Source organism: Podarcis melisellensis, assembly GCF_964234715.1.
Source record: "Podarcis melisellensis genome assembly, chromosome: 5".
Taxonomy (NCBI): Eukaryota; Metazoa; Chordata; class Lepidosauria; order Squamata; family Lacertidae; genus Podarcis; species Podarcis melisellensis.
The window spans coordinates 98,842,891-99,108,217 of NC_138537.1; the positions used below are offsets into that span (position 1 = coordinate 98,842,891).

At 42.9% G+C, this 265,327-nt stretch overlaps 1 long non-coding RNA gene across 4 annotated transcripts; it reads left to right on the forward strand.

Moving 5' to 3' along the window:
- Nucleotides 1–50,470: 50,470 nt before the first annotated feature.
- LOC309371018 lies at nucleotides 50,471–221,515 on the forward strand. 4 transcript variants are annotated; one of them, XR_014168779.1, is made up of 6 exons: nucleotides 50,471–50,490; nucleotides 51,159–51,222; nucleotides 116,698–116,780; nucleotides 174,618–174,717; nucleotides 217,439–217,646; nucleotides 218,539–219,952. It is a non-coding gene; the product is annotated as an uncharacterized lncRNA (long non-coding RNA). The 4 variants fall into 4 exon arrangements; XR_014168780.1 differs by lacking the exons at nucleotides 50,471–50,490; nucleotides 51,159–51,222 and adding an exon at nucleotides 221,423–221,515 and having other exon boundaries at nucleotides 115,412–116,780; nucleotides 218,539–218,711; XR_014168781.1 differs by lacking the exons at nucleotides 50,471–50,490; nucleotides 51,159–51,222 and adding an exon at nucleotides 115,412–116,600.
- The last annotated feature ends 43,812 nt before the right edge of the window (nucleotides 221,516–265,327 follow it).

Below are 265,327 nucleotides of genomic sequence, written 5' to 3' on the forward strand. Positions count from 1 at the left end.
CTATCATTATGCACATATGCTTAAGGGGGAAGCTGCATTGATTTCTTTTTTCAAAAAAATCATTTTATTAAAAGTTTTCAATATATGACACAGTTAAAACCAAACTGGTCTAAAGAGAAATGCTGGGGGAGGAAAAGACTACATAGCAAGAAAGGAAAAAATATAAGAGAAGAAGATGAAGAAGAAGAAGAAGAAGAGAGGGAGGGAGAGAGAGAGAGAGAGAGAGAGAGAGAGAGAGAGAGAGAGAGAGAGAGAGAGAGAGGGACAGATGAAATAAATTAGTAATAATGATAATAATAATAAAACACACACACGCATTCCTCTATCACCATTATATCCTAATCTAATCTTCAATCCACATACAGAGAAGGGAATGCTTTCACCTGCATTGATTCCAATGCACAAAGCACATCTGTGTGTTCATTCCATTGTGGCAGGACATGGCAGAGATGCCCTACCTGGGACCTGGGGGTTTTATGTCGACATTTGCAAGCATTTTAAATCAGACTTTTGTGGTATAATTTTAGACTACCGAGGGTCTTTGTTACAGTAGTTGAGCACTATGGAATAATAACGCCAGATATGTGATTCTTATACTGATGGCAATGGACATAAAATGCTTGGCAAGGAATGTGATAAATACAGTTACAACTCCTCCAGTGGTCGTCAACATCATTCATCTAAATTCAAACAGTTCTGTCTCATGGATTTCAACTGGATAGCTGTGCTTTTAAAAGAAAATAAATTGATTAACTGTCTGGCTTTGGCATGAATGATTAACTTATGCTCATTGAATTAATGAGTTAAATGTAAATTTATGCAGATAGATAGTTCTCAGTTAATGTTCTCTACTGAAGCTGCAGGAAGCTCTTTTTGTTTTTGTTTTTTAGGTTCTAAAGTTAGCATTCTTTCAGACTGCTGTTCAAATAACTGCTATCGTTCATTTCTTCCACCATCTGTGCAACATTTCCAGGATCATACAAAGCTTTGTGGATCCCAATGTAATATTATGGAATACCCATAATGTTTAGGATGTGGGACTTTGTAGCAGAGGTAGGAAATGGGTGACTGCACTTGACGACTCTGAAACAGTCTCTTGTTTTGATCTGCAAACATAAACAGAAGTCTTAAAATAGGCTTGGGTGGATGAAGTAAAGGTGATTGAGATGTTTGGAGGTTTGTGACAGGAGCAGAGATGGTGAGCAGAGATAGCACACAAGGGCTCTTATTTTCCCAAGAGCCCAAACTAATTCCATCCTTTGCAGGCGAGGCGGGGCCGGGCGGAGTCCCTGAGAGGAGCAGGGCACCATCTGGTGGCTGCAAACGCAAGCACAGGAAACTGCATTCTGGTTTCATTCCTTAGTCGCCGTATTTGTGACCTCCAGGATAGCACTGCCATCTAGAGGTTAAGAATAGCAACAGACTTGAATTAATTTCCCCCTTAAAGTAAGAAAGGAGAATGTTTTCTCTTGGCTTTGTTTTGCCATCATGAGCCAGTCGGAGAGACACGCACACTCGTCGCTCAAAGACTGTAACGTCAAGTGACAGCTTCTATGTGTGAAGAAGCCACTCCAGAGACAGTTTCCATACCATCTGCTAACATCTCCTCAAACAGAACTTGCATCAAGAGTCAATAGTATGGTGTGGTGTATGTGTGCATCAATAATATTTTGGGAGGAAATATGGTATCTCGGTGAACTGAAAGCTGAGGAAAACCTGTATTTATTTACAAAGCCCTGAACAACTTAGATCTAGGGGACCTCAGGGACTGCCTAAACTCATACTATACCAGCTTGATCACTGTATCATTTGCAACAGTGTTCTTGATTGTCGCCCCCCCCCCAAATTGGCAAGGTTCATTTGACATCAACACAAAACGGAGCCTTGAGTGCCACCAGCCCAGTCTTGTGAAATAAATATTCAGAATGTGCTTTCTGCTTCAACTTTTAAATTCCTCCTGAAAATGTTTCTATGCCTCCAAGCTTATGCAGGCAATTTAAAAAATATATTTCCATAAGTTAGTTGATGGTCTCTGGTTTTTAATTTTTTGGTGTTACTATTATATAAAGATATTATTGTAAACTAAGATATAACAGAGTATAAATATTGGAATAAATAAATAAAATAAAAGCTGCACAAGCACAATGCTCTGCATAGCAGTCATACAATATGGTGCAATGAAGGATTTATAATGCATTGGTTCTACTTTGGAAATGATTAGTTAATTTGGTACTCAAACTTTTTTGGCACCTGCCTGTCTCAAGAGACAATGAAGTGCTCCTCTGGGGGTACTCCAAAATACAGGGAGAAATTTTGATGAAGAAAATTTTGGAAGCGTCCCTGTTCTAGAATGTATCTTGCTAGGCCGTGAGTAGTAGACTGTAGCAAGCTGAAACTGAAAGGCAGTTGGGATCAGAAGGCAACTAGAGGGCAGGAGCAAGAGAATGAGTCAGAACCAAAGAGCAAGACTAGAATCACAAGAAACAGCAGAGTTCTTGTTGCTTAAGCAATATCAAATTCCAGTAGTAGTCTCCTCTAAGCTTTTGGCTGATGCAGTTGGTTTCAGCTTGCAGCAGCAATGGGTAAATGTTTCTTCAATCCTCTCCTAGCTTTCAATGCTTCTGTGCTGATGCTCACTCTTACTCAGGAGCAAAGCAAGAGCAGGCTCAGGCTAACACAGCCACTCCCAGAATTTGCTGGCTTCAGCCTGTGGTTCCTGGTATGGACTCTAGTCAAAGGCTGCTAGCAAAAGGCAAACCACCGCGAAGAGACCTTTACCTCTTGCTGTTCAGTCACATCTCAGGCAAACCCAGTGCCTTATGGACCAGTAGAGATGGCAGGAGACAAAGACACGCTGGACAGTGACAAGCAATTTCTCCAGCCTTCACCAAGAGGCTGCAGATGTGTTTCTGGAGAACTATGGACATTAGTGGGGCAATGGCCCACACAGTTTCCACGTAGTAAATGTGGGACATGACCACAACAAAGGGCTGTAACCACAGCAAAGACTTGCCTCTCTTTCCAAATTATTTTTATTATTTTTTTGACATAATAATGGCTGCAGAAGAGACTGAAAATACAAAAAAATAAACAAATAAAAACAAAACCAACAGGATCATGAGATATCACGAAGGAACTACTCTTATACATGAGACCAACAGCAATTTTAAATCAAGTAAGTTATCATATACTGATTTCCCATTGTTGCAGCTATATCATTATTGATTTGTTTCTCTACTACCTTTATCACAGGAATCGGATGGCAATGAATCAAAAATAACATGGCTGGTTTATACAAGGCAGGCCACTTTCTATACTGAAGGCACTTCCCTTTCTGTGTGCTTTTAAAATTTTATAAGATAATGCTAAGGAGTTGCAGAAGATTCTTTATCACTATTGTACAATACCTGAGTATTTAAAAAATAAATAAATCTGCAGAAGTGGATATCTCTCCCCCCCCCCCCCCATGTGAAACATGATAACTGGCTTGATATACCTGCACATGTCTTGATTTTCTTAAAGGTGGCTGCACAGGCACAGAAATATCTGAGCACATGCCCAGAATAGAAAAAGGCAGCAGAGGTTAGGGAGGAATGACGGGATGCTGGTGGTGGAGAAAAACACCCCCCAGCTCCTTCCTGTTGGTGTCAACAGTAAGCAGTGGAGTGGCAGTGAATGTTATGATGGGGAAAATGGGAATGGAGAGAAGCTAAGATGCCAAATAGGCCCATGGGGGGATCAGTCTCCCTCATCGTGGGAGGTTTGTAAAGCAGTGACAGACCAAGAACATTGATGCCTGTTGCTAGTCATCCAGGATAAGAGGGCTAACTGGTTCTCAGGTGGGCACCATTGCCATTCTGAGAGAACAAGGGAGGTGTTCCGGGTGAGTTCCTACACCTCTTGTGCTAGAAAAATAGCACTGCATGATAAACAATACAAACTGGAGGTTAAGTCTCCCTTTTCCCTCCCTACAATCGTACTCTCTCTCGTTAATTTGCCGTCTCTAGAATTTCTTACCAAAATTATGCATAATCATTCCATATTATTTGGAGTTATATAGTTTTGCCACTTGGAGACAACCAAATCTCTTCTTCCTCCTCCTTGGGCATTGCTCTTATTCAGGCCATAAACCTGTGTTTGGGGTGTGCCCCTTTAGACGCAGAGAATCATATACTTATAGAATTGTACAGTTGGGAGGGACCCCAAGGGTCATCTAGTCCGGCCCCTGCAATTCAGGAATCTCAGCTAGATCAGATGACCATCAAATGCATTTGACTACAAGAAAAAAAAATTCCTACACATAGAAACTAGCATGTCAGGGCTAGCATCTAGTCATGACTAGAATATTTCTTTCATACATCCACCTTTCTGTGCAAAGGAAATGTCTGGGACAAGTGAACCTGTAAGCCCCACTGTGGCCGTCTGAAATGGAGCAGCCCAGACACACGTTTTACCACTTCAGAGAGAACTAAGCTTTAGTCTGTTGAGGCAAAAAATAACACACCCAGCTACCCCTCTCAAACAATCCAAGTATCTATATATTTTTATAGGACCAAATAAGGCACAATGATAAATTCTAAGTAGACTGTGAAGAGCTCCAGAAGAATCTTACCAAATTCCTGCTGCACATATATACCAAGAAGTTCTAAATGGGAAAAATATCCTGATCATAGTGGGAAACTGACTGATAACATCTGTTCATTGAGCTGCATCAGTGAAAAAGGGAAAAAATATATATATTTTTAGGGATGATTGGGAATGGAATTCAAAATAAAACAGCAAGTATTTTAATGGTAGCATTTTAATGCCAAGATCTTTTGCACACTCCAATTTAGAACAGCATGTTCAGTTCAGGTTGCACCTGCCTAAAATGTAGTTTATAACTGAATTCACAAGGTTAGGAAAAGGAGAAGTGAAACAGTTGGGGCATAGAACATATTCCTTTGAAGAAAGCCAGTTAGTCCATTGCAACTTCAAGCTGGATTCCAGACGGAATTTTAGTAATCCCTTTTCCCATCAGGGGGCAGTATACTCCTTCTAAAATTGCTGTTTCATATTCCTCTGAAAGGGTTCCTTCCCATATTCATGGTGAACTCTTAGGAGCTGACTTTAAGTTACTGACCCCATGTTTAAATTATTTTTCTTGTTTTAAAAATCCATTTTATGAGTTCCATTTTAATACTTGCTTTTTTAAAAAATGTATCCTTATCAATAATATTTTGCTCTTTCCTAAACAGCACAAGAAAAATCTGGATTATTTGTTTCCTGTTAATCTAATTGACATACTAGAACAATGTGCAAAATTTTGTTGCTAAGCCTGGACACACAAGGGTGTGATCTGCTTGTCTCCTCACTGTGGTGATAAAAGGCTCTCAGCATTTTCACATCCTCAGAGGCACTTCCGACTAGCTTCCAAGGCTTTTCTGGCACTGAAAATGCATTTCAGATCTGGGTTGTGTTGAGATCTGGCTCAGGCTGAATTCTGGATTTATCTTGACGCTGTAATTAAAACAACAACATCAGTTTATCTGAGGTTGTGTACAGCTGAACCATTTCGTTACTTGGCTGCCTGTTTATTTCTGCCCCACTGAAAACCCTTCCAAGTGGCAACAAGTAGACATATTATTTAATTTTAACAGCATTCATTGGATATGTAAAACAACACATTTAGTAGGACCAATTCAAAATGCAATACGCAAGCTTCCTAATTATACAGAACTAGGGTTGCGGGGGGAAATTCAATCCAGTTCCCTTTTAAAAGCAAACCTACCTAATTCACATGTTCTGAAACAAAACAAGAACCGGAACACAGCTGTCCTTCAGAAGTCACACTTCTCTGAATATTTCAGTCAAGTAATGTGTACAAAAATGCATATACCAGAGTAAGCGTCCCTAAAAATGCATGTGTTAATGGGGAAAAAGAAGATAAAAATGCATTATTTTAGGAGAAATCACTTTGTTAAAAATTGTATATTGGGCAAAAGGGGGTGACATGAAGCTGCCTTGTACTCGTCCAGGGTACTGGTTCATCTAACCAGCTCTAGTCTGCTTTGACTGATAACTACAGAGGGATTTGGCCAAGGCAAAGCAGGATCTGCACAAGGCCTCACAAGCTAAATCATGTCCTCCCTAAAAGAGGGCACCTGGAGACTGACCTCCTGTGTTGTGGGTGGGTTGGACTGGTTAGCCACGACACCCGATTGGCAGGTCAATTGATGTTGGGTTCAATCTGGCCAATGGGACGCAGTCTAAATGGATAGAGGGACCTATATATGCCCATGCACGTGACCCAGAGCTTCCTCTTTCGGCTCATGCATTCGGAACAAGCTGACAGCATGTCCTTTGTGCAGCTGAGAGACTTACCTTCAACAGATCGTCTCAGTGATTTCTTTCCATTATTCTTCCCCTTTCGTTAATGCTTCCTTTAGTTTCCCCTTTTGAGTTGTCCTCTCCCCCCCCCCTTCCTTCTCCTTCCCTTTTCTAGCAGGGCTTTGTCCCATAGGGGCTCCAGCCCCTGAGCGCTCCCAGTTGCGGAGCTTGCTGCTCCACTTGGCTCCCCTTACAGCAGCTGGTGTCCCTGTAATTTGGCTGTGGCTGCAGCTTGGGGTTTTTTCAGCTAACGCGACTTGGGCAATTTGCATTTGTCACTCTCTGGGCGCTTTCGTTCAGTGCTTTGACTAGTTTCACTGCATCAAGAGTTCCCTCTCCATTGCAATATTGATTTCTGTGTGCCCCTTTTGAGGAAAGGCTGGTTGGGTATTTGTCTGAGGGTGGGAAACCCCCTTCTTTTCTTTCCGGCTGCCATTTTGGGTTCCTTTTGCAAGGAGAGGACAGGACAGGGGAGATTGTTCCATCAGGCAACCTTGTGGTGATGAAACAATCTCCTTTGTAATATATTTAATTCCACCCAATGTCCCTAAGCTTACCATAGCAGGGGACAGTGGGAAGGGAGCAGCTTTTGTGGAGAAGACTCTGCCCAGTGACCTTTTTAAAATCACTATTATTATTTTTATTCATAATTTAAGAAAATAAGGGGAAAGAGAACAAGATGAAATAAAATTAAAGAAGGAGGATGAAGAAGAGAAAGCAACAGATTGCATGCCGTAACACCTTAAGAGAGAATATAATGAAAATGATTTACAGGTGGTACACGGCACCAGTCAAGCTTGCAAAAATATATCTCTTGTCTGATAATAAATGCTGGAAATGTAAAGAGACTGAAGGTACATTCTTTCACCTTTGGTGGACATGCCCAAGGATTAAGACTTTTTGGGAGATGATCTATAATGAAATGAAAGAGGTATTCAAATATACCTTTCTGAAGAAACCAGAGGCCTTTCTCCTGGGCATAGTCGGCCAATCGGTGCCAAAGAAGGACAGAACTTTCTTTATGTATGCTACAACAGCAGCAAGAATACTTATTGCAAAGTATTGAAAGACACAAGATCTACCCACCCGGGAAGAATGGCAGATGAAGGTGATGGACTACATGGAACTGGCGGAAATGACTGGCAGAATCCGAGACCAGGGAGAAGAGTCGGTGGAAGAAGATTGGAAGAAATTTAAAGTTTATTTACAGAAACATTGTAAAATTAAGGAATGTTAGAAGGATGTTGGAATGAAGTTATGTGGTTTTAGTAGAAATGTAATAAAGGATTAAGTAAAAATAGATTGTTAATTGGTGAGAATGTAAAGTCACATTATATTAAGATAAATTATTAGGATAAAAACAAAGATGGAAAGGATTTGCTGAAATAGTTAATTGAACTAGAATACAAAAAAGGGAGGTGTGAGGAGGTCAAGGAAACAAGCAAATGAAAGATAAGTTATGAAAGGATTGATTTGTCTTTTTTATTGTTTTTATTCTTTTTTTGTTCTTTTTTTCTTTATTTTTGTAATCTTTCAAAACCTCAATAAATATTTTTTTTTAAAAAAAGAGAAAGCAACAGATTAATAATAAGAAAAGTAATAATAGCAGTAGACCCCCGTCAGTTCACCTGGCTGACCAGGTGGCCTGCGTGTGCAGTCGCTTGTCCTGGTGGCAGTTGTTGATGGGCAACCTCAGGCTTCCTGCTCTCCCTCCTTGGGGTTCTGCATCTTGGACCAGACAGCTGTGCAAACAGAAGACCTGTCCTCTGTCAAGTAAGACCCTGGACCGCCCTCAAAGCCACTAGATGGAGTCACTAGATGGTGCAGGTGGTGTATAAAGCCTGGGAACAAAATATTAAACATGTTGCAGTTAATACTTCAGGTTTTGCTAGGGTATATTGAGTTTTGACAAACCTAACAGAAGCTGTCGCCACCGCCACCCCCCTCCTTTTAAGTAAAATAACTAACTTCAGACAAAGCACTCTTTTTGTGTTTCAACTCTGTCTGCAGGAGCAACAAAAGATGCTGAGCCCCAGGTAAGTATTTTGGGGTCACACTCCCCTGTTAAAAAGTCAGTAGCCAGGAGGTGGTCATAAATAACTTTATATATAGTCCCGTAAAATCTGAATGAGTGTTGGAGGGGCAGCCAACTGTACATTGCAGAGTGGAGAAGCTTCTCCCATTAAAATGGCTCCCATCCTTGGTCTCTGAGCGGCTGCCAAGGGAGGCTTTCAAAGGGAGCGGCACCCGCCCCATGCCAATGGGCAGAGGGCATTGGCTTGGTCTTCAAAGGAATCGCTGTCTCCTGCTGGCTTTTCTATTAAAAGTTGAGGCTGCAGTAGCAGCTGCTGGGGGTGGGGAGGGGGGGGGAAGGGAAGAGACTAAGGGAAAAAGAATAAAACATAAATCAGAGGGAATGTTATATACTATTTGAACGCCTTCTCTGGCCCATCCAACACCAAATGGGTGGAGGTGGGAGATTTTTCATTTTATAAAGATCTCGGAAAACCCCAATATTTTTCATTTAAGAAGAAAGAAGAAGAAGAGCATGTATTCACAAAATAAGAGCAAAGACATCCAGTGACAAGAGCAAATTCTAAACCTTAAAATGGTTTAAAGAGCCAAGATCCTTATGTACATTCTTATGTAGCTTTTCATCTCAAACTGTCTGCCTCCCTTCTCTCAGTTGTCTTACCATTGCGACTGATCTTGTTCTGGACCTTAAACAGCCAGTCCTGGGACTTCTGCATGCAGAGTGCATGCTCTGCCGCTATCCTGGGAACTAAGGCCCTACCTTCCGAGGCTGAACCTTCACTATGTTGCCACAAAAGCCAGCCTCCATAACCTCAAGACTGGGCCATGTGGGAGTGACGCTGGGTGGCCACTGGAAGTGTGTTTGGGTCTGGATAGGGCCCGGATGCGAGTGTGCTGGGAGGGGTCCTGACTTACTCTGCATCCACAGTAAGGCCCGCCCCTGTTGGGACCACAGCAGGGCTTAAAGGGTTAAATCCATTCTCCCACCCACCCACCACATGCCACATTTCTCCTCTGGACTGCCTTTTCAACAAAGAAACACACACACACACTGCCTAATTATGTGCTAATATAAGGTCACCAAACGTCCCTGTTTCCCAGGGACAGTCCCCTGACAAAATCCATCTATTTAGCAGGAAGTTGAAAAGCATCCCCAAATTCATTGAAAAAAATCTGGTAACCTAATGCTAATGTAACATACAGCTTGGCGCTTTGTCTTTCCTCACCTTCCCTTATTGTCTCCTTGTTCATCCACTGTTCCTGTGTTTCCAAAGTAGACTGTGATATAAGCCTAATTGTGTGAATATGAGTTCCAGATGTATGGCTCTGTCACACACTGGGGTAAGCAATCTAGGATGGGCCAGGAGGAGGCTATGTCCTTGAGTCATCACCTACCTTTAGGTAAAGGTAAAGGGGCCCCTGACCATTAGGTCCAGTCGTGGCCGACTCTGGGGTTGCGGTGCTCATCTCGCTTTATTGGCCGAGGGAGCCGGCGTACAGTTTCCGGGTCATGTGGCCAGCATGACTAAGCAGCTTCTGGTGAACCAGAGCAGCGCACGGAAACGCCGTTTACCTTCTCGCCGGAGCGGTACCTATTTATCTACTTGAACTTTGACATGCTTTTGAACTGCTAGGTTGACAGGAGCAGGGACTGAGCAATGGGAGCTCACCCCGTTGTGAGGATTCGAACCGCCAACCTTCTGATCGGCAAGCCCTAGGCTCTGTGGTTTAACCCACAGGGCCACCCACGTCCCTCTCACCTACCTTTCCTTTCTTACAAAACAACGTCAGGTTCCATTCACTACAATTGTGGAGGGATGTGTGGACTGCTTCTCCTGTGAGGACCAAAGCTGTTTGTTGCCTCTGTTACTCGCTGTTTTCACATCAGTGAGATAGGGGGTGACTGAATGGGGTCACACCCCTTTCCTGCTCCTGACCTGCATAGGTTCAGTGTCCCCTTGTGTGAGCATTAGCCCATGTGCACACAAGTTGTATATATGCATAGGCCTTCTCCATTTGATCAGGAACATGTTGCAAGGCCCCCAGTTGGGTGGAGAGTCTGTGATAAGCATGCATGCTCTACAGGCATAAGTGCTGTTCAGAAGGGGGACACGGGATGCTTGAAGATTGGGAGCCGGGACAATGGACATGGTCTTGCTCCATCTCCACAGCATCTCCAATGGGACGGAAATGTTATTTTGTGTACACCAGTCCTCCTATAAAGGTGAGAACAAAGCAATCAGGATACCCTCTAAAATTTCAGGGTTCCCTAAATATTTTCCCCCAAAATATATACCCATTTATCTCTCATCGTAATCTTGGGATTTTTAATTGCAAATCATCAGTGTGAAAACTCCTTCCCTTGCCGTGGCCTTGACTTCCCCCAGTCTTGCCTTTCCCAGGAAACACCAGCATGCACTTAGGCTTCAGCTGGCTTCCAAATTTGTTTTCCCCACATTAAAATCTCGAGGGTGGCTGTGTCTCCATCTGGATTCCTGTTTTCCCTTCAGTCTCTCTCTAGTCATGTAGGCTCAGGGGTGAATAGCCGTCAGAGCAGCTAGTTAATTCTGCTCTCAATACTGAGACTGAACAGGCAGACACGGATGTCTGGCTGCCCAACTTTCTCTACCCATCTGTTCACATGGCATGGTGCCCGGTGAGAGGCTGGTGAGACCTTTGTTCTGAGGGTATACAAAGGAAGCAATAACGGATTTAGAGGGTGCACATGCAGAACAATGCAAGTGCCATCTCTTCAGCAGGAAGTCCCTTTCACTCAGATGATTAGTGGGGCTTCCTGCCGCGTCCTCCTGCAAACTTGCTTGCAAAGAGGAGACAGGCAGAATTGTACTGCTTTGCAAGCTGTGAGGGTTTTGTGTTTTGTCTACAGGTTTCAGTCCTGGCCAGTGGTGGTGACACTTGCGCAGATATAAAACCATATCGTGGTGAGGATATTCTTTTTAAAAATAAAATTAAAAAACGATACTATCCAGAGCCATGATTATCAGTGAATTTCTGCCACAGACTGTGGTTTTGGGTCCAGATAGTTGCAGAATCTACCACATATACAAGATTATGAGTAAGCATGTGTTTGGGGTGGGTACATATTCCCCCTCTCTTTGCTGCACATACGATGCCCACATATGTCTGATGCTTAAACCTCAAAAAAGCAGATAGGTTTCCCCCCTCCTTGCAGGAAGATCAAGTGGCAGGAAAAAGTTCCATCTGTTTAATCTCTTCAGGTCAGCTGTTATTAAAGCGCAGGAGCAGGGCCTGAGGAATGGTGGCAACCCTCAAGGCAAGAGGGATGTGGAAGCCAGAGAGGTCTGCTCTGTCTTTCTGAGATGCAGAACTGGGCCATCTTGCCATGCATAATGCTGTGAGAAGCAAAGCCATACTTGGTGAACCACAACCACATATTCCACCTTTACTCCAAGGAGCTTCTTGCAATCCCGTTTTTGTTCCAACCCCCCTGAACAATTTGTTCTTATAAGCAAAATGGAACTCTCCATTGGGTGAATGGGAAATAAACTGGCCAATTCAATGTGAGGAGGTGTAAATCAATGCAATTGGAGCAATAAAATATATGAATTTCACATATACACTAATGGGGTCAGAACTGGCAGTGAGTGACAAGGAATGAGATATTGGGTCAGAGTGGAGAGCTGAATGAAGACGTTGGCCCAGGGTGTGACAGCTTTGTAAAAGGCCAATTCCATGTTAGGGATCCTTAGGAAAGGAACTGTAGATAAAACTTCCAGAAACGTAATGCTGTTGTACAAATTTATGATGCAACCCCACTTGGAATATTGTGCACATTTATTATCACTGGACTCCAGAAACGATATTTCTGGAAACTATTTGGAAAAGGGCAGTTCAAATAATGTAGTGGATGAAGCAACTTCCCCCTGGGGAAAGGTGACAGTGTATGGTGTCCTTAGACCTTGTGGGGGGCCGGACTATATTTTTTTGGGAGCGAATGAACAAATTCCTATGCCCCACAAATAACCCAGAGATGCATTTTAAATAAAAGAACACATTCTACTCATGTAAAAGCACACTGATTCCCGGACCGTCCGTGGGCCAGATTTAGAAGGCGATTGGGCCAGATCTGGCCTCCAGGCCTTAGTTTGCCTACCCGTGCATATGAACAGCAGGCAGAGAAGAAATTCCATTAAAAAACAGAGAAATTCTACTAAAAACATTTGAAGGACTTTTTTGATCCCATAATGAGAACAATAAATGCAACCATTAAAGAAAGTGGGATCCCTGACACTTGGAAAGAAGCCACACACACACACACACACACACACACACACACACACGATAGATCCCCGCACCCCCCCAACCAATAGTGGACTCTTGGGGCGGAACTGCAGCAATAGCCCCCTGGCACCTGCCCCTGACCAGGAGTGAGGAGAGGTCAACAATGTGCAGGCTGTGCAGATGTGCTTTTGGGAGGGCTGGATATTTTGGGAGAAGCATAAACTGATGCTTTCTAACGCATAGGACATTAATTATTATGAGAAGCATATAGATCCAGATTATGTAAGTAACTCCCACAAAAATGCTTTTGGAAATATATTTGGTCATGTATACATAAGCATTACTGTCTACATTCTCAGTAGAGGTTCCTATTAAATTATTAACATAATGGGATTTGACTCTAGTTAGGTTAGCAAAAATGTGTAGGGATAATTGCTGCAAGCAGAGGAGGAGAAAGGATGTTTTTTTGTCATGGTTGGTGGACTTGCCTAGAAGCCAAACAGTTGTGGCCAAATAAATAAATAAATAAAAATCAGTAAATGAATATTATTATACTGACATACCCTAAGACCCAAAAGTCTACCTATGAAGGTCTCTCAAAGTATCAGTTACATAACATTGATTACAGTAATTATAGTGGCTCAAAACTGCAGGCCAACTAGCAGAAACAAAAAATACACACACACCTATTCAAAAACAGCACATTAAACTCTGAGATCTAGCAATACTAAGTAAAATTACACAGACCCTGTGGGTCAAACAAGGAAGAAATCAAGCAAATACTTTTGAGGAGGAATCTTTGAGGGCAGGGATTGTCCATGTCAGCGCCCCCAGAGGCCTTTCCTGGTGCCCACGGGGTCCTCACCACCCTAGCTGAAATTAGGCTTGAAACAAGTATCCCATTGTAGCTAACAGAATATGTAGTTTGTCGTGTGTACTTGGTTGTAGGATAAGTATGGTGCCCACAACAGTTTCTCTAATTTGCAAAATTGTTCACTGCCCCCCCCCCAAAGGCTGGAGATCACTATTTTAGAGTGCTATTGACCACTAAATGAAAAGCGGATTGTGGCAACCCTCTCCCCTTGCTATAAGCCAAAAAGAAGAAGAAGAAAAATTTGACTTATTTTCCTCTTTTTTGTTTTTGTCTCTTTTATTTCCATTTTGTTTTGCTCTCTGGAAGACATTGGATGCTATATATTAAATATAATTTACACAACAAACAGCTGAATCACAAAGATTAGATATTTAATACGTTCCATATTTAAATTATGCCCATCATTTATTTAGCTGAAGTTGAAATGTGGTCTGCTTCTTTTTAATATTTGTACAACAGTAAGTTTTTTCATATTGTAGGGTAGTTAAATTTTATTACTTAACAACTTAAGATACTAGTATTACTAAACAGTTTCAGTTAATATTTGTAAAGTTGATTACTGTTATTTTTCTTTGTTCTAAATTATATGTATTACTTATACTATGTACAACCAATGTATTTTTTAAAGGAGAGGACTATTCCAATGGGACATCTATCCCACTGAACACCAGGGGGCAAAACTTGAGCATCCAGTGCCATGTCAAATGCTATGTGAATTCAGAAGCCTCCAGTTACTGCCTAATGCCCTTCATGGTGCTCTGGCTGCTGCTTGAACTCTTTCCTGCTCCTCTTTGGAAGGCAAGGGAGTTATTGTGATGTGGCACCTTGCAGTTACTAGGCTTTGCACTTCAACCTAAAAGATTAGCAACCAGAGCCAGCCCACCAAGGAGGCGGCATGAAGGACATGTCTCAGGCAGCGTAAGCGTAAGAGTCGGCGCCACCCCCCCTCACCACTTGTTCCCTGTCCCTCAGCCATTAGGCCCAGTTCCAAATACCAGCACACAGAAAACTAACAGGCTGTGGAGAAGCCTAAGCTAGATGCCCTATCCTTAACATGCTATTTTTCCATGTTGATTTTTTAAAAAAAATTAAAATGGAGGGACAATTCAGTCATATGAGCCTCTTCCTGGAGGTTTAGCACTTCTGTGAGAATGTGATTTCGCTTTCCCGCCACAGGAAGCCTGTTCTCGTTTTAGTTGGCCTAAGGTATCCTGTATCTGTTTCCAGTCTAGTGGCGTAGTGTGAGGGGTGCCAGTGAGGCCCCGGGCGCACAGTCTGGGTCTGTGTGAACAAGGTGCTCCCTCCCCCCAGAGACCCCCATCGCGTGCCCATCTTGCAAGAGGGCTGGGCAGGGGAGGGTGAAGAGCCCCCTCCGTGCCCGCCCAGTGGCAAAGGAAGCTCTTCATCCTCCAAGCCCCACCTCCACCCAGTGTGCGAGCGCCTGCCTGGCAGTTATGTGGGCTGAGGAGTGTGGAGGGGGAAGAGCACCCCCATGGGCCGCCAGCAGCGAGGGCTGGGCGTGGGCACCCATCCTGGGCACTGGCGAACAAGGCCCCTGTTCCAGTCTTATAATTATCTTCTTCAGGTGACTAGATGGTGACTAGAACCATATTCAGTAGGGCAGACCCAGCAGTGCCAGAGGTCCATATCATAGCACAGTTATGTATGGGAGTTTGCTGTTGATCCCTTTGCTGTTGGGCTATACAGAAAACTATACTGAGACATTTCCTTTTAAGGAGCAGCATTGCTGTTTTGTGGTTTCTCCCTCGTTTTCCATGCCAAGTTTGCCTGAAGCCACTACTTTCATTCACACAAAACAAAAGACCATCTGAATGACATATTCATTAGTATGTGAATCATTTCACTTTCCCCACAAAGTAAACAAAGTCATGTGCAGGCTTTTCTCCTATATGATGAAGGAAATATCTGATTCCCACAAACATTGTGGAAATAGCAGGCCTCCACAAACTGTGACCTGCAAAGACAAGTATAGTCCACCTGGTATGTCCAGCAGCCCCTGCTGTGTGTGTGTGTGTGTGTGTGTGTGTCTGTCTGTCTGTCTGTCTGTCTGCCTCTCTGTGTGTGTGTGTCTCTCACACACAGTTGCCGCAGTTCACATATGTAGTCAATAGACACTATATTTTAGATCCATACTTAAAGTATCTTAGCTGTAAACCAAAATATATGTAAAGTGGCCTACAGATTCAACACAAAAAGTCCCAAAGCAGTTGGTATATTTGCCTGCACATGAAACTGACAAGATAGTCAATAAACTGTCTTGAGGTTAATGAGTTTCAACACCATGAAGAACATCTGCTCTAGACAGGGCAAGATTTTAAATTTGTCTCTCAATCTGACACTGGGTATTCTCACATTAAGGGATTCTACACATGGCTGTAATCTGCAAATGCCTAGTGTTGTATCAGGAGCCATTTGTAGCAACAACCTCAACCTCTGCAATGGAAATGGGGAGCTGCCATGCTGGCTGGCAGAGTGGGCTGGGCTTTAACTCCAGAGATAGCTGGTGGGGTGGGGGCAATAAAATTGCTGGAGATCTACATTCAAGCATTGGGTGAGAGGAGTGCAGAGGCTCCAGATTCAGCGAGAGAAGAAAAAGAAATAAAACGAAGGTAAAAAATAGAGAATCCTTTTGTAAAAAAAATCACAATTAAAAAAAAAGTGGCGCAGCAAAGTGCCCAAGTGTGAACTACACACGGCTAAGGACTCAATAGGTGGCCTTAATTGTGTGTGCAGGTCCTTTTCTCCAGGCACTTTTATCCATTCCTGACTCAGGTCAGATGCAGGATGGTTGAAGGTTCGGGACCCTGTTTTTGAAGCAAGACACACATCCCATCCTGCTTTATTTGTAAATGGGGCAGATGCATGAATGATGACTCCATTCCATCTGGCATGTCCCTCTGTGGTATGTTGGTCTGCCTCTCTCAAACCCCCATCTGTAACATGGGGAAAACAATACTGGGCAGAGCCTGTGCACTAACAAGATGCTGTACATACAGTGTGTTAAGTATAATTGCTTAATTGTACATTGAAATTGAAAACAACTCTGCATGCATACTGCTAAATGCATAGCATGGAAACTTCTACTGTAGCTAAACAAAGGTGTTGCAGAAAGCCTAACAGATTGATAATTATCTTAGAATGTATCTCTGCTACTCTGTCATGAAGTGTTTAACTTTAGATCACATGAGAAAGGTATTCAGTTGCAAATATCCTTTTTGTGGGATTTGGCATTTGTAAGAATTTAAATATAACAGGACTAAAGCTACTTGGCATTGCTAATCTCTACATGTTTACTCAGAAGTAACTTCCACTATACTCAATAGGACTTATTCTTAAGTAAGTGTCTAAAGCAGTGTTTCCCAGCTGGGGGGCCATATTGCCTCCTGCCCTCCCCGATATTCCAAGGGGGGCATAGGTGAAAATCACATAAATAGGTGGACACAGCACGAGTCTTGGGGGGGGCACAGAGGGAACTGAGAAGTGAAAGGGGGAAATCCACCCCAGCATCTAACTGAGTGGGATCATCTGGTGCTGCTGACCTGCATCTAGTAAATAACTAAGTGTCTACTTAGAAGAAAACTGCACTGAGTTCAGTGGGCCTTGCTCCCAGGTAAGGGTGTATGGGCCTTTGTGTTTTATCTAGGCAGCCAAGGATCCTCCAGATGACAAGATCTTTTTGCACCAGGTCAGTGAGGACCACTTACTTTAAAAGACTCTGACATATATACAGAACTCCCTGTGCACCTTTTGGACTGAATCTGTAGGTTTCTCCCTCTGTGTCAGATAACTGGGGTCAAATAAATGTTGTTTACTTTTTATAATACATGGAAGACAGAGCTCCCTCATGAGGTTCTGGACTCTCCTTCTTTGGAGGTTTCTAAGCAGAGGTTGGATGGTCGTCTGTCATGGATGCTTTGGTTGAGTTTCCTACGTTGGAGGGCGTTGCACTAGAAAGATGTACCTTGAAGTCCCTTCCAGCTCCAAGATTCCATGCTTTTCTGCTTCAACAATATTTAATTATGTTCTTATCATTTTAAGTAATTGTATTTTGTATACATTATATAAATTATAAATAAAAAATGTTCTATTTACAAACAAAATATTTAAATAGCTACCTTTCTACTGGTAGAATGGGGGAGGGCATGGCCATAGCCAGGATTTTTGTTAGGGGGCAGGCTTTTGTTGGGGGGGAGAACCTCATATTTGTATTGATTTTTTCTTGGGGGGGCAGCTGCCCCTTGCCCCCCCCAGGCTACGTCCATGCAGGGGGCACAGGAAGGAAACAAGGATAGAAGGGGGCCACGGTCAGAAAAAGGTTGGGGGGGGGGGAGTTGGTATAGAGGAATGTAGCTTCAGTTAACTTAAGATTTAAGTTAAGTGTATCTGACCCAAAATGACACATGTCTTCAGGAGCAGATCTGCTATGAAACTAATGAAGCTCAAGCCTCAGGACTCCTAACCTCAGAAGGGCCCCAGAAATGACTTTAGTCTACATTTGGGGTCTAGTAGATCCAATCTGAGTCACTCAACTCAGATTGATCAACTTTTCGTTGTATATATTTCAATAATCCCAAAGTTTGAAAGTCAGTAGCACAGATGTTGTAAGGGTGTGGTGATCTGTCATGGAAGAACCCCATTGAAGAAGAGAACAGTGGTTAGAGCTTGTTGCAAAAGGGCCCCCTTAACAGCTCCAGCTTCAGGGCCCCAGAGATGTAGGTCCACTACTGCATGTCTTTCATAGGAAAAATGCAGAGACAAAACTGCTTCTTTATCATTTTATTCCTAGAAAGCAAACCAGGTTCCCCACTGAGCTGTTTTAGATCTTTTTAACCTCTCTCCCCTTGTTCCAAAGTCTAGCCTAAAATTATAAAGTTGGTTTCAATTTAAAATTCTCATACATGTAAGTGAGTATGCAAATAAGCAGTGGCTTCCATACTCTCCCATGCCTTTACTCTAAAATAAAGGGGCGCAGGTGACGCTGTGGTCTAAACCACTGAGCCTCTTGGGCTTGCCAGTCAGAAGGTCGGCGGTTCAAATCCCCATGACGGGGTGAGCTCCCGTTGCTCTGTCCCAGCTCCTGCCAACCTAGGAGTTCAAAACCACGTCAAAGTGCAAGTAGATAAATAAGTACCGCTCCGGCGAGAAGGTAAATGGCATTTCTGTGCGCTCTGGTTTCAGTCACAGTGTTATGTTGCGCCAGAAGCTGTTTAGTCTTGCTGGCCACATGACCCGTGAACCTGTCTGTGGACAAACACTGGCTCCCTCAGCCTGAATCGAGGTGAGCGCCACACCCCACAGTTGCCTTTGACTGGACCTAACCGTCCAGGAGTCCTTTACCTTTTTTACCTTTTCCCTCTAAATGTATTGGCATTCCTAAAGTTTCCAAATCATAACCATAGTCATTACCACCCTCAAAATGTTATATGTTTTTGACTTTTAAAAAACAAATTCAGTCATTAAATCAAACAGCATATTTTCTCAAGAGGTAAACTTCACAAATCAAGGAGGTTGTTTGCTTTCACAAAAGGGGCATAAGACTAAAATGTCCACACCACCAATGTGGCACGAAAGGCACGAAGAACAAAATATGCTGTTCTTCCATGCATTTCAGGGGAGTGTATGTTCCACACACCCTCCCAAAAACTCTGTGGAACAAGTTAATCGGAGGTTTTTGTGACTGGCACAAGGCCATCCCGTGAATGTTGTGTCCAAGCTGACATTTGAACCCAGATCTCTGGAGCTGACACCAAACACTCTAGGGGTCAGCAGCTGAATGTCTCTGGGCCAAGTCCCTCTCCCTCAGGGATGCCAACTGCCCACCAGTTGCTGGTAAAGAGGAGAAAGTGACATCCATAGTCACAAAAAGTCCTGGGTGGGCCAAGTTAGAGTTCATGTGTTAGCCTGGTCACTCCCCAAAGTGGGGCTTCAGGAAAACTAGTTGTTAAGAAGCGCTCTATACACCATGTTAGACCTCAGTGTAATGGCTGAATCCATGTCCTGGGATTCTTCTGCTCTGTCTTGGTCTTATGCAGGGGTCGGCAAAATTTTTGTGGCTTGGGCCAGTTCACGGTCCTGCACATGCTGTGAGTGTGAGTGTGTGCTTGTGCAAATGCTATTTCCGGTGCAGAGGAGGTGTGCACAGCTTCCCATTGGCTGCAGGAGCTTCCTGCAGCCAATGGGAAGCCGGCCAGCATCGTGGAAGGGGGTCCCCACTCTGCTCTGCAGAGTGCGGTGCATGGGAGCTGACAGGGGTGGCAGGGGTCCCTGAGTGGGCGGCAGGGGTCCACGGGCCAGTTAAATGGCCCCCACGGGCCACTTGTGGCCCATGGGCCTCAGGTTGCCAACCCCTGCTCTTAAGCTCTTGAGCAAAGAGGGAGCATTTCCTATCATTGTCAGAGGAGGGGGAGACAGACAAGTGCGAAGAATAGAGCTGTCTTCCAGACCAGTGCCGACTTTTTTCAGTTGAAAGGAAAACATCAAGATGTTCGTTTCAATATAACATCAACTCCCTCCCACCCACCCCCCTTTGAGAGGGGTATTCCAGGCTCATTGGCAAGTGACTAGAAGGAAGAATTTATAGTGTTGGCCTAGGAGATTTGTTGCTTGTTGTTTTTGTTTATCCACCTGTTTTCTGACTCCTTGAATAACTTTTCTCTCTGTCTCTCTCTCCCCGAGAAAGACAGGCGTGCAGTTACTGAAACAAGTCGGTACTGTCGAGCATCTGAGACCCCCTCTTTGTTTCACTGCTTGTGCGTTAGGTGGGTTTAGTGGCCAGATGCACTGAAGTTTGCAACAGACAGTCCTTAGACCATCTGTGCATTGTTTGGGTGGGTGGGGGGAGTGGACGAGTGGGGGGCGTGAAAGAAAGGCTGTTTGTGCAAGTCGTGGGAAATCTAGTGGCTGGCCTTGCCAGCATGCTCTATGAATTGAACTAATTGAAGATTAGGCTGGAGAGCTGGCCATAGCTGAGGGAGAGGATAATCCTTCATCAGTCCCAGTCGAAGGCCAGTAATTGGAGCTTATTGCAGGGCGGAGTTCCCCTCCAGTGCTGAAGAAACTGAGAAGCTTTTGCTGTTTAACTATGAATTCTCAACAGAAATTGAGGTTATGGGCTCTGTGCATGTGGAAGAATTTAAAGCAAGGGTGTGTGGGGGGGACCTGCAAGAGGGGAGAAGTGGGTGGGAAGCGTAATGCAATTTTGATAGTCTAGGCTCAACTTTCAGAAAACAAAAGAAATGAAGGCTTCTTTTGTTGCCCAAACCAACATTTTAGCATACATAATGAGCCCTTGGGTTGTATGTAATTAACCCTTAAACCTGTCTCCAGGAATTTGTGTGTTTTAAAAAAGCTGCCTTACCTTAAAATAGGAGGCATTACCCCACAATCAACACAGGTAGGGAGACTTTAAAGGGATGCTAATCTGCTCTTGCTACATTTTCTCTGCCTTTAGATTTATACTGCATGTGATGTTCTTATTACTGGTATTCACACGGGTGGCTGTTTCAGTTCAGGACAGAACAAGAACCTTTGCTGGGACTCCATTTATTTGAACCAAAAACTCTGTCACAGAATCAAGCTGTGGCATCAATTTAGTTGCTATTACCAGTGCTTTTTTTCTGGGGGTACGCAGAGGGATGCATACCCCTAAACATTTTGTGAATCCAAGTTTGGCCTCATTGAGGGGCAGTATTTCAATATGAGTAGGGAAATGAGAGTACACCTAAACTTTTTTTAAAAGAAAAAACACACTGGCTATTACAGATGTGCTTTTAAAAAAGCTTTATAAGGGGGACGGTGACTCTGTAGCTCTCCAGATGTTGTTCGGTATCAATTCCCAACCGCACAGCCAGCTTAACCAATGGTCAGGGATGACAGGAGGTGAAGGTCAGCAACAAGTGGAGGCTTACAGGTTCTCTATTATTTTATAAGTAAACCTTCTAAAAATAAGAACGTATGGGGAACTTAAGATTTGAGGTTACACCTTTTCCAGTATTTATAATTCAAACATTTTTTAAACAAAAATATTCCAGCAACTGTTTGATGGCCAAAACAAAAACACAAGAAGATAATATGAGCTTATGATATCTCAGAATTTGCTTTCAAACCTCAGTGGAGCAATGCAATGAATATGCAAAGTCATGATTGGAAAACACTATTGTGACTTTCAGAGGATTTTTCATTATGCTGAAATGCTTATATGTAATGGTTTTATTTTGATTTCATTTTACTGGCATTGCAGGGTTTGTTGTATTTGTATTCTGTTTTTACATGCTGGAAACCACACAGTGATGACCATGTAATGAAGGGAAGTCAACAGATCTGGTTAATAAATAAAATAAAAACTACCCAATAGAACAAAAGAATAGCACATTTTTTAAGGCCCTCTGAAAGAACCATTCTAGGTGGAGGCGGGGGGGGTAGAACGGGATTGTGGAAGAGGCAGCGTCTCAATACTGCTGTTAATGCATCTTCCCCCACTTCAGCCTAACAGCATAACTTGCAAAGGCCCAAATAACTTGCTCAGTTTCAAGAGCTGAGAAAAGCAAGGTTTCCTTCTCCTCCTGGGATTGTTGATTAAGGTTAGAGCACTGTCAGTCTCCCAGCTGGAGAGACCTTCCTAATTTAGCAAAGGGAGCACACTTTGAGACACTGTCACCACTGTCACTGTCCGTGAGTCCTAAGCCTCTCAGCTATTCCTAGGTTTGCACCCAATGAGGCAGCTGCAGCAACAGAGAGGCCTGGCCCCAACCACAACTTATGTCCCTTCCCCACCTGAGCTGTGTGCAAAGACTCCATCTGTGTGTCCCCTGTTTCTGTTCCTCCCACCTCAATCCTCTCCTGGAGCAGTAAGTGATGCTCCTTTGAAAGATGAATCCTATGTTTATTATGTGTTATCTTCCACTTCACTTTAGAAGTGAAGGCCTGTTCACTATTAAATGAATAAACCAGCTAGCCAGTAACTCTTTTCAATTGCATCAGGCCTGCCTGACCCCCCATGAGTGAAAAGTTTATTTCCTTAGTCAGCAACTGGAGTTCCTTGAGATGGGACTGAGTGTAAAGAGCCAATGACAACCATTTAGGAAACAGAGCGAAGACGTTTGTGCTTCGACTGGGCCACTTCACCACAGCAAGAGATTCAGAGTTTCGTCTTCAGTCCACCAAAGGGCATATATTGATTCTATATGTTGCATTGACCGCCAACGGCTTTTTCTGGAAATTTAAATAGGAATAGGCAAATATTGTTTTGACTATTTTCAAATCCACTTCAAATTTAATAGGTTTGAGATCTGAACAGGTTTTGAGGTTTGTTCTGTGTTGGGAGCTGGGACTTGGCCAAAGTGTATCTGTACATTTAACCTGAGCTTTCCAAGCCAAGTACGGTACATATTGGTTTCTCATTATAGGTCATTTACATTTCTTTATGTTTCCCGTTGCCTTGTGTTCCAGCTGCTTCATTGGCAGCAAATTTCGGAATAAATATGTCATTAATTTCCTGTAGGACTATGTTATGCAGCTCCTTCTATGTGATCATATGGGGGGAAATGGTAGCGAATAGCATAGTGAGTGGCTGGGAACTCTTTGATAGTTGAAATTAAGTATGTGAAGAGCCTAGCTGGGAAGACCCACATTATTTGTTTGTTTGTATACCACTCTTCATTCAGAGATCACAACATAAAAATACAAAATTAGAACACAATAAAAGAAAAGAAAAACTAAGCCAATAACCCCCTTCCCACAAATACATTTAAAAGATTGTTTATTCAGCCAAAGGCCTGGCTATAGAGAAACATTTTCACCTGATGCCTAAAAATATGTAAAGAAGTTGCCAGGAAGGCCTCCCTGGGGAGAGCACCCCACAGGAGGGAAGCCAGAGCAGAAGAGGCCCATGCTTGTGCCCAGGGTGCCAGGGGGGGCGGGCAGAGAGGCCAGTTAATGAGGAAGCAAGACTGGAATTGGCACAGACAGTAACACATTGATCCACCATCTGTCTTTCATATGAACTATTCCAGAGATGATTCTGAGGCCCTCATAAATGTTCCCTCACCAATGTAGGTCTGGTTGGTGGGGGGGAGGGAATAATTTTTTTGGCTGTGATTTTTGCTTTTAAAATGAGGGTTTCCCACACCACAAATCAACTGAACAGCTCATTGCAGAAGAATACATAGAATATGAAGTGGCATAGATTAAGAAGGAAAGTTTTACATTTCTACATCCCTCAGGATCCTGTCATGCTACCAGACGTAAAGCAGGGCTAAGATTACACAAAATTATTATGGAATGTTTCTCTGCTAAATTTTCTCCAACATTTCTGACTCTTGATTTTTTTATTAGCACCAGAAATATTTTCTGTATTAGGACCAGCTAACGTTTCATTTTCTGAAATAATATTTATTAAAATTTCAAAGAATTGCAAAAATAAAAGTAAAAAGAAAACAGAAAATATAAAATACAAAGAAAAAAATAAAAATAAAAACAATTAAAAACAAATCGATCTTTCCATATCTTATCTTTCATTTGCTTGTTTCCCTGACCTCCTCACACCTCCCTTTTTTGTATTCTAATTCAGTTAATTGTTTCAGCAAATCCTTTCCATTTTTACTTTTATCTTAATAATTTATCTTAATATATTGTATCTTTACATTCTCACTTATTCATAGTCCAATTTTACTTAATTCTATAACATTACTGCTAAGACCACCTATCTTCATTCCAGCATCCTTCTAACATTCCTTAATTTTACAATGTTTCTGTAGATAGTCTTTAAATTTCTTCCAATCTTCTTCTACCGACTCTTCCCCCTGGTCTCGGATTCTGCCAGTCATTTCCGCCAATTCCATGTAGTCCATCAACTTCATCTGCCATTCTTCCCGGGTGGGTAGATCTTGTGTCTTCCAATACTTTGCAATAAGTATTCTTGCTGCTGTTGTTGCATACATAAAGAAAGTTCTATCCTTCTTTGGCACCAGTTGGCCGACCATGCCCAGGAGCAGCTAACGTTTCAATGCAGTATGTGAACTTTTGAGTTACACAGAACTCTTCCTCGGGCTTTAAAAAGGGGGGAGATAGAGGGTGTTTATGGTTAAGTGCATGGCCTTAAGCTCATCTGCAGTTTTTTCCTCTCTTCATGGAAATGAACTGTAAAGGCTGCACCTTGAGTAAAGGCTTTTGGGCTAGGCAGAGGCATGCTGGGACAGAGGCAGAGATAAGACTATCACTTTGGAAAAAGAAAAGGAGAACAAGCTATCTAACTGATACTTCCATAGGTGTTCATAAATCCTTACCCACCAAGCTAAGCATAGTTCACTGGGCATGTGTTTTGGCCTGGTATTATATTGGCAACACCCCTCTTTTCACACTGCTGGGTAGGCAGGTGGCCAAATGTATCAAGTACATACCCTCCAACATTTATCTGATGAAAATAGGGGCATCCCATTCCATAATGATAATTTTACTATTTATATCACACACATCTTACTGGGTTGCCCCAGCCACTCTGGGTAGCTTCCAACATACAAAAAAACCATAATAAAACGTTAGACATCTAAAAAACCTTCCCTATACAGTGGTACCTTGAGTTACAAACGCCTCAGGTTACAAACACTTAAGGTTACAAACTCCGCTAACCTGGAGGAGTTACCTCGAGTTGAGAACTTTGCCCCAGGATGAGAACCGAAATCGTGTGCCAGTAGTGCAGCGGCAGCAAGAGGCCCCATTAGCGAAAGGATGCCTCTAGTTAAGAACAGTTTCAGGTTAAGAATGGACTTCTGGAACTAATTAAGTTCATAACTAGAGGTACCACTGTACAGGATTGCCTTCAGACACCTTACGGGTTGGATAACTCAATACCCTCCATCAGGATGCTCTACGAGATGGGCCCTTGGACTGACCCAGCAAGCTATTCTTACCTTCTTAGTTTCTTACCCCCCTCAGAGCTACAATTCCCAGCAGCCCTTGAAAAACTACAGTGCCCAATAAGCCATGTGTTCCCCAGCAACTGGTGTCTCTGGTCTTGCAGACTGCGTGTTGCCACCATGACTGGCAGCTGTTGACAGCACTCACAGGTGTAAACATGCAGACACTCTCCTCTGCAGGCTCCTCACACATTAAAAGCAACATCACTATAAAAACATTAAATACTTAAAAATATCACTTCCTTATATGTAATAAATTAGCGTATCAGAGATTTTTTTATGTGTGAGGCATTCAAAGATATATACCCACAGTCCCAAATTATACCACCTCATTCTGCAAGACCTGTACAATGGATTGGCCTACATATTATTTTAAAATGCTTTTATTTGCCCTTAAAAATAAAAAAATAAAAGAATCTAGTAAAAGTGCATTTAAATAGAACTATTAAAGTGTTCAAGGTTCTTGACATTCATTATTATCATCATTATTTTTCTGTAATCCTTACAAGGTAGTTTTGTTGGCTCTGTATTATTAAATGAGGGGTTGAGGTTGAGAGACAATGGCTTCACTAAATCTAGAGGGTTTCCAGGTGAAGTAAGATCTGATTGCTGTGCTCCTCTCCTGATATTTTACAGCAAAACAGTTTGCCAGCCCTGATAAACAAAAATGCTCAGAACGTGCAGTTTCACAGGATCACTAAAATGTGACAAATAAAATTGTGTCTGCTACATACAAAGGTTAATTTATTCACTTCCTTGTTAAAAAAGGAAAGGGAAAGAAAGCAGCTTTGGGAGAAGGAAGAAGAAGCAGAGAGGAAGTGGCATTTAACTCTTGGAATGGGAAAGTCTGCAGTTCCTCCACGGTTTCCCCACCTCACAGATTTTCAAATGTGAGGAAAGCAGGGGGAGGGAGGTGTTTTGGAGCAGAGAAGAGGCAGGGAGGGGGAATGGTTTTGCTACAACTTTCCCCCTCCCTGTTTCACACGGTCCCCACAGGAAGCTTTTTTGTGTGGGAAAAGACAGAGAACAAGTGCCACTGATTGTGAGTTTCACACATTACATGCGTGCATGTAAAGCCTGGTTTAGCTTAGAGGCAAGGTTTGAGTTTACAAAATCGTAAACTGCATGGAAAGAAAGCATCAAACACCACTTGTCACCTTCTCACATAACAGCAGGGCCAAATTCACCCACTTGCCAAGTTGATTGGCAGTTAGAAGGAAGTGCTTCTCTACACAAACAGGAGATGATGACTGCCATCTTTGTGTCCTGCTAGTAGAGATGGGAAAGAAATTTGATTCCGCTTGTATTTTAATAAGAAACTACCTCATTCACACTTCTTGAATCAAAACGTGAACTGAAACCCAGCTGTCCTTCAATATTTGCACTTCTCCAAATTTTGCAGTGCTATTCTCCAACCACTCATTACAAAAATGTGTATGTTGGGGAAAAGGGTGAATATGAAGGCATATATTTATGAAAAGAGCATACAAAAATGCTGTATATTGTGGGATTATTTTGGCAGTAATATGTACATTAGTCAAAACTGCATACAAAAATGTGTTCATTAGGAGAAATTAACACAAAAATGGTGATTTTTGCAGATTGTTGCGTAAATGTGGAGAAATAAACTCACATTTGCAAAAAAAAGAAGATACCAAGAGAACCTGAAGCTGGCACATTTGTCCAACCCGACATGCTCGGGACCCCTGGGAAGCTGACCTGACTAGCTGTGGCTGGAAACAGAATCCTGGACCACAACAATATTCCCCCACCTGTTGCCCTCCAGATACTCTGGAGTACAACTCTCATCAGCATCAATCAGCATGCCTGTGCTGGATGGGCCTGACGGGAATTACAGACAGTGGCCATTTTATGTGTGTCTCGTTGACTTATGACCACACACATGCTCATTGCCACGGACCTGGAAGTGGCCAGAAAAGGGGGCATAACGAGGAAGGGCGTGGATGGGAGGGGCTTATGCATGCAGGGGAGCATGGGGGGCAGGAATGCAACATCTGGCTAGGGATGACTAGACTAGATGGATCTTGGTAGAATCTACAAAGCTCTTCTTCTGTTCTTAAAGCATTCACAGTCCCTGCATTTTATTGTGCGTTATTGCCAGGTTCCTAAATGCCAGTATAAACAGTTACCGGTACCCTGTATAGAGAAATAAACCAGTATATTTCACTCTGGTTAAGCTGAAAAAGTTAGATAGCTAAACACTGTTTATTTAATCTCCACACTGTGCTGAGTTAGAAATATGGGGATAATTATTGCATTCAAAAGTTAGCGCTCTCTGCTTCAAAAGAAACAAATGAAAGAACATATGGATTTCTTTAAAACTTCTCTTTGAAATAGTTTAACTTCACTGGGCTAATTTACAAGCAGTTTTAACATATGAAGAGTTCATTTCAGGACATAAGTTTTCCTGTGTGTGTGTGTGTTTTAAAATGTCTTCCTGTGTAAATCGGGGGGGGGGGGGAGAGAATTAGGCTCTGGACTCTGATGCTGTTGTATTTTGGCATTCTGCCTCTTGACTGTTTTATTGTCTACTTTGGCTGGACTCAAAGTTCCAGTTAGAGTTGCCTGCCAAAAATAAAGGGGGAAAATGTTAGGTCCTTTAAGGATACTGAAAAATAAAGCCAGTTTTTAAATCTGCCACGTCCTGTAGGCAAATAAAAACCAAATCTCTATGGAGCTCAGACGTTCTTTCCTGTTCTCCTTTTTGGATTCCAAGTAGGAATGAAACCGTTTTCCTTTGCATCAAGTAAAAGGGTTCAAGTGCCTCACAGCTCTCTTACCATGCATGCCGCCCCCTTCCCCTCATTCAGTCAAGTCAAGGTGCAGATTTACAGCCTCCAGTGGGAAAATTATTCGTCAGTTCAGGTTTTTGCACATTTTAAACAAGACAAACAATGTAAAATCTATATATCACTCTTGCACATCTGAGCTGCTCAGTGTGGTTTTGCTCTCAGGCTATTGCCATATAGGATGTTAAGCCTATAAATGCTTCAGGGTTTTTAAGAATTATGAGTCCAATCCTGCCAACAGTTAAGCACTTTGAAAGCCCACTGATTTCAACTGAAATTTCTCCTCACTGAAATCACTGGGGCTTAAAAACTGTCACCTTTGCTTCTTTGTTACCTTTGTTTGATTATGACCTTTCTTTTATTACACTTCTGTAAGGAAGGAGGTGAAATGAACAAAGTCCCAAAACATAGGGTCAGGGGTACTCAAGGGTACGCAGTACCAGCACCTCATTTGTTCAATATACATAATTTTCTTGGTTTACAAAAGCGCACACCTTGTCTCTTTTTTCAGGTTGTAGTCCTTCTTACAAATCAGTTACATTTGCTGTGAGACATTAGTGTTGAGTACAGTATAAGGTTGGGGAGGGGGAGGCTTATCTTCTTTTGTATGGTGTCCGTGTGGGGTTTTGTGTCAGCGTCAACTGGGTAAGTTCTCTTTCTATTCTTTTATTACATTTCCTTGGTAGTGAGAGGTATTGGGGGCCAGGGTGCGGGTGGCTGTCTGTGGTTGTCTGCTGTGGGGCTTGCATTTACAAGCGGGGGGTGGGGGGGGCCTTGTTAGGTCAGGTAAGCCAGATTGATTCGTATGCTGTTGATGGATTCTTGTCATTGTCTTGTTGGGCTGTGTATGTGATAAAGGGGAGCCATATCCTTCTTCTATTTGTTCCCATGTCAGTTTCAGTTTATTGGTTAGTTTTTCTAATAAGACTGTTTCCCATACAATTTGATACCATTGGTTCGTGTTTACTCCTGACAGGTCTCTCCAGAGTCTGACTATGAGGTTTCTGGCTGCTGAGAGTAGGTGGGTTATAAACTCTCTATACTGTGAGTGGTGATTATGATCTTGGAAGATGTTCAGTAGGGCCAGTTCTGGGTGAGTTCTAATACCTGTTGAGTTATTTTGCATATCTCTTGTAGTACTGCTGTCCAGAAGAGTTGGATTTTAGGGCATTCCTACCACATGTGGAGGGATGTGCCTGTGGAGGTGCGGCCTCTCCTTGGTGAGGTTCCTGGGCGTATCAGTGCCAGTGTCTGTGGTGTTAAGTACCACCTGTAGGTGAGCTTCAGAGTGAGTTCCCTTCTTTTGGCTGATATGGACTTAAAGGGAAGTTTAGACCACATTCTAGTCCATTTGGTGGGGTTAAATTCATAGCCAATGTCATGCTCCCATTGTTCTTCGATTGTGTCAAGGGGGGTTGTGGGATTCTGGAGCAGTATTTTGTACATTGTGGATGCCATCCCTTTGCCGTGTCCCTCTGCTGTCAGGAGAAGGTTTTCGAAGGTGGTCCAGGGCCTAGTGGCTGCTGATTTTACTGCTGGATTGTTTAAGAAGCATATAGTTGACAATGTGTTAGCCAAGGTATTTGGGTGTCCCCTAGTTTGTCTTGTATTTCTTGTGTTGGTAAGGGTTTCTTGTTTTTGTAGAAGTCTTTTAGGCAGTGCAGCCTTCGGCTTGCCAGGTGTTTATCTGGGGGTTTTGTGCTGCGTGTTGGAATAGTGGGTGTTAGGCCAGGGGGTTAGTGGGGATGGGGATAGTTTGCCTATTTTTCACTTCCTGTTCAGTGAACCTGTTCAGTATTGTGGGGATTTTCTTTAGTTTTTTTTGAGAAATGGGTGTGCTGTTGTGGAGATGTTTTCAACGGTGTCTCTCTCCAAGACCCGTCCAAGACTCGTTTTCTAGAATATATGGGATTATGTGGTATACTTGGTTGCCGATGTAACATAATTCTATGTTGGGGATTCCCTATCCTCCTTCTGAGGAGGGGAGGTGCAGGTATTTAGGGCTTATTCTTGGCTCTTTGTGTGATAAAATAAATGAGTGTAGTTTTTTCTGCCACTTCTGGAGTTGGTTGGAGGAATCCAGATTGGGAGGATTTGGAATCAATAGGTTAGCTTTGAGAGAGTGATCATTTTGATCATGGCTATTTTGTCTGAGAAGGTGAAGTTGGCACTGTTCCATTTCCTCAAGTAACTGTTGATTTGTCGCCACAGGGGCTTGTAATTGTGGAGGTATAATTTGTTGAGGTTTCTGGTTATTTGAACCCCTAGGTAGCTGAATTTAGTGCGGCAAAGTTTTATCTTTGTGGTGTTGGTGAATTCCTTTTGGGTATGCGTGTGTGTGCGTGTGTGTTTAAGCACATAGCCTCAGTTTTTGCAAAGTTATTTGCAGGCCCGACACCATTGTGGATGTGTTGAGTTGCTGTGTTTATGGGTCTGGTGTCATGACCATCAGGTTGACCTGCGACCCTAGTTTATAGGTTTTACCTTTTATTTCCACATCCTTGATATCTGGGGCTGCTCAGAGTCGGATTGCAAGGGGTTCCAGGGCCAGGATGAATAGGAAGGGAGACAGTGGGCAGCCTTGTATTGTGCCTCTTTGGGTTGCTATGGCATTGGAGTCCATATTGTTAATTCTGCATTTTGCTTTGGTTTGGGAGTAAATTTGTAGGAAGTTGGGCCCAAATTTCATGTTAGTTAATACTGCTAATAGATATTTCAATTATAAGCGATCAAAGGCTTTAAAGATGTCTAGGGACCTGATCGCTAGTGGGAATTTGGTCGTTTTGCTGTGTTCTATCAGATTCAGTAGTTTCCTCCTGGGATCTGTTACGTTGCAACCAGGAACAAAGCCTGCCTGGTCTGGAGTGATAAGTTTGTGTAGGAAGATTTTTAGGCGATTAGCCAGGATTGATGTGACTATCTTGTAGTCTTGGTTTATCAATGAGATTGGTTTGTATGATTCCATTTTGAGGCTATCTTTGAGTGGTTTGGGGCTAGAGACTATTTTGGAAGAGGCCCAGGTTCTGGGGATGAGGGCCCCTTTTATGATGTTGTTAAAAAGGCGGGTCATGTAAGGCATCAGGGGTTCTTTGATTTCCCCCCCCCCCCTATAATTCTGCTGTACAGCCATCCGGGCCTGGGGCTTTGTGTGGTTTCAGGTTTTTGAGTACTGTCTCTATTGCCTCTGGGGTGAGAGGGCTCTCCGTGAATTCTTGTTCCTCTGCTGATAAGGTTGACATGGTCAGCCCTGCTAGGAATCTTCTGATTTCCTGTTCAGGTTTAGTATCTTTTAAAAAATAATAATTGCCCGCTTTTAATTTTTATTTTCTCATTTAAAAATGGCCTTCTCACTATTACTATCATACATCTTATTTCTATCTTTTATTTTTTAGATTCCAACACCTAGGCAAGCTGGTGCTCAGCTGAGGGAGAGTCCTTTTTGCTCCCCCCCCCCCCCCGTTCAACTCCGGAGGCCTTCAGGCCTTGAAGCTTCACTGGGCTGTCGGTGGGGTGCTCCCGGTCCCAGCGGAGTTGAGGCCAGTGGGAGGGGGGTAGAAGTCCGGCATCTCTTTTTGTTGTTGTTAAAAAGTGTGGCACGTAGTGTAACAACTTCATGGCAAGTACCAGCACCTATTTTTCTTTTTTAAAAAGAAGCACTGGTGAGTGGGGACACTGCTCTCCTGCCCTGTAGTTTCCCAAGATGGATATTCTGCTATTGCATCCCAAGGCAGGGGACTTTGGGATTTTACCTTCCAGGTTTTCAGTGCAACAGCCAAAAACCACAGCACCCTCCACCTTGCTGGTTCAAGAGGTCAATTGACCCATTGACCATCCCAATGAAGCTGCAACACTTTTGCAATAGCACAAAAAGAAAAGAAAAAAATGCATCCATTTCACTATGGAGAACTGGTCCTGCAACAAAGTTAGCATATATTGTGCCCATACAAGGTGACCAACAGAGATAGAACTTCATTGGATGTATGTCTCTCATACATCTTTCTCATTTAGTTATCACATTTATATCCTGTATTTTCCCCAAGGTGGTCAAAGCAGCCTATGTGAGGTGGGGGAGTGGCTGGATGCTATCCTTACAGTAGCCCTGAGTGGTCGAGGGGAACTTTGTGGCTGAGTGCACATTAGGTCTCCCTGATCTGTCACACCACATTGGCTCTCGTATATTAAAATGACAAATACTGAATAATATTCAGCTAGAACTGAAACAAATATCGTTGCCACAAAATTATCTTCAACATTCTCCTCTTTGAAAATCATGGATAGTAAATCCAATAAGTATAAAAAATATTCGTATACACCTTAGAATATATATATTATTGTATATGTTATAAATACTAACATACAGTGGTACCTCGCAAGACGAATGCCTCGCAAGACGGAAAACGTGCAAGACGAAAGAGTTTTCCGTTTTTTGAGTTGTTCCGCAAGACGAATTTCCCTATGGGCTTGCTTCGCAAGACGAAACGTCTTGCGAGTTCTTGCAAGTTTGTTTCCTTTTTCTTAAAGCCGCTAAGCCATTAATAGCCGCTAAGCCGCTAATAGCCGTGCTTCGCAAGACGAAAAAACCGCAAGACGAAGAGACTCGCAGAACGGATTAATTTCGTCTTGCGAGGCACCACTGTAGTCCTAGGCTACCTGTCTTGAACTGGCAGAATTTTGGGGATTTCGCCCTAGAGGTGCAGCTGGGACTGGGTCACACGGGAGCAGGCTAGGGATGGGGAAGGAGAGGTTGGTGTAGACAATACTCACAGGGTGACAGAGGATGGTGAGGGCGCAGGGGGCAGTGCACAGGAAGCCGAGCAGCGGGACCCAGAGCCAGAGAGGCCCCGTCCCCATGAACACGACAGGTCCTAAGACATAGGGAACAGCGGGCAGAGCACTCCAGGATGCAGTCAGGCCAGGCCAGAGTTCACTAGCTGGCCAGGTGGGGAAGGAGGCATAGACTCCTCAGCTGGGGCAAGCTGGAGCAGGCGAGGGTCACGTGCTCATCAAGCCCAGATGCTGCAGTCAGCAGACACAGTATCAGAAGGCAGCAGAGCGGAGGGGCTGTGGTTGCTCAACTGCTGACATTGAGGGATCTTGTCTGGGATTTGCCTTGGACCTTCACAGGTTTCTACTTTGAGATTGCCTGCTGAGCTACTTACTGCTTACTTGGACTGACTCTGGACAGCATTTCCTGACTTGGCTTGTGTGGATTGGCATCTGGGACTTGGAACTTCGTCTTGGCACACTGTCTGCCAGGTAGGCCAGGGGATCAGGACACTACCTCACCTTTGAGCTTCAATGGTTCTCATTAAACCCATAGAAGGTGCTATGAGAGGGAACTGATAAGGGATGATGGATTTCCTGGTCGTCTTGTGCATTTGTAAATAAATCATGGGTGACAAAAATGTCATAAGTCTTCCCAAAGTCAAACTCTGGCAAGTGCAGCCTGCAGAACTTCTCAGTGCTTGGGGAATGGGGAGCCTGTAGCAATATATTTACTTTCACATGTTATGCCATTGTTCCCCAATCTGCTGCCCTCCAGATGTTTTGGGCTAAAGTGCCAACTGTTCTATCCTAACCATTGACTATGCTGGCCAGAACTGATGGAAATGGTAGTTCAAAACATCTGAAGGGTGGCCGCTTGGAGAAGGCTGCTTTAGGCACAGAAGGAGAACATTCTGTTAGACACAACAGTGGTCCAAGGGACAGCTCAGCGTCCTGCGACTGCCCTCCCCTCCAAGTTGTAGGTCAACCTGTGTGGAGTGAGATATTGGGCAGAGGTTGCAATCTGGAATTAAGAGGGTCAGGATTTCTGCTGGCAGAAATTTCTTCCACTTTGATCATGCCATGTAAGTTCTGTATAGATACTTTGCTCAGAATTCATGCTGGTTCTTGAGACGTTGATCCCTTAACATGCTGAGGCTCCCCTCTCAGCCTTGTGGTTCTCCTTCTGTGATTTCAGCCAGCAATTGGAAAGAAGTCTTTAGTGCCTTCTTAAACTTCCTGCAACATTCCCCTTTGCTCCTCTGGGCTAATTTGGCGATTAGGAGGGGATTTAGGCTAGGAGTCCTCCCGGCTTGGACTGCAAGCCCTGACAGTGCTCCTTCCTTTAGGAGGCTGCTGCTCACTCTTCTGTTTCTTCCCTCAGAGTCTAACGCATATATCACATTTTCCTGGCAGGAACAATGGCTTTTTTTGTGGGGAGCTTAACTTTGTGTTCTCTAGAAGCCTGCATGCTCTTATTAGAAATAAAAATTTTAGTCTTTCAGGTAGAACAGAGGGGAGTCCAGTAGGGTTGCTCCTCGCTCATAACTGTATGGCCTGGTCCCATTTCAGGAGCAATATCCATAATAATGAGAAATGTTATGAGAAAAGTTTACTTACACAGTAGTTTGTTTGTTTTCTGGGAAAAATTTTGTCCAAGCAAATTTCAGTCACCATGGTGACTGCAGGGGAAAGGGACTGTTTTTTAAAGGAAAAAAAGAAATAAGAAACTTCTACTTACAATTAGTGGCTGAATGGTATGGAAGATATTCAGTGGTCTGTGATTATGTATGGTGAAGCAGCCCACCATATGTAGCAGGTGTTAATATTAAATTATTTATAGGTACTTCTACATGTTCAGCAGAAGGGAAGCGGGTGTCCTGTGTGTCTGGGCAAAGAAGTGAAAAAGCCGACACGTGTGCAAAACAGTTCATAGCTAAGGCCTTCTCCATGCCACCACTTTGTGCTACATCATACCAGGTAAATTTCAACAAGCCTAACCCACTCCTGGTATCAGCCTGGCTGGGGGGGGGGGTGTCAGGTGCATAATGGGAGCAACTCAGTGCTTTTTTTCTAAAAAAATGTTTCAGGGTACTCTCTTTGTGACTCAAGAAAATCACTGGGAAAGGAAAGGAAGCCACCATCGGAGGTGGTAACAACGAAACTGATCAATCACTGTGCTAGATTCCAGCTCCTACTTCACACATTAAATGCTTGCTTCCATCTGTGACTCAGGAAACACCATGAGAGGAAATGAGGCCGCCATTGGGGGTAGCAGCGGAACTGACGATTCACCGTGCTAGAGAAGAAACTAACAATTTAAAATTTTTACTGTAGTTTCTTCTCCCGTTAGATTCACAAAATGTTTATGGGTATGCGTCCCCCTACGTTCCCCCAGAAAAAAAGCACTGGAGCAACATCACCTTTCCAACAAAGGTCCATATAGTTAAAGCCATGGTTTTCCCAGTAGTGATGTATGGAAGTGAGAGCTGGACCATAAAGAAGGCTGATCGCCAAAGAATTGATGCTTTTGAATTATGGTGCTGGAGGAGACTCTTGAGAGTCCCATGGACTGCAAGAAGATCAAATCTCTCCATTCTGAAGGAAATCAGCCCTGAGTGCTCCCTGGAAGGACAGATCCTGACGCTGAGGCTCCAATACTTTGGCCACCTCATGAGAAGAGAAAACTCCCTGGAAAAGACCCTGATGTTGGGAAAGATGGAGGGCACAAGGAGAAGGGGACGACAGAGGACGAGATGGCTGGATAGTGTTCTCGAAGCTACCAGCATGAGTTTGACCAAACTGCGGGAGACAGTGAAAGACAGGAGTGCCTGGAGTGCTCTGGTCCAGGGGGTCACGAAGAGGAGGACATGACTAAACGACTAAACAACAACAACAACACACCCACAAAGCAGCACCCAGCAAACGGAGCCGTCCTGCTCTTTGCAGTGTGGTCACAAGGGGGAAATGAGATGGAGTGCCGCCTTCCTCTGCCTTCCTCCTGACTGTGGGTGTAACTTGCATCTTATGCTTATTTTACAAGGGCTCTGTGGAATATTCATTGCAGTCAAACCAACAAATCATGTTTTGGCAGATAGGCACATGAAGGGGCTCAGGCTCGTAGGGATCACTTCCCTATTGTGGCCTGAGGGCATAGCTATATATCTGCTCCTCCTTGCCTGAGCACACCCCCACCCCCACTCTTCTCCATCATACCTATGGCTACAACATTAGAACAACTGCAAATAGGAGCTCAAGCTCAGACTCCATTTTTAAGCTAGACCTTAGTACCGTATGACTTAGTAACTCAATTAGCATTTTAAGCCTGCCTGCACAAATCTGCTGAATCTGCTATTCAAGATGTATACTGAGTGAGTAAATGTTTTTTCTACCTTTTACAAGACTTGTTTCTGTGTGGTTATTATTTTAAGGGAGAAAAAAGGAGATAATACTAGGGAGATCCAGTTCGCCTCAAAGCATTCTGGATTATTAATACCAAAAGGCTAAAACTAGCCTATCTAATCCATCTGACTGGGTTGGCCCAGCCACTTTGATGAAGAAAGGATAATAAGGCAGGATGGATTCATTGAAGTATCAGGAAATCCTAGGAGGAAACATGATGCTGTCTGTGAGGAAGCTGAAGCTTGGGTGTCATTGGACCTTCCAACAGGACAATGATCCCAAGCACCCCTCAAATTCCACCAAGGCTTGGTTGCAGAAGAAGTCCTGGAGGGTTCTACAGTGGCCATCACAGTCATCTGACTTGAACCCCAATGTCTGGTGAGATTTGAAGAAGGCAAATGCAAGAATATTATTGAACTGGAGGCCATTGCTCATGCGGAATGGGCTAAGATTCCTCAGGAACGCTGCCGGAAGCTGTTGTCTGGCTATGCATCTGGTTTGCAGCAGGTCATAGCAGCAAAAGGCTGCTCTACTAAGTACTAAAGATGCTTGCCATGAGGGGGTTGAATAATAGTGAGACTGGAGAAGCCAGTGTAAGTTGCAATTTCAGCTGAATTTGAACCTGAAGCATCCATTGTGTTGAGCTATTTCATTTTTTTAAATAATAATTTTTATTAATTTTTCCATTTTAACAATCCAATCAAATCACTTTAAATATTCCAAATTATACAAATATATATCATGAAGTCCAAATATTTTGCCAAATTATAATTTTTTTGTTGGGGGTTCCCATGCTTCAAGTTCAGTGGGGTCCAATCATCTCATATTTCTACTGCTTTGAGTATCCACTAGTCCCATCTTTAAATCTTCTTGTTATTATCCTTCTTCTTTCATAGCCTCTGAGTTGTTTCCACAGGCGAGCTGAAATGAACAATATTATGCTTCTGTGTGAACTTTGTATGATTCCCCCCCTTTTTTGCAGCTGATAAGTCTTTTATTTGCAATATGTCCTCACACGCTGGTATTTATGCTGAATCCATCCCAAAGTCCTTCTCGGGTGGCAGACGCCATCTTTCCTCAGTTCCAATGAAATAGAATCTAGGCGTTTGCTCATTAATTTTCTCAGAGAGGTTGCACCAAACATTAGTCTTTCCAGGGGAGGATTGCCAAATCAAACTTGAGATACTGGTATAATAACAAAGTAAGGGCTCGCCTCCACCTATGACTATTAATCTCTGCAACACAGTCTGTCTCATAATGGCGGATCCTGATTAAATAGTGCGTCACAAGAGAGTCTTTTATCTTCTTCCAAATATTCTTCCAGGTAGTATCATAGTAGAAAAAGTAAAAGTTTTATCCCCCCTCCTTTCCATTCCATTTCAACATACCGGCTTAGATGTTATTCTTTGATGTTATCTTTCTTCCAATCCGTCACTCTTAGCATCTCAGTGGCTGGCTTAATTAGCAGATAAAATACCCTTTCTTCGCTCAAAGCATGTCCGTAAATCTTATATCCAATCTTTTATCTTAAGAAATGGAACTTGGAGCGCTCATAGAGACAGTGTCCAGGAGATCCGAGCTCGTTTGAGGGCTTTCCATCCAGTGCCCTCACCCCCTCCTTCTTTTCGAACTCGGGGGTGGTTCGTGGGCAGCCGCGGATGAGACTGCATCTTCCCTTCCACCAGGAAGAAACCTGGGAAGCTGATTACTCCCATCTCAGCCTCTTAATTACCTCATGTGAGCTGGAGAGATGGTATTGTTGGCCATCTTTGTTGCTATCAAAGGGTTAAAAGAGTAGCAGAAACGCTCTAATCACTGAGCAGCTGGAGGTCATTAGGCTTCCAGGAACATGAGTCTGTATAAATAGTCCCCCTGTTTGTTTGTTCTTCCCCTTCTCCCTTTTGGGTGTGTGTTTTGCTGAGATGTGTGGTTCGTCGCCAGGATTGTTTTTTGGTGTTTTGTAAATAAACCTTATTTTTGATTTACAAACCGCATGCTCCAGGACTCCTTTTTGGGAAGATGCTGCCTCTCCTGCCCTTCTTAGCTGCTGCGCGAAATCCTCTGCCGTGGTGAGACTTTTAAAGAAGGAAGTGCACTGGGCATTTACATTAAACTAATTAAAGTTTAATGGGACAGGTTATGGTTGTTTGTACGTCAAGAAGGAGATAAGGAGAGCAGTTCAGAGTGATTTATGCAAGGACTGGAGTGAAGACAGAAGCGGTTGCCGACAACGAAAGCCTCCAAAGCAGCTTGAGTCCTGCAACGTGCCTAGAAAAGTTTTAAAGAGGCACTGCGCAGTTTGTACTCGCTGGAAGACGTCTGATTCCTCAAGGAGCCACCTCAGCAGCTGGGAGACGGTCTACAGGTGTGTGAGTATCGTTCCTAAGCCCCAGGGAGGATGGCAGAGTCCCAGGAAAGTTTTACTGTCCCGTTTACGCGACTCAATGGGAAAAATTGGCAAGATTGGAAGGCTAGAGTAAGGGTTTGGTTGCAAGCAAAAGAGTTGTGGAGCTGTACTGAAGCACCGCCTTTACAGGCAGCTGCAGACGCGTCTGCAGAAGCCAAAGCAGCAGCAGCAGCTTCACAGAAACGCGACAGGAAAGCCCAAGGTCTACTAGTTTTGGCAGTGGGACCAGAGCAAATGCCTTATGTTTCTGAGTTAAAGAACACGCATGAGGTCTGGACGGTTCTGCAGCGGTTAAATTCCAGAAACACTGCGGGGGCCAAGATCCATGCTACAAGATGTTTGTTTGATTTACGTCTCCAACCGGGAGCGTGTGTGAAAGAACATATTGCCAAAATGGTGTCTGCCTTTAATCAACTAAGACAGCTGGGCATTCCTTTTTCTATGGAGCAGCAGTCATACATATTGTTGTCTTCTCTTGATAAAAGCTATGAGACTCTAGCTCTAACTTTGGAAGCTATGCCTTCAACTGAATTAACCCTTGAATACATTTCTTCTCGGCTTGCGGATGAACAGGATAAAAGGCAAAGAGAAAGAGGTTTGTCTTTAAAGGGGAGTTATGCTGTGCCTAAGAGTGTTGATGCTGAGTTTGAGCACACAGTAAATGCTTTTGCAGCTAGACACTGTTTTCGCTGTGGTTCCCCTTCCCACCTAATCAGGAATTGTCCACGTGAACCTGGTCAAGACAGCAACAAGGCCGTTACCCCTAGTTACCAGACAAGGAGTTCCAGGGGACGTCGAAGAAGAGGAGGAGGTCGTGGCTACTCCCACAGCACACAGCACATGGCTTCAGCAATGGCGTTGATGCAAGGGCGTGGCCAAGGCAGCAATCTACGCTGGTTGATCGACAGTGGTGCATCTCACCACCTGGTGGCGCCATCTAGTGTACGTTTGCAGAATTGCAGACATTTGCTAACCCCTAAAGTTGTGACAATGGCAGATTCAACTAAACGTTCCTTAGAGACTGTAGGCACAGTGTTCTTGAATTGTTTGCAAACAGAAATTGATGCCTACGTGCTAAAGGGACTGAAGGGATGTATTTTGTCTGTGTCAGAACTTGATAGAAATGGGTTTAAAACTGTGTTTGAAAATGGGGTTTGCACTATTTCAAAGAATAACGTATCTCTTTTGCAGGTGGAATGCAGAAATGGGTTATATTATTTTGAGACAAGTCCAGATGAAGTTGAACAGGTTCATGCTGGTTGTGTGAACACGCCTACCCATAATTCTTGTGTTCATTTATGGCACCGCCGTTTAGGGCATATTAATTTTCAGTATGTTAAAAGGCAACCTGAATTATCAGAAGGGTGCAAATTGAACAAATGTAATAAGTATTTGGATTGTACTGCATGCAAAAGTGCGAAGGTTCATAGATGCAGCTATCCCAGTTCAGATAGGAAATCTGACAAAGTATTCCAACTTGTGCATATGGACCTGTGTGGCCCAATGCCTGTTGCTAGCATGGGAGGTTCAAAGTATGCACTGTGTCTCTCGGATGACAAAACAAAGGTTACATGGTTTTTTCCTCTCAAAACAAAAGCAGATACTGCAGAAACAGTTAAAAATTGGGTTCATGCGGTAGAACTTGAATTCGGTACTAGAGTACTTGCTTTTCAGACAGACAGAGGGTCAGAATTTACCGGGTCTGTGTTGCAGAATTTCTTTAAGAAAAAGGGAATTAAGCATCGTCTGTCTACACCTTATTCCCCCCAAGAAGGAGGCGTGGCCGAACGTAAAAATAGGGTTCTGCAAGAGTTGGCAAACTCTATGTTGTTTGATGCTAAACTTCCTCAAAGTTACTGGGCGGAAGCCTGGCAGGCGGCTACTCATATTCTGAACCGAGTATATAATTCGGTAATTGATACTACGCCTTATTTTGCTTTATATGGGAAGAAGCCCAAAGTTAATTACTTTCGGGTGTTTGGATCTCAAGCCTATGTACTTATCCCAAAAGCGTTAAGGAAAAAGGGAAGTCCAAGGGCTAGGAAACTCATCTTTTGCGGGTACGAACCACATGCCAAATCTTGGAGGTTTGTGGACCCAGGTGGGGATACTACAAGAGTGGTCCTCAGTAGGAGCGCTGATTTTTGTGAGCAGTCCGGATGGACTCACTTACACGCTAACCCTGACATTTTGAGAGATGATTTAGGCATTCATGCTGAGAAAGAAAGTCCAGAGAGTGATGAGCCAGAAAGGGATGGTGCACATGGTTCAGATGCAGATTCTGATCAGGCACGAGGTTCTTCTCCTAAGGTAGAAAAGCCAGAATCTAGGAGTGCTCCAACTTCGCCAGTCAGTAGGCCTAGCAGACAGCAAAAGCAAAGCAGGTCACCTGCAACACCAAGCCCAAGGGAGGTATCTAAACGGAGGTCTTTATCCCTAGGGGCGCGTCCAGACATAAAGTCTGAGACAGATTCTGACAGCCAACGGTCAGAGGGGGCACAAGAGGAGCAATTGCGCAGGTCAAAACGCGCCACGAAGGGCAAGCCGCCAGAGCGGTTTAAGGTGACAAGTGTATACGTTAATATGGCACAGTGTGAGCCAGAAAGCTATATGGAAGTACAACAGCTTCCAAGCTCAGAAGCCGTAAAGTGGCAGGAAGCAATGGAAAAAGAGATGGCTTCAATGAAGTCTCTCGGTGTGTTTACAAGTACAGAGCTTCCGAAAGGGCAACAAGCTGTAGGTTGTCGATGGGTATATCGTTTAAAGCCCACAACTACTGAAGAGTTGCAATATAAAGCCCGGCTAGTTGCAAAAGGGTTTTCGCAGCGCAAAGGTGTTCACTATTCTCAAATCTATGCCCCTACTTCAAGATCGGAGTCATTAAGAATGCTTCTAGCCTCTTCAGCTAAGAAGGGAAATAAGCTGTTTCATTTTGATGTCAATGTGGCTTATTTAAATGCAGACTTACAGGAGGAAGTCTATATGACACCACCACCAGGTTTTGAAGGAGACAAGCCAAACCAGGTCTGGCGCCTACACAAATCCATTTATGGGTTGAAACAGTCCGCCCGTAATTGGAATTCCTGCTTAAACGATGCTCTAGAGAGCATGGGGTTCAGAAAGAGCGCAGCAGATGCGTGTCTTTATCTAAAAGGCTCGGGATGTGAACAAGAAGCAGTTTTGATATTTGTTGACGATTTATTATACAGTGGAAAGGATGATAAACTTGCACAACAATTTGCCACAAAGCTTGGAGAAAGGTTTCAGATAAAATCACTAGGCAATGTATCTGTTTATCTAGGAGTTAAAATTCAGCAAGATGAAAATGGTAACTATTGGCTTAGCCAAGAAGCTAAACTCCAGCAGTTGCTGGAAAGGTTTAAAATGAACAACTGTGCTGGTGTTAAAACCCCAATGGAGTTAAGTTACACAAAGGATGCTCAAACTGAGCAAAAGGCAGAGTTCTGTAATCCCGGGGTTTACCAGTCAGCGATAGGCAGTCTACTCCACATTGCACAGTGGACTCGGCCCGATATAACATATGCTGTCAACATGCTGTGTAGACAAGCTGAAAAACCATCAATGCATGCTTGGCAAGGAGTAAAAAGAGTTTTAAGGTATCTCCAAACTACCAAAAGCTTTCGCTTAAAACTATCAGCAGAGGGCAGCACACAACTTGAATGTTGGGCCGACAGCAGTTGGGCAGATGCTGGACCAGAAAGAAAATCAGTGTCAGGAATGGCGATAAAATTTGGAAATGCACTAATTGGTTGGAGATCAAGAAAACAATCACTTATAGCTTTAAGTTCAACTGAATCTGAGTTCAATGCGTTATCAGATATATGTAGAGAACTGGAATTTTATAAGCAACTGGTACAAGAATTGTTTGGAGAATGTTCCCTACCTATCAGAGTGTGGGAAGACAATCAACCTTGTATTAAACTAGCTAAATCAGGTCAATTCAAGGCGCACACAAAACACTTGGATATCCGTTATCAAAATGTATGCCAAAGTGTAAAACAAGGTTTAATTGAACTAAAGTATTGTCCAAGCCAAGAAAATCTCGCAGACGGTTTTACAAAAGCTTTGAGTCCGCAATCTCATAAATGTTTCTGTTCAGGTTTAAATTTGTATTAAGGTTGGTACAGCTCAGTGTTACGAGCGAGAGGGGGTGTTGCTATCAAAGGGTTAAAAGAGTAGCAGAAACGCTCTAATCACTGAGCAGCTGGAGGTCATTAGGCTTCCAGGAACATGAGTCTGTATAAATAGTCCCCCTGTTTGTTTGTTCTTCCCCTTCTCCCTTTTGGGTGTGTGTTTTGCTGAGATGTGTGGTTCGTCGCCAGGATTGTTTTTTGGTGTTTTGTAAATAAACCTTATTTTTGATTTACAAACCGCATGCTCCAGGACTCCTTTTTGGGAAGATGCTGCCTCTCCTGCCCTTCTTAGCTGCTGCGCGAAATCCTCTGCCGTGGTGAGACTTTTAAAGAAGGAAGTGCACTGGGCATTTACATTAAACTAATTAAAGTTTAATGGGACAATCTTCCATGGCGCCCCTAGCGGATCCCCCGTGTTGAGCTATTTCAATCGCTTTTGTTTGATTTGCTTATTGCAGACAGCTAAAATTTTGATAATAAACACAATTTACAGTGGGGGTTGAATAATTTTGATTGCAACTGTATATACTGTCCTAGTATCCATGAGCATGATGACCAGCCTAAAAATATTTTTAAAATAAAAATAAAGAAAAATATGTGAAGAATTGGCTATTATTTATTAAATGTCTTTACCACCCTTCATCTGAGGATCACAGGGCAGGTTACAATATATATACTTCCTTTTGTAATTTCTGAAGCTATTGCCAATAAACTTAATTGGATACACTTAGATTCTAGGGAGGAAGAAACATTTATTTTTATCAGAAGTTTCCATACTAATTGTAATTGTGTATAATATGTTCCAGCATGTTCTTCCTTGTAGTGCCCTCTCATACCCGCCAACATTTCTCAGATGAAAATAAGGGCGTTCTATTCTACACCAGGAACCTTTTCCCGCGGTTGATTTTGCTGCACAGAGAGACATCATGTATGGTACATCTGTCACCCTGAGCCAGTTGCAACCTCTCCACCGAACCCACCTCACAGGATTGTTGTAAAGAGAAAATGTGTGAGGGAAGGGATTGTGTACAACACCTTCCACAGATAAATGGAATGAAATAAATTTTCAGAGGTAAGCTGTCTTGAGTTCCTGTCAGGGAAAAAGGCAGGTAAGAATAATAACAAAAAAAAATAGAAATTGTCAGAATGATCAGAAACACACCAGAGAGTAAATCCTACTGCACTCAGTGGGATTTACTTCAGAATAAAAATGCTTAGGATTGCAGTATAAGGCTGCCCGGTCTTTACCCAGTTACCTGGGAGTAGGTTCACACTGAATACCGTAGGACTTCTGAGGAGAGATGTAAAGGCTTGCTGTGTAAGGCTCCATTTGCGATAAGCTTCACATATTTCCTAAGTAATGGCTGGCTGCTGAAGCATTGCAATTGAAGAGTTTAAAGTGAATTGATGACATTTTCCTTCAAAAGTATAGGAAGGGCTTCATATGCCAGCTTCACCATTTCCTTCATTTGAGGCTAGGATTTTATTTTCGGTTTAAACAGGACTCTGTTTTTGCACCTACAAACACACACACACCACTTTCAATTGTTGGCTGTGATGGGGAGGGGAGGAAAAAGGAAAACTGGGACATTATGGGATCAGTCAGAAACTGGGGTGGCTTCTGTAATTCTGAGACTGTCCTTGGAAAATTGGGACATTTGGAGGATCTGCACCCTGAAGTGGGATGCACAGTGGTAGATCCACTTCTGCTTCCAAAATTCTTGCTGGTCAGGGCAGGAGCTGTGGGGGGAGGGGCAGAGTTCTTCTCTTTGCCTGTGCCCCCCCCCCTTGCCAGAATTCTCAGTCTGCAGGTGTGAGGTTAGCTACTTCCACAAGCAGCAGCCTTCTGCCTGTGAAGTGATCCACTTCACTGCTGGCACAGTTCTCTGCCAGAGGAGGTGCAGCAGTTTTCCTTCTGAACCTTCTCCAGCCTGTGGATCTGGGGCCTAGAATTGCATTGCTTACAATACAATACGATAATTTTTATTGTCCTTGCCCCATGCAGAACAATGAAATTGAAAATCTACATCAGACATTCAGAAACCAACAAGCCTGCTATCCCAGCTATCCCAGCCTGGTTAACCCCCTAAAAATTATGATACCCCATAATTAAATACAATATACTCCCATAGAGACTACCTTACACTGCGTTTAAAACCTGCGCTTATCAACCTGTGCCTGAATAAAAATGCTCCAAATGCTTTGGCCTTTTCTTCATAGGGAATTGCCCCTCTCCCAGCTCTACAACAGCATTATAGAGCATAGTCAGACCACAGAGTTGCACAGTAGCATTAAGTATTATTTTCAGTCCCTTTTCTTATCATTACTAAGGTTGAAGTTTGTTTGTTTAGTTACTGCATTTTAGACCAGTGTTTCCCAACCGGTGTTCCGCGGCACACTAGTGTGCCGCCGGACGTTGCCTAGTGTGCCGTGGGAGGGAGGCGGGCGAGTCGGGCTAATCCTCCAACGAGCTCCACCTCCAGACCCATTGCTCAAATCCTTTAACCCAGGAGGGCGGGGGGGGGGGGAGAAAGAGAAAAAAGAAAGGGTGGGAAAAAAGAAGGGGAAGAGAAAATATTTTTTTAAAAAAAGGAAAGAGAGGGAAAAAAGCGAGGGATGGAGGAAGGGGAATAAACAGAAGGGGAGGACAATGAAAAGGGCCGGGGCTTGGCAGGCAGCAGATAACTGGGGAGGGGGCGCGGCTGGCGGCGGCTCAAGGCAGGAAGGGAGGAGCTGCCTCGCGGAGAGTCTTGGGCTGCAGAGATTTCCCGTTGAGGAGCGCGGGAGGCCACGCCGTGGATGGGAATCTCCTCCTCCTCTTCCTCCTCCTCCTCCTCCTCCAGGAGAGAGGGTGGTCCGCCCCACCGAGTCGGGCGTGCTCAAGCGTGGGAGCCTATAGTTAGAGCTCAGCTCCTTTTCTTGCCTTCCCCGCCCCCCCACGGAGCACATTTTCCTCGCCCCCCCAACCCCCGCATGTAGAATAGAAGCCCTCCAGCCTCCACGGTGCACAAACCCTCCCCTCTGCAACGAAGCGCTTTGTTGCATATCTTTGGTGAGGTTTTTAGGCAGTCTTGGTGCACCTTAAATCAGCGCTAATTGCGCCTGGACGCAGTATTTACTTCCGAGTAGGCCCCCTCCCCCCCCCCGGTAGCACCTGACGTTGCTATTCGTATCATCAGGTTTGTTTGTTGATAATTTAATTGTTTTAAAAGCATCATGCTAAAGAGCTCTCTCCCACCCCCAGACCCTTGGGCAAAACAGAAACACACACATACACAAACACAGAGATTGAGCCCTGCAGGTTTTATGAAATGAATGGATTCTGAATGCCTGTTTCAGTGGCTTGTCCGCCTTAGGCTGCTGGGCCAGACACCTGTTACACGGTGCAGTCCGTAAGCTGTGAGCGCTGCTACCTGCCGCCGAGACCACGTAACGACAGTCTTGAAAGACCTACATTGGCTCCCAGTACCTTTCCGAGCACAATTCAAAGTGTTGGTGCTGACCTTTAAAGCCCTAAGCGGTTTCGGTCCAGTATACCTGAAGTAGCGTCTCCGCCACCATCGTTCAGCCCAGACACTGAGATCCAGTGCCAAGGGCCTTCTGGCAATTCCCTCACTGTGAAAAGTGAGGTTACAGGGAACCAGGCAGAGGGCCTTCTCAGTAGTGGCGCCCGCCCTGTGGAATGCCCTCCCATCAGACATCAAAGAGATAACCATTACCTTCTATGCTGTTACTATTTTTTTATTTTTTTTTACATAAGTAAAAAGTGACCTTTCCCCATCTGGCATGGTGGTGTGCCTTGAGATTTTTTTCATGAAACAAGTGTGCCTTTGCCCAAAAAAGGTTGGGAAACACTGTTTTAGACCACTCAACAGCAGAAGCTTCTTTGTTAAACCAAAAACAAATAAAATCATAAAGCCAATACAGATTAAAGTCAGCAACTGCAGGTAAAGTTATGATAGCAAAAACCACATCAGCTCTGTAAAATTCCACAGATCTGAATACTTTAATAAATATCTTTAGTCACTAAAAGTTTTTAAAGTTTAAAACGCCTGGGCCCAGAAATGGACAGGAAGCCACTGCTAGTGAAAAAGCACTGGTTTCATATATGACCATATTCTGTTGTCTTGTGGCCCTTTTCTGGACCAACTGAAGTGTCTGGAGCATTTTCAAAGGCAGGCCCATGTATGATGCATTGCTGCAATCCAAGTGAGAGGTTATCAGCGTGGATAACTAGAGGAAGACTGGTGCAATATATGTATCAATCAAGTACTACAGTCCAATTTCCCTATGTTCTGGGCTGGTTGGGTGAGCGCTTGGATTGTCCCCAGCCCTGCTGGCCTCCAACTACAGTGACACCGGCATAATTGAGCAGGCATAGACCTCTTTCTGTTCCATCTGCCAAACAGGCAGATTCCCACCGGGTGGCAGCCTGCAAAAATCCCCCAAATGGGTGAGGAGTGGGCAAGTCTCAGCTGGCCCAAGATCGGCTGTATCCTCAGTCAGCCACAATCACTGAGCCAGCTCCAGGTTTAGATTACACAGTATCCTGGTAAAAAAAACACTCTGAGACATAGAAGCTGCTCATTCTGTCCAGCAACAAGGCTGAGGATGAGTGCAAGTCCTCCAGAACAAAATGAGCACCACTTAGCTGGCAATCTTCCCATTAACAGTACCTCCATCTTAATGGGATTGAGTGCCAGTTTATTTGTCTTTGGCCAGTATGTTACCATGTCCTGAGACCGATTTAAAAACACCATCATCTGGATTTGATAAAAAGGAGAGCTTCAACTGTTCCCTAGGCATATATTAGTGACATCTTGCAATATGACATCCTTCAGCAGCTTCATGTAGATGCACTACCATTGCGCAACCATACAATATTTTCTGCAAACTGTTCCACTGCTGTATTGAGATATTTACTTAGGTAGCCACCACCAGTTCAAACTCCAACAAGGCAAGTTTGGGATTTTATTCATTGATTCATTTTTACTATTTAATAAAACAAGATTTCTAAGCCATTTACACAAGTTACAATGATAAAATCACAAAAAAAAATTAAATGCACAATGCAAAATCAAAATATCACAAAAAGCTGATAAAACATTAAAATAGAAATACTGAGCAGTGTCATCTGAAAGTTGAGATAGTGGGGTGTGTTTTTTTGTTTTGTTTTTTATGCCAATATTTGCCACAAATCTAATGGAAATGGCCCTTGGTGCATTTTTGGCCCCAGTTCATGTCTGCCCTGTGGGTTGTTTTGCCCATTACACAGCAACAAGCCACAACCAGTCAGGGCTTCTGATGAGCATGTACATAGGTGTGCTTGAAAAACAATAGGTTGTACACCTAGAAATTATAATATATGAGGCGGCCCTGTTAGAAGTAACTCTCCAAGACCTTAAGAGGTGTTTCCCCATCCCATAATCCGAGACCCTTTAAGGAGAGATGCCAGGGAATGAACTTGGTGCTTTTTACAGGCACAGAGCCATAACCAGCAGGAAATTTTGGTTAAATGAGAAATATAATATGACATCTAGTTCAGAGATCTGATGGTGTGCTATGATGGAGAAAGCACAAGGCATTTTTAAAATTCCTGCACCTGCCTTCCCCTCATCCCCTCCCAACAGTGCAGACATTTTTAAAATATTAATGGTTCTGGCAATAGCAATTTATCTGCTTATCATTTGCTGCCTTCTCTGTGCCATGTTTAAGTAAGTGTAAAAGCCACTTATTTCCAGTAACATTAATTTTTTTAATGGATTCATTTAGGGTCATGTATTTCAGCAAAAATAGATACCTTTATTTCATTTCGCACCCAGCATGTTGACTGTTGTAACATTTGACCAGTTATTAATCAAGGAGCTAAAAGGTTGACTGTTCCAATTGAGATACATTAGCTTGCATTCAATATTAATAGCTTCTGCCAATATTTATTTTGCCCATTATTTAAGTGGCTGGTGTCATTAATACTCCAGTCTTTCACTTGATGTCAGCATTTTGAAGCAAAGCTACTGAGAGTGCAGGGGGCACGAGATGAACTGAACTCCACCTGTGGACCCACCTGAGTGCTTGGGGAATGTATGGAGACTCCTTTGGCACTGCCATTTGTGGGGAGTGAAATCCCCATAGTGGGTGCTATGCGGCCACCATGGTTTCCTTGAGTGTCCTTGTCCTTTCCTTCATGTGACTGCAGAACCAACGTATCCATGAAGGTACTGTCCATGTAGAGCACAGAATCACACTAATGGCTGTTTTGTGTCATGTGGAGATGACTGCACTGGCACAAATAGATTTAACACACATATGTGCACACAACATATTCAGAGGCATGCCCGTCTGCTTGCCCATGGTTTGGGACACCAGCTGCATGAATGATTGTGCCCGATCCTCTCTGCAATAGGAGCGCCTGGGTGTGTGTGTCAAACATTGGGAATCTTCACTTGTGTTTAACCATGTAGCTTAACCCCTGCAGCACATACATGATGTTCTGTCATGATCTTTGTGTTGAAGCCTTTTGCAGAAACAGAGTCGAGAGACCTACTCATCTATACAGCTGCAAATAAAATGTTTTCACTGTGTTGTGAAGTACAATATACAAATGTGAGTTATGGCAAATTCAATATATTTTTCAGAACGTTTTTTAAAAAGCATTTTCACAGTGTATTTTTGTATGTGTAGATTCCACCCTAGTGCTGTGTCCACCAGTGAGAGCCAGAGCAAATACTTACAATATTGTCTTGTTGCATGGATTACTTTGAATTGAATGTTTTTGGAGAGAAATAAGATTTGGACTATTCCTTGAATTTTAAGGCTGACAAGATACTGGAAAGCATCAAATAGATTTCACAGGTTCTTGAATCAAGGAACAGAAAACCTGCAAAGCCCTCTTTACAAGAGTCAAAAGCATACCCACCATGAGCAGCAATTATTTCTACAGTATATGAAAAAAGTGAACTGTCGTTTATCTCTAGTCCTTATATTTCTCCCCAAGTCCCATAGAAAGCTTTGTTAGTACTCTTACGAATACAACTGTAATATGCCTGGAAGCCTCAGCTAATGCCTCATCGTTTAAAAATCCTTGCAGTTTGAATTGGAAATGAAGAAGCCTAATGCATTTTGCAAACGCTGCTTTTCCACGCTGAGCTGTTGCTGAAGCAGAGCCAAGAGAAATCATATGTCGACCTCTGTATCCATTCTGCTGTATTTCAAAATATATGAACTGGAACTGTAGGCGTCTCTGATTGGTTGGCCATGAAAACATAGAATGGGGGGGGGGGGCTGCGATCTCCCACATTTGTACTGTATGATAGTTGTGTAATCCGATTTTATGTACTGCAGTAAAGCAGTGCAGAAGATGCTGCCTGCCAGCAGATGGCACCAAAACGGAAAAAGTCAGACTACGAAGTCAGACTACAGTGGACAAAGGCTTCAGATTTCTAGCGCTCTTAGTTCCACTAGCCTGTTTTTGATATGCAAGGTAAGTTAGGAGAGGGTTCGGTGTTCCTCAGTGCTGGACTGCGTACATCTGTCACGTATTGTGTAAATTTAAGATTTCTGGTGATGATGACAAGTGGTTAATTTATAGTAATTGTTTCATACCACTGTGTTTTCTTAACAACTTTTAATGTTTCAGATTGTATAATTTGCAGAGCATTATCCATCTCTAAACACACACAACTTTTGGTAGATACCCAGAGTAAACGGTCCTAAGGTGACACCCCCCCCCAAGGGAATATAAAGTTGAGCCTCTCTAGATTTGAAACATGCTAATAATTTAAGGCTGCATGGTTGCAATTTTAATTTATTCATTCATTTATTTATTTACACTGATATTGAAGCCTCGGTAGTTGCAGATAAGGCCACTGTGAACAAGTTGGTAAGAAGTGTACTGTACTCATGGCAAACAGACAGATTTGTACATGATTCATTTTGTGACTGAGAAAGGTTGGATTGCACGTTCAGATGTGTGTGTGTTGCAGGATAGCATATTCTTGCTTTTAAAATCAAACTTTTCCCAGTGAATTTTACATTTTAAAACAAGGTCTGTGGTTGGCTAATTTAAACTGTCACCCATTTCATATTATATTCTGTGCTTAACTGGCAATAATTTCTTCCAAACTAACATTTATTTTCTTTTAAATACAGGATCAAAGCAAGAGAAGTACCAGGTGCCACTTATTATAATTCTTGTCCAGAAATAAAACAAAAGGTAAGGAATTGGTTTCATAACTAATCTGTTTTGGGAATTATTTATTTTTTAAAAAACAAAATTTAAAATTAGACTTTGAAAGGCTTTCTGTTTTTGACTAGATAACTGGCACTTTTTCTTAAACTGTTATCTGCTACATAAATTGTATTCCAAATGTGTGGTTAAGTATGTACCAGATATTGCTATGTTTCCTGACATTCATTGAAGTGTGGAGTGTGTGTGTGTGTGTGTGTGTGTGTGTGTGTGTGTGTATACACACATATTTTAAACCTTATTGAAAAGATGCCAGACATTGCTAGCAAAGGAGTAGTGTCTAGTGAATCTTCATTATCATACTGATTTTGGATCTTTTTGCATATTTCTTTAAAAATGTTCTTTTTCTTGCCCTCGCCACCTCTCCAGCAAATATTTTGACAGTTGTAGTAGCAGCATAACTCCATTCCCCCCCCCCTCAAAACACCAGCCAGTTTTAATGATGGGCTCCAGAGATCTTTGATTGCAATAGCCCAAGGGTTAGTTCAAATATGTCTTTACTCAATGCAGAGCCTGTTTGTTTCGAGAATTATTGAAGGCAAAACATCTCTCGGTGATCAGAAACAGAATCTTGAATTTGCAGATGGTGCCTGGAAGATGCAAGGAAGGGAAATTGCGAAGGCCTCGTGTGTCACGCTGGGCAAGTCTTTAGTTAGGCTGAAGATAAGAAGCTGGCAGGGCCCTACGCTGCATCCGTCATATGGCACATCCTTCTAAGAGGCAAAATCCTTTCAATCAAGTATTTTCTGGGGTTAACTTGAAACACTGCATATCGATGCCTTGCATTACTGATAACCTGGCACTTCTAGAGCAAAAGTCGTAGAAGTGAAGCAATTCTGTCGACCTAGTTAATGTAATTAAGGAGGTTCAAATCCGGGCCAAGTTATCTGCATTCCCTACATAGCATCTTGGTCTTTTTTGAATGCCATTATCTCATCAGGAATCCATCCAGGCAAAAAAATAAATGCAATTCTCAGGAGAAGAGATTTGCATTAGCCAGGGTTATAGCATGAAGACAATATCTAACCAATAACATTTTCCCCTTCCATTTTCAAGGAGAAATGTTCCTCTTTTTAGGATGATTTCAGTGTATCCTTCAGTTCAAGGAGGGCAGTTTTCCTAAGCAAGCTTTCCTGGAGGTAAATTTCATTGAAATTAGTAAAATTTACTTTTGAGGTAATGTGGTTAGATCAGGCCATAGGTTTCTGTGGGGAAAGGGGGGGGGGAGATTGTAGTGAGGTAAAATAATATTTTTTAACATGAGTAAATGACATCAGATTGAACAAAATACTCATTGCTTCCACTGAAGTCTTTCTCAAAGCTTGGGTTGACAATGAATTCATTCTCTATGAGGTTTTCACTTGCAGTAAGTTTATTTTTTAAAATTTTACAATTAAAAATAATAATTTATATTACAATTGTGTTAATGCAGACCAGACAGTTGCAAAAGCAGATGCACAATTCATTCTGAGATAATCGAAAGCCCCCTCCACTATCTCATTGAATTGAATGAGAGAATTCAGTGCATCCAACAGTGGTTTTGATTTAAAACAACTATATTTTCTCTACGTTGGTTTAGCATAAAACTTGAAGCAGCTGTCAGTTTCTTCCCTTGTCATTTGAATTTATAAAAGAAGGAAGAGAAAACTTTGCATAGCTTTGAAGTGTTTATAAAGCATTTAGCTTTAGCACAAATCTAAACAAATGTACAGCGCAGTCTGTTTTTCCAATTTGTAAGAGCTAAGCTGGGGGAAATCACGTTATTTGATATGTGATTACTCCAAAAGACAAGAAAGTATGAAAACAGCAAAAATAAGGTTGCTAGTTTCATTGTATCTACTTTATGCACTAATCCTAACTTCATTACTTATGTGGAGACATGTCATAGGCAAATGACTATCGATCTCTAAAGCAACAGTGTCTACTGTTCTTAAGACGTTTTAGGAAGTATGCTTCTTTTCACAACAGTTGAAAATGTTAGCTCCTCTTTACATGATACCCAGTATTTACAGAGATCAATGCATTAGATTAGCAAAGGGAAATTTAAGCAAAAACGATATGGTAGTAAAATAACATTCATCACATGTAGGGGTTGAATATTATTTTTTTTAGGTTAGTTATTGTATTCCCTCTATAAAGAGGATTCTCCCATTTCAATAAGGTTTTATATTTCTGAAGAGTGTTTTGCAATCCTGTGCATAATTACACGGGAGTAAGTCCCACTAATGCCAAAGAGGTTAAGTGCCAAGTAAACATGTACAGGCTGAGCTGTGAGGGCAAATTAACAACCTGTAAATGCAGCTGAAAATAACTCATATACAAGATTTCAAGTCTCTGTATTTTCAGTTTATTTGTTTTTACAGGTCCATAGAGATATGTTTTCTTAACAGGTTCCAGAGATCAGTTATGAACTAGAGATCTTGTTCATTTACAGTTTTAATAACTATTATGTTACATAATAAAAGCATGGTGCTTTGCCCTCCAGAAAATTCATCTCTTTTTTTTGTTAGGTAACATTAGTGTAACATTTTTGGTATTATTTTCAAACGTAAAAACTTGGAAGCCTTCACTTCTGTATTCAGAGAAATAATTTTGGTAAATGTGAATGCAGATGCAGTTTCAATAGCCTCATAATGCAACTTTGCAAACTAAGAGAAAGCAATACTAGTAAGTACCAGTGAAGTGTGTGTGTTTGTGTTTTAAAAGGGGGAAAGCTTAAAATAAATAGGAATGTGGTTGACTGTGTAAAACCTGCCTCCGTTTTTAATTAGCAAATAACACCTCTGAGGGAAAATGCTTGTCTTCTACTTTTCTTTATAAATCTAAATAATGTAATGATTTCATATTTCAACCTGAAATACAGGACAGAAATTGATATGTACAAAGTTGAGGCCTGAGTATAGAATTTCTGCATTTCAAACTTCTTGTTTTCCATAGGCAACAAAACAGAAAACATCAAATAAACTCATCCCTTTTTGTTCAAAAATAATTACAAGTACCCCACCCAGTTGCTTACTTTAATTTTGCTTCACTTCATGTAAAATGTTTAGTTAAGCACTTTGCCTCCCATTGATTTCAATGCTGCTCTTGGTTTTTAGGTTATCTAGTATCAACAGCAAGATTTTCTATTTTATATCATTATAGAGAAATAAGAATACTGCAGTTGTGTGCATTTGTGTGTCTTGTGACTAAATGAGTATCTGTGCAAACATTCAAATAAATAGACACACACACAGGTTTTGTGATGCCTTAAATGCTAACCAGTTTTTCATATATTTGATGAATCGGATGAAGTGGACTCTAGCCCACAAATGCTTGTGTCTCAATAAATTGAGATTGACTCACCCGATGTGTGTTTACACTGTGCCCACCTCAGTCCCAGTATGTGGCAATGACTGGAGGGAGGTCAGGTAGGAGGCACAGCCCTGCAGTGTCATCTTTTACTGAGTAGCAGGGGGAGAATGGACGTATTTGCGCATGCACACACACACACGTGTGCACACATACTGGATCCATTAAAAGTGATCCTCTTGAAATTGCGCCAGTTTCCCACTACCACCAGAACCATCAGATTGCAGATCACATCTGTCTCCACTGATGATTCATAAAAATTGTAGATTTCGTGCTTTCCCATACTGCCGTGGTGCACAGACATGGATCTGCATCACTCAGAGATACTTATACATCCTCATAGTTGTTTTTACAACAGATCTGCTCAAAACCACTATCAAATCATAGATCACCTCTCTGCACACAGATATCCTCTGTGACACATGAAGATCTGTGCCTCGGATCAACATTTTCCTAGTGGTTGCAAGCATTGGATATGTAAATTTAACACTGTAAACTTAATTTTGTACAATCAGGCAAATTCAAGAAACTCTTTTTTAATTCTCCTCTATCCAACTTTTACTGAAACAATAGTTGACAATAGAACTCTGCAAGTGAAAGGGATGCAGCTTTATACTGTTCTCTGTAGTCCTTGTGGGCTTACATGCCTTAATAAATTACTTCCAGTTTAGGGGTTTAGACTGAGCTGTTTGTGTTTTTCCATTCACAATATATTTCCAACAAGTGTAGCCAACAGAGACTTTGGTATTTTTCATTGTGAAATAGTTATGGAACTTGGATAAGGCTTTCTCCCATGTGCTGCATTATGACCTCTGTCATGAACCAAGGCCACCATCGTAAGGATGGAACTAGAAAGGAGAATAGCAGCTCACTAAATCCCACTTCCTGTCACGATAACAAGAAGTTATGAGAGCACTTTGCAGGATGACACCAATGTAATTTCCATTGCCATTCCTGTTCCATGTTATCAACTACTGGGGAAGCACAGCCCCACTTTCTCTCTTGACATATTTGTTAATAGAGGGGGCGGGGACATCCAAATCGGGCTTTCCCTAAATATAGGAAGTAAGGGCAAAACACAGCAGTCAATGCTGGGAAGTGATTGGTCTTCATCCCATAGCAACAGAAGAAGGCAGGTTGAGCAACCTGGGTTGAGCAACAGCAGCCATAGAATGAGGCAAAGCCAGCCACAATCATCTGCACTACTTTTTAGCACACATTTATGAAGCAGGCAAACTTCCTCGCATTCACTGTCCACTGTCCATGTTCAGCCATAGTTTTAGCCCTCAGCAAAATGTGTAGTTGGATTTTTTTTAAAAGAAGGAGGATACTACCATTAGAGCAGTTTCCAATGATTTCTTGTTGTGCAGAAATAGAATGTGTAACTTTCCCCCTCCTTCCTGTCGCTTTCCCTGAAATTCCAATATATCTCTGTATGAGGAACTTGTGCATTTCTTAGGCAGGAGGGATGCAAATACCACATTTAAGACACAAGTTAGAGGTACCTGGCCCCTAGTCCCCCTGCCCGGATAGACAGGCCTCTACAGTGGTGATGCCAAAGATGCTCTATGTCTCACACATTGCCACCATCCACTGCCCCCTGGAGGATACAGGTCCTTTTCCTGCTCCACCCTTCAAAATTGTGACCATTTTCCTTGATTAAAAGTAAATGGCAAAAATAGAATTTGCTGGGAAAGGTCTCTAACCAAGAAACTTTCTCATGCAGGAATAAATTATGTATTCTGTCTGTAGCCCCTTCGTAAAGCCTACAGTAGAAGCACACACAAGACACTCTGGTTGCAAGGACAGAACCTGGCCTTGAAGGTAACTTTAGCAACTGTGCCATCTAGGATCTTGGAGGGTAAAATATTAAAACATGCAAACAAAAGTCTTCATCTCTACATAGGCATTTTAATTTTTTTAAAAAATAAGGCTCAGTTCAGAAAATCATCTTACCTTTAAAGGTTGACCTTTGCCTTCACTTTTTCCACTTTACTACTCTTAGCCACTCAAATGTCAATGGCGCTGCCCATTCCTCCTTGTTGCAACAGCTGTGTGGTGTCACCTCTTTGCTTCTCTTCCTTCAAACCCAAATGAAAACCCTGCATTTCCTGTGTAGCTTCACTTTAAGCCACGAGGGCCCATATAAATGGAACAGAAACATACACAACAAATTTTGCTGCCCCATCGTCTACTATATCTGTAGTAGTAGTAGTAACAGTAGCAGCAGCAACATATAATTACATTTACACCCCACATTTTCCCCAGTACCTCATGGTAGCAAATTTATCTCCTTTCCTCTGAGGGTTAGGCTGAGAGATAGTGACTGGCCCAAGATTATCCAGTGCGCTTCATGGCTGAGTGACGATTTGAATCCTGGTCTCCCAGGTCCTAGACCAGCACAAAATGGTGAATGTTTGTGTAGTGTTTTCCACATGAAAGTATCACTCTGCTAACTCAAGGACAGCCTGGGTTTTGGTCCTAGGGCATCCCACCACAACCAGTGTTGCTACCAAAATTGAACATTGCTACAGAAATTGGCTAGAAGTAATAACTTTTAAGATCCACTACTTTTGGCTATAAGCTTGTTTTCCTTTCCCATATAAATCCATGAGACTTAAATGAGTCTAGCAAGCTGGATTGTGTCTATAATGGCCTTTCTGGATCAGTGAAGGTCGGCTTCATTCAGCCTTCCATTTCTAGTGGTGACTAGCCAGATAATCTGGGCACTCAGAAACAGGACATGAAAGTGATCGACTTTCCCCTGTGGTTTGTCCCCAGCATCTGGAAAGCAGAGTAAATGCCGCCTCTGTGCATGCACAACCCATTTAGCAATCATAGCTAATAGCTGTTGATTGCCTCATCTTCTCATTCATTTTAGGAGGATTAATTTGGACATGAGCAAGCAATTCCAAGAACTGTGCTCTTTGTACACAATCCAAAACACTTTTAATATTGAAAATACAGAATAGGTGTGGAATGACAGACAGATAAAGATATGTTTTCTTTACATTTGCTTTTCAAGTCCTTCACAAACTCCCTCAAAATTATTATTTCTCAGAGGCCACAGAAAGAAAGTCGATGGTTTAAAAAGCCATAAACTAGACCAAAGCGTCATATGGTCCATCTGAGGCTGGCAGTAGACAAAAGGTCTATTTATATAATGAGAAAGGGGTCCTAGAAGACAAAGGCATGCAGTGATCCTGATGGCAAAATAAATCATCAGACCACTAAATAGATCAAGCATCTTACTCCTCCAACAATTATACCAATTCAGTCAATCTAGTGAGATTCTGAGTCGACTTTGTAGAAGCTCAATGTCAAGGGAGGACAAGCAGATATGTTTGTCTGGTCCAGTGAGACCGTTGATGATGCACCAGGCCCATCAAATGTTGTTCAGCTGACAATTGCCACTATTAAAAGTGTGGTGCCTATTTCTCATGAAATTTAAAAAGGTGCTGTAAGTCTGCGTTCCTCAGTGCACACAGAAACACATTGCATCTCCCCTTGGGACCCTTGTCAGGTCTGCCAGTGACTGGGATGGAGGGGAATGTGGTCCTCCTCACTAGGCCCACTCTCCTCCATGTGGAGGGCCTTACTTTTCTCCATAGGAATGTAGGATTGAACTGCAAGGAAACTGGAGAGCAGTGGCTGCATCCTCAAAAATCTTTGGTTGTGGGAGAAGTCTATTGCCACCAGAAACCCTTAAAGAAACATATCTGTGATTCCTATTGTTCCCATGCCAAAATGGTACAATCTGCCCTTGCAAGAGGATCACCCCAGCTATCATTCTGAAATTTGTTAGGCTCCTGAAAACCCCTTAATGTATCTGCCTACAGTTTTGCAGGCTTAATCCAGTGTGGAGGGGATCTGCAAGGCTGGAATATTTCATTGATTTCTATGAAAAGTGGGGAGGGCGTCATAGCCATTTTTTAGATTCCTCATTATAGTGAACAGAGAAAAACATAGCTTCATTGTTAACATATCTAATTTAGTTCTGAATAATGAATTGAATTGGAAAGATACAGAGCAGCTCCAAAACAGTTTGGGCTCCTTCCAAACCCACAGTAGATTTCTGTGTTTGTATTGTGATGACTTCTTTGGTAATCATGCAGTGTCATAGGACTGCAGAGTTGTAAGGGCGCTGAGGCCTCTCTAGTTCAACCTCTTGTAATGCAGGATTTGATTTATATATCCTTCAGTAAAAACCATTCATTTGGTTCAGGTTCAGCTTAAGTGATAAGACATCTGCTTCTTCTGTAGAAAAGCACTGAAGCCAGTCTCTGCCTCATGTGTTAAAACTTTAATTCCATATGTGTGTGTGCGTGCTAATAATTAGAAAAGTGATTCATAATAACATTTAGCCATATTGTGTCTGTACTTCACATTCCGAATGACTTCTGTATCCATTTTCCTCAACCAGATTTTTATGCTTCTTTAATGCCAAGGCTTGCAATTTTAGAGAGGAATTAAGTAGCATAGGATACAAAAATGTCTTCAGTTTCTGTAACTACTGTATTCCAGTATTTTGGCTCTAAAGTACAGTACAGTGGTACCTCGGGTTACATACGCTTCCGTTACAGACTCCGCTAACCAAGAAATAGTGCTTCAGGTTAAGAATTTTTCCTTCAGGATGAGAACAGAAATCGTGCTCCGCCAGCACAGTAGCAGCAGGAGGCCCCATTAGCTAAAATGGTGCTTCAGGTTAAGAACAGTTTCAGGTTAAGTATGGACCTCCAGAACAAATTAAGTACTTAACCTGAGGTACCACTGTAATGATCTCAAATTGTACTGCCCACAGAAAGTTTGTCTGCTAACAAACCAATGGACCTTTTACAGAACTACTGTGTGTGGTAGAGGATTCTGAATTCTTTTTCAGAGTACCCACAGACAGTTTAGGAGGTATAGTCTCCAGGCTTCTTGGGCCTCATCAAAATCCTGTGTGACCTAGAACATACAAAATATTATTCTGCAGCAACATTTTGCATTTGGGGCCTGTGTGTCTCTGAGGGGGCAAACCTGTGCCCGTGTGTTGTTTTTCCTGACACGCTAATTTTCTATTTGGAAGGATTTACTTGTATGTAGGAACATTCAATTGTGTGCCATCGCCTTTCACTCTGAAATGGTACAGCTGAGACATTGTTTTACTACCTCAGTGAGAACTAGGGCATCATCTCTGACCATAAAGAGCATTTGTGTTCACCAAACTGTCTTTCAGAGAAATTTAGCTGCTGTTGCTAAACTTCTCACTGAATAAATCTTAGTAAGTGTCCATGGAAATCCTGTGTTCTTTGGAGTACTGTTTAAAATCATAGCTGTAAAGTTTGCAGATATGGCAAGAGCCCATTTGGAAAGCTCCTTGCAATGTCCAAACAGCATTATTTTTTTGTCATGGAGGTAAAAGTCCAATCAGCGTGTTTCAGTTTGCTAGGCTGCGCTGTTTCTCTTATTTGTTTCATGGTACTATTTTTACTATATTATATTTAGTGATGTTCTAACTATGTTAGCCAGTCTGAGCGTCCTTGGACAGAAGAGCAGAGTAGAAATGTATAGAAATAAAAATGATGGGAAAAGATTTGTGCTTAGAAGAAGATCCATTGCAAATGGGCAAGGGCGTTTCATTTTACTGCTTCATTCCATAAAATTCTGGTGGTTTACAAGTCCTTCTCCATCCCTGGGATGGGTGAAAGAAGCTGAATAGCTCACATGGTGGTGTCGCCTGTGTGCAACCCGAAGCTGACCCAGGAAATGTCAAAGGCAGATGAGGCAAGAGGGAACAAGTTCCATGCCGTGTCAATTTTCTCTTTGGTAGCTTGAAAGACCAACTCCCACAAAATGGATATTTGCAACTGAAAACCTTTCTCATGTGATCTAAGTTAAACACCACATGAAAGCTAGCAGAGATACATTCTAAGTTAACGTACTTTTAGGCACTCTGCTGCTCTTGCTTAGCGTCAATGGAATTTTCTGATGTTACACCTCTAGCAATAGCATTTCAATGTACAATTTAACAGTTATACTTAACATGGATGAGCCCTTGGATAGGCTTTTGATGGTTGGGCTAAAGCACATGTGTAATCTTGATACTGTAGGTTATTTACACTGACATACAGTTCTGATATTCTGTGTTAATAAGAATTTTATCTATTAGCTTAACTGAAACCTGGTTTAGAACTTGCCTGTGGCACTTCAACAGCTACAGTGGCTTTATGTGAAAATATTCACCAAGTGTTTAACAGGGGACAAATGCATCCACTGTCATTGTGCACTGAATACATTTCATTGTTTAGCATCCGTCTGTATTGTGATTTATATTTTTATCACACTTACAGGACTGTATTTGATCGGTTCAGTTTGTTCCCATCAGCAAGGTTCCTGGAATAAAAAACACCAATCCCTGTGCCCTTACCTTTTGGGTCAATCTAATTCCATCCACATTTTAGCAGCCTACAGGTTTCACTGTTGAAATGTGATGCAATAACTGGATTGGTGGGCTTGAACTTCGGGTTCAGATTCCTAGCCAGGTATGAAGCTCTGTGGTGGCTTTGGACAAGTCAATGTTTATTACCATCATCTACCTCACAGAGTTGACCTGGGGTCTATGTAAGGAAGAAAGCTAATACTACTTCTAATGATGATGATGGTGGTGGTTAATAAACAAGAATGAATTATGTACCACATATGCAGTGGGTTCAGATGAGAGGGAAAGATGGCTATATAGTTTGAATCAAATATTTGTACAGTGGTACCTCGGTTTACGAACTTAATCAGTTACGGAAGTCCGTTCTTAAACCGAAACTGTTCTTAAACCGAGGTGCGCTTTCCCTAATGAGGCCTCCCACCGGTTCCCTTCCACCGTTTGGTTCCGTTCTTAGACTGAGGTAAAGTTTGCTAACCGGAACACAACTTCCAGTTTTGTGGAGTTCGTATACCGAATAGTTCGTAAACAGGGCTGTTCCTAAACCGAGGTACCACTGTACTTGGGAAAATCTTGTGTTTCAGTTATATTTCATGCACAATGTCCATGTGTAGTTTGGTTGACAGGAATGCAGTCTGTGTAGTGGTTCGCTCAATGAATGTGGGTTGTTCTTTCACATGCTTTCTGTAAATAACACGTTCGGATTTACTATAAGAGGCAATAACCTGATTCAGCAAACAAAGGAAGAGCAGGAACAGAAAATTCTTTCCCAAGCAGTTGGGGTAGTCTTGGATGCAAGATAAATACTGTACCTCTTACATAGCTTGATGGTCACTCACTATACCTGATCTGTGGCTCAGTTGATTCATGGGGAATTTGAGTGAATGTACAGAGTCCATTTAGAAGAATAGCTTATGCAAGCCAATAACTTTGATGTCTTGGTGGAGACAAGCAATTTTATCCTCAAAATGCTTTGCAAACAAGTCACAGCGAGCTACCATTCGTTCTACCACCTCCTTGGGCTGGTCTGTAAAAGGCCCCATACATCCCGGAAAAGCTCTGCCGGACGACATAATGAGGATGGTCCTCACTGCCACTAGGTAGGCTCGATAATGAGCCCTGACCAGTGTATTCATTCAGCTCTTTCCTCCACTTTCCTAAAATGAAGTCTTTACACCATCAGTGAATCTTTTTTCCATGATACATCAGTACTTGCAGAACTTCTTAGGAATGTTTAATTCATAGTCAATGAAAACTGAATGTGGGAAAAGAAAAATATCCACTAAACCTGTATGCCAGGAAAAATCTAAGGAACTTATTGCATACACACAGCATAATATTTTTATTTTAAGTTATGAATAATATATGAATAATAAAGAATGTTAAGTTACAATCAAGAGAGCTTTATTACATTGCAACACAGATTTTTATTAGAAGAGGTATTTGTAATTAGATCAAATACTTTTTAAAATGTATTGCTATAAGTCGGGATCAGATTATATGGGGATGACAAGGTAAAGGAGTCCCCTCAGGAGTGACGAAGCAACTACTGGCACCATTGAGATGTGCAGATGGTGGGTGATGTCCAGCTTGTCACAACTTTTGCATTCCCCCCCCCCCTCACTTTTTAGTTAGCTGAAGCCTTAGGTTTTCTGATGTGTGCGTTGTCATCCCATCAGAAAACAGCAAGTAGCTCAAAGCAGCTGGTGCACGAATTACTTGTCACCACCAGCGTCTGCTATTTAGCACAGTGTCTTTAGCTATTTTAACTGCCCCCACCCCAATGTTTCAGATTGGTCTATACCTCTGGATCTTCACTAATACTCATATTTCTTCAGAACAGAAAAAGGTGTAGATTCCTTTAGTCAGCCTGGACAATTTCACACTGCCTCCCTGCTATGCATGCTGCCTTTCTGTTGTCTGTCCAGCCAGGAGCTGTGAGGATTAGGCAGTTTATGATTACAGTATTCTGCAGCCTACTGCAGCTTGCTCATGTGAGATCAGAATTTTCTAACATGCAGATAGCGTAGGAAGAGGATTAGTCTACTGGATGTAGATGACAAACAGACTTACTGTGCATTGATAGAGTCTCTTCCTTATTGCTGATCTCAATGGAATGTGGCATTAGTTGGGACAGCTTGCCCAAATTACTTTCCTGTTCCAGTTGACTTTCTGATTGTGTCTCTCTCCTGCCCAACCTGGTGAAGCAGGAGAAAAATCTGGAGAGATTCAGTCGTTCAGTCATACACTTGCCCAGCGATATCTGCAATATTATAGATTGCTCCCTGTGGCCTATTGTATTGACCATTAAAGAAGTTGTTTGTTGGCTATGACTATGACAGAATGGATAACATTTTCCACCCTGGGGCAGTAAATGCCTTCCACATGTGACACCATAATAAGCATTATTTTTAGGCATGGCTATAGCTGGCCAATATGGAGTGTCCTTCTTGAAAACGGACTTTCATGCTCCCTCCTTAGTGATTTATACCATACAGCAGGGAGGACATGAAGTGCAACATGTTTTCCTATTTGTACTTGTAGCTCTAAATGAGCATTTTGTAATTTGCCACTTACCTTTAAGATTCACAGATAAAAGTGTCAAGAATGCTAAGTTGCAACCCCACAGATCTGGACTCTGCGCCACTGGCTGACACAGGCAGGATAGATCTGCCTGGCTATGTAGCCACAAATGTTCTGGCTCATTACTTGAAATAGCTCTGTGGTGCCTGTGTATTGCTGATTCAGTAGTTGGGTTAATACTCTGGCAGGTGGGGGGTGGAGGGGGAAGAGAGATGATAAGAAAAACTGACTATAATACCCTGGAGTAGATGAGGTCATTGATGGATATGATGAATACTAATATTAGGTGACTGCTTATGATCACATCTTCCCCAGCGTACAAGCCATGATTCAGCTCTGCCCTGCTAAGAGTTGGGTGGGTGGGAAGCAGAGATTATTGAATCCTAACCATAAAGTGGGTTAAATCATAATTGGCAGTTGGCCAAGCTGCTCAAGGTCCCAAATAGAATTTATAAAAGGTTTTCAAAGCCGGGAAAGGAAGCTCTGAGTTTATGCCAAATCTACATTCCTAAAACAAAAGCTTCATACATTAGCTATGTGTTTATTTAATAAGTTCTAAATTTTGGTTATGCTGTGAGTGTATGAGGGTGGGCAGACTTAATTGGTATACACCCTTGAAAGGAGTTGCCACATAGAATAATATTCAAGTGAATTTGGAGGGGCTCCTACTATAATGCGGGGAGGGGGAGACCTTTTTTCAACCTGAGGGCTACATTCACTTCTGGGTAACTTTCTGGGAAGGGTCAGAGGCAAGAATGGGCCAAGCAATTTATCTTTGTACAGTAGGCTAGTTTCTTTGCCCAATCGTATACCCTTTCTGTCCTCCAGAGAGGGAAGCAAGAGTTCATGGTCACTTTCTGGCCAGGAATAAAAACCTCAAGGCTGATCCACCTACCTCTTGAGTTTCACAGCATTCCCGCTGCTGCTTTCAGCCTGCTCTGCCATGGGTCAAGGAAAAATTGTATTGTAGGAACCAAACCAGGGCAATCCTCAGGTGAAATGTCTGAGGAATTTCAGGGAGAAAGCAAAAGAAGAACAAGAAGAGGGGCAAGTTCTGAATTAGAATTTAATATAGGAAAGCGATGCAGCACTCCACATATACATACCCATTTCTACTTATTATAGACCATTTGTTTGCTGCACATTTACTTTTAAAAATGTAACTATTTTTATTAATATTAGAGATTTTTAGGGTAATGGTGGATAATGAAAATGGCAACTCTGTTTGCGAGAAGTGAAGAAGAGGCAAAAAAGAGAAAACCATGTTATGGAAATGGCCATAAATCTCTCAGGTGCAACCAGGACAGGTCCTAATCCTAACCTCAACTCACCTGAAAGTGATTTCCATTGAATTCAATGAGTAGGATTTCACTCTGGTTGTAAAAAGAAGAACTGGTGTGTGTTTAAAAAGAAAAAAAATGTAACTGAAATGATATCAGATTAGTTTGTGAACTACTTTAGAATCAGAGAAAGAGGAAATCAGACCCAGGGAATTTTTATTTATATTTTATGAGACTGAGATTTCCTGTTACAACATTTAGCCATTGTCTTTATTTTGTTGCAGTTGTGAATTTCTATTGTTCTTCATAATGCTGCTGTTGGAATTTAGGATGGTAAAGTTTCCCAAGGAGCATCATACATCCTAATAGAAACATATAAGGGTTGATTCATCAGGAACAAGGGGAGAGGAATCAAATCAACCTTACTCAATGGTTGAAGTGGGAATGAAAGCCTGTAACGTGGGGCGGGGGGAGGTGTGCTCTGAATTACTTCAGGCAGCAGTGGCATAGCGTGGGTTGCTGGCGCCCGGGGCGGAGCAAGTCTTGTGCCCCCTAATGGACTGGGCAGCTGGGGTGGAGGCGCATGTTCCCCCCTTGGGTGCTTTCCTGTCTCCCTCACTCCTTGGTGGAAGGTGGCGGCACCACCCTCCCCCTCCATCCCTCTCAGCCATGCAGGTGGGGACGGCAGGTGGGTGGGCAGGCTGGTGAGCACCTGTGCTGGGAGAGCTTGGGGCTGCCCTTGGGAGCATTGCCTGCTGGCCATATCCCCCCCACCGCCACCGCTGCTGCCGGCAAGACCAGCACCAGGAGCACTGAGTGGCACTGCTGCTCTGACTGCAGTGACCCTGGTGACTCAGCCTCCGCTGCAGCCTCCTTCTCCCCCTCCTTGGGAGCAGGCTCCTCCCCGACCTGCACTTTGGGCGCTGCAGCGTTCCCCAGGGCCTGCTGCCTGCATCCTCACCACCTTGCAGGCTGGGTGAACCCTCAGTTCTTGGCCAGCCCAGGGACAGGCAGGTGTCCAAGGAGGAGGAGGCAGACCTGAAGCTGACCTGCCCATGCCTCCGTAAAGCTGCGGGAGCTCAGCAGGGAGTCTGTTGCGGGCATGGCTGGTTGCACCCCTCTCAGGATTTTATGCCTTGGGCCACAGCCCCCTTGCCTCCCCTCCACTGCCAGGAGAGCAGCCCCTAAAATTTCCTCCTTAGGGGTGGGAGGAGACCAGCAGTGCCTCCTATTCGCTGCATGGAGGAGGGGAGCTGCTGAGGAGGCGGCTCATTTGGCCTCCAAGGAGTGTGCCACAGCTGTAAAAATAATTCTCATCTACTTTACAAATAATCTTTGTGAAATAGTTTGAACACTCAAAATTGCTATACAATTGCTAAATATCCTCCTCATCCTTTTGAGAGTAATTTAGAGTTGTGGGCATTTTCTAACAAATTACCTCCCATATGCATTTTATGTGGTAGAATAGTGTACAGGGCTGGTACCACAGGGCTCTTACTCAGACATTTGAATTGACTCATTGCACCCAGTGCTGCATAGCTCAGAACCTTGTCAGATGTGCCCTGGAAGGTGGATTGTTGGTGATTTGGAATCTATCCTTGAAGATTCAGGATGCTAATCTTCACCCAGGGATTCCCTTTTACCAACTTATCACATTTTACCTTTGGGATTTTGGGAGCCAGTAACTGATTCTGCTGCACCCTCTTCTAGTGTTTGAAGTCATTTCTTGATGCGCAGTTGCGTGCTCCCAAATGAATAGAGCCATTCCGCTTTTCCTATCAATTCATAATTATTTATCACAGCTATAGGCAAACTATTCTTCACATTTGGTTGAATAATTTAGGGTTGGAGTTTAAAAATTACTTTATAGACCTATCAAAAGAAGTTGATACCATTTGGAGAAGCACTGTGACATATTTTGGGATGGCCTTTTTATTATTGCCTTCCGGGCATATTACACAAAATTGATTTTGTATTTGGAATTATTTTGCTAACGAAAACTATGTTATCTTTGGGATAGGCAACTGGTTGTCCAAGTGTCCAATCCAGCCAACATGGGCTTCCGTTCTGGCTCCTGCATGATCTCATTAGGAACATCAACCAATTTCTTCCAAGCCAAGATCCAAGCTAAGGGCTCTTTAACCCATTCCCTTCGACTATGAACAGCAACATGGGCTCTGACAGTATTCTCCTCTCTTGTACTCCAGCTGCTTGCCCTTGTGTATGAGCCAAGATGTGGGGATGAGCAGCAAAGGTGTAGACCAGGGGTTGTCAACCTGGTCCCTACCGCCCACTAGTGGGCGTTTCAGGATTCTAGGTGGGCAGTAGGGGGTTCTACGGCACAAGCTGAATCCTCCTTCCATCGAGCACTGGGGGGCGGCAAGGAAATTTTACCATCAAGAAAGATGCATTAGTGGGCGGTAGGTATAAAAAGGTTGACTACCCCTGGTGTAGACAAAAAAGGACATTTCTGCTAGTGCTCCAGCTTCAACTTGTTCTCACACTGGGGAGGAAGAAGCTTTTGCTTGTGGAAGAACCAATGCTGTTTGCCCTTTTGTCATTGTTTAGTGCGGAATATGGTGATTATTAAAAAGCAGTTATCAACCAGGCAAGTCTGTCTTACCTCTATGGCTACTTCTTATTCAGGGGTGAGAAAAGCTATGACTTCTGAATACTCTCATATCCACAACGAAGGAGCCATCTCCTCCTTTGTAGACGGTCACCTATCACTTTCATCCTAGTCTGTATGTCTCCCCCATCCCACAAAAACCCTTCCCATAAAGTATCTTCATCTAAAATTAGCGAAGGACTATCAGCATATTCACATTAGATGAGCATGCAAAATCTTTTCACCCAATAAAATATGGCTATGTAGTATTCATTTTGCTGATATATGGAAAAGTTGAAATATTTTGCAAAATTAAATAGTAGTGTAAAACGATATGAAGACACAGCTGAAGAACTGTGTCTAGTTTGGTGATGTATTTTGCTTTTCAATCCAATCATTTCAGATGATGGTCAGTGGGTTCATCTGCCCGTGTAAGTAGTTAATTCTGAACTTGGTTTTATCATTTGCAATTTTCGCTCCCTCTCTGTTGTGTAAAGCATTTATTAGCACTTGATAGGGAAAATCTACGCTAAGCACCTCTTATCTAAACTCCTTACCTGGATGAAAAATCTAAATTTACCAGGGAAAGAACAAATAGGTTTCTCCAAAGGTTGCTCTACACTAGACCACTGTCTTATTCTTATGCATCTGGTTGAAAAATACAGATCCCAAAGGCAATCTAAGATATACGCTGCTTTTGTAGACTTTCGTGGTGCATTCGACTCAATTGACCGCCCAAAGTTGTGAAGGAAACTCGCAGAATTAAAAATTGATCAGCGCCTATTGATCCTAATCCAAAATCTACACTCTTCCAATACCTGTCAAGTCAAACTTAACATCAAAGGTCACCTTTCATCAGACATCCCAATCTCGAAAGGGGTAAAACAAGGGTGCATTCTTGCCCCCTTTCTATTTAATTTATTTTTATCAGACTTGCCAGATTACCTTCAGAAAATAGAACCACATGCCCCTAAACTTAATCAGAAACCAGTTCCTCTCTTACTATACGCAGACGATGCTGTCCTACTATCCTTAACGAGCTTGGGTCTAAAACGTCTTATATCTTCACTGATCCTCTATTGCGAATGTAACAAACTCTCTATAAACTATGAGAAGACAAAAATTTTGGTCTTCTCGAATGGTTGGAAATTAGAGAAATGGAAAATAAGAGGGCAAGAAATCCAACAAGTGAAAATCTATAGGTATCTGGGAATCTTATTCCAGAGCAATTTAGGGTGGGCAACCCATCGCACAAATGCCATAAAACAGGCAAAGTGCATCTCATCAGCAGTTGCCCGTTTTCATTATCAGAAAGGTAATCAATTTATTCCTGCGGCAAATCAGATATTTCAAACAAAAGTGCAATCCCAGATATTCTATGGAATCCCGCTATGGGTCCAAGCATATAACAATGATTTAAAAAAGATTCACTCTAGCTTTCTGAGACGTATTTTTGGACTCCCAGCTATGATCAAATATGAAACAATGTGTGCAGAAATAGGCATACACACAATGGAATATTGGGCATGGTCCACCTCAATAAAGTATTGGTTACGCTGCCACTTCCGCTGCCCTCCATCAAGTCTGCTCGCTGATTTGCTCAAAGACTCCTATAAATCAAGATGGTATCAGCACCTCGAAAAAAAGATTGAATCTTTAGGTGTCGAGCTGGAGTCCCTGTACAATTCTAATGAGCAATATATTTCCCATAATATCCTAACTAGACTAAAGGATGTCGAGAGACAAAATATTATGGCAGCTGTAAACAAAATTTGCTCCCCCATATTCTATGAATTAAATATCTTAGATAGCAGAGCCAATTACGTCACTAAACTAATAATCCCAGCCCAACGTAGGGCTTTTATGCTGGCCCGCTTGAATGTTTTTCCCTCAGCATTTGTCAGGGGAAGATATCAAAACATTCCTAGAAACAAGAGACTCTGCAGATGCTCTATGAATGTCCCGGACACTGTAGAGCATATTCTCCTTCATTGCCCATTGTACAGTACGCTCCGTCAACGCGTGCTGTCCCCTCTTTTGGGTGGTCTGGAACCGCAGCAAGGTGAATGTGTGGGATTCTACCTATCCGACGTTGACCAAAGGGTAACGGCGGGGGTAGCCGAGTTTTTGGCAGCAGTCCTCCAAGGAGCAGGTTAACAAGGAAAACCACTGACTCTATATGTATATATATATATATATGTACTTAGCAAACTGCTGCCTTTTTATATATATTTCAAGGCTTTTATATGTTATTTTCTCTTTTAAGGTTTTATTTCCATAATGCCTAATAAAGGTTTGATAAAGTAAGTATTAGCACTTGAAGGGGACACTTTGTCATTTACAAATGGAATGATACACATTCAGTGAAGGGTCATGTTTAATTGGAAAGGGAGGAGACAAGCAGTGAGGGGTCCAAACAATGTCCTCCATCATGCAGATTCGATAATTAGCAGAAATATGCTGGCAAATTGTGAAATGGGGGGAGTTATGTGAGATGGACCAGCATTTTGGCATACTTGAAACATGCCTGCAAGTGTAAACCTCACACAGTTCATGGTCTGGAAAGCTGATTTTTGGACACCGAACTTAAGTTAGTGTTACCTAAACTTCTTAAACCTAGTGCACAACACATACACACTGATTAAAATTGTAAGCAGGCATAATTCACACATGAAAAGATTATTCAGAGAGAGAGAGAAATGAGAATAATGGGCAGATATATACCTTGCAACTGCAAAGAGCCCAGTTAATATTGTCAAACATTGAAAATTAACCTATTGTGCTGGATTCAACTGCTACCCAATGTCTCTTAATGCTCTGATTCTCTCTTGCTCCCCTTCTTACAAATACACAGTGCAACCCTGTATTTCACTCTGTGCATGCAGGAAACATATTTTCTGAGTTGTTGTTTTCTATTCCACCTTTTATCTTACAGGAATCCAGGGTAGTTTATAACATAATAAAAGAAAGCCCAAAGAATCCAACAATTAAAATATTAAAACCACATATATAAACAAACAAAAAACCACCCAATGTAGGAAAGCATAATCAGCAGTGATGCTTCTGGTAACCCCCCACCATACCCTTCAGGATAGTGTCACCAAGTGAGGTGACATTGATGCCCCATGGAACTTCCAACAGGCCAAGACTGGTAGCTGAGCCCAACATGGAGGCTTAATTTTTCAAGGCTCACTTCAGCCTCCGTGGGAGCACCTGGTGTGTTCTAGTTCTGGTATTCAGTTTGGGAATCGTAGGCTGAACAGCAAATGCATGGAATTAAAAAGGTAGCATATTGTACAAAAACCTTACGTCTTCTGACATAGCTGATATTTGCTAAAAGAAGTACTTTTGGTTTTATTTATATCTTAATTAAAATATTTATAATCCCACCCTTCATCTGTAGTACAGATTCTTTACAGATACCAGGGCAGTGTAGGCAGTGGCGTCGCAACAGGGGGTGCCATGTTTGCGGGGGTGACAAGAAGGCATGACTAAGCCACTTCTGGCGAACCAGAAATGTTGTTTACCTTCCCGCCGGGAAGCACATTTTGACGTGCTTTTGAACTGCTAGGTGGGCAGGAGCAGGAACTGAGCAACGGGAGCTCACCCCGTCGTGGGGATTCGAACCACCGACCTTCTGATCGGCAAGTCCTAGGCTCTGTGGTTTAACCCACAGCGCCACCCACGTCCCCGCCCCTGGGTGTAGGAGACGTAAAATGAACAAACTGTACACTCATCAAATATAAAATAATAAAACATGTAATAAAAATAAAAAGTTGGTAAAAGCACCAGCACCAGAGCAGGTTAAACAATTGCTCATGTAAAACCCTTTGAGATATTTAAAATGTTTGGGCATAGAAGTATGTCTTAGCCTGGCTCCAAAATGATTACAGGGTTGGCATGAGACACACTTTTGGCGGGGAGGGAGAGGTGCACAAAGAGGGCACAGCTACAGATAAGACTGTCTTGTGTCACCAGATTGTGAATTTTCCTTAATGATGGAACATAGAAAAAAGCCCCCCCCCCCCCCGAGTTCTTAAGGCACAGGCAGATTGCTATAGGGAGAAGCGTTCTTTCAGGTATTTGGGTCCCAAAGCATCTAGGGCTCTAAAAGTAAGTGTCAGCATCTAGAATCGGTCTGTGTTATGTGACTCTGCCTGCACTGGTTAAAATTATGGCAGCTGTGTTCTGTAGTAAGTGAAGGTTGAGATCCCTTCAAGGGCAGCCCTTGAGCAATACATTACAGTAACCCCATTGGGGGGTTTCCAGACCATGGCTCCTCTTAGAAATACCATCCTTATGCAGGAATAGTTGTGGCTAGTGAACCAGCTCAAGCTGTTAAAATGTGCTTTGCAGCACTGAGGCTTCTAGTAGTGAGAGTGCTGGTTCTAGGATGACTGTGCCCCCAAGACTACATGTACCTTTTTCTCCAAGGGGAGCAGAACACCACTGAGAACAGGCCTTACACTTGATTCTCAGACAGAAGGACCAGCTGCCCACAACATTTCTGCCTCCTCAGGATTAAGCTTCAGTTTATTGGCAGTTGATTTCCAAATCCAAGCAGCAATGCAAGACCTGTACAGCCTCACTAGACTCAGATGACAAAAAGAAATAGAGATGAAGATCATCAGGATACGGATCCTATCTTAGCAAACCATGCAAATTTATTAAAACAGCTTTTCAGCAAGAATTTAGTCATTTATGTTTCCATAAATAGCTATTGGCACAAGCAACTCACACCACAACAAGTTTAATAATCAGTTGTATATGTTTGTTTTATATTAGGAACGATTTGTGCAAAAATAGGCAGAGGGCATAGTGTGTCAGTTTATCTTCAATATGTGAAATGCAGGGAAAATACCAGCTGGCACAAGAATATGGCCCAGGTGAATGGAAGCCAAGAGGGAGGGGGGAAATGGGTGGCGAGTGTGGACAGCTTGAAGGGCAGAGTTTGAGAAAACTAATGTAGTTAACAGCATCCTTGGTTCTTAATTGTCACGATGGCATTTGTTACCATATAGGTGTGTTGGTGTGAAGTCTGCTGGGGACAGTGCCTGCTCAAGTACCTGTGACTGCTCACTGAAGTTGTCTACCTGCCCTCTGCCAAGTCACATTGAAGGGAGAGCCTTGGCAGAGATAGTCACAGTGCCTTCTTTGAGACTGTTTCATCTCCCTCCCCCAAGGTAGCATCAGGGAGTGGCTTGCCCAGTGGGGTGGGCCCACAGCAATAGCCCCCTGGCAGAAGCACTGCCATTTATGATAGGGGAAGGGGCATGAAAGTGGCAAGGTGGGTGTTGGGCAGATACACCTATGGGACCACTCGGTGGGCTCCACCGGTGGCGCCTTCACAACTCAGACCTGCCTCACCTTCCGCTCCTGGTAAGTAGCAGTGACACCAATAATAATAATACCCCACCCATCTTGCTGAGTTTCCCCAGCCACTCTGGGCAGCTTACAGCACAACATAATAAAAACATCAAGCATTAAAAACTTCCTGATACAGGGCTGCCTTCAGATGTCTTCTAAAAGTTGTGTAACTCTTTATCTCCTTGACATCTTATTGGAGGGCATTCCATGGGGTGGGTGACACTACCAAGAAGGCCCTCTGCCTGGTTCCCTGTAACCGCACTTCTTGCAGTGAGGGAACTGCCAGAAGGCCCTCGGAGCTGGAACTCAGTGTCCGGGCAGAACGATGGGGGTGGAGATGCTCCTTCAGGCTGTTTAGGGCTTTAAAGGTCAGCACCAACACTCTGAATTGTGTTCAGAAACATACTAGGAGCTTACTGCCAGAAGGCTATTATTGCAGTTCCGTCCTACTAGGCGAGCTACTCCTGGGTAGCACCTTGGCAGAGTTGTGAACTTGTATCAATAATATTGCCACACTCAGAATAAGGTTTACAAAAAAAAAAAAATGAGAGAGAGAGATTAGTGTTACATTATTTGATGCATGTGTTTTCAAAAATCCAGGCAATACAGATACAATTCATCAGAAAGAAAAGAAGATATCAGTAAAGCTTTATAGGACTCTTTTTTAGCAAAGAGGAGGGGGCCGAGTCTGTTTTGGAACACGGTAGAAAAGCCCAAGTGAGAACCACATAGTAATTTAAGAAATACAGTAGATTTTAGACTTATTAGATCATTTGTGTGGGATAGGATCATGGTATGTGCATGTTTTGCTACATGTTTGGACTGGGTTCAAAAAATTCCTTTATTATTTTATTTATGATTTTCAATTTTATACATGTCAATAATTATATAATCATTTTAACATTTCAAAACTTGACTTCCTTCCCCCTTTTTCTGCGGTTCCTTAAGCTTATTTTTTAATATTTTCTGCATATCCAAATTAACTTAATTTACTCATTTATTCATCTACTTTAAATATATACTCTTATAAAACTGCAGGTTATTATAATAGTCCTGCCAATGTTCTTATCTGTTTACAATTTATTAGTAAATATTCAATAAACCGTTTCCATTCTTTTATAAAAAGTTTGCTATATTGATTTCTTATTTTTCCAGTAAGTTTCGCAATTTCTGCATTTTCCATAAGTTTTTGTATCCATTCTTCCTTTGCTGGGACTTCTACTTCTTTCCATTTTTGAGCAAGTAACATTCTTGCTGCTGTAGTAGCATACGTGAATAAATTTCTATACAGTTTGGATAGTTCTGTCCCTATAATTCCCAAAAGGAAAGCTTCTGGGGTGTTTTTTGTTTTTTTTAGCAAACGTTATTTTAAACATCTTTTTCAATTCATTGTTTATCATTTCCCAGTAACCTTTAAGCTTCCTACAAGACCAGTACATATGATGAAAAGAGCCTTCTTTCTCTTTACATTTCTGGTTTTTACTTTTTGAAATATGGCAACCCTAAAAATAAGCACTGAGACAAAGTGCTTTTTTAAAATACTTCACTAGGGTTAGAGAAGGTTGGGTGAGATTCCAGCCCTGGATTGGAAGCTGGATCTATCAAGGAGCAAAGTCCAGCTTTCCTCCTATGCCTCTCCCTCTTAAATGGTTTTGTTTTGAATTTTTGCAACACTTGAGAGGCAGGCCTTTGTGCTTTTTTAGAAAGGGTTTTGAGTTCTGGGTTGGTCTGAATAAATATGGATTAATTTGACAAAATTCAGAGCTGCCTTGACCCACTTTGAACCAAGTCCAGTTGGCTTGTTTTGGTTCAGAATTTGGATTTAATCCAAAGAGGTTGCACAACTCTCCCTGCTCCTTATATGGAGAGTTTGGGGAAATTTTGCTGTTTGAAAGAATGTGAGTTGCTTGGGTGTATAATTTTATTTTATCATTATTTCTTGGCTTGGATATGGTGCTTGAATGGATCAGTGTACTGTTCAGTTCATTTAAAATGGTATCAAGTATTATACTTTGGAAAATTCCATAGTGAGTTGCATTCTGATGCCATAAGTGTTTGTTGAGTCCATGCTTCTTAACTGAAAATTAAACAAATAGCTGCTACTGCCTATTTTGTACATGCACCTGCATTTATCTGAACAGAAAGAATCAAATCATTATACGAATGAACCCAGGTGCATAGAGTTGAAATGTTGCTCACTCAGAGAATCCGTTCAGCACACCTGAATGCATTTGCAAGTGTAATAATTTAATAAACACCTTTAACATTAAGAAGTAATGACTTTTTTACATTTTTCAATGTTGCTAAATTCCTGAGTCCAGGGTTTACAAATTGAAAGAGGTCTAACAAGAGGACCATAGTACATAATATAACTATAATCAAGAGAGCAAGAGACTTTTGAGTGACTGGAGAGCAGTAAAGTTGAAAAAGCAGTATTCCTGGGCAGAGATACTTCATTTACGAGATAATTTCTGCATTCCTGTGAACTTTCCCCACAAAATGGTGCTCAAAGCAGTTCAAAACATATCAAATGAAGAGTGGAAAAGACAATAGTCAAAAAAATAGAGCATGAGCACAAATCCCCATACTATTACCAAATAAATGCACCATTAAAGAATGTAAACAATTCAGTACAACTGGAGCAGCATGTAAAACAAGGCAAATAAACTGATCTACGGTACATGGCAGCACGAGAAGGGGCCTTCTCTGCAGTGGCTCCCTGTCTGTGGAATGCTGTCCCCAGGGAAGTTCGCCTGGTGATTATACACCATTAGGCACCAGGCAAAAGTGGTCCTTTTTAACCAGGCCTTGGGTGGACCTGATCAACATCTCATACCCTTTTAAAATGTGGTTCTTTTGTTTTTATTTAATATACTGTGATCCTTTTATGTGAATCGCCCTGATACCTCCGGGTATAGGGCAGTACAGTGGTACCTCTGGTTGGGAATGGGATCCATTCCAGAGGCCCATTCGCAACATGAAAAGAACGCAACCCGCGTCTGCACGTCTGCGCATGCGTGGGTTGTGATTTGCCACTTCTGCGCATATGTGTGACGTCATTTTGCATGTCTGCACATGTGTGAGCGGTGAAACCTGGAAGTAACCCTTTCCAGTACTTCCGGGTCACCATGGGACGTATCCTGAAAGAACATAACATGAAGCAGACGTAACATGAGGTATGACTGTATATAAATTCAATAAATCATCATCATCATCATCATCATCATCTAATGTAACATCTTAAAACCAAACGGGGAGAGTTTAAAGCCTAAGAGAAATGGCATACAAGGCCTTGGAGGCCAAGCCCATTATTCCATTCTGAAGTACTGGCATGGGGTTTGCCACTCTTCAGCTGCACACATTAGATGTTAGCAACCCTTTGGTCTCTCCTCTCAGCCCCTTTCCTTCTCCGTGCACCTGGGAGATAAAGATTGCCGCTCCTCCTCCAAACCCCACATATGCTTGCATTTCGCAGCAAGGCAGTCTCCCCCCTCCCCAGCATTGCTTCATATTTGCAGACACTTCTGTTTTAAAAAAAGACCCTGAGCTTGGTTTTTCATTCTGGACACTGTCATGCTGTCCCAGTGCGCTCTTGTCTTTCCCTGGCATGCCCACGCACGCACGCAGGCATTTGATGCAAAGAAACGTGAATGAAGAAAGATGGCTGTTCCCTTGTCAGATTGTGGTTTCATGTCTCAGTCAAGTGCTTTTCTAAAGCTGTTCACCCCCACCCCTCCTGCCCCAGACCATGTATTTTGCATGCGTGGGACAGTGGGCTATTGTTAGTCTGTGAGACACAACTCCGTCTCAGAGCCGTTCAGGAGTAGCTTGTGAAGCAAGTCAGCTTGATTTGCATTTGTTCCAGTCACAAAGGTTTATAGGTCAGTGGAGGCTGGCTGGAAAAAAAAATCACCATGCCTTTGCACCATTCTTCTATGGTTGTCAGGAATTCAAACAGGCTGGTTTGTATATTTCTTCTCGGCCATGAATATATGATGGCGCAGTCTGGAGCTGCTTTGTTCCTTGGGAGCTTGGTACCAGCTGGGACTAAGATGGAGGACATGGCTTGATGCCAGCCTGCCGTCCCCATCCCCCCCCCCCCCCGCTTCTCTGCCTCTCACCCTCTTCCTTTTGCCCATACTAATCTGCATCTGCTTGGATGTCAGTACAGCCAGAGACAGTGAGAGGGCACTGCTCACCTGTGTGCTGTGCCTCTTACATTTCTTCTCTTCTGAGAAAAGAACCCAGATGAATAAAAGGCAACATTTGCCGTTTTCATTGGGAGCTTTGCAGGAGCTTAATCTCCATGCTGTTGTTGTCACTGTGTATTTCAGTTCATGCAGGTTTAAAAGATGAACCGGGGGCTGCTTAGCTATGTAGGAAGAAAAGCCATGCTTCTGTCTCACAAGCCAGATAAATAGCACCTTTTACTTAAGGCATGCATTAATTCAGACAGCCTTTTGTTTTTGGCATTGGAGGTGGAGGAGGAACCCCTTACAATACAAGATTTTTGTGGAATATACTGTAATGATATAAATGTACCATTTATATAATGGTGTTAAGTTTTGCTGTGTTGGATATAGAGGGTTCCTAGATAGAAAGAAAATATATATTTTAAACATTACTAGACTTTAATTTTAGATAAAGCAAGAGGTTTTGAAAGAAAAATCTGCAGTTTGAAACTGTGAAGTGTCACACAGATTAAAGGAGACCATGGCGAGATGCTATCCTATTCAATGCTGGCAACTCTGCTTCCAGGAGGCTTAGCCTGAGCCTGAAATGCATTTTGCATTGGTTTTGATGTCAGATCGCCCTCCCTCTCCTGAGTTGATGAGAAGATCAGTTTCAGTTGCAAAAACCAGTTCATCCCATAACTGTCTGAAATCTGCAGTCCAGAGATTTTCCTTACAGATACCTGAAAATGTGCCAAGCATGGTGTTTTAATGCCTCTATTTAAATGCAAGCGGTGATTCTCCCATTCTGAATCTACTTGAAAGAGGCTTTCTGTAGAATATGAATTGTTTTCCAGCCAGTGAGACTTCACTTCGTAGGGTGGCTGCTTCTGTAAACGAGTGAGACCCTGGCTGAATATCACATTGATGCCTCCATTTGAAACGGCCAGGGAAACCCATTTGAATATATGAATCGCTGCCAGGCTGGCACTGCCTTTCATTCACAGATTAGAATTCAGCCCATGTCTTTAACTCTTCAGCTGCACAGGCTGCAAAACAACATTGCCCTAAACAAATGTTCAGGTACAATTGCTTTATTCTCCTGCTGTCTCAATCAGGTCCTGTTACACTATTCACTTAGGAACATGCACCATTTACGTATTTAATACACATGCAAACAAATGCATCATAACTTTTTAAAGGATCAAACATCAGATTCTGTTATTGAAAAAATACACTTCCCAATTTTGTTATTGCTTTTTAAAATTGGTGCTTTATTTTTATTTAAACACACACTTGTGTATGTGTTACATTATAGTCAGACTGCAATATTTAGCAGATTAATCAATGCCTAGCACAATCCTATACATAGCTGCTCAGAAGTAAGCCCCACTGAGTACAGGAGCACAACCCTGTTCTCGATTGCCTTGGAGCGAGTCCCGTTGAACGCCGTGGGACTTACTTTGAGTAGGCATGTATTGTATGGAACCCCATGATTAGTTGCTGGACGCCAATTTTAATCAAGGAAATGAGGTTAAGGGCCGTCTTGTTAAATTTTTAAAGCTATTTTGGTAGTGTTGTATAATGCAATAGAGAAAAATGAAAATTTTAAAAGATGGCATTTTCTTGTGATAGTAAATTGTAGCCTTTGTTTATTAAATTTTAAGTTGTGTTAAGCTTTCTTCAGTCTCTCAAAAAGTCCTGATGTTTAGGGATTGGTAATGTACCAGTTTATTTACATTTCATGCTTTTAGTGACAATGTGGAAAATTAATCAAAGTAAAAAATAATGTTGGTGGACATTCCTAGTTATAATTACTTCAGTGCAAACCACTTGTTTTAATGTCCTTATTCGTTAGTTTCTTAGTTTCAGACACTAAGGAAACTCATCAATTGTCTCTTATCTATCAGATCTACAGTAGTAACCTCCCATAACAAGCCCATAACATTAATTTCTGCCAAATGATAAATAATGCAAGTTATTGATATGTTGATATTAAGAATTCCTGCAGTGGTGTCCAAACTTTTTTGATGAAGTGAAGGGCCGTGAGGGCCGACCAAAGGAAATAAACTGCCACAGGAGACGAATTAAACCGACTGGCGGGCCGGATTAGGCCCCCATAACAGACTTTGGACATGCCTGCTAGCATCATGAGCAGCAAATTCTCATAAAATATGTATAAATGGAGAGGGGGGTGATATAAAATCGAGAGGGTGAAAGAATGCTTGGATTGTGCTAAAAATACATTTTGTAGCTATGAGACTGAAATTTAACTTATAAACTTATTGGGACTGGGACTTATATGCGTTTTTATAGTATTTTGTAAAGCAGTGCATGCATAATGCTAATACTAATGATGTGACAATATATTGTACCTAATTAGTTAAACTATAAATATTTGATTTGAAATAGTGACAGTACAAAATAAAAATTGTTTTTAAGAGTACTAAATAATAGTATGACCCAGTCAAAATTAAGAACATATTAAGTCACACTACGGTCAGGTGGAGAGTTATATATTTGCCTCTTGTTTGCTGTGTTGGCCCTGATGCAGCCTCCTATTGCCTCCCCCACATCCTCAAGCTACATTGAGTGGCCTGGTGGTGGCTTTGTGAACATGGTTTTGCTGCCCATCTGTGACTGTGCAGGAATTAAGGTCATGGTGATATAAGTCGTCATGGCAGGCCAGCAGACCTGTCCGATAGGCCACAAGTTGTGGAGGCCGGAGTTAAATTCTGTCATTTCACCTTTTCTTATGGAGATCGCTTAAAACGCTCTGTTCTGTGAAACATATCTGATTTTGGTCATGGTGGCATATATCCTGCTTTACAGTCCTCAATTCAAAGACATACTCTGCTTGATGGCCTGTCCAATCCATATCACTGTAAGAACTATAAGAATGGAATTCAGTATACTGAACAGTTAATATGTCAATGGACAGTACCATAGATTGAATAGGCAAGTAGGTCATCTGGTTATAGTTTTTCCCAATTATAGTAACAGATATTGTACTTCTGTTTAAATTTTAGTACTGCTTTGATGCATGTAAATTAACACATACAGTCATACCTCGGGTTGAATGTGCTTCGGGATGAGCGCATTTGAGTTGCGCTCCGCGGCAACCTGGAAGTAATGGAGCACGTTACTTCCGGGTTTCACTGCTTGCGCATGCACAGATGCTCAAAATGCCACGCGCATGCGCAGAAGCGGCGAAAAGCGATGCGTGCGTGTGCAGATGTGCCATCGTTAGTTTACGTTTGCTTCTAGATGTGAACGGGGCTCTGGAACGGATCCCGTTCGCATCTAGAGGTACCACTGTATATATTATGCAAAACTGTCCTCCTTTTTGATGATGGGTAGCTGCCATAACATTTGGTGGGGTGGGAGCACTGATCTCATCTTTCAGCAGTGTCGCTGTGGCTTACTAGGAGGGGTAAGGTTGGCATGGTGCAAACACATTGGCAGGATCCGTGGATTGGCTCTGCTGGTGCTTTTGCACTGTGCTGACTTTGCAGGCACCTCCCTCCTTTCCCTCCTCCTAAGCCACAGTTGGCAATGGGCAGTCAAGTACATGCCCTTGCCCCACTGACCACTAATGGCCACTCTGCATGACCCACACTCATTGGAAATCAATGGGAAGTGCAAAAGAGCCCTTCAGGAATTGCACAGTGTTCTTCAGTGAAACTTGTGTAGGAACACTTATTGCTGGATTCCACCCCATGTAGCTGATTAGTGCTTCTTTTTGACATAATTGCACTTTCTTCCATAGGAAGATATAGGATACAGAATATTTCATCTGCTGTTGGAATGCATTATGCATTGTTGGTTGTTTCTGAGTACAACATCGAAAAGTTCTAGGAGCAGCTATCCAGGGCTTGGTTTCCTTTGAATAGGAGAGCCCTGGAGATTTACAGAGTCTTCATATATTTGCTTTATTTACAAATATAATACAAAGCATAGTTTGTCAGTCCTAGAGATTCCCAGAGAATAAACTGTGCAGCCACATACCCCACCCCCTACTTCTAAGGCTGCCCCCCCCCCAGTTTCCTACTAACTCCAGCCAGCAACTCTCAGTCTCAGTCTGCTTCTCTATGTTCATGCAATTGACAATTTGTATTTAACTCTCACAGTCACACACACACACCACCCTGCAGAGCAGTATATCTGACAAACCGCCTCTGCAAGTAACTTGTCTAGTCAAGAAACATCCAGATCCATTAAAGGAAGATCTAGGATGGAATTCTGCACCCTTTGGGAGTCAGCCCCATTCAATGCAGCCAGGCCTACTGCTGAATAGAATTATTCTGCATTCCAGGAGAACCAGAGCAAGACAGACCCAACACACCATGGTATTACCATATTTTGAGATTAGAGGAAAACAATTTGTAAAAAAAGTCTGCTATTTCATTTTTAATTTTGTTTAGTTTGAAGTCATATGTACTTTCTGTGGTTGAAAATACTTTCATAATCATAAGTGTATTTTAGGGTGCTGGAGGCTCCTTAAAACTGGCTTTAGATGTGGCATCAGATCAAAAGAAATCTTAGACTGTGATCCAAGCATAGACAGACCTTGCTTTCTTCTCACATTTCCCCCCTTTACATATTTCTTTTTTTATTCTTAATGGCTTTTTGAGGCAAAGGAGGGTGTTAATTGTCCAATGTAAACATGATATTGATATGATTATAAATCGTATTTCCCTCTCAAGTCATGTTGACTTTATCATAGAAGCAGCTTTTCTTGGCAAAAATGGGCTCCTAGAGCTGCAGATGATTCCTGCTTATTGTGTACGATATGCAAAGTTAATAATTTTTTGCTATTAATTCCTTAAATAAAACACATATCTTTTTATCCACTCTGTTATTCCTCAACCCCAACTGAAGCAAAGCCTAACTAGGTATAAAAGCATTTTCTGCTATCCATACCTCTCTCTTTCCTCCCCTCCTTTGTTCTAAGAAGGGGGCATGATGAAGCACCCCCTCTCTATGCTGGTCTCTGGCCTGTCCTCCACCTGAATGGACAGGACACTACCATATGGGGAGCCTCCACCGGTTGTAACCAGTGTAGGGCTCAAAGTGGGACGCTTGAGGAATGGATACGGGGTGGCCAAGTATCCACTGTATTCTTTGCCAGCCTGTTGCCTAATTCGGGCCCCTCTGCTGCGGCCGCCTGGAGGTTGTGCAGCAAGAACTGTCCTCACTTCCTCCCCGGCTGGCAGACTCCAGGAGGGCTTGGGATGAGGTGGTTACTGTGCCACTGGGATCGCTTCTTCTCTTTCCTCCTCCCCAGGCAGGGTTAGGTTTGCTCTGCTGGTCTGCTTAAAACTGGGAATTGTTACGACTTAGTATTTTTCGCTTTTTCATCTATGACTATCGCTTGCACCGTTTCAGCTTTCAGTGTTGTAAGAAGAGGTTTTGCCGGGGAGGAGACAGGATTCTTAGAAAGATAAAAGGTCATTCTGTTCATATTCAAAAATGGCAGGAAAGCCTTCTAAAGAGCATTGGTTGCATACCCTTCAACATTTCTCTGAAGAAAATATGTGGTTACATTTTAATACCTCAAAATATCCAGAAATATAGATGTTGCTAGATAATAACTTGCTCAAAAACATGGGGGTGGGGGTGGGCTTCCTGCCTTTCCCCAAGTGACGTTTCAATGGAATGAATCCATGGCTCAGTGGTAGAGCTCATATTTGGCAGAAGACAAACCTAGTTTCTCTTACCTATCTCTTCTAAAGCACTAGCATCATTTTGACGTTTTGCCTTTTGGGGAGAGGCTGCGTGTCTAGAAATCAAATATTTGATTGATACTTTTTGACTGCAGTGCACATGTGTGCAAATGTGTGCTTGTGGACCCAAAATGGCAGCAGATGTCTTCCCTTCCCCCCTCACACATGTGTGTGAGTAGCAGCTAAGTAAAGCCAGATCCACTGTAAATTGAAACGTTTAGTCGAACACCCTTGTGGTGGTTGTCTTTTTTAACAAAAGTAAGCTGCTATTTTTAGTTTGATAAGCAACAGCCAGAAAAGCATATTTAGTAATGTGCGAGTGGAGGAGGGATGCCCTTGCATTGGTGTGAAAATATGGGTGCTATAACTATCCAACTCATGCACCCCATTTTTTATATATTAATGCCGGAGCGGTAAGAGGATGGAGGGTGGGGTAGGGCAGAGCCTGAGATTTCACAGAGCTTCTGCCAGTCAGGTAAAGCAGTGCTGGATTAAATGGTCTCCCTCAAGGATCGGCAGATCCCCTTAAGTCTGTCCAATCTCATTTTTCTGGCAATCATGGATCTATTTTGTCCTGCTTTGCATTTTTTAGTATGCATTGCCCCCAAAGTATGCATTTTCCAATGTGCTTTTTGTGTGTGTTAAAAACACATTTTACATGCACTTTAATCATAATGTGCATATTTTTGTGTGCACCTTTGTGCACCGAAATTGCATTGCAAAATCCAGAGATGTGTGTCATCTGATTGGGAGCTGTATTCTGGTCCATAAGCAAGTGTGGGGCTGCTGCAAAAAGCGGGTTGAACAAGGTTCTCCTCCCCAACAACTGACTCAGAATAAGGTGACTGCGTACACTCATAGCTCTGATTAACCTTTGCTGAATTATGCTCATTAATAATAAAGCATACACATATATACAGCAGCGCTTTTAGGAACACTTAGGTTGAAACATTTATCGCACAGTAAATAAGGTAATGCTGACTATCAGGGTGTGTTTTTTAATATTGTGCTTTTTTAATGTTGTGCTTTCTCCCCTTCATCTAAATCAAGAATTCAATAAACTAGAATAGAAAAAATATTGTTTTCATGACCGCATGGAACATGTATAAAAAAAAAATACAAAGCACAAAACCCCAGACATTCAATTCATTGCACACAGACAGGTTCTGTCAGTTGCCAACCTCTTTGGGAAAATGTTGAATGGAAGGTGAAATTGCAGACAGAGGCCATTTGGATGCCAAGACTTCCACTGGGTGCTCTGGAATTAGCATATCCGTCTGGCCACCAGTGCCAAGCTGTAGTTTTTATGGTGTTGATAATCGATGGGCAGAGGAGAACAACAAAAGACGCTCCTTGCAGTTGGTTGGCAGCAGAAAACAAGTGGTGAGAATGAGGGAGGGGGGAGGGGGAGACCCCAGAGCATTTGTATGCAGTCTGCTTGGGAAAGACTGGGCTGCATTGAAACTGTGTTTGTGTGTGCTGTGGTGGTGACTCTGGTGACACCACCATCGACTTTATTAGTCCTGTTTCTTTCTTCCTAGAAGAAACAATTAACTCAAGTTTTGTTGCAGCAGCTAATGACCATTAGCCAGGTGGAGTGGTGTGCTTGTGTGCGCACATGTGCAGGCATGTGCACACTTTACATTGTTCCAAAAGCAATGGAAGCAAAGAAACAAGTCATTGATTTTAAAAATTGATTAATAAAAACACAGAGTATATCATTCCCAGGGAAATTCTTAATCTCAGGAGCACAGACCAGTACATTTAAGCCTCCATGGTTTCAAAGGAAATACCGTATTTTTTTGCTCTATAAGACTCACTTTTTCCCTCCTAAAAAGTAAGGGGAAATGTGTGTGCATCTTATGGAGTGAATGCAGGCTGCACAGCTATCCCAGAAGCCAGAACAGCAAGAGGGATCACTGCTTTCGCTGCACTTCTGAGATTCAGAATATTTTTTTTTCTTGTTTTCCTCCTCCAAAAACTACGTGCGTCTTATGGTCTGGTGCATCTTATAGAGCGAAAAATACGGAAGTTTCTTCCATAGAAATCCAATGTTTAAATTCAGCTTGATTGTGATTTAGGACTAAAACTCTCACTAACATATTTCTGTTGGATTTTACTTATTGGATATTACGTGTGGCCACTATAAAAGAAGCTGTTGGTGGATTTTTCTAGAAGCCTTTTTCACACATAAACCAAACATTTTTTTAGAGTGTGTGGTTTACCTGTTGACATGTAGAACATTTTTGTGCTTCTGAACCTGTTGGCTAGTGTCCCATGCAGTTTTGGGAGGACAATGGGGTTGGGGAGGAAAATCACTGGATGTCAGTATCTGTCATGTATTTGCACACCTGAGTGCCTTCAAATTGTGTCTTCTTTATCACTTCTCACAAAGCACAGTTCACCGCAGCTTTCCTTGCTCATTCAAAGCACTCTTCCCTTTGACCGCAGAAGCTGGGTAAAGGGAGACACAGGATTAGTGGTGGAAAGGGGTTGCTGTTGTGACACCCAGGGAACCAGTTAAGACTGGAGAAAGGACAATAGTTGCCTCCCCCCCCCCCCTCCAAGTGTTTAAGGTGACATGATTGAGTCATAATTGGCACACTTTCCCTGCCTCGCCTTCTATACTTCTAGGCTGTGTTATACACGATTAGCCTGCAGGGCTGGGCAGTACTATAGGATGCAGGCATGTAGTTCACAGTTGGCAAAGAATCACAGAGTCTCTGTCAATTGGGAACTATGGGCAGGAATATATTTCCATTATGCAACACAGCAGTATCAGTGCATGACATTTTCTTTAAACTGTTCCTTTCCAGAAATAGCTTCTGTTGTATTTGAGAAAATATGTGTTTGCCTCAATAAGTTGCCGTGTTTCCGGTGAACTTTGAGGTTCCTTCCATCTTCTGTTCCATGTGTCTGATGCAAGTTTTAGAGCAGCAACTGCTATGAGTCCCATGGCAATCAGTGTGTCTACATGTACTTAACAGCTCATGGCCAGTATTCAGAGTTTCATGTGCAAGTAAAGTTCCTCTTGCTGTCAACCTATGAATGGCTAGAGTTTGTCTGTTTACCTTCTGCTCATAGGAGTGCACAGGCCATGCTTGATTTAAAACAGAGAAAGTGTTCTCACCAATGTGCAGTCTTTTACCAATTGTGCATTTGTGTGCATTCAAGAAACACTGCAAAAGCAGTGTATGTACATAAAGTTTATTTTTGTTTGGCATTTTACCAGTGCACAAGATTGGTAAAACAGGTAAAGGTAAAGTCCAGTCACAGACATCTCTGGGGTTGCGGCGCTCATCTCGCTTTACTCGCCGAGTGAGCCAATGTTTGTCCGCAGACAGTTTTTCCAGGTCATGTGGCCAGCATGACTAAGCCACTTCTGGCGAACCAGAGCAGCACATGAAAACGCCGTTTACCTTCCCACCGGAGCAGTACCTATTTACCTACTTGCACTTTGACATGCTTTCAAACTGCTAGGTTGACAGGAGCAGGGACCAAACAACGGGAGCTCACTCCGCTTCGAACCGCCGACCTTCTTGATCGGCAAGCCCTAGACTCAGTGGTTTAGACCACAGCATCACCCGTGTCCCTACAAGATTGGTAGTATTACTAAAATGAATCTTGATGCAATTATACATAGATCACACTGAGGTGGTTGTTGTTTTTGCAGTGCTTTTTCGCAGCACACACATGTGCATCGATATCGTAGAGGTAAAAATATGGTCTTCACCAAGGCTAGTAGTAGCTGTGGGAGGGGGGATTTTGATCAGAGAAACAGGTGAGGGAAAGGGGTTAAGCCTTCACCCACACAGTACAGTTTCCCTGGCAAATTAGCATCAACCTGCAGCTCCTTTGGAGGGATGAAAAATACATCAGATCTTGTAGTATGTAGTTTGTCCCTTATTTTGATTCATCTATGATGTATCACAAAATTCAATAGGATAACATAATACAGAAGAACTGCTTCATTTTTTTTTTTTTTTTGCTTAAATATAGCCTGTATCATTAGCCCTGGTTCTTGACTATACTTTTCTTGGGACAACTGTTCTAAAATTGTACTTTCCATTAGAGAGTGTTGATATCAATAACAATATAAATAGTTCCTGGCAATGTAAAAGAAGCGCGCGCGCACACACACACACACACACACACATTCTTATTTTGCATTTTTGTGCAGAATGGTTAAAACAATAAAATGTAAGCTATGCATCAGTGCAGAAGATAAGTAGCCATGCATAGAAATGCAGGTAACATAAAGATATGCAATTAGAGCAACTTCCAGAAAATCTCAGGCATGAAAACTAAGTGGTGATACAGGCTAGAGAACCTGTTGCTACAAGCAATGGTTTCCATGGAAACAAATGGTTTCCAGCATGTAGAGATGATGGAGTCATATTTTTCAGATAATAGACAGTCGTTCTTTTATGCCATGTGCTACAAAAAGCAATTGCTGAAGAGTCTCCACTACAAATCAATGCCTGAAGTAAAATTTTTAAAAAATTAAAAAATGAAGGAAGGTCCTCCAAACACTGCTCATCTTTTAGCCTCACCATTCCTTTTTTATTATTCATGTCCATTTAAGGCTCCTATCCTTGGCCATGCCCCTTCTGTAAATAAATGAGTAATATTTCTAAGAAATTAAAATCCTTACAGACTATGATGGTATTCCTGGACCATCATCAAACCTTCTGACAGCACACTTCACACCTGACCTTACCTTCCCTGCTGTAAAGAATACAATGGAATAAATGATTGTTCATTTCGGGAAAACTGTTTGCTCCCAGTTTCTTTCCATCATTCATGAAATAGGCAATGGTATCAAGCGACCCACTGTGTGAATAACATCTGCCAGTCAAGAAAATAATAAAAGGGTTTAGTGCTAGATACCACTCTCTGTCCTGTGTGTGTGCAGCTTCTAACCTCTGTTGAAAAACCTTCAATGAAAAAGAGTCCACTACCTCTGGAATAAGTGGAGGTTCTAAGGGGCAAGGCCCATCTTGGAGAGCTCCCATTCATTTTTATGGGTCTTGCAAAAGAAAATCATCTCATGGATTGTGCCTATGGCTCAGAGCTGCCCATTACTCCTAATAGCCCCTTGATTTGTCACCAGACAGCTGCTTCCACTAGTCTCGTGGTCAGAGAAACTGTTCTGGTTTCCTCTTCTACACTCTATAGCCATTGCTCTGTCTCTATATTGAGAATATCAGGTGACAAAAATATTTGTATTTTAAACATGGTTTGTAGAGATGAATGGTCTTTTAAGTGTGTTCAAATTCCACTGTATTAACAAGCATCCAAAGATGGTGAGCCTACAACCCTATGCACACCTACCTGGCAGTAAGCTACAGTGAACACAGTGGGACTTACTCATGAGTAGGATCAGGCTGTGGCTGCACAAGAGCTCGTGCAGAGCAATAGTTTAGAAATGTCAGAGAGGTGCATAAAAGCATTAGTCACACAAGATTATACAGTTCAATTGCAGCCACTTTAAAGGAAAAAAGTGGAGGAGTAAAATACTTTTGAGTAATTTGTGACTTTAATTTTGATTAAACCCACCTTTTCCTATTCAAATACAACGAAAGAGTAGATTAGCTGGAAAATGATGTTTTCCATCGTAACCTGTAAGTTAGGGATGAGTAATCCCCAGTTTGAGGCATACGCTTACAAAAAGAGCCCACCAATTGTGGCAGCAGTGACAAAAAAGGGAAAGGATTTACACTGCTCCCAGTACGTTTCCAAGCACAATTCAAAATGTTGGAGCTGACCTTTAGAGCCCTAAACGGCCTCAAAGGCCCAGTAGACCTGAAGGTGAGTCCCACCCCCATATCATTCAGCCTGGACACCGGGGTCCACCTCTGAGGGTCTTCTGGATGTTCTCTCAACGCGAGAACTGAAGCCACAGGGGACGAGACAAGTGTGGTGCCCACCCTGTGGAACATCCTCCTGTCAGATGTATTTTTTAAAAAAATTAGTTTTTTCCTTTATTACTCACAAGTATATCTTTACATCATAACTTTACATCTTACAATTATACCTATTCTTTTTTTCAAAGTATGTTCATAATTATTATCATAGATCTACACAAAAAAGAAAAAAGGTATAATTTTAAAATCGTAATATTCCTCATAAATAAATGACTTCCCGTCTCTTCCATTTTGTACTAATAAACTTATTGCCTTTATTTGTCCTTTGTCTTTTTATTTATAATATTTTCTTATCTATCGATTTTCCTTTTAAAATTGTTATCCACAGAAACTACTCAAAGGCCGTCACCGTTTTCAGATTGCAGCAATTACTCTTCAAGTGTTCCTTAAAACAATTCCAATTTGCGACAAACTCCTGTTTGGATTTATCTTTGATTCTTTCTGATAAGTAGTCTAACTCCGCATACTCTGTTAGCTTTTGTATCCAATTATATCTGGTGGGTACATACCTGCTTTTCCAATGTGTAGCTATTATAACCCTCGCAGCTGTGGTGGCATACAGAAAGGTTTTCCTGGTTTTGGGGGGGATATCCAAACCAGTAATACCTAATAAGAATGTTTCAGGGGTTTTTTTAAATATTCCCTCCTGTCAGATGTCAAGGAAATAAACAATTATCTGACTTTTAGAAGACATCTGAAGGCAGCATTGTATGGGCTGGGAATAAGAATAAGTATAAAGCATTGAAAAACTGTCAAAGTCACTAGAATCAGTTTACATCTGAGAACCAGGATCGCCTGGCTATCTCCTGATATATCTCCACCCAAACATCTTCTCCTCCAGCACAATCAGCCTAATCTATTTGAGTATCTCCCGCTCTTAGCAGATTCAACCCTATTTTTGCTTCTGGCTCCAGGAACACGAGGCCACCTCTTTATCTTTCTTCCCTTTCTGTGACATCTTTGGTAGAACTTGTTAGAACTCTCTATGTGCTAATACATAGTATAACCAAAGACATGTTCTTTGGTTTAACATTGCCTCCATCTTGTCCTCTCCCTCGGTTGCCTCCCTGGTGTCACATTTTAGACTGTAAGTGTTTTGGGGCAGGGAAGTCAATAAACATATGCAGCTCTCAGCTATATCTAATAAAACTGGTGATTCTTGCAGTGAAGAGGGAAAAGAAAACAAGATTTTGTTGTTGTTTTTACATTAAGGATGTTCCCAAATTCCATCCAATATCAGGTTGGGCCCATGGGTTTCAGTTAGAGTGCACTGATTTCCAGACTGGACACAAGGAACATGCATAGCAGGCAGCCTAAATCACTTGTTCTGCCCATCCTGTGTTGCAACGTACAAAAATAAGAGGTAAGAAAAGAACAAGGCAAGAGTGATGAGGATCTAGGAAGGCCTCCTCATGGAAGAACCTTTGCATGCTAACTTGGCAGAGATTTTCAAGGTATGGGAGTATATCACAGAGCTAAAAATTCATGACGTTAAGCAGTGACAGTGAGAAACCTGGATACTTGCCATTAAATTAACTGCAGTTAAATTAATAATTCAGAAAGGTCTGAATTTTACAAATTGAATAGCAGCTGCAGAAAGCAGGTTGGTGGTGCTGGCAGAGTGGTGGTGGCAGTGCTGGGGTTACCTCTTTTCTCCCATGCTATTTTCCCACTGAAAATCACTTTGCCTGTGCTGCTATTTTCTCTGTGATTGGAAGCATGTAGGTAATTACTCTTTCTAATAGTATTATATAACAATATTTGTTCTATACAAGTGAGCCAGCTCAAGATGCTCGTGAGGATTAATCAGATGTGATCCAAACACAGTAAATGTTGTCTTCTTTTTGGAAATATACTTAGTTGGAGAGACTGAATTATCTTGAGAAAAAAATGAAACAAGGAGTTGCAAAGAACTTTGGTTTGGAAGATAATAACAGCCTCTGCAATTTGTCACTTATTGCAATTAAGATGTCATTGGATCCAAGAACACAGGGAACAAGAGAAAAAATCTGGATATATATTTTGTATACCTTATACATATTTGCCTCAGCCTGGCGGATAATAACTGGACATCACTCAGCTGCAACAAATGCCACCCTTCTGAACCTTCTCTCCTCGGTGCCCTAGAATTGCCACCTTCAGATTTGTCAGAAGCGTTGCCTCTCCCCTTCTCCCTCTCTGTGGGCTTGGGAAGGAGGGGATGTTTTCTGCTTCTTAATTAACCATACACTGCTCCGCAATTTAAATATGGAAATGGAAAGCCATCCGCAATTATTAATGAGCCTCCAGGCTGTCCTGTGGCGTTTTGAAGCAAAGGCTTGCCGGCCCCCTCCGACCATCCCGGGCAGCCTCGCCTTTTTCGTGATTCTTAAGAGCTTGCGTGTGTGGAACATGGAGGTGTCTGTGTCCGTGGCGCGCCCCCGCCGCCTCCTCCTCCGCCCAGGCCCGAATGAACCAAAGCAATGCAGAAAGAAATGCTGCTTTTTGTTTGCTTCCCCTCGCAGCGCGCATGACTAGACCATTTCCCTGATGTCTGTGTTTTCTGCTACGCTGAGGGGAGAGGGTGGGAGGGAGCCTAGAAGTCTTTTTGGTCCCGGGCGATGGTCGGGGGGCTTTTCTGCTTTTGGAGAAAGACCCCCGCGGACGAAGGGGGGCTCCTTTGCCCTTGACTGACACCCGCCCGGGTGACAGCGCCGCCTTGGCCGCCCGCCAGCTTCCCAGCCGAGGACGAGGCGGGGCGGCCTGGCAAACCTGCGCCTTGCTGCGTCGGCGAGAGCGAGGCGCTGGTGTCGGAAGAGGCTTGGCCTCTGCTGCGGGGGGATAATTAAGATGATTGCTCGTAGGTGGGGCGGGGGGGGGAGATGCAGCATTCCTCCCCCGGTTCTGAATGCGCACTCCCCCTCAGACCGTGTTTGCAGGCTGGGAAAAGCGAGAAGGCGAACAAAGAGCCAGAACCTTCGAAATGGAGAGGAGAAAACGAGGGTGGAATAATCAGGGCGACCGAGTGAGGTGGGGCGTGTGGGTGGGTGGCGGGTTCGTGCTCGTAAGCTGAATGCTTTAAAGCTTCAAAGCCTGAAAAATAAAATAAAAAAGAGGCGGGGAGAGGCAGCCGTTGAGAAGCCGGAGCTTTTCCCTCTCTGCAGCTGCCCGGCTCCGCTCCCGCCGGACTTCGTTTTGCAGGAGGCGAGGGAAGTTGGGGCTCCTGGCGCCCTCGCCCCCCAACTCGGCACTGTAACCTCGCCAGGCGGGGAGAGGTCCAGTTTTGTGTCATTTCAAGGTGGAAGAAGCGCGAGCAGAAGACCGTGATTTGAGTTATACGGGGGGGGGGGGCACCCAAGGCGAAGGGGCTTCGCTGCTGAATGCCTGGCCGAGCGCCAGCTCCGAGGCCGAAGGCGGGCAGGGAAGGGAAGGGGGGGCGGCGGCGGAGCTCCGTTTTCTCACCGCAGCATTTCCTCTCTTTCAGAATGATACCAGCTATATTATATAAATCCTTGGAACAGTTGTGAAAACACACACAAATAAATAAGCATTTAAAAAACAACCACAGCAGACTTAGCTTATTGAAAGCACTTTTTAAGAATTCCTGGTGGGAAAATCCCCCCCCCTCCCAACGCTCCTGCTTACATTTGTGCAAGGCAATTTTAACCTTTTTTTGTCTCCTAATCATGGCCCTTTGTATCTTAAATGGCCTCCCCTTAATTTATTGACTTGCCCTTTCTTTTCCCTCCCCTCTATAAACCTCACATGAAACATAGTGATGGTTTGAATGCAGGAAGTTATAAAATGAAAGCTATGATTCAAAAAAGGCAAAATCCTAGAGGTGTTTACTTTGAACAAATTAAGTACAATAAATCATAGTGAGGGCAGCCTTAATGGAATTACATCTTGTCCTACATTTTTGTCAATACATTTGTGTTTAAATAAGCATAATTTTTAAAGAAAATGCCTGCTGTAGGAGTATCTTGCATCACAGAAACTATATTAATGTTTTGAATGGTAGTAAAGTTACCATGCTTTAAAAGGGTAATCTCTTGTTGCTGCATTTTTAAATAGAGTATTTGTCTAGGGATCTTATAATGGATAAAATAAATCTTAGAGAAATGAGATTTGTTTATGATGTACCTACAGAGGAGAGATACTGAAGGCCTTTCAAATGACCCTTAGTATAAATGGAGTGAGGTTATTTATGAAAATGAACCTAACAACATTTTGAAAATTATCAGTCCTAAACAATCAAACACACTGAATAAGTCATTTTACAAATGGGGAAAATATTGTTAATTCATTTGCTAGATATACAGCTATTTCGTAATAATAACTTTTGACATTCACTTACATGATAAGGGACCTGCTACTATTTGTTTGCATTCAGTATCAGTTTGGCTGCATATGGAACCACTACAGATTTGCAATCCACAGAGAAATGCAACCTAGATAACGTTTTTCTTCCTAAATTCTATCCATTTCAAGCGTGGCAAAGTCCTGGACTTCTGCCATGACTTAAAACCCATCTGTGCTGATTTTCAAAATAGTTCTCATATATTGTTCATTGAAGCTTGGGTAAAAAAATACTGGTGACCAACTTGTACCGTAGGTAAATCAACTACATTTGGTTAGAACTGAAGGCAATATAAAACTGTACAGTAAGTTTGCTTTGGAAGGTGCTAGATCAGTTCCACGAGGTAATTAGTTGCTGTTTAAATGTGTTGCTAGGAGAAAGTAGTACAGGAATGGCTAGGATTTTGTATAATCTGGTGGTCTTCATCAGTTGCAGACTATTCTTCTGCTGCTATTCTTTGTATCAGGCCTTTGTTGATCTATTTAGGCCATTTCTGATGTCTGCTTATTTTATTTTATTATGAGTCCAATTTATTGTCTTCAATGGAAGGCTTGCAGCACCTGAAAAAAGATCAAAACAGTACCATTATGCAAAGAATGCTGGTTTAAGGAAAGGGCTAGGTATGTTATAAAAAAATTATTTACTGGGAAAGCTATAGTGTCCTAAGCCCCTTTATGTAAGACACGTAATTGACATATGAAACAATTAGGAAGTACTGGGAGAAGGTGATCATTGATGCCCTTGTTACGATGATACAAATTTTAATGTTTTTATATGGTAAACTACCCTGTGATCCTTGGACAAATGGTGGTATATAAATTCAATTAATAATAGTAATAATAATAATCCAGGGCTTGGGCTATTCACAAGCTAACCTTTTAGCCTGCCCCAAATTAGCTTAGCTGAGTATTTTCTCAGGCAGCCTTGATAACTTTTTGCACAGGCCCAATAATATCCCTGTGGGGACACACTGTCTTACAAGCTGGCAAAACACTTGAAATCTGCAGGCACTTCGACCCTTTCATTGTGGGATTTAAGAATCAGAGACAGAATAATTAAGGGAGAAACCCCCTACAATGTGTAACCGGTCTAGCCAAGCCAGGTGTGTTTTTGTCAAATGATTTTATAAAACATGACACACACACACCCAATGCTAAATATGCTTATCTCTTCTCTCAGCAGTTATCAATAAACTTTTGTAAAGGTATCCTGCTAGATAAAGTGGAGCTATATATTAAGAATTCAGTACAGTAATTCACAGACAATGATGCCTATAGGAGGTCTTGCCATAAAACCAAACGGAGCCCCATTTTCTCTCTTCCTTTGTTTTGGGGAATGGGGAAGCCTCCCACACTGCCATTCTCTCCCCCATCTCCCCTTGGTCAAGGATTGAGATCTCAGAACTGCACTACATCCTAGTCTTTTTTGGTATCTCTAAAAAATGAAGACCATAAATAAAGAGAAAGTTTTTAAAATATATATATATATATATACTATAGTCATGTAAACTATTGCTTCTGACTGAGGATGCTGATTTTTAATATCTGCGGATTGTATCGATTTGCAGAAAAAAAGAGTGCAAACTAGAGAAGGTTAATGCAGAGAATGATTTTCGTTGGGTGACTGCTATTTATTCGATTTAACAAAATAAATAATACATTCTATAGAAACTCATTGAACTTATCCTTAAACCCTATTCATTCCAGAAGGCACTGGATTGCAAGAAGAAGGGATTATTAGAGCCAGATGCCTAAATTGGATGCAACCATCATTGTATGTTTTAGAGTGATACATGGAAAGACCATCCTATTTTCTGGGAGGTAGCTGCTCTTTTTCCTTTGCAGTAATCACAAGCAAGGTGTTCAATGCTTGTAGCCTGAGTCATATTTTAAATAATAGGTAACGCCATTGATTTCCACTCCCCACTGCATGGAGAAATACTGGCTTGCAGAGCTGCAGGCCCTTTTCCAAACTGAAGATTATTTTTGAAAAGTACATTAACATTAAAATACTTGTGATTATTTAGGATATTGTTGACAACACATTCATAATTCATGCCAGATAAGCAATTACTTTAACTGTTGAACATATTAATAGCACTGTAATAATCAGTGAATATTTGCAGCATTATATACCAGCTACATAAAAAAAGCAGCAGCAGAAGGATATTTTCCAAACTAAAGAATAATAGTTTCCTTTGCTGTGCTGTGGAATGCTGAATATGCAATAATGGCAATATTTACCAATTATGGTATGATAATGAAGAATGTTTTTGTTAAAATATATCTGAATTAACACATCAACATATAACATCCATAATTATCATGAATATTAGACTTGAACAATATAGCATGTTTGCTCAAAAAAGAGAGAGATGAGCTGAGATATAGAGCAAGAGATGGCAAAATATAAATTCTGCCATCCCATATTACATTTCATCATTTTGGAGATCTAAAATAGAAATTGATTTAAGTGAGCATAACCAATTTGGACATTATTTGAATATATTCTTTTTTGTGCAACTGAGCTGATGGAAGGAGAGAAACATGTTGACCCTTGTAATGGTGATGCAGCAGAGCCCACTGCCGCCTTAATTCAGGGTACAGCACACAGACTTTTCCTTAATCAGCTTTCTGAAACATTCACCTAAAAGTATTCCATGCTTGTCAGTTTATGACAGTGTTAGTACATACAAAGGAGAACATTTCAAAAGTAAATCTTAAGGTGATAAAATATACAAGGGCAACCTCATTCATATCCTTATAGGTAGTGTGGATTTTCATCTAAATAGGATAGCATGTATGAAGTTGATTATGGAATGCAAATAATAAAATATTCTGCTCGGTGACAGTTTGTGTTTCAAGTACTTAAAGAGGAGCAGGCTTGATTGTTAAATAAACCCCTCAAAGTGGTTTACAAACATATAAGACAAGAAAATCAAGGGGAAAAAATGGCCATTCTGTAAACCATACAAAAGTTAAAATACTAAAACAGGTTAAGATTACCTCAACTTTCTAAGCATCTGGCTAAACTTGTCTAAAGAAGAACGTTTTTAGCAGGCACAGAAAAGAATACAGTGACAGTGACTGCTTGATCGCAATAGGCAGGGAGTTCCAAAGTGCAGGCACTGCCATGATAAACAATCACGTTCTTACCAATGCAGAATGGGCACCTGTGGTGGTGCCAATTCTACCAGTCAAAGCAGCGGAGTGGGTACATGTGGGGTAAGGCAATTTCATAGGTAGCCATTCCCAAGTTGTTAAGGGCTTTATATACAATTATACTCACTAGCTTGTGATTAAAAGGTACTTATTCAGGGGGAAACATCAAATAGCAAGGTCCCTTACCCTGCAGAAGTGTAGCGATTTCAAAAGACGGCCTTAATTTAAAGTGGTATTTATCAGCAGATATAAATGTCATTCAAGGCAGCCCTTCCAGCTAGTTTGACCAACCAATGAATAATATTACCGGTACTTCCTTGCAGTAAACATACCTGGAATTGAATCTTATTGAAACCAGTGGAATTTAATTCCAAGTGAAAATGGCCACAAACCATTTAAAATATTCTGTATTAAATGGCTTGTGGTAACCCCATAAATACTATCTTTAACTGTAACAACACCAAAAAAAGCAAAGCCAGTGGTCTTGATTCATCATTATACTGTAACAGTTTGCCTACTTGCAACAATAGAGAAATTTCTACAAAGCTACAAATATTGACACATACTTCCCAGGTGAAGAATGAATGCATATTTCAACATAATATTCCAAGTAGTATACTATTCAGTGAGCATGTGATTTGAGGAAGGGGATTCACTTTGTTAAAAGGAAATCGTGTGATTATGCATTTTTAAAAAATATTGTTACAAATGTGCATGTCCGCACTGAAGAGGCAGAGTTCACAAATTTCAAAAAGTACATGAAATAAGATTTTAAATAGAAAAGATTCACAAAGTAGTGTGGCATCTCTTTGAGTAGAGGAATTCACCACTGTTTGCCTTCAGGGACCAAACTGTTATTCTGGCAAGCAAATTAAAATTTCCAAAATATCACTACCATATTGAGAAGGAATGTTTGGATCCCAGACTCAGGATGAAGTTTTCTGTGGAAGCAAAGAACACCAAAATATTGGTGACCCGTTATCATGAAATTAACAAATGCAAATTAAGTTATGGGATAATGTGGTGTGTGTTTAACTCAGCTAAAAGTCTTCAAATACAGTCCAGTATAGATATCAGCATGCTTCTTACATTGGATGCACTTGCGCAATCATATCTGGCTTAAGAAACCAGAAACCAGAATGCACATGACAGCCACCATATGAGGGTCCTTCATGTAAACAGAAAAATGAGCCAGGAAGCTGCTTCATTTACTATAGCTTCCTGTTACATGTGAACCAGGATCTGTGGTTAATGGCTTCCAAACAAGCTGCAATAAAAAAGTCAAGCCATTAAAGATAGTTCCTGGTCCTCATGTAACAGGAACCTACTGTTTTTTGCAAGTTCCTGGTTTGTATTACTGCTCACAATAAAAAGTGGAGACAAACGAGAGCAAAGGAGCTGCATGTAAATCTCTGCAACTTGTGCAGCAATTTGGAGTGGATAAATGGCGGGGCAGGGAAGGGATAAGCACATACTATTCATTTGAAGCTAGGCTGGGCTGAGAGTCACTCTACAATTTTGCAGGGCTATTTGTCTCTCTTCAAACTGCAAATCTGTTTTCCATACTTTTCCAGGAGCCTTGAGGATTTAACAGAAATGTCCAAATTTGGGGGGGGGGGGTGGATTTTGCGCTTACTTTGTTAATTGTATGAGGTGGTTGAATGTGCCGTTACTGTTCTGCTCTTAAGGCCCTATAAATGCCCCGTGCCTGTTCTTAGTGCCACAAAAGTCTCTACCTGCCACCTCCCAGCCTGGCCCATATCCTGGAACATCCATTTTGCCATACAATAGGCCCCATCTGCACTATATATCTAAACCACTTTAAACACTCGAAGAACCATGGGTACTGTAGTTTGTTTAGAGATTTTTAGGAGAGCCCTTTTTCCTCACAGAGCTACATTCCCCAGAGTTCCCTCGAAAAATGAGGAGTTTGTTCAACTACTGTAGGAGTTGTAGCTTTCTGAGGGGAATAGGGGTCTCATCATCATCATCATCATCATCATCATCATCATTTATTTATACCCCACCCAATCTGGCTGGGTTTCCCCAGCCAGTCTGGGCAGCTCCCAACAGAATATTAAAAACAGAATCAAACATTAAAAACTTTCCTAAACAGGGCTGCCTTCAGATGTTTTCTAAAAGTCAGGTAGTTGTTAATTTCCTTGACATCTGGTGGGAGGACATTCCACAGGGCAGGCGCCACTACCGAGAAGGCCCTCTGCCTGGTTCCCTGCAACCTCACTTCTTGCAGGGAGGGAACCGCCAGAAGGATGTTGGAGGTGGACCTCAGTGTCCGATGGGGTGGAGACACTCCTTCAGGCCATTTGGGGCTTTAAAGGTCAGCACCAACACTTAGAATTGTGCTCAGAAACAGAAATGGTCTCAGTGGCCATTCCCAGTCACCAGTCTAGCTGCCGCATTCTGAATTAGTTGTAGTTTCCGGGTCACCTTTAAATGTAGCCCCACATAGAGCGCATTACAGTAGTCCAAGCAGGAGATAACTAGAGCATGCACCACTCTGGCGAGACAGTCTGTGGGCAACTCTCAGCACGCTTAACAGTCCTGCAAATGTTCCAAGTGGCTTGCTACCACTTTAGATGCAGTGTGTGCCATCCATGATGTGCTAGTGGACTGGAAGCCAGGAGGCTGAGGCCTTCACACTGTTGCAAGCATGCTTTCAACAACATTTTTAAAGAGCCCAGTGTTGAAATCCACCTTCCAATTTCTTGAAAGTTTTCTTTCCTCGTTCTCAGGACATTTTAGAATTCCTTTAGAATTTGGGCAGGTGGTGAGCTTGGAGGTTACCTTACCATTATGAGGTGGCTGAGGGTAGTGTGAGCATTTTTGCTTTCCAGCAAAAATTTCACAAGCACTCTTCAGGCTCCCCAGACTCTAACTGAAGTGTGGGAACCCTGAGAGTGCAGACCACTGGTGAGATGATTTGTAGAAGGAAATGAAGGACAGGCACAAACACCGGGGCCACCCTCCAAGCAGGGGAGGCAGAACAAAGACTGTCACCTAGTATTTCACCAAAATATTCCACCCCTTTTGATAATTTTTGAATGCAGTTTATTTTCTCATTAACTGATGGAGAATGGATGAAAAAACGCAAAAGAATTTTTTGGTACAACAGTAGTTTTAAGAGCAGAGAGCAAAAAAAATAAAAAATAAAAAATTGACCATTTGCTACAGCCAATGAGTACAAAATTTCCCCTCCCTCAACAAGTTCTGAGAAATTTTAGATACCAGTACATTATCTCAATTTCTTCTTGCTACTTGCTTGGTAAATCATAAACATCTCCTTATTCCTTTTCCAGGCAAGTTGTTCCACCATATTACTCACAGCCACCACTCACAATTTAATACATATAGATAGTAGTAATAATAATAATAATAATAATTAATAATTTATTTTTATTATTTTTATTATTTTTATTATTATTTTATACCCCGCCCTCCCCAGCCAAGGCCGGGCTCAGAGCGGCTATCGATGTAGATTTGGGTTAATTTTCCTTGAGGTAAGAAGATAGATTATTTTACTGAACACCTTCTTTTTAATGTCTTTTTGTATTCTGATCTGCTGTTGCCCCATCTCTATTCCCCCACTCCCCATCAACTGGGGCTTATTTCTCAGTTATTATGTAAACCTAGCTCAGGAGTCAGCAAACTTTTTCATCAGGGGGCCGGTCTACTGCCCCTCAGACCTTGTTGGGGGCCGGACTATATTTTGGGGGGAAATATGAACAAATTTCTATGCCCCACAAATAACCCAGAGATTTACATAATAACTGAAAAATAAGACCCAAGACCCCTCAGCTGCTAAGAGTAGACTCCTATGCTTTACTGTTATGAAGCCATTTAATATGTGTCATATTATGATTTGATGTGGCTGTTTGCAGGAGGAAAAGTTAGGTGAGGTACACTGGGATTTAATTTAGTTGGCCTCTTGTAGGGAAATTCTCGCAACAGTGAAAACAGAATGTGAAATATTCTGGAGAGCCAAGAGCCTTACTCACTTCTTGTAGAGAGACTGGGCATATCCTTCAATTTCTGAAGATTTCACTTTTGTGGGGAATCTCCAACATCAGCTTTAAGGAAGCATTTTTATTTTATTTAGTCAACAAAATTTATATGCGGCTTGATTGTGTGTGTGTGTGTGTGTGTGTGCGCGCGCGCGCGCACGTGTGTAATCCTCTGAATGGTTTACAAATATATAAAACAATTTGTTAAAATTATCAGTAAAAACCATTAAAAGCAAGTATTTAAAATATTCAAAAGATATTTAAAGTCAATAGTAACTAAAAATAAATAAAACACATGTAATTTCTACATATCTTGATACGTTGCTTTGAAAAAATGTTTTAAGTAGGGAGTGCACACAGTGGAGGCACCTGCCTGATATTAAGAGGCAAAGAGTTGCAAAGCTAAGGTGTTGGCAAACTAAAAAAAGCAATTTCTTGCCTGCACAGAATTCATATTATGTGGCTCCTGTCACAGCAGCAGTTTCACAGATTGAAGTGGTTGGGTGGGCATATTTGCCATATTGAGATTTATTTATTTATTTATTTTAAATAAACAACTTGGAGTTATTTTTACTTTTAATTGAAGAGTGGTATAGAAATATTTTAACTGAATGAACACTGAGCTCATTCCTATTTCCAGTCAATTCAACAATTCACAATTAATTGGAAGGCGCTTCCATATCATCCTGGAGAAGGCAGGGTATTGGAACAGACGAGGCAGGGTTCTTGTTTCATCCGTTCATTCTACACAAAAAAATCACCTCTGTTATTTAGAAACAGGAACCACTTCACACTGCGATCCCAATGCAAGATCTCCCTGCACTGTCCTGCACTGCAGGGCACTGCTTAGCCCTCTCCCCTGGAGTTAAATGGCACTGACACACTGTCCAGAAGCCTTGCTTCCCCTATATCTGGGGGGCAGGAGCTTCAATACTTCCCAGCCACATGCAGCAGGCCCCAAACACATAGATTCTGCTGCTAGACTTCAACAGGCCACTGCAGATCTGTAGCTCCTGGCTAGGGATTACTGGCACGGCTCATTTCACTCGCAGAAACAAACCTGGGCAGGAATGGGGTATTGGGACCGGCGGTCGACCAAATCCAGGTGTGCCTGGGATTCAGGACTTGGTGCTATTTCATGCTGCACTTGGCACTGCTTCCCTTTATTGGAAAATTGTGGATCCAGGTCGCAAACGTCTATTTTTTTACCTCTATGCAGTTGTATGGCATGCAAATGACGACAAATTATTTTGGTGTAACCAATGTTATCAGTGAATTTTTCTTCAGAATACATATAAATTTAAACTAGCCATATTTCTAACTTAATAAATGCCTTAGTGTGAAGTTAGAAGAACCAAAAAAATCATATTGCAAATTGCTCTGTTTATCATCATCATCCTATTTGTATTTTGAAAAATAAGAATGTAGGAAAATATAGTCAGAATATGTTTTTCTTAAAAACTGTAAGTCACCAACTATTAAAAATGAATGTTTCAGTTATTTATCTCTCCCTTTTAAAAATCACTTAATTTTGTGTGCTCGCATGTGTGTATATAAAGTTTCAAAAAACAAAAGTCAAATGATTTTGGTGGCTAAGGAGGGCTGCCACTTGTCTGAGCTGAGGATATGACCCCTTTAATCCTCTTTAGTTAATGTATTGGTGATCTTTACTTAGGCAAAGTAAACAGTGCTGATCTGAACAAAGAGGAGGTCATGCTTCCTGCATTACTCTCTGACCCAGAGGTCATGGCCTTTGTTCGCTTCTCAATAGGAATTGCTCTCCGAGGGCCACCACAAAATGGATAACTAATTTAGGCACGTGCGAGCATAGAAAGGCAGAGCATCAGGATTATATAATTTTAAACACTTCAATACCCAACATTTACACCCACAAAATTGAAGTACGGTAGGTTGTTGTTAACATTCTGTAAAAAATACTTTAAACTAGTTTTGCTAGAAGGGTTGTTTGCAAAGTTTAATTCTTCAATTCCTCACTGTGATTTGTCAAAGATAAACAATTATATAATAGTAGTTTCTGTTTGGAACACTGAAATGTGTGTGTGTGTAATATACATATATACATATATATATATATATATATATATATATACATATACATATATATATATATATATATATATATATATATATATATATGTAAAATTAAAGCAGCATAAAAACCTGAACTATGGTGCTTTGCAATTCTACAGAACATAAGAAAAAAAAATCTAAAGAACAAAATTTTATCCTTATATACATATAGAATTAGTGTTAGCTGTTTATTTTTCCTGCACATATGTGATCCAGACAGTGAAATACATAGACAACAAACAGTTCAGAAGACATTTACATTATTTTTAAAATAACAAAATACTTTCTGAGTGAAAAACTAATATAACATATATTACGTAATATAACAAATTACGTACATAGAATCATCAGGGAACTTACAGAATGTAGGAGAATCCTTCCAATACCGAATTATCAAGTTTATACTTGTATTATAATAACAACCTATTTTACATACTTCTTCACACATCTACAAGTGGATCCCAGTGAAGGATTTCCTGTGGGGTGTGATAAAATAGCTGATGGAAATCTACATAAACCACACCTTTTATTTTGAAGTTTAATATCACATGTTCCTGACCCTGTTCTTACTCCACCCATTCCTGTTCACACAGGTCCCTCTTTTCCTCTACAAAACCTCCCTGCAAATCTCCACAGTTCCAAACTGAGGTTGCTTCCAGAAGACCTGTGTTTGAACATTCATCCTGATTTGTTTTCAGGAAGATTATATGATATCAGCTGTTTACAGAGCATTCCTTTCTATGATGCGCTGTCAAGCAATTGCCACGCCACACTTACTACAGAAAGTCCAATCTGAGAGGAGAGTGGGTTTATTCTGCAAGAACCAGTAGTGGTTTAATGGGGCAGTTTGGAATGGGGCAGTGTTGCTCACCTGGTTTCCCAATGCAGGTGACTCCCAAAAATGAGAGGGGAGCACAGCAGATGGGACCAACTTCCAGCCTCCCTCGCCCCTCTGTGTTTGGAGGCCAGGTGAACGCTACCCAGCCCTGATCTGCTGGTAAGAGCCCCCAGCCCACTTTCATTGATCGGTGCGAAATTGCCACTATGTGATTAAATTCCAAAACAGTCTGGAAAGCAGAGTCTGAGACATATCTGTAGTACCCCGGGATAGAGACGGTTCTATTCAACTGCTGTTGGCTCTGATTTTGTCACACCAAGCAATAGCCAGAATTTTTTTATTCTATTTGGTAGTATAAATAGAACCTCAAATGTACTAGCTAAGATATTCTCCATTTCAAATCAATAAATACTGTATTATGAGCTATAACGTGCTGTTCAGCATGCAGAATGTAGAGTCTTGACATTTAATTAGTGAGGTTAAATAATAGAAGTAGGATAATATTGGAGGTCTCTTAACAACCTGTGTTCCCATTCACATGAAGAGGCAAACGTTCAGTACACCCAAAATGCAGGTGCTGTGGAGGAAGGGGAGAGGCCATGTTCTTCAGAGGCTTCACTTGGTTTGCTCACAGTCTTTGCTGCCTCGTGGCCCATCGAAGGGCTGCTTAACTGCATAAATGATTAGTTTGCGAAAAGATGAATGTATTCAGGTTTAAGAGCTCTTATAGTTTGCAGTGATAATGCTGAATGATAGTTGTCATATGCAATTATAAAACTACCTTTTTAAAGGAAGTCATTTATAAATATATTTACTGAGCTGTTGATTTAATTGCAGGCATTTGCTCTGAAGAAATGTTGAGAATTTACACAACAAAAGGCTTATAGCCCTTTTAGTACTCAGAATCTGTTCTGTTTAGAAAAAACAAAATGCTTAACTTTCAATATATTACTGGTTATCTCTTTTAAATCCCTCTTCATTTCAACCTATTGCAGCCCTTGGATGAAGGGGAGTTCTATAGTTTCACCAGCATAGTGAATAAAGGATTGAAACAGAAGATTTCCCAGCATTATGATAAAAAATGCTTTGTACAGCATATTTTTTAGAAAACAACATGCAGAAAGAAAAACTACCTGCATGTGATGTAAAACAATACCTCTGTTCAATCATTTTATCCAAAACAAGAAAATGCAGCAGAAGTAGAGACTAATTAAAATTTATGATAATTACAAGCAAAGGAAAAGCAACGTACACTTGGCAACTGTCTTATTGGATATATGCAATATAAAAGTGACTGCTTTTTTACACTTGCATTTCTTAGGCAGTGGGACATTTCAGTTATTTGCTTTTTGAATTTAGTTTGGACAGGGAAATAGAACCACAAGCTTTGGTTTTTCCTCAACATTTCGTAAAAAAGCAAAAGATATACTTTTTTGAAAAATGCTGGGGGGGGGGGAAGGTTGTGGAACCTGCTTTACTTAAGAGTGTAGAAAAACCTGGAAATGTTTATTATATTCATTTTAAAGTTGCAAAAATTATTCTACTGTTAAAAAGACTCTGTGATGTGAGTACGCTTTATCTGGCACATAACCCCTTTTCTTTAAGAATTACTTCTATATATAAAGTGCTTAGTGCTCCATGGCACAAATTTGGAGTTCTGAAAGGGTCTGATCTTTCTATGGTTAATGTAATGCCTTCTTTTACAAAAAGGAGTCCTCTTTGTATATTTTGATGCAATATGTAATATAGGAGGAGGAGTTTGGATTTGATATCCCGCCTTTCACTCCCCTTCAGGAGTCTCAAAGTGGCTAATATTCTCCTTTCCCTCCCTCCCCCACAACAAACACTCTGTGAGGTGAGTGGGGCTGAGAGACTTCAGAGAAGTGTGACTGGCCCAAGGTCACCCAGCAGCTGCAGGTGGAGGAACAGGGAAGCGAACCCGGTTCACCAGATTACGATTCCACCGCTCTTAACCACTACACCACACATAGAGTATTGATGCAATGAAGCAGACCAGAGACAATATTATTTAATTAATATTTAAAGTTTTTCTACCTCCTTTAGGGTGTGTCCTCTCCCTCCTGCATCAAAAAGGTTTTGGTTTGGTTTTGTATGTATTCTGTTAACTGATCAGCTTCCGACTTATAGTTTTGGTGACGTTTTCCTATACAGTTTTCTTGACATTTTCAGAAGCTTAACAAGAAATCTTTTGTCACTGCCAATAGCAATTGTTTTATGTGGTAGCCTAAAAATCAAGCACAATGAAATTGCATAAGGATAATTCTGTCATAATAAACTGCAGACAAGTAAGTCTGTAGCAGCAAAAATAACCGCAATGAAAAGTCCCGATAATAAATATCCAGCAGCTTTCTGAAGTGGCCATACAGGGTTTTTTGGGTTTTTTTTATGTTTGAAGAAAATAAATAAATAAATTAAAAGAAAGAGGGGAAAAACTGCTTTCTGCTCAGGGCATATATAACTTACCCTTTTAGGTGACCACTTTATGCATCTGCTGACGTGGCCTCTGGCCCTTTCCCGAGTTTCCTCATTAGTATTGCATCAGTATAGCAGGAAAATAGATTTAGCCTTATGTCTTATAAAAAGACTCATAATGACATTATTAAGAATTTCAGCTTCACAGCTTCACTGAGCCAGTTCTTTTCCATAGTCTCATCAGTTGTACTAACAGCAATCTTGTTCCAACTTCACTTAGCCACGCAGCATTTTCACGCAGTGCTCCATTGTCCGGACAGAACTCAAGTCCTGCTGAAAATGATCACATTTTGGTTGAGGCGGATCAAAATGTACCTATGTCTTCACAGCTACTGTGACATCCCTTTTGTCGAGACAGGACTATGTCTCAGCTTTTGCAGCTGTGTGGAACATCACTTAGAATAGCTTTGCATGATAGCTCCCCACTTTTTCATTTCGTAGTTACATAGAAAATTATAGTCAATATTGGGTAGGAATATGGGTTCCAAAGTCATTTGACATTTCGTGCAGGGAAGGAAATCAGATACATTTCTAGTGAGGCTGTGCCTTCCTGCTGGAGAGAGCATTTCTGCTTTGTGACCTGCTCTGTCTGCAGCCTCCCGTCTCTTGGACAGTCTCTTCAGCAGATCCCCTGGAAGCTGCTTCATTTTGGGTCAAACCGTTGGTCCACCCAGCTCAGTGCTGCCTCCACTGACTGGGTCTCCAAGGTTTCAGGCAGGAGACATTCCTAGCCCTATCTGTAGATGGCAGAGATTGAACCAGGGACTTCTGCGTGCTGAGCTACAGCTCTTTCCTAAGCTTCATGGAGGGCTCAGTGAGGCTGTAGAATGAGTGAATATCAGCCAACTTGCACCCCTTCCAGCAGAAGTGGAAGTGTCAGCCACTCTTGCAACCGGATCTTTGGATCTAAGACAGGCTTCCTCAACCTCGGCCCTCCATATGTTTTTGGCCTCCCATGATCCCTAGCTAGCAGGACCAGTGGTCAGGAATGATGGGAATTGTAGTCTCAAAACACCTGGAGGGCCGAGGTTGAGGAAGCCTGGTCTAAGATATTGTGGCGCAATGGGTCAGTGCATCTGGCTGTTCACCAGAAGGCTGGTGGTTCCAACCCAGCCAGGAATGGCTGTCGGCAGAATTCCTGCATCCCAGGGGGTTGGACTAGATGACCCCAGGGTCAACAATTCTGATTCACATCAACTTAATCAATTATTATATTCAATTAGTTAGTTTCATAACCTGCCTTATATGACATTACCAGCAGAACCTTAGGTATTTCTACTCTGAAATGAATCTCACAGGTGGTCAAAGGTTACTCTCAAGTAAATGTGCATAGGATTGTTCCATTGAAATGAATGGAAGCTCTGAAAAAGCAACAAGACACTGTCATGCTCTTCGTGTACAGCAGGGCTCCCATTAATTTCAGTTATGGGGCTGGTAGATAAAACTAAGGATTGTGCCTTTATAAACGACAAGGTTGTGCCTTGTATTCAGGGACCTATCATGCTTTGAACAGCTACCAAATTCTCTTTTAAATTATACACATAACATCTAGCTGTTGTTATTTTTATAAACTAGCTCATATGTCATACCCTAACCCAAAAGAACTATTTTAATAGATTTCTCAGAGTGATTTTAAAGAGCATTTATTTCTACAGCACTTGGCTTGGTAACAATAGATTTTAAGCCCTTAGCAAAATGCTTATACAGTATTCAACTTGTATGCACACCCTGGGAAATAAATCAACATTTTTATTTTCTTAAATGAGACGTTAGATATTAGTATTGTCAACTGTTGTTTCTGCTCTGGAAAAACCAAAAAGTGTTGTGTTTACTCATTTGTATGTAAGAAGCATTACTGATTTTTGTGGTGGCCAGGAAAATGTAGGGGACGCATGTTTTTATGGACTTACTTGGTAGTTCTCACTGAGGTTGAAATTAAAGTACACTTCATTGTACAGGTCATACAGTTCCCTTTGCCAGATCTAAGGGGAAACAATTTAAATATACCTTTCTTTCAAGGTTGCATCCAAAGCTGGCAGATAATTTGTATTTGTGGTGAAACAACGAATCATTTTTCATCTAGAATTAGGAATCACATGTGACAGAAGTTGAAGCCAACCACATGGATCCAGACACTGAGCAGAACCCTGCTCACCCAATGGGGCTTTCCACTCAAAATGCTCATCGACTCATACAAGACATCTCTGTGGAAAATCCCAAATTCAATTCAATCCATAGCCAGTACATATTAAACTTTGGGATTTTCCACAGTACTGATGGGGCTTGAACTTGTTAACTATTGTAAAGCCATTTTGCATTCTGATCACTCTAACAGCGGACACTCTATATTTAAATAAATATTGAATATAGCAAGTACTGATAATGACCCTTGCACTTTAATACCAAGGCCTCTCACATTCAGTAACTATGAATTAAATATCCACAGAAATGTAGCAGTACACAAGCTCAAGTAATTTTATTTATTGGCAACCTAATTAATCAAAGACAGATGATAAATAAATTAAATAATTTTAAAGCTGTGGCAACTCCAAAAAAATCCAAAATGAAGTGTTTTCCTTAATATTTATGATCCTTTAGGTTGTATATCTGTATATTTTTAGATTACAAAATATGTAATGTGGTTAAAGTTAATGTGTTTTAAAAAGAGGATAAGCAAAGAGAAGTTTTGTCTAAGTGGTTAAACCTGGCATTTGCTGCAAATCTGATGTCAAGGGAAAATATTATTAGTATTAGATTTCATTTCTTTCTTTCATAACCATTATTAATTTCAAATTAAGGTTTTTTTGGTATTTTCTTTTCTATTATTTTCATATGCTTCCATTAATGGGAGTGAAGAGTTCTAGAGAATTAATCTCATCATAGTGGAGACCTATTGTTATTATATATCCATTTGCAAAGTTATATTTGAAAATATATTATGGTAATTTTATAATGTTATAATAAAAATGTCAATGTGTTTCTATCTAACATAACACAAAGAAAAAGCAATATATGTTGGTCTACCTTGACAGAATATAAAGCATTTTGGCTGTTTAGTAAATACGGGTTCTTAATTGATCAGAAAGCTATTTTGATCGCTACCTGTGCAGAAAAACTGCACGTGCATATATAGAGGGTTGGTTTTTTTGCCTAGTTGCCTGCTAAGTGTGTCCTTCTAAGTGTGTGTGTGTGTGTGAGAGAGAGAGAGAGAGAGAGAGAGAGAGAGAGAGAGAGAGAGAGAGAGAGAGAGAGAGAGAAGTCTCTCACACACAAATCCAGCCAAAATTAAGCACTTTTAAATCTCAGTTTTGGGATCTCTCTTGCTGGAGTCAGTACTTGGACTTGTCTGTTTATGGGAGTGCAGGCAGAGTGAAGGTTGAAGCTAGTTGTAAAACAGTCCGTGTTATAATTCCCTTCTAAATGGGGATTAAATTATTTATTGAAACAAGGTAATAAAACTTGCTCCTTATTCATAAGCAGCACCACTGAAATGAAAGAGCCTTAAGCCCAAGCAAGAGCATTCAAGTTTGTTATCACAAATTTTAGAATGAAAGCCTCATGACACATTAATATAATACTGCATATAATGTAAGTGTATCAACCAATTTGCATTATATCTTTGTCAATGCTTCCATTTTTAAAAGGTGAAGAGTCCAGAATTTGGTACTTTGTATAATTAACACTACTTACTGTGGTGAAGGCTTTTTAAAAACATTGCAATTGACTTACTGGTGAAATTTGAAATAGGCTGGTCTAGAATGAACCGAGAAGAATTATTTACAACCTGCAGTTCTGAGCAATTTTCTGAACCACACAGTTTTTAACACATAGCACCTGTTTATTTTACATATTTATTTTTATTCTGTTATGGTTCAATGCATAAATATTTGTAATTGCTGAAATGAAAATAAATGTGCAAGTTGCTTAAAAATAATTTTAAAATAATATTTTTTGCTATCAGCCCTGTTGCGTCATTTTTTTGAAGCAAGATTACAATTAATGGGGAAATTAAGGGTCCAGGCCCACTATGTGTGTCCATATGTCATACACAAAATTCACTGAGGAAAGCTTGTAAATTTATAAGATGTTATTATTTATGTAGTTTTCGGTTTATAGATCACTGTGTTTCAAATATTAAAAGGGTTTCAAAAGTACTTGTCAAGTATTTCACCATGCTTATCCTCTTTAGGCTGCTATACACAATTGGCTGGCAGGAAGCTCCACTGGACTCAACGTATAGGATTGTACTGCTAAGTGCATCAAACTAGGGTAGAGTTCTACTATTGTATCACAGTGCTTCATTTTTAAAAGGAAATAAGTAAAATTTCTACCTCAAAAATAAAAGTGAGAAAGGCAAAAGCCCACATCTTATAGGCAGGAATGTGAACAGATGCAGAAAATCCTAAAAACAAGGATGGGGGGAATCACATCCAGTGTATTTAATGGAGGGCTGATGTTGCCTCATGCATTCATTCAGCCTTTCTTCCCACAATTTAGATAATTAAATCATAAAGGGGGGGGGTCCTAAAGCATTGGTAATCCAGACATACAAAAGATTCAATAGCCAACATTAAGTAATATTAAGTAACTTTAGATTTGACTTTTAAAATCTCTGCTAAATATCCTGAAACCAATCTCAGTAGTTTCAAGAATACCATCCCTCAACAAATATTGCATTACAAATTCTTTGCAAGTAGATACTTTAAACTTCAAAGGAGTCTCCATTAAGTGTCTCCGAAGAGTATGAAAGAGAAGGCAGTCCAAAATTATATGGTATGTTGTATCTGGTGTATGCGTACCACAAGGGCAAAGTCTTTCTGGAAGGGTATTTTTGGGAACCTTCCAAACAGTACAAATGGGGGGGGGGATGCATTTAAACAGGCTAGCATAAAAAATCAATGATACAAAGCGTTATCTAAATTATAAAAATTAGTGGGGCATCATTCCAAGACAAGGCTGCACACCTAAGTAAGCAGATGAGCATACAGAAGGCTGAGAAGGGTAAAGTTTTTGAAATACATAATTATTGAACCTATATTTATTTATTGCCTTATATGGGGAATAAAATATTAAAGGAAAAGCAAATGTTTTGTTAAATATTAGCATAATCTTAGATGTCAGTGACGGGACTGCCATAGCAACAAGCTAAGCATAACAACAGTCACGTTAATTCTTACCACGTTATTTTAGAATTACTGTCCAATACACTGAAAGTGGCTGTTTTGTTTTGTAAATAGATACTAATGAAGCAGCTTAGTAAATGACAGAATATATAATGTGTTGTAAATATAGCAAGTATTAAAAATGTAGCATTGACTTTCTTATATATCAATGGGGTTCAAATGTGCTGCAGTGAAATGAGTTTTGATACAACATAATGCAAAGTTAAAGCAATGTGAAAAGATGAAGGTAGTATTAAGAGTAAATATATGAAATATATTTATTTTTATCTTAATTATATGGTACACCAAATAGCTCTTTAAACCCATGTTAATATCCAGTGTTAATAGCCAGTGTGTGTTGATACTGAGCAGATGTGAATCTTTACTGCTTTAGATTTGCTGAAAATGTATTTTAAAGTAAGCTGTTCTGTCCCTCCCCCATTTTTTAAAAAAGGAAAGTAACCTCTCAATACTCTGTGTTTAATTCACTAATTCGACTAATTCAATGCACTGTTATTTTTATTTTTTATGTGGAAACAAATTGTGTGTTGAGGGGCGAAACTTTGTTCTACATCCGAAGTATCATTTATATAGGTTTACCAGTTCGGTGCCAAGTTCCCTGTGAAATAAGACAGTTAAGTCCTATTGAAATTGATGGGAGCTGAAGGAGAGCGCTACAGTTTCCTCCTTCCTTTCCATGGTGGTTGTGTGGATTGTGACCAGAGTGTAGTGTTAGCAAGAGCCTTATGTGCTGCCGTTCTCAGCTGTGCTTCATGTCTGATGGCTCTTTCGCCACCAGATGCATCTCACATAAGGAAATACAGCACAAGCAAAAACATGTGTAGCTAATTACACGTACAAGAGAATATTAAGTATAGTAATTTTGTCCTTGTGTCACCCAAAATCTCAGTATTAAAAGACAGCAGCATTTAATATTTGCCATTTCAAGTGCCATATTGAAATTAATCATTTATGTAGTTTTGATTTATGAAATAGGAAATGTGTCTTTCCTAGAATATTTCAAGTCTCTATCAAGAGTTTTTAATCCTTAAAAATAAAAAAACTGTTGTGTTTTAAAAATATATATATATCCTGAACAGAGACAGACATGAAGAGACTGAGAGACATTTTTTTAAAAAATTGCTTGAAGTAAACATTAAGAAAATGAAAAACAACAACCCCATAATATGGCTCACTGACAAAAAAACAATTACTAAATTCTCTGTCTTCTTAAAATTCTCATACCAGAGAAGATTGCTTCAGAAGTATCCAGGTAATTATTTTCACTTTCCAGAAACATTTAAGTGTTGGTTTATGTCATCTCCAAAAGATAAAATCATACAATAATTTAGAAGGAATGTATACCTTCACATTTCTGTTTCTTACTGAATAAAATCAAAAGTAATCTTGCCACCATATGCTCCCATGATTAACGTAAACAAATAAAAGATAGATAAAATGTTATTGTGGATCTAGAGCTAGTAAAAGTTTTAATTCATTTGGGTGGGGTTTATATATTCATCTCGCTACTGCATTTTGCATCTGAAAATATAATTTATTAGTGGCAGATAACCAGCATTTAAGATAATATTACAAATCTGTGTCAATGCAGAAATATTTTATAGTCTACTATATACTTGATTCATGATTCTCTACTTCAGAATAAATAATGGGAAACGAGTGTTAATTGAATAGGTGGTTTAATGGTTTTATACAATTTTCGTATCATTGTATCTCAACACAGATATTAAAAACATTTGTGTTTCCTCTGTCTCAAAAGCAAGCAGCAGCAGCAGCACACCAAAGCAAAGCAGAGACAAGGTCCGTGGGAAGCCAAATTTTCTGAGACACTTTCTAAGGATGGCAGGTGCCTTTTTAAAATGGCCAAATGTGGACAAAGCCGGGGGGAGAGAGAGGGAAATTGGCATGTATTGCAATATTTGTAACTCGCTGCTATATATACACTGTCAGGCTGCAGTTCTAGTTAAGACAAATAGGCTCTTTTCCCTATACTAGCTGTTAGATCAGATGCCCACTAGACTAGCAGTGGTTACAATGTGAACTTTGCTGTTTCAAAATAAGCTTAAATATAGACAAACTATGTAAGTGGACAGGAGACCAGATAATTTCAGTGCTGTGAATTTCTAGTACTTCTTGTGAACTTGCTTTTGGAAAAGGGGATTAGCTGCGCTGTTGTCTGCCTATGAGCTGTCAAGTAAAAGGCAAGGTGGTCGGTATCCCAGAAGTGAAAAATATTTTGAAATAAAGCAAAACTATACAGTTGACTTCTTCCAGTTGATATATTTTCCTGTCAGTTCTTAGGAACAAAAGGTGCTATTTCTAATGAGAATTTTTCTCATGGCAGTACATGGGCAAATATTAGTCATAATCCTGTCAGCAGAATTTGAAGAGAGTTGAGTCAAAACGAAATGATGGCAATTCTACATCCAGGCAAAAGCACCGGTCAGGCTCCCTAACTGCTCCCTGAGGCTGCAGTCCTGTACCATTTTGTGAAGAGAAAGTAGAGTAGATTTGGCAAAGTATCTTCATAGAAGATTGTGCTCGAATATTGCAAGGCATCCTTTAAAAAATGTGCTGGGTAATTGAGCATGTGCATATCTGTGTGTATGAGAGAGAGAACCCGCACGAAATACGCTGATTTACAAATACACCAATAGGGGGGAAATCTATCTATGTATCTATCTATTTAAAATATGAAAGTGGGATTTCAATTGGTTGATTGAAATGGTGAGATGTGACGCAAAAGGACACTTGGATGGGTAGAAATGCTGATGTGTGCCAAAGCAGGCACACCAAGAAATATGGTGGTTGTTGCTGTGTGTGTGTGTGTGTGTGTGTGTGTGTGTGTGTGTGTGTGTGTGTGCAGGCCTTGCACTTTCTTTTTTGCTCCCCCTTTGACTGAATATCTCAGGGCTGAGATGTGTGTGATGGGTCGATCTATCTACAAAGCAGAAGAGAAAGAAAGCCATTGCCAAGTGTGGTGGAAGGGTTTGCTGAACACCTTCTCCACCCTCCGAAGCTGGACGATGCGCGTGTTCAGTCCACTTTCAAGTGCATGTCGGTCTCGGCCCAGCAGCAGCTCTGCAGACCTCGACCTGCCCATCCGCCCGCCCAGGCGGAGCTGCGAGTCAGAGCCCAGGCCACGAAGAGAGACAAGGGGGGGGCGGGGGGCAGAGCTGTTGCCCTGGGCAGGGACACGTTCACACGTGAAGCAGCAGAAGCAGCCCCAGCCCCGACGCCAGGAGGGCGCACGTTGAAAATGGAAAAGGAAAGGCGTAGAAGAGGAGCCCACCTTGGTCCGGCGGCAGCGCAGACGCCTCGGGCGCCAGAGTCGCCAGCAGAAGTTGGCCCGGGGAGGGAGGGAGGCTTCTTGGGCAAAGGGAAGCTTCGCCGGGGACGCGCCGCCTCAAGAGCGCGACATGGGAAAAGCCCCAAGCGAGGCCGGATAAGAGGCAGGGATACATTATCTATCTTTTAACGCGTCTTCCCCCATATATATATATGAAGGAGGCGGAGGCTGCGTTTCCTCGAAGAGATGGAAGGATTATCTGTGCTTGGAAAGTGGGCAGGAAGTGTCAAGCGGGGGCGGGTGTCTAAGGGCCTTTCCCCAAAGTACTTGGTAACCAGCAACGGGCTTTTGGCCCGAGTCTGCTCGGGGGGGGGGGGATGGAGCGAGAGCGGCGAGTCTCCTCAGGAGCAGCCCCGGGGCGCGCGGCCGCGAGGGGGGCGCGCGAGGCCGCCCGCTGGTCTCGCCCCTTCCCTCCGGGCGCGCCCGCGGCAGCTGGTTCTCTTCCAGCCCCGCAGTTGAGCTGTCTCGCCCAAATGCTTATCAGCGCTTGACTCGCTGCCAAGCTCGTTGCGAGGCCGAGCAGCCCGGGCTGGGCTGCGCAGCTGCTGGCGAAGGAAGGGCAGCAGAAAACAAGGGGCTGCTGCTCCCCCCCCCCCGCCTCTCCTCCTCCGGCAGCAGCAGCGCGGCTCTTTCTTGTCTCCGCCAGCGGCTGCCCTGATTTCCCCTCCCCGCCTGCGGACGGCTTTGCACTGCCAACCTGCAGCCAGTTCCCTCTAAAGATGGAGGGAGTTTCTCTCGGGCTTTGTGCGCCTTGCGTGCCTTTTCCTCTCTGGCACCGAGTCGGGGGGGGGGGGGAGACCAGGCGGAGGAGGCGCCTCCAAAGTTGAATGAAGCAAAGCGCCTTTCTGCAGCATCTGGGCATGTCGTGCGCGCGCGCGCCTGGTGCCTGTGTGTGCGAAGCCCCCCCACCCCCCGGATCCCACTCGGGCTCCCTTCTTTCTCGGCCACTGCACCAGTCTCTCCCCCCCCCCCGCCGCGTCACAAACACAAGCCCGCATTGGGCTGGCAGAAGAAGAGCTCTTGCTGGCTTGCAGGGGCGGCGCCCAAAGGCAGGCGAGCAAAAGCAAAGCGAAGAGACCTCGGTGCGCTGCAGCTCGGGCGCAAGGAAGCGCGTGTGTCTCGGCGCCCCCCCCCCCGCGCGCGCGCGAGAGAGAGATGCCTCTGTGCGTAAGTACGTCTGGGCCGCGCCCGCTTCAGCCTGGGCTTCCGCCGCCGCCGCGCGCTCCGTCTCGCTCGCCTCGGCCCGATTGCGCGCGCGCGAGAGAGAGAGAGAGCGGGGGGAGGACAAGGCGATTCCTTCGCCGCTTGCTTCAAGGGCCGCCTCCCCTTCAGACGGCCTTCAAAAACTTTTTTATTATTATTTTTAAAACATGGCCAGAAAGGACCACTGCTCCCCTTCCCCTTTGCTGTATTTTCAACTCCTCTTCCCCCTCTTACAATATTTGGAATATTTTTCCATCTCCTTTACTGCACTTTGCTTTGAGGCTTAAGTCCTTCCCCAAACCCTGCTGTTTTCTCTCCTTATCTGGGGGTTTATTTCTTTTGACCAGCCCATCAGGATTTGCGTAGTTTGCAAGCCATGAAAATGTGATATTTTAAAAATGTTTTTCCTTTTCTGAATAGAATGCTGGTGCATTTCTCCTTCCTCCCCCCTTTTCTCTCTCTTTTGGATTGTCTGGAATGTATAAGAGAATCTCCTGGGTGGGAAAGACTGTTCACCTGCAGCCCTTGGAAAAGTTAGCCTGATACAAGTGGAAATATTTACATGTTTTGGTTGCCCAAGCATCCTGGCATTTTCTTCTGCCTCTCATCCTCCACCCTGATGGAAACACAGGGCTGGTGCATTAAAAATGCCGCCTCCAGGACAGGTGCCAACTTAAGGTAAAAAGCAGTAAAATAGGTGATAGAAGGATGGGGGGGGGGGAGAGAGCAGACTGAATCAGGAATTACAAAGCCTATCTTGAAATTATGATTGAATTTTGCCATCCAAAATGGGCGAAGGGAAAAGTTGAAAAGATACTTTTTCTGCATGCATTCAAAAGGGGTGAAGAGACTCTTTCTTTCTTTCTTTCTTTCTTTCTTTCTTTCTTTCTTTCTTTCTTTCTTTCTTTCTTTCTTTCTTTCCTCGCCTACTGAATTATTCAAACTGTCAGTGGTGAATCCAGGGACATTAGCATGCACCAGGCATGCTGTTTGTCTGTTTGCTAACATTCTTCATTCAAGACTTGTTAACTGCCAGACAAGCTTAACACGCTCCTCTCCTCCTCTCCCCCCTTTCCTTTCTCATTCTGCCTCCCTCCTTCACAGTCTCTTTCCTTCTCTCTCATGCCACCCCTCTCTGCCTCTTCTATTGTTGTTGCTGGGAGCTGGCAGCCAGGGGGGCAGCGGTGGCAGGGGAAAGCATGTGGCTGCGAGGCTGGAGCCCTGTGGTTGCTAGGTAAGGACCGCCTTCCCATATTTGCCAGGCCTGTGAGCACTTGCAAAATCAAGAAATGCCACGGAGATCACCGAGTGTCTTCCATCTGCTTTCACAGGAGACCGCAGAACTGCAAGGTGAACACACTGTCATCCTCTCTCTGCTTCTTGTCCTTGTGGCTGGATTCCTACTCTTCCCCGGGTAAGAGTCAGTCCCTTCCTTAGATGCTTCTGATTATTACGTTGTAACATTTCACATTTAGCAGCGTTCACAACAGAGTGGGGGAACAGAGTAAAATTGTCGAGAGGAAAACGAAGTTTAATTACTCAGATTGGATATTGGTGGATTGTCCTAGACCACCTAACCAGCAACATCTTCATTGGCCTAGCCGGGTCTCAGTCCGGCTTGCTAAAAATGATGGCTTTTAAATTTAAGGATGTTGTGTAGTTACTGGTTCCCCCCCCCCCAATTTCTGTGTCTATCGTTTTCATTCTATCATTTTGTTAACCTGATTTAAACCCAGCAACCTTTCATTTTTCAGAAAATCAGATGCATGGTTTGTTTTTGAATGCAAATGTTATGGGTCTTGTGGCAGTTTTGGTTTTGCTTCACTGACAAGTTTTCATGAGTGGTGTGTTTCCTTACCTTTTGGTGCGTAGGTGGAGGTATACATACATGATACATAAAAATTATTATATAGATGATACGCCTTTTTACTAGAATGGCACTTTGCAGAGATATGGCACTGAATCAGATTGTGTAGTCTGTTCTGACTATTATTTGACCATGCTTTCTCTTGGAACTGGAGCATGGGACTGGAAGCTTTAGACTCTCCCTTATTGTGAAGCTTTGCGTGTCTGTCTGGTGCAGGCTCACATGTATCGAGGAACCGATAGGCTTTTAAAAAACGACAACATTTAAAACTATATTCTTTGGTAACACAATTCAGTGGCAATAACCTTTGCCCAAATAGTGCAATGACATGTGTTTAGGCACATCTGTACCACACGTTATTTGATAAGGAGAGGGATTAATATTATAATCATACATTTTACATTATTTTTGTAAAATCCCCAGAGGAATCTGAAGTATGTCACTACACTATGTATACATATTGCGTCTATGGCCAGTCATAATATATGGATGTCTACTTTTTAATTATTCATAACAAAAGCATTTATGCAAATGCTTTTCTTTTTCTTTTTTTACATCAAAACAACATGTGGATATGGATGTTCTTTTGATGAACTTGACAGTCAGCCAGTTTGGCAAACACTGTACATTTTAGATATATTCATACTGTGCATAAGCTGAACCTCTAATGTGCTTAGTTATATTCATATTCCCAATTAAAATATGCATAGATAAAAAAGAAAGTATTGTTCTTTGCTAAATGAAAAAATACTTTGAGCTTTCATTTCTGATGTCGAAGCTTCTTACTCTTTTTTTTAGACAAGTATGGGAGATTTCAGTTTAGCCAAGGAGGAGAATATATTTAATTGCAATACATCTGCCTGTGTATCTCTTAAATTTAAGTACACTTTAAAAAATAGGTGGGGTTGTGAAATTGCAAATACGTAGAACATACTTTCTGGTTTGTATAGAGACACTTTTTAAACAGAGACATTAGCCAATATGAGGATGGCAGCCATGTAGGAGCTCTTGTGGAGAATTGTTTAATGGTAACATAATGTAAAATGCAAATAATAACATCTGTATCTATAGCTGGTGTGTGTGTTTATGCCGATAATCTGAGACCAAAGAGATAAAACATTCTGGAGGAAATACAGCATTGGTTTCTTTATTGTTCAGAAAGGCCTATGCCTTCCCCCAAACAACTGTAATAGAAGTGTACGTATTAAATCGCTACCACTTTTTAGCATTTGTACTTTCAGTAAATTGCATCCACGTCCAAGATTTTTATGGCTATTTTGTTTTTGTGTTATATGAAGAAAAGTTATTGTGGATACTGAGGGTAATTTATTATGTTGGAAAATCACATTTGAAAGCATACTTAAAATAATATTCTCTTTAAATTAACTATGGGAATTTGGGGGGATGTGAGAGGAATTAAATTGGATAAATTGGTAAGAGATGAACAGGAACAACATGATTAGGTTATTTACTCTTCTGCAATTTTCATACCATTGTAAAGTAAGCACTTGCAGAGACGGCGATCCTAGGCCAAGTCAGTGGAAGAAAGGCGCATTGAAATTCATGGGAATAATTTCTTTTTAGGACTAGAATTCTAGGTTAGTGCCAAGACAGAAATTATAATCATGCGTGAGTGTGTTCCTGTAATATATAGCATGTACAGATAATAATTGTGATATTTAGGTGTTGAATATTCTACAAATAAGTTGGGATTTTACCTTTCTTGTCCTAACTTTGTCCTTTTCAAGGGTTTGGCAAGAAAATACGGTGTATCAAAAAAGTATTTCCTTCATGAAAATCTACCAGCATTGCAGGTTTTGCTGTACCAAGTACTGAGCAGGAAGGGATTCCTTATTTAAAAGTAAAATTCACACCAGAGCTGGACAAAGTTGGGAGTCCTGAGCTCCATTATATGCAATATAGCCCTACTGAAGTACTCTGACTGCAATTTTATACACAGATAGATAAACACCTCAGTGAAGCACAAGTGATGCAGCCTTTTTTACAAACCTGAAATCCCTCTGATCAGCAGTTTTGGGGGAGGACAGGAAGGACTGGAATGGCTGATCACCAGGATTTTAGCTTTTAAAAATCCACGTGTGGGAATTACAGGGGCAGCACCCAGTCCTGCACATGGCTTGCTATCCAGCGTGGGAGATGTACACAGAATCCTTCCTATCATGGCAGAAGCATGTTATTAAAGGCACTACGATATGCGTAAAAAGCAGAAGGGCAACCAGCAGTAAAATAAAATGAGGCCTGAAGTGACCACTTCCTAGAAACAGACAGATTATGGTTAGATAAATAACCGCATGTGAAGATAATAGATGAGAATGGACGTCCTGAGAGCCTTCGTTTTCTTTTAGAAAAGTACTATTTCCTATTACACCAGGTATAATGGAACTGTGGTTAAAAATTCAGCAAAAGCATCGGGGGGGGGGGGGAATAAGCAAGATCAGGGTAGGTGTATTCCCCCCCCCCAATAGTACATTTACTTTATTTTTGAAAAATGCGCAAAACAAAGAAATAACATACAGTAGTACCAGAATTTCCCCACATTTAGTATGCACAAATATATGCATACTAAATGTATATACTAGATGTATATACTATTGTACATCATCTATATATTCAGAAAACATAGATAATTTTTAAAATGATAAATGGAATTCTCTTTATTATCCACATTTTTCCTGCAAAAAAAGTTCCATTTTCTTAAAAATTCACAGCTTCTCAAACTGAATACTTTTGCTTAGCCTCTGTCTTATCTTCACAGGATTATTGTTATTATGGAGGTACCTTTCTTCAGCGACAATGCTCAAGAGTCTCACATTCACACCCACAGGGTTTCTTGTTTAAGATAGACTCGTCGTACTCGTAAAGGGGGTGTATACAGAGTAGGTTCGTGGAGATCCCAAATGCATAGCAATCAGGTATTACGATGGAAAGGGAAAGATAGGAATGCGCTGCCACGTAGTAAAATGTCCATATGAACTGAGTTCAGAATAGTGAGCCTTTCCCCTGAGAAGGAAGTTATCATAGCATCTCCTGGGTATTGCATGATCATATCTTGCCCTGGTCATATCCTGATGCAGCTACTGGTTAAAATCTTACTCAATTGTATTTTGTAAAGCTGTATCTGACTGGGCTGGGTTGAGGAAACTCACACATTTTAAAATGGACAGAGGTATTGACACCCAGTATCCCAAGAGCTGAAGGACCTGATTGTAGCGACATTGAATTCTGTGTATGCATACACACAAACTGCAGATTAACATAACGAGATCCTTGTTGAAGAAGACATACTGGGACTGCTATATTAGGTGTATTGATAAAGCTAGGTAGATGTATAGTAAGGAGTATGCAAAGCTAAAACTGTTATTGAAATTTGAGAAACGCTTGAGTTAGGCCTTGAATGACTCCAGCATTGAGTGTACAGTCAATGGATAACCCAGTCTTTTGGGTAGATCAAAAGCTGTATTTATATGATTGAGAAATTGGTATTAAATGCTCAGGTTGGGATCATTAAGCACTAGTAAATCTTGGCTTTCTGTAACAGTTTTTAAGAATAAAATCGTAAGTGACAACTGCCTTCCTATTTACTGGGGCATTAGCTCTTATACGTAACAGAGGTAGGTAGCCAGCATGGTGTTCTCTAGATATTGCACCACAACTCACATTATCCTTTGGTAATATAGCCAGCGGTTATGGATGATTGGAGTTGTACTTCAGCAACACCAGGAGGGTACCATATTGTCTGTTCCTTCTCTACAGCATCCTCGTCACAGATCTTCAGGAGAAATCTGGCAGAGTATCCCATGAATTTTAGAATTTAGACAGGCTTGGATTGGAAGAGGCAGGCACTCTTTTGCTGTGACGCCACAGCTGTGGAACTCACTTCGTCAGGAGACTTGTGCGGTCCAGTTTTGGTTATCTTCCACAAGATAATGAGGATGTTTCTGTCAGAAGTCATTATTCAGAGCAACTATGTTTTACAAAATATTTTGCCATGGTTTTTATTAATACTTTATTTTGTTGATCTGTGACCTGCCTGGAGAGTATACATTCTAGAAAGTTGGGTTAGAAACATAAATGAGAATAATGATACATACCTTGTGGTAATTTGCACCCTTTTGCAAGCATTCTTTGTGGCTTCTGTTGAATCATGGTTCAGTCGAATCCATGCCTGTGTCAGAAAAACTAAGTCAGACGATGCAGGCCTTCACTTTGTAGTTAATAAGGGATTATAGGCACACGAGAGACAGCTCCAAAATGGGTTCCCTTAATGTTTTAATTTTTTTAAAAAATCCTTTTTTAACTAGTGCTGTAATTATTTTATTTCCTACTTTGTACACTATCTTTCTCTGGACAATTCCTGTGGATTTGATTCCTTTTAGAAGTGTATACATTGGCCTAATACAGATGTAAATAATAGTTCCCAAACATACAGCACAGAATCATGGTTTAGGTCAGTAAGCTAAGCTGTGAGGACATACATGTATAGAAAAGCATCAGTGAAAAGTTCCCATCACTTTACAAGCATATATATAAAGTATAGTTTGTGTGGTGCAGTTGTTATCCTTAGCCATGGTTACTGCAGATCATTTGTGTACCAACCGTAGTTTTCAAATATACAGTTGAAACTCGGAAAATTAGAAGATCGTGGAAATGTTCATTTATTTCAGTAATTCAACTTAAAAGGTGAAACTAATATATAAGATAGACTCATGACATGCAAAGTGAGATATGTCAAGCCTTTATTTGTTATAATTGTGATGATTATGGTGTACAGCTGATGAAAACCCCAAATTAACAATCTCAGAAAATTAGAATATTAAATGAAATCAGCAAAACAAGGATTGCAAATAGACCAGTATTGGACCTCTGAGAAGTAGAAGCATGCATATGTCCTCAGTAAATGGTTTGGGCCCCTTTTGCATCAATTACTGCCTCAATGCAGCATGGCATGTATGCTATCAGCCTGTGGCACTGCTGAGGTGTTATGGAAGACCAGGATGCTTCAATAGCAGCCTTCAGCTCTTCTGCATTGCTCGGTCTCCTGTCTCTCATCTATCTCTTGGCAATGCCCCATAGATTCTCTATGGGGTTCAGGTCAGGCGAGTTTGCTGGCCAATCAAGCACAGTAATCCCATGGGCATTGAACCAGGTTTTGGTACTTATGGCAGTGTGGGCAGGTGTCAAGTCCTACTGGAAAATAAAGTCAGCATCCCCATAAAGCTCGTCTGCGGAAGGAAGCATGAAGTGCTCCAAAATCTCCTGGTAGAAAGCTGTGTTGACCCTGGACTTAATGAAACACAGTGGACCAACACCAGCTGATGAGATGGCTCCCCAAATCAACACAGACTGTGGAAACTTCACACTGGACTTCAAGCATCTGGCATTGTGTGCCTCCCCATTCTTCCTCTAGACTCTGGGTCCTTGGATTCCAAATGAGATGCAGAAGCTGCTCTCATCAGAAGAGAGATTTGGGGAGTACCAAAACCTGGTTCAATGCCCATGGGATTACTGTTCATGAGTGGCCAGCAAACTCGCCTGACCTGAACCCCATAGAGAATCTATCAAAACATCTTAACTAGAGTAGAGCCAAACTGAGGGAACCATTTTGCAAATGTTCTTTATAATGCCTTCCCCAAACAGGGCCGCTTTTTGACTTTTTTCTTTTCATATGACTCAGAAGGACATGGAAATGCTCCCTGGGCCCAAGGGGCTGAACTGCTGATCCCTGCCTTGGCGTCCTGCTGCGCTTCCATTGGCTGCCCTTACAGCACAGCAAAGCCAGGGCGCATTGGCCGGCCCACCTCAACCCCACAGGGCCCTGTTTCCTCTTGCTGAGTGGAGAGGGCAGGAAGTGAAATAACCGCGGTGTGGCGCACTACAACGGCAAGAGTTCGCCCGGTTGTCTGAATAATATAAAATCCATTTCGCCGTGAGACACCGTGACAACATCTCCTTTATGACATATCATGTCCCCTTTAAAGCATGCCTTTTGCCCTGAAAATATTTTGGGGTGAGAATTCCAAGGTATTGCTAATCTTAACATATAGCTCTGAAGATGTGTTGCTTAGGCTGGGCCGCGCCAGCATGCAGGCTTTCAAAATGAGAAATTATGTGTACTTTGAGGAGTTTGGAATGAGTATTGTATTGAATTTAAATTATGACTCAGAAAGATGCACAACAAAGACCCATGCAGCTTGCCATCCTTTTTCTGCTGAGACATTAGTAAGCTTTTTTTGGCTAAGATATTATAGCATGCTTTGATTTTCTTTTAACGTTGCTTTTATTCTTGCTATCATTTGCTATATGTTTTTGTTCCAAGCTCTCTGACATAAAGACATGTATTGGAGCAGACCCATCCACTTAGCTGCAGTTTAAGGGCTTCTTTATAACTTAGTTAGATCATCTTGCAACAAACACAGTATTTCACTTTGCAAGACAGAGTTTTTGTAAAGGGAAGAAAATAGGTATCAAAAAGTTTATTTTGACAAAACAGTTCATTCTTGGTACTCTATAGTTTTAGCAGTGTCAGCCACATTTATTTAGGATTTGTGTACTTGTATCCTATTCCTCAGTAAATTTCCTGGTACGTAAGACCCATTGATTTTAAGGGAGCTCATTTCAAAATGAAGAGCTTGATCTGCTCAATCCCTTGCTCTATCCTTCCCCTCTCCAACTTCCTTGCCAGCTGATCTATGTGCGGAATTTCCTCTTCCTGACTAGGCCCCTCCACATTCGCACAGCTGCACACAACCTGCTCACCTGGGATAGACTGAAATCATCCCCTGGCAGGCACAGGAGTGGTGTACGTTAAATAGTAAAAATTATACTGAATATAGCCGCGAATTCTAAGTAGGGATGAAGATGCTGTTGTTGGGAAAAAATACTGGTTTTGTATTTGTTACTTTTCTGAGTTTCAGTGTTTAAGTTCCATAAAAGTTGTTAGGGCTTTTGCAACCATTGCCTTATCCTAATTAACTATGGCTAATAAGGTAAAGTCAACATAATGAAAGGGAAATAGTTGCAGAAGCAATGTTCATATGTTATGTGGCAAACCAACTTGCGTTTGTGTTTTAAGTTGAGCCGTACATTTTTTGAGACCATGATGTTGTTTTTCCTACGTTACCATATATTTCTAAATACAGTAGCTAATTTAATAGGAAATAATGTGTAATACATAATTAAAATTGTAATTCATCACAAGCTAAAGTTATGGATACGTGTAATTTCAATTCCCTCTGCATAGCATTATTGGCAGGTGTCATGATATGGAGAATAATAATCAATTTAAGATTTATTTTTTAGGAATTGTGTTATGTAGAAGTCATAAATAAATGTAAAGCACAAAGTAAGCTACTAAAACACTTTACATTTTGGTATTTAATTGGCATATGTTGCAGAATGATATAGAATTATTTATAATTATCATCATCTCTGTTTTCGAAACCACAGTCTGTTTTCTGTGTTGTATAAAAAGAGTTTTAAGAACTATACAACAGTCCTACAATTCAATATTGTGATATAGTACATATTACAGTACAGTGGTACCTCGGGTTACAGACGCTTCAGGTTACAGACTCCGCTACCCCAGTAATAGTACCTCGGGTTAAGAACTTCAGGATGAGAACAGAAATCGTGTGGCGGCGCAGCAGCAGGAGGAGGCCCCATTAGCTAAAGTGGTGCTTCAGGTTAAGAACAGTTTCAGGTTAAGAACGGACCTCCAGAACGAATTAAGTTCTTAACCTGAGGTACCACTGTACATCTTTGCTGCCCATGTTTGTTTTTAAAGTCAGCAAATTTTGCTAGTCAGTTACTCTTTTGGTAAACCACAGCATATTACATTCTCAGGCTCTAATCCGAAGTTTCTTGTGTCTCTTTGTTCCGTTGAGTTTTAATTGGACCAATACATTACTGTAAAGCAAAAAAATAAATAAAACAAAAATAAGCACAGATGTATGATATCCATAAATGTAGGGATCCAAGTGAAATTTCGGAGCTTCATGTCTGGACCTGTGTTTTGAATATCTGATCACTATTTTTACTAATTGAAACAACAATAGAATGTGGTTTTAGACAATGTTGCCTCCGCATTCATGTTGTTAGACTTTGCCCTATTAGCTAGTTGTAGGATCTGAGATGTTTAAAAATAGGGAGAAAACATATTTGAAGGATAAAGAAGTTGTGCGGTCTCAAGGCTCAAGAGGCAAGTGTACCATGTTTGACATGTTACATTATTTGTAGTTTAAATTGCCTTATTTTATTTGTTTTTTTGACAAAAAAGTCTTCAAGGTAGCTTAGAATGGCAACCATAAAATCCCACACCAAAAGTAAAGATACGTTACACTGCAATACAGAGTTTCATTTATGTTATTTATAAAAACATTTATATATAGCTATTCATTTTAAAAAATCGGAGCGGTTTAGAACAATCATACAGAAAACCACATCATAAAAACCATATTGCCAGATCTTTTGATTGTGCTGGCGTTGAGGTGCAGGGAGAGATCCTGAGATGCTGTGAAGATGACCCAGTGCCTGGTGGGCCAGGAGGTGGCTGGGACTGGATGAAGCCTAGCAGACAGAGGAGGGATGGTGGTGGAAAAACGTGAACGCTCCCAAGACAGGCAAGAAATAACCTGTCCCACTGCTTCTCCCTTCGTTCTCTGAGATTGAACTCCTCCAACGGCATCTGCAGATCTTTAACGGTGGCAACCATGGTACGATGACATCCAAGAGAAATGCAACCAAAGAAAACCTCAAGACTGGTCTTCGATACTTTAGAGAAGCATCACCCCACCCCACATAGAGACTGCAGCTTTTTTAAAAGCACTGCAGGAGAATGGAGGGTGATACCAAAAGGACATTAACCTCTGAAATTTGCTGTCTGAAAGAAATTATTTGTGTTGCTTCACGTTCTAGAAGCAAGTGTAGCAAAATAGTTCTAGTTGGTGACTTGAGTAACGTAGATCTGCAACACTGTTAGAAACTGAGATCGGAAAGCCAGGAGCTAAATGGCGCCTTAAACCAAGGTTATGGGCGCAACAACGGCACACTTTTTATAACAAGAATACAAAGCTCGAAATGAATGAACTGCAACTGAAACCCTATGTTCATTTTTCACATGGTCTGGTCCTGGGCTTCCCCTGCCCGCCCCCTTCATATTCTGAAGAGGGTCTCTTCTCCAGTCTTCAGAGAGTGGCTGGAAGTGGGGAGGCAGAAAAAATGTCCTCCTTTCCTTCCACACTGCAGATAAGCCCTGGATTCTCCCTACACCCCCTTTCATTTGAAGTATGGTGTGCGCACAGTCTCGGAGGCATGATGCCTCTGGCACTGGAGAGCATATGGAAGGGACCCCAAGGGTCATCTAGTCCAGCCCCTGCAATGGAGGAGTCTCAACTAAAGCATCCATGACAGATGGCTATCCAACCCCTGCTTAAAAACCTCCAAAGGACTTCCTTGAATTCCTGGTCAGCGCCTGGCACTTCCCACTTGGAAATACTTAAATCTAGTTCTGCATCACACACCAGATACTCTAGGAAGCTCACAACCATGACAAGACAGCCACACCAGCAACTAGCATTCAGATATATACTGTCTACAAACACAGAGGTTTCTAGGTAGCTGTTGTAGCTAATAGCCACAACAGACCTTTCATGAACATTCCACACACATCCTGTTCACATCATCTAAGCCTGTAGCCATCATCACATCTTGTGGCAACAAATCTCATAGTTTGACTATGTACCGCAGGGGCAGATACTGTGGCGCACCCCATATTATGTTGTTGGACTATAGTTCCCATCAGCTCCTACCAGCCCCCATACCTGATGGCTTCAGTTGGTGGGAGTTGTAGTTCAGCAGCATCTGGATTGTACGGGGTGAATCAATTTGTGCCTAGGAATCTCCCACCATTGTGCTTCATTGGATGACTAGTGTTACGGAAGATGCTCAATGAAGGCGATCCCTTCCCTGTGGCTGTTAATTGGCTGCATTCATTAAATGCTATGTGAGGTATATTTACATTGCAAGCATATGCATGTCTACGCAGAAGTGCACCCCGTGGGATTCAAGCGGACTTGCTACCCAGCACATGGACGATTGCAAACCTCAGGCTACCAGCCTATTCACTGGTATATCCTGCTGAAAAATCCCACTATGAAGTTGCAATGGATACACACTTTACTTGGAAGTCACAAGGCTTTCTTTCTGAACAGGGAGCTCTGGGGCTGCACTATACTGTACACAGATTGCAAAACAAAAAGCCTCCCCAGAAGCAAAACAAAAGTTACCCCCGAAATGCCTTTTTTTGCCTGCCAACTTTTCAGCCACACAAGACTAGCCCCGACCCCACTCATTCTCCCCTTTGCTGCCTCCCAAGCAGCCCCGACTTCTAGCATCCCTCCCCGCAGGTGTCTCGCAAAGTTTTCTCCGTCCCCCGTGGCGAGGCTTCCTCCAGCGGGACCTGCCTCCTGATAGTACTTTGCGGCCAGCAGTTCCGCCACCAGCGCCAAGGCCAGGCCCAGCTGGGGCAAATGTGGTGGAGCAAGGCGCTGGGACCTCCCTCCGCCGGCCTCAGCCTCGCTCGGCGCCGTTTCTGGCAGGGCAGCAGGGGGGCCTGGGGCTCCCCTCTTCTCCCCCGGCCATCGCCCGCCACCATGACCGTTTCCCTGGACTCCACCTCTCGGGCCCTGGACTCCTGGCCTGGCGCCCCTGAGAGCCCGGTGGTCTGGTGTCCTGCACCACTATGGCCTATGGGTAAGATGGCCCTGCCTGCTGCTATGGGAAAGCATGCCTTGGTTTAAGAACGCTTTGGTTTAAGAATGGACCTCCGGAATCGATTAAGTTCGTAAACCAAGGTACCACTGTGTTACAGCGGGGGAACTACACTTGTGACCATCTCTTTTGACAGCTGCTACACTTTCAGACTGCATTCAGACAGTCCTCCAAACCATAACTTGAGGACTGGGATTTGAGAGCTCCTCCTTTCCCTTCCCTCATGCTCACAACTAAATATATTACTTTCTGGCCTTATCAAATGCTGCGATGTCTAGGTCAACGAGCAAGTTTTGAGCAAGCCCTCCAGGCCAAGGCTGCAAACTTTCCCCATGGCTTACTTCATGGTTTGGATTGTCTGAATGCAGAATTAGTTTAGTATCTAAGCCAACTCAGACACTTGCTTACATATTCCCTGATGGTTTTCTTTTTGCCCATCACAACAGTTTGTATTGTGATTGAGTTAAGTGTTTCTTTATTTTAATGTTCCTGGGTTCTCCCCCATCTAATTTGGAGCACTATACGTCTCCAGTTTTACATTTACGGGTAATTCCTAAGCAGATTTCCTTGGAAGTAGGTACCTTTGAATTATTTTAAAATGTATTTAGGATCACAGACACAAGTAGGTAGAAAAATATAACTGGAATAAAGTAAGTTAATAAGGTTGCCCTAAATTTGCCTGTTTTCTTGAATAATTCCATTTTTATTTCAGACTGGTACTATTGCAATATCTGTGGTGAAAAATTATACAGGTCAAAATAGAGAATGTGGTAAACTTGTAGCAGTTCCATAGCTTTGCTTATAGTTTCAAAATGTGTAGGAATTACATTATCTGAAATGAAATATTTCTGCTCTATCCAAATGACTAGTTAAGGTCAGCATGATAAAAAATAGAAAAAGCAACTAAAAAACTGAACAATTAGCATTTTTAAAAAACACATGCAGTTTCACCTTTCTTGCATACTCATTAAAGCATTATTTTAAAAATTAACTTACCTTGGCATTTGTGCGACATTCTGACAGCTTAATCACAAAACAAATTTCAAAACAAATAGGCACTGTCTTTTATATGGGGTCTCTAAATCCCTAGTAATTGATACCAGACCTTGGTAGAGAGAAAGAGTTCAGTTCCCACAAGAGAAGGTTTTTCACAGCTACCTCACACAGAAGTAAAAGAGAAAAGTTATTGTCTTCCCTAAGTTTCTGCAGCTAATCTTAGGGCCTTCAAGGTATTCCTTGTTACTTCAGTATAATACTCTGCTAGAAATTTAAAAGAATCACTTCTTTTTTGAAACCCATCATCCTTGGAAATTTTATGAAGGAGTTCCTAATTTCTCAGACTAAAATGTCAAACCATAGAGATATAAATAGCACAATAAAAGCTTTGTAGATGGCGCAGTAAACATTAGAAATAATATTTGCTATCATACCTGTTAGAGTATATTTTGAACTGTAGCCTATTTATCTACAACAATAGCACAGATAGAATAATATGTCATTAAAATCATTTAGTGCTTTTTTTTTAGAACTCTGGAGCATATTTTTTAAAAAATGTGGCAGCAAAATATTGTTATGGATTGAGGTTAAAATAAACAGAATAAATTTGGAAAAGTAAAGTTTGAAATAAAAATATGTACTGCCTGTCTTAGATTGAGATTATCAGTTATTTTTATTTTTTTAATTAATTAGATTTATTCTTCCCAAGCCCTTGGGATGATGTGGGCATAACAATATGTTAATTATTGTGATGTCTCCTTCTCTACCAGCAAGGACAGAAGTGTCTTCCAGAAGATGCACATGGTCAGGGTTGTATTGTAATTCACTCTATATGGGTCTATGATGGAAAGAGGCTATCAACAGCACATAACTCGGTCACTCAAAAGCTTGTACTGGCCGCCCATGTACTATCAGTTCCAATTTGTGGTTCATGCATTAATGCGGGCAGCGGTCGTTTTAGACATCTCCAGTTGACATGCAGTCGCTGACACATGGGTCCTGTTGGACCCAGAAGAAGGCAGAAAGGGGGTGGAACAGGTCGGGCGGTGCTTATACATGCTCTGTTGATGGGGGGGGCAGGAATGGTCGGCACCTGTATATGAACAACTTGGGGCCGGGATATTTCAGAGGCCACCTGATCCCTTATATCCCTGCCCAGTCACTGCGCTTCAAAGACATTATTATTATTAATTAACAGTGCTTTTTCTAGAAAAAAAGGGATGCCGGTACTGCTCAGCTGCAAGTGGGGGTGGGGGTCAGAGGGAGGGCACTCTGCACATGCTCAGAGGCATGCAGCTCTTTCCCAACGCTAGCGTCGTTGCTTGGGCACCGACGAAGACGCTGATCATAAGTGGTCCACAGATTTTGGGAATGGCTTTGCAAGGTCAGCAGAAGAATGCTGATTACAGGTGGGCTGGAGGCTCTTGTTCCTAAGAGTGCCTGCCATTTTTGCCTTCCTTCAGCCTGTGGTTGATCTCTGCTCACAGAGCAGCATTTCTTGCTGCTTGCCCACCCTTTCGATGAGCAGCATGACCCCTCTTCCCTCCATGGCTGCCCTTCTGCAGCTCGCCACCACACTCTCTGGCAGGGAAAAGGAAGGCTGCTTGCGCTTCCTCCCCTCTTCAGGCAGCACCGTGAGGCATGTCCAGAACAGCAGAGCTCCTCCAGACCACACTTGCGCCACCCTTTGGACATGCTCAGCAGCAGTGCTCTGGCCTTCACTTCATGCTTGCTGTGGTGCATGGAGCCACTCGAAAGGCTGGGAGAAGAGGGTTTCGCTTGGGGAGACCGAGTGTGTCACTGCCCTTTCCCTCCCGCTGCTCTCACTTGCTGTTCGATGAAAAGATCAGTGCTTTTTTCCCAGAAAAAGAGGTGCCAGTACTGTGTACCATTGGGTACGACCAGAAAAAGCACTGATTATTATTATTACTAAACTGAATTCAGATTTTGTAATTGTAACTGATTTTTATTTTCATTTTTTGTACACCCATTAGATACATTTGTGATTAAGCTGTATATGAATTGTCAATATAAAAATAAAATGAGTGGCCTCAAGTGATCTGCCAACCTTGATTTTCAAGCCACTGGGCCAGATCCCAAGCCCTTGGACCTGGTGCACCTGGTACATTTCTGTATTTTAGCCTCAGAGGGGCTCAGCAAAAGTGCCTTGGGAGAGTGACTGCTGGACTGTAACGGCAGGGAAGGAAGCTCAGTGCTCCTCATCCGTGCAACTCCAGGTTCCTAATTTCTGCAGGATTATTGGTACACCCAGGCTCAAAGACACACAGATCTGCAGTCACCACATCTGGTTTATTGAAAGCTGTCTGGAGGGAAGAAACTGCTCATAGCAGTTATGGGGCTTTGCTTGCTTAATGTTTCTGAATTTATATTAACAGTTTCCCCCAAAATTATTGTAGCTAAAGACATGTATGCATGTGCAGATTGACGCATGATATATAGAACCTGTTTTTCCATGTGGGCAGAGATAGAAATGTGTAGAATATTCCCCATATTTTTCAGGGATCAAAAATACAATTTGGAGTTGTGGTGGTGGTGGTAGTTGTAAAAAGAGAGAGAAACATTTCCTGAAATATAATTCCAATAACATATATTATTACCAATAAGGTGGGAAAGGATTGTTGGAAGTACAGAAGGACCCCCCCCCCAGCATTCTGGCAATGGAGAGCCCTTGAGAGCAACAAATATTCCCTCAAAGGAGGAAGGCAAGGAAGCTGTGAACAATGAGAGTAACAGCATGTGCTGGTGGAAGAGAGAGAGAGAGATGACTTTTTGCAAGTTTCTTTGCTTTGAGTTTACCCTATTTATATTGCACACAGTATATTTATTATAAAATTTTGCAGGAAGGTTAACTGACTTTTGATGCACCTAGCTGGGTGTCATCAGCATATTGATAAAAACATGCCCCAGATTTCCTTAGGACTGTTTCTGCCAGAGGGCAGACACAAAAGCCCCAGTGCTATTCTTGGTCCTGTGAGTAGGAATGGAGCCACTGTAAAAGAGGACCACGGGCTCACACAAACCATTCAGGAGCATAGAGTGGTCAGAAGCTGTTGAGATAAAGCAACTGGGTGACATGCTCCATCCGTCTCTTGAAGAAGGTCATCAGGGCAGCCAAGGCCATTTCAGTCCCAAACCCAAGCCTGGACCCTGTGCTGATGTTAAGGGAACTGAATGTGATTCATTTGCCTCCCATGTCAAGGGAACATCATCAGCATTATCATCATTGATCAGTAAATACATCAATAAATAAATCATTAAATGTTTTAAGGTAAAATAAATATGAAAAAGAAAACATATTTTAAGTCATCCTTCATGCTTGTTTCTCACACCGAATGGGCATAGAAGGCCAGGGTTAGATCTTCTGCAGGTATGCTGAGTAACTAATAACTTTATATTGCATCTTGCAGGGTCATTTCAATCCCTAGCACTTCCTGTGCTTGGGGTTTTGTGGGTGTGGGTGTGTGGGTTGGTTGTTGTTTTTTTGTTCTCTCAGTCATTTCCATAGTAGTAGAATTTGACCTCAAAAGCTGAAAGAGCAAAACCACAAATGGTTCACTAAATTGAGGGCTGAAGCATCATATGGCAATTCATACCTTGTCATAGCTGAAGACTACCTGGAACGTGGAGCTGTAGAAATGACACAAAAGTTTTCATTGCTGTCAGGTTGCATTTGATTCCATCAATCATTAAGGACAGGCTACTCATTTTTCCAATCTTCTGTTCTCCACATTTCCCCTAATATAATGGATTTTTGTATGCTATTTTCACCAAGATATGCATTTTATTACATATTACTTGGCTAGCGAACTGCATTATAAAATTTGAAGAAGGACCAATTTCAAAGGATGGCTGGGGTTCAGTCTGGGGTTCAGGGCTGCAGAACTAATGGACTCATGAAGTTGAGAAATGCAGCCTCATCAGCTGTATAGTTTGCCAAGGTCTGACAATCTCCTGTTTTTTCATTCTGAGGCAAGTAGAAAAACTAATTTCTCTACCCTAGGGACCATGTGTGGTGATGCATGGCTTGGGGGTGACAAGTTTTACAGTTCTGCTAAAAATGAACTTAAATATGTGTGTGACATCTTAGGGCTGGTCCAACACATGCATTGAACATCAGTCTACTTGATGACTCAGAGCTGGCAGGCTTGAAAGCAAAAGATAAAAATTATATGGTTCTCATTTATGAGGAGTCACACATGCAAGCCATTAAAAGACAGGCAATGTGAAAAGCATAAAATGGTGGTGAAGATCTGGGTTGTGTTTTAATAATTTGTGTACAGAGCACAATATTTTATAGTGTTGTCCTTAATTTTATCCCATATCTCCCCCATAACATTCTCCATCAATAAAAAATGAAAATAAATTGCTTTAAAAGATAAAAATTTTGATATTATCATGGGTGGGGTGTAGAGTTTTTGTCACATTTGTCTTTCAGGGTGTCCTTCATTCTGCAACCCATCAATTCCAATTATTTATGTTCTGCAGCCTTCTAGGTGCCTCCACTTCCTTAAACAAAGCTCTGATACCTTCAATTTTGCTTTTAGTGTGGGAACATATGGAGGCTGCGTTCCTGACTGCTGTTCTTTTTTTATTCTAGTGAACTCTTGTTTTACTTTCAAAGAAATTTGTGCATATTTATTTTAAAATTAAAGGAAGGACTTCTCCTGAAAGTAATACCAGTGCACACAGTGATCTCAGGCACTCGGTGTCTTCCCCAGCTTCAGTTCATGCTCAGGGGGAAGATGTGATGACCTAACTCCTCCCATGAGGCCTTTTCAGATTGAGAAGTGCAGTCAGCCAGGAAGGCTGCAGAGCATTGGAGAGATGTTCAGTGGAATGAATGTGTGCACACCAAATGGGTGCTATGCTAAGGTATGTTCAACCCTGCATTTGCTGAAATTATGAAGAAATTCCAATGGCAGCAGGGATGGAAAGTGAAGCAGTTCTGCAGAATAAAAAAATATTTGAGGACAGGTTTCAGCACAGCACCAATATTTTGGCTGCAATCTGAAGAAGTGTGTGTGAGCAAAGGGCTGTGCCCAATAAAATGCATATGCCTGATTGTGAATGTGTTGACAAGGACAAACTCAAATCAAAGAAACTTGCAAAGACTTTATTTACAATGTGCAGATAAATGCACAAGGCACATTATGTATGTTTATTTTATAAATACCAATAAATGTGACAGCCCATGCTGTTAGCCATTATTAAGAATTCCCTTTCAGGCATTAGAATGCCAGACCAACACACATACCTTGTTTTCTATGTGGTTGTGACAGATGCAGGTAAAAATGCACGGAACTGCTTCTCTTGTGTCTGGTTTGGTTCTGAGTTCTAGGCTCCTCACATACTGTGAAAAATATATCTCTACCACAGACTTAAATGCCTACTGCAATGAACTGACAGACCTGCACTTGACATGGAGGTTTGGGTCTTGAATTTCCAATAATAGCTTTATGACTCTTTCTTTTGCCAAATCATGAATTTCAATGTCCGTCTTTTGCATCATTGTAATGTTGACTCTTTTAGCCCAAAACAGCTGAAGCTATCTGGTCCTTGTCAAAGATTGTGAGTTTTATTGGTGCAGAACTTTCTTGAACTTCCTCGAAAAACACGCTTGCAGCTGTTGTTTATCTGTTTAGTCACGCGAGTCTGTGGGACTCAAGGTCACTGCTTGGCGGCGGGCAATATATCTTCTGCCTGCTGAGCAGTTCTGTATCAGTCCTTTCTTTCTGTTTTCCTCTCTGTTTTTACTTCTGTAACTGGACACACTCTTATGAGCTGAAGTTTTTGTACCTTACTGACGATCAATTTTTCCACTTTTAAGTCTCCTCACTAAACTATCACTGAAGAATTCTGCTGCCTGTGTGCGTATTGTATTTGCACTCTGCACAGGAGATGCATCCCATGCGTTTGCTACTCTGCTGCTTTCTGCCCATGCACTGGAGTTGCTGTATTCAGGCATGGAGACGGGGTGCCTGGATTTGCACCAGCCCCGTCAGTCCTTTCACAGGGAGAGAGAATACACATTAGAACATACAGTCATACCTCAGAAGTTGAATGGAATCCGTTCCAGAAGTCCATTTGACTTCAAAAATGTTCAGAAACCAAGGCACGGCTTCCAATTGGCTGCAGCAGGCATACGTTCGGGTTCCAAAGAATGTTCACAAACCGGAGCACTCACCTCTGGGTTTGCGGCATTTGGGAGCCAAAATGTTCGACTTGCAAGCTGTTTGGGATCCAAGGTACGACTGTAATGCATTTTGCACACCCGGAGAAAGACAGAATTGATATCTGCATATTGAATGTTCTAAACAGAGTTGTAAAATTGGGAGGGGGGAATAAGATTCATAATTGATTGAGAAAGGGGGATATTAAAACATGCATGATTGTAGTACATCAGATCTAACTACATAGCATCTGATGCAACACCCTGTTGCTTTGTTTGAGAGCTGCCCACCCACCACCAAGGGCCAACAGTGTATGAAGAGTTTCTGAGTTTGGGGGATCCATGTAACACAGTAACTGTCCTGACCACCTATGCCTATTCTGTTGACCCCTCAGTAGATAGAGCAAAACTGTTCCGTTAAGTAACGCCCATGAAAATATTACATGTCCAAATTTGCTAATATAATAGCAATAACTACCTGGGGGCTGGGAAGCAACATAAAACATAAAACACCTATGTCCAGTCCTCCATTTTTTCGCACAAACATTATACTCATATCAGCAATAATATTAAGGTGAAACCCTTTCTGTGAACAACATTTTGCTTCATTTGATACTTCACAATCCACCTCCAGCTTTTCAAGCAGTCCCTGTAACTGTATTTGACAGCCATTTGGTTTGCAATGATAAGCCCCAGGGACGTTTATCTCCCATGCTATGAAAAGTTTATCCTACTAATATCTGCTGGTCAAGCTGTTTTGAAGGCACAAGACCGGGCAATTCTGGATTTTCTTCTGGTCAATTGGCAGCCCTAAAGATTATGCAGAGTTGGCTTTGACTTAGCAAATAGGGCGAGAGGGCACAGGAATGGAGGTGGTGCAAGAGAAGAGGAATATAGACAGCAAAGGTCTTGTACACTGTTTCAGCTCAGGGCCTCCTGGTCTTCTTTCCAGGCAAATGGTTGCCTTGGGCTCAATTTGTTCTTGATACTGAAAGGAGATGGACAGCAGCAAGATAATCCCACAGGTAAGAGCATCCTGCTATCCTGCAAGTGTACTTTCTTCTCCTCACCCTCCTTTCTGTAAACACACCTTCTCAAGGCACACTTGCTCATAGAGGCAAAGTCAGCAAAGAGAGGAGTAGAAAATTAAGCTGACTGCACTATACTGCTAGAGATCATACAGGAGAATTATTCCATGGTTATCCAGTCTGTATATAACACCTAGAGAAAGCAAATAACCAAGAGCTTTAGCATTTAAGCAGTTTTAAAATAGAGCAGTTGGGAATTACTCAGTTTCTCTTGTAATTAATCATTAGAAGCCACCACACAGTGCAAAGCAACTGTTACGTTTATTTTATTAATGATGAACTGTGATTTGATCCATGGAATAAGATGATATTTTGTGGGAGAGGAGTCAGACATCAGTTAATTAACCATGGGGATCAAATGATACCATCCTCCTGCCCACTGCCCCCTGTGCCCACCCTCTGGACTCCTGCCTGTCCCTGTAATCTGGTCCAGAAAAGCATTAGGTGTAACCATCAAATCCTCAAGTGCCTAGGGAACTCAGATACCTCACTGAATGCCTCTTGCCATACAAACCTACTTAGTCATCCTTAGAGACCTGCCTCCAAGCAGTGTTAGAAAATCGGATATATAAGCTAGGCTAATATATGGCTCCTTAAACCAGGGTTACTGTCGCCAAAACAGAATGCCTAGTTGCCATTTTTGGGCCAGACTGCTCAAAAGTTGTATTTTTCAATATGATTTTTTTGGTTCCTGGAATTCATTCTGATTGTGCAAATAAAATAGAATGGGTAGAATTCTACAGGATGTGTTGCAAGTGTCAACAGTCAATATCCAACAATCCCCAGGCATGCATCTCCAGATGGTGGAGGTGTCAAGTGCCATCCTTGGTCAGGTGCAAAGAGTGTCTGGTGAATTTTGAGTGCTGCCTCCAAGTCCCCCCCTCCCCCAGCAGAAGAACATCAGGTGGCGACAAGAGAGAGGGCCTTCTTAATGACACCCCACCCACCCCCCCAGCTTATTGAATGCTCTATCCAAAGAATCTCACCTGGAGTTCACATTAAGATATTTTTGCTGCCAGGCTTTTGAATGGTTTTAAATATCTTTATTGCAGTTTCTATTGGCTATTTTTTAATCTGATCAATTCGTGTTGCTGCTGCTGCTGCTGGGAAATGGTTCTGATTATTGCAGTGATTCTTTATAATAGCAGATTGTGTTGTGTTTTTTATATTTCTTCTCTTTGACTGATTGCTCTTGAATTACTATTTGGTAGTTGGCTTCAGGCTTTGGTGCAAAGCGATGAATGCATTGACTTATTGTTATACATTGGTCTTTATTGAGCTTTTGTCACTAAGGGCAAGTGATAAAGGGTTCAAGCCCCATAGTGCACATCAATTACCAGACTTTCAAATCATAAGTAGAATAATAGAATCAGCAGAATTAAGCCCATGACTTCCAGTTCATCGAGTTCATCTTCCTCTTACTGATGAGCTGTAGCCTATCCCCTGCTACTATCACATTCAGCCACTTTGTTAACTCGAAAGCTAACTTTCTGAAATGCATTACTGTTTCCACTTTATTGACACATACATACAATGTTAGTCATTTGTGATAAAGATAAATGTGTTTGGCACTGGATACTAACTTCTAATAATCTTTTCATTACAAAATGGCATGAGTTTTAGTAGACAGCAACCTACTTCATCAGTTTGTTCTTTTTGGTACTTTGAAAAGGAACTAGCTAATGCCAGTGCCTTGGAGTCAGGACTCCGCTTACCAAAGAGAACTACTTGCACCCATCCATTCCTATTGGTTTTGGTGTACTGCTGTCCAGATTTTTAACATCTCTTATGAAGAAGGCTAGTAGTACGGAATCTGTTCACAATTACAGCAGCGCCTTGGTTGTCGAACGGCTTGGCTCCTGAACAAAATCGGCTCCCAAATGCTGCAGACCCAGAAGTGGGTCGAACCGACTTCCGGAACGGATTAAGTTTGACAACGAAGGTACCACTGTATTCAAATAATAGTAGGGAAGTGGATCTTTTTATACCTGTTTCTGCTCTCCCTCCATTCCTTCTCGATTAGCAAATTGTTCAATAGATGACTGAGTAGAAACATAAAGTGAGGCCTGTGTATTACAGGCGTTTTCCATGTTTATCAGACTTGTATAGGAAAAATGTTTGATACAACCTGTGGTGCTGCATTTAATAGGGATATTGGACATCATCCTCTATGTGTCCTTGAATTGACACTGAGTCTGCAACTGGCATAAATTCTCCTGCAACCTTGGTGGAGGAGCAGATACTAGATGTTCCGAATGTCATTGTGGAATCTCTCCTTCCTAGTAATCTACTCCTGTGGTAATGTCACACAGTACGGAAAGGCAAATCTGTGCTTTCCACTAGCTGTACACCCAACAAGGACCTCTTGATGTCTTTTGGTCTTGTCAGGTGAGCTTGTATAGGATGACTTTCCCAGATGTCAGGCTTGGAAAACCAAACTATTCCATGCTAGGAAAATTTGGAAGGGGGTTGAAGACAAAACTACTAAAATCATAATGTAATCATGCAAAGCTGTGGTGTGACTGCACTTGGAATACTATGTACCACTCTGGTTACCTCACCTCAAAAAGAATATTGTAGAAAAGGTTCAGAAAAGAGCAAGGTGATCAAGAGGGATGGAGGAAAAGTGGCAGCAATGGGGCCTTTTTAGCTTGCAGACAAGGGAAGTAAGAGGTGACATTATAGAAGTTTATAAAATTATGTATGGTGAGGAGAAAGTGGGTAGAAGCTTTCCTCCCTCTCATTAATAGAACCCAGGACCATCCCTTGAAAGTGAATGTTGGAAGATTCGGGACAGACAAGAAGAGGAACTTCATCTCAGTGCATAATTATGCTACGAAATCCACTCCCTCGAGATGCAGTGGTGGCCATCAACTTGAATGGCTTTGAAAGAGGATTAGACAGACCCTGGCTACCAGCCTTGATGGCTGTGGTCTACTCTCAGTGCTTCTGTACCAACGTCCTGCTTGGGGGCTTCTCGTCTGGTTGGCTGCTGTTAGAAGATTCTGGACTATGTGGGCCTTTTGCCTGACTCAGCAGGACTTTCCTTAGGCAATAATCGAGCTTTAAAATGTTTCTTCATATATTTCAGTATGAGTTTGCTGAGGTTCACCTTCCTGAGTCAGGAAATACAGCATCTCTCTTTGTGATACAGTTGTCTGTCTGCACAGGCAGTTTTTATGTGTGCAGTTTTTTACACATGCAGTTGTAACATGTGAAGTGGTCCTTAGGAGTTTGTTAAGTAACTGAAGAATGTGAAATAAAGGTATGGTGTATACTTTTTTTATTTAAGATCCCCAACTTTAATAATTAATGTTAAGAATAATTGCAATAATCAGCTGTATACAACTTGAACATCTTGGTATTAATCATTTCTGTTTTTACTGATTAATTTTGTACTTTCCTATTGCTTTTATCTTTGTGTGTATATGGAAAATTTGAAATAAATATTTTTACAATGCTTATTTGGAGCTCCAGCTTTATGTCAACTTGACTTTTAATTAAAAAGGAAAGTTGGTTTTTCTGTGAAGAAAATGCCATAGTAATTCATTTTCAGATCTCCCTACTGCTTTGATCCCATTTTTGTCCTCAGGCATCAGTGTGGGCAGGTGCTAATAAAAGCTTTTTACTGTATTGGCAGTGCCAGGTGCTGTACCTCTGTAGAAGTAAGATTAATTTTCTATTTCTGGCTCTCCTAAACCCTAACCCTGCCATCCTTTCCGTGTAGGCTCCCAGATTCACCCACAATGACCTGGTTGTGCTGAGCATGTGCTGTTCTGAAAAACATATTTGTTTGAATAATATGTAATAATTATTCTAAGTTGAAATGTGGAAATTATTTTCAATAAGTCTGGTGTGAAATCAAACATTAAAAGTGTGTGTGTGTGTGTGTGTGTGTGTGTGTAAATAGGCCTAGGTTTCTATTTTTATCTCTATACCACAGATCCGTGGACTTCAAGATCTTGTATTTAGTGCAGAATTTTGTTAATTACTGCACTGTTTAAAAAAATAAGAAAGTTGCTGGCCCTTATAGCTGCAGCAATACACTTCAAAATGGGTGGCAGCTGGTGAATAAAATTTTCATGAATTGAGGAGGGTACATTTCAGTGCCAAATGTATCTTATTTTGCTTCCCATAAATAGAAAAGAAGAATATACAGTGCAAAATAAAATAAAAAGCATTGCAGATTTGCTCTATTTCCATGGAATTCCTGTTGTGGAAGTTGAATTTCTTGGGCACATATTTTTTTATTCTTTAGTATGGAGTACAACAAAGATATCCTTCCTTCAGCAAAATGCAGGAAGTGCATCTGGGTATTTTAGATTTTTGTTTGTTTGTTTGTTTGTTTTACCACCCTTGATCCAAAGGTTTACAACATAAAGACACAAAATACGAAATACATATCATAACAATAAAAGAACAATAACACACACATAGACACACTCATTGAAAAGGCCATAGATTGTTTAACACTCAAAGGCCTGGTTGAAGAAATAGATACAGAACATATTTCCTGCATTTCCGTGGGCTAAACTAGGTGATCCAACTCTACAATTCTATAGAAAAAGATATATTTGTAACTAAGCAAAGTGTTTATCTCCATCTTTGGTCTGTTCTCTGAAGACTTAGAAAGCATTTGGCTGACTGGTGCAGTCAGTGTAATTGCTAACTTGCTGTTGCCAATAGAAAGAGCAGACCATCCTAGCATAGGAACAGTGCCCACTCCTATGGGAAGTTGCTTTGTGTGCAGTAGAGCCGCCCCCCCCCCAATGTGTGCACCCCACCCAGCCAGGCAGTGTTGTTGGGGCATCTGGGTACCTTGCAAACAGAAACATGTAGCTCATCTGCATCAAGGGATCAGGAGTGCAGACTTTCCTTTCCTGAGAATGGCCTGGGGGAGTTAGGTGTGTATATGTACTCATGCTCTGGGGGGGCCGGGGTTGTTGCTCCTCAGAGGTGCAGCAAGGCCAGGCCATGTCCCATGCTGGTACCTAGACCAATGTTTCAAAATTTATTTTTCATACTAATTTTGGTATTGTTTTATAATGCTAGTTTAAAATTGTATATAACTTTTCGCTGCCTGAGCATGGGAGTACATTTGTGAGGCTAGAAGGCAGAGTAAGAAATGCAAAAGTGAATATGTAGATTCCAGCGGAGTAATATGAATGTATTAACAAGAGTTGCACTTAAACTATGCAGAACCAGTTTTATATATTAAATTAGAGATGTCAGCAAAGTTCTCCAAACCAAAATTTGAAATTATGCTTGGGAGCTTCTAAAAGCACACCTCAGGTGAGAGGCAAATCCTGAGATTATTCTTTGGCTCAGATCAAAATCCCACCTGGCAAGCAATTCCTCCCTCTGCCTCTGCCCATCCACCTGGCCCTTGGCTCTTTCCCGTTCCCCAAACCCATTTCACACACACACACACACACCCGTCTCAAAGCACATTGACCTCTAACTTCTTCCTTACCTTTAAGAAGCAGCAGCAAATGCCGTTTCAGCAGGTCCTCAGGAGAGCTCCCTTTCCCTTGTTTATCCTTGTTTATATCCAGTTCGGAGAACTGAGGCTTTGTGTGGCTTGAAACAAGGTTCTTTATTCTTTCATCTAGTACCTTATTTCCTTGATTTGCTATGTCTGCCTCAGAACACATATCTTTCACATACTACAGAAGATGGAATAATCTGAAGCAGACAGTAATATTTGAGAGCTGTATACAAGAATAACAATAATACAATGCAATTGTCTTATGAAGTTATTAAATAGTTATAAAGGAAATAAAGAGCAGCTAAATTATTTATTTAAAATATTTTGTTATAAAACATTTATCATTCTAGAAGAAAAAACAGTTATCATTAGTTTTTACAATTTTCCCATAAATCTCCCCCCCCCTTGGGAACTAAATTTAAAATCCCCCAGAAAAATGTGGAAGGTAAACCTAATTTTCCAATCATTTTCATGCCACCACACCCAGACCCTTATATCTATACTTCCCAGTAAAGTTTTTACTTGCACCCCCAAACCCTGCACTTCACCCCAGGCCTTACCAGCTAACAGGCTATATGCAGATTTTCCGCAGAGCTCTCCTTGTTTTTGCTGTCTGTCTATCTTGGTAGATCACACGTGGAAGAGCCACTTCACAAACACTCACGGCAGTTGCCATAGTGGGAGACATTAGGAACTGAATTCATCTCAATTTGCAGTCTGCCTCAGGTACCTAGACCATCCCCATATTTCATTTTTTGTCACATGACAGTGTAGCCAAGAGATGGAATCTAGGACCTGCCTTACGGTTTTGGAATGCCACTGTTAGAAAACTTTATCGTGAGCTCTTTTTCCAATTTTTCTAAATTTCAGAATACAAGTTAATCTCATTTCTACTATTCTCATTTATACTATGTCTTATCAGGTTTCAGATTCCTCCCCCCCCAAAAAAAAATTTACATGTATTCAGATTAATTAGCTGCATCCAGTTTATGAAGAGCCTTGCCAAAAAAGTTTCATTCCCCAGCAAGTAATGACTCAAAAAACATATGTCTATTCAACATAGCATCCTAAACAGGAAAGTGGGCCTTGTGGCCTCAGTTCCAAAAGACAGGAAATGATGCTTCTATTCCTAGCTTTATTCCCACTTTCCTGTGTGACCTTTGGCAAGTCACTCAATCTCTCCATTTATCTGTTATGCTAAGTGTACAGTTGTGATAATTATATCTCATGTGGGCAATATAGTTGTGGCAATTTAAATTGCTGAAAGAAAAGTGCCTAGGTAAGAATTTCTACAGTGGCACAAGATATCATATGCTGATGGTTTTTTCATCGTAGAGCCAAAGATCTTACACATTAAAAAAATCATATATCAGTACCAGATAATGCTGCTGAATTCAGATCAATAATTAGAGTAACACCTTTCCCTCATTGAATATGACAATGCATAACAACAAAAATTAGGCATTTTCAGTGGGAACTCTTCCACAAGCAGAGAAGAGGATCAGGATGCAACAGACCAGATGTTCCAATAGGACGAGGAATACACCTAATAGTGGGGGAGGGGAATCCAAAGCATGGCTGAAAGCAAATGAGCCATGGCAGACCCGACTGGGATTCCTCTTCAGTGAATCTGACTTGGATAAATCCTTCTTAACTCCCAAATAATCTCTAGCCAGTTTGCAGTGTGTTTTTGCACATTGTCCTGGGTACTATTTCAAATATTGAGGAAAAAATTAAGAAATGAGAATCTAATTTGTGGTCATCAGCTTAACTATTTCTGGTTTATGACTACAGTCATACCTTGGATCCCGAATGCCCTGGAACTCGGACGTTTTGGCTCCCGAACATCACAAACCTGGAAGTGATCGTTCAAGTTTGCGAACATTCTTTTGGAACCTGAACACCCAGTGGGGCTTCCGTGGCTTCTGATTGGCTGCAGGAGCTTCCTGCAGCCAATCAGAAGCCATGATTTAGTTTTCACATGTTTTGGAAGTCAGACTTCCAGAACGGATTCTGTTTGATTTCCAAGGTACGACTGTATGTTGAATTACAACTTGCTCTTTCTTCCATAGGCTTGCTTTTCTTAGTATATAGTTTTGCTTTTTTGGCTATCAAATAAATAAATGGCTAGCATTGCAGGAATAGAATCGGAAATTTTAGATAAAGTTTCTTTGGTTGTGGAAGGAGAAGTGCCAGAGATGACTGGAGCCTCTTCTAAAGCCAACAACATGTTTTCCTGTTGCACACTGCCCTGTGATCCTCAGATGAAGGGCTGTATGCAAATTTAATAAATAAAAAAATAAGAAAGCTTTTCTCCACAGTCAGTACGCAAAGCAAGTGGGCTGTAGAAGGAGAACCGGGAGCTCTGTCCCTCCTTTGCCAGCACACTCAACCTGGAGGGCATTTCTGGTCACCAAGTGGTTAAAAACAAGATGTTGTTGTTGTTTACTGAGCCGGTTGGTGTGCAGATAATTTCCTTTGCACTTAATCATCCGCTTATATTTCCCAGTGCCAGTCTGACATTGTTAGTCATTCTTCTGGATGTGTGTGAAAAGCACACCCCCCTCAGCAAACTAGCCATAAAATCATGTCTTCCTCACTGAAGGCAAAATTGAGTACACCTGTAATAACAGTGCAGTAAAATACTGTCCACCTATTTCTGAACGTTCGTCTGTGCTGCTTTCCAAGTACTCAGAGAAGCTGAAGCCCGTGCCCCAGTATATATCGTTTTCTATAAAATAAGTGTGTGATTGTTGTGAAATCTTAAATATGCCTGACTGCATTTCCTTACAACCATTTCTTACCACCCCTCCTCTTTCTGCTATTCATTACCCTCGTTTCTTCTTTGTTTCTCTCTCTCTCTCTCTCTCTCTCTCTCTCTCTCTCTTTTCTTCTCTATTGCAATGGTGGTTGGAGCTCATTGGGACTGGTAGGGTGGAAGATAGGGGTACTTGGATCTACAGTGGTACCTTGGGTTAAGAACTTAATTTGTTCTGGAAGTCCGTTCTTAACCTGAAACTGTTCTTAACCTGAAGCACCACTTTAGCTAATGGGGCCTCCCACTGCCGCCACACGATTTCTGTTCTCATCCTGAAGCAAAGATCTTAACCCAAGGTACTATTTCTGGGTGAGCAGAGTCTGTAACTTGAAGCGTCTGTAACCCGAGGTACCACTATAGTACCAATAACAAGTATTTTTTTAAAAAAGAAAACATTGTGCCAGTCCTCTCCATGAAGTTGTTACGGTAAGTGCCACACTTTTAACATGGGGGGCAGGAGGTGCCGGTACTGTGTATCCTGGCGTATCCCCAGAAAAAAGCACTGCCAATAACTAATTCTAGTTTTGTCCCCATCCTCCTCCCTGATGAGTTCTACAAAGGTAAAACTGAGTCTGAGGAGGAGGAAGCTGGCGGGCAGTCCCAGCAAGAGGGCACACACTTGGAGACGGGCTGAGGGCAAGCTCAAGCTAGTGAGACATTGCCCCTTTTATCCACTGTGCCAGCCTCCAATCTCTTGCTGTCAAATTTTAGGCTGTGTGCTCCTTGGGGCATGGATTTGTCCTTTTAAAAAGTTGTGTGAGAAGGCCAACATATTTGGTGAATATGTCAAATCCAGGTTATGAGGGGGCCTTATAATGCAGATGCCTCCCTCCAAACATTTGCGTTTGAGGGATTTTGTGTGTAGTTGCCTGAGACAGTAAGCAAATAAAGCACAGGTCTGATTCTGTGCTACAGCCAGACCTACCAAGAGGACCACAAACCCTTGCTTAGTTGTGCGGCTGGTAGAACAGCCAATAGCTTGCATTGATGGTGTTGCAGCTGAGAAACACTTCTTTTCCTAAAGCCACCTTGTGAGCTTATGGGGTAGATATAATTTGAACTGGATATATGAAGCACATCTCTTCATACGTTGAAAATATGAAGACTGTCTGTGGGATTACAGGGGCAACAGGTGACACTTCTGGCCCCATCCCCAAGGTTGAATGGCTTTCTCCCCTGCCTTGGGATGTGCCCGGATGTCTGCCAAGGGAAGTCCTACACATGTAGACCTCTGTGTGAGTAGATATCCATGGGAGCTGGAACCCCGATTATAGAAAGCTGTAGCTCCCAAGGAAGCCTTTGCAAATATCCATGTTCAATGCATTAATGTTGGAAGGAGCAGAAGGGTCAATGGTCATTCTAATGGTCAATCTAATGGAGCTCCTTAATGCCCTGATTGCATGAGGAGGCGTGTAGTTTCACACTGCAAAGCTGGAGGTTTTGGTATTATTTTATTTTATACAACCTCAATCCCCACCACCACCCATCTGCATTTAGAGAGGCTCTTGAGTCCTCTAAAGGGTTTTTATAAATCCTAACTATGATTATTATTCTGTTCTTTCAGATCACTCTGGTATGCCATTAAACATTGCTAAATGCAAACAAGATATTGTGATTTTTAGATTTGTGATTTCTATTCTAATGACAGTTGCCTACAAACAAAAAAACGGACTGACTAACTTGATAGTCATGGTGACTTGATAGTTGATTGCTGGGGGCATGAACTCTGCTCCCTCTTCTGAACATTTTTAGCTATCATGCCAAATAACTGTTGATGAATATCATCCATGAGTGTATGTAACTCATTTCTAAAAGCCATTTAGGTTGACATTCAGCATTATTTTGTGATATGGCATGCTCACGAACCTTTGAACTGTTCATAGAATGAAATGGTCAGCAATAAAATGTTCTCAATTCACTTTCTATGAAGGTTTTGCTGGAATAAACTCTGCACACATATCTCAAAGCTTAGACAGGCTCTAGGCTGAGGACTAGGAAGGTTAAGTGAGAAGAGTCCTGTGTTTGGAAGAATAGGGCGGAATCGGTAGTGAGATACAGGAACCTAAAGAAAAGTTAAATGAATGAACTGGAGTGTTGTGGGAGGGGAAGTAGAATAAAGAGGACATGCGGAGTTGAGGAAAGGAGTGGGGAATAGGATAGGGCACAGAGCCAAGGTGAGTGCTAAATGTTCTATATAAAAAAGAAATGTGCTGAAGTTACACAGGTGAAACTGCATGCCACCTTACCTATAAAGCCCTAAATGGCTTGGGACCTGGCTGCCTTCTCATGAACCAAGCCACTCTCTTCATTTGACATAGGAGTGCCTTCAAGTTCCCTCACCATCTGAGGTAAGACAAATGGTAGCAGGTCAGATAGCAGGTGTTAAGAATACCCTTCCTGGAAAAGCTGGCCTGGTGTCAACTTTGATGCCTTCTCAACACTGGGCAAAGATGCTCTTTTTTCATTTGCTCAAGCAGTCAAACATGTATTATAGCTGTTTTTAGTTTTGTCTTTGTACTCTGCTGAATTTATTGACTTTTAAGGCTGCTGTGGTTTTAAGGTTTTAGATGGAGTTTTTATGGTATTTCTTGTCCGCAACTGTACATTGCACAGGAGTCTTGCACTGAACTGCCTATAAATAGGTTGGAATAAATAAATAAACAAATCAAGCAAATATTAATACAAAACATTGTGTTGTGTATCTAATAGGAGTTTCATGCTGCTGCTTTTGCACAAAACAAAGACCCTTATACTTATTTGATCTTCCTTCATTTTTAAAAGGAGGAGGCTGCAACAAATACTTTCTCAAATGACATAGGGCATCAAAAAAATGTGTCCACTGTTTAAGTGTTATCTGACATGGAAAAAAATTGCTATTTTAAGAGAAAGCAATATTTTGTAGCAGACTCCCTGTAGTAAGACACTTTTAATTTCAAGTCCACCAACACATATCTGAAAGGAACGGGAAGATATTGCATCATGTTACATTTTTAGAAAGGGCCTTATAATCACAAACTCTCCATGTAAAATTATTGTGAGGAGAATTAAAGTTAGGCTGTGATCCTCAAAGAACTTAGCATCTACTGGGGCATGAGCGCTATGACTATTATGAAGGTCAGCCATTTTTTGAAACTAGAAGCAGGTGCAAAAGCATAAAAGGATTGCTAACTATTTTGAACATGACAAAAGGGGGTGAGATGGAATGTGTGGTTGACTTGGGCTTCCCGTTTCCTGCATCCTCAGTTGGGGCTGAAATTGAGCTATCACATTTCAGTGCCAGGAATGGAGGTGGGTGAGATGACAGAGTACAATATGAATTGCAAATGAAACAGAGAAGCTCCAAGAAGTGCACAACAGTTGTGCATAATGGGGACCCTCCTCACTTTTTTTGGGGGGGGGTAATCTTGCAAATCACTCTGGAAAAGTTTGTGAATTCCACAAGCCTTTACTCTACCATTTGTGCTTTTGTCCCTTTTGCAGTGTTTGTGTTGTGTTCATTCTAAGAAAAAAAATGAGAGCTCATCAGCATAGTCTAATTCTAGTGTGCGAGGTGTGGGGAGTCCAGTTTAATGCCATTTTACTCAACAGAAATGCTGAAGCTGACAAAGACCAAGGGGACTCTGCCATCACACTGTCATTCAGTATACCTCTTTGAACATATCTAAAAAAGCACAACATAGATATTTGTGGTAGCAAAATACACCTTAAGGGTCTAGCAAATCTAGTTCTCAAGTGGCTGTTCAATCAGTAATCCTTATAAAGGATCATACACCGATCAAAAAGGCATCTAGTTAGTAGGAGTGAACATTTTTGTGAACATGGCCATTCAGTGGAATAGGAGGCAATGTTTAGAGACAAGATGTACATAGATATATGTGAAATGTGTCCCTATTTCATCTTTCTAGCATTCTGGCATCACATGTCCTGGGCACGCGTCTCAGAAGGCAGATACGTAGTTTTAGCCATGCAGATATTGTCGAGTGTCATTATTGTCTGCAGTTGGTTTGCTTGTGCAACATCTTGAACATTCTGACACTACTTTCCTCCTTGATTGATCTGACAGTAATGTTGAGCTGCTGCTTCTTCAGAACATTAATCAGCAACAGCAGATTTGTGGCTTTCACTAGGACTGAGCCAGCGGTTCTCCTGCTTGAAATCTGGAGGATGAAAGTTGCTCCAAAACTTGGGTGGGGGTGCTCCTCCAGGTAGCTAACTGGAAATGCTGCTGTGTGGTGACACATTGCTATTCTCTGGGAATTGTGGGAAATAAAAATGGTAGTTTCCAGTTATCCAGGAGAGCCACTGTAGGCATGGCCCACATTTTTGTTCCAATAATAATAATAATAATAATAATAATAATAATAGTAAAAATTTATACCCTGCCCATCTGCCTGGGTTTCCTCCTTTCCCGCAAAATTCCACTGCCTGCAACTGGGACAGTGAACAGGGGTGCCAGTTTTGGTCAGTCCTATGTTGTTGTTCTGTTATTATTATGGTTATTATTTATTTATACCATGCCTTTTCCCCTGATGGGACTTAAGGTGGCTTGCATATAAAAATAAGAACTAAAAATGTATGAAAAAACATTAAAAATAAGTCAACATTGTTAGAAGTAAAACTATATACAGTGGTACCTCAGGTTACAGATGCTTCAGGTTACAGACGCTTCAGGTTACAGATTCTGCTAACCCAGAAATAGTACCTCGGGTTAAGAACTTTGCTTCAGGATGAGAACAGAAATCGTGCTCCGGTGGCGCGGCAGCAGCAGGAGGCCCCATTAGCTAAAGTGGTGCTTCAGGTTAAGAACAGTTTCAGATTAAGAACAGACCTCCGGAACGAATTAAGTACGTAACCAGAGGTACCACTGTACATTTATAAAACCTATTAAAACCATGCCAGTAATTACACTAAAAAACAGCACAGCACCAGCCCTTTCATTAAAAAAAGCAGCCTGTTGCCAAAAGCCTGAGGGAGCCAATCTGGCTTTTCCAGGGAGGGAGTTCCAGTGTCTGGGAGCAGCCACCAAGAAGGCCCTCTCCCGCATCCCTACCAAAGTGTAGATGTTAAGTTGTGGGTGAACATATCAGACGACACAGCGATTCTTCAAACAGCTCTTGTTTATTCACAGGCCAGAACAGAACTGAACTGAAAGGTTCAGCCAGCCTGCTTATATATAGCTCCACTAGAACGCAACAGTAACCATTTTCTGTAACTATCCAATCACTGAATGTCACTTCCAATCCCTTATTTGCATATGTTGACTTGAGTGAAAACAGTATCCCCCTGCTGGCCCAGGGTGAGAACTTCAGTACATAACAGTAGACTTGCACATGGTGGCCAGCTTCCATTTTGATTTGCAATGCTCGTTTGGGGCTTCTCAGATGTATGTAAAGGCAGGAAGCAGGTGTGGGGAATGCCGGCCTGCAATGATGCCCACCTAGTAGGTGCTGGAACCATGCTCCAGTGCGCTCCGGCTGAAAAAAGCACTGGTTATGAGTTATCAGCATATTCAAGTTCACAGACATTAGGTCAACATCTGCAGCCTCATGTTCATCCTAACTGCAATATGAAGGTAACAGTTCTACCTTTCATTCAAGCTGTTGTATGGATTAGGAAAATATGTAGCGCTAATTGAGGAAGAAGGGGCTTTGTTTTTAGGTTTTGTTTTTTGCAGACTTTCAGGAGCTTCAAAAAGCAGCCTCTCCTTTCTGAGGCTGTTTCAGGGATTGCTACAAAAGCAGCAAAACTCTTTATTCATTCAGAATGAGGACAATGATGATCCAGGTTATGCTGATCTCATATGCTGTTTAGCACTGGTATAATAATAATTTCCAATACGATTCTCGGATTGGCTTGGAATTAACTGCTCACGAGGCTATTCCCAGCTAGGGGAAAAACAGCCCCAAAGCAGCAGCCAATAGGGGAAGTAACGGAACAAGGTAAGGAGAGATGTGGTGGAAGATGCTTTCTAACATATTCTGAAAGCACTGTTTTGCCTCCAGAACATCACATGTTAAAATTCTGGTGAATACTTGGTTCTACCTATATAAATAGTAACAAGTATTATAAGGTGTTAACAGTGGTGCAGGTTAGGTACCAAGAGAGTGGATGATTGGATTTTCCAAGATAAATTCCATTGAAGTATTTTAACTTGCATACTATCCATGCAGTTGTAGTTCCTGAGCATTAATAAAGTTCTTCCTAAACCTTTTAGGCCTTGGGCTGTTGGGGAGGGGAGCAGCTGTGTCCTCTCTAACTCTGTAACATCTGTTTGATAGAAGAATGTCAGTAAGGAAAAGATCAGCAAGGGGGAAAAAGACAATTAGATCCCCAGGGTATAGATGTGCAAAAGTCCTCTGAGAAATGCTACTGGTCTTATCCAAAAAAACTCCACTTCCCTTGAAATCCCACTTGTATTTTGCCTGAACCACAGATTAATTTTGAATTTTATTTTAGGTGAAATTCGAGGACAGCCTGGGACAGTGCTCATCCCAATAAAAGTTGCTACATCCATCAAAACCCATTTTGAATTTTCTTGAAATCCTTCAGGTGGTTTGCCTGAGGAACAACGCCCAAATTAGCTCTGAATCTAATTTTAAGTGACATTTTGATGGCATGTCTCTTCTAGGGGAAGACAGATTAAAAAGCTTTTCAATACTAGAATTGCTAACAGAATGCTTGAAGTTAGTATATTTTTATTTTTACCTTATTGATTACTAAAAACAAAAGAGAAACAAAAAACAAAAGAGAAATAACAAGCAGTATCTACAACCTCCATACTTTTAAAGACACCAATAAATTTGGCGATACAATCTATAATAATTTGCAGGGCTTTCTTCAAGATGGCATTCAATTTACATCAAGGCAAACAATTTGTAACATTTTAAGGGAAGTATGATATTGTTTAGACTGCCAGTGAGGATTTTGTCTCCTGTCTAGACAATGGGGCGGTTTCCTTAAAACGTTAAAAATTGCCTCCTATTACCAAAACCAAAAAGCTTCTTTCCACATAATTGACTGTCTCTTTTGTGCCATGCTACAACCAGAGCTTTTATTTTGGTCTAGAAATGGCGGGTATTGATTGCTTGCTAAACCCACTTAAAAGCAGCTTCAATTGGCACAATTATAATCCATTATAAAAATGCAGCATTTTAAAAACATCAGCCCTAAAAACAGATAAATTTAGCTGCCTGCAAGTTGATTTGGTGACATATTTATGAAATTGTTCATGTGCTCAGGCCTTTTTTACAAGTTTTAATTTCAAGCTATTCACTTCCTTTGAGTAGTTTCTTTTGAGCATTTCTTAGAATCTGTTGACTGAAAATGTCAGAGGAATAGGCTTGCGTAGCATTATAGGCCATGCTATTCTGCTGTGCCAAGCAGAGAGAGAGCCCTCTTTTTCTTTCTTTCCTTAATGGCCCATCAGGTTACTATTGGGGGTTTCTTCTGCCTGTGGCTAAAAGGAAAGTTTGCAGTTTTGGATCTGGGAGAAAAGACTGATAAGAGGTTTCTTGCTGGCTTTTAAAGATCCATCTTTTAAAAATGTTTTTATTAAAGATTTTATTGGGTTAAAGAAGTACATACATTGTCTCTATTTTCAGATTATAAAGTGTTTTTTTACAGATCAGTTATATTCGATATGAGACTTTAATGTTATATACAGGCTAAAGTTGAGGAGAAGAGAGTTGGGGGGGAGAAAAGAGGGGGAGCTGCTGCTTGGGAGGGAGGGCCTCGTATGGGCTCACACACTTCCCCCATGCTCCACCTGCACTTTGGTAAATGTTATAGAAGTGCCACTACTCCCTCATTGCCATCTCTTGCAGGGAAATTAGCCTGGTAAAGCTATCAAGAACTTCTTGAATAGAAAAGAAAATAATAAGCTGTTTGAAGTTGAATGCAGATTTGTCTCATGCACTTTTTGATCATTCTTTTGTATGATCTTATTTGTTCCTTTTCACCAGTGTTTTAGATTTTTCTTCCTTTCTATTTTCTTCCTTACATTTTATTTTTCAAGTCAGAAAAAGCAAAAACAAAACAAATGAATACTGAATATAGTTTGGTTTTGCAGAGTAACAGAGGGGTGTGTGTGTGTGTGTGTGTGTGTGTGTGTGTGTGTCAGTGATCGGATGATCACTGAGATCATCCGAGGAGACTGTTGTTGACGGTGCCACAACCTGCAAACTTCCAGCTACTGGGCCTGCTTTGTGTTGGTGCCTGTCTCTGGGATGTTTTCCCTGCCTGCAATGCGGGAATATCCATCTCTAGTGTGTTTGACACTTACTGAAAAGGAGAGTTGGAGAGTTGGTCCTGGTCTGCGTGTGTAACATCTACCCTGGGAAAAATATCTACAGCTAGAGAAAGGAGTCTCTGAGCTTAGATAGGAAGACGGTGTTGAGTGTCTTGGGAGAGCATTTAGACAGGAGTTAACTGGGGGGCTGAGTTGGAGCCAGGAGAAGGCGAAGCTGTGAGGAGACGGTCTCCTTGGGTCTCCTTCCAGTCAGGAGGGGAGAGATCTTCCAGAAAGAGAAGACTCCCAAACCAGGAAAAAAGGGGGGCGTGGGGATCCCCTGGGGCTGTTAGACTGCCAGAGTATGACTGATCAAAGGCTGGGAAACGGACAGAAAGTACCACCTCCTTGTTTAAGAACCAAAGTATTAAGCTGTAACACCTACACAACAACTAAGTTTAGGAACTGAAGTGAAAGAAGTGGAAATAAACTTTTGTCTAGAAACCTGTAACATCTCACTGAGGAGTAAAAACTGAATTAAAGCAGCTGACATTTAAGAGAAGCTGTGCATTTATTACCTTTTTTAGAAGCCTGTATCATCCACCTGATTAAGTATAATTATTAACAAGTTTCCTGAAAGACCTTTTATCTCCTGACACATCCTTTGTTTTATCAACTTCATTCTGTAAACTAAATCTTTCTTATTTGTCAAACTTCTGCCTGAGTCTCCAAGAATCTAAGTGTACTCTCACACAAAACTCATATGTTAACCCCTGGTGGAAGTGTATACAGAGGTGAGATTTGCTTCAATTGGTGGCAGAGAGAGGGATCCACTACAAATTGGTGGCAAAGGTTTGACCCAGTACAGTATCTTTTGTACAGTATCTTTTGTCCATCTTTTCTGACTGTTGATTGCTGGATCATACTTGTTATTTTTAGTGCTTTGTAGTCTTGAGTAATTTATTCATAAGAAAATGAAAGTATTTGATGATTATATTGTTTGTTTGTGTGCATTGAGTTGCTGCATGTTTTAGAGCTCTTGACTATTGTTTCAGAGTTTTTGAGTTGAGTCCTTTATAAGGGCTGCTGCTGCTGTTGCTCAGCAGAGAGGGCTTCCTCTTTTAAATTATTTTTATATCCTTTTATATCCTTTTAAAAAAGTTCTTTAATGGTTTTTAACTGGGTTATAAAGGCGCTTGGTGGGATGGGCCTGGGAGGAGAGGAGCGGGAGAGAGCAGTGGGAGGCCCAGGTACAGGGTTCTAAGTAGGGGGAGGTATGGTGAGGGAGGAGGGGCAGGCTGGGTGGGGGGCACACAGCCCAGGCAGTTAGTGACGGTGCCGTGTGCCAGCCCCTCCTCCAACCTGGGGCAGCCCTCAGGTCTGCGACTGCTGCTGTTGAGCGCCAGGGCAGCCCAGAATAAAATCTCCCTCATCCATGATCTGATTATGGATGGGGAGGCTGATCTGGCATGTATCACTGAAACTGGGTGGGTGAACAGGGCGGAGTTGGTCTCACCCAGCTGTGCCCACCTGGGTACTCAGTGCAGCATCCGGCCAGACTCGAAGGTTGAGGAAGGGACGTTGCTGTAGTCTATAGAGATTCTCTATCTCCAGCCTCTCTATCCAGTTGTGGGGAGGGGCTAGAGTGTGTGTTCCTGGTGTTGGTCAATCAGGACAGATTAGGGATTCTGCTGGTTTACTGCCCAGTAGTCTCCCTGCCAGCAGAGCTGGTCTCGGAGGCGGTGTTGAGGACTCCCAGACTGCTGGCTCTGGGAGACTTCAACATCCATGTCAAGGCAGGTGGCTCTGAGGTGGCTCAGGAATTCATGGCTGCCATGGCAACAATGGGGCTGTCCCAACATGTTACTGGCCCAATGCACATGGCAAGCCACACTCTAGACTCTAGATTGGGCAGAGGTTGATTTGAAAGTGGGGGACATTGACATCAGTCATGGTCAGAGCACTTCCTGATTAGATTTAGGCTTTCAGCACCATTTCCCATCCGCAGAGGTGGGGCACCTATTAGGAAGGTCCGCCCTCGGAGGCTGATGGATCCAGTGGGATTCTAAATGGCTTGGGGGGGGGGCATTTCCAGCTGATACGACTGGAGCTCCTGTCGAAGCCCTGGCTGACCTCTGGAACACCCAAGGGGCTCAGGCCATTGACACGATTGCCCTTGAGTGCCTTCTCCCACTTCATGGAGCCCAATTGGCCCCCTGGTATACTCCAGAGCTTAGGGTGAGGAAACAAGCTGGGAGACGTCTTGAACGCAAGTGGAGGAAAGATCTGAATGAATGCAACCAAACACTAGCAAGAGCTCATTATCGAGCCTACAGAGTGGCAGTGCAGGCAGCAAAGAAGGCATACATTGCTGCCTCCATTGCATCCTCATCATGTCGTCCGGCAGAACTTTCCTGGGTTGTATGGGGCCTTTTATAGGCTGGCCCAGAGGAGGTAATAGCTCCAGTGGTAGCTCGCTGTGACTTGTTTGCAAAGCATTTTGAGGATAAAATTGCTTGCATCCACCAAGACCTTCACTCTGCTGTTATGTTGTTGTTGTTGTTGTTGTTTAGTCATTTAGTCATTTCCGACTCTTCGTGACCCCATGGACCAGAGCACACCAGACACTCCTGTCTTCCACTGTCTCCCGCAGTTTGGTCAAACTCATGCTGGTAGCTTTGAGAACACTGTCCCACCATCTCATCCTCTGTCGTCCCCTTCTCCTTGTGCTCTTTCCCAACATCAGGGTCTTTTCCAGGGAGTCTTCTCTTCTCATGAGGTGGCCAAAGTATTGAAGCCTCAGCTTCATGATCTGTCCTTCCAGTGAGCACTCAGGGCTAATTTCCTTAAGAATGGATAGGTTTAATCTTCTTGCAGTCCATGGGACTCTCAAGAGTCTCCTCCAGCACCATAATTCAAAAGCATCAATTCTTCGGCGATCAGTCTTCTTTATGGTCCGGCTCTCACTTCCATACATCACTACTGGGAAAACCAAACTAACTATACGGACCTTTGTTGGCAAGGTGATGTCTTCTTTTTAAGATGCTCTGCTGTTACAGCAGATGAATTCCGTGGGGTGTCCAGAGCACAGTCTAGCCCCATTGTGTTGGATGAGTTTCAGTTGGTAAGGCCTGAGGATGTGGACAAGGTGCTTGGATCGGTTAGGGCGACCACTTGTGCCCTAGACCCTTGCCCCTTTTAGCTGATAAAAACCAGCAGGCTGGGCCCAGAAGGTGATCAACTACAGTGGTGCCCCGCAAGACGAATGCCTCGCAAGACGAAAAACCCGCAAGACGAAAGGGTTTTTCGGTTTTTGCGACGCTTCGCTAGACGATTTTCCCTATGGGCTTGCATCGCAAGACGAAAGCCCATAGGGAAATCTCGGGGACCTTTTTTTAAATGCTGGCGGTGGGGAGCAAAGCCTTCCCCCCCCCTCCGGACTTCAGAAGAGGTCCAGGAAGGCCGGCGGGGGCGAAAGGCTTTGCTCCCCACCGCCAGCATTTTAAAAGCGGTCCGGGATAGCAGGGAAGCGCTTCCCGCTATCCCGGACGGCTTTTGAAGGCAGGCAGGGGGGGCAAAGACTTTTGCCCCCCCTGCCTGCCTAACCGGGGGCTTTTAAATCGCCCCGGGACTGTCCGGGGCGATTTAAAAGCCCCCGGACGGCTTTTGAAGCCTCCCCCCGCCGCCCGGCTTCGGGGCATCGTCCCGATACCGGGCGGTGGGGCAGGAACGCCTCCCCCAGCCGCCCGGCTTCGGGGCATCGTCCCGATGCCGGGCGGTGGGGCAGGAACGCCTCCCCCCGCCGCCCGGCATCGGGGCATCGTCCCGATGCCGGGCGGTGGGGCAGGAACGCCTCCCCCAGCCGCCCGGCATCGGAACAATGTCCCGAAGCCGGGCGGCCGGGCGGGAAAGCCTCCCCCCGCCGCCCGGCTTCGGGGCATCGTCCCGATGCCGGGAAGTGGGGCAGGAACGCCTCCCCCAGCCGCCCGGCATCGGAACAATGTCCCGAAGCCGGGCGGCCGGGCGGGAAAGCCTCCCCCCGCCGCCCGGCTTCGGGGCATCGTCCCGATACCGGGCGGTGGGGCAGGAACGCCTCCCCCAGCCGCCCGGCTTCGGGGCATCGTCCCGATGCCGGGCGGTGGGGCAGGAACGCCTCCCCCCGCCGCCCGGCATCGGGGCATCGTCCCGATGCCGGGCGGTGGGGCAGGAACGCCTCCCCCAGCCGCCCGGCATCGGAAGGATGTCCCGAAGCCGGGCGGCCGGGCGGGAAAGCCTCCCCCCGCCGCCCGGCTTCGGGGCATCGTCCCGATGCCGGGAAGTGGGGCAGGAACGCCTCCCCCAGCCGCCCGGCATCGGAACGATGTCCCGAAGCCGGGCGGCCGGGCGGGAAAGCCTCCCCCCGCCGCCCGGCTTCGGGGCATCGTCCCGATGCCGGGCGGTGGGGCAGGAACGCCTCCCCCAGCCGCCCGGCTTCGGGGCATCGTCCCGATGCCGGGCGGTGGGGCAGGAACGCCTCCCCCAGCCGCCCGGCTTCGGGGCATCTTCCCGATGCCGGGAAGTGGGGCAGGAACGCCTCCCCCAGCCGCCCGGCTTCGGGGCATCGTCCCGATGCCGGGCGGTGGGGCAGGAACGCCTCCCCCAGCCGCCCGGCATCGGAACGATGTCCCGAAGCCGGGCGGCCGGGCGGGAAAGCCTCCCCCCGCCGCCCGGCTTAGGGGCATCGTCCCGATGCCGGGCGGTGGGGCAGGAACGCCTCCCCCAGCCGCCCGGCTTCGGGGCATCGTCCCGATGCCGGGCGGTGGGGCAGGAACGCCTCCCCCAGCCGCCCGGCTTCGGGGCAGGAACGCCTCCCCCAGCCGCCCGGCTTCGGGGCATCGTCCCGATGCCGGGTGGTGGGGCAGGAATGCCTCCCCCAGCCGCCCGGCTTCGGGGCATCGTCCCGATGCCGGGCGGTGGGGCAGGAACGCCTCCCCCAGCCGCCCGGCTTCGGGGCATCGTTCCGATGCCGGGCGGTGGGGCAGGAACGCCTCCCCCCACCGCCCGGCATCGGAACGATGTCCCGAAGCCGGGCGGCCGGGCGAGAAAGCCTCCCCCCTCCGCCCGGCATCGGAACGATGTCCCGAAGCCGAGCGGCGGGGCGAGAAAGCCTTTGTCCCCCCTGCCTGCCTTCCCAGGGGCTTTTAAATCGCCCCGGACAGCGGAGAAGTCCTCCGCTGTCCCGGGCGATTTTAAAATGCCGCCCGCCAGAAGAGGTCGGGGGAAGGCGTTTTCCATAGGAACGCATTAATTGATTTTCAATGCATTCCTATGGAAAACCGTGCATCGCAAGACGAAAAACTCGCAAGACGAAGAGACTTGCGGAACGAATTAATTTCGTCTTGCGAGGCACCACTGTACTGGCCAGTTTCTAATCTCCCTTTCCTGAACAAGGTTTTGGAGTGAGTGGTTGCAGACCAGATCCAGGCGCTTTTGGAAGAAACTGATTTTCTGGGTCCATTTCAATCAGGGTTTAGTCCCAGTTTTGGCACAGAAACTGCTTTGGTCGCCCTGTATGATGACCTCTGTCGAGTGAGAGACAAGGGAAACAGGACCCTGTTAATTCTTCTCAACCTCTCAGCGGCTTTCAATACCATCAACCGTGGTATCCTTCTGAAGCAACTGTCTGAACTAGGGGTGGGTGGCACCGCTTTGCGGTGGTTCCAGTCCTACTTGGTCGGTCATTTCCAGAGGGTGTTACTTGGGGAATGCTTTTCAGCCACCGTGTTGTTTAACATCTACATGAAACCGCTATCTGTAGGTGTGGAGTATGTTGTCAGCAGTACAGTGGTACCTTGGGTTACATACGCTTCAGGTTACAGACTCTGCTAACCCAGAAATAGTACCTGGGGCAAGCACTTTGCTTCGGGATGAGAACAGAAATTGTGTGGTGGTGGCGGCGCAGCAGCAGTGGGAGGCCCCATTAGCTAAAGTGGTGCTTCAGGTTAAGAACAGTTTCAGGTTAAGAACAGACCTCCAGAACAATTTTTTTAAAAAAACTTTTATTTTGCTTTAAACAGGTACATATAAATATAGACAACCAAAATTACAAAGGAAAATTCCTTAATAGTAATGGGGGAAAAAAACTTTAACAACTACAAAAAATATCAAAGTACATGACACCGAACATAAGCAACTATGGAAAAGATAAAAGAAAAGAAAAAAGAAAAAAAGAAAAAGAAAAAAGAAGATGAGCCAAAGCAAGAAAGCTCATCTATTGTACACTTCCGTCAGGCTCACAACAGATCATTATTCTTATCAATTATCTCTATCTGCATTCCAAAGGAATCCCTCATCTTGGTATCAGGGAACATTTCTCTATGCGGCATCATTCTAAACATAGCCAGATCTTTCTTGCTGAGCCCTTGTCCCCTAAATAATTATTTAAACATTCCCATTCTTCTTTCACCAATTTTTTAGGTTTATCTATTATTGCATCTGTCAGCTTTGCGAGCTCCAAGTACTCGCACAATTTGACTACCCATTCCTCTTTAGTGGGTGTATTTTTATCTTTCCAGTGTTTTGCCACTATAACCCTTGCTGCTGACGTTGCATACATAAATAGCCTAGTTTTGTTTTTGGAAATATTATCTGAAACCATTCCTAGTAAAAATTCTTCCGGTTTCTTGCTAAATGTAGTTTTTATCAATCTCTTTATCTCTTCATAAATCATGTTCCAAAATATTTGTATCTCTAGACAGGACCACCACATATGGTAGTATGTTCCTATCTGTTCCTTACATCGCCAGCACTTGTTATTGTTTGAATTATTTATTTTTGTAAGTTTTACAGGGCTCAGGTACCACCCATAGTACATTTTCATAAGATTTTACCTTATAAGGAAACAAGCCGTGAATTTTATATTTTTAGTCCATAATTCATTCCAAATATTGGGTTTGATTGTATGTCCCAGGTCCCTCTCCCATTTTACTGTAATTTCTTTGATATCTTCCTCCTTTCTTTGCCAATTCAAAAGTAGTTTGTACATTTTAGAAAGTGTCTTTTGATTATTATATAAAATATCCTTCTCCAGATAGGATATTTTTTTGTCAAATCTTTTTGTTCTTTTATCCTTTTCAAGGGCGGCTTTTAATTGATAATACTCCAGCCAGGTTATTCCCTTCTGTTTCAATTCGCTTAGGCCCTTTATTTTCGGATCACTACTTGTTTCCTCTACTAAATCCTTATATGTTAGCCAATCGCTGTTCATATTCATCCTGTGAACTGACATAGATTCCATTGGTGACAGCCACCATGATGTTTTGGTTACTACTGATTTTTTACTCCTCTCCCATACTTCATATAATGCCCTTCTCACAATATGATTTAAAAATCCTTTGTGGGATTTAACCTTGTCATAGCCTATGTAGCCATGCCACCCATACACAATATCCCATCCCTCCAGATCTAGGACTTCCGTGTTTTTAATTAATATCCAGTCCTTAATCCATGTCCAGTACGCTGCCTCAAAGTACAGTTTAAGGTCAAGGACCGCAAAGCCTCCTTTTTCCTTCAACTCTGTTAGTAGCTTAAATTTTATGTGTGGTTTTTTCCCCTTGCCAAATAAACTTGGCAAGGTCTTTCTGCCATTCCTTAAAACGCTTTACGCCTCTAATTATAGGTATTGTTTGGAACATAAAAATCATCTTTGGCAATACCATCATTTTAACTGAACAGAACAAATTAAGTTCTTAACCCGAGGTACCACTGTATGCAGATGACACTCAGCTCTTATTTCTCCAGGTGAGGCAGTGGAAGTGCTAGACCAGTGTCTTACCTCGGTAATGGACTGGTTGAAAGCCAACAAACTGAAACTCAATCCAGATAAGACGGAGGCACTGCTAGTGGGTGGTTCCCTAGACTAGATGGATGGGAGATCACCTGCTCTTGTTGGGGTTATGCTCCCTCTGAAGCAGCAGGTTCACAGCTTGGGGTTCCTCCTGGCTCCTTTGCTGTCACTTGAGGCTCAGGTGGGCTCAGTGGCCCGGAGTGCCTTCCATCAGCTTTGACTGGTGGCCCAGCTGTGCCCCTATCTGGACAGCGATAGCCTAACTTCTGTAGTCTATGCTCTGGTAACCTCAGGGTTGGATTACTGCAACACGTTCTACGTAGGTCTGCCTCTGAAGACGGTTCGGAAACTTCAGTTAGTGCAGAATTCAGGGGCCAGGTTGCTCACCGGAGCAAGACGGTTTGAGCATATTGCACTGATCCTGGCCAACTGCACTGGCTCCCAATCAGTTTCCAGGCCCAATTCAAAATGCTGGTCTTGACCTATAAAGCCTTAAACGACTGCAATACCTCAAGGACCGCCTCTTTCCATATGAACCTATCCAGACCCTGAGATCATCTTTGGAGACCCTCCTTCGTGTGCCCCCCCTTGAGAGGTCCGGAGGGTGGAAAAATGAGAACAGGGCCTTCTCTGCAGTGGCTTCCCGTCTGTGGAATGCTCTCCCCAGGGAAGTTCACCTGACACCTTCATTATACATCTTTAGGCACCAGGCGAAAATGTTCCTTTTAAAGCAGGCCTTTGGTTGATTTGATTGACTGACATCCTGTGTCCTTTTAAAATCTGGGGTTTGGGGGCGTTATTGGGTTGTTGTTTTTAATTTGATTATGTGTTTTGTGATTTTATATTTTAATTTTGTTCTCTGAACTACTCTGAGACCTCCAGGTACAGTGTGGCATATAAATTCAATAAATAATTATAAAATAATAATAATAATAATAATACCACATCTAACTATTATATATATGGTAAGCAGTCTGTAAGGGACATGGGTGGCACTGTGGGTTAAACCACAGAGCCTAGGACTTGCCGATCAGGAGGTCAGCGGTTTGAATCCCCACGACGTGGTGAGCTCCTGCCCACCGAGCAGTTTGAAAGCAAGCACGTCAAAGTGCAATTAGATAAATAGGTACCACTCTGGTGGGAAGGTAGACAGTGTTTCCGTGCACTGCTCTGGTTCGCCAGAAGCGGCTTAGTCATACAGGCCACATGACCTGGAAGCTGTACGCCGGTTCCCTCAGCCAGTAAAGCGAGATGAGCTCCACAACCCCAGAGTCAGGCACGACTGGACCTAATGGTCAGGGGTCCCTTTACCTTTACCTTAAGCAGTCTGTAAGTTGAATATACACACATAAATAGTAAAATAAACAGAGGATCTTCTACATGCACTGAGTTCTGGGTCTTCCCATCCTACGGTTGTACTGGACCTACATAGGAGCCTTATAGCTAACCTTCCAATGGAGGTAATGACCAGTTATTCTGCCCATCCCCAGCTTAGCTAGAGGGGGAAGGTTGAGGAAGGGGCTCAGTTTGTCCCTCTCTCTCTCTCTCTCTCTCTCTCTCTCACACACACACACACACACACACACACACAGGTATATGGAAGGGAATGATAGTTTTCTCCTTGTTATTTGGGCTGAGCTAAATTTCTCAACTAAAATTACGACCCTTCTTTAGCATTTTGAGGGTGGGGCAAATTTTGAGGGTGAGGACAAAACACCCCAACACTCCATTACAAAACCTGTTTAAGATTGTGACATGCTCATCCCATATCTTTTAATCCAGTTGTGGCTAGTGATGTTAAATTCTTGAGAAAAATCTTTTGGAGAATATTCTCAAGAATATTCTCAAGAATATTCTTGATTAATGAGAATAATAGAGAATTTTCGTTTAAAATAGGAGAATATTCATTTTAATGCATTGAAAATGATATAATTTTAATGTATTGAAAATGATATAATTAGTTAATATACATGTTTATTCATGGGTAAACTTGTTCAGATGGCAACCAAAAACTGTACAGATATTTATTCAGTGGGGCAATGCAGTGAATTCATATTCTTTGATTTTTTTGCATCAAACTTGAAACTGAAAATTCAACGTGAATGACTCAGGTTAATCGCTAAGCCTGCCGCTACCCGGCAACTTGAAACACCAACTGTTTAGATCAAGACCACCTCACATGCTGTTACACATAATTGTGTAGCCCTAGGTACTTTAAGTCTATAAAGCATTAAAGCTACTTTCTGTAAAAAATAAAATAAAAAATACACTGTATGTCCAAGGGTATGGAATTGCTAAGAATAAGGTCACACCAAAATAGAAAAAGGCTATTACACATAGTTGAAATACATACGAATTCAAATGTTCATCAAATTAAATGAATAGCATTTTAAAAACTTTTTTTAAAAAAAAATATTTTCTGTATCTCACATTTCAGAACTGCCAGTGGTGAATGACACAATTCCCAGTAATGTAACTAGATCAAAAAATCATTATTCATTACTTACACTGGCTGTATCACAGCTTGACTTATTATTTACTAGATTTTTTAAATGTGGGTTATAAAACTGGTTCTTACATTAGAATTTACAGTTTGTGGAGAATATTCTCTGGATAATTTTCTAGCAGAGAATATTCTCAAGAATATTCTCACATCACATCACTAGTTGTGACTGTGGAAATGGGAAAGACCACCTTCATTTTTCATGTATTTAATGCATTTTCTGATGCTTTCTTGTACACTAAAGTATCACATATCGGATGGCTTACAAAGTACCCATATTCCTTTGAAATAAACAGTATCTGACCTCTGGACTCTGGAAGACTATCAAAGATCTTGGCAGCACATCAGACAGTCTCTTAATATAACTTTCCAGCTATTTGTGGAAGTCCATCTCAGTTTTACCCTGGAGGGGTGGGGGCCGACCGGGCTAGAGAGAGTTGGGGGTGGCAGCTTAGATTTGCATCCTCCTTCCGGAAGCCATTTCGGCCACGCAGCCCATTATGCATCTTGGTGCCCTTTTATAACTTAAGGACCCATTTGCAGATGTAAAGTAGATCCACAAGGAAAGCCAGAGCAAGTAAAGAAGAACAAAGGTCCAAGGTAAAGTACAAGTCTTGCCTTGCTGCTGCATGTACATTTCAGAAAACTGCTGGCTTTTTTAGGCAAAGGGATTGGCATAGCTATAAATGTTAATTTAATTTTTCTTTATGAAGTGGTAAAGCAGATACCAATTCACAGCTGAGTATTCCCCCTGACCACTTCCAGAACAATGTTAGTTTCCTTGGAAGTACGTTTCACGAACATTTTTTCTGAAAGGTGAAATGGGATCCTAAAAATCTGGCTTCCTTCCCAAGGAAGCAGCAGTACTCTCATTTCAAAACTTTCTGTTGTCAGCCCAGTTTATCTTTAAATTGTCAATGTTTAGTAAAACTTTTAATGTAAAAACTAGCCACAATCTCCTGTTTATTTTAGTAAGAGATGAACATATTCTTATATTAATGTTTGCAGGAAGGTGTTAAGTGCCAGTTCACTTTTTTATTCAGGCACTCCTAGAGTATGACAACAAATGTTGATATTTTATTTGCTTTCTTAGTTTGAGGTTGTTGGGGTTTACTTCTTACACAAAGATTTATATACTGCACTTTCGTGCTTATGCACCAGTCTAGGCAAATCAAAATCATACAGCTTTGTGTATCTTAAAAGGAAATTAAATGCTATTCCTGACTTCATTGACTCAAAAGGATATTGCTCTTAGTCTGAGGTTTCAGTTAGGTGGAGATTGTCACTTGGTACTAAAACCTTGGGTGGACAAAAGTGTTCATTGGAAGGGAAAGCCTAGGAATTGAAATAATAATAATAATAATAATAATAATAATAATAATAATAATAATAATAATGGTAAAGGTACCCCTGCCCGTACGGGACAGTCATGACTGACTCTAGGGTTGCGCGCTCATCTCGCTCTAGAGGCCGTGAGCCGGTGCCCTGTCCGAAGACACATGGCTAGCACACGGAAACGCCGTTTACCTTCCCGCTATAAAGCGGTCCCTATTTATCTACTTGCACTTAAGAGTACTTTCAAACTGCTAGGTGGGCAGGAGCTGGGACCGAACGACGGGAGCTCACCCCGCCGCGGGGATTCGAACCGCCGACCATACGATCGGCAAGTCCTAGGCACTGAGGTTTTACCCACAGCACCACCCGCGTCCCTAATAATAATAATAATATTTTTTATTATTTATACCCCACCCATCTGGCTGAGTTTCCCCAGCCACTCTGGGCAGCTTCCAATCAAGTGTTAAAGACAATACAGCATTAAATAATGCACAACCCCTCTTCAAATTTTAACAGAGGTGATGTTGACTTATGGCAGTGGAAAAGGCAGGCTGGGTAACCTAACCTAATAGTCTGAGCAATAAATTCCTTGAGGCAACAGAAATTATAGAGTTTCCAAGCTAATTGGAAAACCCCTCAAGGGGAAGCTCAGTTTCCCCCGCTTTCCCACCCTAACCCCTTTGGGCAACAACATTCCTTTCTGATATGTGGGGACAGTGGTGCTCCCTCTGATTGTCGCCTATGTTTCTGGTTCCATACAAGTGAATGAAGCAAAAGTATCCATTCACTTTTATGAAGCAATGAAAGGGACTCTTAATTTGGAAGACCCTAGGGGAACACATGGACGCAGGTGGCGCTGTGGGTTAAACCACAGAGTCTAGGACTTGCTGATCAGAAGGTCGGTGGTTTGAATCCCCAAGACGGGGTGAGCTCCCATTGCTCGGTCCCTGCTCCTGCCTCCTAGCAGTTCGAAAGCACGTCAAAGTGCAAGTAGATAAATAGGTACCACTCCGGCGGGAAGGTAAACTGCATTTCCTTGAACTGTTCTGGTTCGCCAGAAGCGGCTTAGTCCTGCTGGCCACATGACCCGGAAGCTGTACGCCGGCTCCCTTGGCCAATAAAGCGAGATGAGCGCCACAACCCCAGAGTCGGTCACGACTGGACCTAATGGTCAGGGGTCCCTTTACCTTTACCTAGGGGAACACAATAAGTCCTAAGACTTACTTTCATTGATCTTAATGGGAGAGGACTGAGTATATTCTTATTTTCCCATTGAAATCAATAGGATCTTAAAATGCTCAGCTTCTGGCTTGATCACAGCTGGTACATATCTCAATTCAAACCTTTAATCCATGTAGCTGGTATATTTGGCAGTATGTTGTTGCAACCCTTTTCCATCACGCGCCAGTACTTTAAAGCCAATTAAAGATCCAACTAAACGGAGAACCTCTGCTTCTTAATGGTGGCATAGGAGGGTTTTCTCCAGGCAAAGTGCTTTTGCAGTCAGCGCCTCCCTGCCTCCCACATTCCACGCCAGAGCAAGAGCCAGGTACTAAGACGAACTGCGAGTGAAGCCCATCCCCCCGTCCCTGGGGGGGATTTGCAAGGATGATTTACCCTTTACCATCTTTGTTTTTCGTTCACTGACAATCCATTGCTGTCGTGGAAGCTGCCTCCATTAAGGCAGGTGGGCCCAGAAGTCTAAGGGGTGAATAATTATATGTGTGTGGGGGGGTACCTCCTGAGAAAATCCATTTAAAAAGCAATTGTACCAAATGGAGTTGTGAAAATAATAAATGGGGGGTTTTATCTTCCCTCAGGGAAGGTCCTAGACTCCTTAGGGCAGACCCTCCAAGTGTCCCTATTTTCCAGGGACATCCCTGATTTAGAGAAGCTGTCCCAGTTTCTGATTTGACCCCAGAAAGCAGATCTGTCATCGCCAGGGCCAAGGGCCCTGACACCTCCCATTTTTTTCCATGCCATTTGTCCAGTGGAAGCACATTTCCAAATATGATCTGTGTAAACCAGTGTGCCTTAGTTGCTACTCCTTGCACGGTGTTCACAAGCATGCATCTCTTGCTGCACTTTACTTGGAATACTTCTCTGCCCTAATAGAAGGCTGTTGACAGGCAAGTCTCCCATATCTCAATCTTAGAAATGATTATCAAATGTGCCCTCCCTCTGGGTGAACAGCAGCAACACTCAGTGTCGGGAACCCTGATGCACAATGTTGCCTTGCCCAAGTCTGACCAATGCTAGATATGCCCAGACTTTTGCAGGGGCCTTTCTTAATAACTTTTCACTGGCATGCTCATGGTTCTCCCTCCTGTTAGTGGCACACCACTTGGGAACAACCAGTTTACTAGAATACCTCTTGCTTGGAGATGTCACAGTGCTGTGTTTTCCTACATGATGTAGCTTGCCTAGATTCACCTGGTGAGTTTGTGGCTAAAGTGAGGAAAGATTTCAACTTGAAATTTAACCTTTATACTGCACTTCATACTCTTGGGCTTGGTGCTATAATTGCGTGTGTTTTGTATGTCAAAGCTGTGCAGGAACATGGGCAAGGCCAGCTTGCCATATGAGTTCTGAATTTTCAAACTAATCTACTGACATTTGATGTCACAGGGATCCTTAAGAGACCATTTTCCTTTTGTTTTGTTTTTTAAATGAGCTATTGCATTGGAGGGATGCATTGCATATGAAGGGGCAAGGGTTCTTCAGACTATTACCATCTCATTCCTCTTATCCTTCTGATGTGTGGGCCAATTAAGTGATTCAAGAGCAATTGGTTGACAGCACGCGCTCTCACATACATGTGGATCATTATCATATAGATGTTTTGTGCCCACAGCCTTTGAATTTAAATGAAGTGAAACTGTAAAATGAATAAATAAAATATATGTTTTAAACTATGCAAATAGAGAAGTGTAATGTTGGCAGCATACCTCAGTAGCTGACTTGAGTGACTCACATATAAAAGTGTGGTCATGTGAAGTTATGTGGCACTATCGTCATTATTTTGCTGATTCACCAATAAAAGACTTCTAATTGGTTTCATAGTTCTGTTCCAAACTCATTTCACAGATTTTAAAGTGGCATTCAGGTGTAAGGAAGTAGTAATGGGCTGCTTGAGGGTTATTTACATCTGGCTCTACAGAGGAAGACAGGTTTCATGTTGACAACCAACATTACCCTGCCTAGAACTTGTGAACTTACTTATGTTTCCTAAGCAATAAAAATCAACACCTGAATCCATCAGGTAACAATATTATTTCCCCATCTTATAATTAAAAAGGATGTTAAATACATTCAGGTAATTCTACCAGTAATGTTTGTAGGCCTGTCTCCTCAGCTGGAATAACTTCTGCTTATGTCAGCAGTTAAATTTGGTACAATTTCTAAAGATGAAGGGATTACAAGCAAACCCATCTGGCATGCATTACATTTTCCAAGTCAGACATTGCACTACTAAAGATATTGGCAAATTATTTTTTAATTATTATGTAGGGGAAACAGGGCTGAATTTTTAAAAATCTGTTTAAACAGTAGGTTAATCAGCGAACACAGGAGTGGGGAACCTGAGGCCCAGGTACCAAATGTGGCCTTCCAACCCTCTCTGTTTGGCCCTCGAGACTCTCCCCAGACCACACACCTCCCTGGCCCGGCTTCGCAACCTCCTCAAATGCTTTTATGTGACTGGAATGTCTCCTTGAACCCTTTGCTTGCCTGAATGGAGGATAGAGAAAGATGTTTGCGTGTGTGTGTGAAAAGTAGCTTACTGGAAAAGTAACATGTACATTTGTTATTTACCCACTTTTGTTTCTGAACCCAGCCACCACTGGCATGTGGCCCCTGAGAGATTTCCCAGAAATGTCTCTCAGGTTTCCTCCCCCACCCCCAGAACTTAAAACTGTAATCAATTTCAATTTGCAAAGGCAATTTTGATCCTGGATAGGGGCTGCTGTGTAATGGCACACCTGCTTGCTTTTTGCTAGGTAATGCACACCTCCTCCTCCTCCTCCTCCTCCTCCTCCTTCTTCCGTTTCTGATATATTTTCTGTTATAAGGAATGAAAAATGAAATATTAAAAATGAGCTTTTTAATAACTAAAATTATCTTTAGTTTATTAAGACCTCAGTACTGTACAGTGTACACACTTTAAAAAGCTTCATTTGGTCTTACTTCTAAGTAGGCATGTATAGAATTGCACTGTAAATTGTATGACATGTTGTTGTTTATTAAATTTCTATACCACCCTTCATCCGAGGATCACAGGGCAGTTGACAATATGAAAACACAATAATACGTACCAAAGCAACAAACAAAAACTGTATTCCACCCTCATTTTAAAAGGCTATATAAAAGCAAAAAATCTGGGAGAAGAGGACTGTTTTTGCCTGTAACAAAGGCGCCAGGCAGGCCTCCCTGGGGAGAGCATTCCACAAGCAGGGAGTGACTGCAGAAATTCTCCCTCTAATATCTCAGAAAGCACCTAAGTTAAGCAGTTGGTAATATGCAATTATCTTTTAAGTTAACTGATTTAGCATCTATTTAAAATACAGTTAAATCATCTCAAAACCTTGGTTATAACTTGAATACTTCTTAGCAAAAGTTAGTTTTCAAGACTTCATTGAAATCAGTGCAGTTGACTACAGCTTAGCTTAGTTGCAACTACATTCTGTGGTTTTCTGCTGTTTTGGGTTGCAATTGCAACTAATATTTGCCACAATGCACACACATCTGTATATATTATAATGCACATTCCTTTGAGTATTATTAACAGTGACTCTTGTCAAGAAAATATTTTTTCCCCTGAAGTTACGTTGCCATATTCTAAGTATAAGCAGTCACTGATCTTGTCCTGCTTCTTTCAGAACTTCATAACCACTTGTAAAAGGTGGAAAAGAAATTGGCAAAGCTGGAATTTCCAACATATTATAGATTAAAATGTTGTAAGCTTTTGAATCTGTAAGGTCCTCATCAGACTTGTGTGGAGTGGGAAAAATAAAACAGATTCATTTTCATATATGGAGTAATTTCTTTTATCCAGGTATCAGGGCTGGCCCAACATATTTTGGCACCTGCCAGGAAGGAAGGGGTGAGTGAATATCTGCATCAGGAACAAGGGGGGGGGGATAAAGATCTACATCAGAATCTGCTGCCCCTGTGGAGCCTGCCACTCGGGACAGTCTCCTCACTTTGTCTCATGGGTGGACTGGTCCTTGCAGTGCTTGTTGAAGAAAGGAAGTAGGCTAGGGGTGCAAATGTTTTTGGCATTTGCTGTGAGGGGGAGAGAGAGCTCAGTGAGAATGGGGAACCCTGCTTTCTGCAGTTGTATCTGATCTCCCTCAATTTCCGGGCAGTGCTGAACTGAGAAGTGCCTGAGCTCTGGCCTATCAGGAAATTATAACCATTGACTTTGGAACAGGGATGACTGGGTCACTCTGTCTTTTCTCCATGCCATTTCTACATAGGAATCCATGTGCAGTGTGTGATATTTGAATTGATGTTAAGTTCTGCCTAAAGTAGTTGGTCTCCATGATGCATCATTGACACATATAAGTCTTCACTGGATGTTTCAGTGACGTGATGAATATCTTTGTGTAAACAAGCCCATGAGCCATTGTGAAACAAAAATTCAAATTTCAGCACCTTGAGGTCCTCCCCCCATCTTTGTTCTGGTTGCTCCAAACACTAGCAGTGACAGTGATGGCATTGGTCATAAATCCTTTGCTGTTATTTGGTGGTTGTTGTTGTTTAGTCGTTTAGTCGTGTCCGACTCTTCGTGACCCCATGGCACTCCTGTCTTCCACTGCCTCCCGCAGTTTAGTCAACTCATGCTGGTAGCTTCGAGAACCATCTCGTCCTCTGCTGTCCCCTTCTCCTTGTGACCTCCATCTTCCCCAACATCAGGGTCTTTCCAAGGGAGTCTTCTCTTCTCATGAGGTGGCCAAAGTATTGGAGCCTTATCTTCAGGATCTGTCCTTCCAGCAAGCACTCAGGGCTGATTTCCTTAAGAATGGAGAGGTTTGATCTTCTTGCAGTCCATGGGACTCTCAAGAGTCTCCTCCAGCACCATAATTCAAAAGGATCAATTCTTTGGCGATCAGCCTTCTTTATGGTCCAGCTCTCACTTCCATACATCACTACTGGGAAAACTATAGCTTTAACTATACGGACCTTTGTTGGCAAGGTTATGTCTCTGCTTTTTAAGATGCTGTCTAGGTTTGTCATTGCTTTTCTCCCAAGAAGCAGGCGTCTTTTAATTTCATGGCTGCTGTCACCATCTGCAGTGATCATGGAGCCCAACAAAGTAAAATCTCTCACTACCTCTATTTCTTCCCCTTCTATTTGCCAGGAGGTAATGGGACCAGTGGCCATGATCTTGGTTTTTTGGATGTTGAGCTTCAGACCATATTTTGCACTCTCCTCTTTCAAGATTCCCCAAAATGAGTACATTGTGGCATTCTACCAAAGATAGACATGCATCCCTTTGTGCTGCCCATATCACTAACATTTTGGGGAAGTTATTTTTAATGTACTAGCTAATTATGGGGGGTATAATGTCACTAGAATACTATTTTGAGAATGACTTCTTTCAACTGTGCTGAAATGATTCATTCTAGGGTCACCCCACTCCCTCCCCCATTTGGGCTCCTCTCTTGTATCCCCTATATCACACTTTAGGTTCTGTAAATAGCCAGTCACAGGATAAAAGTATTCTGTATAGTTTAGATGTCAGTCCTCTCATGTTGACAACTCTTGAAAGTACAAGCTCATCAAAATTGGTGACAGCATGGGTAGCTTGAGCCTCTGTTTCTTGTCTTGATATGAAATCAGTGGCTTGCCTCAAGACTCGCCAGTTACACCCTAGGGTTCCAGGTTTCTCCTGCAATACTCTTTCTTCTAATTGGCTCTGAGTTCTAGTAAAAATCAAGTAAAAAAGGCAGGATGGTAAGTAGTGGGGTAAACAGGGATATTGGAAATGCAAAACTTTTTGTCTTGGATTTGCGCACCTTAAGGGTTTACATATATCACTTTTTTTTGTTCAGGTAAGACAAGTTTGGTTTTTTTAACAGCTTTTTAAAAAAGTATGTAAGGTAAGGAATGTGTGTTGAACAAGACAAAGCTGGACTAGGATTTCTTTTTTATAATTTTATTTTTCATTTCCCCATTTTACAAATATTATCACACAAATACATTTATACAACAAATTTAAAACATCAAATCCTCGACCCTCCTCCCCACTTTCTGTGGTTACTTATGTTATATATTTTATCACTGCATATCCAGTTCATACCTAATTAATTTATCTTTTATATTCTATTTAAGTTATTCTCACTACATACTTTTATGTCAATCCTGCTAATGATTTAAATTGTTTACAATAATTCTACAAATAATCAATATTTTTTTCTCCATTTTGTATTAAAATGTCTCTCTTCCTGACTTCTTAATCTTCCAGTAAGTTTCACCATTTCTTCATACTTCCAACGGTTGTTGTTGTTGTGAATCTTCCTTGGTTGGAACCGTTTCTTCTTCCTACCTCTGGGCATATGTCATTTGAGCATCATGGTAGCGTACATGAATAGCCTCCTTTGTTGTTTGGGTACCTCTGAGCCTATTATTCCTAAACTTCTGGTTTTTAAATAAATATTATTTTCAACTCATTTTAAAATCATTTCCCAGAATGTTTTGTCACCACCTTACAAGTGCACCATATGTGAAAAAGGTACCCTCTTTCTCCTTAAACTTCCAACAGGTATCCGATTCTGACTTCTACATTTTTGCTAGTTTACTAGGTGTGAGATACCATCTATATATCATTTTCATATAATTTTCTTTTATCACATAACATGCTGTAAATTTTAGCTCAACGTTCCATAATCTGACATTTCGTTATGTCCTATATCCATTGCCCAGTGTATAATTGACCACCTGTTCATCTTTGGTTTGCCATTCTAGTAGCATCTTACTCATTTTGGACAGAACTTTATTATTATTATTATCTAGCAGGTCTCTTTCTGGTTGGAAAGTTTGAGTCATAGCCATTTTTCTTATCCAGTTTAAATACCTCATTAAGCTGATAGTATTGCAACCAGCTTCTTACCATTCTTATCCACTTCTGTTAATAAAATTCTAAATGTTACCCAGTCCTCTCTCATATTCCTTTTTTTAACCTCTATGCCTTGTATAGGTGAAAGCCATAAGGGTGTTTTCCTTCCCATCAAGTTTTTATATTTATTCCATACTCTATACATTTTTTCCTGATTACATGATTCAGGAAACCTTTATGCATTTTAGTTTTTCCATACCACAAATAGGCATGCCAGCCAAATTTATTATCGTGACCTAGATCCAAAACCTGTGTGTTTCTCAGTGTCAATCACTCCTTTAACCAGCAAAAACAGGATGTCTCATAATATAATCTTAAATCTGGCAGAGAAAATCCCCCTCTTCCTTTAGCATCTATCAAAATTTTATATTTTATCTGTTAAATAGTGGGTAGACATAGCGGACGACGCAGCGATTTCATCAAAGCAGCTCTTTATTTGTAAGTTGGAACAGAACTGAACAGCCAACAGCTCAGCCGGCCTGCTTTTATAGGCAGCCGGCTGTCAACATTGTAGCAACAACAACCCAGGGTTTCCCGCCTAAAGTAACTGACGTGGACCTGAGTGAAAACTATATACACGATACTCCTGGTGGCCAGGGGGAGAACTTCAGTACATAACATTATCCTTGTCCCCCATCCCTGGCAGACAAATCTATAAACATCCTTTTGCCATTCTTTAAAGCATCCTGCATTGCTGATTGCCAAAGCTGTTTGAAATAAAAATAACATCTTTGGTAACGCATTCATTTTTATGACTGACATCCTTCCCATTGATGAAAGTTTCATCCTTCCTCATATTTCAGTATTTTTAAAACTCTTATCAGATTTTAATATAATTATATTTAAATAAATTAATACTTCTTGCTGTTAACCATATTTCTAGGTATTTAACCATTTTCTCTGTTGTTAGACCAGTACTTATCTGTAGTTCAGTTTTAACATTTTCTCTCATATTTTTCACCAACATTTTAGACTTAGTCTTTTTTAATCAGATACCTGCTACTTCTCCAAATTTTCTGATTCCTTCCAGTGCCTTTGGGGTTCTTCCCCAGATATCATCATGTGGGCTGGGTTTTCTGAAGCAATAAAACAGTCCTCTTGCATCCCGCTGAGTGTGGAGATATCCCAGGGGTTCCAGGCACTTACCCAGGGTGCAGCTTTCCTTTTGGAATGAGGGACTCTGGAGGCCGTGGTGTCTGTGATATATGATTTACAGTGGTGCCTCGCAAGACGAAAAGAATCCGTTCCATGATTCTCTTCGTCTAGCGGTTTTTTTGTCTTGTGAAGCAAGCCCATTGACAGCTTAGCGGATTAGCGCTACAGCGGTCTAGCGGCTTCTAGAGATCAGCTGTTAAGCGGCTTATTAGCGGATCAGCTGTTAAGCAGCTTAGTGGTTTAGGAAAAGGGGGGGAGCGGTGAAAAACCGCGGGGACTCGCAAGATTTTTTCATCTTGCGAAGCAACCCCATAGGGAAATTCGTTTTAGCGAAGTGCCTCCAAAACGGAAAACCCTTTCGTCTAGCGGGTTTTCTGTCTTGCGAGGCGTTCGTCTTGCGGGGCACCACTGTATTTATACGTATCTACAATGTGAGCCTGCACTGCAAGGGTTCACAGCCCTAACACCCCGAAAGGGTCTTGTTTCTCCTGTGCCCGCAACATTGAATCCAAACAGAGATCTGGCATGGATTCAAACCGAGGTCTCTCTGGCTCTCTGCTTGCTGTTTTTCTTCCTAGGCCACATCACTGCTCTCAGCTTTATTCCTCCTCACTCTTTGCGAGTTGAGGAAGGAGCCCTGCCCACTCGCTGTCGCTCACAGAGCTCCTTCCTTGGTTCGCTTTGCACTTCACCAGGAGGCTAGCCTGACACTTGCTGAGTCCAGGGATTAAAGACTTCTGGCCCCCATAAACTCATTAACACCACTAATATTCTTTTAGCTCGTTCTAAAGGCAGACACTCCAGATGAACTTACCTCTTTCTTTCTCTCCCATTTTTTTCTTTTCTTTTCAGCACCTTCAAGATATGTGGGCTCCATTCACTGCCACTCACTGTTCCAAGTTTCTTTCAGCAAGGCCAGTCTACATTTCTTAGATGATCTGTGTGGTACTAGGTAAGCAAACTGTAACTTTTAGATCAAAATTTACAAGTTATTAAAATGCATGTTGTCCTAGCTGTGTGGAAGCTACTTTTTCACAATACCTTCCCACAATGTTTAAATTTCAATGCTGTATTTTTAAAGGAGAATTTTTTTTGGATATCAATGTTTTCAAAGAATGTTTTTTTTCTAGCTACAGTCTGAACAAGGAAAGAAGCAAAATATTTATTTTACCTGTTTCAAGCTACCATCCTAACTTTACTGAACTTGGAATTAAATCAAAATAAAATTCCTTCAGAGTAATGGATATAATGGAATTGATGTCCCGCAGTTGCTTAGGTACCGCAAGGATGTGCACTTTGTTTCTGTGGGGCGGGAGGAAACACCCAGCTTGGGTAGGAACTGGTCTCCCATCATACTTTTCCTGGCTTCTCCTTTATGTGCTGCAATGCTTTGACCACTTCTGCTTAGCTGGGCTTCACCTCTTCTCTGTGTCAGGTGCAGGGGTATAAAAACTTGAAAAGGCTACTGGAGCAATTATAAGCAGTAAAGAGCCTTATTGCGTCACAGTGATGATGAGATGGTCGCATAAGCTCTATATGGGCGCATTACATGTTACCCTCATTTGGCTGAAGTGCAATACCAATGCAGCTAAATTATTCCACTACCAGTAATGTTAAATGTTGTGAACTCAAAAGAAACTTTGATTCTGTAGGAGGAAACAGTATTTTAATTTCTGGAGAAAAGTGAGAAGGGGTTTGGGGGAAATAGTGAAATAATCTAAGGTAAGCATCAGTTGGTGGTTTTAAATCTGTGGTGCTATACTAGGGTTTTTTTGCGGGGGGCGTCATGTTAAAATTAAATATATCTGTCAGGGAACTGCCATCGGAAAGAGAGATGGTGCAGAGGCTCCAGCAGACTCGGAGAGATTCTGCAGCGGAGGAGGGAACCAGCAGGGGGAGAGCAGAAGCTCCGGCAGAAGGGGAGTCGGAGGAGGGAGGGCTCTGGGATACTTCTAGTGAGAATAGTGCAGAGGTAACAAGACCCCCGTTGGCAACTCCCACCCTTCGCCGGAAGCTGTCACGCAGAGAGTCACGAAGGCGCATGTCCGTGAAACAACTTTTATGTTGGCGTAAATTTCGTAGACGCCCACTGTCAGATTCTACCAGCGACTAACGGAGTCACGCCTTGGGAGGCTCCGTTAGTGCCTCGGTTTGGTTGACCAGCCAAACACCAGAGGGATCAAGCTTTTACGCACAAGCAGCTCATTATCCCATCACAGCAATCTGACAGTCTTTGAAAGCAGCTTGTGCAAGCAGAGGGCATCATGAGCGAACCAGCCGGAACCGCAGGAGCTGGAGCTGGAGCAGGTCCAAGCCTGGAGGAAAGGTACAGGGCGATGGAGGTCCAGCTCGCGCTGCAAACGGCGAGGCTTGAGGAGAGGAGGGCTCAAGATGCGGATAAGGGGAAAACCGCCCCACTTGCCAGAAAGGTGCCTGGATTGGTGCAGAGATTTGGGGGGGATCCCAGGAACTATCAAGCCTTTAGAACGGAGATGCAATATGCTCTCAATCTACTGTTTGATGACTTCACCGATGAGAACTCTAGAGTGGCGTACGTAATTAGCCATCTAGAGGGAGGGGCGAGGGACTGGGTTCGACCCCTGATGGCAGCCAATAATGATATCTTAAAGGACACGAGGAAGTTTTTTCGCGCCATGGACTTGATGTTTTCCAGCGAGATTGAGCAGGGGGTGGTGCGGAGGCAGTTGATGGGGTGCAAACAGGGGAGCCGATCTGTACGTGAGTACTGGACTGAGTTCACTATGCTTATTCATAGACTGGGGTGGGATCTAGCAAGTGAACCTATTCAAATGTTATTTGAAGAAGGGCTCTCTCCGACCGTGAAAGATGAACTTTCCCGGGCGCCCAGGGCAGAGTCTATGGATCAGCTGACTAAATCTGCACTGTCCATAGGAGCGCGCCAAGAAGCAAGAGCTTTGGAAAAGCGGGAAGGAAAGGGGGAACGTTGGAAGGACTTCCGCATTCCAGAGATTCCGGAGCAGTCTTTCCCGCCCGCAGAGCCGATGGAACTGGGAACAGCGCGCGCGCGCGCAGTTTCAAACACCAGTGAAGGGCGGAAGAAGGAGGGAAAGAGTGCCAAGAGATGTTATCTCTGCCAACAGCCAGGGCACTTTGCCAGAGTTTGTCCGCAAAGGAAGGAATGGCAGGGCATGGCGGGAACTGTTGGGGGAAAGGAGGAAGGAGAAATAGAGGAGCAAGGAAAAGCCAACGCCTGGTTGCCAACATCAGGGCACAGCAGCCAGGCCAGGGAGTAGTGAATGTGCCCACGCCGGAACCTCCAAGACCAGCGCTGGTGATAGAGGTGTTGCTGGAACTGTCAAACGGACACCCACTAAAGATAAAAGCGCTATTGGATTCAGGCAGCTCCTGTAATTTCATGAGTAAGGAGTTTGCTGCTGAACACCAGATACAAACTCTCCCATTAAGTAAGCCTTTGCAAGTAACCACGATTGATGGGAGGGAACTGTTGGGGGGAGAAGTGAGCCAACAGACTGTACCAATGATTATGAGGGTGGCAAGACACACAGAACTGATAGCGTTTAATGTAGCCACCTTGGGAGGAGCTCCCATCATTCTGGGAATGAGCTGGCTGGCACTACACGATCCGCTAGTAGGCTGGCATCAGAGGGTGGTTTCCTTTGGTTCAGCACATTGCCTAGAACACTGCAAGGAGGGAGAGGCACAGGCAGGGGCCAGGGCCACTCTAGCAGGGATGGAAGTGACTGACAAGGGGAAGGTGCCACCACAATACGCTGATTTGATTGACGTCTTCAGTGAAAAGGAAGCAGATAAACTGCCCCCGCACAGACCCGTTGACTGTCAAATCACCTTACTCCCAGGAGCACAATTGCCAGTGGGCAAGCTGTATGCCATGTCAGACCGTGAGATGCAGGAGTTAAGGGAGTTCATTGACAAGAACCTCAAGCGAGGTTTCATCAGAGAGTCACGAGCGGTGGGGGGCAGCCCAGTGTTCTTTGTGGACAAAAAAAACACGGGCAAACCCAGGCTTGTGTGTGATTTCAGGGCCCTAAATGCTGTGTCAGAACCAGGGACTTTCCCTATGCCCAGAATTGATGACATTCTGACACGGGTGAGAAAAGGGAAGATTTTTACCAAGCTGGACCTTAGGGGGGCATATAACTTGATACGTGTGAGGAAGGGGGATGAGTGGAAGACCACTATGTTCACCCCCTTGGGGGCGTTTGAGTACCTAGTTATGCCTTTTGGATTACAAGGGGGCTCCGCCTGCTTTCAATCATTCATGAATCACGTCCTGGGGCCATTGCTTTACAAGAACTGCGTGGCGTTCTTAGATGATGTCCTGGTGTACTCAGAGAATGAGGAGCAGCATGTGCGAGATGTTAGAGAAGTACTGAGCAAACTGCGAGAAAATCGGCTGTGGGTGAAACTGGAGAAATGCCAGTTTCATAGCAGGGAGGTGGAATTCCTGGGGTACCGGTTGTCTGACAAGGGGTTGGCTATGGATCCCAGCAAGGTTCAAGCGGTACTGGAATGGAAAACACCAAAGACCAAGAAGGACGTGCAAAGGTTCCTGGGCTTCGGAAACTTCTATAGGAAGTTCATCAAGAACTTTGCCCATTTAACAGCGCCCATCACGGATTGTCTTAGCAGCAAGAAAAAATTTGCTTGGACGGAAGAAGCGCAAGGGGCATTCGAACGCTTAAAGGCAGCGTTTGCGTCGGAGGAGCAACTTTTGCACGTGGATCTACGGCAACCAATGCGAGTGGAGACTGACGCGTCAGACCGAGCGGTAGGGGCCGTGCTTCTCCAGCCGGGGAAAGATGCGTCTGAATGGAGACCGTGTGCATTCTTCTCGCGGAAGTTGAACAAATCCGAGAGGAACTACACAGTATACGACCGAGAACTGCTCGCCATTCATGAAGCATTCCGGAGATGGCGGCACTTGCTGATTGGGGCGCAGCACAAGGTTCAAGTCCGGACTGACCACAAAAATCTGGAGTACTGGAGAACAGCCCGAGTGCTGAACCAGAGACAAGTGAGATGGGCCCAGGAGTTCTCCAAATTCAATTTTGAGATTCGTTACGTGCCAGGGTCCGAGAACGTAAGGGCGGACGCTCTTTCCAGAAAGCCTGAGTACTTAGAGGGGGAGGGCGCGCCGGAAGCAAGGCACGTAATCCCTGAAGACCGCTGGGTGTGTGGGGCGGCTTTGGTGGGGCAGAAAGAACTGTTAGAGGGTACGGAGAACGACGAATACGCCCAAGAGAAACTCAGAGAACTCAGGAGGACAGAGGAGAACACAGGGGGGTTTGAAGAAAAAAGTGGGGCGTTGTATTACAAAGGGGCACTGTACATACCCGATGGGGAACTGAGGGGCAGAGTACTCAAGCAGTTGCATGATAGCCCCACAGCGGGGCATTTTGGACAGCACAAAACCATGTGGTTGGTTACCAGGGAGTTTTGGTGGCCCAAGGTGAGGGAGGATGTACGGGAATATGTCAGGGGTTGCGACAGGTGCCAGCGAGCGAAAGGGGAGAGGGTGGCGCCAGCGGGGCTCTTACAACCCTTACCCACACCAGAAAGGCCATGGGAGGCAGTCTCCATAGATTTTATGACGGACCTGCCAAAATCCAAGGACAAAACGGCGGTCATGGTAGTGGTAGATCTATTAACTAAGATGTGTCATTTTATAGCCTGTTCACATGCGGTCACAGCGGAGGAAACCGCCAAGTTGTTCGTAGAGCATATTTTCCGGTTGCATGGCGCCCCCTTGAGGGTGGTCAGCGACAGAGGGAAACAGTTTACTTCCAGGTTCTGGAGGAAACTTATGAGCTTACTGCACGTGGAAATCAATTTCTCCACTGCCCGGCACCCGGAAACAAATGGGCAAGCGGAAAGGGCAAACGGGATTTTACAACAATACCTGAGGTGTTATGTAAAGGACCGAGAAAATGATTGGGTAGATAAGTTACCTCTGGCAGAATTTGCCTACAACAACGCTGAGAACGTGTCCACAGGGCTGAGTCCCTTTCTGGCAAATTATGGGTGTCATCCCAGGGCATTTCCAGGAGAAGGAGGGGAGAGGTGGAGTGTGCCGGCGGCGGAACATTTTGTTGAAGAGATGGAAGCCATCCACCGTCAGCTACAACTTAACTTAGAGAGAGCCAAGGAAGAATATAAAAAGCAAGCAGACAAAAATAGGAGGGAAGGTGAAACTATAAGGGTGGGAGACCGGGTGTGGCTATCCACCCAGGGACTACCTTTCAAGGGGGGTTGTAAGAAACTGAAACCCAAAAGATTGGGACCCTTTGAGGTCATACAGCAGGTGAACCCTGTAGCATTCAAACTCAGACTGCCCAGTCACATGAAATTGCACCCAGTATTTCACAGGTCATTACTGTCGCCGTACCGAGAGGGACGTGAATGGGGGGGGGAGCGTGAGAGAGAGGTCTCCCGAACGCCCGTGATAGAAGAGAGAGAACGCGACATGAACGTGGAGGGAATCATTGATTCCAGGTGGAAGGGGGATCAGGTGGAATATCTGGTAGAATGGGAGGGGGAAGTAGAGTCGGAAAACACTTGGGTACCCGCTGAGGTAGTCAATGACGAGGTTTTAATAGAAACATTTCATCGGCGTTTCCCAAAAAAACCGCAACCCGTGGCACGATTTAGAAGGGAACACTTTGGGACCACCGATGAGGAAGGAGAGTTTGGAGGGTTCCCAGAGTCAGGGGTGGGTGAGGAAGCCGACTCCGACGAAGAAGAGGAAGACGGGGAGAGAGACGGTACGCCATGGTTAGAAGTGTTTGAATCCTCGGACGACGAGGAGAGTTCCTTTAGGGGCTTTCCGGCCTCACCGCCATTGGGAGAGGAAGCGGGGGGTGAAGGGGGCCCTGAGGGGGAGGTGGATGTCAGGGAACTGCCATCGGAAAGAGAGATGGTGCAGAGGCTCCAGCAGACTCGGAGAGATTCTGCAGCGGAGGAGGGAACCAGCAGGGGGAGAGCAGAAGCTCCGGCAGAAGGGGAGTCGGAGGAGGGAGGGCTCTGGGATACTTCTAGTGAGAATAGTGCAGAGGTAACAAGACCCCCGTTGGCAACTCCCACCCTTCGCCGGAAGCTGTCATGCAGAGAGTCACGAAGGCGCATGTCCGTGAAACAACTTTTATGTTGGCGTAAATTTCGTAGACGCCCACTGTCAGATTCTACCAGCGACTAACGGAGTCACGCCTTGGGAGGCTCCGTTAGTGCCTCGGTTTGGTTGACCAGCCAAACACCAGAGGGATCAAGCTTTTACGCACAAGCAGCTCATTATCCCATCACAATATCAAACACATTTTTAATAAGAAGTAACATTTGATCTGTTTGTTGCTATGAAAAAAACAAATGAGTGGCCTTTATTTGGCTTTATTGTACTCGGCCAGCTTTACTGCTTTTCTTTTGAAAGGCAACACGCTTTCTGAATGTCAAGTTAAAACATTCATTACAAGACTTGAATAAAATGCCAAATTTAGTTCCACATAATATTTCCTTTTGCGTAAATAGCCACTTGCCTGATTGCTTCGGGTGAACAGGAAGTCTCACCAGGTGACCAGGCAAGGTCATCCAAGAGGAAACTTTTCTTCTGGTTTTTAATCTGGGTTGTCCGTGATTTGGAGAAAGATCAGCATCAGAACATCTACAACCTACATCTCTGTGTTCGGGGGGGGGGGCCTTTCTGGAAAGTGAATGACTGGAAGTGGGGTGGTTCTAAAGGATTTTAGCTCAGATTTGCTTCCCAAACCTACCCCCCCCCCATGGACCTCTTAAAAATTGTTAATGGTCTTGGTGGACCACTTAATGATTTTTCTGCCTGTTATTAATGCGGTATGATTTTAATTGTGTTTTTATTGCTTATTTTATTTCTTTTATTTATTTCTTCTATATTTTATTTTATTATATTGCATTTTGTATTCCATTTCAGATTGTAAAGGCAATTTAAGAAATTAAATAAGCAACAAATTTCAGTTAAAAAATGAATGTTAATATTTACTATGGACATACAGTGGAGTCCTTGAATGAAACTTGTGGATTACTGGTGGTCCCTGGACCACAGACTGGAAACCCCTGTGCTAGAAAAACCTGTTACCACTCCAACCCTGGTTCTATTCTGCTTGAGGACAGACGGCTGCCTGTTGAATTCAGCTGAGCCATAAAGTACCCTCTTTCCTGAAATACTCAGGTGCACAGCATGTGCAACATGGCATTGCTTGGTCAGGGTAGCAGAGTGCCCTCATACAGTAATCAGAGATACAGAGACTAGATCAGAACTTTCCCAGAAATTGGGAATGGATTATTTGTTGTCAGAAGTGTTGAGTTGGTTACTTACATTCCCCCCACCTGCGTCTGGAACCTGGCAGGTGGAAGAGTGGTTTAGGGAGCAAAGGTTTCTGGGTAGAGTTGTAAGGACCAGTTACTGGAGAAAACAGTTACTGGAGAGAGTGCAGTTGCACTCAGATCCTGCTTGTGGTCTTCCTACACACATCTGCTTGGCCACTGTGAGAACAGAATGCTGGACAAGATGGGTTTTTGGACTTCTTGAACCCTGCTCTGAGAATCCTTACAATACCACCTTTTAACCAATTAATTTGAGTCAAAATACTTCGTAATCTAAAGATGGAACCCATGAATTGGCTAAATCTGCAGCTCTGGTTGAAATCCACAGGATTGAGTTGCATCCTAGAGTGTGTCAAAATCCCAAGGCAAAGTAAGAGTTGGACAAATATGAGTGATAGTCATCTGCCTCCACATTTCTTCTTGACTCTGTGATGTTCATTGTGTGTTGATAATTCTAAAGGTGTCATTGGCCAACAGTAAACCACACAATGAAGCTGGAGTAAACTCTTTATAAGCAGAAACACGATCTGCACAGAATTGGTGGAGTGTCAGGCCTAATAAGCACAGCAACTCATACCTGGTCGGCCCCATGAGGCGGAAGATCCCTGCCTCTCCACAGCTCCTAAAGTCCCCTCCTCTCCAGGGCTTTCCCAAGCAATTGGAGACTGCACTTGTGTGAAGCCCACCTCTCCTCTTTTCTAAATTTGTTGGGATCCTTTTTGTTGTTGTGTGGCTCCAGTATACAAATTTAGGAGAAGGATCAAGAGAAGCAAGCTGTGTCAAAATATCACCTTTGTTTGGGGGAAGTTTAGTTTTAAGGAAGGCATAAAAGGGTTGCTTAATATTAATTCATTTTTATTTAGTTTGGGTCTTGAATGTCTTCAAGATTCACTTCTCAGTTAATCTAACAATAGCTTGATTTTTTAAAAGAAAAAGAAATATTAAAACTATTATTTTAGTTGTCAAGGCAACAATGCTTACATACATGATTATGAAAAAGATTTATATAAAATGGCACATTAGGTCGTTATGGTAACTCCAATACTTTGAAAACACCAAACTGCCACTTTGGAGCATTGATCTCCCCACCACTCCCTGGCCAACCCTAGTGATAGCTTGATTTGCAGATCAGTTTTGAATATGGCTTAACTTGAAATTTTTGAACCTGATATGGTTTTTGAGGGACGAACACAAACTCTGTCCAGTAGGAACAATCCAGCAAAGGGCAGAGCCTCGGGAAAAAGGCACCAGACCAGTTTGGGAGCAGAAAATGGCACCCGGTCAGTCAAGGTAAGACCATGGCAGCGCCGAGTGCCTTAGCCGTAGAGCTTGCGGGACAGACAGTACAGGGCGATAGCTCAGACAGCAAAAGAGAGCTGAAATAGCTGAGCCTCATTTGTTCTGGGAGATTTTATTCCTCCTAGAGACCCAGAGAAAGAGAAATGTCAGATCAGGACCTAACGTGACAAACATACAACACACACACACATCAAGCAAACTTTTCTCAAGAGGATATTGACCTTTAGTGAACTTTTCTATGAACCGGGGTTAGGTTTCAGGTTTTGTTGCATATGGTATTACAGGGTTTGGGGTTTTTCTAACAAACACAAAATGCAGGCTGTAATCAAACATAGTGGTTTTAGAGATGTTCCATGAGCTTTGAGGGCACTATGTCAAACGCACAGGCTCTTAAGATTTTGATAGAACTGTGCATGGTTTTCCCACCTGTTGCCATAGCATTCCTGGGGTTGCCAGGAGAGATGGAATGCTGCAGAAGTATTGTCTAAAGGAAACAGATACACAGGGGCACGTAGTATGTTTAAAGAGGGCCATTCAGCAGCTGGAGTTCTTCAAGGAGTGTCTCCTAGAGTATTTGTAGTGTGCAGACCACCACTATAGAGCACAGCAAAACAGCATGGAATGGATCCTCTTTCTTGGTTAAACCATTACTTCACTGTCATGGGTTTTGCCCCTGTAATTTTGCCTCACGTAGCTAAAAATCATTTATAGTGGTACCTCTAGTTACAAACTTAATTCGTTCCGGAGGTCCGTTCTTAACCTGAAACTGTTCTTAACTAGAGGCATCCTTTCGCTAATGGGGCCTCTTGCTGTCGCTGCGCCACCAGCACACAATTTCCGTTCTCATCCTGGGGCAAAGTTCTCAACTCAAGGTAACACTTCCAGGTTAGTGGAGTTTGTAACCTGAGGCGTTTGTAACTCGAGGTACCACTGTATACCCGACATACCTTCACACATGGTATTTTTTTAAAGTTGTTTGACAGTTTTTTCTGTCAAGCACATGGCAAGGTCCCAAGTTATGCAAAGTCACAAGTTATGCAGGCCTGCTTTGACATAATTTGCAAACTGAATGTTTCCAGTGTGTCACAAATCTAACTAAACATATATTTTCTATATTTCCCGTTTTCTGTATTTGAATTCAGCACCACCCTCATCCTAACCCCTTTTGACATATAGGAGGGTAGATAACTTCCCACTCTACCCAAACACTTTTTAAAACACTGTCCTGGTATTTTCCTTTGAGGGAATAATTCAAAACAGCTGAATCTTTAACCCTGAAATTTGACAAACACACAAAGTTTAATCGGTAGCATGTGGTTGCCTGTTTTTTTTTCCCCCAAAGGGTTGAGACCTTGGCTCTTTTGGATCCCTCTATTCTGTACATTTCTTAACATTGGAACTGATAGTGATACAACTGGAACTATGTAATTTTTATGTTAATTTGTAATGGTTTCCTTAGTTTATATGTTTTCAGGCTCTACTGGCCTTAGTTTATATGCTTTCCCATGTCAGGGAAACTGTCCGATTGCCTGCCCTGGATGGAGTTTCATTCATCCTGAAGGAGCAGGTATGCAGTCTGGGGGTGTTTCTGGACCAGCTCTGTCACTGGAGGCCGAAGTAGCTTCAGTGGCTAGAAGCACATTTAGCAGCCGTACCTGGAGTGGCAGCTCTGACCGTTTGGGAGAATTGGGAGAATTTGGATACAGTGGTTCAGGCAGTGGTGGCTTCAAGGCTGGATTTCAGCAGTGCTCTTTGTGGGGAGCATTCCTTGCACTTGATCTGGATACTGCAGCTAGTGCCAAATACTGCAGTGTGGTTGCTGACAGGAGTGAGACCCTGTCAGCATATATCACCTCTGCTCAGAGATTGGCACTAGCTGCTGATTGGTTACCAGGCAAAGTTGTGTATCACTAGAATCATAGAATCCTAGAGTTGGAAGAGACCACAAGGGCCATTGAGTCCAACCCCCTGCCAAGCAGGAAACACCATCAGAGCACTCCTGACATATGGTTGTCAAGCCTCTGCTTAAAGACCTCCAAAGAAGGAGACTCCACCACACTCCTGGGCAGCAAATTCCACTGTCAAACAGCTCTTACTGTCAGGAAGTTCTTCCTAATGTTGAGGTGGAATCTTCTTTCTTGTAGTTTGGATCCATTGCTCCGTGTCCGCTTCTCTGGAGCAGCAGAAAACAACCTTTCTCCCTCCTCTATGTGACATCCTTTTATATATTTGAACATGGCTATCATGTCACCCCTTAACCTCCTCTTCTCCAGGCTAAACATGCCCAGCTCCCTTAGCCGTTCCTCATAAGGCATCGTTTTTGTACTATTGGTACAAAAAGCCCTTAACAGCTTGCAGGGTCATCTCATCCCATATTTGCCCAGCCCACCACTTCAGTCAGCAGAGCAGGCACCGTTACAGGTGCCACACCTGCACTTTTGAGCTCCCTGACTATTGACACCAGGCAGGTGTCTATTCTTTTCAGCACCCGCTTAAAACTCCCCCCCCCCTTTTAGGCAAGGCTATCAAGACATGTAGAAGTTGACATGTTTGAATCTCTTCTTAGTTTACATGGTTCATGCTGGGATTGGGCTCATCCAAAGGGCAGATCAATTGGCTGCTACCTAGACCTCTCTGAGCTGTTGGCCAAGCCTGTGCCCAGTAAGCTGCCCATGAGCAGGTGGGAAAGACTCCCTGAGGGGTCTCTGCTGGCCCCTCTCTTAGCGCGCTCCCTCTGCCTTTAGGGTCTCCCATATACTCTGACAACACCCCCCTCCACTCTCTCAGCCCTAATTAAAAGTTCTTTCCCTAAGGCCAATGGGCATTTGGAGAGCTAGCTTGGAGATGAACCACATCATTTTGGGTACCTCTAAGCACAATTCTTGAATGTAAGTTATAATACACAGCTCTCATGTAAGGTCAGGGAAAGCCCCCCCCTCCCCGTATGTGTTTGTCCTGAAATCTTAGCAGACTGAAGCACCTACCAAAGAAAGGGGTGGGGGGTGGGGGTGGGGGAAATGGCTGAAGCACTTGGCACCCCATTCCCCCCCCCCAGGCTTTGCTCCTTTCCTTTGATCACCATACTGCTTGGATCTTCATACTGTATTTCTTTATATTGTATTCATATTATATTTCTATATTGCATCTTTTTCTTAAAAGACATCTGAAGGCAGCCCTCTGTAGGGAAGTTTTTAAAAGTTTAATGTTTTATTATGTTTTTATATATGTTGGAAGCCGCCCGGAGTGGCTGGGCAACCCTGTCAGATAGGCAGGTATTATTACTACTACTACTAATGGAATAGGATGTCCCTATTGTCACCAGAGATGTGTTGGAGGGTATGGCATGCGTGTCCACAGTGTGCAAGGCGAGGGGGCTCCACAGCCTCTTTTTTGCTCCTCAAAATATGGCAACCCATTAAGGATGCTATCCTATACTCACTTACCTGGGAGTAAGTCCCACTGAACTCAGTGCACCTTATTTTGAGCATAGATGGGATTGCGCTATAAGGCACTTTAAAAATTTGACTCGCAGTCCCTGGGTTGCCCTGGCCATTCATAATGCATGCTGAATTTTGGTATATTTTTATATGGGTGTACTGGAACTTGGGCCAAACTTACCAGCGTTGTGAGTAAAACATGTAAATTTGCTAAAATCAATGTTGCATAGATGGAACATCCTAATTAAGTACAGAAGCACTCATAGAAAAAACACTGAGGGGAATATAGAATATTAATCTTTAAAATCGAGAAACATGTTAGCCTGGTTCCCAAACTACATAATTTCCACACTGTCTCCTTGTTGGTACTGAAAGATAGGCTCTCTCTTTTTCCTTTTTAATTGTGCATTATTATTACATGTCTTTCCCCCTCTCAGAAATAAATAAATCGCCATTTTGTGGCTGATTGATGACTAACAAAGACTGTGAGGAATAGAAAGTAAACTGTGGCATGAAAGGCATTTCAATGGGAATACAAGATTGGTGTGTTTTGTTTAGCCTTTTTATTGTTGCTGACTGGCTGCTTTTGCAAACGACTTTACAGTGTCTGGAAGGAGTCCAGCCCAGAATCTGAGGAGCCAAACTTGGGCAAGTGCCACCAACGGTTCTTTTCTTTTGGCACTGATGTGTTCCTGGCAAGAAGCAAATACTACAGAGAGGCCTCTAACTCATTTATCCATCAGAGCCACCTGAATGTACAGAGACGCTAAACCAGCTGTGCTTTTCTCTGAATATTACCTGCAACCTTTTGCTATGGAGTGCAGAGTTGGAGCTGCTGTGTCTAAGGATTTCTCCCTACCAGTCTTGATAATTAATTACATGGTGAGATGGCAAACTCCCCCATATACAGTCTCTGATCCATTGTCACTGCAGGAAAGTTCACATTTTCTATGGGCATTGCCCTATCCCTTCCTCTCTCCATATTGTGGTGGATTTGTGACACGACATTGCACACAAAGACACATTCACACACTCAATCACCATATACAGTGGTGCCCCGCAAGACGAACGCCTCGCAAGACGAAAAACCCGCTAGACGAAAGGGTTTTCCGTTTTGGAGGCGCTTCGCAAGACGAATTTCCCTATGGGCTTGCTTCGCAAGACGACAGCCCATAGGGAAATCTCCGGGACAGTGGGGAAGCGCAGCGCGTCTTCCCCGCTGTCCTCGGACCTCCTCCAAAGCCTGGCGGCGGGGCGGGGACACCTCCTCCCGCCGCCGGGCTTCGGAAGGATGCCCCGATGCCCGGCGGCGGGGCGGGAAATCCTCCCTCCGCCGCCCGGCATCAGAACGATGCCCTGATGCCGGGCGGCGAGGCGGGAACGCCTCCCCCCGCCGCCCCGCTTCGGGGCGGGAAAGCCTCCCCCCGCCGCCCGGCATCGGAACGATGTCCCGAAGCCGGGCGGCGGGGCGGGAAAGCCTCCCCCCGCCGCCCAGCATCGGAACGATGTCCCGAAGCCAGGCGGCGCGGCAGGAACGCCTCCCCCCGCCGCCCGGCTTCGGGGCATCGTCCCGATGCCGGGCGGCGGGGCAGGAACGCCTCCCCCCGCCGCCCGGCTTCGGGGCATCATCCCGATGCCAGGCAGCGGGGCGAGAAAGCCTCCCCCCGCCGCCCGGCATCGGGGCATCGTCCCGATGCCGGGCGGCGGGGCAGGAACGCCTCCCCCCGCCGCCCGGCTTCGGGGCATCGTCCCGATGCCGGGCGGCGGGGCAGGAACGCCTCCCCCCGCCGCCCGGCTTCGGGGCATCGTCCCGATGCCGGGCGGCGGGGCAGGAACGCCTCCCCCCGCCGCCCGGCTTCGGGGCATCGTCCCGATGCCGGGCAGCGGGGCGAGAAAGCCTCCCCCCGCCGCCCAGCATCGGAACGATGTCCCGAAGCCGGACGGCGGGGCGGGAAAGCCTCCCCCCGCCGCCCGGCATCGGGGCATCGTCCCGATGCCGGGCGGCGCGGCAGGAACACCTCCCCCCCGCCGCCCGGCTTCGGGGCATCGTCCCGATGCCGGGCGGTGGGGCAGGAACGCCTCCCCCAGCCGCCCGGCTTCGGGGCATCGTCCCGATGCCGGGCGGCGGGGCAGGAACGCCTCCCCCCGCCGCCCGGCTTCGGGGCATCGTCCCGATGCCAGGCAGCGGGGCGAGAAAGCCTCCCCCCACCAGAAGAGGTCGGGGGAAGGCGGTTTCCATAGGAACGCATTAATTGATTTTCAATGCATTCCTATGGAAAACCGTGCATCGCAAGACGAAAAACTCGCAAGACGAAGAGACTTGCCGAACGAATTAATTTCGTCTTGCGAGGCACCACTGTACTCTCCATCAATTTCTTTTTCTTCTTCCTTATCTTTTAAAATGAAAGACATACCAGGCAGCACTTCCATTGCATTAGCAATTCATATTGATCTTTGATCAAATTCTAATTGCTTCTTTTATCCCTTACATGGTATTTTATTGTATTACAATTTTAATTCTATGGAATTAAATTGTAATATAATATAGCAGGGGTGGCCAACTCCCAAGAGACTGCGATCTACTTTTTTATGGCTACAGGGCCTAAGATCAAGGGGAGACAAACAGATCGCTGGGGAAACAAACAGCCTCACTGAGTGAACTCCTCTTCCGTTCTGCAGATTGTGCAACAGTGGAGCGTGGGGCAGGATTCTGTTTTACAAACACAAAGGAAAGGGACCCAGCAATCGACAGTGATCCCTGCCCCACAGGGATCTACCTGTAGATCGCGATTGACCTGTTGGACACTCCTGCAATATAGAATAAGTAATAAAAATATAATTAAAATCACACCACATCTAGCACAGCCATATTTCAGTTGCTACAATAGGCAGAAAAATCATAAAGTGGTCCCTGAAGGCCCTCGGCAATTTTCAAGTGGTCTATGGAAAAAGAAGCTGCTCATCCACTGAGATAGAGTAAAGCCTTTGTCCTAACACTAGAACTCATGGACATACAATCATAGAATTGTATAACAGGAAGGGACATGGAGGGTCATAGAGTCCAACCCCCTGCAATGCAGGGATTGCAACTAGATCATCCAAGACCATCCAGCCTTTGCTTAAAAACCTCCCAAGGAAGGAGAGTCCACCACCTCTCATGGGAGTCCACTGTTGAACAGCTCTTAGCATCAGAAAGTTCTTTCTGATGTTTAGTCGGAATCTCCTTTCTTGCAACTTGAAGACATTGGTTCAGGTCCTACCCTCTGGAGCAGGAGAAAAGAAGCTTGTTCCATCTTCCATGGGACAGGCCTTTACTTATTTGAAGATGGTTATCACATCTCCTCTCAGTCTTCTCTTTTCCAGGCTAAACATACCCAATACCCTCAACTGTGCCTTATAAGCAAGGCTGAATTAACTATTAAGGAAAATAAGTTTGCCCTTAGGTAACCTAGCAGTTGGTTCCTTACCTTTCCCACCCCGACCTGGCCACAGTGATCCATGTGATGGTCACCTCCAGGCTTGACTACTGTAATTCGCTCTACGCGGGGCTGCCCTTGAAGCTGTCCCAGAAGCTCCAGTGGGTGCAGAATGCTGCAGCGAGGCTCCTCACAGGGTCTCTGCCATGGGAGCATACTCACCCAGTGCTTTTCCAGCTGCACTGGCTCCCGGTAGAGTACAGGGACAGATTTAAGGTGCTGCTTTTGACCTTTAAAGCGCTTCACGGCCTAGGACCATCGTACCTATGGGACCGCCTCTCCTGGTATGCCCCACGGAGGAACTTAAGGTCCATAAATAGCAACACCCTAGTGGTCCCAGGCCCTAAGGAAGTCAGACTACCCTCAACCAGAGCCAGGGCCTTCTCAACACTGGCCCCGGCCTGGTGGAACGCTCTGTCTCAAGAGACCAGGGCCCTGCAGGATCTGATTTCTTTCCGCAGGGCCTGTAAGACAGAGTTGTTCCGCCTGGCCTTTGGCTTGGAGCCAATTTGATTCCCTCCCCCTCTTTCTTTTTTCCTTTCTCCTCCTGTGATGAGGCTGCATTTTAATATTTTAATGTTTCAATATTTTAATGTTGTATTTTAATCTTGTTTTTAAGTTGTATTCATTCAACTTGTTTTTATTATTGCTTGTTAGCCACCCTATTATTATTATTAATTATTATTATTATTATTATTATTATTATTATTACAGATAGGTAGCCGTGTTGGTCTGCCATAGTCAAAACAAAAAAAATTCCTTCCAGTAGCACCTTAAAGACCAACTAAGTTAGTTCTTGGTATGAGCTTTCGTGTGCACGCACACTTTTTCAGATACACTGAAACAGAAGTTTCCAGACCCTTCTATATAGTGAGAAGGTGGGGAGGGGTATTACTCAGAAGGGTGGTGGGAATGGGTGATTGGCAGATAGCTGTGATGAGCCTGCTTTTTCCTGTAAGACCTATTGCAGTTGTTAAGAGTTGTCAACAGGTCTTTGTCCCCCCTGCCTGCCTTCCGCGGAAAGCGGGAAGGCAGCGCTGTGTTTTCCGCTCTCCCGGGAAGGCAGGCAGGGGGGAGCAAAGACTTTTGCCCCCCGCCCGCCTTCGGAAGAGGTCCTGGACCTCTTCCGAAGGCGGGCGGGGGGCAAAAGTCTTTGTCCCCCCTGCCTGCCTTCCCGGGGGCTTTTAAATCGCCCCGGGACTGTCTTAAATCACCCTGGGGCTGCCTTCGCTGCCGCCCGCCAGCATTTTAAAAAACCTCGGGCCAGCGGAGAAGTGCTCTGCTGTCCCGGGGTTTTTAAAAAATGCTGGGGGTGGGAAGAAAAGCCCTTGTCCGCCCCCCCCCCCCCCAGCCTTCAGAAGAGGTCGGGGGACAGACTGTCCCCGGACCTGGTCTGAAGGCAATTTCCATAGGAACGCATTAATTAATTTTCAATGCATTCCTATGGGAAACCGTGCTTCGCAAGACGAAAAACTCGCAAGACGAAAGAACTTGCGGAACGAATTAATTTCGTCTTGCGAGGCACCACTGTAATTTTCCATTGCTGGATTTTAAACATTAATGTTCACAAATTGCTCACCTGCGTGTTCATTTTCTCAGCTGAAGTATACAGTGGTACCTCGGGTTACATACGCTTCAGGTTACATACGCCTCAGGTTACAGACTCTGCTAACCCAGAAATATTACCTCGGGTTAAGAACTTTGCTTCAGGATGAGAACAGAAATCACACAGCAGCGGAGCAGCGGCAGTGGGAGGCCCCATTAGCTAAAGTGGTGCTTCAGGTTAAGAACAATTTCAGGTTAAGAACGGACCTCCGGAACGAATTAAGTTCTTAACCAGAGGTACCACTATATTTAAAATCCCAACACAACAACTGTGCAACAAGGCAGGCAGGATACCTTATCTCTACTAGGTAGAGGCAGAAGTGTTCTGTAGGATTAGTTTTGAGGATGTGATCAAAGACTTTGCAATTAGAAAAAGGAGGATATTTTTTTCAAATATAAAGTGGAAGTATACAAAACTTAACATTATTTTCCATCTTACTGTAGGTTTTGTTTCATTTTAAAACATACAAAATATGGTTTATTATTGTTTATGTTTTGATTTAGATATATATGGTGGCACCAAGTGCTTAGTGCCTCTAAAGGTCTTCATCTAGCTCTTCTCATAAGGCTTGGTTTCCAAACCCTCAATCATCTTCTACACACGCTCCAGCACCACGATGTCCTTCTGACCACACTCAGGGTTGCCATATTTCCAAAAGTGAGCTTTCGTTGAGTTTTTGGGGGGAACATCTCTCCCCCCCAAAACTAAAGTCTTTTGCAGCATTTTTCTTTTTAAAAAATCACCCTAGTTGCCATACAGCCAGGTTTTCCTGGACGTTTTGCTGAGTCAGCAAAAAACTGCATTTTGACAGTCCAATTCCCGGATGTGTGGCAGCCCTATTAGTATTATGACTTCCTATGATCAGGACACTAGACTTCAGTTGATGCAGCCTAGAATAGCTTTAGCTTTTTTTGCTGCTGCATCACACTATTGACTTATGTTAAGCTCAGGGTCTACAAATACTCAGAGATCCTTTTCCCATGTTCTGCTGGCTCCTGCGGCCAATCGAAAGCCACACCTTGGTTTTCGAACGGTACCAGGAGTCGAACAGACTCCTGGAACAGATTAGGTTTGACAGCCAAGGTACCGCTGTTTGGCGAAGATTAGCACGTGTTGAAATGGCTTGAGGGTTTGTTGAAATACAGGCACCATAGAACTAAGGGACTCTTGAGTGTATATGAAACTCTTCCCATTGTAGGACTTTTACTGCTGTATCAGACCCAGAGGGGAATCAGGTCAACCATGTTCATGGGAAACAAAACTCAGGAAACAATCCCTTTTTTGGGCATGGAAAGAAGAGCCCTTACCAGTTCCTTCCCCTTCACAGCCTTCCCACAAGTGTGGATCATCTCCTTGGCTAGTATTTGCCCACTGTGCCCCAAGGAGTTTACAGTTGATTCCCTAACACCTTTGACTTTGAGGTTAGAAAATTTGGAACACAACACCAGAGACAGCCCTACTGCGACACACATTCAGTTTCTTCTCATTATTAAATAGATAGCTAATAAACAGATAGCTGTACTTTTTATCAGTACAGTCATACCTTGGGTTAAATATGCTTCAGGTTGAGCACTTTCGGGTTGCATGCGCAGACGCTCAAAATGACGTCACGCGCATGTGCGGAAACGGCGAATCACAACGCGCAGGCGCGGGTTACGTTCGCTTCAGGATGCAAATGGGGATCTGAAACGGATCCCGTTCGTATCCAGAGGTACCACTGTATATAAATCCCGTCCAACAATGTATGCAAAAAGTTAATTTTAGTCTGAGAACTTGGTTGCTTGAAGCTTGTTCTTATAAATAATTGAGAGTGACAGTGCTTTAATACAAGAGAATTTGAATGAGGTTGGGGTTTGTTTGTTTGTAAGCATAGCATTTCCCCACCCCAGTCTGGAGAGTGAATAGAGGACTACCTTGATGTTAAGAGTCTTGTTAATTTTATGGCCCATTTTCACATGGAGATCAGCTTTTATTTTCCGCATCTGCCTTTATTCTCTGCTCCATCATCAGTAAGGTTTACTGAGCAGAAACAGTGGGAGTATTATGGGAAGAAATCTAATCAATGCAGCGCTGAGGGACAGTCCTTCAAAATTCTCCCTCATGGCCGTGTGCCAGATTGGAGGTCATTGTGAGGTTATCCTGTCTGACTTTCACACAAAAAAACCCCATCCAACTTCTCTCTCTGTGTGTAAGAAAGAGTGCTGGCAGTCCGTGTGTAATAGAAACCTTGTTAAAATAAGTTCCTAATATACATGCACCTGTTACACCACCCTCCCTAGCACAAAAGCTGTGTTTCCTATTTTAAACGCTTTGCGTGTCCGTCTGCATTCCCGCCCGTCTGCACTTGGTCTGGTGAGGTGCAGCCAAAGCACTCGAATGCCAGACCTCCAGCGAATGTCCGAGGGGTGCAGAAAGTTGCCGCAAGCAGACGTCCGCAAACCTTGCCAAGCACTAATTTCCATGTCAGCCAGTTTGAAAGCTTCACTGGCTAATCCACATTTCATGATGCAGAAGAGACACCACATAAATGTGTGGCCTTATTAAGTATGTATTTCTGTCAGAGGCCTGCCCCTTTATCAGGTAGCCATGAGGGAAAGTGCATTGACAGAAAATGGTGTGGCAGATTTAGGGGGGGGGCTGTTAATAGAATAACTTATGCAAAAAGATCTTTTTCCTCATGCAGTCAGCTCTCATTCTTCTCAAATTTTAAACATTTGTCAGATCCTATACTTCCATAGACACCTTGTGTCTGTGACTAACGTAAGTTGCCCAGTGGTGAAATTTATAACCCTCTGTGAATAGATTAATCCAGTGTTTCCCAAACGTTTTTGGGCAACGGCACACCTGTTTACTGAAAAAAAATCTCGCGGCACACCACCATTAAAGCCCCGCCCCGTGACGTCAGCGCGCAGCGTCACGCCGGGAGGGACGCACAAAAGTGAAAGTTTTTTCCCTCCCCCTTGCTGGGGAACCTCCAAGCTTTGGGGGTGGGAGGAGGCAGCAGAGCGAGGGACTGAGGGACGGCGGCAACTGAGGCGGCGGCGGCTGAGGCAGAGCTGGGAAGGGGGTTTCCAGGGGACACGGCAGCTCCTCGAAAGGCTTCTCTCAGCTGCGCTCAATCCGCCTCGGAGAGGATTTCCCCTCCGGTCCCATGCGTTCGTTTGGGGCATCGCTCCGGCTGCTCCCTCTCCCGCCGCGCAGGAGCGATGCCTCTCTCTGGCTCTCCCTCCGCGCAGGCTGAGGGAGGGAGGGAGGGGCGCGTGTGACCCGTCTCTGCTGGGAGACCAAACCCAGCGAGGCAGAGTCGCGCGGAGGCGCCCAGGCAGCGCTGCCGGCTGCGAGGAGGAGCGCCAGGCAGCAGCAGGAGGCGCGGCCTCTCCTCGCCGCCGCCGCCCCGCCTCTCGCCGCCCGACTCGCCCGCCTCCCTCCAGGCATCTCGCGGCACACGAGGCAACGTCTCACGGCACACTCGTGTGCCGCGGAACACCGGTTGGGAAACACTGGATTAATCTCCCTTTCAACCAGCAATAATTCAACTTGGTTACAGAAACGGGCCCTAGTTCAGTAAATGTACTCTTAGTACTGCCATCCCTTTGCCAAAAACTATCTACAGGACTGCCACAACATGCCCCACTCTGCCAAGTGCTTGACTGTTTTCTCAGTCCAAGGCAGGCTGCGATGTGCCGGGTGGGTCACAGGTTGTGCAGACCTGACCTAAAACAAAATGTAACACTGTGAAAACACAGCATAACTCCTCCAGCAAGGGAGCACAGAAGCCAAAATGAAATTGGCCATTAAAAAGCCTTCCACTTTTTAGAGAAAAGAGCCTCAAGCGGATGTCAAATGAGATTTAATTTTTAAAAAGTATAAAAAGCCCAAGGAGTTTTGATTAAAAAATCTTTCCTGGGGCAATGAATTTTAATGCTATTTTCTTAAAGAGAATTTTTTCGATGGTTATCTTTCCATATCTCAGTCAGCACCAGTTTGAAGCTCCTGTCCCATGTGTCCCTCTCACCTTGGAGCCACCCCTCCTCATTTTTGTTTCCCTGGTTCTTTTAAACTTTCCCTTTTAAAATATGTGCACAGGAAGTGCTCCAACCTTGGGAAGAGGAGACAGCTTTCATCTTCTCTAAACTGGACTACCAAGGTGTTTACCAGAAGGAAGAGGGATACCTGCTGTGCTGAGCACTTTTGTGGACTCACTGCTATCCACTCCAGCATTTGAACCCTGCTGGTAATATCTAAGCTGCCTTTTGCTTTTCAGTGGAGGTTGGTCTTCAAGTTGCCTTCAACATCCTCAGCCTGTACTCAGCCAGCCCTCACCTGCCTGCTTACTTACACCCTGCCCAAGAGGTCGTGGCTCTGGCGCTCAGCTTCCTCCTCAGCGTTGCCATTATAGAACTTTGCACCAGGGACAAAACTAGAATATTTGTTGTTGTTGTGTATTAAATTTGTATCATTTAAAATTTACAGGGCAGTTCACAACATAAAAATACAAAATACATAATAAAACAAAAACAAGCCAATAAACCTCCTCCCACAAACACATTTAAAAAGCCATAGATTGTTAATCAGGCTGGTTGAAGAGATGCGTTTTCACCTGGCACCTTGAGATATGTGATGAAGGTGCCAGGTGAGCTTCCCTGGGGAGAGCATACCATCAATGGTGAGCCACTGCAGAAAAGGCCAGTTAGTTGGCTCTGGTTCCACCTCCTGTTGGCTTTCTCCCTTTCACTCAGTCCCAGTAGGTGCAGCCACCACTGTTTTTGTTTAACCCTTGTACATGGACGCTTCCAGACAGGACCCTTTATATATTGCAAGATCCATTTTGTCTGTGTGTGCCTAGCCTGTTAGCTCCCATACATTCCCATTATTTCAGCCATAATTTTCTTTACTGTTCCACCACATGCCATCCATAGCCGTGGACAAAGCTAGATTGCCTCCCATTCAGAGTGAAGGCAATGCAGAAAGGTTTCGTAGTGGGGTTTGGGTGTGAGTCCTGCTTTTTGCCCTCAGGGAGGGATGTCATGTGGCCACATCTCTGTGTTGTGCTGAAAAAGAAAGTGTATAGTTGGCTTGGAAGCTGCATAACTATTTCCTATTGGTGTTAATGTCTCTATGTGGGGTTTATTGTGGGGCGTGTGCACATGGCACGCTGATATCATGCAGCCCCAGGCCCCCTCAATCACAGGGGCAAGGCAGCGAGCATGGTTGTCTGTCTGGTTGGTTATAAGTCATTTTGGAGTGTCCTGGGCAATATAAAGGGGACTAACAAATTCAATAAATTATAATAATATCACAGTTGTGAACAAATACAGAAAACTGAAACACCACAAAGGGAGGTGTTTTGCTATTTTAAAATCTCAGAAGCCCAACTTTTTGCATCAAAAATAGCCTGGAGCACTAATTTGCTTGTGTAGCACCAGCAAGTACTGTATAGCACAAAAGATGAGCCTCAGGCAAATGAGATGGGGTGATGAGTGGAGACAGAGTAACAGAATATTGAACTTCTGTATTTGAAACTCCTAATGACAAAGAATCTAAGAGGTCTGATACACATTGTATATTAAACTCCCCTTTTCCTTTCCCCCAATTGCTATAGCACCACACTGCAGTACATTGCACTTCTTGCTAAAACTGTTTTGTAATAACTGAGCTTGAAGCATGATTGTTATAAACCATTACTCAATTGCTCAGCTTGTTGTCATGCATTGAGTCATCTTTGTGGTGGATGTCAACCCCAACGTTTCTTCTGCTAAGAAAGCACTGGTGACTAGTATAACAAACCACACAATTTGTATGGCATAATCTTGCAATCACTTTCCCTGTGAGAGACAGCTACCATTTCCAGGAATCAGTCTTTTGCTCATGAGTAATAGCTATGAACTCTATTCAGCATCCTGGTTAAACACAGGGAAGGAAGAATGAGCCTGAGCATGCTAGCTCTGTTCCCTCATTGCCTTCCACGAGTTCAGCAGCAGCTGTATGACGTGAAGAGCCTGCTTCTACTTGGTTAGGCTCCTCATGTTATGTAGAGTCCTGCTTTCCCAAGGCTCTACATTGCACAGAAGACTCTACAGGACCTGGGTGCTCTCTGGGTCCAGTAGCAGCCAGTTGCCACTTGAGAGCTGTGTACTTCCTTCCTTGCATGATTTTTTAACAAAGACCCCAAATGCCTGAATGAGGTTATCATTGCTGAGATCTGTCTTCTGTTCATAATCATACAGAACATGAGCCTCCAAAGCGGAAGCACTAGCCCTTCCCAATTTACACTAGCCCCTCCCAATCCGGTACCTTGCTCCCAAATGCTGTTGGACTCCAACTTGCATCAGCCCCAGCCAGCGTAACCAACAGTCAGGAATTGTAGTAGCACAAAACATTTGGATTGCCCCAGGTTAGAGTAAGCTGCTGTACACACGGCTTCTGTCTTTTGTGCAATCTAGTAGGATGTTTCTATGAAGTCAGAGGAGGTAATTTTATTTTCAAGCTTCAAAAAGCAGTGCTGCACAAATAAATTATTGCTAGTCTTATTGATTTAATCTATTTAAAATTTGTTGGCAAAATAAAATTTCATTTTTAATTTCATGGTAGGCTAAATCAGGTGATACCCAGTAGAACTGCACCCACCCACCCTGAACATTTTTAGTAATTGTACTGAAATGCTTTTAGTTTCGTCATGAAATTTCTTATACTTTTCACTTCTGATTTTGCTTTAGGCAACATTTCAGTGGTAACACTGAGTGATGCCCTTGTAAAATATATTAGATGCAAGGTTTTGTTTTGTTTTGCTTTATACATGAACCCAGTGGTGTTTGTACATACCTGAAGTGACAATGTAGTTAGTGGGGGAAAGAAATTATTTCAGTGAGGTGCTAAACAATTAAATGTTCATTTAAAACTCTATGGGACCAAACTCATTCATTCTCAAATATCATTTTAGGCTTATAACAAACAAACAGGCAAAAAGGAAATCCATAAGCTTCTCACAGCAGGAAAAGGGAAAAGCCTGCAGAATTGTGTCACATAATGATGAAAAGGGTTCTTTTCATAATCTGGTTGTTCATACCATCAGACTGTAAGATTATTTATCCAGCAAGCTAAAGAAGTGATAACGATTGCCATTAATCCTAAAGATAATCTTTTAGTATCTTTTTGATGCACTGTGTTAATAAAGAAAGAGCTACAAGCTGAAGGGCTTGGACTAAAAAAAAAATTAGGAACACTGCCTTTAATATCACATTCTAGCAATAATGGGAGTTGCACATTGCATACTTGGATTGCACGTTTGGTAGTAAATGCAGAGATGTAACGTAAGTAAAAATGAAGCTATATTGATATATTGGCCCTGCTCCATTAGTGTTGATGGAGTGCCACAGAATGGCAGTCCCTTGGTTATGTGAGAGATAGTAAAGGGATGTCATCAGGGACACACTTGGAGTCTGGGCTAGCTATACCTGTGCCCTGTCCCTGGTGCCCTGAGGCACCGAGAATCAATCCTGCATAGCCCCACCCTGGGTTATTTTTCTTGGTCACACTAGAGCCCTATTCAGACATTCAAAAACCAGCAGCACTAACAGTGTGAAGGGGTAGACTGGAGGCCCCCCCCTTGAAATTATACAGGTTACTTTTCTAGAGGTACCTATATAGCATATGCCATTTTCATTCCAAAATCATTCCCACGAAAACACAAGTATGAAACGGAATCCCTCTTAGTTTTACCCACTCCAAATCAACTTTAAAGGCACCCCAAAAATGAACAACACCCCCTGCATCTGTCCTTCTGAAATTTGTCGCGTTTCTTGCCTAGAGGCACTTACAGAATTATTTGTGCTATTTTCATACAAATTGCAACAAAACAATAGGAGAAATGGCATTAATCCTTTTTTATCACTCCATGGAAAATGCTGCTCTCACAAGAAAACCACTGCAACCATCCTTTTGAAATACAGCAGGATTCATTACCTCAGAAAGGGTCAGTGTGCCTGCAAATTTTATCCAATTATATCAAGGGGGGAGTTCAGTTTGTTTGTTTCTTTGTTTGTTTCTTTGTTTTAATCTCTATATCTGTAAAAGGGGATAACAGAAGAGTTTTATTCTTCTGGATTGGGGTTTGGACTTAAATCTACTCAGGCAGTCTACAAAGTACCTCAGACTGAATTGGGCTGTCCCAAATCAGAGTCCAAACCAAATCGTGCAGTTGGTGCACACCTCTACCTCATGCATCCAAGTGTCGAGTTGGGGTTTCATTTTGGGGATATGGATAGAAATGTGAAATAATAAACTAAAGCTAATATTCACTGTTAAAGAAAGGTAATGTTGAATAATTTCAGACATGATCTAGCACACGTTTGACTCCAACTGAAATCAGTAAAATTACTGAATTTTTGGCTGGAATCTGCCTCTTTTTTATTCTGTACCAGCATAGTTAAAGCATGCGCGCACACACATATTTGCTCTCTTAACTCTAAACTCTACAAGTTTATATTGTCCCCAAACTACCGCTTGCGAGTGAGCTTTTATAAATTGCATTAATTTCAGTGTGACATATTTAAGCATACACACGAATCCATGAGTTTTTGAAATATTTTAACTTCAACTGGCTTGTACTCTCAGTTTTCAATACTTTGTGCAATATTGTGTCATAATCCTGAGCTGAATGTTAGGTTATTTAGGAAATCTTGGTAAGCATTGGGAGAGTCTAGGGTACATAATTGTTCACACTTCTCTTTACTCACATGGCTTTTTCACAACCCAACCCAAACTAAGCATTTTGAAATCCCTTTGGTTTAGAATTGTTGATATTCAAGCCTAACTCCTCTAAGTGTGTTTCCCTGGACGTGCTTGGAAGCGACCACATTATTTGGGAATCCTGATAAGGCAGAGATTGTCCATGTAGCATCACTCAGTTGGGCTTATTTGTGCCCCTAGTGGACAAAGGCAGGGGTAGCTTTCCACAGTGTTTTTTTCCTAGAAAAAGAGGTGCCGAAACTCACCATGAACTCATTCTCTTAGGTATCCAAACTGAGTTAGAATCATAGAATCGTAGAGTTGGAAGCCCTGATTGGTGAAAATGTGGCCTAGCAGCCCCATAAGGCCTTGTGTGAGCACTTTCAGGGGCCTACTAGCATCAACGGACTCAAACTTTGGGCAGCTCGTCTAGCCACTGAACACTTCTTCCATAGCATGTGTCTGTCTCACATCCTAATCTGAATGGACAACACAGGTGCTCACTCCTGTATCAACAGGGAAGGCAGGACAAAATCAGCAGATCTACAACAGGAATCTATGTTATTCCTACTCTGGGTGGAGAACCACCTCAGTGGAACACATATCTAGGAGGTCCAACACACAAGCTGAGTGGTTGAGCCGCCCCACACTGTACTCAGGGGCATGGACACCACACAAGGCAGCATTTTGACATTTTCAGCGAGCCCCAGTCCATTCGACATAGACATTAATCACAGTGCATCTGAGGGAGGGACTAGCTTTCAGGTGCATTGTTTCTAGTTGCCTTGAGAAAAGGGTGTAGAAAAATGTGAGGCTGAGAGGATGAAATTATTTTTTAAAATGGCATTGGCAAGAGTGCAGTCAAGGCAGATTTTTCTTGGGTGGGGATGGAAATTACTAACAATATTAGTTTTAGTTGACAGACAAGGTTGTAAAGACATAGACTGGGAAGTCCAACCTCTGCCACCCTCACCCCCTAACCCCCTTTCTTGGTCCATCCCAAATTCTGGCCCCCAGACAAGTACTTGCAACTTAAGAGTTGGGCACATAAAGACATGAGGTTCATGCGACATCTGTATAGCAGGGGCTGACCTATATAACTCCAGGCAAACTTGAAGCTCAGCTTTGTCCCCTGCCTGTAACATGGTTTCAGAAGGCTCAGATTTTGTCCTTTGTGCAATACGTTTACTTAACAGAGAGTCCTCCGTTATTGTTAACGCTTTTTGACGGTCTATGTTTCTCTCAGAAAATGAGAAGGATTATCTTTACAATCTGTCAAATGCCTTTAAATATGGAGTACCGGATGGGGGAGAGGCAACTAGTTGAGTTGCAACTAGAGACAAAATATGACATAGAACAGAAGTCGAACAGAGAGTTTATATCCAAACCCATCTTTTTTTGCAGTTGTCAAATATGAAATCTCAAAACTTGCCAACTATCAAAATAGCAACTATCATTTGCCTTTATATGACAAACTACACTAAATAATTTTGGGCTTGTTCTACCAAATAATAATACTTTTCCATCTCTAAAAGTCTGTTGAAACCATTTTTAATGTTTCTTAATTTTTGTAATGTGATTTCCATAGATTATAGTAATCCTCTAAATAGAAAATCCTGTAGGATTATCTGCATTTAGGCCGTTTTTCTAGGGTTTCAGTTATAAGTGTTACATCTGGTTCCCAAACCTTATTTTTGTTTTAAACAGGATATGAGATTTGCTGGGTATCAACACATTTGTTTGAGAAAAAATTGTTTTAACAGTTACAGTCTCACCTGTGATTGGAAAATTATGGGGTATGCATATTTTTATATACATATATTTCTTTAAAATGTTTATATCTAGAATATTTTATATATTTATATTTACAAAATTTATATTTATAAAATATTTATATTTATCACAATGATCTCAGGGCAGAATACAATAAAATTACCTTTCCATGAATTTGTTCCAATAACCTAGTATATTGGCTAAATCTCTTCTTTTTTGTTATGCCAACTAAGTAATTCATCTCTACACAGTCAAACGTCCTATAGATGTTTAGAACTATCTAGGTTTTTGAGTCTTCCTGTAATTATTTCTATTGTATTAGCAGTTCTCCAATGGAGTTTTGATATTTGGCAGCAAAGGACAAGGCCAGCAAAAATAGGATAGATGTATTAGCTCAGTATTTGCTTTAAAAGGTCAACTAAAATGCTATAAATAATTTATAATAATGATTAAATAATGAAATTGGTCAGTGTGATTAATTTGTAGAGAGGTCCTAGAAGGGTTTAGGGATGACTACAATTTTAGAACATTGCCATGTTCAGGGCAAGGTAGTTCTTCTAATATGCCATGAAAAAGCCCTGCCAGATAAGGAAAGGATTGAGACATTTCTAAATAAATGAGCTATGTAACCGTCTGCATGGTTGTCAGCAGGTGAGGAACTCCTCATCCACCAAATCCTAAATTTACGTGGGGGTTACGTTCCAAGGCACCGTTCACATATGTGAAATTGCATATAATTGAAGCATTCATTGACAAAGCCTGAAAACACCCTCTAAACCTCTGGAAAACCTAGAAAAGCTCTTTTAAAAACCAGCAGCCCTACCAGACAGGCAGTAATGGTGGCAGTGGTGGCATTAGTCTTCCTCATAATTGGAAGACGATTTGCAAGTGCAGTAGACCGGTACGGCAAAGTCTGGGTCAGATGCACTTGTGGGGCTGGTGGTGTCTTGCCATGGGACATGATGATGGGCAGATGGTACAGATGGGCAGGACATGCTTGGTGAGCCTCCTGGACCACTGATACAGCTTCAACATGGTTGCCTGAGTCTTCTTGCACAAGGTACTGTCATCGATGGGGATTCATGTCCTCCAGCCACAGGTTTAGTGCCTCATGTGCCTTCACCAAGGCCTCATCCTGCACAAGGCTGGGACCTTGTAGGTGTTGTAGGTGTACAGGCACTTGCTATCCGTGACACTCGGATTTTCTTCTCCCATATCTTAATGGAACCTCTGCTGGATTCTTTCCTGCCAAACTTGCATGCCGCAACACACACACTCATGCAATCCTGCAAACAGGCTATCACTTCCTATTTTTCTACCCGCGTGTGCACCACTCGCTGCCTCTTGGGTTTGTTATCACCCAAAGAAAATAACAGTGCTGTGCGTTTAGGTGCCATCTCAAAGAATGGCTCAAAAAACCCCTCCAAACTCTGCCACTATCACCCCACCCAACCTCCTTCCTCAAACACAAACTCACCACAGGCCTCAGTGGTCAGTGCAAGGGCTCTTGGGATTGCAATTGCAAAGGCCTTTTTGCACCTTTTCTGACTGCTTTGCACCTCTTCTGGGGCTTTTTAGTGGTTTTTAAATTCTCTTCTGGGTTTGGCGCGATGCACGTATCTTAAACTTATGTAAATGGGGCGCTGCCTGTACATGCACATCTCATTAGTCAACAAAAAGTGTAGAGTGCTCTTTGAGACCCTTCCTAATGAGAGTGGCTGCCAGACTTGGGCTCACTACTTTATTTTGGAGGGGAGAGCCTTCCTAGGCCAGCAGGCAGCTCAGATAAATGCTGCTGCTTTTGATCTAATGGTGCTGCTTCTGCAAACGTTATAAGGTTTGGAAATTTTAGAAATACAATGAGAATATAACCAAAAAAGCCGTGGTGCCATTTTGTGAGGAGCTTGGGGATGCTACTGGACTCAGCCCTGCATTTTGAGGGGCAGACCAAGAAATGAAACCCAAAGTAACCCAGCAGAATAGAAAGCACTGACAAGGTTTTCAGGAAATAGGTAGCAAAAGGATTTCTTGTGAAACAGAAATTTAGCACTACTGTTTTGATTGGTTTAAAGAAAGGCACAAGGGTTTTCTCTATAAGGTTGCTAGAGAGAAGGCAAAGAACCAGAACTGTTTCTATTTGTTTAGCTACTTCAAAAAGCAGAAGACATATACTGAAGATACTATTTCATCAGACATCATACAAGTTGTTGTTGTTTTAGTCGTGTCCGACTCTTTGTGACCCCATGGACCAGAGCAGGCCAGGCAGTCCTGTCTTCCACTGCCTCCCGCAGCTTGGTCAAACTCATGGTCGTAGCTTCGAGAACACTGTCCAACCATCTCGTCCTCCGTCGTCCCCTTCTCCTAGTGCCCTCCATCTTTCCGAACATCAGGGTCTTTTCCAGGGAGTCTTCACTTCCCATGAGGTGGCCAAAGTCTTGGAGTCTCAGCTTCAGGATCTGTCCTTCCAGTGAGCACTCAATGGATAGGTTTGGTCTTCTTGCAGACCATGGGACTCTCAACAGTTTTCTCCAGCACCATAATTCAAAAGCATAAATTCTTCAACGATCAGCCTTCTTTATGGTCCAGCTCTCATTTCCATACATCACTACTGGGAAAACCATAGCTTTAACTATACGGACCTTTGTTGGCAAGGTGATGTCTCTGCTTTTTAAGATGCTGTGTAGGTTTGCCATTGCTTTTCTCCCAAGAAGCAGGCGTCTTTTAATTTCGTGGCTTCTGTCACCATCTGCATTGATCAAGGAGCCCAAGAAAGTAAAATCTCTCACTGCCTCCATTTCTTCCCCTTTTATTTGCCAGGAGGTGATGGGACCAGTGGCCATGATCTTCGTTTTTTTTTATGTTGAGCTTTAGACTATATTTTGTGCTCTCCTCTTTCACCCTCATTAAAAGGTTCTTTAATTCCTCCTCACTTTCTGCCATCAAGGTTGTGTCATCTGCATATCTGAGGTTGTTGATATTTCTTCCGGCGATCTTAATTCCGGCTAGGGATTCATCCAGCCCAGCCTTTCGCATGATGAACTCTGCATATAAGTTAAATAAGCAGGGAGACAATATACAGCCTTGCTGTACTTCTTTCCCAATTTTGAACCAATCAGTTGTTCCATATCCAGTTCTAACTGTAGCTTCTTGTCCCACATAGAGATTTCTCAGGAGACAGATGAGGTGATCAGGCACTCCCATTTCTTTAAGAACTTGCCATAGTTTGCTGTGGTCGACACAGTCAAAGGCTTTTGCATAGTCAATGAAGCAGAAATAGATGTCTTTCTGGAACTCTCTAGCTTTCTCCATAATCCAGCGCATGTTTGCAATTTGGTCTCTGGTTCCTCTGCCCCTTCGAAAACCAGCTTGCACTTCTGGGAGTTCTCGGTCCACATACTGCTTAAGCCTGCCTTGTAGAATTTTAAGCATAACCTTGCTAGCGTGTGAAATGAGTGCAATTGTGCGGTACTTGGAGCATTCTTTGGCACTTACCTTCTTTGGGATTGGGATGTAGACTGATCTTCTCCAGTCCTCTGGCCACTGCTGAGTTTTCCAAACTTGCTGGCATATTGAGTGTCTTTGTCCATGGGGTTGTCTTTGTCCATGGAGTTTTCCTGGCAAGGATACTGGAGTGGCTTGCCGGTTCCTCCTCCAGGTGGATCACATTTGGTCAAAACTCTCCACTCTGACCTGTCCATCTTGGGTGGTCCTGCATGGCATAGCTCATAGCTTCTCTGAGTTATTCAAGCCCCTTTGCCACAGCAAGGCAGTGATCCATGAAGGGGATCATACAAGTAGCAGCACCCAATATTTCTGACTCAAAAGAGACAAAGTACCCAGATACAGGCAGGGCATGAGAACATCCCAAATGAAAATAGTCAGGCAGTACAGTACTGTCAGTGCTGTACAGCTTGAATGACAGAAAAAAAAATAGATATAGGGAGCTACATATTGAAAGCAACTTGCACTATCAGATGTGTTACTGGACTCCTACAAAAAGACTTCAGGCATGAAAGTACAGTTGCAAGATTATTTCACCATTATTTCTAAATACTCTCTTTGGTGACTATGATCTACTGTTTTGAAAGGACCTGTATGTTACTGCATTTTATTTCCCCAGCCAGTCACATGAGGGGTACAGGTCATATTCATTACCAAAGTTTGCACCAAGAACAAAGACTTCAGTTGTTCTGTTGCTTGCAGATACCAGTCGGGCCTAGTTAATCTTTCTCTTCACTTTGCTGGATGGGTATTGTAGCTTTCCAAATGCTTGATACAATTCCTTCTGATCTGTTTTTGAATGAAAGTCTGGAGCAAATATGTCTTTTTATGCGGTTAGGCTGTAGACACTGATGTAGTATTTGGAGGCGTGTTAGGGCTTCTCCATACAACCTGCTTATTATGCATTCATCCTGAATTGCTTTTCAGATTGCTTATGGTGATTTTTTTTAATTTTTTGTACAACTTATATGCCAAAATAGCTTTGTATATGTCTTCCTTTGTGTCGTTCACTCGTTCCACATTTTTCAGTGCATTCTCCCATAACTTTCCTACCTGCAGAAAGCCATTTTTAATGCATTTGTTGCATTAGGGCAAGGTAGTGCTTTAATTAACTTTATTTTTTTAAAAATATATTTATTAGCGGTTTTCTTTAATTACAATGCCAAAAAACAAAACAATATCACAATATCACATCTCTTAACTTAATTTTCTTATCTTCTTTGGACTCCCTCACACTTCCCGCTCCTGCATTCTTGTCTATGAAACTTCGTCCAGCAAATTTATCCCCTTGTTTCTATTCTTATTATCTAATTTTCCAATGTTATATCTCTAATTTTAGATATCTTTTGGCTCAAATCTTAACACATTGAATATAACTTAGAACTTCCAAATATTAATATTTTCTTAAAGTTTAACTTATCTTCATAATTCACTTCCTCTAGCTTAATGGTGCCCAGTGTTTATACTCTAGCATCCTTCTTAACATTCATACAGTTTACAATATTTTTGTAAATAGATCTTGAATTTCCTCCAGTCTTCTTCTATCGTCTCCTCTCCCAGGTCTCTGATTCTGCCAGTCATCTCCGCCAGTTCCATGTAGTCTATCAGTTGCGTCTGCCATTCTTCCAGTGTGGGTAGATCTTGAGTTTTCCAATGCTTGGCTACAAGTATCCTTGCTGCTGTTGTTGCATACATAAAGAGGGTTCGATCCTTCCTTAGCACCCTCTGGTCAACAATGCCCAGCAGAAAGGCCTCTGGTTTCTTAGGGAAGGTATACTTAAATACCTTTTTCAGCTCATTATATATCATTTCCCAGAAAGCCTTCACTCTAGGGCAAGTCCACCAGAGGTGAAAGAATGTTCCTTCTCCCTCCTTACATTTCCAACATTTATTATCAGGCAAGTGGTACATTTTTGCAAGTTTGACTGGGGTCATATACCATCTATATATCATTTTCATAACATTTTCTTTCAAAGCATTACATGCAGTAAAATTCAACCCAGTTGTCCACAACCTCTCCCAGTCCTCAAACATGATGTTATATCCAATATCCTGTGCCCACTTTATCATAGCCGATTTAACCGTTTCATCTTGTGTATTCCATTTTAACAGCAAGTTATACATTCTTGATAATACCTTGGTCTTTGGTTCTAATAATTCCGTTTCTAGCTTCGATTTTTCCACCTGGAATCCTAGCTTTTTGTCATGTTTAAAAACTTCTCTAATCTGAGCATAGTGTAACCAATCCCGCACTTTGTCTTTCATTTTCTGCTTTAATTAACTTTAATGGCACAAGCCTTAATTTTCAGGATGTGCTTGGATAATTTTATTTTTGAGGCACTCTTTTTAAAAATGTTTTTATTAAAGATTTTGTGGGGTCACAGAAGTGCATATATTGTCTCCATTTTCAGATCATAAAGTCCTTTCAACAGTTCAGCTGTATTCAATGTGAGACTTTGAGGTTGTATACAGTATAAGGTTGGGGGAAAAGAGGGTTGGGAAGAGAGAGCAAAGGTGGGAGAGAAAGGGGGTAATAAACTTTTGTTCTTTTACATGGTACGTGTGCGAGGTTTTTGTGTCAGTGTCACATGGGTAGGTTCTCTTTCTATTCATTTGTTTCTTTTCATTGGCACTGAGAGATTAGGATGTCCAGGGGATGGTTAGTTGTCTATAGTTGACTTCAGTGAGTTCTGTTTGCCGGTAGGGTGGGCTAGTTGGGTCAAGTTAGCCAGATCAGTTCATATGCTGTCAGTGAGTTCTTCTTGTTGTCCTGTTGAGCTGTGTGTGTAATAAAGGGGAGCCGCACCAGGGTGAAGTCATCCTCTCTTTTTTTACTCCCATGTTAGTTTCAGTCTGTTGGTTAGCTTTTCTACTAAGCTGTTTCCCCTACTATTTGGTACCAGTGTTTCATGTTCACTCCTGACAGGTCCCTTTAGTGTCTAGCTATGATGCTCCTGGCTGCTGAGAGTAGATAGGTTATAAGCACTTTGTGGTGTGAGTGTGTGCTATTGTCTTGGAAAATATTCAATAGAGCTAGTTCTGGGGTGGCTTCTAATACCTGTTGAGTTATTTTGCATCCTTCTTATAGGACTGATGTCCAAAAGGGCTGCATTTTGGGGCAATCCCACCACAAGTGGATGCATGTGCTTGTAGAGGCACAGCCTCTTCAGCATGTTTTTGATGTTCCTGAGTGTTATCAACACCAACATATATGGTGTTAGGTTAGATAAGTTTCAAGGCGAGTTTCCTTCTTTTGGCTGAGATGAAGATAAAAGGAGGTTTAGACCACAGTCATTGTTTTATGATTGAGTTGAGGGGATTTGTGGGATTCTGGAGCAGCGCTTTTTATATTGTAGATACTGTTGTGACGTGGGAAACTGCACGACCCTCCCGTTGATCTCCGTTACGTAGTGGCAGTCCTTTAGAACATGGTTTGCTGTGGGCGGTCTGCGATGCTCCAGTCTAGGTGCTCCTGTCGCTCCCAACGCCGCCGATCTACAGACCCTGGTGATGTGACCTGTCTTCCCGCACGTCCGGCACATAGCATCCCGGAAGCAACAACTCTTCCGCTCATGGTTTCCGCCACAACCAGGGCACCTGCCTCGATGATCTTTGTGCACTGTGCAGGCCTGACGCACTGACTCGACCCCATGGACTGGGCTCTGACTCGGAGTAGCCTCTAGCTCGTCCGTGGCATGCGCAACTTCTATCTGTGGCTTAGGGGCCCTGCGACTGGCATCAAGCTCCTCTCTTTCATAATTCTCCGTGGCGGTGGCCTCCTTCAAGGCTGAAGCAAGGGTAACTTCTTCTTTAGTCACGCTGCGTCTTCTGGCTTTCTTGCTGCTCAGACCACCGATAAACTGATCCAGGAGAGTCTCTTCCAGATCTTGGAAGTCGCAGTGCTGAGCGAGCTTCCGCAGTTCAGCTAGAAATGCAGATACAGACTCCCCAGCACGCTGCTGCCTCTTATGAAACTCCATCCGCCGGGCCATCTTGGTCTCAGTAGGCGCCAAATGGCTTGTTAGGCAGGCAAGAATATCTTTGAGAGATGTCTCACTTAGCTTCGCTGGAACAAGCAATGTCTTGGCCAGCTTGAAGATGTCAGGCCCACAGTAGCTCAGGAATGTGGCCCTTCTTTTGCTGGCATCGGTGATCCCTTGAGCCACTGCGAAGAACTTGAAGCGTTCGACGTAGTCTTCCCACGTGTGGGGCTCTGATAGCTGGAAGGGCTCCAATACCCTTGGACTCTCCATGGTCCTGTGGGCAGGGTCGTCTTCTCAGCTGGCCAGTGAGTCTTGTTCTTAGCTACAATCCGGACTCTGAGGCAGGGCTGCGTTTAACCGCTCCTCAGCATTCCGGATCCCATCCTCGCCGCCAGTTGTTGTGACGTGGGGTTTGTGATTTCAGCTCTCTTGACATAATATGCTGGAGACAGTTCTCTAGTAACACTTCTTTATTAAAGCAAACAAGACTGAAACCTGAGGAGGGGAGAGCTACATTTATAGGGACAGGGAACTAGCTAGAAAGGATACATTTTGGAGGGAACAATATCAGGCAATCACAGTCCTGCCTTTTGAAGGAAGCCAATAAGACAGAGGATCCAAATACAGCAGCTTAAATGAACCAATAGTAGCTGTACCCTCTGGAACCAAAAGGCGGTTACTTTACCCTAATGCAAATACAGACAATAATAATACAGATATAAGATCCTTTGACTCAATACACAACAGATACAGTCCCCTTGCCATGTCCCTCTGCTGTCAGAAGAAGGTTTTCAAGGGCCTAGTGGCTGCTGTTTTTACTGCTGGGTTGTTTAAGAAGGCATACAGTTGACAGTGGGTTAGCCAGGACGTTTGGTTGTCCCCCAGTTTGTCTTGTATTTATTGTGTTGGTATGGGTTTATTATTTTTGTAGAAGTCTGTGGCAATATAAACCTTTGGCTTGCCAAGTGCAGGGATCTGCAACCCGCGGCTCCGTAGCCGCATGTGGCTCTTTTACACCGGGGCAGATACTAGCGAGGGGAGGAGGCGCATTGTGCACCCAGACACTCCCCAATGTGGCGGGCACTGTACTGACTGTGACATCGCATGGGGGCGGAGCGTGCGTTAGTCACGCACCATCCCAACGTCACCTTCCTGCCCGCCCCCTACATTGTAAGGGGCATGTACGCTGGTCACTGTTTTGAAGGGGAGTGAAGATCACACACACACAAAAAAAGGTAACTTGTCAATTTAACGTTTATTTCTATGAGGAAGAGTAACTCTTAGGGGTCAAACAAAGAAATAATAAAAAAGTGACAAAAAAGTTATTTTTATAATGACGAGTTTTGCGGCTCCCAGTTTTTTTTTCTTCGGAAATGGGTCCAAGTGGCTCTTTTTGTCTTAAAGATTGCAGACCGCTGGAATAGTGGGTGGTGGCCCAGGAGGGGTAATGGGGATGGGGTTGGAACAGTTTCCCACCTTTTTCCTTCCATGCTTTAAGCATGGTCTGTGTGAACCTTTTAGTGTTGTGGGGATTTCCCCTAGTGTGTTTTAGAGGAGTTGGTATGGTGTGGTGGGGGTATTTTCGATTGTGTCTATCTCCTTGTTTCCTTTCGTCTTCTAGGATGTATGGGATTATGTGGCACAGGGAAGGTGCAGGTATCTGGAGCTTATTCCTGGCAGTTTTTTCTGCCATTAGCAGAGTTGGGTTGGGGAAATCCAAATTGAAAGGGTTTGGAATAGGTAGGTTAATTTTGGGTTTGTGATCCTTTTGATCATGACTATTTAGTCTGAAGGTTGAAGTTGGACTTCAGGTATTTATTAATTTCTTGCCACAGGGGGTTGTAGTTGTGGAGGTATAGTTTGTTGAGGTTTCTGGTTATTTGTACCCCTAAGTATCTGAATATGGTGCAGCAGAGCTTTATTTTTATGATGTAGGTGAATTCTTTTTGGATATGAGGGAGGGTGTTGAAACATATCGCCTCAGATTTTACAAAGTTCACCTGTGGGGCTGACACCATTGTGAAGAGTGATTGCTGTGGTTGTGAGGTCTGGTGTCATGACCATCACTTAGTTTATTTTTTTAAAAAAATAAATTTTTATTGAAGTTTCCACAGATTTTTAACACATCAACCAAGCATGATAACAAAGAAAAAAGAAAAAAGACATTATAAAAGATATAAACAATAAACACGTATAAGTTCAATTTACACTTTCTTGTGGCTTACTTTCCCAACTTCCTCATACCTTCCCTTTCTGTATTCTAATTTCTGATAAAGTTATCAGCAAATCCTTCCCTTACTTTTACCTTAATTTCAATATTATTTATTTTCTTTAAATTATCCCATACCACTATTAACCTCTTATTTTATAATCCAGTGTCATTCTAACATTTCTTAATTTTACAATATTTCTTTAAATAGTCCTTGAATTTTCTCCAATCTTCTTCCACCATTTCTCTTCCCTGGTTTCGGATTCTGCGCGTCATCTCTGCCAGTCCCATATAGTCCATCAGTTGCATCTGCCATTCTTCCACAGTGGGTAGGTCTTGCGTCTTCCAGTACTTTGCGATGAGTATTCTTGCTGCTGTTGTAGCATACATAAAAAATGTTCTATCCTTCTTTAACACCAATTGGCCAACTATGCCCAGGAGGAAGGCCTCTGGTTTCTTAGGGAAAGTGTACGTAAGTACCTTTTTCAATTCATTATAGATCATTTCCCAGAAAGCCTTAATCCTTGGGCATCACTTAGTTTATAGGTTTTGCCATTTATTTCCACTCCCTTGATGTCGAGGGCTGCCCAGAGTCAGTTTGCTAGGGGTTCCAGGGCCAGGATGAATAGGAAGGGGGGCAGTGGGCATCCTTGTTTTGTGCCTCTTTGGATTGCTATGGTATTGGAGTCCATATTGTTAATTCTGCATTTTGCTGAGGCTTTGTAGGCGGTTGGGGCCAAATGTCATGTTGGCTAATACTGCTATTGGGTATTTCCATTCCAGACAATCAAATGCTTTGAGGATGTCCAAGGACATAACTATCAGTGGGAGTTTGGTTATTTTGCTATGTTCAGTCAGGTTCAGTAATTTTCTAATGGGGTCTTTTATGTTGCGGCCAGGGACAAAGCCAGCCTGTTCCAGGGCTACTAATTTGTGTAGGAAAATTTTATGCAGTTAGCATGTGAATATCTTGTAGTCTTGATTTATCAATGAGATTGGGCAGTATGATTCTACTTTGAGACCATCTTTGACTGGTTTGGGGATTTTGAAGCACTCTTTGTGTGCTAGCAGTATAATACAATATATTAGAAACTTGACAACCCCAGTATTTTGGAGATGAGACAAGCCATTTGATTGTGACTCTTATCTTCTCATCTACATACTCTTGAAATTTTGGTTCAATAAAGAGCCCCCTCTGATCAAAGTGTAGTATGGGGATAGCCAATGCAATGCCTTCCGTAAGTTGTTGGACTCCATCATCCCTGACTGTTATTGTCCATGCTGCCCAGGACGGATGGGAAGTTCCAGATGTAGCAGATGCCGAGACCTTTGAAAACAACAGAATGGCTGAGGCAACCCAGTTAGAAGGGCAGGGTTGAAATAATAAAATTATTATTATTGCCTTACTATTATAGCTTCAAGGTACTGTAGTTAGCATTTAGAGTAGATCTTGGACACCTCAGATTGCATGTTGATATGGTGTGTAATCCAGCAGTTGTGTCCTGAACATGAATGGAAGGGAAAACCACAGGCTGGAAAGCAGGTTTTAGTACACATAATCATGTATTGTAGGCTAGAGAAACTTTTGATGGTGTTTTCAGATCTTTGCCGGCTACTCCTGTACACTGTGAGTCAGAGAGTGTGTGTGTACATGTGTATTCACCTGACTCATGACAAGTTTAAACAGATTTAATGTCAAAACATTTTTTTGCTGATGTAGCACATTGGTGCATTGAGCAGCTAATTGCTCCTCATTTGTTTGCAAGATTGTTTTATGACACCTAGTGGCCATTGTGCTGGTATTTCCGACTATTGTAATTATTACTGGACTCATATTCTAGACTAGGAGTTTTTACTCATAGTAGTTTTGTACTAGTTGGTTTCGTGCAGTTTATGGGCTACGACTGAGCTAGTTGGGAAGTCCAGAGTTTGACTCCCCCTGCTATGAACTCTCTAGCTGGCCCAAGGCAAGCTGCTTTAACTCTACTTCTGCCTCTACAACTGTGTGCTTGCTTTGCTTGAAATGTGCTATATTAATACTATATTACTGTTATGCATACTACAAGTTTTCAAATGGCAGGAGTCCAGGAGGGAATTTCCAGAAAATCCTGACAATTCAAATAAATGTAAAAGCCAAGTGAAAGTAAATATCCTGTAAGCACCAGGTGAAGACGTTCCTCTTTAACCAGACCTTTGGGTGATTATCATCTGATGCCCTTTTACATGTGTTGTGGAAGTGGGGGAATATTGATTTTTGTTAAGTATTTTGTGCTTTGTATAATATAATTTTATGTTGTAAACTGCCCTGAGATCTACAGGTATAGGCCGGTATGCAAATTTAATAAATAATTATAACAATGCTAATAATTCTCCTTTCCATCATCTACAAGAAACAGACATATATACTGCCACAAGTGTGAACAGTGAAAGCAACTCTAAACATTTCTGTAATTTCCTGCTGGACATCATAGAATCTTAATTTTCTGACTATATTTATGCTGTAGGTGGGAAATGCATGAACATTTTACTGTTATTGTTTGTTTGTTTGTTTATATAGCATGGACAATGTATATAGAGCTTTACAGACAAAGTGAGACAGAGGCAGATACAGAGAGAACAGCCCATTCTAAGAAGTTTGCATCCTTTTTTTCTAAAACATATAAATGTTCATATAAAAACAGGCACTCATTATCATTGTTATTAGAAGAGAGAAAGTTTCATAGAATCCTAGAATCTTAGAGCTGGGAGGCACCCAAGGGTGCCTTCTCCCCTGCAATGCAGCTAAGGCATCCATGACGTTTGGCATACGGTGATTGGGTATAAATAGTTGGAAAGAAAACTGTATAGATGGAGAACAGTATACACAACAGTAGCAGTTTTTCTTTTTCCGCTTATTCTATTTATGGTTTTTTCCCTCTAAATTAAAATTGAGGAGGCTTTCCAGTTATGAGCTGGGCTGCCTTGCTGGAGGGGATTGAGGTGCTGCAGAGGTCTTCCTCTGCTGGGGGGGGGGGGGGCTCTGATGCCACAGAGGCTCCAAATGGGCCCACTCAAAGTGCTGCCGAGCCCACGCCCCCACAGGCTGCGTTCCCACCTCCTGTAGCCAGCAGCAGAGTAGGACCATGCCTCTGGTGGAGTCAAGGCTGACTGATTTCCCACTGATTTTCCTAGTCAGCTGGAACCAGCAGGGCTGTGGACGCCACAGAGCATCCACCTCTCTAATGCCAGCTGGGTGGATGCTTAAGAACTTGGAGTCACAATCAAAAACAAAGCAAAAGAAAAAAAATTCCTTCCAGTAGCACCTTAAAGACCAATTAAGTTAGTTCTTGGTATGAGCTTTCGTGTGCATGCACACTTCTTCAGATACACACTTCTTCAGATACACGGCTACCTATCTGTAAAGCAAAAGAGTAACAGTTCAAAAATGAAAACTGTAGTTTTAAGAAGCTGAAAAACATTATCCATGAAGGAATGATTTAAAGGGGGGGGGGAGTTTTGACTTGTGTAGCCGGAAATACTGGAAACTCTGAGCACTGGAGACCTACTTTTGAAAGGCAGTTCTGGAAGATGAGGCAGGGTGGCTGGTGAGGAGGCTGTGCCCATATCTCCTGCAGGCCTCAGAGAGCAGTATGTGGGACCTCAAGGCCAGGACCCTTCCTGAAGACCAAAGAGGGTCACGGCCTCTTTCTTTAAGCTGCTCTTTTTGATTCTGCATATGCACTATTAGTAGCTGGGGGGGGTACCCAATCCATCTTCATGACCGTGTGCCACATCCCTGGTTAGCAAACCAGCAGCAGCGCTTGAGATTGGAGCTGGGATTCTCTTCTTCCCATCGCCATCCTCCACTTGGCCAGTTGATTGGTGCCATCACCAGTACTATGTGCACACATCCCTCATCAAGACCACTGAAATTTAAGAGAAGTTAGTCACTTCTGTGGGGGCAGCTTCTGAACAGGAAATCCTGTAAAAAGTAGCGCAGTAAAGTGCACCTTCAGTTCTGAGTCGAGTTTCCATTTTTCCGTTCTTTTCTTAGCAGATCGTCGTAACAGTTCCCTTGCTACTTTCACTTATGTAAAATTAGAGCCCTCAGCAAAAGCATCATGAATAATTGACACTGAGAATAGAATGCTGTTGAGCACCATGGCAGCAGCGATCTGCTTGCTTTCTGACACTTTGAAGCCTTTGTTTCACTCCATTAATGAAGGTTTAACTACATAAAAGCTTTATACTGTGAGTTAAAGACACACATACTCCATTTCAGAGCAACAGAATAGCTTTTTTAAAAAATGGAAATCACTGGAAAGCAGCATCCCTACTGCAGTTGAGTTACAGTCATGTCTCACAAAGTGCTCTTTTGTTATATGCTTTGCAGGGCTCTGTGCCTCCAGGTGGATGGATCTCAAACATTTGCACTAGGCCCAAACACCCCAGGGTTTGCATCCCTTATTTCATCTTGCTCAGTACTATGGTCCTGTTCTATGTTACTTCTTACTACCAGGATGCTGTGTTATTTTAAAACTGCTGTGTGGTGAAAACTTGATAGATTTGGAAATAGTAACTTATATAATTAGCAACTTGAAGGCAGCAGTCCTTGCTAGGGGGCAGTTCCCACTGTACAGAGTGTGGCTTTCTTACGAGTTTTATGCATTGGGCTAGATAAATAATTTAAATGGTTTCTCTAACGCTTTCATAAACCTTGGCCCGGTTTCCTTCATGGCCAACTGGATATCCAAAAGGTGTGTGACTTCTACAAAATTGTCTGAAACCTCTTCTTAGTCCTCGGTCTGCTTGGCCCCTTTTTTTCTTGTCAGGTAATGTACACAAGTGTGGGACACAGGTGGCGCTGTGGGTTAAAGCCTCAGCGCCTAGGACTTGCCGATCGAAAGGTCGGCGGTTCGAATCCCTGCTGCAGGGTGCGCTCCCGCTGCTCGGTCCCAGCGCCTGCCAACCTAGCAGTTCGAAAGCACCTCCGGGTGCAAGTAGATAAATAGGGACCGCTTACCAGCGGGAAGGTAAACGGTGTTTCCGTGTGCGGCTCTGGCTCGCCAGAGCAGCGATGTCACGCTGGCCATGTGACCCGGAAGTGTCTCCGGACAGCGCTGGCCCCTGGCCTCTTAAGTGAGATGGGCGCACAACCCCAGAGTCTGGCAAGACAGGCCCATACGGGCAGGGGTACCTTTACCTTTACCTTTAATGTACACAAAGCCTTACTTTGAATTGTTATTTAAGGTGATTGTTTTTCTTCCTCAATACATTTCCCATTTCTCTTTCTTTCTCTTCTCCCCTCAGGTTTCTTATCCATCCCCAAAATTGGCTTGGTACCGCTTTCGGAACTCAGACCATCTGGTAGCCATCACAGCCTCCTGTTGAGATCATGGTTCCGCCATGCAGCTGCTGCCACTGCCTCCGTCGGCTGCACATGTCACATTTCAGCACCATGTGGCGGTGGGCATAAAGCCCACTGGCACTAACACAGCAAAGCAAAGGAGGAGCACAGGTAAGAAGGCCATGGGAAAATTATAAGGCCCCAATCCAGCCACAGTCAAGTACTTCTGGCTTCACTGAAATCATTTTCACTGATTTCGGTTCCAGAGCTGAGCACGTGCTTTAACTCTCGCTCAGACATGGAAACGCAGAGAGAGAGAAATTGGTGGGAATTAAAAGCTCTTATCTTCGACTGGATTGCTCCCCATTTAAATCCTGTCCCATTTTATTTTGAAACAATCTGCTACAATAGACTGGGTATAAGGAATTATTTTGTGTGAGAAAAAGGATAGAGGGTCTTCTCTCTGGGGCTTTCAGACTCTAAACTCAACTAGCCTCTCTGAATCCTCTCTTGACCTCACAGAGCTAGACCAAAGCAGCCTGGCTCTACTTGTTCAGAACTATGAAAGGCCCCTTCTTACAGGCAAGGGAAGATGGAAGAGATTGAAGACATCAGGGTTTGTATCAGACTTTAGTAGTCCCTCTGCCCCCAACACTGATTTGAAGTTTTGCCAAGATTTGCTATAACCCCTGCCACCCTTAGGCCCCCCACCCCACCCCAAACTGCTGCTACCAGTTGACTTCCCCTGGACATCCTCACCGAAGTGTAGGGTGACACTGCTTGGGTCCCATCCACTGCAGGTAACCACTATGTTGTAAAGGTAAAGTACCCCTGACAGTTAAGTCCAGTTGCAGACGACTCTGGGGTTCCAGCGCTCATCTCCCTTTACAGGCTGAGGGAGCCAGCATTTGTCCACAGACAATGTGTGGCCAACATGACTAAACCTCTTCTGGTGCAACGGAACACCAAAACCAGAGCAGTGCATGGAAACACTGTTTACTTTCCCTCCGGAGCAGTACCTATTAATCTACTTGCACTTTTTTGCATGCTTTCGAACTGCTAGGTTGACAGGAGCTGGGACTGAGCAACGGGAGCTCACTCCGTTGCGGGGATTCGAACTGCCGACCTTCTGATCGGCAAGCCCAAGAGCTACTCGTCTGGTGCCAGCTTACTTGGAGGAGTTTGTCAAGACGCATTTGGAGAGCATACCTACCACATGATGGGTTCCCACTCCAGGTGGTTGTTGATGATGGTCAGGCAAATACCCTTGATCCCTTCTAAAATTAACCAAGATGACACTAGACTTACTTTTGCATATTACAGTGTAAGAGGTTTTAACATTGGCACTATAACTCATGAGATGCATACATGTATGTATTTAATATGCCTGGTATAAGAAATTTAAATAGCAGCCATGGGAGGGCTGGGGAGGGAGAACTCAAACATACACACACACACACACACACACACACACACACTGGTGCAGCAGTCTTGATGGGGGAAGGAAATTCCCAATGTTGCTGCCCCCCCCCCCGGCAGGCTGGAAGCTGCCATTGGCTGGTGATTTTTTTAAAATGGAAGGTTGACAGCCCTGTTTATGGCCATATAATTATAATTTTTTATGAAGCTTCTGATCCTGGCAGTTGTTATCCTTTGGGGTTGTATATCTCTCCTACCTTAAAACTGTCATTTTTCGTATTACATAACAAAAATAGCTGGCTTGGTGCCTTTTGAGGAGAGACTGTTGAGGTGTTTATTACCATCAGTCCCCCTCTCCCAAAGTGCGAGGGCGTTGTTCACTCAGCACTGAAACTGCTGGGAATGGAGGTGAGGGAAGAGTATCGGCTTTCCTGCTTTGGAATAGATCTCTGATGGACTCCGTACGTGCTGCTTTGGTTTATTAAGCAACATTTTAACCAGTTAAAATAAATTTACAAGCACTTATAAAATCCCAAAAGCAATTGGTTTTCACCCTTGAGCAAAAACATTTCATAACAGGCACATTAAGCATTAATGTAACCAAACCTTTTTTTATTGTTGACAACCACAGGACAATCATGTGTAAGACTAACAGTTTGTAGTTAATATTTATGATGGAGCTTATGACTCACCTGTGGAGCAATGAAGTGCTGCTCTTAAAGACTGAGGTTTGGGATTTTTTTTACAAAAAAAAAAAAGTATTTTCTGCATGCCCATGTGAATCTCCTGCAACTTTAGTACATTCTTGCTTTAAACACTGATCTTTCTAAACATTGTACCTTATTCTGCTGAACGGATAACAGACATGTTAATTATTGTTGAGTTTATTCTTCTAAAGACTGTTGTATGTCTGGGTCAGACCGGATAATATCAGTACATCAAAACAGCACATTAAACCCCAAATTATCAGATCAGCTGAGGTCAGCAGATGAGACATACACACACACCTGTGGGTTACAGTACACATTATCAAAAAATGTGAGAGTGGCAACCCCATGTCAAGAGCCATGTATCAAACAATAACATGTTAACTGACTGGGTGTCCTTGGGACTTTTTCCCTGTCCTAACCCTACATCAGTGGCAGTAAAATGCTACACATAAAATTTATCAGGATACTAGTAAATCACATTTCATGATTTCATATTGGGGCAGCCTGTACGCTGTCTTGCAATGTCGTTGGACTCTTTCCATCATCCCTGTCCCTGGGCCTGATGGGATTTTGACTCCAACAACATCTGGAGGGCATCATATTGCCTGTCCCAGTGTTTCTAAGCTCTGGGATGGAATTTGGCAGAGGACTGTTATTTTTTATCTAGCCCAGAGTTTCTCGTAACATGTCATTCTGCCTTGCAGAATGCCACACAAATGGTTCTTCATGTTTTCAGAGGGTTTGGTCCTTACAGATTAGGTCAGGCTGACATGGAGTCAGGGTGGTGTAGTGGTTAGAGAGTTGAACTAGGACTGGGAAGGCCAAAAACTCAAAGCACCATTTGGCCATGAAGCTCACGAGGTGACTTTGGGCCACCCACATTTTCTCAATCTAACTACTTCACAGAATTGTTGTGGAGATAAAATGAGAGCTGAAAACTATGTACACCTTGAGCTTCCTGGAGGAAGGATGGACTCTAAATGCAACAGATAAATACCATACACATCTGGGAATGAATGAATCATTAGAGCAATCACTGCATTGGTCATAAAGAAAGATGGGATCTTTGGACACCTTTTGTTTGATGAATTGTGTTGGCACAGGAGCATGCCTTGATAGTTGCATTGAAGATGCCTTTATTAAGCGGTAGAGCACAAGCTTTGCACGCAGAAGGACCCAGATTCAGCCTGTGCTGTCTCCAGTTAAAGGGTATCAAGTAGCAGTACGTGGAAAGACTGAGATCTTCCAGAGCAGATGCCAAAATGGGAAGATAGAGGTAGACAAAATGGAGCGTTAATGTATGCATTAGTTTTGGCCCAGTATGGTTCTGGCATCTCTTTCAGGTGCTGAACATAGTCTTTAAAGCTTGCTTCTATATGAATTAATAAAATAAATTCAGGGTGACGTGTGTGGGGTGCCATCTCAGTTGGGGCATCACAGTGTTCAGAAAATTATCAGGCCCCCTGGCTGATATATTATTAAGAATGGGCTTTGTGTAGCCTCCAGTAGGTGAACAACACCCACTGACCAAGCCTGGTGGTGCCTGTCCAGCCCCCAACAGCCCCATGCCCTGTGTATAGAACGCAGGATATTAACCCGTGTTAGTCATACATAACATACTTTAAGTTAAATGTCAGGTTATAAATGATAAAGATGGACTACCTGGATTACTAACAACAATAAAAGCTAAAGTATGATGGTTATAAATGTGGAATTTGTAGAATATTCCTAAAAGATTGTATTGTGCCTAAACTAGTAATGCACTGATTAGCAACACCATTAATTTTTTCCCCTCTAGAGATCTTTTTTGTCTTGCAGGTTACTATGATTCAACCCAGGGATTTGTTGGACCTCATCTGCATCAGAGTGAGACTGTCCTTTGGGGTGAGGTAGTAGGTTGTATAGTTTTAGGGTTATACCCTGCCTGTCAGATAACTATACAATCTACTGTCTTTCCTGAAGTGGCTGTGATAGCGGCACAGGACGTTCCATCACCGTATCAGGAAACAACATCTGTTACTGATTCAGCCCATCCATTGACCTCGTTGAGCCACGGACATGATTCAAGGGCTTAACACACCAACCAAATAATGTCCTGTTACTGAGTTGTACTTGATGAGGGTGGCCTCTGTGTCTAGGTGTACACATTTTGACTAACCAAACAGTATGGTCTTCTTTAAAATGTTTTGCATAAAAAATAACTCTTGTGGAAGAGAGCATCTTTCTTTAGTACAGTAGTTCCATAGGATGTTTGCACAGATCACAATATCCTCCAAATGTAAATTACAGCACTACTTGGCCACTAAAGTTGAGACAGGAATAGACCCATTTGGCAGGTGGCAGTGAAGAAGAGGAGAGGGCACATTTGGTTATTATCAGAGGGTGCTACAATGTGGCAGCAGAGGTAAAGTATGGACCAAGACCATACAATAGACCTGGAGTGGTGACTCATGAGTGGAAGCAGAAGGCATTGCAAGGCTGCTGCTAGTACTGAGGAGTGACTAGGAAGTGGGGAAAGGGCTGGTGGACATAGGAAGGAGAGCATGATGCCAGTTCCGTACTGCAACACCTGGAGAATGGCCAGCAGCACTAAATACAGGTATAGCCTAGTGCAGTGTTTCCCAACCTTGTGCCTCCAGATGTTTTTGGCCTACAACTCCCATCATCCCTAGCTAGCAAGACCAGTGGTCAGGGATGATGGGAATTGTAGTTCAAAAACAGCTGGAGGCACAAGGTTGGGAAACACTGGCCTAGTGGAATGAGCACCATCATCCCCTCTTTGGCTCTGTTGGATTCCTTGAACAGCAACCCCTGGTTGTCACCCAGTGGAAATGGCAGCCTTGCCTTTCACTTCAAATACATTTATGCATCACCACATGCAAGACTCTCTCTCTTAATTGTGGAAGCAAAAGCCAAGAAGTAGCTCTGTTCTATCAACGCCACCCAGTGCTCTGGCAGGATGAGGTAGTAGGTTGTGTGGTTTCAGGGTAGTGATTTTGCCCCAATCAGGAGATAACTATACAACCTACTGCCTTCCCTGAGGAGCAGCTTTGCAGCTTGCCCAGAAAACCCATTTCACTTTCAAGTAGACAATCTATGCAACAGTCCTCCCAAAGTATCTTGAGAACTGTATGATTATGCTGGGAATTCTGTGTTGGAGAACCACTACCCTCACCTAAAAATGCAGTTCCCAAGGACAATATGACTTTTAAGCCAGCTTCAATCTATGAAATGGGACAGTATAAATTAGAGAAGATGATATGGTCATCTCCAGAGTAAACCTATATGTGAAAATAGTATTATTTGGGATTTTATATTTAGAGTTTATATAATTTTATGTCTGTCAATTAATTCATATTTTAGAAAAAGTTCTGATTTATCTCATAAGTTCAATAAAATGTTTTGGGCTGTAAAAAATTTGCCTTAAGTGTCAATTGAGTGGAGTAAAATTGTTATGTTCTGAAGAGTAACACTTTGACCCTCCTATTCAGCATATTTGCAAGACCGCCACTTGGCTTACAAACAGCTACAGTGGGTGTCACTAAGTTGTCAGGCAAGGAATGTCCAGGGTGAGGATTTAACTCTTTACTGTCAAAAGTACACTTACGAGTTGGGAAAAGGCATGTCCACCTGTCCTGCGTCTCTCAGCTCTCCACAGATGTGCACCCAATGATGCAGTTGCAGGAATGAAGAGACCCCGCTCCCAACCTCAGCTTATGCTTCTTCCCCACCTGAGCTGTGCACAAGCTTCAGTCCTCTTTTGCTCCCTCTTACTGAGGTTGGAAAAATAAGGCTCCTCTCATTTAACCCTGTGAAGCAGCCTATGATGGCATCTCTTTCAATGCTGATGACCACACTTTAAGCACAGGTGATTCAGGTCCTACCAGACCCTTGTGGTGTCTTTTTACATGAGGCTGAGCCATAAGGGATCTTTCGTTTCTGAAACTAACTTAGTGAATGCATGTCCTCAGGTACATAAGCCTACAAGCCATGTTTTACAGAAATGGAATAACTGCTTGTGTTATCAGCTTCACATCTGCGCATAAACCTACATATGTAAATACTAGTAACTGAGTTTGCCAAATGGTGTTTGCAGAAAGTGGGAGGGTGGCGGATGGGAATGCCACAGGTTTGCAAGCAGCACTCAAATTCATTTCTAATAGTCTGTGAGGGAAAAGGTACTTGCCTCACAACCTCCTCTGAGGCTTGTCGATTTACCAGGTGTGAAATCTGGATCAGTTCCTGGAAATTTTGCTGTCTCTAATGGAAAGCTTGGGAAGAGCTTTAGTAACCTTATAGCAAGTTATTTAACTGGTTGGGAGGTGAGAGGGGGGGGGGAGAGAGAATGGCCCATTGCCCACCATCAAATCTGGTATCTATTATTACTGTTTATTAAAGGTGCAAGATTTTATCCAGGCCTGCCCAGCTTGGGACCCACCAAGCAGCATACAGATCACCCATTATGTGTGGCAACTGAACTTACTGTTTTTCCTGTTTGCAAGAGAATGCTGTTAAACATCAGTCAAACCGCAATACTTTGCTGTGTTGCTGGAATTGTCTTGGTGGGTCATAGGTTGATCAAGCCTACAATGGGAAACATTTTAATGGCTCTCATCCAGCCAATGGCCTTTCCTTCCCACCAGTGCACAACGAAGGAAGCACAACCTGTGGCCTATCAAAGCAGACATAATCCACCATCATGGTAGAACAGGATCTTGACAAACCTCACTTTTATGTCTGTCAGAGACTACAAAAATAGGGGAGTTGCAGAGCCTTTGGCAGGCCACAAAGGATGGCTTGTGTTCAGCTTGGTGGGTTTCCCAGATGGAGGGACAAACAAACTGCTTGGCGCTGGCCATCCACCCCCCTGCCTTGCTGGAAGAACTCCCCTTTTAACCAAGAGATTCATTGTAAGTAGCTCCCTCCAGTCTTTGCCAAGCATTAGAAAACAACATTTATTGTGATCCTGCTATCTTGGAGCATTAAGTATCAGCAACAAAGTTTCTCTCGGTTGTTTCTGACAATCAGCCACAGAGTATTCAGATAAAATTGTCAGGATTGGAATTTGGATTCCCTGTAGGCATTCAAATAGCAGCAAATGAAACCAGCAGCAGAGTCTCTGAAAGAAGAAATGCATTAAGAAGAGACATCAAACATCAGCAGGAGAATATGTGGAATTTCAAAGTATTCGTTTACAGCAGAAATATCTTATTTGCATTATGATGCATTATTTATTGAAAAGCACTTTGAGTCTCTGTGAGAAAAGTGAGTGTAAAAGCTTTCTCAATAAATACAAATAAATAAACATTTTCCATCACGGTCTGTGTTGGAGGGATCCAAACAGGTGATACCAATGCATAACCAGAGCAATGGCAGCATTCTTTGATACAGTTTGTGCTCATTTTTAAATGCAGATTTTGAAGGCTAGCCTATATTTTAACTGGCAAAACATGGGACAGCATAAGTTCTGAATGTTGGCCCACCAAACCCATGCTCACATTCTATTTTTTGGAAAACCTTGGTAGATTTCTCTTGTGACTAGGCAGGGGGAATTCACTGCTATCTGAGCAGGCAACAATCTTAACCACCACTTAACTGGAAGTAAGCCCCAATGAACTCAGCTGGGCTTGTTTCTGAGAAGACATGCTTAGCCTGGCACTGTAAGTAAGCTGAGTGGCATCTTCCCAGTGAGAAATGCAGGGAGACTCCTTTCACTTCTTTGCAAACACAGAACAAGTCAGTCCATGATGCTCCTGTCTTCCACCAGCTGACTGTTCTGAAGACTCGCTCAGAATTTCAAACAGGAGGATTCTATTTGAAGAGAATGGATGAATGGAAGCAAAGAGCTTTCATAAACATTGCACAAAATGAGGTGATAGACCAGAGTGGTAGAATTCTGGGATGTTCTACTTCAAACTGCAGGGAACACATTTCTGAAGGCACCTGTATATAAAGCACAAACACAAACTCCCAACAAGCTGAAAACTTGGCAGAGATATGTTAAACATTTCTCCCACAATAAGTTAGATGGCTACATGCAGGGACGGTTTTATGTAAGGATGCATAAGAAAAGCAAACCCCCTATTTGCAGTCCATTCTGCATAATCCGTAGAACAGCTGTAGGTCCACCTCCCTAATGAGCCTGTGGGAAAGGAGTTGAATATAAAACCCCATTTTTTTCTGAATCAGCTGAAAGTTTACAACAGCTGATCTATTAGTACCCATCTGTAATGAACACTTGGAAGAATGAGTAACACATGCTGTATTTAAAATCAACACCTTGAAACAACAATACCTAGCTTTGCTTATCCCTTAGCAAGAACAATTCTCACACAAAGCAGTTGTCATCACATCTAAAATATTGATGCTACTTTTGTTAATAAGGCACACCTGAGTCCCTCAAATTCTATCCCATACTATCAACATCAGGGGTCAGCAAACTTCTTCAGCAGGGGGCCGGTCCAGTGTCCCTCAGACCTTGTGGGGGCCCAGACTATATTTGGGGGGGGGGGGGAAATCTGAACAAATTCCGCACAAATAACCCAGAGATGCATTTTAAATAGAAGCACACCTTCTACTCATGTAAAAACATTCTAATCCCCAGACCATCCATGGGCTGGACTTAGAAGGCGGTTGGGCTGAATCCGGCCCCCGGGCCTTAGTTTGCCTACCCATGCTCAACATTGTCACACAGGGATGCGTACCTCCTGCCCACAGGCCAGATGTGACATGACAGCTGGCTCAGTATGGCCTGCTGGACTCTTTCCCCAGGCCATGGCCCCTAACTGGCTTGACTCCCTGCTTTTCTTAGTGTTCTGTGATTGCCAACAAAGGAGAGCATGCTATCTCTGCTTCAGCAGCACAGTCAAATTCCATAACTGGCTTCTGCAAGAGTGAAAACACTTTCTCTGCCAGTATGGAAGCCAAATGTGCTGGCAAAGTAAGGAGAATGTGCTCTGCTTCGTCAGGCTGACAAAGACGGGCACCTGATCCCCACTCGGTCACCCCACTGGTTGCAAAGAGGCGGAAGAGGCTTCCTCTGCAGGTACGGATGCCAATCAAGCTTGCAAGACAGGGACAAAGAGAGCACTGCTCCAGCAGCACAATATATCTGGCCAGTGGGGAAGAGAGCCCTCTATTCTTGGCCAACTCACCGGGTTTCTGTGCTGTGTGCTTTTTCAGGTGCAACACAGAAGCAGTGTGTGAGAGAGAAGGTGTCTGTGCCTGCGGGGGTTTGGTCCCACACACTTGGGGCCTGGCCACTTTCTACCCAATGGAATGTGGCCCCAGCAATAGGAATAAATTATATCACTATTGGCCCCACCCCATGCAGGAACAGTTGGTTTTCAATGCCTCAGTTAAACTTCACTAACAAGGGAGATAGATCCACCATACCTGTGAGGGTTTTTCACCACTTTTTAAAGTAAGTGTTTGTAGATCAAATTATTTTAAGCAATTTTCTTTGCAGCTATTTTGCCCGACTTTCTTAAAGAACTCATTTGTTTTGGTACAAAGTAATGGCCAGTATGCATATATGTTAAAAGAAGTAGCGCTTCTTTACCCTGGGAGCTTACAGTGAAGCGTGGGTAAGAAATAAAATAAAATAGTAGTAGCATGCACATCCACTTACTATTAAAGGTAAAGCGACCCCTGACCATTAAGTCCAGTCGCGGTTGCGGCGCTCATCTCGCTTTACTGGCCAAGGGAGCCAGCGTTTGTCCACAGACAGCTTCCGGGTCGTGTGGCCAGCATGACTAAGCCACTTCTGGCGAACCAGAGCAGCGCACGGAAACGCCGTTTACCTTCCCACTGGAGTGGTACCTATTTCTCTACTTGCACTTTGATGTGCTTTCGAACTGCTGGGTTGGCAGGAGCAGGAACAGAGCAACGGGAGCTCACCCCGTCAGGGGGATTTGAACCGCCGAATTTCTGATTGGCAAGCCCTAGGCTCTGTGGTTTAACCCACAGCGCCACCCATGTCCTTTACTTACTATTACGCCCTGTCTAATCTGTACCACTTTAGACTGCATATAGGGTTCACGTTTAGAATTTCCTTCCTGCTACAACTAAAAATCTCTCCACACAGAAAACTAGCATGTCAGGAAGACAGTCTATAGCCTAATTTCATATGGAGGAGTATCTCAAATCAGAATGTTTATCTTTTGTAAACCACTCTGAGGTATTTTTTCAATCAAGCAGTGGATATATCTTATGAAATTAAATAAATATATCAATATATCAATGTATCTCACAGCAAGCTGGCTTAAGGTATGTAAAGCCGGCTGTGCAGCACTCACAGCTCCAGCATAAGAAGCCAACAATATTTTTGAAGGCACGCCCTCCAACATTTCTCCAATGAAAATAGGGACCTCTTTTTCTATTCTTATTATACTATTTATACCCCACCCATCTGACTGGGTTGCCCCAGCAACTCTGGATAACTTCCCACATACATAAAAACATAATAAAACATTATTGAATATTTGGATATAAATATAGATAAACAGTGGTGTTCTCTGGTGTTCATAGATGCTGAAAAGGCATTTGATAATATCTCCTGGGACTTTTTAAAGAAAAGTTTGGAAATGATGGGAATGGGAGAAAACTTCAGAAGAGGCATAGAAGCAATATATAAGGAACAGAAGGCAAAACTGGTAATAAACAATACCACAACAGAATACTTTAATATATATAAAGGAACTAGACAAGGTTGCCCCTTGTCTCCTTTACTATTCATAACAGTTTTAGAAATACTTAATGAGAGACTGAGGGGGACAACAGAGATCAAAGGAGTGAAGGTAGGAAAGAGGGAGTATAAAATTAAAGCCTTTGCGGATGACATCGTACTAACTTTAGAAGACCCAAAATGTAGTGTAAAAGAAGCTCTACAAAAAATTGAAGAATTTGGAGTTGTGGCAGGATTCAAGGTAAACAAAAATAAAACTAAAATGCTGGTCAAAAATCTATCTAAGGAAGAAACGGTAGATTTAGAACGAAGGGCGGAAATTACAGTAGTTAAAAAAGTGAAATACCTCGGAATACGGGTTACGGCAAAAAATCTAAACTTATATAAGGATAATTACGAGGTCACTTGGAAGAATATAAAGAAAGATTTGGAAACCTGGGGGAGGATGAAACTTTCCTTTCTGGGGAGAATAGCAGTTGTCAAAATGAACATTCTGCCCCGAATGCTGTTTCTATTTCAAACTATCCCCATACTCAAAGGCTTAAAACAATGTAAAGAGTGGCAGAGTACCCTGGCGAAATACATCTGGCAGGGGAAAAGACCACGGATAAAAATGAAAATCTTGATAGATAAGAAGGAAAGAGGGGGCTTCTCCCTCCCGGACTTGAGCTTGTACTACGAAGCGGCGTGTCTACTTTGGCTGAAAGACTGGATAAAATTGGAGAGGGGAGATATACTAGACTTGGAAGGCTTTAATAACAGGTACGGGTGGCACTCGTACCTCTGGTATGAGAAGGTAAAGGTCCACAGGAGCTTCCTAAATCATATTTTTAGGGGACCAATATATCAGGTATGGGAGAGGAATAAGAATCTCCTTGAAAGGAAGACCCCCTGGTGGATCTCACCAATAGAGGCTCTAACGATTAAGAAAATCAATATGGAGGAAAAGACCGCCACATATGAAGAACTTTTAAGAAAAACAGAACAAGGGCCCAAACTAAGACCGTATGATGAGATAAAATTTTTTTTCACTGGTTGGTTGCAATACCACCAGGTGAATGATTTACTAAAAGAGGATAAAAAGAATTTAGGTTTTGAAGATAAAAAATCAAAATTTAATGTGGAGATAGTAGAAGGTAAGGACAAAACATTGTCTAGAATATATGACATGCTGCTAGAATGGCATACAAAAGATGAGGAGGTCAAGGAGACAATGATAAAGTGGGCAATTGACTTTGGCTATAATATTGATTTCGAAAGGTTGGAGCTGTGGAACAGTAATATAAAGTTTACGGCTTGTATGGCACTGAGAGAGAATGTTTGGAAGATGCTATACAGATGGTACCATACGCCGGTGAAATTGGCCAAAATGTATAGATCAAAGAATAAGAAATGCTGGAAATGTGCAGAGGCGGAGGGAGATCTTTACCATATGTGGTGGCTATGTAAGAAGGTGAAAGGCTTTTGGGAACTAATATATAATGAGCTTAAAAAAATATTGAAATATACCTTTCCCAAAAGACCTGAAGCCTTCTTACTGGGAATGACAGGTAAAGAAATTAAAAAAGAAGACAAGACGATATTTCTCTACGCCACCACGGCCGCAAGAATTATGCTGGCACAACATTGGAAATCGGAAACCATGCCCAGCATAAATGATTGGCAGGTTAAAATGGTAAATTACGCTGAGCTTGATAGATTAACAGCTAGAATACGAGATCTAGATGAACAAAAATTTCAGCAAAATTGGAGTAAATATTGGAAATATATTGGACAAAACTTATAAAGTGAACTGGCGGGGATAGAACAACTCTATCAGCGACGGATTATAAGATCAAAAATCAAATACGTAAGGGAGGAAAATATTCGATACTTACCAAAAGGGTGGAGGGGAGTCAAGGGCCCAGTGGAGCCCAACAGAATATGATTTTTTTATTATGGTTTTTTACATTGTATAATTTAAGGAAGAGAACACTGTTGTATATATATTTTTGTTGTATTTGTTTATTTTTACCTGTCTTTATATAACTTGAATAAAAATGTATTTTTTAAAAAAACAAACATAATAAAACATGAAACATTAAAAAGCTTCCCTATGCAGTGCTGCCTGTAGACGGCTCAGGGCTCAATACCCCCCCCCCCAACATTTTGCTGATGAAAATAGGGACATCCTAAGGAAAGCGGGACATTCTAGAATCAGATCAGAAACCAGGATGGCTTCCGTAACTCTGGTACTGCCTCTGGAAAATAGAGACACTTGGAGTGTCTGAATGCTACTCCTGACTGCACAACTGGTAACTCAACAGGCTGAATGCAATCAATGTTTTCTGTCTGGGACTTCTGGGGAACTGCAAAGCACCTAACATTCTGCAATCCAAGACTGCAAACTGTAGAAGCCTTGTCTTCCTCCACCCGCACTGATTCCCTTCTTTGGGCTATGGATGTCACCTTTTTCAGTCCTGTGCCCTTAAGCAGCAGCTTGTAATGCAGAAATGATGAGGATAAAGTTTCCCCAGTTACTTTATCCCTATACCAGGAAAACCCTCACCTATTAAATGTCTGTACATCAGATTGCTGCTCAGGGTGCAGCAGCAAGATACTTAGATTCACTGCTACTACAGAAACACATTTATTACAGAAGCAGAGCAGTTACAAAACCATCCACTTGATATGCATGCAGAGACACCTACTGGCTGATTTAGTGTTGTTGTTTTTCAAAATCCTGTGCAAACATTTTGGCCGGATCAGGCCAAAGTTCCATCTAGTCCAGCTTTCTGTTTTCACAGTAACCAATGAGATGCCTGTGGGAAGCCGACAAGCTTGGGATTCCCAGCCTTGGAAGGAAGGCCTCCAAGAGCAGAGGCAGAACATTACTGATAGCTCTGTCCTCCATGGCTTACGCCAGTCCCTTAAGAACATCTCCCTATAATCCTTTTAATGGAGCTTTGCGAGTAATTTGAATGATTAGAGAGTTGTTACCTCTGCATTTGTTTTAGATTTATCACCCTAAAAGCTTTCAAATAAATTTGCACAAATTAATGCCATATCACTTTAACATTTTAAAATTAAAATATACCAGCTAAGAGCAAGAAAAAATGCTGCACCAGTAGCTAGTTAAGGCAGGCAGGCAGACAGACTTTTCCAAAGGTACTTCCTTGTGACTAGGTGAGAGTTCCAAAAACCAGTTTTGGGGTTTGATTTAAAAATAGAAGGACTTTATTTTTTCCTTTTGCACCCTGCAGTATTAGTTAGTGGAAACTGCAATCCGTGCTCCAGTAACTGACACCAAGTTGGAGGGGTTTATGCTTGTCTCATAAAAATGTACCTATGCATGAATTAATATTGTAAGAATTGATTGTGTGAAATACTTTGAGTTGTATTTTCTACATTAAATGCTTTGAGATGCCCATATGAATGGAAATGACCAACAAGTTATACCCTTTTCACTACCTCACACCTTTTTTCACTAAACATTTTGTACCATTTAGTACCATTCCAACCTTGCAATTATACTTGGTTCAGCTAGCATCCCATAATTACTTTATGCTGTCTCTTTTTAACCCTCGGAAGTTGAACCGAATCCATTCCGGAAGTCCGTTTGACTTCCAAAACATTCAGAAACCAAGTTACAGCTTCTGATTGGCTGCAGGAAGCTCCTACAGGCAACCGGAAGCCTCAGAAGCTGCATTGGGCATTCGGGTTCCAATGAACGTTGACAAACCAGAACACTCACTTCCTGGTTTGTGGCGTTTGGGAGCCAAAATGTTCAAGTTGCAAGGTGTTCAGCTTCCAAGCTACAACTGTATTCATTCAAGTGAAATGTTTTTATATTTGCTGGAAGCAGCCTAGAGTGGCTAGGGAAACCCAGCCAGATGGATGGGGTATAAATGTTGTTGTTGTTGCTGCTGCTGCTGCTGTTGATAAGCTGTTCGGGGATTACTAGGTCAGTGAGGAACTTTTGTCATTGAACCACACCGTGTTTTGAGGTTTTAAGGCCACAGTCTCAAGCTCATTTGCTTAAACTTTGTTCCAATCATGTATCAGACAGATGAGGTTTCATTTTAAGAGTGAAGGGGGCACTGAATCAACCCCTCCTGCTGCAATTTACCTCCCTGCAGCCCCCCACCCCCAATTGAGCTATGTTCTTGTTCTGGAGCCCCATTGAAATGGGGTCAGTGGGAGCTCTAGCTACTGATTACAATGCTATAAGCCATGAGGAAGTTCAGTTCCCCTCAACCAAGCGTCCCGCTGGGTCTTCAGATCACCCTGACTTATTCTTGACAAGTAGGTCTGCTGTGGCCAGGTGTACTTTGAGCCTCAGTCACTCTCAGCCCTTCTGCCTCTTCCTTCTCCCAACTGAAAGTTTCCTTTTTTGATTTATGAAGCTAAATGACCTCACTGGGTGGAATTACAGCCCCCTTTCGTCACATAGTGCTGTCTCTGTTATTCTTACTGTGTTCTATAGATTTATGATAGTTTTTAAGCCTGGCAGTACATGATGAAATATGATGTTTAAAGAAAAAACCCAACAGGCCAAATGACGTTGATGTGGTGGAAGCTGAATATAATATAGTGGTTTAGCATTTCCCTTTCTTTCTAGGCTTCAATCACTAGTAGGCTTTAGCTGTTTTTGCCAGCTCTATCTGATAATCAGACACACAAGGATAAATTTCTAATCAAGCAAAAAGGGAAAGGGAAAGAGAGAGTTTTCAATGCTGCGTTTTCATTTTTTGCTCTACAGATATATTTTATAAACCTTGAAAAAGCAGTTCTAGTGCAGAGTGCCTCAGCACCCACCCAATGGCTACAATAGTTTATCTCCTTGTTTTATTTCTAAATAATTGCTACTGGAATAGAGGTAGGGAGCCTATGTGCTCTCCCAAAATCCCTGGCTTGGGCTAATAGGAGTCCAACAAGATCTGGAGGGTGGAAGATTGTCATCTCATCTGTCCCAGTTGAACGACGTGGCCCAGGGAGAGAGGGAAAAATAGTGGAAGTGAACAACTGGCTTCGCAAATGGTGTAAACAGGAACGGTTTGGATTCTTAGATCACGGACTGCAGTTTCTTGAAGATGGACTTCTGGCAAGCGATGGGCTGCACCTCACAATGGTTGGAAGGAATGTTTTTGCCAAAAATCTCAGAAATCTCATCAGGAGGGCTTTAAACTGACTAATGTGGGGGAGGGAGACAGTGCTCCTGAAGGTAGGAGTCTATCAATTGATGAAGATGATCATCCAAATGTCATAGACCAAATGGAGCAAACAGCATGCAGACCTAGTGGTGGGAGGAAAAAATCCTTAAATAAGAGACACGGGGGAATGATTAATGGACTTCAATGTCTGTACACTAATGCGCTAAGCATGGGAAATAAACAAGATGAGCCTGAGCTCTTGGTACAGCAAACTAAATATGACATAATAGGCATCACTGAAACCTGGTGGGACAAGAAAGAAACTACAAGAAAGAAGATTCCACCTAAACATTAGGAAGAACTTCCTGACAGTAAGAGCTGTTTGACAGTGGAATTTGCTGCCAAGGAGTGTGGTGGAGTCTCCTTCTTTGGAGGTCTTTAAGCAGAGGCTTGACAACCATATGTCAGGAGTGCTCTGATGGTGTTTCCTGCTTGGCAGGGGGTTGGACTCGATGGCCCTTGTGGTCTCTTCCAACTCTATGATTCTATGATTCTAAGATTGCCCCTCTTACACACTGAAGGGAACAAAGCCAAACTCCTCTCCCTTTAATTTAATTTAATGGAAAATGTTTTCACCAATTCACATATGAAGTTACATATGAAGACATATAGGATCAGCATGCATAATAATTATACCGACAATGGATTTTAATGGATTTCTAATGAAGCTGTTGGGAGTACATTGGCCAAGGGACCTACTTTACAGAGGCAGTCCTCTGTTTGAAGGTATCCTTTATTTGAATGGTTGCCCAGCCCAAGTCCAGTTTAAAGAACCATAAGAAGGGATAACAGGAGGCCCCTGGAATTGTCCATCCACAAAGTTTGCTGCACCTGATCAGCAGATGGAGCAGGGCCAGGCACACAGGTCACCTAGTCACTGTCTTCTCTGATATGGTAAGATGTATTTCTTTCTAAATTATAGGAATTGTTTCCAAATTTGTATCTATACATATCAAACAGCATATACAACTTTATGCTATTCATTGTCTTCTTTTGGTGCCGCATAAATGGCACCATAATTGGGAGTATGCAGTTTGCCTAATAAAATCTATGCCAGAAGTGTATGCTCATCATAGAAGGGGAATAATTGTAATATACAGTTACTGACTTACATTTGCGTGCATGAAAGGGTTAACCTGAGCCTTGAGTTCAAGTTACCAGAGTGTGTGTAGTTTGGCAGGCTCACAGCAGCCCATGCTTCCTGGAGCAAGCAAAGAAGGAACCATGCAAATTGGCTCCCAACTCAGAAAATGCTGTAGGTGAACTGAATTACTCCAAAAGGGAGATTTTTATAGCCTGCATCTTTGCACAATCCTTTTTGTAAGGAAACCAAGTTCTTTTCTTTTAAAGTTGTTTAGAATCTTTCCCCCCCTGTTTTACTGCCTGCAGTTGGAGATCTGTTTGCAGTAAAATCTGGAATCTCTGTGAGTAAAACATTCACTTATTTGCAAAGCTAAGTGTCTGTGATTTATTCTAGCCTAAGTATTTTTGTGGGGAACATTCCTTTAAAGGTGGATGAGGGCAGATGCAAATCTAGCCAAGTTTTAATGTGCTTAGAACAATCACCATTGTGCTTAGCTCCGCTACTGGACAGTAGGAATCTCTCTTCCAAACTTCTCTCTCCAACAAGAAGGTATTAGGAATAAACAAGAAGCAGGAACAGGTGGCACTACTCTGAGAGAAGATGATGCAGCAGCTTCAGGATTTTAGGCACCACTAAAGGTGGCAGAGTTAGCTGTGCTAAAAGAATGGTAGCTGCAGCCAGCTACAGCTTTCTGGTTAAGTTACCTGGATTATGTGTATGCTCGTTTCATTCACACTTTACCATTTTGCATGGAATACCCTAGGAATACCCTGAAAAATGCAGCATATGTGGAAATGCTTTCAAAGGCAACCTTGAGAAATCACTTTTAAGAGTGACAGAAAGAGAAATAACCTTTAAATCATGCATCTCTCTCCCAAAGTTAGCTGATCTGGGAATATGTAACAAGTCAATTACCAGGATTCCCCAACCTGTAAATTTGGTGGTTATTTAGTTCTCATAATGTTCTCACCTTTGCAAAGAAACAGCATTAAATGTTGGTTGCAAAGCTCTGTTTACCACCTCAAAGATACAATTTGTTTGGAATTGACATTGGACTGCTCCACAGTTTTCCACTGTGGTCAACTTTTCAAGCTGACCTGGCCTAATGTGGGCTGACTTTGTGTCCCTGGTGCCAGACTTCCCCCCCTTCTGCTCATGCCGTGAGCCATCTGTTCAAATTACTGTTGAAAAAGTACCAATGTGAAATATTGCAGAGAGAATATTGTGAACAGGAAGCGGGTTTCCAGCAGGGTAATTTATGTACTTTAAAACTGAAAGGTATATTATCCTTGCTTTAACAGACATCAGTTGCTTTTTAAACTAAAACTTACAGGTATTTTCTCCCTGAGGGGCAAACAGCATTGAGGACAATTTTGATCAGGAAAATGACATTGGGGGAAGGAGGTTTTTTAAAAAAGAATTTCCCTGCTACTTCTAACAGCACCCCCTCCCCCCCCCGCTCCATTTATATTTGTTCTTAAAAGTCAGGAAATGTTAACCCATGGGCTCTGAGTAGGGAGCCCTTATCAAAATGTTGCTGGTGGTAATTACAGTATTAAGAAAAGGGCATTTTGCATATGCTCACAGTCACTTCTTGGTGCTTTTATCTTCTATTGCTGAGATCCGGCACCAGATCCTAGGCCTTAAAAGGGTTTTGGGGAGCTTTTCAGCAAATGGAGAAACACCACAAGGGTCAATTTTTAAGGCACCAGTTGTCACCAACTCTGGATTTTGACTTCAGCCTCTCCATGCACTGAAGTGCCAGTGTGTGGTCATTTTATTACTTATTTACTTAAAATGTTTGTGCCCCACCTTTTCCCATACATACAGTGTGTCTACACATGCAGGTATGTCTATACAGTGCAACTTTTAAATATGCCAGCTATGCAGTATATCCAACCCTGAAAGTGAATGCCCACTTAGAAAATCAAATAGTTTCTTTTTTTATGTAATAATATCTTACTTAGCTTGATTTAAAAAATGTAAGCACCTTTCAGCAAAAAGCAATTAAGCCTGTCAACATAGCACCAAAGACACAATAGTTAAGTCATATAAACAAACCCTAGAAACCCACATTCATAAACGCAAGCCAAAGCATGCCCATCCACAATCAAAGCTCTCTGTACTTTTTTATGACGTATCTGCAGAGATGAGTGAAGGTAGCTGCATACACATGGTGAGGGCAACACCCTGGCTTTAAATCCCCACCAACCATGCCTTTGGCCATGAGATATTGGCCTGTATTCCAGACCTTCAAAAATAGGGCCACTTACCAGAAGAGAGTCACTTTCTGAGGAAAGCCATATAATGAGAACTGATACATTGGTTCTCCTCTTATAGATGAGGAGTACTCATGTGACACAATAAACACGTTCAACCATGATTTACTGGTATGTGAACGAGCCTCAGGCTTGCTTCCCTCTCCTCCTCCAGTCCTAGACTTGTTAAATATGACAATCACAACAGGGGCAGAAAAGAAACAGGAAGAGGGCATTGGCTGGAGAAGCAGTAGGAAGTGAGAAGCAGAGTCGGCCACTCAGTAGCCCCACTAGGCCCTTTGCCTCAGAGGTGCAACAGGAAGGATAGAGGAGTCTCTTTGCCAACCACCACCATTTACCACACGAGGACCACAACTGCTGCTTTGTTGCTGCAGCAAAGGGAGCTCCTGTGGGACTCTCCAGGAGTGCCAAGGCCAGAATGGCAAGCTCAGATGAAGGGTCCTTCCTCAGGAGAGGCATTCTGGGTGAGGTGGACTCCGAGGGGACCTGTGGTGCTGCTACTTTGCCATGGTAACTACTTTTGAAGTTTGAGTAGCAGACCATTAAACCTTAAAGTCAAGCGTCTGTTAAGCTTGTGGGCTATGCCCCAGGGACAGAGTGGCTGCAGAGAGGATTATAGAGTTATCATTATTTATGATGGAATCTGAGAATAAGTCATTGTTAGCTTCCAATGGTCACTGCTCAGATAGTCAAGAAAACCTCTCCTGATAACATGTGAAAAATTTAAAACAAAGGGCTTGGTAACATAAATGCTGTTTGTCATTGTTCTGTTTTTTAAGAAGCTGCTCTTTTTCCCCCTGCACCCCCCTCCCAATTTCTTCATTTTTTTCCTGGCAATCTTTATAGAAAAAAATCTCTTCATGCATCTTTCCCTCTTGGCTGTTGTAAATGTTTCTGTCTTAACTTTATTCTCCTTTCCCTTTAAGATTTTGGCTGCAGAGCTGCTCATTTTCATGTCAGTCCTTTCTGGAGTCCCATTTGCAGCAGCTTTGATACCAGCTGCAAGCTTCTTGGTCTGCTCTTAACTTTGCAGGCAAAGAGCCTTTTGTGAATGAATTAAAGAGCATGAAATCTCAAATGCTGGAACCGGATAACACTCTGGGACAAAAAGCTCAGAAATGACAGCTGTCATTGAAGGCTGTCATTTCAGAAATGAAATTTGTGAAAGTGAAGGCTTTCTGGGAAATGATATATAATGAACTGAAAAAGGTATTTAAGTATACCTTCTCTAAGAAACCAGAGGCCTTCCTTTTGGGTATAGTCGGCCAAGGGGTGGTAAAAAAGGACCGAACATTTTTTATGTACGCAACAACAGCAGCAAGGATACTTCTCGCGAAGCAGTGGAAAACTCAAGATCTACCCACACTGGAAGAATGGCAGATGCAACTGATGGACTATATGGAACTGGCTGAGATGACCGGCAGAATCCGAGACCTGGGAGAGGAGACAGTAGAAGAGGATTAAGATTTATTTGCAAAAATATTGTAAGCTGTATGAATGTTAAGCAGGATGCTTGATTATAAACAATTTGGCACCATTAAAATAGATGAAGTGAAGTAGGAAGATAAGTTAAAATGTAAGAAGAAAAAAACAAACTTTTTGGATAATTATTTGGCTAAATTTAATTTTTCATGGAGTATAACCAAGGTATCTAAAACTTGAGATAACATTGAAAACCAGGCAGTAAGGTTGGAAGTAAGGTGATAATTTGCTAGATCAATTTTATAACGTGGAAGGTAGGGGTGGGAGATGTGAGGAGGTCCTAAGAAGATAAGAAAATATGTCATGTTATGTTATAATTTTGTTTGTTTTTTATATTGTAACTTAAAAATTTCAATAAATATTATATATATATATTAAAAAAAAAGCTCAGAAATGACATTTTCTAATGGAAAGAAACAAGAATGGAACCAAGGTGCATCTCTAACACACATACACACAAGAATTTTAAATGGGGTGTAGGGGAAGCCTATTGTGGAAGGATTTTGTGTTTTGGGGAGAGAGGAGTATTGGTATGTATGATACTTCCTCCTTGCTTCCTCCTTGCTCATCCTAAAGGGTTAAACCCTTGACTCTTATGCATTTTGGGTTTGCATTATTGTCTTGATTTTCTGTTTCTGCTTCAGGGATAAGTGCCTGCAGCTGAAGGTTGAGTGGCGGCCCACAGTAGTAAATCTGTAGGATTAAATACCTATGCTGGTCCTGGTCTATTAGCTTACCTCCCCTGGCCAATGATGTAACCTCCCTCACACCACCCCAGGAATGGTTTCTGGAACAGGTGTGAGACTTCAACATAGGCCAGGTGCTTTATTCTGGCTAGTTGGAGTCTCTCCATTGTTGTCTCTGATAACTGAAGTGGGGATTATTTTATATTGCTTATGCTATGTTATACTGTTTGAAAACTGCTTCCATGGCTTTTTAGTCTGTGTTTAAGCCTGCTACTTAATAAAAGCACTGAATTTCTCTCCACTAGTGTTATTGTGATTGAATAAAAAATAACTATTGCATTTGGTATTGGGCAAAGAAAGCATTAGGATATTTGGTACTGTGTTCACTCAGAATGAAATGTGAGTAGGAGGCTGCATGCAGAATGCTGTATGACAGTGGTCAGCAACCTGCGGCCCATGGGCCGGGTGCGGCCCACGAAGACCATTTTACTGGCCCATGAGCCGCCCATGAACCCAGCCGCCCTCTCGGTGAGTCCCCTGCATGCTGCGCTAAACAGGCACGGCGTGGGGACTCGCTGAATGGCACCGGAAATCGCTTCTGTGCAGGTGCGATTTTCAGCGTCTGGGCATGCACAGAAGCGATTTCTGGTGCCGCAGACATGTGCAGATGCGATTTCTGGCATCACGCTACGCCAGTCCGGCCCACAGACGATCTCCGTGGGAGTGATCTGGCCCATGGCCGGTAAACCTTGCCGACCCCTGATGTATGATAATGAATGTAATGATCTTAAGAAAAAATGTTGATATCATTCCAGTAAAGGATTTAGGCTTTAATCCTATACAGATTCATCTGAGGAGATGTACATAAGGCTGCATTGTGAGTTTACTCATTATTTTATTTACATATTGGATTTATTGCTGCTAAATAACCAAAGTCCTCTGAGTGGCTTGCCATCTTGATCACAATGGGAGAGAGAATTCCACAGCTTGGGTGTCATAATCAGAAAGGTCCTCTCCCACTATACTTAATGTTAGGTGGCTTAAAGAAAAGGATTAGATATGTTTAAGGAGGGTAGGTCTGTCACTGGCAGTTTGCCATGAAACCTAATTGGAACTTCTGTTTTGAGTCTACATACTTATGAAAGCAAGATATTTAGGACAACCAAGAGGGGAAGGCCATTACCGTAATACCTTGCCTGTGACTTTCTCACATGAACACTGTGCTGATAGAACAAAGCAGTCCTTATATTTGGTGCAGACTGTTGTGACGTGGGGTTTGTGATTTCAGCTCTCTTGACATAATATGCTGGAGACAGTTCTCTAGTAACACTTCTTTATTCAAGCAAACAAGACTGAGACTGAGGAGGGGAAAGCTACATTTATAGGGACAGGGAACTAACTAGAAAGGATACATTTTGGAGGGAACAATATCAGGCAATCACAGTCCTGCCTTTTGGAGGAAACCAGTAAGACAGAGGATCCAAATACAGCAGCTTAAATGAACCAATAGTAGCTGTACCCTCTGGAACCAAAAGGCAGTTACTTTACCCTAATGCAAATACAGACAATAATAATACAGACATAAAATCCTTTGACTCAATACACAACACCCCTCCCCCCTAGTGAACACAGCAGACGTAATCTCTCAGGTACTGTGGGGTCCTACAACTTCTACTTGATCTCCTGACAACAGGTGTTGCCGGTTCTGGATTGGGTGTCACCTGTGGTAGGGGGGCTGCTATAGGGGTTTCGTCAGGAACAGATGGAGTCCCAGACATCTCAGGGTCCCCTACCTGTACCTCGTCATCCTGAGGACTAGCAGACCCTGGTTCATTTGCTGAAGCCCCTGGTGACTGCACCTCTGGGCCATTTTCACTCTGGTCTTGCAGCTCTGTGTCGTTAGCCAGGGATGAATTATCAGACTCCTCCCTGCTGAGCGCCCGGCGCCTCAGCTGATCTATATGTCTCTTCCAAACTTGCCCATTTTCCAAGGTCACATAATAGGACACAGGTCCACTAGTCCGGTTGACCACACCACCCACCCACCGCGAACCTCGTGAATAGTTCCTCACCCAGACCAGATCTTCAGGGGCGAAATACCTTGTGTCAGTCTCAGCCTGGGGGGTTGCTCTTGAATTACGGTTTGGCATTTTATCCGGGTGGACATAATCCAGCACCGTTACCAGTCTTCTACCCAAGAGCAGCTCAGCTGGCGACTTGCCCGTCGCAGTACACGGTGTCGCATGCTGCAAAAATAACATTCGCGCGATGCGAGCTGACCAGTTACCCTCCATTAAGCGCGCAGTGGTTTCTTTGGCTGTTCTTACCATGCGCTCCGCCTGCCCATTGGAGGATGGGTGAAAGGGCGCGGATGTGACCCCACTTATGAAGTTATCAGCCAAGAATGCCCTGAATTCTTGGGATACAAAAGCTGCCCCATTATCTGATACAATGGTCTCAGGTAACCCGTGGGTTGCAAACAGCTGCCTCAACACCTTGATTACGGCAGCTGATGCCATGCTAGGGACCATCGCCACTTCTAACCATTTGGAATATGCATCGACGATAACCAAAAAGACCTTCCCCTGGAATGGCCCAGCAAAATCTAAGTGCAGCCGGCTCCAGGGAGATCTGGACTGCTCCCACCAGTGAACTGGTGCTCTGGCCACTTCTGGCTGCACCTCTTGGCATGCCTTGCATGTTCGTACCCATTGTTCTATGTTCTGGTCCATTGCAGGCCACCACACATAACATCGGGCTAGCGACTTCATCCTGACCATTCCCGGGTGTCCCATGTGAAGCGTCTCAAGAATCCTGTTTCTCAGTGGTGCTGGGATGATCACCCTATCTCCTCACAGGAGACAACCCTTATGCATGGACAACTCGTGCTGCCTTGTCGCATAAGGCCTGAATTTGTCTTCATGCGGACCACCTGGCCACCCCCTCCCCACCCAAGTGAGCACACGGGAGAGAACAGCATCTTTCCTTGTTTTCTCAGCTATATCAGTAGCCGTTACAGGAGCCCCCGGAAGTGTTTCCAGCATCATTATGTGCTCCGCTGGAGCAGGATCCTCATTGCTCCCGCCAGGAAGGGGCAATCGACTCAGCGCATCAGCGTGGCACAACCGTTTCCCCGGCACATGGGTCAAGGTGTACTGGAACCCGTTCAGGAATATAGACCAACGCAACATTCTGGGGGAGAGAATTTGTGGCGTTTGTTTGTTCGGGTTGAACAACCCTAACAGTGGTTTGTGGTCCGTTTCAATAGAGAAATGGCGACCGTACACATAATCATGGAACTTTTTGATTCCTGCCACAATTGCAAGCGCCTCTTTGTCAATTTGAGCATAGTTGCGCTCCGTGGGCGACAACGTACGGGAATAGAAAGAGATGGGCTTTTCCGACCCATCCGGTTCCCTATGACTCAGCACCGCCCCCAGGCCGTATTGAGAGGCATCACATGCCAGGACCAGCGGCTTCGACTCATCATAATGAGCAAGGACGCTCTTGCTACTCAGCATTCCTCGCAAGGAGTCAAAAGCCTTCTGCTGCCCCTGCCCCCATCGTCACACATTCTTTTTCTGCAACAGTCTATGTAATGGTTCAGCTACCGAAGCTTTCTGGGGTAAGAACGAATGATAAAAGTTAATAAGTCCCAGGAATGACTGCAACTCCGTCTTGTTCTGTGGTCGTGGTGCCTCGATGATGGTCTTAACCTTAGCATCTGTGGGGTGGATGCCTGATGCATCAATTTTAAACCCCAAGAAATCCACAGTTGGCACCCCAAAACTGCATTTTTCTTTTTAGTTGCAACCCCACCTCCTTGAACTTGAGCAACACTGCACGGACACGCGCAACCAGTTCCTGTGGGTCTTTTCCAGCAATCAAAACGTCATCAAAAAATGGCAAGACCCCCGGCAGACCTCTTAACAGGCGTTCCATGAGCCCTTGAAAAATCCCTGGGGCCACACAAACTCCAAATTGCAATCTGTTAACTCTGAACGCCCCTTTATGTGTGACAATAGTCTGTGCTTCCGCTGATTGTGGGGTTACTGGCAGCTGTTGGTAAGCTTGTGCCAGGTCAATTTTGGCAAACACCTTGCCCCCAGCCAGTTTAGCCAACAGATGTGATACGACTGGAATGGGGTATGAGTTTCCCCTGAGTGCCTTATTGATAGTACATTTGTAATCAGCACAGATCCTGACTTCCCCATTTGCTTTAAGGGGCGTGACGATTGGAGTCTCCCACTTAGCGGAGTCCACGGGTGAGAGAACTCCCTGCTTGACCAATTTATCCAGCTCTGCTTCGATCTTGGGTTGCAGTGCAAATGGCACTCGCCTTGGTTTGAGTCGGATTGGGGCCACCCCAGGGTCCAATTCGAAGTCAACTGGGGGCCCTTTATAACAACCCAGTTTTCCATTAAAGAGACCAGCAAATTCTTTGCATAGTGCCTCGCTCATCTCAGGGCAGGTTTGGATTGAATTAAGCCCTGATATACTCAGTCCCAGGGCAGGGAACCAGTCAGTGCCCAGGAGACTGGGGCGACTGCCCTTCGCAATCACCAGTTTGAGTACCGCCTGTTTGTCCCGGAACTGTACTCTCACGGCACACATTCCCATGACATGGATGCGGCCCGCTGAGTATGACTGCAAAGTTGCCGGGAAGGGCTCCAGAGGGGGCAACTTACCCCTGGGGAAGAATGTCCTCGCGGTCTGGTCCGACACGAAAGTGAATCCAGATCCGGAGTCCACCTCCATGTCGCACAGCTGACTCTCAATCTTCACCTTGACGTGTGCCTTGCCTTGTGCTGGAAATTGCACGACCCTCCCGTTGATCTCCGTTACGTAGTGGCAGTCCTTTAGAACATGGTTTGCTGTGGGCAGTCTGCGATGCTCCAGTCTAGGTGCTCCTGTCGCTCCCAACGCCGCCGATCTACAGACCCTGGCGATGTGACCTGTCTTCCCGCACGTCTGGCACATAGCATCCCGGAAACGACAACTCTTCCGCTCAAGGTTTCCGCCACAACCAGGGCACCTGCCTCAGTGATCTTTGTGCACTGTGCAGGCCTGACGCACTGACTCGACCCCATGGACTGGGCTCTGGCTCGGAGTAGCCTCTAGCTCGTCCATGGCATGCGCAACTTCTATCTGTGGCTTAGGGGCCCTGCGACTGGCATCAAGCTCCTCTCTTTCATAATTCTCCGTGGCGGTGGCCTCCTTCAAGGCTGAAGCAAGGGTAACCTCTTCTTTAGCCACGATGCGTCTTCTGGCTTTCTTGCTGCTCAGACCACCGATAAACCGATCCAGGAGAGTCTCTTCCAGATCTTGGAAGTCGCAGTGCTGAGCGAGCTTCCGCAGTTCAGCTAGAAATGCAGATACAGACTCCCCAGCACGCTGCTGCCTCTTATGAAACTCCGCCGGGCCATCTTGGTCTCAGTAGGCGCCAAATGGCTTGTTAGGCAGGCAAGAATATCTTTGAGAGATGTCTCACTTAGCTTCGCTGGAACAAGCAATGTCTTGGCCAGCTTGAAGATGTCAGGCCCTCAGTAGCTCAGGGATGTGGCCCTTCTTTTGCTGGCATCGGTGATCCCTTGAGCCACTGCGAAGAACTTGAAGCGTTCGACGTAGTCTTCCCACGTGTGGGGCTCTGATAGCTGGAAGGGCTCCAATACCCTTGGACTCTCCATGGTCCTGTGGGCAGGGTCGTCTTCTCAGCTGGCCAGTGAGTCTTGTTCTTAGCTACAATCCGGACTCTGAGGCAGGGCTGCGTTTAACCGCTCCTCAGCATTCCAGATCCCATCCTCGTCGCCAGTTGTTGTGACGTGGGGTTTGTGATTTCAGCTCTCTTGACATAATATGCTGGAGACAGTTCTCTAGTAACACTTCTTTATTAAAGCAAACAAGACTGGGGCCTGAGGAGGGGAGAGCTAGATTTATAGGGACAGGGAACTAACTAGAAAGGATACATTTTGGAGGGAACAATCTCAGGCAATCACAGTCCTGCCTTTTGGAGGAAACCAGTAAGACAGAGGATCCAAATACAGCAGCTTAAATGAACCAATAGTAGCTGTACCCTCTGGAACCAAAAGGCAGTTACTTTACCCTAATGCAAATACAGACAATAATAATACAGACATAAAATCCTTTGACTCAATACACAACACAGACCATGTGCGTTGCAAAGTGTGCCCTTACTGGTGGTGGTCCAAGATAGGGTAGGGGTTCTGGAGTAGAGCTATAGTTCACATGTATAAAATCCAGGGGAAATCAAAGACATATTGCTGCTGCATGAGGCAGACAAGATGACACCCCCACTCATACCAGGTACAAAATAAAATCACACTGGCAGTATTTTACTTCAACACTGGTGATGGGGCTGTTTCCTCCAATGTACCTCACAGCAAGCTAGCTTAGGGCATGTAAAGCAGGCTGTGAAGCACACAAAGCTCTGTCTTACAGCCCCTTGCCAATGCTTCTCAGCTGCTTCTTCTGGAGGTGCATGCCTCCCTCTGCCGAATGGTAGGGCTGGCCCCAGACAAAGCCCTAGGTTCAATATGGTGCTTTTATATATGTTGGAAGCCACCCAGAGTGGCTGATGCAACTCAGTCAGATGGGTGGGGTGTTGTTATTATTATTATTGAATAGGATGTCCCTATTTTCATTGGAGAAATGAGACCCCTACCAGTCAGAGTAGATATTTGGCAGTTGTGGGGAGAGACAAAATGAGGTGGTAAGAAAGGGCAGCACTGATTTAGAAAGGGGAACATACACATTGCGCTAATGAATGCTTCCCTATTTGAAAAAAATCCTCTAGTTCACATGTTAATGCCAATGTAGCTAATTTACACTTCCAAACCCAATATGTGAACAAAAAAACAGCTATTCCACAAAACATAGGCTTCTTTCAATTTTGAAGTTCTTCAGTCCAAAAATATGTACAAAAATATATCTATTAGGAGAAAGTATTCTACTTCTCTTTAAATCCCTAATGTTCCCTCACCTGAGCAGGAACTTCCAGAACTTCTCTTCAGCTGAAATTTGGGGGCCGTCATGAATTAGAACTGTTTGCGTGTGACATAAGAAAACAGACCTAGAAAGATTTGTGTTCACCATTTTGCCAAATGTAACTTTCAGCCACTAGGTGGCAAATGCTCCCTTCTTTCTTAATTAAAAAATGCTAATTGTATACTGCACTCCTGTTACAGAATTGCAGGATAGTAACTTCTGTGGAGGCAAGAGCAGATGTTTTGCACGTCACCATGCATGAGGTGGCTCATTCTTCCCCAAGGCAGAAGATTATCCATGGGAAAGCAGGTCCAACTGCCTTATCTATGTGTTTTTTTTTACCCTGAGAAAGACAAGTTTAAAACATAGCAGGACTTGCATATACTTTGTCTAGACAGCTGCAGCAGTTGCTGTTCTTCCCCCCCCAGCCCCCCCTGCATTATTCTACTGCAGCCTTATTTCAGTCTGTGGCGCTGAGCTGCCCAGGATGGTGTGCGTGATGTGGGACTCAGTAACAGGAAAGCAGCAAGGCAGCCCTTTTCCCTGGGTGGGCAATCAGAAATGGAAGAATTAATATATTGACAGGATGTTGACAATCTGGTGGGCAGAGGGGAGCAAAGAGAAGAAGAGGGGTTTTCACTGTTGCTTCCAATGCTTTTCTCAAGATGTTAGTGGAGGGTGACATAGCTGTTAGTTTATTTTTCATATTTAATATGATAAAATAGTAGTTCTAAGAAGAGTAGTGCAGAATAGCACAAGGGGCAAAAAAAAAGAGTGGTGTCCCCTGCGGTCACCTTGCTACTGGCTGACCTCTGCCTCGGGAAGCCCTGGGGTGGCTGGTGGGTGGCCGTTTGGAACTGACCTCAGTTACATTACTCTACAGTTTACTCACATTTAAGCAGGCAGAGAACCCTTCCGGTTGGAATGAAGTGTACAATACATTAGTCGGATGAAAGTGCCTCAGGTTTATCACTCATATAATCCACATATTATATCTGAAACCTGAAAAAGACTGTGGAAGTGAATTTACTTTTGACTGGCTATAGTATTTGCATATAAAGTGTCTGCATGGAACAAAGGTTTTTGCAAGAGTTGTTTATGTAATGGAATTTCTTCAGTTAAACAAGAATAACTTAGGTTTATGTTTATACAAAAACTCTATTATTATTATTAAATTTGTATACTATTCACAACATACAACTGGCAGCATTGGGATTTTTAACATTTAATCAATTGAAGTGTTGGTATAGTGACTCCTTAAAGAACAGGTTGTTTACCTGTGAGTGCAAACATATATATATGGGTATTTTTAAATGTACTAACCCGAAGCTCAAGGAATAATATTAAGTATAGCCAGAGATTAAATAAATCATATTCAAGTTCAAATGCTCACATTTACCATTATTACCTCATTCATGTCTCCGATGTCTTTAGCTTTCAGTACAACAATTATTCCTTCATTTAGATGTTAAAAATTGCAGTGCAAAGCAAGATAATTTAAAATTTTGAATTGTAGAAATAAAAGTGGTTTAAGGCTGAAATGGCTCAGCAGGCAGGAGACATGTAATTTAAAATTTCAGCACTTGGTTTTAAGTTTCACTAGTGACTTGGAAAAAATAATCAGAACCATCTGATCAGGCCTTTCTCACACAACCTGCTTTAAAAACAACAACACCGCAATAGTTGTCATTCTTACTTCAGAGGTGCATTCAGTAGCAATGAGCAATAGTCCTTTTACTTGACACCATGTCAAGTTTAAGCAATACATTTACATATTATTGAATATTACTCCAGTTGCTTTCAAAGGCATGGTAAGAAAACAGTCCCTACGTTTTCCTCTAGAGTCCATACTTTCATTATTTACACATTTGCACTTTAATTATTGATGCATACCTGTAGATTTTGGATTAAGGAATATAATGTAAACAAATAGCAGCTAATATTCTTTACACTGGAAGAATCCTCTTTGGAAAAGGACCTGGAGCTCCCCAAGGCAAATGTTAGGGAGCAGCAGGCCTTGTCACTGGACAACCAGGCAGCGAGGGTTCAGACATCATGGCGCCCCAACCACCTTCTCAAAACACAAAGGGTCCCTGTGTAGAATCAGAAGCAGAGAAGTCATGGAGTCCAGCAGGTCACAGATGCCTAAAGGTACAGGCTTAGTCAGCTGCCAAGCATCCTGTTGCCTGCCTGAGGGACAAAGACTCTTCACAAGTAAGGAGCAACTCATGAGTAAAGTACTACTCTTGAGGAGTAGGCCAACTCCTCAGGCAGGCTACACAACCTGCTACTTGCAAAAGGTAATTTTAATGTGCATAAGATGCTATGTTTGCGTGCATTGTATATGAAACTTAGTTGAGGTTTGAATTCATAGAATGTATGTTTTGCTGTGGTCTAAACCACAGAGCCTAGGGCTTTCCGATCGGAATAATAATAATAATAATAATAATAATAATAATAATAATAATAATAATAATTTATTATTTGTACCCTGCCCATCTGGCTGGGCTTCCCCAGCCACTCTGGGCAGCTCCCCCCCCCCATTTTTTTTTTAAATACTCTAATACATCAAACATTAAAAGCTTCCCTAAACAGGGCTGTCTTCAGATGTCTTCTAAAAGTCTGGTAGTTGTTGTTCTCTTTGACATCTGGTGGGAGGGCGTTCCACAGGGAGGGCGCCACTACCGAGAAGGCCCTCTGCCTGGTTCCCTGTAACTTGGCTTCTCGCAGTGAGGGAACCGCCAGAAGGCCCTCGGTGCTGGACCTCAGTGTCCAGGTAGAACGACGGGGGTGGAGACGCTCCTTCAAGTATACAGGACCGAGGCCGTTTAGAGCTTTAAAGGTCAGCACCAACACTTTGAATTGTGCTTGGAAACGTACTGGGAGCCAATGTAGGTCTTTTAATACCGGTGTTATGTGGTCTCGGTGGCTGCTCCCAGTCACCAGTCTAGCTGACGCATTCTGGATTAGTTGTAGTTTTCAGGTAACCTTCAAAGGTAGCCCCACATAGAGCGCATTGCAGTAGTCCAAGCGGGAGATAACCAGAGCATGCACCACTCTGGCGAGGCAGTCCACAGGCAGGTAGGGTCGCAGCCTGCGTACCAAATGGAGCTGGTAAACAGCTGCCCTGGACACAGATTTGACCTGTGCCTCCATGGACAGCTGTGAGTCCAAAATGACTGCCAGGCTCCGCACCTGGTCCTTCAGGGGCACAGTTACCCCATTCAGGACCAGGGAATCCTCCACACCTGCCCGCCTCCTGTCCCCCAAGAACAGTACTTCTGTCTTGTCAGGATTCAACCTCAATCCATTAGCCGCCACCCAACCTCCAACCGCCTCCAGGCACTCACATAGGACCTTCACCACCTTCACTGGTTCTGATTTGAAAGAGAGGTAGAGCTGGGTATCATCCGCATACTGATGAACACCCAGCCCAAACCTCCTGATGATCTTTCCTAGCGGCTGCATGTAAATGTTGAAAAGCATGGGGGAGAGGACAGAACCCTGAGGCACCCCACAAGTGAGAGCCCAGGGGTCTGAACACTCATCCCCCACCACCACTTTCTGAACACGGCCCAGGAGGATGGAGCGGAACCACTGTATGACAGTGCCCCCAGCTCCCAGCCCCTCAAGACGGTCCAGAAGGATGTTATGGTAGATGGTATCAAACGCCGCTGAGAGATCCAGCAGAACTAAGAAACAGCTCTCACCTTTGTGCCTAGCCCGCCGGAGATCATCAACCAGTGCGACCAAGGCAGTTTCAGTCCCATGATGAGGCCTGAATCCCGACTGGAAGGGATCAAATGGTCCACTTCTTCCAGGCATGCCTGGAGTTGTTCAGCAACCACTCGCTCAATCACCTTGCCCAAGAATGGAAGATTTGAGACTGGACGATAGTTGGCCATCGTGGCAGCATCTAAATATGGTTTTTAAAGAAGCGTTTTAATAATCGCTTCTTTCAGTGAGTCTGGGAAGGCTCCCTCACAGAGAGAAGCATTCACCACCCCATGAAGCCCATCACCCAGTCCTTCCCGGCTAGCTTTTATAAGCCAGGATGGGCAAGGATCAAGGAGACAAGTGAGGAAGGTCAGCGGTTCAAAACAACCCAGGCAACCCTGGGAAGGTCAAATCCCCGCGACGGGGAGAGCTCCCGTTGCTTGGTCCCTGCTCCGGCCCACCTAGCAGTTCGAAAGCACCTCAAAGTGCAAGTAGATAAATAGGTACCGCTCTGGTGGGAAGGTTTACGGTGTTTCCGTGCGCAGCTCTGAAGCAGCTTAGTCATGCTGGGCATGTCTGTGGACAAACACCGGCTCCCTCGGCCTATAGAGCGAGATGAGCGCACAACCCCAGAGTCATCTGCGACTGGACCGAACGGTCAGGGGTACCTTTATCTTTACCTTTATGTTTTGCAGAGAATTACAGCAAGTGCCCCAAAGGTGCTTTTACAGCTAAAGTTACATAAAGAGGATGGAGTCTTTGTTTCAGTGTTTATGTTAATTGATGACTCAGCCCTAGAAGTCTCAGTCTCTCTCAGAAGCTGCCAGCACATTGAAGAAGAAGCTTGATCACCTGAATCTCTCTCTGGGACCACAGGGAGGCTAGTAGTTCTTGTATATTACCAAGTAAGATCTTAAACAAAACTGGACCTCATTGCTAGTTGTTGAAGAGCAATGTGTTGATTTGTATTTACAGCACTTTTTGGTCACAAGTTTAAGTACAGTTTGCAGTAAAACCCTGGGACTCTTTCTTGATGTGGAGGGCTTATTGATTTGTACTCTGCACAAGGTCCAGATCAGGGCATTCCTCTCACACTGCTGTGCTCTGGGTGGGACTCCAAAAGCTGAGAGGTTAACGTTTTCAGTTGCTGGAGCCAATATCTGTACACCAGCTCCATGCTGAGCCTGGTGAACTTAGCATGTTTCTGAACCTTGCTCTTGTGTTTTGACTTTCAGCCGCTACCAGACCTTGCTTTTTGTATTAACCCAGTGAGTAGACTTGGAACTGCTGCATTTGACTGTGAGGGGCACATTTCAGGTGTCCGTAGCATCTTTCCCACCCCTCTAATGCATGCTACTCCTTTTCAACAGCCTTCTTAAGGAGGAGAGCTAGGATTGTCAGTGTGTTAAATACTAACTTCAGAACAACTTAACTGGAAAAAAAGATCCTTATAAGGCTACACTGCCCTTGAATGATCAAATGCTGACTACTTTTATTCATCATGTAGCAGTACCCCATAAATTGCAAATGGGGAAAATTTAACTGCCTTAAATTCTATTCGTGTACAGTGGTACCTCGGGTTACACATGCTTCAGGTTGCATACACTTCAGGTTACAGACTCCGCTAACCCAGAAATAGCGCTTCAGGTTAAGAACTTTGCTTCAGGATGAGAACAGAAATCATGCAGCGGCGGCGCAGCGGCAGCACTGGGAGGCCCCATTAGCTAAAGTGGTGCTTCAGGTTAAGAACAGTTTCAGGTTGAGTACGGACCTCCGGAACGAATTAAGTACTTAACCCGAGGTACCACTGTAGTACAAACGTTATTTTTCTTGGTGAGGGGAAACTTCAGCATCAGCCCTTTAAACAGGCAACTCACATTAGTTGGAATTTTACTACAAAAAGTTAAAAATGCACACCAAGCAGACATTCTTTTGCATATGGTTTGGTATGAGTTTGAAAAATGTGTTCCAGTGATTTTAAAATCCCCCACATAACAACATTAATCCTTTCATCAAAGAGTTCCTGCTTCTGAATGTGGTTAAAACTGTGTCAGTATCGAGAGGATTATTAAGTGCACCCAACCTACTTTGCAAATGTTTAAATTGCCAGTCTGTATTAGGATGAGTGTTGTATAGTAACCACAAGTAAAATATTAACAGCTCAAACTTGTAAACACATCCTGACTTTTGTATCCTTTGACAAGAACCATTATTGAAGTAGAGCATATTTTTATTCTTAAAAATGGTATCCTATTTTTCCATCTCAACTGATGCTGAAGTTAAAAAGCAATCCCAACTTCACTGCTTCTAAATTTAGGCAGCTCTGCTATGTAATTTGAACCATTTGTTTATGTCCTGATCCACCTAAGGTGATTGTTAGGCGAGTGGTCGCAGATTCCATGTTTTGATTGGGAATCTGTATTATAATTAGATTAGGAAGCAACACAATTAGAACTGGTTTAAGCTGAACCCTCAGCTGCTTCTTATTGATCTCAGCCCTTTCGTGGTGTGATAACAACTATACAGTTCAAAGTACATCACCAAAGCGCAGCCGCACTCTCTCTCTTACATTTCTATCCTACCTTTCCTCCAAAGAGCTCAAGGTGAGATAAGTTGTTCTCCTTTATTTGTATCATTACAACCCTTTGAGGTAGGATAGGCTGAGAGACTATGACTAGCCCAAGATCACACAGTGACCTTGATGGCTGAGCAAGGATTTGAACCCTGTTCTCTCAAGTCCTGGTCCCCAGCATCCTAGCAACAATGCCACACTGGCTCTCAGTGGGTAAATAAGAGCCAGAAGACCAGATATGTGGTGCCTCTCTCCCCTAGGGTTGCAATTCCGTGGGTACAGTTTGCTAGAAAGGACACTGGGTGATTGAATGGAGCTAAGTGAACAACCGTTCCTCGCTTTGCTGTTTTCAATCTCCTCCCTCTAAAGTTAACTGATAAAGGAACTGCATGTTTTGATGATCACTGCATATTTGGTTCTGGCCATGTCCAGGTTCTGGTGTTATTTTTGCAAATCATATAATTGGATCTGGTTCTGTCAGTGCTGGTCTCTTGGCTGAAAGTAGAGGGGAATGAACCCAGCTCCCTTTCCCACATCAAACAGGTAACGATGTCTTTCACAGGCAGCCAATCTTCATGAGTAGATATCCAGATAAAGTACATCATAGCTGGAATGGGACCATCATGGTTAAAACCTTGTACTGTACAAAGTACATTCTAGTGTTCCAGTATTAAGTTGCCATGCCTTACAGGTATTCATATGCTTAAAATCAGATATCTGCTTTGATTAGAAGTTGGCACATCATAATGTTAAGCTCATAATTATCCTAGAGTTTGCACTGAATATACATTGCCAAATACTTCTACTAGCAAGTAAGGCATGCAATTTCAGTGGCGAGGCCCAAATTCAGCAGCCTTCTCACCTTCTGTTCTGCTCAACTCAACTCAGAGCAACATAGTGGCGCCCCCTCCCCCACCTGCTTGGTGCCCAGTGGAAGGAGACTGGTAGGACTGGTTGCAGAGTGAAGTGCTTCTGCTCAGAATACTCCATTCCTGCATCAGGAAGAGAGTGTAGAGTTCTGCTCACTTCATCTCAAAAAAGATATTGTGGAACTGGAAAATATTTAGAAAAGGACAAACAAAATGATCATGGAGATGGAGCAACTCCCCTATGAGGCAAGGTTACAACATCTGAGGCTTTTTGCTTAGAGAAATAGTGAGTAAGAGGCAACAGGATAGAAATTTACAAAAGTAGTGCATGGCATGGAGAAAGGGGATAGGGAAAAGTCCGTCCCCCCAGAACCCTCAACCTCGTGGTGGACATCCAGTGAAGCTGAATGTTGGAAGATTCAGGGCAGATAAAATAAAGTCCTTCTTCATGAAATTCAGTGATATCCCCCAACTTGGGAAGCTTTAAAAGAGGATTAGACAAATCCATGGCGCAAAAGGCTGTGTTCTGCCTCCGCTGTCTGAATACCAGTTCCTGGGAATGGCAGGAGGGGAGAATGCATTTGTGCCCACATCCTGCTTGCAGGTTCCCCATTGTGGCATCTGGTAGCAGCATCTCTTGCCACTTGGCTGCATTTTTCACCATAGATAAAATCCTGTGAAAAGACTAAAATTGGTAAACAGTACAAATCTTATTGCAGTTGCTCCGATATGCAGCGGAACTCTGGCTGCAATATACTATTATCAAAATAATAATTTCAGAAAATAAGACAATTTCCTAAGTTACAGTTTCCTATACTGTTACTGAGCATTAGTGCTATAACACCATATTTAGGTGCAGTGATACCAGAGCTAATACATCCTGGATATCCAATTACAATAAACTGCAGTGAAAACATATGAATTGCCTTGGTGGTTGAATCCAAGACCCATACGGCGCAGTACTCACCTTTTGGAAGTTTGCAGCCAGGACGCAAAGATCGCTCACTCTTTTGTACAATATCATCTCAATGGAGGCCTCTACTTGCTGCTACAATTTTTCTTTCAATCAGCACCGCAACCTAGAAAGAAAATCACCGCTTCTTGCTCTTCCTCACAACTCACTTCCTCAGGAGGTGATCAGGCAGCAATTGTTAGGAGAAAGAGCAAGGTCAGAAGGCTGGCATTGGACTTCCGGTTTGGGTCGCGGACAGTGAGGAAGCGCGGAGAGCCCTGCTCGGGTTTTCTGAGCATCGTGGAGGCTTGGGGGAGACGCAAAGGCTCTGCGCACCCCAAAAATCCCAAGGGGGAGACCCTTGGGGGATAGGCTACCCAGCAGTGTGGGAGCGGAGCCGCCGTCTTTTCGGGTCGTTTCCTTGAGAGAGGTCGCGAGGACGACGGGACCTTGAGCGCAAATGGGAGAGGACCGACTCCACGATGCGATGCCTCTAGCTTCAGCTGGAAAAAGCGACGAGCTTCCATAAAAATAAGAATGGACTCCCCAGTGTTTCTAGCTTCTTTTTAAAGGGAAGATTTTGGTTTAAAGCTGGGAGAATCCTGTATGTTTTTGGATTTCTATTTGGTGTCCACCCGGTGGAGGAGTTAAAATGGCGCAGATACAAAGTTGCAGGAATGAGGAAGGAAGTCTTTGCTAGTCTGACTGAGTGAGTACAAACCGAGAGCCCACGGCAATAGAACTGAGGGAACTTTATGGTGATACTGAGGGAAATTTTATGTTGATATTGCAAAAACACAAGTAATAATGAGGATGCCAATCGGAAGCGCATATTTTTAGTTCTTAATTAAACTCGCTTACGCTGTTTTCCCTGCCCTTCTCCTGGTTTCCCTGCCCTCCACTTAAGGAAAATAAAAATTTAAAGTTGGCGAAGAACTGACGGAAAATTTTTGGACAGAGGTTTTAAAAGTGGAGGTTGAGCTAATTGGTGGGCACAGACCCTTAAAGACTTTTGGAGGAGACGCTCTCTTTGGATATATCATTAAGGAGGCATACGTATTTGCCCCCTTCCTTCTGTTTTATTCCATTACGTCTTGATTTGGACTACTGAGCTCATTAACCACCCCTCCCAGTATAGACTGCTAAGTTTATGCCAACTTTTCTGTTACTGTTTCTTGGATGCTTGGACATTGCAGTTATTTTACGTGGGACTCTTTCTCATCCGAGCCGTGTTAAAGCAAATAATACGCCGTCAAGACCTCGCCGCGGGTTAATACCCCCCCACACACACTTCTGTGGACGTTGGGGTGAATCGGTTCAGTTAACAGAATTATCGAGAATTATCGAGACCCGAGCAAGAGAGAAACCTTTGGTGGAGTGCAGTCCTGGGACTCCTCTCCGACGAAGTTCCTTCTTTGGACTATCATATTTTTACCGGATTATTATACTTTTTCTTCCTACATCCTTTAATCTCCCCCCTCTACCCTCATTCTCTTTGGTAACATTCTCTGTGGTAACATTCTCTTTGGTAACACTGCTGTTTATTTGGAATACTTACACTTTTCCCGACCTGTTGCTTTGGGGAAATAACCAAAGCTATCATTTAATGAGAAATTGGAGATAATAGTGACATTAACGGCACTTTCATTTTACCCTCTTACTCCCATGGGTTTGCATGTATAATAATTGAAGTGTGTCTGGAGAGAGAGACGGATCAGGAGGGGACCAGGGGTTTAGAATACGGTCCTCTCCCCAGGCGAGTTTAAAAACGGACTTGAAAAAGAGCAATTTGAAATTCGTTATAATCTTTATTTTTTGACCTGGGGCTATAAGGGGGGGGGGGAAATAATTAATAACTAATAAGAGTGAGATTGTGAGCCCTTTAAGGGAGAGACTTGGTAATGATGGGGAGAGATGGGAAAAGAGGAGGAGGGACTCCAGGGGACAGGAAGCCATCACGCCAAGAAGAAATTAAAGACCTAGATATCCTATGGTTAAAAAAAACAAACCCCCCTGGCCTCTCACCCACTATTCCATCACATGGTGCAAAATCTCCAGATAAAAACCTGGCAAGCCAAAGGCCTACACTGCCTAAAAGACTTCTACAAAAAGAAATCCATACCAACACAAGAAATACAAGACAAACTAGGGGACACCCAAACACCTTGGCTAACACACCATCAACTACATGCCTTCTTAAACAATCCAGCAGTAAAATCAGCAGCCACTAGGCCAGGGGTCAGCAAGTTTACCGGACAATGGACCAATGGATCTGTCAGAGGGTGGGCCGGGGCATGTGTGCATGCACGCTCTTCCAGGTCGGAGGAGCGTGCGTGCGCACATGCTATTTCCGGCACTCCTCCGACCTGGATGTGTGCCAGAAATAGTGTGTGCGCATGCGCACAGGAGCTTCTTTGTCCTGCATGGGTGCACACATGCTATTTCCGGCATACATCCGGGTCGGAGGAGCACCCATGCACATGCACACAGGCACCATCACCCTGGAAATCGGTCCTCGCACCGTGCCACGCCACACCGCACTGGTAAGAATGAGTGTAAGGGGTCACCATGGGCTGGATAGACGAGCCCTGTGGGTCGCTACTGGCCCATGGGTCTTAGGTTGACAACCCCTGCAGTAGGCCCTTGTTGTTGTTTAGTCGTTTAGTCGTGTCCGACTCTTTGGGACCCCATGGACCAGAGAACGCCAGGCACTCCTGTCTTCCACTGCCTCCCACAGTTTGGTCAAACTCATGCTGGTAGCTTCGAGAACACTGTCCAACCATCTCATCCTCTGTCGTCCCCTTCTCCTTGTGCCCTCCATCTTTCCCAACATCAGGGTCTTTTCCAGGGAGTCTTCTCTTCTCATGAGGTGGCCAAAGTCTTGGAGTCTCAGCTTCACGATCTGTCCTTCCAGTGAGCACTCAGGGCTGATTTCCTTAACAATGGATACTGTAATGGTTCTAGGGGTTGCTCGTGCGTAAGCCGGTGTAAACACCTGGCTGGGTTGCCTGAGTGAACCTTTTCTGTCCGGTTACAGATAGGTAGCCGTGTTGGTCTGCCATAGTCAAAACAAAAAAAATATTCCTTCCAGTAGCACCTTAAAGACCAACTAAGTTAGTTCTTGGTATGAGCTTTTGTGTGCATGCACACGAAAGCTCATACCAAGAACTAACTTAGTTGGTCTTTAAGGTGCTACTGGAAGGAATATTTTTTTTGTTTTGACTTTTCTGTCCGGACAGCCACTCACCCGTGGCTGTCTCAATCGCTGGCAGCATCCGTCAGTTGGTGTTTCTTAAACTTCTTTCAGCAAAGAAGCTCTTTGACGCCTAGTCTCCTCCTACTCTCTCTGCGCGAAAGCCTTCTGCGCAAGGAGGGCGTAGGCAGCGGAGGACCCCTAATCTCCCGGCAAGGAGTCATGGGACCGCCTCGCCGCTTCCCCCATCTGCCCCCCTTCTCCACTGGTGCTACGCTGATTCTCTTCCCCAGAAGATGGGCTGCCTCTCCCAATCCCGGGACGCTCTCTGGAATCCCTCTGGATTTTGCTCTCTCCCTCCAGCACTGATGGCAGTTCCCTGACAGATACGTTTGATCTTCTTGCAGTCCATGGGACTCTCAAGAGTCTCCTCCAGCACCATAATTCAAAAGCATCAATTCTTCGGCGATCAGCCTTCTTTATGGTCCAGCTCTCACCTTGACCACCTTCCAAAACCTTCTCCAGAAGGAATGGTATCCACAATATACAAAATACTGCTCCAAAATCCCACAACTCCCCTTGATGCACTCAAAAAACAATGAGAAGTCGTCTATGAAATAAACCCTACTCAATACGCTAAAATATGATCTAAATATCTGTTTAGACAGATCAGCAAACTTTTTCAGCAGAGGGCTAGTCCACTGTCCCTCAGACCTTGTGGGGGGCCGGACTATATTGGGGGGGATGAATAAATTCCTATGCCCCACAAATAACCATCCTATGCCCATTTTAAATAAAAGGACAGATTCTGCTCATGTAAAAACATGCTGATTCCCATACCATCTGCAGGCCAGATTTAGAAGGCGATTGGACCGGATTTGGCCCCCGAGCCTTAGTCTGCCTACCCATGGTTTAGACCCATCTCATCCGAAAAAAGGGGGGAAGTTTCTCTGAAACTTACTTACAGATGGTACCAAATACCGCTGGCACTGATACACCCAGGAACCTCACCAAAATGCTGGAGAGGCTTTGGCGCTACAGGCCCATACCTCCACATGTGGTGGCAATGCCCCCAAATCCAACCCTTTTGGACATCAGTCCTACAGGAAACACACAGAATAACTAAGCAGTTATTAGAAGTCACCTCAGAACTCACCCTGCTGAACATCTTCCAAGATAATAATTTCCACTCATACTATAAAGAGCTCATAAGCCACCTACTCTCAGCATCTAGAAGCATCCTAGCCAGACCCTGGAGAGACCTGTCAGATGTGAACATGGACTACTGATACTAAATCGTATGGGAAACAGCTTTACTAGAAAAGCTAACCAACAGACTGAACCTGACATAGGGACAAATAGAAGAGGTTGCCTTCACCTCAGTATGGCTCCCCTTTATCAACTCAATGGGACTACAACAAGAACCCATTGACAGCATACGAATCAATATAGCTTACTTGACCCCCCCCACCCACTGCAAACCTCACCACATCGAACAACAGACAACCACCCACACACCCCTGCCTCCCATCCCTCTCACCACCAAGAAATGCAAAAAGCGGATAGAAAGAGAACCTACCTAGTTGACGCTGACACAAAACCCTCACATGTACATTATATAAAATAATATGTTTCACCACACCACCCCTCCTCTCCCCCTTTCTTCTTCCCCAACACCATGCTGAATACAAAACTAAAGTCTCGTATCAAATGTAACTGATTTGTAGGAAAACTTTACAACCTGAAAAAGAGACAATGCACATACTTTTGTAAACCAATAAAACCTTATATATATATATATTTAAAAGAAATAAACAGACTAACTCTGAACATGGAGGTTCGACTTAGCTGTCATAGCTACAGCCAGCAATAAAACTAATTGGTTGCCTCAAAACTAGCAATAAAAAGTCATTGGTTGAGGCATGCTCTTATTACAAAATTCATATATTACAACATATATTTCTAGATCTGTGTTTATGAAACTGCATTATGAAAGGCAATCTTATTATGTTATATTCACATAACATTCCTATTTATATATGCTTTTATCAGTTTAAATATAGTTTACCTTGGGCTTCTTTCATTTTAGTTCCCTAATAGGTGTTAAATTAGTGCTCAATAAACCACCATTTCTATTATTGAATCCATTTCTAAGGGTGTGCATAACTCTTAGGTACAACTATCTTGGCATGGTGGTCAGAAGCAATCAAAACAAAGAGATTAAGGTCATTAATGATATTCATTTGTGGAACACTGATACAATCAAATGCAGAAATTTAAAAGCAATAATGTTCATGCCTATACCATCTGTTTCCTCCATTTTCTGAAAGTCATCAAATCGGGCAAGCAAGGTGTCCCCAAGATGTTTTATTCACAGTACCACAGAGATCAAATCCATCCAGGAATATTATAATGTATCTCCCTAAATGACCTTAATTTCATTGCCAGAGTTTGTTGTTTGTATCATGAAATTTCACTGTGGAGAGCAGGATTATCTTATTCTTGTTTCCCATCCTACACAATGTGGACTGGCCTCGTTGGTCCTATGGGGACCCCTCCCCCTCCAGGTAGCACATTGTAACAACAATTAATCACTTGCCCAAGGAACATGAGATTATATTTTGGAACGACTAGTTTCAAAAGAGGAAACTAGTACCGAAAGAGGAAATCTTTGGTTCCAGCTGCTTAAGAGGGTGGAGTAGAAAGCAGTGCCCATGAGGAAGTCTTGCAGGTCCTACATTAGGGAAGAGGCAGGTGTAACTAATCTGTTGGTTTCAATAAACTAATGAAATTCTTAATGACCTGTGGGCAGCTCATATAAACACAAATCAATATACAGAACAAGTGTTGCCTTGCATATTAATTTTCATGCAGAAGATCATGCAGAAGAATGGATGATCTGTAGAATGGATATGCAAAGCTGGCCGGCTTCCAACAAATATAAAAGCACAATAAAAACATCAAAATTAAAAACAAAATTAAAAACTATGCAGGGCTGCATTCTAAAAGTTGATTTATCGCCTTCTGATGGGAGGGTATTCCACTACCAAGAAGACCCTCTGTCTTGTTCCCTGTAACTTCACTTATCACGGTGGGGGAACCGCCAGGAGGCCCTTGGAGTTGGACCTCAGGCTGAATGATGGGGGTGCAGTGCAGCAGCTTGGACTAGAGGACCCTTGGCGTCTCTTCCAACTCTGCAATTCTGTGATTCTCTGATTAAATGAAGCCTGTTGTTGCATCCATTTTCACATTACAAATGTGTACATTTCTTATTCATGACCACAGACATTTGAGTATGAAAATGTAATATGTAAAACATTCCAATAATACAAATGTTACTGAATTAGAAAATAAAAGTACATGCATTAGCATTACTCCATGTGTAATTGAACCTTATCAAGGGCATTAGTGAGCTCTCCAAAATTACATCTATGTAAAACTCTCCATGTGGTTTATCAAGCAGGAATGTATGTGCTATTTCCATTGGCTGAACTCTTACCAATTTGTCATGTTTGCTTTCTGAAAAATAGAAGAGTTTGTTTGCAATAATTGTCATCAGAAAAGGTCTGCAGCAAAGAAGGAAGTCCAGCTCAGCAACTGTGACTAAGTGTTTTTTGTTAACTTTACTCACACTTTAATAATAGAGGTGGATCTTTTCTATGCAAATGTTTTATTGATGCTTACTGGATGAGTAATCTCTACATTGCTTGCTGTATTAAAAAAACAACTGGTTGAGAATTCTCATCAATCAGTTGGGGGAGGGGGGAGGAATCTCTCCCCCCGCCCCCGTTGATCAGTTTTATTCCCTCTCTTTTATGATGGTCAGAGATGCTGTGGCAATGGCTTTACATGCTGTCCTGACTCATTTGGAGAAGCAAGGGAACTATGTGAGATTTAGACTTTGTAGACTTCAGTTCTGCATTTAATACTATTCTTCCGCATAGATTGGTGCCCAAATTATTAGACCTGGGACTTCCACCATGTTTGTGCAGGTGGATATTAGTTTTTCTATCAAACCGTTCCCAATGGGTCAGGATGGGTTCACACGTCTCTGCTGATCTCATCATGAATACGGGGACACCGCAGGGGTACATGTTGAGCCCACTTTATATACACTCTATACAGCTGACTGTGCCCCCAAATACCCCAGTAATAAGATCATTAAGTTTGCAGATGATACAACGGTGGTTGGTTTAATCACGGCTGGAGAGGGGGAGGCGGCCTATAGGAAGGAAGTTGAGCAGTTGAGGGAGTAGTGCAGGAAAAACAACTTACTCCTTAACTTAAAGAAAACAAAAGAGATTATTGTGGACTTTAGGAAATGTAAATTGAATATTCAGCGACTTATTATTGAGGGGAAGTGCATGGAACAGGTCTCAGTGTTTCGATTTCTGGGAATGGAGTTGAGAGATGACCTAACCTGGGGAGAAAACAGCAAAGACCTGATGAAGAGAACACAGCAGAGGTTACATTTTCCGAGAATCCTCCGGAAAAACAATCTCTCAAAGGACTTGTTGATGGCATTTTACTATTTACTGTGGAGAGTGTATTAACTTATGGTCTGTGTGTGTGGTTTGGGAGCTGCACGGTCAGGGGAAAGACAATGCTGTCCAGGGTTGTAAAGACTGCAGAGAGAATAATTTGGTGCACTCTTCCCACCTTGGATCAAATCTATGCTTCCAGGTGCCATAAGAAAGCTGCAGAGATAGCGCAGGATAGTGTGCACCCCAGATATGATCTCTTTCAGCTTCTGCCTTGTGGAAGAAGGTCCAGGATTATAAAGAGCTGGACATGCCTCCTGAGAAACAGTTTCTACCCAAATGCAGTTCTGGTTTTAAATGCAGTATAAGGAGTATCTATAGGAGTATATTGTATTTTAAAATGGGGTTTCAGAGTTTTTAGGGGTTTTTGAATGTCTAATGTAGATTTTTCAATTTCATTCTTCTGTATGGGACAATGGCAATAAAGATATCGTATCATATCGTTTCGTATCATATTGTAGAGGACACTGTTGGTGTTTATGCAGTTTAATTAGGTCTGGGCTTTTCACGTGGGCATAGCCAAGGGGTGTTGGGGGGCAGCTGCTCCCCTAAATCAATACAAATCTGAGGTTCTGACCCCCTAACAAAAGCCTGCCCCCCACTAGCAGAAAGGCTGGCTGCGCCCATGTCAGAGCAGTGTGTTTTCCTGAGGTTGGACTGTCAGAGCAGCAGCTTTTTGACTGCTTTGTAAGGTGTCTCAGAGACTGGAGCATAAATATATGCTTATTAGTTCCCCTATTGAAGTCAGTAGGATTAAAATGTGCTTAGCTTTTGCTAAATCATTAAGTTAACGTACCTAAGGCTGTAATCCACAATATCACCACTAGACCAGCATTTTATCAGGCCTTGAACCACTCTGGGGGAAAAACCAGCGGGGTGGTTGCCATTTGTGGTAAAAAGCAGGTTTTCGCAGGAAAAGTGGTAGACAAACAAAAAAAAAGTTCTTGGACACAGACCTGGAAAGACCAGACCTGTGCCCAGAAATGTGAAGTAAAGGCAAGTGTGGAGTTCTCAGAGGATGCAAAGATGATGTTCACTGCAGATCTTCTTCACTTGCACCCTTGGCATCTCCCAGACATGAGATCAGTGATCGCCAACCTTTTTTGGCGTAGTGGCATGTTTGGAATTCTGAAAGAATGTCATGGGGAACCAGACACAAAGTGGCTGCCATGGGGGTGCAGCTTGACACAAAATTGGGAATACTGATTTTCTTGCATAACAAAGCATCAACTGATTGGTTGACCTGAGAGACCAGGGTTCAAATCCCCACTCAGTCATGAAGTTCAGTGGCTGATTTGGGGCCAAGCACTTTCACTCAGTTTAATCAACCTCACAGGATTCTTGTGAGATTATAATGGAGAGAAGGAGAACCATGCATGCCACACTGAACTGCTTGGAGGTGGTAATAATAATAATAATAATAATAATAATAATAATAATAATAATACACCCTTCAGGTCATGAAAAAGCAATGAGTCAAGCCTCAAAGCAAGTGGGGAAGGTATCTCTGTCACCTCTTCTCCCCAGAGCCAGAAAAGGGGGAGAAGGTAAACTTTGCCTCTGTCTGTTCCAGTAAGTGAAAGATCATTGAAGATATTAAGAGCTGCCTGGAGTTGACGGGGCAACTGCTGCATCTACATCTTGCTGTTCTCCCTGGCCGGGAAAGCGGAAGGCAGGCAAGCTGTTAAACCAGCCTGGAGCTGGAGCTGTGATTAGGCTCACATTGGACACATGATGACAGCAGTGAGTGAGGCCAGTTCAGGACCCAGCGCTTCCTGGGCTGGCTCAAGCCCTCCCCACAATGTCCCATATTGGGGCTTTCTGTGGTGGAGATTCTGCCAGCAACACTTCCTCCTGTTTGGCAGGCATGTCTCCCAGGCACCACCAACCAGCAGTCCTTGCAAAGCCCTGTGCTTTCACAAGCCCTGACATGATCATCAACTCTTGTACATTATTGATAATGTACAAAAATAAATCAGACCGATGCTGGAAATGTAAGGAGGTGGTGGGATCGATGTACAATGTCTGGTGGACCTGTAAAACAATGAGGGAATTTTGGGATTCAGTCTATAACGAGTTGAAAAAGATGTTCAAAATTTCATTTCGCAAAAAACCTGAAGCATTTCTTTTAGGGATTATTGGGAGGGAGATTCCCAAAAATTTAAAGAAATTATTTATATACGCAACCACAGAAGCGAGAGTTTTGATTGCACAGAATTGGAAAAGTGAGACAATACCATCAAAAAAAGTTTGGCTGATTTAACTGATGGAATACGCTAAGATGGATAAACTGACAGGACAGAGAAGGGGTCAAGTGAAACAAAAATTTAGTAAAGACTGGAATATATTTAAAAAATACCTGAAAGACCACTGTGGAGAATTAAATTTTTTGACTGGTTTAGATTAACTCTTGTAATAAGAAAGTAGCAAAAAATTGGTTACCAATAAACTAGATTTATTATGATATGCATTCAACCAAGAACTCTAAAGGACCCAAGTAAGAAGGGGAGGGAAGTCAGAAGTAATTAGAATATTAATGAGTCAAATGATTAAGAATATATTTTTGTTTTTCTTTATTATGATTTAGAAACACATGTACATCAACAAGAAACTGAAACTTTATACTGTGATCTTACGTTAAGAAAGCATTTCTGTTGTTAAAAACCAATAAAGATGAATTGCAAAAAAAGACGACATGATCATCAACTCTTGCTGACTGCTTATATATGGTCAAGACAGAGGGAGAGGGGAAATAGACCTACTCAAGCTATTTAAAGCAGGTTATTTAATTTAAACCATGCCTTCTAATACAAGAGACTCTCAAATGCTGCTTGCATCTACTATATATTTTGGGTGGTTGTTTGCTTGTTTTTGACACACAAAAACCCCACAAAACCACACTGCAGTACTCCAGTCTTGAAGTTACCATCACTGGATAAGTGTGGCTAGGTTATGTCAGTCCAGGAGTTGCAGGCAGTGAATCAGCCTCAGCTGAGATTTTGCCACCAAGGCTACGTAACTATCAAGAAATAAAGAGGAGTCTAATAACATTCCCAGACCACACACTTTGTGATTGAACACATCTTCCTTAAGAATTAAATTAAATTAATTAAATTAAATTCCTTAACCCTTTCCCAGTCTGTGATTGCTTTCAAACACCACATAAAAGCTTCTTCTGGGTGTGATTGGGGTATTGATGACACACATCTTCTGACGGCCTCATTCAGCAGCTTCATGTTGAGCAAATGGGGGACAGAAGGGATCCTTGAGGGACCCCATTCCACAAATGTCATGGAGCACAAGCACCTTGTGGGACCACTGGGAGTGGGCAACGTGCCTCCATTCCTGAGAGCATATCCTGAAGATTACCATGGTCAATGCTATCAAGCGCTGCCAAGGATCCAGCATAATCAGCAAGGTCACAGTCTTTCTATTCCAGAACAGAACCCGTTCACATCCAGAGGT